This window comes from Canis lupus, chromosome 18 (assembly GCF_003254725.2).
Source record: "Canis lupus dingo isolate Sandy chromosome 18, ASM325472v2, whole genome shotgun sequence".
Classification (NCBI taxonomy): Eukaryota; Metazoa; Chordata; class Mammalia; order Carnivora; family Canidae; genus Canis; species Canis lupus.
This window is the reverse complement of record NC_064260.1, coordinates 5,335,751-5,624,108: the sequence shown is the minus strand read 5'-3', so window position 1 is coordinate 5,624,108 and position 288,358 is coordinate 5,335,751. Positions and strand designations below refer to the sequence as shown.

Below are 288,358 nucleotides of genomic sequence, written 5' to 3'. Positions count from 1 at the left end.
TAATATTCCTTGTGATATATTTATTATATAGAGGTTTGGTTCTCTCATCTTACTTCGTACATTCAGTTTGCTATACTTTCTCTTTTCCGCCTCCTTTCTAATATTCTTTGAATAGATCAAACTTTCTCTGCTACCCACAAAATTATGCATTCCTATTTTATTCTTCTTATATCTGGCTTTTTCAGACTTCTGCTTATGCTTTTATTTCCTTATCACTATTTCGAGATTGTCATTAGTTATGTCTTTTCTCAAAATAACTAAAGAATCTCTCTCATTTGATGGGTTCAGGGATTTGGGTTTAGGATGATAGATTTGTGCTCCCAATTTTTGGACTGTGTATATATGTGTGTACCAAGGACCCTATGCTGTGTGATGTGAACACCTCATGTTCCACACCAGGCAAACTTGTCAGTGCACGGGACCAGGTGCTGTCCAGGTCTGACTGGGTCCCAACCCTCCATGCCCAGGAAGCCACTCCTGGAAGGGACCCCCTGCAGGCAACAGGAAGGCAGCAGGTGCACTCAAGACAGAACACTCAAATTCACTCCCTCCAGGCCCTCCAGTGTCTTCTACTCAGAACCTTCTCCTACCCAGGCAACCATTTTCTTCCCATGCTCAATCCCCAAATTGGGATCCAACCATCTTCTGTGTCCCACCTTATTTTATTGGCTTATTTTAGGAAGGCACACTCCTCTGAATTTATGAGCTGCTATATCTCTCTCCTGAAATCCAGAATTGGGTTGAGGGGTAAGAGGTGGCTTGATTATTATTATTACTTCAATATTTCTCCCACACAAACACTTTATATATTGAAGGTATGTGGTTCAAAGGGAATTGAGAGTGAAACTATTAAACAGTATTACCTCCAAAATTGCTGTCAGTCGGGGAGAATTTAATGTCACTCTCCAGGAAGTATTATGATAACTTTGTTTTGAGAAATCTATTTCAAAATTGGGTTTACTCAAAGGATATTAAAATCCCCACCCCTCTCCAGATACACGCAACTTGACATAATGATGGAGAAGATCCATGAAAGAAATGCCCTAGAGTACAGACACACACCCACCTAGCGAGTGAGGAAAACAGAGAGATGAATTTTGTAGGAACACAAAACCTTCCTGGTAATATCACTGACAAATGCTACTGTGAATGGATATCTGAGGAGTACATATGCAAACACTAAGACTTTCTAAATATTTATAAAATTTTTCAATTTTCCTCAATAAGTCAAGAGTTGAAACAAACCAACCTTTTAGGTTAAATATCTGTGTGGACTGGTGGGATTCCCCTCTCTTGGAACCAAAGCTTGGGAGATCCAAGCAGGCAGTGCCAGACGACTAGCACCCCTCTGAGGAGATGATCTTTACACTTTAGCCTGAGTGTGCTGCACATCACGGTATAGTGTCAAGCAAAGCGAATTTTAATTAAATGGAATGTTCCATGCAACATCAAAACAAAAGGTGCTGAGAAAAGCAAAACAGTTCTTTATTGTGGAAGTTTGTGGAAGATGTGTTCTTTACATCAATTTTAAGAATGTGAAAAAATAATACAGGAAACAAAGTCTATTGCATGAAGGAGAAAGCTTATTTATGTTGGGATCTACTGTGATATTCATATCACAGAAAGGAGTTTATTAGAAATGCTCACTGCTGAGACTGCCTTGGCTCTGGATGACCATGTACACTGGGGAGCCCTTATCTGGGTGGGTGCAGTGAACAGAGATAATGGACGTCTGGGGTCAACGCCCCACTCAGGGTTACGCTGAAGCCAGCTCATACAGGCCTGGGCAGGCATCAGTTGTTAAATAGGCAGGAATTTTGTGAGCTAGTAGTTTAACTGCTTATGGCTTAAAATCAGTCGTGGTCGGAATATTCACACCACAGAAACCAGCAAACGCTACAAATCAGTTGTTGTTGCTTCATTTTAATTAAAAAAGCTCACGTTTTCACATGAACTAATACCTTAGCAGTGATTGCATGATGTTTCTCACTCAGAAAGAAGTGAACTGTAATAAATTCAAGTGAACAATTGGAAACAATTTGGATATGGACGAGATAGCTTGCCTTTCATCTTGTTGCTTCAAGAGCTAAAAGTGCACAATTTGGTGTTTTTCTTTTTTTTTCTTTTAATACTCACTATGTAAGACGAGATTTATTCTACTAGTCTTTATTTCCATAATACTTTATGATGAAACGTATCTAACAGTCACCTTATTTAAAATAGTGTACTGGGCAGCCCGGGTGGCTCAGCGGTTTAGCTCTGCCTTCGGCCCAGGGCCTGACCCTGGAGACCCAGGATCAAGTCCCATGTGGGGGAGCCTGCTTCTCCCTCTGCCTGTGTCTCTGCCTCTCTATCTCTCTCTGTCTCTCTCATGAATAAATAAATAAAATCTAAAAAATAAAATAAAATAGTGTATTTTCATTTAATAATTCTGAACCACTTATAAGAAAAAAAAAATTAAATAAAAAGCCCATTTACGCTACTGCACCAAACTCCAGGAGAAGAAATGCAAAAGTTGGAGAATTATACAAGATGATTACGCTTCTCAGGGGGCTAAGAGGAAGAGGATACATTACACTTGTTACCTTCAGCTTATCCAGCTCACAGGAAAACACCATGGGAATTTTGAAAAGGTGCTTATTAGTCTATGGATGTGAAGATTCAACTCTAACATTGAAACTGGATTATTAAGTTGGATTATAAATTGGATTGTGAAAAATTCATATTTTGCATATTTTCAAAGAGTATTATTTCAAAATTATGGTAATAATATCAGCATAAGGATTAACCAGCCAACCTTTGGTTTCCTTTTATTTCAGAGAAACTTTCCCTTCATCCTTCATGTGCCTTCAACGTACATCTAACAGAGGAAAGGAAACAGGCCAGAAAGCTGCTGATCTGTATTAGAGAAAGTCTGTCAGCAACCCTGCAGGAAGTACTAGTCACCTTCCCACCAGTTCAGACTCAGCAAGGAGCAGGAGGGCACTGCCCGAATATACCGGAAGGCCAGCTTAAGTAATTATGGAAAGAGCAGCCAGTTAGTAGCTTCCCAGCTGAGATGTGAGTCAGCGAAACTCAGAAACATGCTCCTTCTGAGTCACCTGCCGTGTGCCGAGGCCGTAACGTCCCACACTGCTATGTGCAATGATGGGCTTAACACGGAGAGAAAATTTGGACACAAGAGCACATACAGGAATTTCCCCACTTAGCTCACAAATTATCCTGGTCAGATAGACCTAAATTTGAAAAAGCCAATACTCAGGGGGAAGTTGCAGCCAACATAAGTGAGTGAATAAAGTGGATTTGCAGACTTCATAACATCAATAAGGACCCTAGGCCTGAAAACTCAGATGAAGATATAGAATAACGATCTGAACAAGAAAGGTGCACATCTTAGACTGAGTGAAGGGCATAGGAGCATTGAGTGATAATCCAAAGGCAATTGCAAGAAAATTTAGGTTAATTGTTCAGGTCATTTTATTCCTGGTGGAAATCTTTACATACTGAGTAACGTCTGAGAGAGGATGGTTCAAATTTATTCTGGGGGGGGGGGGGTCGAGGGAAGGGAAGGGAGTTTTGTTTAGGTAGCAAGGGAAGGATGCAGTAAGCGACAGGAGCAAGAAAGAACAAGCACAAATATAAAAGAAATGGTCATAAAAGATTTTGCCTTGGGCACATTGTCCCAAGTCAGCCATCAGCTGTGCAGTTACTGTGCTCTGCCGGTTGATAAAGGGTCTTACTTTGATCTCAAGGATTTTGTAATTAGTGTAAACCATTCCCAGATTCTGGCCTGTGATAGAGCTCATGCCAGAGCTTCTGTGGATTTTATGTCTCTGCTTCCTACGTTTTCTTGGATATTATAAAGGGAAAGTTAGAACAAATAAGATGCTATTTCCTGCCCTAAAGTTTTTTCAGGAGGTCCACTATAAATTTTGTATGTTTAGAAATAATTCCTGCTTCGAAAGGGCTTGGGCATGTGTATTCAGCACGCAAATTGGAGCTGAGTCCTCATCCAGCAGAAGACCTCTCCAGTTGCACCATCCTAACTGTCACACTGTGCTGGGTTTACATACATGAGATTGAAGGGTACGGTGGTTTCACTAACAGTATTGATGCTCTATGTCTTGACTGCCAAACATCTGGGCCAAAAGATTAAAATTTGCAATCCCTATCATAAGCACAGGAATATATCACCCTGAGATGGAGAAGAAAGTGTTAATTCAACAAATTATTATGGGGCACCTGTTTTGTGACACTTTGTCAGATGCTAGAGCTACATAAATAAAAGAAATATATTCTTTCTTCACAAAAGACTTTGATACTGAAGAGAGAGACACTTAAAAGGATTATTATAATCTGTATTATTACAATACAGCTTAGTGAGTGCAATGATCAGGGGTACAAAGCACATTTATATAACATACATTGTTTTCATGTACAGGAACTGTATCTTAGTCAACTGTAGAGTCACCTAGTACTCAGGTAATTAGAAATGGAGAAAATTAATTATTTAGTGACTATAGCTATACAGACTAGAAGGAAAAGAACAGGAGGAGGGGCTTTAAGAAATTTATATATAAATATACCATCATTGGAATATAGAGGGGAACCCCACACAGGCTGTAGGATTGTGGAAAAAGTCCTGGGAGAAATGATATATTTAAAAAAATTATTTATTTATTATAGAGAGAGTAAGAGAGAGAGACGGAGACAGAGTGGTGAGCAGCAAAGGGAGAGGGAGAGGGAACACAGACTCCCCACTGATTGGGGAGCCATATATGGGGCCAGATCCCAGAACCCTGAGAGCATGACCTGAGCCAAAAGCAAGTCAGATGCTTAACTGACTGAGCCACCCAGGTGCCCCAGGAAGTGATATGTTTGTTGAGTCTTAAAGTAGGGCAGAGAAATGAGGGGCAATAGTCAGAGGAACAAGATTTAAAAAAAAGTGTAAAGTGATTAGAAGTGGCATGGGAAGTTGGGGACCACAAACAGGTCTGTTTTGCTGGATCTTATAACACAAGGCAGAGGAGGCCATGGCACGCTGAAGAGGGGCAGCCTCAAGAGCTCTGGATGCTCTTGCGATGTTTGGATCTCCTTCTGCAGGCAGCAGCAAGGCATAAAAGGTTCTAAACATGTGAAATTTTCATTTTAAGGTGAATGCTCAGATACCAATGTGAAGGGCAGACTTAGAAGGGACAAGACTTAAGACATAGAGCTTATTTAAGAGGCTGTTGAATTATCTAGGTAACATTTAATTAAAGTCTGGATTAGTATAGTGGGAGTAGATACAAAGAAATATTTATAAGGTAAAATTGCAGGACTCATAGTGACATGATGTGGCTGCAAAAGGATATGGGAAAGATGGAGTTTCTTGGTTTTGAGCTTGGTGGAAGGTAACACGGCCACCCACTGCACCGCTTCATAGAATACAGAAGTACATGGGTTAAAGAGGTAGAAGATGATTTCATTTTGACACCAAATAAATATGCAGTGACGTTGTCCAGGACACAATTAAGTATTTATCTCTGTTCTCTGGGGAGAGGTGGATTACAGATGAAGATTTGAGAGTCTTCATAAATAGGTGATATTGAATCCGAGATGTGTTCATCACATTAAGTGTGCAGAAGTGAGCAGATAACAACTTACAGTCTGAGATACAACAAGAACACATCTTGAAGCCAGAGAAGAGAGGGTAGAAAAAATCCAAAAGAGAGACTAAACTACAGGACAAGGTGTTGACTGTAAAATATGATCTGATATAATGTGGGAAGGGAAATAGCTAAGGGCACAGGTTTTAGTGATCTTAAATATGAAAATATGCACAGATGTAGATCCACTTAAAGTTAGGGGCAGGTACACTGGATGTTGTCGATTTCCTTTAAGAAGTAGAATGCAAGGTAACCTGCTAAAAATGATGAGGAGTGTTGGGCAGCAGGCTTGAGGAGAATAAGAAAATATTCTGCCCAAAGACAATCAGAAGAATCAAATAAAATGTGAGGCCAGCTGGATTTTGAGAATGTGGATTTTTGGTGGTACTGTTCTCCAATGCTATGTAATTTTTTTTCCCACATCAGTATTCAACTACTTAGATTTGGAATAGAGATAGCAGATTTGAGAATGGATCCATGGTTGGATTCTACTGGGCGGGTGTCAAAGAAAGAGAAGAGCGATAGGTAACCAAGAGTGCTGTTGGGTCCAGGGTGAAAAAGAAGAAAGAGATCAGGCCAGGCCCAGTAGACTCTTGGAAAATAGCGATTTAAGGCACAAGACATCTCTATGAAGCTGGAGCCCTGGAAACTGGAAAAATAAAATCTAGTACTTTAGAGGTTGACTGGTTCTGGGTGATGAGTTCAAGTATGTGGCCATGAAAGTAAAGAAAAAGGGAGATGATGGTTCTTGGAATTGAGGATTATTTAAGAGAAAATGCTTGTTTTCTTTATCCTTTTGCTCACTTGAGAAGGGAGAGGACTTTTGCTTTACTCCCCAGTAGGGACTAGGATTAAGATGAACATTTTGGTGGTTTTCCTCTTTTTCCTTACTTGCTTTTCTCTTTGGGAAGAAGAGGGTTTTATTTGATCTCTGAGATCAATGGAGGCCAAGTTATTGGTCTGTATTTCCAGTGGTAGACTTGCGCCTTGAAATGTGGGCAACATTGGCCCACATTCTCTGCCTCTTTCTCTCTCGTGGAACCTGCACTCTGGCAACACACATGAGAGGGCCTGTGTTTCGGTGACTAAGTCAGGATCTAGCTGTTCCAAGGTTTTCATTTGTGCTGGAAATCAGAAGCCAAAATATAACCTTTGTCTCAAACTGTGCCCTCTCGTCTAGTCTATTTGCAATGCAGATATTTTGAATCCTTATTGTTTAGAAACCACTGCAGAGAAGGAATAAATGCTTTGTCTTCCTGAAATGTCAATAAGGAGGTCAAGGCACTCTGAGGCTAAGATTTAGATGGTGATCCATCTGAGTAGTGGTGGATCTTGACACCCAGAATGATGGAAGAAAAAAAGACTTTGAGCCAGATACCAAATTTTCTGTAAATGCAGCAGAATCACTAGGAATTTGATGAGAGAGAGGGAGAGAGAAAGAGAGATAGAGAGAGAGAGAGAGAGAGAAAGCAAAGAAGTTGCTTATGATGGTCAAGATACTCAAAGGAGCATAAATATCCATGAGATTGGGTGGTAAGTGACCTTGAGGTGACACTGGGGATAACAGGGAATGTTGACTTCATCTTTTAGCTCTGAGTATGGGAGAATTAGTAGCCTCTACTGAAAACAACTGTTAGGGACTCATCACCTTTGGGACAAAGGCAGGTTTCAATTAAGGCCAGAGTGTGTCAGTTCCACAAAGAGTTTCGTGATACAGAGGAGTTTGTTTGCCAAAATTGTGGTTCCAGAAGGAACCCTGAAAATTTCTAATTGCCTGTCTAACAAATTTTCTCTCCATTATTATATTCTTGAGATTAAAAGGCATGAATTTTTGTTGTACTCTACTGCTGAAAAGAGTACAGAGATATAGGGGCACTGAATGATTGATTATCTGCAGGATGGATGGATGAATCTATGAACAAAAAGCATTAAGTAGAGTACAGAATAGAGAGATGAGTATAGGCTTACATCAACAAGGAGATCAGAAGTGTGAAGTGTAGTAGGGACTAATTGGACTCAATATTTTAAACAGAATTTATTTAGAACTGCTTTGGTGTAAGGAGGAGGTCCACTCTACAGGTGCTGAGGTACAAGCAGGAGCTCTAAAGCTACCCAGCTTTCCTTGAAAACAAGAAGACTCTCAGAGCTCCATCTTTAGCTGTTCAAGAGTCATGGCGGAAAAGGGCTAGCCAGTATCATTAAGGGCCTGGAACAAATGCGGGAATCACAGACCAACTCTCAGACAAAGGGAAGCTGAGAATCTACAAACAATATAGGGCATCAAATCCAAAGGAAGATAGACTGAAAACAGAATTTTAATAAAGGAAAGCAAAATTGGAATCAATGGTTTGGGGACTCAGGAGAGCTTTTCTTGACCAGCAGGCCCTTCAAGAGCTCTATGGCCATCTATGGCTATGCCCACGGATAAGGAGAGAGTTACCAGGTAAGTTCAGATGCAGGTCAAGTAGAACTGGGACTTTGGTCCTCAGACCATTCTTTTCCAGTAGCTTGAGTTCTAGGTCTGGCCTGACATTATTAGAAGCCACAACCTCCAGAATGTAACAGTCTATTCCCTGCTCATTGGCACGCTGGCAGTAAAAAATGTGTTACAGCAAAGGAGGAGGGTTACTGGAGTCAGACAAGCCCCCTGAAACTTGCGATTCTCATGGCCTTAACGAGTCTCCAGAAATTGTTGTCCCACTTTAAGCACAAGGAGGCATTATGTAAATCACTCAAGAAGAGTCAGATGGCATGTCTGATCCTGGGGTCAGTCAGCATGATACCTGTGCTGCTCCTTTCCCAGGAGGGACATACAAGAGAAGCCATAGTACTCTGACTATGATAGGTGGTACTAGAGTTTAGGACTTCTGTTTGAATGTGAGAGCTGCAGCCAACCTTGGTAGAGAATCAAGTGCTCTGGGCAGGGGAGTCAGAGAGTTACGTGTAAACTAGGATGCGGCAAGACAGATGGAGAAAGGGCAACACAGGTACTATTTGGGCACCCAAGTGATAAACTCCACTGGATTTAGGGCAGAGAAACAATAAGTGACCATGACCCAAGAAAAAAATGAGGGTATTGTTTAGAAAATAGGTGTCCAGGGCCAAAAGCTTTTGTCAGTAAAGGGTTCAGAAAAGACCAAAGAAGTGGATAAGAAGTAGTTAAATTGATTCAGCCAGCACTCACCTTGGTAAAGAATTCCACTACTACTGTCAGAAAAGGGTCATGGTCATACAAGGTGAACAGAGAGAAGATTAAATTAGAGTATTTATCTCACAGGAAATTACAGAAAATGACAAAATCCAGGGCAAACGCTGGTCCTTTGAAATTAGTCAAGGGTTCTAAATAAAAGTCCCCCCTTAGAATAATGGAAAACAATGTATGGAAACAAATTTTTTTTAAGAAAGTGTAAAAACAAAATAAGTTTGAGTCTTCATATCTATTTTGTGTCTTCAATTACTTAAATCTATTTGATTGACAGTGTTTATATGTTAGGCGGACCTAGGCAGAGGCACAATGTAGTGGGCTAAGGATCAGAACCAGGAGACTCTGGCCTCCATTTCGATATTCCTTTCAATACTGAGTTTATTGGAAACATTTCCTTCCTTCATCTTTGACTTCAACTTCTCCAACTTCTGCATTTTTTCCATAGTTGAGTCACAGCTTAAAAAGTGGCTGATGCTTATTTCATTACTTTTATCTATGATTGTTTTTCTTTTTTTTAAAATTTTTTTTTATTTATTTATGATAGTCACAGAGAGACAGAGAGAGAGAGGCAGAGACACAGGCAGAGGGAGAAGCAGGCTCCATGCAGGGAGCCTGACGTGGGATTCGATCCCAGGTCTCCAGGATCGTGCCCTGGGCCAAAGGCAGGCGCCAAACTGCTGCACCACCCAGGGATCCCAATTGTTTTTCTTTTATGAGAGTTATCTCCCAAATATTAAATTGCCTGATGCATAAAAATGATTCTATCCTATCTTACCCACCAAAAATGTTCTGAAGGAGTGATGAACTGTTCAACCTGATAGAACATAATTTATGCTATATTATCACAGTTTAAGCTATTTCCAGTTGTATGACCTATGATTACACAACATATAACAGTCTACTTGGCTGAACTCCTCCTATGAAAGAAATTTAAGAAATTTTCTTTGAGGTCAGCAATTCCTCTTGCTTTTCATTCTTAAATCAAAGTCTGAGGAAAGTTCAAAACAGCAGTCATGAGGAAAGGCAGTAAAGCAAGTTCAAAGAGTGACTGAGAAAATATTCTGGTTTCTAGAGATTTCAGATTCCAGACATACATGAACAGTTTTTCCAAAGGGGGGAAAAAGAGAGAGAGAGAGAGGCAAACCAGGAAACAGACTCAACTACACAGAATATAGGGCATAAACTGATGCTCACTAGAGGGGAGGTTGGTGGGAGGATGGGGAAATAGGTGATGGGGATTAAGGAGGGCACTTGTGATGAGCACTGGGTGCTTCATGGAAGCACTGAATCACTATATTGTACACCTGAAACTAGTATTGTACTGTACAACTAACCAGAATTTAAATAAAGCTTAAAAAAAGATGGAATAGATGTTTTCATGAGCAAACAAACAAAATGAACAGTTTTCCAGACTCCCATCCTGAGGTGCTGACCTCTGCCCTTGCATGTGACAAAAGGCACAGGCCTGAGAAACGTTCTCCCATGAATATATCTCTTCAACACTTCACGGTAATTCAGGAATTCACTGAAGGGTAGATATATTTTTAAAGATTATTTATTTATTTATTTATTTATTTATTTATTTATTTATTTATGAGAGAGAGCACATGGGAAGAGGGGCAGAGGGAGAAGGAGAAAGAAAATCTCAAGCAGACTCCCTGCTGAGCCTGAGTCAAAATCCAGAGTTGGACATTTAACCAACTGAGCCACCCAGGTGACCTGAAGAGTAGATTTTTTTTTTTTAATTTGAGTATCTTGCCAAGAAGTTTAAACCTGCCAGTTTTTTGTATCTCAGTGTGAATGAATCAGTTAGAAATAGGAGCTTTCTTTCCTTCTATGAAGTGCTTGACCCATGAGCTCAGAGAGGAAGCGATACCAGGCAGATACGTAGCCTTTCTCTGTGGCACAGCAAGAGCATAGACATGGCCGAGGGGATCTGGGGTCCTCGAAAGGCAGCATGCAGGCTCCCCAGGGGCAGGGAAGTGATGGGGAAGTGGGAGGATGATGCAGAGGGCTCTGGGGAAAGGCACCATAAAAACAATTTTCTATAACTGCCAATGCCTCCTCCAGGACCCAGTTGGCACATGTCACAAAACACGTGTAACCTAATGTGGGAGTCATCACTTTTCTGTTGGTATGGTCCTATGGTCTATTGTGTTTTTGAAGTGACTTTGGACCCAGGAGAGAACAAAACTGAATTGTTAGAAGCTAAAATGACATTGAACGTGTTAGTGTCCAATGGCCTCAGAGGCCTGCCTGGCTAGCCAAGTGTTCTCAAACTCCCTTCCGTGAGTGCCTGACTTCGCATGGGATAAGGAACTCTGCACATCAGCCTTTGTCCTCTTGGCAATTGGACCCTGGGAAAATATGTAAAATATTGTGAAACCGCCCTTAATGCTTCTATAGTCCTAATGCTTCCCCTTACCACTTGGGCAACCTTAGGCAGCCTTTGGCCTAGTACTTCTTATGTCTTGACTCAGATCTCAGTGGTTAGTGTGAGCTTGGATCAGGTGCAGAAACATGTCCTGCCTTGCTACCGTGACGTCTGCCCAGGGCTGGCTGTGTTTTCTGTTAGCAGACTTCGGATTGGCTATTCCTTGAATACGGTGCCTGGTCATCCTGGCAAGGATACACAGAACTGGATGAGGTAAATTATCTAGATCCTCTCCTGGCAAATAGTTCATTCACTCATTTATTCATTCATTTTGAAAACATTAACTGAACACTAGTTTCATGCCCAGGACTATGCTAGGTCTGGGGGATGAGAAGGTATACAGACAATAGTCCTGCCTTGGAAGGTGCCAGTCTTTTAGGAGGCAAAGATTGTAGTAGCAATTAATCCATATCTTCATCTGAGAATGCAGTCTGATAGTTCTGGAAGAGGCAGCTGATATCTTTCCTGATGTTCCAGCACAGATGCTTAAGGAGGCAGGAGGGTGTCAGTGCAGTGATTGAGGCAAGAAAGTTAGTAGAAAGTGGCTGCATGGTCCAGCCCTGTTGTAAACTCCACTTCCTTGGGGCTCAAGACATCAAGTAGAAATGGTAAGACTCTGCCTCTGTTGGAGATGGGGAGTATAAGTATAAATATATATATTTAATATATATATTTGGGGAGATATATATGTGGTGAAAAGTGGGGAGATAATGATTTTGGAATGCCGCTCTGTCTTGCATAATTCTGGAAAACAAAAACTTTATGAAACAATGTTCTGGCATGTTTCCTTAATAACACAACCTTGTTTATGAAGAGTATTTGAGATATGGCCTAAAGCCTCGAGCAAATAAATGTGATTATTTGCAAGTCTACTAAAATTATTTGGTATGATGCCATCGGCCAAATACATATCCTAATATCACAGCACTGCTTCTGTGGGAGAATTTAATTCAAATGCAGGACTTTTCCAGATGTGTAAATATGATGTGTCACACTCAGGCTCAAAGCCCTTAGAGACAGAATCGTGCAAGGCACGTGGCTTCTTCGTTTCTCCTTCCCTGGATGCTGGGAAGACCCTCACCCAGACTCCACTGACCATGAAAAAGACTAAGTGCTCAGCACAGGTCTATCATGTGGTAGGGTGATAATCTGGTGTTCCTTGAAATGAGTATTGTCTTTGTCCAGTGCTTTCCTAGGGGAGAAGGCTAGGTGCTGCTTGGGAAAGAATGAGAAAGGATGGAACCCCTTCTCCTCCCACCCCACTGGGGGGGACCAGACCCGCTTCCCCAGAAGCAGATTGGTGACATGTTGTTACTTGAGCTTTGAGATTTCCACTCCAATGGCCTATCAAAGTATTTGTTCCAACTACATCAGAACTAGTCTAAAAGGTTCCTGATACTCGCACTAAACAAGCATTTTGCCAGCTTTCCAATGATGTGTTATTTCTCACTAATGGTTTAGTGACCCAAAGGGATAGCACTGCAAACAAGTTAATCCAATACTGATACAAAAAGTAATTTTCTGTTTGGAGACAGGGCTGAAAACAGACCCTCTGCTCTCTCAGTGCCTTGGTGAGCACTGGGTTGCACTTACGCCAGTAGATAACTTCCACAGAAGTAGCCCAGAGCATTATTCGTTAACTATCTCATACCCAGATTATGTCAGCATTGACCCAAACAGCGAATTTTTCAAGTTGCACTTAGCATTTTTCAATATTTTGTGATTTCAAAAACACGGAGCCTTGTATATATAGCAGAATCTCCAAAAACGTTTGCAGGTTAATTAACAAAACTCACTTACATTTTATTTTATTTTATTTTATTTTATTTTATTTTATTTTATTTTATTTATTTATTTATTTATTTATTTATTTAGTTTTTATTTTGTTTTTAATTTTTTTATAAATTTATTTCTTATTAGTGTTCAATTTGCCAGCATATAGAATAACACCCAGTGCTCATCCCATCAAGTGTCCCCCTCAGTGCCCATCACCCAGTCACTTACTTTTTAAAAAGAAACATCCAAAAATTAGGTTTGCTACTGCTTTAAGGACACAGATCAATGTTTCCATGACTGTGGAAAATTATAACAAAAGCATTAGAAAGTACACTATAACATTTGTAAAGGGCAAGGAAATACACTTCGCAGTAAAAATCACAGAAATATCAATACAAAGTAGAGTTGGCTTGGCCAAACAAATCTAAAGAAGAAAAAGTAGGCAGGCCAGCATCAGTCACGCCCTGACCTGTTGTGTGCACTGCTGTTGGGGAACATGATTTACCCATACGACAGAGTCTTGACAAAATAATTATTGTTGATACTCTAGTCTTTATCCACAAAACACACGAGAGGCCACTGACAAATGGACACATGCATTTCTCAGAGAAGTCCTAGTCAGAATTCCTCAGTGTTTAGAGAGAACTGAGGAAGAACAAGTGGCTTCAAATACAACAAAAACATTTCATTTTTGAAAAAAAAAAAAATCTTAAAAAAATATGGGAGGGTAACCTTCCTGGTTTATAGTATCTTCAAGAAGAAAATGCACATTTATCTGTCATGATTTAGAGAGAAGGGAAGTCAGCCTGAGGTGGAAAAGAGGCCAAAGGCATTAATCTCTTCAGGTTCCTCTGGGATTAAAATGCTCTTAATCCTTTTTTAATTGGATTCTTATTGATGTAGCTTTCAGTGGTAACAAATACCTTCCCAAGTTGTGAAAAAGCACTCGAATAGTAAATATCTTAATCTGCAAAGCACCAATTCTGGTTCCTTGGAAGCAGGGGCATTGCATCAATAGGTGCCCAACAGGTAGCCTATAATTAGAAAGTTAGTTGCGTGAGACAGGGTCTTTTCAAAGATCCCAAAATAGTTTACAAAATGGAGTGCCTTTGTGCACATAAATTTGTGCACATTTTCAGGGGAGAAGATCAGTCTCAAAGATGACTCTAAAGCCACTGCCTCAAGGAATTTTGTCACAAACAGTGTTCTAAGTGTTTGATGGCCCCTCAAACATCATAACCTCTTTTTTAAGAGGTCTTTGATGAGTTTGGAAGGATCTCCCAGAACCCTCCAGTGTGACTTTTCTCAGGAATGTACCCAGCACTACCAGACAAAGAGCTCCCTCCTCTTTACTCACAGAGCTCTTCTTTGCCCTGCAGGTGTCATGGCATTTACACATGCTGTGGTGGGATTGCTGTGTGCTGGGTTCCAGAATGAGTTCCTAAGCTCCCCGGCAGGCTCAGCCTCTTGCTCCTCACTGTGTCTCAGCATTCAGCCTCATTTCTGGAATTGTGGCCAAATAATACTTATAAAACTGAATTGATCCAACACCTCTCCTCTTCCCTCACTTCTTCCATACATAAAGCACCCTGATGTCTGATTTGACTTGTCACATTCAGGACAAATTCTAGAATTCTCTGTCTCTTCCAGTTCCTGACACAGGAACTTCTTCTTGGGTTCCCTAATTTATCACTTAAAGCAATTTCAAGATAATACAGAAATCGTTCTGGATTAACATGGCTAATAATCCCATTTTAACATAAAGGCCAGTGCTGTGTTTACAGTCTGCTCTTCTCTCTTGATTATTTTGGCAGCAGACTGAACAAATAAAGGATTTTGGAGTATGGGATGATGGAATAATATTTTAACATAAAACCAGAGTAACACTGCAAGGCATTCATGTTAACGGGATATAAATCAGAAGATGGTGGCTGCCAATGTTTGATATTTTATTAGTATGTAGAAACTAATTAAACTGATTGCATTATAAGCATGGCTTCTTATTTCTACATACTTTACTCTGCCAGAGGGTGTCAAGTGTGAAGTCTGATCTAAAACGGAGGCTTGCAATGACATTTACTTTCCTAACCTGCACAGCCAAATTAAAGTTTATACAGTTCTTCTTTGAAGCCAAAAGAAATATAAGTTTGAGTCAAAATTGCCTTTATGACTCTCATATGAGGAGCCCAGTCAGAGTTCATAAAGTTGAGGCGTGTTCCGGGGGCACCGCTCTTAAATACGGAAAACTATTTTCTTACCCAGAGTCCAACGTCGTCCACAATGAGATTGTACAGGGCATTAGAAAATGAAGAATGGGCACTGGCATCCTCAAATGAGAACATTTATCCACAGGACCACAGGACTGTAAGGTTTTTTTTGTTTTTGTTTTTTTGGGTTTTTTTGGTGCTTGGATGTCTGCTTTTATAAACATAATATACAGGGATACACTAAGACAAGCTTAAGAATATCAGTTAGGGAAAATACCAGGTAACTTGGGTCTCTGAAAACGAAGAAAGATTCAGGCATAAAATTAAGGCCCTTAACAACTTAGTCTCAAAAAAAAAAAATTGACGATCTTTGTCAAGAGTTGTAACCACTGGGCTCTGGGCCGAGAATCAAGTTGGCTCCAAAGTCAACTGAAGAAGTGACTCACTTGGCCATTGACAGCGCTGCTGTGTGAGACAGCATGTGCACAATGGGCACCTCTGGCCTGCAAAGGGAAAGTGCCTGGGTCCTCTTATTGTCAATCAGTGGTTGCCAGCAGTTGAGAGCTTTGGGGAGAGGGTGGAATCAGTGACCCACAAGTTTTTAGGGCAGTGAAACTATTCTGTATGATACTATGATGGTGGACACATGACATTATGCATTGCCAAAACCCATAGGACTGTATGTAAGACATAGAGTAAGCCCTACCATAAACTATAGACATCAATTAATAAGAATATATTATTCATTGATATACACTGATTCACTGATTGTACCAAATGTACACCACTGCTAGATGTTATCAAAAACAAAATAGGAAAAACAACCACCATCAAACAAACAAAAAACCTAAAGTACTTTTCATAATCGCTTCCATCATGTCATTTCTTACCACAATACTGTTTTTCTATTAGCTTTAGGACCCAAAGGGAGGATTTTTATTTAGTCCCTATCAAACTGTATTGCTTCATGGGCTGACAGCTGCTGACGTCACTTCTATCACCCAACATATGCTCTACTCTCCTGTAGGTACATAGATACATACTATCCAAAATCTGGTGGCTCGTTTCTGTCATCTAAATGACATAAATAAAAGTGAATGAAACAATTTACTCAACAGCTGTTTGTTAAGTGGTATAACCCAGGCATTGCTCTGGGTTCCTGTGAATGAAATGGATGATAGCCTCTCTCTCAGGGGAACTTATATGCTAGTGCAGAGAGACAGAAAATAAGCAATGATATCATAAATGAGTTATAAGACAAGTTAGATGAGACTAAATACTATGGGGAGAAACAAAAATCAGGTGGAGGAATCATTAATTCTTCAAATGCCCCGAATCTGAGACTGGAAGGAATACAGTAGATTTCAGGCGGTGTACAAAGGCTGTCTGTGATGAACATGCACAGGGCCAGGAGTGTGAGAGATGGGGCTGCAGGGGCAGTGAGGGGCCAGATCATGCTGGGCTGATTTTGAACTTTATGCCACCTTTTCTTCCTGACACGTACAAAGCCATTGTTGTTTTAACAGATAAAATGAGCCTTTTGAAGAGAACTGACAGGAGGAAGATAAGAAGTAACATGATAAGTTCAGAGAGCGACGACAGTATCAGTGAGGCCCTGGGAGGAAGCACTGACCTCCTGGTTTCTGACTCCTGATAATTAGGTAGATCATGGAACATTCCCTGGGATAGCAAACCCTGGACCAAGAGGAGCAGTTGAGGGCAAGTTTATTGAGTTTGAGGTGTCTATGAGTTGTTCACAGGCTGGTAGGTGGTAGGTAGGTAGGTAGGTGGATTCATGGATTTGAAGATCAGACATGAGGAAGTGGTGGGAGCATACATTCATTCAACAAGGTATGAATTTCCACAGATAAAGTAATATTTTAGTCGGTTTTTCCTACATACTTAAAATATCAGAAAGGCATGTTAGAGGAGTTAAAGAATAGGGTTTTCATGCCACACAGATCTGAGTTGGGACCCTGCTTCCACCACCAGTAAAATATCCTTGAGTTAACTCAACTTCTCTGAACTTTAGCTCCCTCTTCTGCAAGTTGGGGTCATTACTTCTGTGAAGGATTTTTGTCAACCTTGAAAAAGAAAGTGTAAAAACTTTTAGAAGATTGCTTTTTTGGAGATAAGTCTCTCTGTCTTTGTTCCATTCTTTCTCCCTCTCTATTTTTCCTTCTGGAGTTTCTTATGTTAACTAATATCCTTTCAAAAAAGGAAATTTGTTCTTACATGTCTTGTTTCCAGTGTACCTATACAATCTCCTAGTTGATGGCTGACATGCTTGTAATATTTGGATCTAGAATTTTTAACATTGACTAGAAGAAAGTTGTAGATTTAAGAATGCACCATATTTTCTTTTGCCAAAGCTTCACCTATATCTGCCAACTCCAATTTTGTATCATTCCTACACCAATCCTAAGTACTCAATAACGATGATTTGTCATAATGTCAATCAGCAGTTACTTGATTTCAACTTAGGCAGCTAAGGAGGATAAACTGAAGACAGATGTGTTCCTTCAGATTTGAGGATTGGCAACACAGCTTTGTTGGCGGGACAAGTAAGTGAGAAAAGTGAAATGTTGATGGTACTATTATAAAATGATTGATCATTTTGCACAGCCAAGCTGATTGAGAAACTAGGATAATACTCCCAATGATACAAAGATCAATGTTACTTGGAATAAAAGAGATGGTAAAGAGAAAGAATGCTAGGATCAGTGGGATTTGCACTTAGAGGTGGGATAATCACAGTGCTGTCTTGGCTGAGGGTGATAAAGAATTGCCTACATGGCATGGGAGTGAAGATTTGCAGGGTATAAAAGAAGAATATTTTGAAAAAAATTATAACAAGAAATGAGTATTCATGCCAGATATCAAAACATACTATAACATTTTGTGTTTAATGCAAAGAAATATAAATAAGAAAAGGAAAACATATAAGTGGAAAAGCATAGAGAGCCCAGAAACTGACCTGAGTTAGTCTGGATTATTGAAACATTGCTGGACAATGAGTGGGAAACAGCAAAAACTTAATGATATTGGGTTAAAATTAGCGTTAAAAAATATATATATAGCCATTTTCAAATAATCTCCAAATATATCAAAAAGGTAAATATTAGGGAAAACATGGATGAGTTAGTAGGAAGGTAGAATTTATTAGAACTTGAGGTGATAATAACACTCTAAGAATTCAAACAATGTAAGATAGAAAAAAAGATTCAGTTAAATAAAAATGTAAAATTTTTATACACAAAAGTAAGGTTAAAATAAAAATGCTGTAGAAGATTTGGTTACATATGCAAGTAGAATGTATGTATAAAGCAAATAGTATAAATTGGTACCTACTAGAAAGTTAAGTGGCTATGAAAATATTCATATAATTTGGACCAGTATTCTAATGTCTAGAAATTCATCCTTAGGAAATAGTAGAAAGGAAAAAAAAAAAGTTCGTTTCATGTAAATATTAATTGCAAGACTATCTGTAATTGCAACATAATAAAAACAAACCAAATATCTAATAATAAGGAAATGTTTAAGGAAATTAGCTCAATGACATATTTAGCTATTAAAATCATAATGTGAAATACAATGTAATAGCATGAAAAGTATTTGAGATAATTTTTGAAGGCTCTGGTTACAATTATTTATATGATTATGGACAAACATCAAACTAGTACACTGAAGAGCTAACAGAGTTCTTCCAGTGAGCTAAGATTATGTGTGATTTTCTTTTTAAATTTCATTTAAGAGTTTAAAATATTGTATGGGTGATTCAAACAGAAGACACATACAGGAAAGGGAGTGTGAAAAGGATCCAGGTCTTGCTGAAACCAGAATGGTAAGTCACCCAAGCTAAAGGCATAGACTGCAAAAGTTCTAGGTTGGGTCTGAGGCCTCAAGATCATTTCCTTATCACCTTAATTCCCTAACCAACACTAGAGTTAATTTGTGTTACTCACAGGAAGTAGGTTTGCTTAGATGACTTACTTAATTACACCAGATGTGCCTCCTCCCTTATGCATTGCCCCTCCTAGTAACTACACGTCACCAACATTTCCTAGGCAATAATAATTTAGGACAGTCAACTCTAAGCTTCTTAAATGCATAAAAATTGACATTTTTAAAGTTTTGGCTTTTTTACAACTTCCTGAATCTTCCCAAAGCAAAATGGACCCATAAAGACCAACACTATCAGTACGTCCCTTTCTGTGAGACCTTGCATATCTGGCCATAGGTGTTTTTAATTTTAGTATATATCTTCCACCACACAATTTGTGGATCTTTTTAATTGGTGAATCACCAAAAAAGGGAGGAATGAGGAGAAAGTAGACCTGAGAGGAAGGAGGAACTATGAGAGGCTATTGTTCTACAAAATAAGTCACTGGAATAAGAGGAGGAAGTGTGGGGATTTGAGGAGGCTTCAGGGGCTGATGGAGTTTGTCACAGGAGAGCAGCTCTAGGGCATAAAGAAATTGGGGACTGGATGAAGGGACTTTAGAGAAGTATTAGTCTGAGTTTTGAACCTATCATTTAATGTCCTTTACAAGATCCATGTACTGATTGGAATGCCTTTTTGATTAGTTTGGTGGTGAACTGTGTTTTTGTGTGCAAGCTGTTAATAACAGGAAAAGGAGCCACATAGGCCTAAGAATTTATAAGCCTCTCCCTCCTTTGCCAGTGGATAAATACTGGGACACTCTGATGCCACTCGAGAAGAGGCCTAGAGCTGTTAGTGCTTCTTGTCCTGAGAGGATGAAGTTCCTAAAGAGAAGGCCCTGTTGAACAGCTAACTGGAATTTGAGTTGGAAGTTCTCTCTGTTGGGTATTTGTGCCTAGGAAGGTAAACTGAAAGCTGTATCATCAGTATCAGAGTTCAATGATAAAAGAGGCAGATCAGAACAGTATTTCCATATAGAGACAGATAGTGCCTCATGGAAATTCCTCTCTGGGGTAAAGCAATGAAGGATAGATTCATACTTGTGCCACATTTTCACTATTAGTTCTCTTAAGGGCTAATATGTAAAATATTTATCAACTGCCTATCAATCTAATCAATAAAACTAAACAAATGTTACCTTTCTTTTGCTGGAAGAAAGAAAAAAACGTGGCTGGATTGACAGGGCATTGCGAAGAAGGTGGGCTTGGAGTAGTGACCCTTCACCAACTAGTTGGAAATATTTCAATATTTTAAACAAGTAGCCATATGGCTACTTACTAATTATCAGCCATGGTCCTTCGTCTTCTCTCTTCCCCTTGGTTGCAAAGCCATTTTGTTGTTCTTTCTTTGCCCTCTCTAGCTGGGTGTGATTCCCTCTGTCTATTCATAATTTACTCAATGTCCTCAATGCTCTGAGTGAATTTGTGAGTGTGACTAGGATCCTATAGGTAGACTCTACTTATTAGATGAGAATGAGGAGTGGCATCCTTGTGATACCTCCATTGCCATGGAAGCCAAGGTGGGTCATTGGCAGGAAGCAATGCTAATGTGGGGAAGAATTCTACTACAGGCGTGCAAGTGCAGGTCATCAATACGAACACCCCTATAGCCACTGCCTACCTGGATTGCCAACAGTGGATCTTCACCAATTCTAGCCCACCAATACTGACAAAGGGAGCCCATCACTTACATTTCAACATGGTACATGCTAGGCCAAGTGTCAAGGAAAACCTCTCTCTGATTTTGCACCTGGCCTGAAGTGGTTGGTAAGGATCTAAGATGCGGGCTCTGAGCGGAAGGTCTGGGGTAGGGTATCGCTTCTCCCACTTATTGCCTGAGTGCCTTTTGGTTACATCACTACTCTAAATCAGCAATCTAAAATGAGGACATAAATTGTTGTTGATTCACAAGGCTGTTGTGGAAATTAAAGAAGTTAGTATTTGCTAAGAGCCCAGCAAGGTGCCTGGTGCATAGTAAGGACTCAATTTTTTAAAGTACTGTTATTGTCATTTTCCTTCGTTTCCTCTATGCAGCTGCTGAGACTAGCTTGCCTCCCTAACTCCAATCCGGTTTCTTGTTTCTACTCATGTCCAAATTTTGAAAATAGATTAGTTTGTGCTAAGACACTGCTTCTCAACTTCTTTTTTGTTTTGATTCATGTGCTCTTTTGATAAACATAAAAAATATTTTGCCCAAATCTCCAAGATTTTGATTTACTCCTTAATGAGACTTGCCTCTATTACCCTTTCCCCTAATTCCCTATTACTCCTCTTGATGATAATCAATGAACTACAGCATAGTTTTTTAATGACAAAATTATTATTTATTCAATTTGACTATGTCCACAAAATTCCCAAGTAGTTAAAGAATCTGTTCAATGTTGGCTCTTACTCCTCCGGAGGCAAAGCATTAGGGAACGCCTCAGCAAATGTGTGGGGATTTGCAGAGCTGGACCTAGAAAAGGGAATACACTCTGAAGGCTGTGATGGACTCCAAATTCAGAAGACTGAATGGAGTTAAAAGTCAAGAAGGAAGTCAAGTTTAATAATCCAGAGAGACAATGGAATATTGAGCTGGAAAGATGCAAAGCCTGGAACTTCAGATACAGACTTACCCCAGGAATAAAAGTGGGAATCTAGATTCAAAAGAGAAAGAGGACAAAAAACCAGAACAGGTATTATTCCCAGTGACTTGCTTTCATATGACTGCCAGGGATTGGTCTGTAGTGGATAAAGCATGGGGACCCCCTACTGTTTAATGGTCTGAGGAGAGTTAACTCCCTGATATGCTCAGATCCCAGTTCAGATTTTGTATCCTGATGGCCCTTGGAAATATAAAAACAAAAACCACCGCTTGACAAATAGACAGTGGTAATTGCTTTTGGCAAAAGTCATCAATAAGGCCTAAAATTAGTGGGAGAGGTATGATGAGAAACAAGATGTTTGCATAGCTCAGTTTATCTCCCCAGAAGGTACATAATAATTGCAGAGGGAAAATGGTGACTTTACAGTGGAGAAACCTGGCACACACTACCCAACCAAAAGATCAAAGTTAAAATCACTGGTGTGGGGAAGTATAGATTACTATATGTCGGGGCACCTGGGTGGCTCAGGGGTTGAGCATCTGCCTTCAGCTCAGGGTGTGATCCTGGAGTCCCAGGATTGAGTCCCACATCGGGCTCCCTGCAGGGAGCCTGCTTCTCCCTCCGTCTGTGTCTCTGCCTCTCTCTCTCTCTCTGTCTCTCATAAATAAATAAATAAAATCTTAAAAAAATAAGATTACCATATGTCTTCTGATGCAATGCATTTAGAAAGCACAAAAATGATGTTGTTGGAGGAACATGGCAACTAAATGCAACTTGCAGCCTAGGCTGGATCTTGAAGCAAGAACGTTAATGAAATTTGAATAAGGTATATAGAGGTATTAATGATATCCTGCCTATTTAAGTTCTTGATTTTGACTATTATACTATGGTTATGCATGACACTGGCATTTTAGGAAGCTGGGAGAAGAGTATATGGGAACTCTTTGCAGTACTTTTACAACTTTTTAAAAGTCGAAAATTATTTAAAAATAAAAAGTAAAGAGGTAATTTTTTAAAAGACCAAAATCTACAAGAGACAGCTATTGAGAAACAATATTGGCATAATTGAGAAAATTTGACTTTATTATAGTAGTATTATATTAGTATTGCAGCAATGTATAATTTTCTGATGTTACTAACTGTAGCTTGGTTATGCAGAAATGGCCTTGTTTTTAGGAGATGTATGCTAAAGTATTTAGGAGTGAAATAGCTTGTGTCCAAACTAACTCTCAAATGGTTAAGAAAAAAAGACAAAAACATAAATGTACAAAATGTTAACAATGGGTGAATCCAGGCAGAAGATATATGGGTGTTTATCGCATTATTCTTGAAACTTTCCTGCAAGCTTTGAAATAAAAAGTCAGAGAGAAAAAAGTCAAAAAGAAAAAGATCAAAATCTATAATAGCACTGGAAATAATGCAACTGCTAGGCACACGATAGTTACTTAATGAAGGTGGTGGTAGAAATTTCCAGCAAATACAGTGCCAGGGAGCAAGGCTGAGAAACCCAGTAAGTGCACAGAAACCTTGTGCCCCAAAATCAAAGAGCTTGAGCGACCTGGGGAAACACAGGAAGAAGCGTTAACCCTGTGGAAGGGAGTGCTGGATGCTCAGTTCAGCTTCACACAAGAAAGCAGGTGTGATGGCTCTCGCTTCAGTAGCCACAGTAGGGAAACCACACACTGAGCGTGACCCTTCAGAAACACAAAGGGGGCGGGACGCAGAGGACATGGCGGAGCTGCCACCTCAGCCCTAGACCACTTTCAGAGGAGAGGAAAATAGGCTTCGATCGTCCTTCGCCTACTGTTACTTCAAATCTACTTCCATTAGCTGAAGCTAGTACAGGGTAAGACTCAATCAGCAAACTGTGCTCCCCCACTCGACAACTGTCGGGGTGGCCGTATACATACCCCATCCCCTGACCTCACCTCTACTATTCTTTTCATGCTCTTTCCATACCACAATCCCCCAGAAATTAGGTCAGGTCTATAGGGATAAGCGGTGTAGCACCGCTTTACCACAGGTACAATTACCACATGCAAAGTCCTGAGGCAAAGACTGGAAAAACCACTGCATGGCCCTCAACGTCCTTCAAGCTACTGCTCTATCGTCTCACACTTCCTCTTTCATCTGGACCTACCCTTGTTCATGTGTGCTCCAGACCCACTCTTCACCTGTACTCCACCTGTGTCCCACAGGTTCTGTGATGCCTCACAGCCTTTACACATACAAATCCGTCTTCCAAGAACATCTTCTGTTCTACTCCTTCGCTTATGTGACCTCTTTTATTCTTTAGGCCTGTGCTGAAATATATCTTCCAAAAGCCTATGGCTGACCTTGGAAGATGGGATTAGATGCTAGTCTGGTGTGTTAACATCTGCACTTCATCTTATCCCTACCATGGCACCCATCACATTGCATTACAATTGCTTGTTCACTCGTCTGCACAGCCACAATGCTACCTACTGATCATCAGTCTTTGTCCTTCTTCCTCTCTTTTCTCTTGCCCTTGGCCGAGGCAGCCTTTTGTGTTCTTTCTTTGCCCTCTTTGGCAAGGAGTCATTCCCTCAAGGGTAAGGACAGTATATTCCCAGAATCTAACAGAATATGTGGGATTAGTTTGGTTTCAATAAATAATGGATGAGTGAATACAAGATTTTTAAAAAAGTATATGTCAGTCATGACTTATGCCAGTGGCGTAATGTTGGATGGCACATAACATCTCTAACCTTCTCAAAGTGTAGATATTGCTAGCTTTTATGAGACCACCCAGACCCCCCACAGAGCCCAGCTGCAGCACTGTTTCATAGCAACGCTTTCCCTCAACAAGTCCCCGGGAAGAATTTCCACAGGAGGGGTTGGAGTGGGCATGGCAGGACTTTCCTGTAGGCTACACTGATTTCACTAATCTCATCCTCACTACTTGTACCATCCAGTAGAATAAGTAAGTCAAGTTATATGTACTGCTGCCTCCCATGCAGGCTCTTAGGAAAAAAAAAAGAAATGAGTGTTTCACATCATAAAGAGAAACAAAGGAAAATAGTAAGGCTTTAGAAGAGGTTGATGATTTTAACACCTCCATATCTACTCATTTGCTCAATACAGCAAACCCTAGTTAGTAAAGTAAGACCAAAAAAAAAAAAAAAAAAAAAAAAAAAGTCCTGTTAAGCGCACAAAACATTTGCATTTGAATGAGTAAAATTCCAAAACCTCAATACTGTAAAGTGGCAGCTGTGGGACCTTAGAAAGAGTTTTGGACCAGGCTCTGGGCTCCAAGCCTGGCTCTGCCACTTGGTGGCTGTGTGACTGTCCAACGCGGCCGGTCTCAGCTTGTGCTTCCTCTTCAGAAAATGGAATGCTGCGCTAAATGAGCTCGACAACCCCAAACCAAGTCAAAACCTTTTGTTATTTTTGTGTATAGCAGACACAAATGGCAGTTTCCAATCATCTTCACCCTCGTCATCTAGCCCACATCCGGGTAGGTCTGTTGGTCCAGGAATGGCAGCTGGAGAGAAAGTTTATTCCTCTATATTTTCCCCAATGCCTCTCTTAAATAATTGATAGTGGCTGGAAAATACTTTCAAATCTGCGAGTCGGTAGGCAGAAGTGAGAAGTGAGTCGAGTCTGATTTTATTTAAAGACCTTAAAATTTACAAACCTTCTTTTCTTGCTCTGTGCAGGGAAATATTTTTTCAGAAGTTACGGGGTCAAACAATATTTTTTTATGTGATCCTGCTTCGTCTAAAGCTTACCTGCCTATAATCTCTCTCCACTTTAGATATCCTGGGGCCTTCAAGAATGCCTGTCAGCACTATTCATTGGCAGATACTACATATTTCTATATGATATTTCTATTACTATTTCCTTAAACCGTTATTTAAAGAATTTAAGTCCTACACTCCTAAGTATTAAAGATATTTAGTTTGAATTGATAAGAATGTACCATGGGCAAATTTCCAAATGGAAACTTTATATACAACATTATTTAACTGCCAAAATTCTCCTTTGAGAGATAAATGAGATATTATTTTCACTTTACAGATAAGGAAACTGAAGCTAAAATCATGTAAGTATCTTGGCCACAGTCAAAGCAAGGGTGGAGCTGAAATCTGAACCCAGGGCACTCCAAGCTTTGCCTTTCTACTCATTCCCCTGCCCTTCTGAAGATCATGTTACTATCTTTCGCTTCTCTGGTTTTTATTCCAAAATTCTCACACATTCTTTATATATGAGAAATATTTATTAGCATCATTTGAGTCCTTCCTATATTACTCCCTATAATGTTAATATGATCAACTTCAAAGTCTTTAATAGTGAAGAGGTCACATTTCATACAAGAAGCCCAGAGTGGCCTTGAGGTAAAATCCTAAGGAGACCTGATGGTTTACCATTGCTGCTTCCCAGCTGCTGTGAATGTGTGGTAATGGATGAGCTTTAGAGAGACCACACATGAGGTTATAGTTATTCTGGTCAGGATGAAGATGCAGAGGAACTTGAAGATAGGGAAGACTTTAAGGAAATATATAATACCAGACTCAATGTCTGGAAATGGAAAGTGGTGATAAATGAAGACACCTCTGCTTACAAATTGGGGGGTGGATGATGATCATCATAACACTGAAATCAAGAAAACACAAAGGACTTGGTGGTGAGGACAGAATGGAGTGTGAGGGATTTGTAAGACAGTTAAATGGACATGTTCAGCTTTACATGTGGCTACAAAGGTTATTCCAAGTTTGGCTTGAAGTCTATAGTTAAGGTGAAAGCTCAAGCTACGTGATGAGACAAGGTTGAAACAAAGTATAAAGCATAAGAGGTTTAAGGCATTGGTAGTAGAATTTCTCTGCTTGGTAGGAGGTGATCAAAGGGAGGAAGAAATAGTAGCCCAAGAAGAAACAGGAAGAAAGTAGAATGAAAATGGGGGAAAATGTTGAAAAGAATATTTAGGAAAAAGTAGCCAAGAGTACAAAATTTCAGAGTTTAAGATGGTCATAAACTAATCATTAAAGAAAATTGCCTTAAAATTATTGCAACAGATTACTGGACTTGTAGAAATACAGAGTGAATGAATTTGTGTAATTTCTCCATTATGTGTCATTCTTTAGTCCCTAAGAGCCTTCAAAAACAGAGATTGCATTGGTAGAGGAAAATGATTCCAAGTACAGGTCATGGTAGAGTCTGCCAAAAAAATTGTTCAATAAATTGTTAAACACTGCATCTGAAACTAATGATGCGCTGTATACGTTCGCTAATTGATTTAAATAAAAAATTAAAATATTTGGTCTTGCCTTACTTTATAGTTTTTATTGACATTACACAAATAAATCTTATTAATTTTACAATCAATGATATCTATCCCAAGGATTTATATTTATGAAATAAGTAAAATTAGAATGCTGACCTAAATCCAAGGGAAATTTCTTATGATGTGAAACCCTCAAGAGACGAGTTTGAATGCTTGATGAGTATTTTACATTGTAATATTAGTCATAATTCTTAGGATTTAGCTCATCATATACTTTTCCTTTATTAAATTTTTTTCTTATTTTGGTAATTTAGAAGCATTCCAAAAATTGTTCAGGATGCAGTAAGCATGACTAACATTGACCCTATAATAGTGGAAATGACCTCATTGTCACTCTTTTAGCCAAACACAATCCAGGACAGATTGCGATTTTGGTTTGAGATGAACAAAACAATATGAAAACGAAAAAAAAAAAAGACAGTTGGAACAAGTATCCCAGAGAATCTTACTCTGATACTCTTAAAAAAAAATCATGACATTTTGGTTGCAATACCAAAGAGTGCACCACTGATTTAAGATACAGCACCTGTCAAGTTGATAGTTAGAACTCCATAAATGAAGTTGTCACGAGTATGCATTTAAAAGCTACGGAAAAACCCCTACTTCCTAACAACTGGAGTCGTTTCACCTGTAGTTTCTACTGTCCCTTATGCTACAATAAATTTAGTCACCCATCTACCCAACAGTACCCATCTGCCATCGAGACACAATTTCAAGTATGGCCTTTCCTTATTTATTTCAGTTCCTTTCAATTATTTACTTCATTGTTATTCACACCATTCTTCTTACATTTGTTCAACAAATATCTTGATTACCTTTCTGTGTGCCCATTACTATTTTGATGGCAAATGAGACAGACAACTGCCTCTATGATGGTTATAGTTTAGTGAGGAGATGAAACTGATACCCCTGGAAGCTTAGGTCCTCCCCCCTTTTGGCAGCATAGAAAAGAGCTGGGAAGGGAGATCTGAGTTGGTTTAACAGGCTAATTACTAGTTTACCCAGTTGATTACAAGTTGCCATGTTCTGAAGTATCCTTTCTGAGGTCACTTCCCCAAACAGGAAAATTGTGTAGTCTCATGGGTGTTTTTTGACCTTACCCCTCATCCCAAAGTGCACACCATAAATATACAGAACCTCCTGGGGGACTGCCCTTCTTTACTGGAACCTTGGCCACGGGACCTGCAGACCACCTACACCTGATATAAGCTCCGACAAGTAATAAGCATTAGAGAGATTGTGTATATTCCACTATTTCTCTGTTTTTCTCCTAATAAACTCTATATCTGAACGGAATGGTGTTGCAACAGACAAAGAAATAAAGACCCTTTAAAAAAAAAAAGAAAAAAGATCATTTCTGATCGTGAAAAGTGCTATGAAGGAAATAAAACAGAGCAATGGGACTAGGGGTGGGTGTCTGAGTCTGGGTGAGGACTACTTTAGTTAGCACAGCCAGGAAGGGCCTTTTTGAGAGACAGTACTAGAATCAAAGCAGGAGTAATAAACGGCAGGCAGCCAAGCAAAGAAAGAACTTTCAAGCACAGGAAATGATAAACATAACAGATTGGATAAAGGGTAAGTTTGAAATGTTTGCAGGACAGAAAGTCAGGACCACGGTGATTGAAGCAATGAGTATTAGAAGTGACATCAGAGGAGTAGTCAGAGGGCCTGCAAGCAGATTAGGTTCTTTTCTAACTACAATAAGAAGCCACAGGAGAAATTAAAGGATTATAATATAAATTAATAAACACTTAAAAGTTTAACTCGGGTTTGGGAGAGAATGGCATAGAGGGCACATGAATGGAAGCAAGAAAGCCAGGGAGATGGCTAGCAAAGGCTGGTTAGCCTGCAGGACTTGCACATGGGCACCCAGTGGATGGCAGAGGCAGGAAAGGAGGACCAGAGGTGACTCCACGACAGACAGAGACTGTAGACTTTTCATAACTGGTGCACATGGTCACTCAAAATTATGTAAAAGTAACCACTGGGAGTCACTGGGAAATGAGGAGTACCAAAGACTGGATGTCTAGTGTGAACAGGGAGTGAGAAAGGCTGAGGCTGGAGATGGCCAACTTGATCACTGAGTTTGCTAGGGGCTGCAGCCACCTGGGGTTCTTCTGGGGGAGCCTCGCAAGCCAGAGCTCACCACAAAAATGTGACATATTCTTCTTCAAACCTGGGGCAGATAACAACAGTCTGTGGGAAGTGGGCTCACAGCCTTTTCTAAATGTTCAGGACCGGAGTCTCAAGCTGACTTGGTTTGCCGCCACAGTTCACCTCAGAAACTGAGAATTAGTCACAAGGGTCTGTGCAAACCAGAAAGAGAAGTGGGAAGCCAACCAACCACTTACTCAGCTCCTACATGCCAGGCACTTTAGACAAATCATCTCTGTTCATCCTCAAAAAATAAGCCTGTGAGAAGGCACGGTTTCTTTTATTATCTGGAAGAGCCAAAGCTCAGAGGGGTTTATCAACAAGCTCAAGGCATCAGAGACAGAAGTCAGGATCAGAATCCCACTGGTCAGGGTGGGGCCTTATCCCTCCAGGCACAGAGAGGCAGCGACCAGCAGCAGAGGACCCTGGGGATGCTCAGCTGGTGGCCTGAAGCTGCCTGTGTAAGCCTGGTGGAGGGCTTAGCCACAGGTCAGGCTTGCTCTGGCCACCTCCTCCTCACTTTCCCGTTACCCTGGTACTTCTGTCCTTCCAGTAAAATGAGATTTACGATGATCTGAGCTTCCACCAACCACATGGCCTGGACTGGGGTCTGTGCTCACTGCAGAAGTCCGAAAAATGGGAAACTCACCAAGTGCCTTCTGTTCTCCTATCAGTTCCCTCCAGAATCTGCCCACTTCATTTGCCCTCTCGTGTCTTCATCTAGTTGGTTTATATAGGGAGTCCAGAGATGACCGTTGGCTTCAGGAGGGTTCGTTGCGAGGAACTGCTTCATTACTGAGGAGTAATGTCTTAAACAAAGATGTTCTGAATCACACAGGCGGTTTCTAGAAATGTGTTCATTTTCTTTGCATCCTTTACTTTTGACAGAAGGAGTGTTTATTGGTAATTGCTCACTAATGATTTGATTATAGTCTCCTTTTGAAGACGATCCACTTGATTGCCACACTCAAAGCAGTTCTCCCAGCAATCAGCAAAGAATTCTGCTGGCTTTCCCCCCATCGCAGGCATGAATAATCATCATGACGCTTCTGCACTGCCCTCTAAGGGCTGCATGTCTGAGCTACAAGCCAGAAGTCCTGTTGGGAAAGCGTGCTTTCTAGAGCTAAGGCAGAATTTCTCCAACAGTTCACTCCGTGAGTAACAAACTGTGGTGGGCATGGGTCTCCCCAATAACAAAATATCTTGCTGTGAACTGTTTACTACAATAACTGTTATGAACAACAGTAGAAAAACCAAAAACATGCTCTTAAAAAGGTCTTCAGCTGTTTAAAAGATCTGTGGCATAGTTACAGAACATAGACAATAATTATGCATATAATTAGTTAATAATAAGTATGTTAGATGAACTGGAAAACGGAGTACAGAGGAGGGTCACTTGTTCTGAAGGACTAAAGTCCCGTCAGGTCAAACTGGGCCTTGAGTTAGAGACCGCACGTAGGCTTTCTTGGAGTGACATCGCCACCTTGTGTCTTCCTGAGATACTTCTGATAAAAACATCTGTTTAAAAAATTGTTCTCTAATAAATTTGAAAAGTCGTTTCAAGGCTCAAACAGGAGAACAGGAATTGGTTTCAATTATTATCTTAATTCCAGGGAAGTTAACACACAGTGTTAGTTTCAGGTGTACAATGTAGTGACTCAGTGATGCCATACACTACTCAGTGCTCCTCAAGGTAACGGTATTCTTACTCCCCCTCACCTATTTCTTCCATTCTCTACCAGCCTCCCTTCTGGTGACCATCTGATTGCTCTCTATAGTTAGCCTTTTCTTCATCTCTCTCTCTATCTCTCTCTCTCTCTCTCTCTCCTCTTTTCCCCCCTTTTGTTCAACTGTTCCTTAAATTATCACATGAGTGAAATCATAACAGTATTTGTCTTTCTCTGACTGGCTCCTTTGCTTAGTATGAGACTCCTTAGATCCACCCATGTTGTTGCAAATGGCAAGAATTCATTCTTTTTATGGCTGAGTAGTATTCCATTGTACACATATCTATCACATCTCCTTTATCCATTCATCTGTTGATGGACACTTGGGCTGTTTCCATATCTTGGCTATTGTAGATAATGCTGCAATAAATATAGGGGTGCGTATACCCTTTGAATTATTGTACTTTTGTTTTCTTTGGGTAAACACCTAGTAGTGAGATTACTGGTCCTATGGTAGTTCTATTTTTAACTTGTTGAGGACCCTCTATACTGTTTTCCACAGTGGCTGCACCAGTTTGCATTCCCACCAACAGTGCAAGAGGGTTCCTTTTTCTCTACATCCTTGCCAAGAGTCGTTGTTTCTTGCATTTTTTGATTTCACCCCTTCTGACAGGTGTGAGGTGGCATCTCATTGTAGTTTTGATTTGCATTTCCCTGATGATGAGTGATGTTGAGCATCTTTTCATGTGTCTATTGGCCATCTGGATGTCTTCTTTGGAGAAAAGTCTGTTCATGTCTTCTGTCCATTTTAAAAATTGGATCATTTGTTTTTACCGTGTTGATTTGTAGAAGTTCTTTATATATTTTGGATATATTTTTAAAATATTTTATTGATTCATGAGAGACACACAGAGAGAGGCAGAGACATAGGCAGAGGGAGAAGCAGGTTCCCTATAGTGAGCCTGATGGGATACTCAGTCCCAGGACCCTGGGATCACGCCCTGAGCCAAAGGCAGATGCTCAGCCACTGAGCCCCCAGGCACCCCTTGGATATTAAACCTTTATTGGATATATCATTTGCAAATATATAGGAAAACAGGCATTTTTTTAAAAAACGCCATACTGATACATGCTTATACTCAATAAAAGCAGACATTTTGGTCTTCGGGTAAGTAGATATTTAATTTTATAAAAAACAACTGAAGTATTTTCTAAAATGGTCATACCATTTTATATTCCCAGAGCAATCAATGAGAGTTCCCGCTAAGTCATATATTTGTTAATTCTGGTGGGTGTGTAGTAGTAGCCCATGATAATTTTAATAATAATGGTATCTTTTCATGTGCTCATTCATATATATATATTATTTGGTTAAATGTTTAATTTGTTTCCCGTATATAAAATTGGGTTATCTTCTAATTATTAAGTTTTAAGTTTCTTTTTTTTTTTAATTTATTCATGATAGTCACAGAGAGAGAGAGAGAGGCAGAGACACAGGCAGAGGGAGAAGCAGGCTCCATGCACCGGGAGCCCGACGTGGGATTCGATCCCGGGTCTCCGGGATCGCGCCCTGGGCCAAAGGCAGGCGCCAAACCGCTGCACCACCCAGGGATCCCTAGTTTTAAGTTTCTTTATATATTCTCTATACAAGTCTTTTGCCAGATACATGTATTGTGAGTCTATTTTCCTAGTCTGTGACTTGCCTTGTTATATTCTGAAGTGTTCTATGAAGAACAAACACTTTTAATTTTGACAAAACCTAGTTCATTAATATTTTATAGTTACAGCTTTCTGTTACCTGTGTAAAATTTTTGCCTATACTGAGATCACAAAATTTTGTGTTTTCTAGAAGTTTTATTATGGTTTTGATTTTTATTGATTTTGATTTTACTGAGGTTTATTCCCCCCGCCCCCATATATTTAGTTGCATGAGCACCACTTAAAGAAAGCCTATACTTTTCCTCATTGAATTACTTTGGCCTTTTTTTTTTTTAATCAACTGACATGGTTGTGTGGGCCAATTTCTGGAGTCCCTATTTTGTTCCATTTATCTATTTATCAAACCTAAGAACAAAACTACATTTTCTTGCTTGCTGTTGCTCTATACTAAGTCTTGAAGTCCTTTAAATGTGTCCTTGTTTATAAATTATTTTGGCTACTCTAGGCCCTCTGCATTTCCTTGTATATTTTAAGATCAGCTTGTCAAGTTCTGCAAAACAGCAGAATTTTGGGATTTTGATTGGAACTGACACTGTATCTACTAATATAGGGAGAATTAGCATGTTAACAATATTAAGCTTCCCAATCGATGAACATATTTGTCTGTGTTTTGTTTTGTTTTTGTAGTTCTCAGTATATAGGTTTTGCATATATTTTGTTATATTTATCTTAAATGTTTCATGATTTTGATGATAGCATATAAATAGGTTATTTTAAATCTTTCATTTTCTACTTTTTCATTGTTAATATACAGAAATACAAGTGGTTTTGTATATCAGTTTTGCACCTGGTGGCCTTTTAAATTCACTCATGAATTCTAACATAATTTTTGGAGATTCTTTGGGAATTTCTATAAACACAGTAATGCCATCTGCAAATAAAGCAAACTAACATTTTTATTCCCAACACAAAATGTGCCTTTCACTTACGTCTTGCTCTTTTTGACTAGCCAGAATGGCAAGGACTTCCTATTCAATGCTGAGTAAAAGTGATGGAAATGGAGCCTTGTTCTTGACCTTAGGAAAAATGAATTCCATCTTTTGCCATAAAGTATGATGTTATTAGTTCTACATTTTAAAAAAAAATGTCCTTTAACAGTTTCCTTTTACTCCTATTACAATGAAATTTTTTTTTGGTAATAAATGTAAACTAAATTTTGTCAAATGCATCTTTTCTTCTCCGGAAGCAGAAAAACATGTTTTCTTCTTCCTCTATTCTGCTAACATTGAATTATATTGGTTTTTCAAATGCTAAGCCAATTTGGCACTTCTAAGAAAAATTCCACTTGGTCATAATATGTAATGCTTATTATACATAGCTAGATTCAGTATTTCATTGGTTTATTAATAATTTGGGCATCAATGCCATGAGACATTGGTATGCAGTTTTCTTTTGAGTATTAGTCTGGTTTTGGTTATTGGTGATATTAGCTTCAAAAAAAATGAGCTGGTAAAGGTTCTCTCTTCTCAAAGAATTTGTTCACTTTTAATTATTATTATTATTATTGCAATTATTATTAGTACTAAAAATGTTTGGTGAAATTCATCCCTGAAGACATTTGGGTCAGTAGTTTTCCTTGTAGGAAGATTTTTTTATTATAAACTCAATTTCTTTACTATATATATGTATATACATATATATATATATATATATATATATATATATATGGCTATTCAGATTTTCCATCAATAACTTTGTCTTGCAAATAATTTGTCCATTGCTTCTAAGTTATCAAATTTAATGATAAATTTGTACTATTTCTATTCTTTGAATGTCACAGGATTGATATTGAACTTATATGTGTTCCAAATCTCATGTCCTCCAGAAATTAATCATCTTAGAGCTCCTGATCACTGTTAGCCCAGCCTTGTGGTATCTAACTTACATTAGCACAGCTTAGTTTTCATCAACAGGTTCCAGGGGAACTCTGCAGATTTCTAGTCTCTGCAGATTTCTTTTTCCACCTTGCACTCATCCCCTCATGCTAATCTGCCCAAGGAATTTCACCCATCTTGGATTCCTTGATCTCGAATAATTACCTCCTGAACTCAAGGCCCACTCTTTGCTTGGGATCCTTTTCCCTATCTTGTGGCTTGGCTTTGCGAAGTGCCCTTCAGGAAGAATGGTGGGGTGACTTTAAAACTCACTTTCTTTTATTCTCCACTTACAATCAGCTTTGCACTTCCTGTTCTCCAGCCTCTGAAAGTTTTTTTTTTTTTTTTTAATGTATTTCATCCAGTTGTCATTTTCTTACATTGGGAGGTCAAGTCTTTTCCCAGTTTTTCTTTTCTTTTTTTTTTTTTTAATTTTTATTTATTTATGATAGGCACACAGTGAGAGAGAGAGAGAGGCAGAGACACAGGCAGAGGGAGAAGCAGGCTCCATGCACCGGGAGCCTGACGTGGGATTCGATCCCTGGTCTCCAGGATCGCGCCCTGGGCCAAAGGCAGGCGCTAAACCGCTGCGCCACCCAGGGATCCCTTTTCCCAGTTTTTCTATCATGATGGGAAGCTGAAGTCTTCAGGCATTCTTGGCCAAACATCTGATCTTCCTTCATCTAGGATATTCTAACCACTTTGACAAGAGTGCTTTAAGCACTATTGGTCTTAGGTGGGATGCATTATAAACGATAGAAAGGGAAGAGATATTAAAATCCACTGAATCAACTCTAGCTATAACAGCGGGGACTAGATACTGCAGATAGATGGTCCTCTTGCATAATGAATAAATTACATCCTTACTTGGTACTTAATTCTTAGGCCAGAATGAACTAAACTGAAGGCTAGCTATTAAATTTTCCATTTATTAAAGAGCTGGAAAGTAGCCATTTGGTGAGTCATTTGGGGATGGTAGAGAAAGAAAGAGATAAAGAGAAAAATAATTTTACTCTGAGAGTTGCGAAGCTTGGTTCAAATGTCAGGACTTTACATTTGTTTTCCTTACTTGCTTCCATTTCTGTCTATAAAAACAGTCAGCTTAAACTTACTCCATGTAACAATAATTTTGGCTTGGCCATTTGTACTACAGTTCTGTTTTTTATTATTCTTAGCATTATACCATGTTAATTGGTATAATATCAGTAGGTTAAAACAATTATCTTCTTAAGGGTTAAATTACTCCTGTGGCATCAATCAGCAGAGGGTAGGTACTAAGAACAGTTCAAAGAAAGTGAGTGAGAGATAAAAACAGGACATATCAAAGATCTTGTTGTAACAGTATAGAGATCTCTCAATTTCCAATTAAAGAGTTCTGGATTAAAAGGATCACAAAATAGTAGTGCCTATTTTAATCTCCCATCTTCTTATTAAAACAGCACTGTCAAGTAAAACAGGAGCCCAGAATCCACCTCCTCCAACATCTAATGGAATGAACAGTAATTATTAGTGGCAGCAAAAATTTCAAGAACAAGAACAAATAAAAAAAGCACACAGCTTTGTGCCATAACTTCAATAAGTAGTGAAAAAAGAAAAAAAAAAGACATTCTGGTGTGGCTTGGCACACTTCCCTAACCTTTGTCCTAAGAAAAAGAGTAAATGAGATATTGAGAATTTCCATAAATATTTCTTACTTTGGAGAAAAGCAATCTGACAGTTTGATAGGAAAGTCAGGCAAAATTCAAAAAGAAATCTTTAAAAGTAGATGCCTCTAAAGCAAGACGCTGAGCAGAGACAGGAGAGGTATCAGAACTGTGTGGAATTTGAACATTTTCAGGCCATGGGTTTTCCTCCCACAATAATGGGGTGTACTATGAACCAAGTGTATATTAGCATAGGATACTGGTTCATATTTCAGAGGAGAAAACGTGCATTCTTAAACAAAGGAAACACAGATGGAGATAGGCCTATGCCATTTTTCTAGAGAAGCAAAACACGGCTTCCAAGCTACAGTTCTAAGGAGATAAACAAGATCTACAAAGTATGAGGGACACTGCCGTATGGAGAGCAAAGTGAAAGTTAAGCAGAGTAGCACATGTTCTACCTAGAAAAGACAATTATACTATTCTTATTTTTGCGTATTTTAACCTTTTTATATAAAAATATTTTTTAAAGGGATTAAGTTAAAATCATAGAGATTACTACTAAAAAATAAAATCACAGAGAGATGATGACAGCATACAGTAGCCAGATAAGGAACCTAAGAGTAGAAATCTAAAAGAAACAGAAAGAAACTCTCCATAACTACTTTCTATGACAAAACAAATGAACAAATCAAAACCAAAACCAAAAAACCCTAGTAAGGACTTGAACTGCAGAAAATGATGTCTCATCAGTGAAATAATTTAAAAAACAGAATGAAATAAAAAAGAAAACTATGCTGATACAAAAATGAGAACCAAAATAATATCATAGAATTAGAAACAGCAAGAAACAGAAGAGAGTTAAAAATTGAATTAGTAAAGTATAAAAGGCTTGAATGTTGAATAGAGAAATAAGGAAAGTAAAACAATTAAGAAAATAGAATATATAAAGAACAAAGAAAAAGTAACAAAAGGACAGTCTCCTTAAACAGATACACCAGCAGATTTAACAGAAAACCTTTTATGAGACATAAGAACACAAAATTTCCCTGAAGAATTAGTCTATATAAAAAGCTATACAAAATATCAGTTTTTATTGAGGCAGCTCTTGTTTCCTCTTGATTTCAGGAATAGAGGAAGGATTCTTTAATCACATAGAGAAGACGAAATAAGGACAAATTTCAAGCTAGTGTCAAAATTTCTCCTCACTAACGCTCAGTGCTAGGATATAATGGAATAATTAACTTCCAAAAGTTAACTTTTCAAGTTAAAGTCAACTTTTCAAGACAAGTTAGGTGGCATCCAATTTTATACTGACCCAAGCCTCTAAAATATAAAGACGGGTTATTTAAACATCACAAACACAGGAAATAGTGTTCCTAAGAACAACAACAACAACAACAAAAAAAGCCACTTGACAATGAAATTAACTGATTAGGAAATAATTTTTAAGACACATTTTAAAAACTTAGATCCCCTTAACTACACTTGTCATGGTAAGCATATCATAATGGGTAACTGTCAAATTACTATGTGTACACCTGAAACTAATATATTGGATGTCAACTGTACTTCAATTAGAAAAAAAGACAATCTGAATCTTTGGTATACATTTTCACAGAGCTCTACACATGTTCATCGCAACAAAGGAAAACAACATTTCGTAATTTTTATATTCCTATGAGATTACTGTGTATCTAAAAATCTGCTCACTTGAACTTGTATTTCTTTTATGAAACAGGAAGACAACAAAGGCAATAAAAACTTGCCCTCTGTATTAGTTTGCTAGGGCTGCCATAACCAAGTACCACAAACTGGATGCCTTAAACAGAGATTTATTTTCTCACAGTTCTGGAGGCTAGAAGTCCGAAATCAAGATGTCAGCAAGGCTGGTTTCTTCTGATCTCTCTCCCTAACTTATAGATGTCAGTCTTCTTTCTGTATCTTCCCATCATTTTCTCCTGTATCCGCCGGCATCCACATTTCCTTTCCTTATAAGAACACCAGGCATATTGGAATAGGGCCTACCCTAATGACCTTTTAATGTAATTAATTCTTTAAAGACCTTATCTCCAAATACAATCACATTCTGAGGTATTGGGGGTTAGGACTTCAACACGTGAATTTGGGGCCAGGGGGACAACACCATCCAGCCCATAACATTCTCCATGCCTCCATGTAAAGGAAGCGTGATTAGATATTATTATGTTCCATTGTTTAATAAAGGGGTAAGAACTCCTTGCTTTCTATTAAAAAGTCAGTTGGAGAGATTGGGAGGAGGATGGTGGAGGAGTAGGGGGCCCTAGTTTCATCTTGTCCCTTGAATTTAGCTAGATAGCTATCAAATCATTCTGAACACCTGTGAACTCAACCTGTGATCATGGAAAAGAATTGCTGCAATTCTACAAATAGAAAAGTGACCACTTTTTGCAGAGAAGTGAATCTGAGGTGATGTATTGGAAGATAAACCATGGGGAGGAAGCCTCCATAAGCCAGCTACTGGAAAGTGATACAGCACCGAAGCGCAACACTAGAACTTTTACAAGTCTGCTCCAGTGAGAGACATCCCTGCCTGAAAGGTGCTCAGGTGGAGAAGTGGAGCAGGATCCTAAGTGGAACAGTGTGGTCTCAGGATCTCTGGGGTCACAAAAAGAACAGGGGCACCTGAGTGCAGCAGATGGCCCAAGCACTGGAGCAGGAAAGCCGGCTGCCATCAGCGAGCCCAGAAGGGGGCTTTCAGCTTGGGGTTGCCATAAACCACGCACAGAGGTTCGATTCAGGTGACCACTCTCCTAGCAGGGGCTCGGTAAGTGCAGCCCCTGTGTGAGCCTCTCTTCCTCCCCCTGGGAGCATCAGTGCAGGAATCTGCACGGTTTGGAGACTCACACTGCAGGGTGCACTGCAAGAGTCTGCAGAGTTTGAGACTCAAAAGGGGGGTGAGGTGCCTGAGAAAAAAACACTTGGTCACAGGCCAGGTGAACAGAGTGCGAAGGGAAAGCAGGGAGAAGTGATTGGCTGCTTTTCCCTGAGGCTGCACGGAAGAGTGGGGGCCAAGATCTTTCAGTTCTGGCTCTATAGATTGGGGCACTAATTCTTTATTTTCATCCTCTAAAGTGGCACAGAAAGTCTTCAGGGAACAGAATTGACATAGGGCAACCCCCGAGCTGCTTACACTAAGCTTGGCCCCTGGCAAGGGGTGGTGCAACTACCTCCAGGCAAAAAAGCCTGAGAATCAGTGCAACAGGCCCACCCCCAGAAGACCAGCAGGAACATCCAGCTAATAGAAAGTTTACCAAACACACAGAACTGAAAAACTCCAGTGTCAGGTGGAAAATAGTATATGGAATTTGAGGGTTTTTTTCTTATGATTCTTTAGTCTTTCAGTTTAAAATTTTTTTCCTTTTCAACTAGTTTTTTTATTTTATCAACTTTATTTTTAATTTTCATTTTTACATTTATATTTACATATATATGTTCATTTTTAGCTTCCTTTCTCTGTATTCAATTTTATTTTTGTATATATGTATAGATATGTATATATTTGACTTTTTTTAAAAAGATTTTATTCATTTATTCATGAAAGACACACACAGAGAGGCAGAGACACAGGCAGAGGGAAAAGCAGGATCCCTGTGGAACTCTATCCCAGCACGCCGGGATCATGACCTGAGCCAAAGGCAGATACTCAACCACTGAGCCACCCAGGCACCCCACTAGGTTTTGCTCACTTTACAATTTTGGGATCTAGTGTCTTTTAACAAACAGACTAAAATATACCAAGGACCTAGTGTATCACCCTGACCACCTGTTTGATTATATTTTCTTTTTTTTAATTTTTATTTTTTGGTTTCTGATTTCTTCTAATTTGTCTAGTGTATATTCACTGGGGTGGTGGTTTATATTTTTGTATTTTCTTCTCTCATTCATCTATTCTTCTCTGCACAAAATGACAAGACACAAAAATTCATCCCAGAAAAAAAGAATAAGAGGCAGTACTAACTGCCAGAGACTTAATAAATATGTATATTAGTAAAATGTTGGAGCTAGAATTCAGAATAATGATTACAAAGATAGTAGCTGGGCTTGGAAAAAAAAAAAAAACAGAAGACACTAGAAAATCCCTTTCTAGAGTAATAAAATAACTAAAAAAAATCTAATCAGGTCAAAGTAAAAAAGGGTATTGCTGCAATGTAAACCACAACAGAGGACTAACTGCTAGGATAAATGAGGAAGAAAAGAGAATCAGTGACATAGAAGATAAAATAATGGAGAATAAAGAAACTGAGGGAAAGAGAGATGAGGGGAGGATTTAAGAGATCAGCGATATCATAAAGTGAAAAAATATTAGACTAATTGGGGTCCCAGAGGAAGAAGAAAGATGAGGGGAGTGTAGGCAGAAGGTATATTTGAGCAAATTATAGCAATGAACTTCCCTAATCTGGGGAAGGAATAGGCATTCATGTCCAGGAGGCATAGAGAGACCCCCCTCAAGATCAATAAAAATAGATCAACATTTTGACAGTGAGGCTTGCAAATTCCAGAGACAAAGAAAACAGCTTGAGACAAGAGGTCCTTAACCTAAAGAGGTAGAAACATAAGGTTGGCAGCAGACCCAGCCACAGAGACCTGGCAGGCCAGAAAGCACTGGTATGATATAGTCAGGGTACTAAATGAGAAAAATATGCAGCCAAGAATTCTTTATCCAGGAGGGCTGTCATTCAGAATAGAAGGAGAGATAAAGAGCTTCCAGGACAAACAGAAAATAAAAGAATTTGTGATCACTAAACCACCCCTGCAAGAAATATTAAAGGGGATCCTTTAAGCAAAGAAAAAAACTCCAAGGAAACATAGACCAGAAAGGAACAGAGATAATCTACAGAAACAGTGACTTTGCAGGTAATACAATGGCACTAAATTCATATCTTTCAATAGTTACTCTGAATGTAAATGGACTAAATGCTCCAATCAAAAGACACAGGGTATCAGATTAGATAAAAAAGCAAGACCCATCCAACAGACTCATTTAAGAACCAAAGACACCTCCAGATTGAAAGTGGGGGGTGGTGGAGAACCATTTATTATGCTAATGGACATCAAAAGCTGAGGTAGCAATCTTTATATCAGACAAATTAGATTTTAAATCAAAGACTGTAATAAAAGATGAAGAGGGACAATATCTCATATTTAAAGGGTCTACCCAACAAGAAGATCTAACAATTATAAATATTTATGCTCCTGACTTGGGAGCAGTCAATTATATAAATCAATTAATAACAAAATTAAAGAAACGCATACTAGTCACAAAGCAGATCTCAACTGATATTGAAAGACTGGGATTATTCCATGCATATTTTCAAACCACAATGCTTTGAAACTTGAACTCAGTTACCAGAGGAAATTTGGAAGGAACTCAAATACTTGGAGGTTAAAGATCATCCTACTAAAGAATGAATGGGTCAAACAGGAAATTAAAGAGGAATTTTAAAAAATTAATGGAAGCAAATGAATATACAACTATTCAAAACCTTTAGGATGTAGCAAAGATGGTCGTAAGAGGGGCATACATAGCAGTATAAGCCTTTCTCAAAAAAAATTAGAAAAGTCTCAAATACACAAGCTAACCTTATATCTAAAGGAGCTGGAGAAAGAACAGCAAATAAAGCCTAAACCCAGCAGGAGAAGACAAATAATAAAGATTAGAGCAGAAACCAAAAGAACAGTAGAACAGATCAATGAAACTAGAAGCTGGTTCTTTGAAAGAATTAATAATATTGATAAACCCCTAGCCAGACTTAACAAAAAGAAAAAAGACTCAAATTAATAAAATCATGACTGAAAGAGGAGAGAACACAACCAACACCAAAGAAATACAAACAATTTTAAGAATGGTTATGAGCAACTACACGCCAACAAATTAAGCAATCTGGAAGAAATGGATACGTTCCTAAAAACATAAACTACCAAAACTTAAACAGGAAGAAATACGAAACCTGAACCAATCCATTACCAGGAGGGAAATTAAAGTAGTCATCAAAAATCTCCCAACAAACGAGAGTCCAGGGCCAGATGGCTTCCCAGGGGAATTCTATCAAACATGGAAAGAATTAATACCTATTCTTTTGAAGATGTTTCAAAAAATAGAAATGGAAGGAAAAACTTCCACACTTGTTCTACAAGGCCAGGATTACCTTGATCCCAAAACCAGACAACGACCCCACAAAAAGGAGAATTATAGACCAATATCCCTCATGAACATGGATGTCAAATTTCTCACCAAGATATTAGTCAAAAGGATTCAACGATACATTGAAAAGATTACTCATCATGACCAAGTGGGATTTATTCCTGAGGTACAAGGGTGGTTCAACATTCACGAATCAATCAACATAATAGATCACATTAATAAAAGAAAAGACAAGAACCATACGATCCTCTCAAGAGATGCAGAAAAAGCACTTGACAAAATATGGAATCCTTTCTCTTTTTTTAAAAGATTTTATTTATTTATTCATGAGAGACACACAAAGAGAGGGATAGACATAGGCAGAGGGAGAAGCAGGCTCCCTGCAGGGAGCTTAATGCGAGACTTGATCCCAGGACCCCAGGATCATGCCCTGAGGCAAAGATGGTCAACTGCTGAGTCCCAGGATGTCCCAGGCATCCCAGGATGGCATCCTTTCTTAATTAAAATTCTTCAAAGTGTAGGAATACAGAAACATACCTTAATATTATAAAAGCCATGTACAAAAAGCCCACGGAAAATATCATTCTCAATGGGAAAACCTGAGAGCTTTTCCCTTAAAGTCAGGAATATGATAGTGATGCCCACTCTTATGTTGTTCAACGTAGTACTAGAAGTCCTAGCCTCAGCAACCAGACAACAAAAATAGATAAAAGGCATTCAAATTGGCAAAGAAGAAGTCAAACTCTCACTCTTCATAGATGACTTGATATTTTATGTGGAAAACCCATAAGACTCCACCCCAAAATTGATCGAATTCACACAGGAATTCAGCAATGTGGCAGGATATAAAATCAATGCACAGAAATCACTTGCACTTCTATACATTAACAATGAGACTGAAGAAAGAGAAATTAAGAAATCAATCCCATTTACAATTGCACCAAACCCCACAAGATATCTAGGAATAACCTAACCAAAGAGGTAAATGATCTGTACTCTAAAAAATACAGAACACTCATGAAAGAAATTGAGGAAGACACAGAGAGATGGAAAAATATTCCATGCTCATGGGTTGGAAGAATAAATATTGTTAAAATATTTATGCTACCCAGAGCAATCTACATATTCAATGCAATTCCTAACAAAATACCATCGACATTTTTCGCAGAGCTGGAACAAATCACCCTAAAATTTGTAGGAAACCCGAAAAGACCCTGTATAGCAAGAGGAATGTTGAAAAAGAAAACCAAAGCTGGTGGCATCACAGTGTCAGACTTCATGCTATCTTGCAAAGCTGTCATGATCAAGACTATGGTACTGGCACAAGAACAGACACAGAGATCAATGGAACAGAATAGAGAATCCAGAAATGGACCCTCAATTCTATGGTCAACTAATCTTTGACAAAGCAGGCAAGAATATCCACTGGAAAAAAGACAACTTCTTCAACAAAAGGTGTTGGGAAAATAGGACAGCCACATGCACAAGAATGAAACTGGACCATTTTCTTACACCACACACAAAAATAAACTCAAAATGGATGAAAGACCTAAATGTGAGACAGGAATCCATCAAAATTCTAGAGAAGAACACAGACAGCAACCTCTTCGACCTCAGCCACAGCAACTTCCTGCTACACATGTCTCCAGAGGCAAGGGAAACCACAGCAAAAATGAACTATTGTGACTGCATTAAGATAAAAAGCTTCTGCACAGCAAAGGAAACAGCCCACAAAACTAAAAGGCAACCTATGGAATGGGAGAAGATATCTGCAAATGACATATCAGATAAAGGGCTAGTATCCAAGATCTATAAAGAACTTACCAAACTCAACACTCAAAACCCAAATAATCCAGTCAGGAAATGGACAGGAGACATGAATAGACATTTCTCCAAAGAAAACATACAAATGGCCAACAGACACATGAGAAAATGCTCCACATCACTTGGCATCAGGGAAATAAGATGAAAACCACGAGATACCACCTCACATGAGTGGTTAGTATTACCAAGTCAAGAAATAACAAATGTTGATGAGGATGTGGAGAAAGGGGAACCCTCTTACACTGTTGGTGGCAATGCAAACTGGTGCAGCCACTCTGGAAAACAGTATGGAGGGTTCTCAACAAGTCAAAAATAGAGCTACTTTAGGACCCAGCAATTGAATTACTATTTACCCCAAATTGCAAATATAGTGATCCAAAGGGGAACCGGCACCACAACGTTTATAGCAACAATGTCCACAATAGCCCAACTATTGAAAGAGTCCAGGTGTCCGTCGACAGAGGAATGGATCAAGAAAGTGTGGTGTATATACACAATAGGATACTACTCGGCCAGCAGAAAGGATGGAATCTTACCACTTACATTGACGTGTATGGAACTGGAGGGTATTATGCTGAGTGAAGTAAGTCAATCAGGGAAAAATAATTATATGGTTTCACTCATATGTGGAATACAAGAAATAGTGCAGAGGAAAGGGGAAAGGAGGGGAAAATGCAATAGGAAAAAATCAGAGGGAGATGAATCATGAGAGTCGTAACTATAGGAAACAAACTGAGGGTTGCTGTAGGGGTGGTGGGTCAGGGGATGGGATAACTAGGTGACAGGCACTAAAGAGGATGCATGATGTGATGAGCACTGGGTGCTATATGCAACTGATGAACTACTGAACTCTGAACTGTGCATCTGAAGCTAATGATATGTTGGCCAATTGAACTGCAATAAATTAATAAATTTAAATATCCATTGGTTATAACCAGGTCAAACTCATCTCCGTCCACTCTTAGGAGAGATGCTAAGCTTCTCACAATCTTGAGAACAAAACAAAACAAAAAGCAAAGACTGACTGATAGAGGGAAAGAGTGGAGGAGTCTCAAAGCTGCTTCAATTTGTTTTAGAAACAGCCTAAAAAAAAAAAAAAAGAAAGAAAGAAAAGAAAACTAGAGAGGAGTGATTCTCTAGTTTCTTTCCATCTCCTGGAGTCTTAAAATTAATTTTTAACTTTTACTGTCTATTAGTAAGACTTTGAATAGTTTTGAGTTCACAGAAAAATTAAATAGAAAGTGCAGGAAACTACTGTGCCCTCCCCTGACCTTGTCTGCTGTTTCTCCTATTACATCTTGTACGTTTGTTACCATCAATGATGACTAGTCCATAATTTACACGAGAGTTCATTCTTTGGATTGTGCACGTCTGTGGGTTTTGACAAACGTGTACAAGTCGCGTATCCATCATACCATAACGGTCATACGGAGTAGTTTCACTGCATTAAAGATGCCCTGTGCTCTCTCTATTCATCTTTTCCTGCCCTCCCCCCAGTGCCCTGGCAAGCATAATTTTTTTTTTTAAATTCTCAATGGTTTTGCCTTTTGGAGAATATCATATGGTTGGAATCACACAGTTTGCAGCCTTTTCAGACCGCCTTCTTTCACTTAGCAATATGCTTTTAAGCTTCTTCCATGTCTTTTCATGGCTTGATGGTTCCTTTTCTTTTATCACTAAATAATAATCCATTTTATAGATGTAACCATTTGTTTATCCATTAATCTACTGAGAGACATCTTGGTTGCCTTCACATGTTGGTAATGATAAATAAAAGTGCTATAAACATCCACGTGCAGGTTTTCAGGTGGACATAAGTTTTCAACTCCAAGGATCATGACTGCTGGATGGTAATGTAAGGTTATATTTAGTTTTGTAAGAAACCACAAAAGTATCTTCCAAAGTGATGGTACCATGCTGCATTCCTACTAGAAATGAAAGTTCTGTTGCTCCACATTCTCATCAGCACTTGGTGTTGTCAGCATTTTGGATTTTAGTCACTCTAACAGGTAGTAGTAGTATTTCATTATTGTTTTAATTGCAAGTCCCCAATGACATATGATATTGAACACCTTTTCATATGCTCATTTGCCATCTGTATATCTTTTGCAGAAATGTCTATTCAGATCTCTTGCCTATTTTTTTTTAAATTGTTGAGTTTTCAGAGCTCTTTGTATATTTTGAGTAACAGTATTTTATCAGATATGTTTTGCAAATATGTTCTCCCAGTCTGTGGCTTGTCTTTTCATTCTCTTAACAGTGTCTTCTGCAGAGCAGAACCTTTGACCTAAATTAATTAACACTTATTTTTTTTTAAGATTTTATTTATTTATTCATGAGAGACACAGAGAGGGAGAGGCAGAGACATAGGCAGAGGGAGAAGCAGACTCCATGCAGGGAGCCCAGCGTGAGACTGGATTCCAGGACCCCGGGATCACACCCTAAGCCAAATGCAGATGCTCAACTGCTGAGCCACCCAGGTGTCTCCTCCCTTTTAAAAAAGATTTTATTTATTTATTTCACACTTATTTTTTCTTTCATGTATTGTGCTCTTGGAGTTGTTTCTAAAAAATGATTACCAAACCCAAACTTACCTGGATTTTCTCTTCTGTTATCTTCCAGGTTTTTTTATTTTATTTTTTTATTTATTTTTTATTTTTTTTTATTTTTTTATAATTTTGCACTTTACACTTAGGTCTACGATCCATTCTGAGTTAATTTTTGTGAAAGGTGTAAGGTCTGTGTCTGGTTTCATCTTTTTGCCTGTGGATTTCCAGGTGTTCTAGTAGGTTTGCTGAAAAGACTATCTGGGCTTTCACTAATAGTGCCTTTCCTCCTTTGTCAAACATTGGCTGACTGTATTTGTGTGGGTCTATCTTTGGATTCTCTGTTCTATTCAGTTGATCTGTTTTTTATTCTTTGACCGATACCACACTGTCTGAATTCCTTTAGATTTACAGTAAGTCTTGAAGCATAGTACTGCCAATTTTCCATCTTTCTTCAATAGTGTGTTGGCTACTCTTCCTTTTTTCCATAAGCTTTGGAATGAGTTTGTTGGTATCCAAAATAATTTGCTGGGATTTTGATAGAATTGTGTTGAATACCAAGTTGGGAAGAACTGCCATCTTGAAATATTAAGTGTTCCTATCCATGAACACAGAATCTCTCTCCATTTATGTAAATCTTCTTTGATTTCCTTCATCAATTTTGTAGTTTGCCTAATACAGATCTTATACATATTTTAAATTTATAGCTAAGTTTATCTGCCTCCCTTCTTTCCTCCCTCTCTTTTTGGTGCTAAGAAAAATGATGCTGTATTTTTTATTTCCAATTTTTCATTACTGGTATCTAGGAAAGCAACTGACTTTCATACATTAACTTTGTATCCTGTAATCTTGCTGTAACTGCTTATTAGTTCCAGACTTTTTTGATTCTTTGGGGTTTTCTAGAGTCAATCATGTCATCTGTGAAGGAAGATAATTTTCTTTCTTTTTCTATATACCTTCCTCCCACCCCTTTCTTGTTTTATGTCATTAACTAGGACGCTAGTATGATGGTGAATAGGAATGTGGGGGTCTTAAATTTTTTTACTTTATTATTTTAAATGAATTAAACCGGGCCTCACCAAAAGACTCATCTCTCCTTTAGGGAATATTCCAAAACATTAACAGAAATTGGGAGGGAAGTTAGGAGGAAGGGTGTTAATTTTCTCATCACAATAAGGTACCAATTTCATGGCCTAAAACGAAAACATTTTAAGAATATATATTGTAAAGTAACTCCAACTTTCAAGTTTTTCACAGTTTTTCTTAACCTAAGAGTTGTAACTAAGGAGCAATACTACAATGCAGTAAATAAATATTTATCTTACATTCAGAAATATAGAAATTTTCATTTTGATTTCAATTCATTTTTCTTGTTAAACTCAAAGTAAACTATTTTATAGATAATTTTACTATATTTTTTAATATATCTATTTTCTAGCTATTCATGTACATTTCTTTCTATGTATCTGCATATAGAGAACTGGAATGAGGTTTGTCTGTTAATAAAGCATTTTACTAGGTGAAGGATAGTGGTTACTTTCAACATTTTTTTTACTTGTCTGCATTGTCTGAATTTTAAAAATAATTAGTATGTATTGTTTTAGCTAAAAATATAGTCATAAGTGTTTTAAGATGTACTTAACAACCAAGAATATTAAGATAATAGCCATACTCCAAATGTGGATGGACTTTGTCCTAAATACACACTGAATGGACAATTTTGACACCATGTTTACACGAGTTCTGCTCACTAGAGCAGCATCATATAACTTAGAGTCAGGTAGAAATTACTGACTTAACCCTTCCTGTCTGCCCCTAGCTGAGGAATTAAAATTCTAGATCAACCAAAAAACTGGACAACCACAGACTTAAGTATTATGCAGAATCTAGTTTATGAAACAGCTAAATTGATGGATGATCCTCTTCACTCCCCAATTAGCAACTCTTATTTCACCCATCTTAAGGGTTAGGACAATAACAGAATCACTCCTAATTGTTAACAATAATTTTTAACATTATAAATATAATTCATGTGTGTTTAAAATACCAGCTTGTTTATTGACTCAGGATAAATATGCCATTAGTTGATATACTTTTTAAATATATTTGGTTCATGGGGACATCTAGATGGCTCAGTCAGTTGAGTGATCAACTCTTGGTTTCAGCTCAAGTCATGATTGCAGGGTCCTGGGATTGAGCCTCATTGAAGAACTTAGCATTCAGCGGGGAATCTGCTTATGGATTCTCTCTCCCTCACCCTCTGCCCCTTGCCTGGTAAGCTTTCTCTCTCTAAAATAAATAAGTGGATAGATCTTAAAAATACATACATATATAATATATAAATATAATATATATATAATTCACAGATTCTGCTTTTATTTCTTGCATTTATATTTTTAGAAAACTAAGCCATCTGTCCTGTAGTTTCCCCCAGTGTACATTTTTTTTTTCCTGACTACATACTGGTGGTGATGTCTAACATGTTCTGCAGTCCCTATACTTTCTATAAATTGATTACATCTACTGTTTTGATGAGAGAGTAGGTTTAATTATTCTTATTTTTTGTCAAAGCTCCCTCACAGGTGATGTTATGCTGTCCTTACATCAGAGGTACACATCTGATCTTCTCTTTTGTGATGTTATTAGGCATTGATAAATACTACCTAGATTGTGGGTTGGAAAACTATGGCCTGCAGACCATCTGATCTTCTATCTATTACTAAAAACAATGTTTTATTGGAACACAGTCACATCCATTCTTTTATAAATTTCATATAGCAACTTTTACATTACAACAGAGACTTTATGGCCTCCAACCCTAAAATATTTAGGAAATATATGTTACCCTGATTCATAGCTAGGTCCATTAACCTATTGTCAGTACAACATGTAATATTCTAACTATATCATTTTGTTGCTCTTGTTTAGTACTTGCAACAATTTCATAAAAAGAAGTTTCGTGTTATCGATATTTTTGGTCAGATGTTACAGGAAAATTAGAATGCTTGATTCTTACCCTTTATTTGCCTACTTTCAAAGTAATTACATGCTTCATTTATATTCTCCAAAGGTGACTGAAAAGTTTTTAGGTATAATTATAAACACATGGATTTAAACATATTCAATGTGTTTTAACACACTGTATTTATCATCCTTACTGAGGTTCAAAGTGTCCCATCTTTGGCTAGCAGGAAGCTCTTCAGGTAAGCTCCTGAGTCCTTCTGACAGAACTCTAGCAGCCTTCTTGGATAATAATAGTCCAGACTCTTCTTATAGATTTCCTGCCTCAGCCTTGAATCCTCCATTTTTCCACGGAGCACTGGTTTCTTTTCCTAGAAAACAATATACAGAGACCATAATCTGGGGCTAGAAATTCATTACTACTAGATTGAACATTGTTTCTAGGCCTTTTTAGAGCACAGACCAGGGAATCTTGCTTATTTGTTTTCAGATAAAATACTCCATAAATTCATGGTATTTCCAATTCAAACTAAAAATGACAGGGCTTTAATTTAACCATGCCAGTCTTTTATCTGTTTTTCCTTTCAGCAACTCTGAAAATTCTAGTTTTCAATGACACCAACATAGTTACTGAATTGCTTTATCCGAAAATACACAAATAAGTCTCAATAACAATACCAACAATCCTACCAAAAATATTACTAAAAACTCCTTAAGATTATGCTTTTCATTTTATCCTTATATCACACAGATTACTGTTTCAAAATCATTTTGAACAGTTGCTGTATATTTCAAAAGTTTACTTTTAAAAGATTGTCTTTAAAAGTAATCATAAAAATTTTCAGTTCCAAAATCAAATCTGCCAAATGAGGTATACTCAGATAGGTTTCACTTCTACTCTTAATCTCTCCACACTACAGGTAATCATATAATTCTAAAAGTTTATATTTTCATTAAAAAATTAAATATAGGGGCCTCTGGATGGCTCAGTCAGTTGGGCATCTGACTCTTGGTTTCAGCTTATGTCATGATCTCTTGGGTGGTGGGATCGAGCCCCACAGCAGGCTCTGTACATCTCTCCCACTTCCTCATGTGTGCCCACACTCTCCCTCTCTAATTAAATATATTTTAAAAATCTTCAGGGAAACATTAAATATATGTGGAGACATTGTTAAAATTTCTTAGATAAGTTGTAACATACTGTAGGCATGTTTCTCTACTCTGTTTTTTATTTTCATTTAACAAGACTGGGGTGTTCAGCTGGTTCAGCTGGTGAAGCATGTAACTTTTGGATCTCAGGGTTGTGAGTTCAAGTGGCATATTGGGTGTAGAGATTATTTTTTAAAAATTAATTAAATTTTTAAAAGGATCTTGATCAGAGATATATAGACTTGTCAACAATCTTCTCATAGTAATCAAAACCCCAAGAATCAACTGAAAAATCTAAAATGCAAGAACATTTTGAGAATGCAACACTTAGGAACATACATATCTGAGAAAATGCTAAAGACTGGTTGGTTATTCGATTATACTAATGTCTCCTTCCTCCCCTGGCACACAATGAAACTGTGTTTCCTATGACTTCTTCAGATCAGTGAAGCCATATTGGTTGGTTCTGGTCAATGAGATTTAGATTAAAGTGATGGATGCTGTTTTTAGGCCTCTCAGGTCTCACTCAAGCCTCCACATTCGTTTTCTTCCTTTATCTTCTGGTTGGATGCAAAGGAGGCACCCGAAGACTCCAAGGCCCTGGAAATTGGCAGCACTGCACGATTTAAGGAGCCTGAGATGCTAAATGACTGGAAAGTAGACCACCTCCCTATATCAAGTCCACCTGAGACTGGGTCTGGGCAAGAATAAACATGGTGTTAAACCAGATGGTGTGCTTGTGTGTTAGAGCAGTTACCTTGACCATACAGGACCAGCGCAGGAAACCATCTCTGAAGAAGACTCAGAAATGGTCAAGAAAGTGCTCTTTTGTTTTTGTTTTAATTATCCTAAAGTAAAATAAAGGTAGCAGAGTTTCAAGAGGAAGTAGTTAAGGATGTCAAATGCTGTAGAGAACTAACAGAAATTGTTTATTAGAACTGACAATGCAGGGTCACAGGTAATTAAGTGTATGCCATCTAAATCTGTCAAGTCATTTTCATTGCCCTATTCTAGTTATCGTGTTTATGGGGGAATTAAGACAAATAACTTCTTTAAAGTATTTTAAAAACTGTATTTGACTGGATCATATTTAACTCTAAACTAGTCTTGCCCCAAAGACTCTTTGTGTCTATGTCTAATCTTTAATTTTTTTCTGGAGCTCTACTACCACTTTCATGATTTTGTATTACTCCAAGTATAAGTCTATAATACTGAGAATCAGCTTCTCCCTTTTAAAAAAAAGGTAGCTCTTCCCAGTTTTTGATACTTAGATGAGGTAATACACCACAAAAAGATGCTATGGGGTCCTTGGGGCTCTTCACAGATCTTCCCTGCTCCTCACCTTTTTGTTGTGCGGTGCCTATCTCATAAAACTAGTATTTGTCTTAGAGGGGAGATAAAATATAAATTCCCAAGAAGACGGATTCGAAGGAAATCTAGAAAAAAGGAAATAGAAAGTTGGGAGAATAAGGAGGGGCAGGATGTTACAGAGGAATTAACAGATGAGAGAATGAAAATACATAAGCCTAGTTGAAGCAAGGGAAGACATAAGGGAACATCAGAGCTGACAAGTCAAGGATAGCTGTTGTGACATCAGCATCAAAATGGTGAGCTTTGTCACTAGCATTTGTTTCTGTTTGTGGGGCCAAACCAGCAGGGGTTTGTTCCCACCACTTCTATATTGAACCATAGCTTCTGAGGGAATGGCTCTAAGGTGGGAAAATCCCTAAATCCCAGGATACAGTAGAGTTTAGCTATCCCTTTATGAAATGTCTTATTACCTTAAGGAAAAAAAAATAACTTTAAGGTTTGAAAGTGTTAACTAGTAAGAATGGTAATAAAATTTAAACATTGGTAAATCTATCTTAGCCTTTTCTTAAATATAGGCATATATAATACATACATACATATATATATATCACATTATGTGATTCAATATTATTTTGTAACAAAAAATAGAACTTCTTAAGTTCCTGCAATGAGAACTCTAGTGATATGTTTGCGATGCCCATTTTGAAAGCCCATAAAAGAAAGATGTAAGATGTAATTTCTTTACTCTTCTTCAAACAAGCAAAGAGATCTTGCTTGGGAGTAAAATAAATGTAAAAAATATCATATATCTCACTTGCAATTAAAGATTCTATTTTCCTACTTTAAGGAACAAAAGACTAAAACTCTGGGTAAAATATTCATTAACCCAACCAGAAGCTTTATTACTTCAACGTGATGTTTTAAAAAATTCTCTATCTACACGGGGCTTTTAACTTTTTCTTCCTTCAGGCAGAGATTTGGGAATCTAAATGGAGCATTAATTCAGCTTATCTCAAATGACACCATTAATATTTCACTGAAATTTTTAAATTAAGGGACAATTTAAATTTTTTAGTGCATATACTTTCAATTTATATTCATCACTATTTGTCAGAACAAAGTTTTAAAAACTTGATTTAGTGATCTGTGTATATATTTTTCCCCATATTACAAAAATTTCATACATAAAAATTGTTCAGTGACCACAAGAGTCTACAATTAACACTTGGCTGTATTTGCTTTATCACTTACCTATCCTCTATCAAACCATGAATCCACCTTTTTAACTAATTAAATTGCAGATAATTATATTCTTCACTCCTTTTTAAATAGGGTTCAGTATTTGTTTATAGTGCTTTAGTTTTTGAGGCAAATTTTATATAAAGTAAAATGCAGAGACCCTAAAAGTACTATTTGATGAGCTGTGAGAAATGCACACACTTGTACAACGGGCTGAATGTTTGATTTCCCCAAACACATTCACTTGTTGAAATACTACTGTGATGGAGGTGGGGCCTTTGGGAAGTAATTAGGTAATGAGGGTGATGCTCAATGATGGCATTAGTACCCACGTAAGGGGAAGGACTAGCACAAAGAGAGGACAAACGTCTCTAAGGAAGAAAGAGGCCCTTTCCCAGGAACCTGACCATGCTGGCACCCTGATCCGGGACTTCTATCCTCCAGAACTGTGAGAAATAAATGTTTATGGTTTAAGCCATCCAGTCTATGGTATTTTGTTATGCAGGCTCAACTAAGACGTTGTGTAACCCTAACCCTTGTCCAGTTGTAATTTTTCACCTGAATTTCCTTATCCTTCTCAACCCCTACTTCCAAACACTGTTTTCACCATACATTAATTTTACCTTGCCTAGAACTTCTTAAACACAGAATTGTAAAGTATGCACTCTTTCTCAGAGATGTCTTTCACTAGCCATGTTTTTGTTGTTCATCAGTATTGTTGCATATACCTATCTTTTCTCTCTTGAGTAGTAGTATTTAATTGTAGAAATATACTTTTTGTTTAACCATCCTCATTTTCCTTTTAAGTCTAGTTAACTTACAGTGTTAGATTAGTTTCGGGTTTACAGTATAGTAATTCAACATGCGTACACATCATCCTATCTATTTTTCTTTTGATGGGTCCCTGAATCACTTTCATTTTTTTGACTACTAAAAATAAACCTGCTTTATTCTTGTATGTTTTTAGGTGAATATATTTTCTTTCTTTTTTTTAATATCTTATTTATTTGTTCATGAGAGAGAGAGAGAGGCAGAGACATAGGCAGAGGGAGGAGAAGCAGATTCCATGTAAGGAACCCGATGTGGGACTCGATCCTGGGAATCTCGGATCAGGCCCTGAGCCAAAGGCAGATGCTCAACTGCTGAGCCACCCAGGCGTCCCTACATGAATATATTTTCATGTATCTTCAGAAAATACTTAAATTTGGAATTATGAGGTTAATAGGGTGGTGTCTGCTTAGTTTTATAACAAACTACCAAGTCTTTTCCAAAAGGATTGCATCATTTTATACTCCTACCTACAATAAGAGTCTGATTGATCTCTATTTATGCCCAAATTTGATGTCATTAACCTTTTTAACCATTCTTGTGGTTGAGTGGTAGGTAGTATCTTGAGATTTGATATACTACATTCTCATTATCATTCAGTTCAAGTTATGCTCAAATTTCCCTTGTGATTTCTTCATTGACCCATGATTTATTTAGAAGAATGTTATTTAATTTCCCAACATTTGGATTTATCTGGTTGTTACAGTTTTAATTCTGTAGTGGTCAGAGAAGAGAATGAATGATTTGAATTTTTTTTTTTTTTATATTTAAGACTTGTTTTAAGACCCAGTATGTTCTATCTTGGTGGAGTGCCATATGCACTTGAAGAGAATGTACACGCAGTTTTAAGGGGTACTGCTCCATTTATAAATTAACTAGGTCAAGGTGGTTGGTAATGTTCAGATCTTCAATTTCTTTACTGATTTTTCTTTTTTAATTCTATTAAGTGCTGAAAGAAATTGTTAAAATCTCCTATTTGTAGATATGTCCTTTTGTCAATTTTTGTTTCATGTCATTTGAAGCTCAGTTACTAAGAACACACATATTTATGACTAAGTTTCTGATGAATTGGCCTTTTATCTTATGAAATGCTTCTTTTTATCTCCAGTAATGCCCTTTGTTAAAATCTACATGATCTAATATGATTTCCTTTCAACAAACCCTGGCACCAAATTCTGACCCTGTCTTCTCATAGTTTCCATCTCCATCTATTTACTTGCAACCTATGTCTTTATATTTAGAGTACACCCATGCCATTAGCATATAGCCAAATCTTTGGGTTCTAAATCCACTTTGACTTGTTTTTTTTTTTTTTTTTGACTTGTTTTTTTAAGGGGAATTTTTAAACATACAAATTACATTTAGATGTATTACAAATATAAATATTATTATATTTAGTTCTCCTGTTTTATTATTTGGGTGGGGTTTTTGTTTGTTTGTTTGTTTTTTACTTGATTGCTTTTTTGTTTTTCTTTGTTCCTCCTTTCCTGCTTCCTTTTGGGTGAAATGCATCATTTCCTTGAATGCCAGTCTAATGCATGATTGGCTTTTCAGCTCTATCACTTTGCAATTATCTATTTTTAGTGGTTTCATTATTACATAGTCTTAGTACTACTATACTACTTCATGAGAAATATAAAGAATACTGCAATTGTCAAGTTCCATTTACCACTTCCATGGCTCTATGGCCACTGTATATATTTGTCACTTCCAAAATCAACGTCCAGAAGTTCTGAATTCAAGGAGAAATTCTCATCACTTGCGTGTGGTTATACAAATATATACTCACCTAAATACCAAAGACATGTTGGTTCAATGTGGTCCTCGAGGATGCTCAGGGGTCTGTTACACGCATGTTAGCATGACGAGCAGCACTTTCTTTGTAGGCAAGATCCTAGGCTTTCCAAATATGAAGATGCATGGTTATGGTTTTAGTCTCACGTCAAAGCAAAATACTGGAGCCTGTAAATACTTGTTTCATGACATTTGACCACAAGACGTGTGCCAAGTGAAGCAGAGTAAAAAACCGTTTTCAAAGCCTGTGCTTGCTATTTCTGCTCTTATCCTAACCATGGAGCAGGGTAATGGCACCTGGATGCCTGAGAAAGAAATATAATAACTCGGGAGCAGCAGACAGGGTCTTGAGGTCAGAGAGGTCAGAGAGGTGCAAGAATCCTCAGGTGTAGAAATTGAGGTCAGAGAGGTGCAAGAATCCTCATTTGTAGAAACTCCTAAAATCTCCTAGTTGAGTTTTTTTTTTCCTCAAATTAATATTTATTGATTGATTTAAAAAAAAGGGGGTTGGGAGGTGGGGAGAAAATCTCAAGCAGACTCCCCACCGAGCAGGGAGCCAGACCAGGGCTACGTCCCACAACCCAAGAGATCACGGCCTGAGTTCATAGTATTTTCAGCAAAACAGGTAACATGTACCCGTTATAAGCACGTCTGCAAACCAGACGCAGAGGAGACCTAGGGGTGGACCCCATTCCGGACGTCGTCCCAAGACTGATCCCAAAGGGCGGCGGGGCTGGGGGGCTGGAGACTTTGGGGTAGGTCGGCCGTCACGTGGTCATGCTGCTTGCGAGCTTCACTTCGATCAATAAATCGAACGCATATAAACCGTGCGGGCAGGCAGGCGACGCGCGACCGGGACCAACAACTGAGTCGGGACCCGTCCCGTCCAACGCAGCCACCCCGCCTCCACCGGCCTCGCTCGCGTCTGCGGAGCACGTGCCGCGCAAGGCCGCGGGGCTCGGGCCGCGAACGCGGTGACGTCAGGGCTCCGGGGACGCTGCCCGGGAAGGACGCGTTAGCCGCCCCACGCAGCCGCCCAGGAGGGCCAAACCGCGGGGCGCGCACGTCATCGCGCACCGCAGGCCGCCTCTTCCGGGAGGCGTGTCCGAGGCGTACTAGGAGCTGCACCTGCGCACTGATGTCTCCGCGTAAGGGACCAATGAGCGGCGGGTGGGTGGGCGGGCTAGAGGGAGACGCGGTTTCCGGTTCCGGTTCCGGTAGCTCTCGGTCGTCCGCTTTTGTGCTACGTGTCGCTGGCGGGTGAGGAGGCGGCGGCAGGTGAGCTGGGTCCCCCTGAAGGCGGCGGGCGTCGCCGGGAGGCTGAGGGGCGGGCGGTCGGAAGGGCCCCCCCCGCTCCCCCGGCTCGGGTCTGAGGCGAGTCCGGCGCTCGCGGCTGCCCACGGTCCTGCTCCACGGGGGCTTGCGTGGAGGCCAGGTCCCGGGGGCGGTGGCTCCGATGGGCGCCGGCCCCTCAGCGCTCAGGGTCGGGGCGGCTCGCCTCGGCCGCCCGTGGCCGCGCCTTCCGGGGTGGGCTCGGCGGGGAGGGGAAGGGAGGGCTGTGCCCAGCGGGGGCTAACGTGGGCGCTCGGTGTGGACCTGACGGGGGGCGTCCCAGCGCGCTGTGGGGAGTGGGCGAGGCCGCGGCTCTGGGTTGCCCCCCCCCCCCGCCCCCAGGAAAGAGCCCTTCGCCTTCCTCACAGCCTCCACAGAGTTCAAGCGCACTGGATTGGAAGGACAAAGCTGAGTGAAATATTAGGAAACCAGGTTGGGCAGCCCGGTGGTCCAGCGGTTAGCGCCGCCTTCGGCCCAGGGCGTGACCCCGGGGCCTCGGGATCGAGCCCCGCGACGGGCTCCCGACGTGGAGCCTGCTCCTCCACTGCCTGGGTCTGTGTGTGTCTCTGTCTCTCTGTGGGTCTCTCGGGAATAAATAAAATAAAATCTTGAAAAGAGAGAAAGCAGGCCTACGTATGTTTTCGGAGGGACCTCCTGTAGTTGGCGCAGAATGTTTGCGGAATTTGATTCCAGCTGCCCACCTGGGTGCGGACACTGCAGCGTAATTGGATTTGAAGGACAAAGTTGAGTGAAATATTAGGAAACCAGGCGTGGGCATCTCGGGGGGCTCAGCGGTTAGCGCCGCCTGCAGCCCAGGGCGTGACGTGGAGACCCAGGATCGAGTCCTGCGTCGGGCTCCCTGCTTCTCCCTCTGCCTCTGCCTCTCTCTCTCTCTGTTTCTCATGAATAAATAAAATCTTTAAAAAAAAAAAAAAACCGGAAGAGAAACCAGGCCTTTGTGTGTTTTCGGGGGACCTGGTGTGCTTGGCGCAGGTTTCCGGGATTCCGTTCCAGCTGCCCACCTGGGCGCGGACCCTGTGTCTTGGAGCGTCTGTGTTCCCCGGACGCGGCTTTGGAGCCGAAGCTGCCCTGGACAGCGGCTGTCGTTGGTTGATTTAAGGAACTTAGGGAACCTCCGTAAGCACTTGGCCCCCGCTCTAAGCACGAGAGAGAGGGTAGAGAGAGGGTAGGGTGCCGGTAGTAAATTGGCCTCCCCCCCCCCCCCCCCCAGGCGGTGGCTCTGAAGCCGAGCTTGGGTGGCATTTCCGCTGCGTGGTAGGCGACCCCGACGAACTTAGGAGGGGTGTCCTGCCTACAGGTTGGGAGTGCAGGTAATAGCTTCTCCGAGTCTGGATCTTGGTTTAGCCCATCGTCGTGGTTTGGGGAACTAGGACCTATTCCGCACGAACACTCTCTTCTAAAGGTGTGGTGTGGCCACGGTCTCGAACAATCAGATCGAGACCCACGTTTGCCTCCAGTCCAGACGCCTGTGGCACCATAGTCAGGCCTTCCCTGCCCTGGGCCCTGGTTTCTGAGAGTGACGTCAAATACAGGAAGTGTTTGCTGGATCCCAGCGTTGTCGGGTTCCCAGCGGGAGGATGCGGAGACTGCAGAGTGGGTGAGGAAGGGATGTCTTGTTGACTGACCTCCTGTGTGAGCAGCAGGTGTCCTCCACCCTGATAAAGGCATAGGTGAGACCTGTGCTGGGTTTTCTTTTTTTCTTATTGCCTTCAGTCTGTTTCCCAGGTTTAGGCTTGAAATTGGTATTTTTTTTAATTTAATTTTATGAAATGGAATGGACTCGTCTCCGACATGAAGTCATTTTGATTTTTACATTTTGATGTAACTGAGCAAGTACTTCTTTACGATAAATAGTACCAATGAGTATCTTTTTACTCTTTTTTTTTTTTTTTTTTTTTTAAATAGGCATCATGGATCAGGTAATGCAGTTCGTTGAGCCAAGCCGGCAGTTTGTGAAGGACTCCATTCGACTGGTTAAAAGATGTACTAAACCTGATCGAAAAGGTAATAGCTTTAAATAGGGAGAAAAGAAAAAAAAGGGGGGGGGGAGAAAAGATGAAATCTTTGCATTTTTTTTAGTCTTTGATTAATATCTTCCTGTTTAATGACTGTTGCATTATTTTCGACATTTTTAATGATTTGTGTTTGTTTTCCTTTGTTGCTTTTTAAGTACTCCCTAAATTTTACACACTTCTTTACACGTTACAGATTTTTCTGTTTTAGGTATTTTCAAATTGTGAAAGAATATTACAGTCTTATTTTCCATGTTAGGCCTGTCTTAGTCGTAGTTAAACGGCTTCAGGGTTTCTAGTATCTTCCATGTTTCCATTCTGGAAAATCTTTTGGGAGTCCTCCCTGCCCTGCTATTGGCCCCCTCTCAGCCCCTCCCCCAAACAAAACCTTAACATGAAATTAAGACTATAGGTATTGCTAACCTAGGAAGTTAAAGTCTTCATTTGTCGTGATTCATCTGTTACAAGGTGCACTAGAATTTACCTTCATTTGTTTGAGTACTGCCTGAGTTAGGAGCTGGGGATGTAATAGAAAATATATATACAGGATAACATATAAAAATATGTAATCCTCTTGGATTAATCGTTCTTGGGTAGTTTAGACTCTTTGAGGGAAGACAGTCATGAATGCATAATGGCAATTATCACTTTAATAACAGCTGTGGTAATTACTATAGAAGAGAAATGGGAGTTTGGACGGCACATAATAAGACTAACCGAGTCAGGAGGGCAGGGGGAAGCTTCCCTGAGGAAATAGATTAAATGGAAGCATTACTAGGGCCTGAAACTGTTACATAAGATTGTGACCAGCCTACTTTGGTTTCTCAGGCTTTATTTCTGGCTTCATTATGATATCAAAGACAACAGACCTATTGTTTATTTTAAAAAGTCATGTTCTGTGGTTTTATAATTAATACTTCTAATGTATAACAACTTTTAAAACAAATACTGTGCATTTCTTTTATTCATATTTTACTTTTCGGTATTAGGTTCATTTGCTGCTTATTTGTGGATTCACTAGCATGGGCAGACACTTATATTCCTTAAACATCAGTAAAATAACGAAAATTTCAAAATCTGTTGAGCAGTTTATTTCTTTATATCATGTTTAATTTCAAATGATATATTTACTATCAGGAGAAATGTACACCAGTAAGTTTATGTACATCATTGTTAGTTTTCTCTGCTATACTTGCAGTGACAATGCAAAAAATAATCTAAATTTTGTGTTTTTAAATCCAGAATTCCAGAAGATTGCCATGGCAACAGCAATAGGATTTGCTATAATGGGATTCATTGGCTTTTTTGTGAAATTGATCCATATCCCTATTAATAACATCATTGTGTAAGTAAACTTTTTGAAATAGACAATATCTAGGCTAGAATAAAAATTGAAGGGGCTCCTGGGTGGCTCAGTTGGTTAAGCATCTGACTCTTGATTTCAGCTCAGGTCATGATCTCAGGGTCATGGGATCAAACTTCGAGTCAGGTTCTGAATTAGGCTCCTTTCGGGGAATTTGCTGGAGATTCTCTCTCCCCCTCCTGCTGCCCTATCCCCTGCTCAATGTGCGTGGGCTCGTGCGCTCTCTCTCTCTCTCTCTCCCCCCAGTAAGTCTTTAAAAAAGGTGGAAGTCCGTTGAGTTGATAGCCTACTGTTTTGTTAATACATAGATAGGTCTTCTTAGGTTTTAATGCTGCTAGAGTTCTACTGGTATTTATGAGTACCTGATAATTAGGAGTGGTTTTATATGTTCTATAGTCTTTGTAGCAACTCTGAGATACTGTATTTTTAACTCTCTGGCTGGACATTACTGTATGCCTTGAGTCATTGATAGGGCCTCTACTCACTAGACTGTGGGGTCTGAGCCAGTCCTGTTGTAGATCGTTTACGAACACCCACAGTGTTAATATGTATATAGAATATTAATACGTGAGAATATATACGTGTGTATGTATTTTCTGTAGAGTGTGTACTGCTGAACCTAGTCCAATGTACTCTTTCTTGTACCCATGAAAAGCAGTGAATACGTATTTGTTGAATTAAATGAAAAACATAAGGTTTTTTATCTTTTTCTGATGGTCATGGTGATAGTAATAGTTTCTAACGTTTATCGGGCACTTACTGTGTGCCAGGGACTGTTCCTACTTCAGTCAACTCCTTTAATCCTCATAATGCTTCTGTGAGGTTAACACAACTATTTTAGTAGTAGTTGAAGTAGTTTCTTCATTCTTAGAAGAAACAGGGATGGAAAGTACATATTCCTTACCGCTGGTAAGCAGTAGAGCAGCGTATAAAACCCAGGCCGACTGACTCCGGAGCCTGTATTTTTAACCATTATTAAGAGACATCTCTCATTCTGGCTCAGTTGAACACTCCTCATTCTGAGTCACATTCCTTACTTTATACTCCAGTTTGCATTTCATCAGTCTTCTTAAAATCCAGTATTTAGAATTGAATGCTTTCTACAGATGTTTTCTTGCTAACGGCTAAAATCCTCAGACAGTTTCTCACAAATAACTGCTACAATAAATTTCCTTTATCCTGGGTTTAAACAGTTGGGGTGGTTTGTTTTTAGCTTAAGAATGGAACATTATCCTCGTTAAATTCCTTTTTCCTAGATTCCCTTAGGGAAGTCTTTTGAGTTTTTAATCTGTCCAACATTGTTATTTATCCTAGTTTTGTACTAGAAAATCTTTTAATTCATTGTTTAAGTTGTGGTCTAAAGTACTGTTTAGGACAGGCACTCTTAGTGTCCCCCTTTTGGATTGAGATTAGTCTGTTTGGTTGTTCCCAACAGGGTTTTGAAAGAAGTATTAATAATTTCCTTTCTTTTAATTCTTTCCACAGCAAACACACAGTATCTTTTTTCTTTTTTTTAAGATTTTACTTATTTATTCATGAGACACACAGAGAGGTGCAGAGATTAGGCAGAGGGAGAAGCAGGCTCCCTATGGGGAGCCCAGTGCGGGACTTGATTCCCAGACAGACATTCAACCACTGAGCCACCCAGGTGTCCCAACGCACAGTATCTTTTACCAATTTTACTAATCAGAGATTGTTCAATAGCTAGTTACTTAGAAACCTTGTCTTCTAGTAAAATGTTTCTCAACATTTATAGGGTTAAAAGTCTACCTTTAGATAGTTTTTACATTAACATGAAGGCCAAATAGACATTATTTGAAAAAAGCTATCAAAACTTACTCTTCTCATGACTCTCTTCAACATCTTTAAAACCAAAAGATCTTTTCTTCCTGTTTGAAAAGAGCATAAATCACTACTTAAATTATTTTGGGATGATAGCAAATGAAATAATAAGCATAAGCTTCTTTTCATTAGGCTGAATTAGCACTTTTTAATTTCCTTATGATAAAAGTTTTTCCCACTTCTATACAATTGCAGCAGTCCAAAGGAATAGCTATAGAACGATAATTTAAAGGACATATAGTTGAGGATATTTAGGTTATAGCAATACAATTTAATAATACTAAAAATACTTAGCATTAAATCATATATTCAGAGTATTTCAGGAGTATTACTTTCATCTAATAATACAGTTGTTTTTCTTTGCTTAACATTACTGAGTAATACTAGGGGTGCCTCGCTGGCTCAGTAGACTGTGCCGTCCTTCCTCTTAAGGGTTGTGCGTTCAAGCCCCATATTGGGTGTGAGCCTACTTTAAAGAAAAAAATTACTAAACAGACCTAAAATGTATATCTCAGCATACCAATATAGTGTTTATGCTTTTAAGACTTAAGAGGTTCTATAGAAAAGGTGATTTTTGTTTTCATTATGATTAAACCTCTGTCTTTTAGTGATTGTGGGAAGTTTTATTCTTTATTTTCAACTGGCTCATTACATACCAAATTGAAAAACTCACTAGCTAACTACTTGTAATTCATATTTTCTACCTTGTTCAGAAAGACAAGACTCTTAAACAAGTCTTAGACTGTTAAACACATTTCCCAAAAGAGGATTCTGAGTTTTTAAGATAAGCCTGTGCAGAAGCCACGTCATCTCTAAGGACCTTTTTCCATGCCGAGATTTTAAAGTATCATTTCTTCTCCTTTATGCTCTCTTGGGGTTCTCAAATAACAGATTTTTAGCTCCATGAAATTATAGCGTATTGCATTTCAAATAATTATTACTAAAATGTTCTATACACTCAAATGGAATGTTTTCTTTCTTTTACAGTGGAGGCTGAATACCTTTTTAAAAGAGTCTTTCATCTTGGGGATTGGTGAATAATTGATACGAGAAGCTCATGAAGTAAAAATGTGCCTAATATGTTTCGTGTTTTTCTTTGATGTTTTTTTTTTTTGTCTTCCAAGATGTTTTGTATTTGTAAATTAAAATAATTTCAAAATAAACTTTTTTCCATCATAGATATTTATCAAATTTGATAGGAAATAATGGGTTGTTTTCCCTTCTCTTATTAACTCTCCTTCCTTCCCTTATTAACTCCTTCCTCCCTTATTAATTCTCCTTCCTTCCATCCTTCATATTTTACTTTATCAGAGAAATTAAAATGAAGTACCGCACTTTCTGAGTGCATTTCTCTCAGATAAACATTTTATCATGGCAGAAGAAACAGCTGGTAAAGGATGATAAAGGTAATGAAAGAGTTGAGGGTAGGTAGGAGTTTTGTCCTTAAGCACTCAAAATACAAACAGAGCTCCAGAAGTTTAGGTGCTACATGAAGCAGCTTCTTGGAAATAACAGTTAAAACTTCAGAGTGCAAGGTCCTCTTCAGACCAGTTGGTCCACAGTCATTAGAGTTCTGAATTATGCGAAGAATTAATTCACTGATATTGGAATGTGGGGTGAAAACTGGCCACCTGTGCCTTTTAAAAAAATAGTGAATAAGTGAGGTAGTTTATTCCCCTTTGAAAAAAAAAGTTTCATTAATCCGTTTATTTGGTGTGTATTAAAGTGTATTTCCAAGTTCTAATGTGTTTAATAAATTGGTTAGCAGCACTAAAAATTGTTGAATCAGTACATCCTACATCTGAAACCAGTAAACTGGGTTAGTTCTACTCGAATATAAAATATTTCTTAATTGGTTAGTAGCACATATTTGATAAATGTCCTCTGTTTCTTCATGAATAAGTAGGCAGGTGTCTAACTGGTGTGGTTGGGCAATATTCCTCAGTTTTGGAATCTGGTGCAGAGAGCAAAGTCTGTTTTCATAGTGATAGTAGCTGATTTTCTGCCAGTTTTGAAATGCTGAGAAGTATTTCAGTTTTGAATGAGTGGTTGTCTTCAAGGAAATAAAAATAAAGCCTTGGATCTGTGATTTTAGGGAGTCCATGTGGCCACATTTTACATACACTTAGATCCTTAAAGGCCAAAAGTATGTGTGTGTGTGCATGTGTGCACATGCTATACACAAAGTATGCTAGAAATTATTCTAAAATGTAGACTGGCTTTGCCTCTGGCAAATGTGTATTACCTTCTTACAGGATGAGATAATTCTGAATATTAGTATTTTTTGATATAATTATGAATCCCTATTTATAGCATGTATTTAGGCTGTTCATCTTTTATTTTGCTGATTTACTGGTTCTTGGCACATGGGAGGTAAGGTGCCTACGTGTCATATATATATATATATATTTTTTTTTTTTTTAAGATTTTATTTATTCATGGCAGACAGAGAGAGAGGGGTAGAGGGAGAAGCAGGCTCCATGCAGGGAACCCGACATGGGACTTGATCCCGGGTCTCCAGTATCACACCCCAGGCTGAAGGTGGTGCTAAACCGCTGAGCCACCAGAGCTGCCCACATGTCATATATTTATACATGTAAAATGAAGGCTAATAATACCTGGTGGTAGAACAGAATAACCTTCACGCTAAAACAATGAAGTCTTATGTAGGAAAAGTAACATAGATTTTTCTTACTAACCATACTGATACACTTAAGAGCTAGTGCATTTCTGTTACAACACTACTTAACGCTTTAGCAAGTACAAGAATCATCTGTGACAGTTACTTTTAAGACACGGCTCCTTGGGTCCTACCCCTAGAGGTTAATTCAGTAGGTCTGGGTGGGCCTGAGAATATGCTATGGCCGCTAGTACGTGGACCACACTTTGAGTAGCAAGTTTTTAAAAGTTCTTAGTTTTTTAGAAAGTAAAATAGGGCAGCCCAGGTGGGTCAGCGGTTCAGCGCCACCTTCAGCCCAGGACCTGATCCTGGAGATCCAGGATCAAGTCCCACATCATCAGGCTCCCTGAATGGAGCCTGCTTCTCCCTCTGCCTGTGTATCTGACTCTCTCTCTCTGTGTCTCTCATGAATAAATAAATCTTTTAAAAAAATAATTTTTTTAAGAAAAGATTTTATTTTTAAATCTATACACACCCAATGTGGGGCTTGTACTTAACAGCCTGCAATCAGGAGTCACAGGCTCTGCCAACTGAGCCAGCCAGGCACCACCAAAAGTTGCTAATGGTTTTGTGTTGTTTAAATACCTATACCAAAGTAAAAAGAATGCCCTTTTTTATGATAGTGCTGCCACTTCCACGACCCCCTATCCCTTAAAGCAGGTGATTGCCACCTGGCCCACAAGACTAAACTCTAACCATATAAAGTCAGCAGAGAAATACACATCAAGGAGGGAGATGTCCAGACAGCATGTCAGAGCCTTGATGAAGAGGAGGAAATAAAGCCTGGTTCCAATTCCAGTTACTTTGTTACTGCTTGAAAGCCGTGTTTCCTCCAAAATCTGTTCTTGGGCCATTTGTCTCATTTGTTAGGAAGGTTCTGCTTGCAATAAATGGTATTTAATTTACCCTGAGTGCCTTGTGTTCTATGTGTGAAGGAGCACCTTATGTCAAAGTGTAAATGAGCTGAAAATGCTTAAAATGAGTTGACTTGTACCTCTTGTGTTACACACTGATCATAATTTTGCTGGAGAAGGTCTTTTCTGGGTAGATTTCCAGACTCTGGATGCATTTTTCTCGTTTTCCGAAGCTTATTCTATCTGACCTTTCTCATTCTATAGCTAGCCTTGGGAGTCCTGTATTTGCTGGTCTCATGCTTTTTCAGCTCCTAACCAACCTTGCTGTTTCAGTTTCTTTTGATCAACCTTGCTTATAGTGTGGTTTGTGGGCTCCTGGAAAGTCTTGATACCATGAAATAGCTCATTGAAATAGGATATCGGTCGGTTCACGAATTAAAATTAATGATGTATTTTCATTCTCTTCCTATCAAACACTTGTTGATTTTTTAAATGAATAGTATCACAAATGTTGACTGACCAGTAGAGAGGTTGGAGCAAATGCTTTATAGGATTAATGATACTTATGTAAGGCCTGACAGTTTTCAAACTATTCCTTCTCAGTTGATCCTCACAATAATCCTGTGACAATGTAGATCTTGTATTCTCTGAAATAACGTCCACAACCCCATCACACCTCTATTTTTTCCTTTTTTGTCTGCCCCACTAAAATAGAAATTCCAGGAGATATTTTAATAAATTAGTCAATTTATTGCCAAATCACAAGTGCTTAGGGCAGTTTCTGCAGGTAGTAGCCACTGCTTGTTAAAGGAAGGAAACAAGTGTATACATTGCTGGTTTAATAATTTCTTGTTTGCAAAGGCCACATAGAAAATGATTAAATCACTGGCCTAGTAGAGTGCAAATCCTCAACTTTTCTGGTCAGAGCAACCCAGTGTAAGAAAATTAATAGACATATGTATATGTGTGTGTGCTGGTTTTTTGACATCAGAATACACAAACATGTGTCTTTTTATATTTATGCCTGCACCATGGTCTTGATCTGCATATGCCTTAGCTTTTCAACTTGGAACAGTAGCAATTTTGGGTTTTTAGCCTGCCATACCTTCTTTCCCCTTGCCAAAAGCCTATATAGAAAACTATTTCCTTCTCCATTAATGATTGAGGATTCCTTGTATCTCCATATGGCAATGTAATTTATGGTATTTTTTTTTTTTTGATTACTTTTAGCATCAGTACAGTTTATAAGTTTTATTCCCCTGCTTTAAGAGCCACACATGACATTCTTGGGGCCACCCACAGTCTTGACTGAGGACTAGCTAGCCTTAAAAGAAAGGACTTAAGACATGGAGTACATGATTCTAAAACTGGCCAGGTAGCAGTGTCTTCTCTCGAATGTTTTCGAGGTCTTGTGAACGAAACAAAACAAAAACCTAGATTGGAGGACCAGGAAAACTAGCCAGTTCTTTGAACTCCTCCGGCATTATCCTCTCTGAGTGTAATGGGCCTAAAAGGCCCTGTCCCTCCTCATAGTAAGAAGACTGTTACCCCTATAGATGGGAAAGGCTTTGAAAGCTAAACTGTATAGACCTGAAAGAGATAGTGTTATTTCTACGTGTTTTGGGAAGTTCAGGAGGCAGAACCAAGTGAAAATATGTCAGGACACTTGTCACAATGAACTGAGCCAGTAACAAAGCAAGTTCATTGTCCTCTCAGAGAAGAACAGTAGTTGGTTGCACAGACGGTGCCTAGGGCAGGTGCCTAGGGCAGTCGTGGACCCCGTCACCTGAGGTGAAGTTTCCTTAACCCTTTTGAGTTACAGTCTCCTGATCTTCCGAATGGGGATATTAATGCCCAGCTTTTAATGTCGAATTCCCTTAGGTCAGAAAGTATATGTGAATGAAGTGGGCACAGTGCCTGGAACATAGGTATTTTAATGTTAGATCTTGTTTTTTTTCTCTAATCTTCCACCTCCTCAGAGGCAAGATTTACTGAAGCTGTATTTCGCTGGCCTTCCTCCAATTGGTATAGGCTGCAGTTCTGATTATCTTCGTATGGCATTGTCTGTTTTCCCCGACAGCTTGCCCACAGTCATGTTAAAATAACGTCTCACATTGTCTTGTTTCCTAACCCAAAGTGCAAGGAATTCACATTTACCAAAGGCCTGGGAAATTTTAGGTTAAATTCAGTGAACTGATTGCCTTCAGTATGCTAAGATGTTGGCTAGGTACTGACAGTAAGAAAGTGTGCTTAAGAAGCAAGAAGAAAGTGTGTAACCTCAACTCTGGCTGTGAAAAGAGGGTGTAAAAAAGTCCTTTAAAAAAAAAAAAGATTTCATGAGAAACACAGAGAGAGGCAGAGACACAGGCAGAGGAAGAAGCAGGCTCCATGAGGGAACCCAATGTGGGAATCAATCCCAGGACCCAGGATCACACCCTGAGCCAAAGGCAGATGCTCAACCGCTGAGCCACCCAGGTGCCCCCCAAAAGTCCTACCGGTAACCATTTATTCTGACTACTTTCCTCATCATCCTAGGGTAGAAAGAAGTACAAGCACTGCAGATGATGGAAAGTGGCATGGTTAGTCTTTGCAGTAAGCTGTGAAGTAGCTATCTCAAGGCATTTACAAATTGTGTACTTTGGGAGGCAGCCTGGCTCAGTCAGTAGAGCGTGACTCTTGATCTCGGGGTCTTCAGTTTGAGCTCTGCATTGGGCGTAGAGATGACTTTAAAAAGTTTAAAAATAAAAATTGCACACTCCACCTGCTTGGTCTCTGAAGAAGTTGGGGAAGATGATTTCTAAAGTGCTCCTCTGTGAGCTAGTTTATTCAGACAGGGCTCTGAGTTTCCTGAAAACGTCCATAACCCACCAAAGCTGGCCTTTAGGTTTAGCTGGCCAAGCTGGTTCAAGAGCATTCATTGCGTCTGTAATGTTTTTCTTCTGACACCAAATGTGTCATTTTCCAAACAGTTCTCCAATTCTATGGCACCTATATGTTCCAACTATTCATTTCGTTTTGACACTGCGCCCCTGGAGTTAGCGTCAGATTGCACAAGTTAAAGGGCTCAGGCCCACAAGATGACCCTCACGTTAGGTGCCAGTTGCAAGTGGGGTCCCCAGACAAACCACACTACTGCCCGGCCAACTACAAATGTGGGAGTTCTCACAATCTACCCCCTCCAGATTTAATAATTCACTAGAATTGACTCATAACTCAGGAGAGTGCTTTACTTACATTTTTAAAGATGCAATTCAAACAGCCAAATGGAAGGGCTGTATAGGGCAAGGTATGAGTGGGGAGGAGGAAGCAAAGCTTCCACATCCTCTTTGGATACACCACCCTTCTAACATGTTGATGTGCGGCACCAACAGGGAAGCTCCCGCATCATGTATGGTTTTTTACTGAGGCATCATTTATGTATGTGTGGCTGATTAAATCAGTAGCTATTGGTGATTAGATTCCATTTCCAGCCTCTCTTCTAACCCAGAGGAATCCTGCTGCTTTTACTAATTCTGCTTTGCTTTTACTCATCAGCCCCCATCCTGAAGCCACTTGGGGGCCTGCCAAGAGTCATCTCATTAGCATAAATTTGAGTGTGGTCAGAAGAGGCTCCTATAAATAACAAAAGACACTCCTATCACAAGAAATTCCAAGAGTTTTAGGAGTCCTGTGCCAGAAACCAGAGACCAAACATAAATATATTTTTTATTATGCCATAAGGTCCTTAATGAAAAAAAAAGGTATCAAGAATGTAATATATATGAATGTGTAGTGTGTGAGTGTTTATTTATATGCTGTATATTTAAAAAATATATGGGGGATCCCTGGGTGGCTCAGCAGTTTGGCTCCTGCCTTTGGCCCAGGGCGTGATCCTGGAGACCTGAGATCGAGTCCTGCGTCGGGCTCCCTGCATGGAGCCTGCTTTTCTCTCTGAGTCTCTGCCCCCGCCCCCCCCCCCCCCCCGTGTGTCTCTCATGAATAAATAAATAAAATCTTTTTTTAAAAAGAATATATGTTGACCTTTCCCAATATTTATTACATATTTTTCCTTAATGTATTATTGTTCAGTAATAGCATGTTTAATATAAGAGTCTTTACAGACAAACTTGAGCACCTAAACTTGGAAAAAAATGTTAGAATTTGAGGAAGCATACAAGATCCTCAAATCTTTCCTCCCTTTACAAATAAGGGCACCCCAGCACTCCCATCACATTCTTAGTTGGCCTTCAGAATTCTACTGGAAGTAGACCAACATTCTCCATGTATGTATTTACTTATTTAACATACTAATCTATGTATTATCAATATAGACTCACTGATTCATTTTTTAATGGTTTATAATTCATTTCTGTCAAATTTGCCATTATTAAAAATTATAGTAAATTATATTGAAAGTAATAAATACTAAAAACTCTTCCTTTGCTAAGTATTTCTTTTTCAGTGTCCTGCTCAGTTGTTTTCTTTACCTGACCTGGATTGCCCAAGTTAACTATTATTATTCAGGTAATAATAGCCTTACTCATACTATGTACTGTGCATTCTTTTATTTTCTATTAATTGCATTCTATTTTATTTAAGAAAAAAAGGAACCTTATATTTAAAGGGCAGACGGTTATTGTTTTCTGCCTCTAGAGGACAGAGGGGTCAGATAATGAACTCATCATTGACAACCAGCGTAGACTGAAAACCTGAGATTCTTTGAATGCTCAAGACTGTATAAGCCCTCAGGGCCTTTGCACGACCCAGGGCCTGCTGAGACAATCTCTGTAAACAGCTGAGGTTGAATTTCTGACTTGGGGGTGGGTGGGGCCTTGGAACCGTTTAACTTTTATTAGTCAAAAATGACGATATGAATTTCTCATATCCTAGTTTTATGACCTGAAACTCATACCTGGTATATTCTGGAGCTATAAACCTTTGTGTCTCTCACACACATACATTTTATCAAACTGGTTTTTAGTCAAGTGGTATAGAGGCTTGTAAATAATAACATCAACCTTCCACTTCAGCCGTTTGACTTGCCAGACCCACCGTCTAGAAGCCTGACTCTAATTAGAGCTGCTGCTTCTGGTAATTCTCTTAATCTCCAAATCCTAGAAATTACTTCTAGCTTCACCTACTTAGATATGCTTTTGATTTTCTGTTACAGTAGATGATGCGTTAGCTCAGTTCCATGCTTGCCACTTTGCCTTCTCCATCTTCCTAGTGTAAACTACTGTTTTTAATTGCCCTGACTATGGTTTGTGCCTGTAGGTAGTATATTTACACCTCTATTTTTTGTTCTAACAGTGTGGGCAGTATCTTTTTAACTCCCCACATTAAAGATGAAGATATCTGTGGGCTTGTTTTTCTCTTTAATTTGGCCACTTCTTTCCCATCACCACTCCACTCTTAACATTTGAACTTTTACATTTTCAGACTTGGTAGCGTTTAGTCATGTCACTTTTTGCTTTGTAAATAGATAGATTCTAAAAGTTAAAAAATAATGTTTACATTACTCTAACAAAATGAATTTTGCTAACTTCCAAACCACATAGTGTATTATAGTTACATTTCTTTTCTGATCAGCTTTCTGTATTTTATGTTTATGTTTTTATTTCTATTTTCCTTAACATTGTCTGCCTTTATCACTGTGTCTCAGGACGTATTACATGAAATGCACTCTCCCTCCTTGTGCTGCCTGCCTCCCTCTGCAGCCCTCTGTCCTCTCAGTCCTCTCACTCCAGGCCAGACCAAGTATTTCTTGACCTGAAGCACAGTGCTGTCCTGGCATCTTTCTTCCTTTCATTCTCTGAGTTAGTGATAATGTTTCCCAGATTCTAAATCTTTCACTTTCTTGGTTTGTTCTTTTATTTTGCTGTAATTTATCACCAATAACTTCCTAAGTAAAATGTGTAAGAGATCAAAGCATCTTTTAGTCTAATCTCACAGTTGATCGATAGTTATATTGCACATGAAAAACTTGGTTCTAAACAAATATTTTCCCTCAGAACTTTGAAGATCTTTATAATTAATTGCCTTTGATAAGGTAGTATGGCCAATAAATTTATGTTTCCAATGTGATTCTCATTCTTTGTTGATGACTTTTGTTAAGATTATTATTATTTTTTGATTTTTGGTTCTTGGTTTTATTTAAATTCAAATTAGTTAACACATAGTATATTAACTTTGGGGGTAGAATTTAGGAATTCATCAGTTGCATATAACACCCAGTGCTCATTCCATCACATGTCCTCCTTAATGCCCATCACCCAGTTACCCCATCCCCCCACCCACTTCCCCTCCAGTGACACTGTTTGTTTCCTATGATTAAGAGTCTTTTATGGTTTGTCTCCCCCTATGTTTTTATCTTATTTTATTTTTCCTTTCCTTTCTTTACATTCATCAATTTTGTTTCTTAAATTCCATATATGAGTGAGATTATATGGTATTTTTCTTTCTTCTGGCTGATTGATTTCACTTAGCATAATACTCTCTAGTTCCATCCATGTTGTTGCAAATGGCAAGATTTTATTCTTTCTGATAACTGAGTAACATTCATAAATATATATATATATATACATATATGTATATGTACATATATGTATATATATATTTATATGTCACATTTTTTCACTTTAGAGTGATTAGCAAGTAGCTAATTATTATGTTTAGAAACTCCTAAGCACCAGAATGGGAAGCATTTTTCTGGCTAATTAATATTTGGAGTAAAATTATTTTATTATTCTTCTGTGGGAATAGATGCTTGTCTGCAATATTCTCTACCTATAGTGAGAAAAGGGAATAGGACTTTATTAATTCCCAGCACCCTTCTTCATTCTTATTAAATTTGTTTTTCTTATATATTATTCATTTCTTTTGTATTTGTCATATTTAAGTGCGATATGAAGTAGCCACATGAGGTCAATACACCTCTTCCTGGGACTAGTGCAAATTTTATTTTAGAAAGACCATATTAGGGACAGTGCAGAGGATATATTGCTTGGGATAATAATCATGAGTAAAACGGAAAGCAAGGAAAACAAATTGCAGTCTAGTTTTCTAAAAGGTGAAAAGATTATCCTGAATTAAGAACACAGTGGAAGGAAAGGGGAGGAGGAGAAGGTGGATTACGGAGGTATTGAGGAGGTTAGTCTTGATGGGCACTAGAGCACAGTGGAGGCAGCTTTATCACTTACCAGTTGTGTTATCTTTGATAAATCATATACTCTCTTTGTGCCTCAATTCCCTCATCTCTAAAATTGTGAATATTGCATATAAAGTGGTTGGAAGAGTTCCAAGCACAGTAATAGCTAACATTTTTAATATGAGAAGCAGGAAAGCAGAAGTCTTCGGAGTTAGACTGCTTCAAATCCAGGCTCTGGTTTTAGTAACTGTAGAGACATCAGGGCATTTATTAAATGCTCAAGTTTTATTCAATGCAATTTTGAGGTTGTTTCCTTATCAGTAAAATAGGGAGGAAATGCCATGCAAAGTTGTCGTCAATATTCAGTTTATTATGTCGAGTGCACTTTACGTGGGTGGAAGAAAGTCCAATAAACAGTTCATTATATTTTTAAAATTGATGTTACTCATATTCAAATATTATATACCATATGACTAAACAGTTTAAAGAATAATAAAACAAATATTCATGTATTCTCTAGTCAATTTAAGAAATTAAGTCAAACCAGAAGTGCCCTATTCCCTCCCAGATTGTATTTCCTTCTTTTTGTCCCACACAGAAGTTAAAATGATCATTGAGTTTTCTCTCTCCTTTTTTAGATTGTAAACTATAGGTATGAGCAAATAATATATTTTCAGCTTGACAGTTTTAGAGCTTCGAATAAGTGGAACCATACTGCTATATTCTTCTATAACTTTTCTTCACTTAAAAAGGTTATTTTGAGATTCATGTATGTTAATACATAGCTCTCATAACTGCAGTCCATTTATGCTCACTACTGTGTGACATCCCATTGTAAAATTATTCCACAATATATTTACTCATTTTACTGTTGATGGATGTTTGAATTGTTTCTAGGTTTTTTTTTTTTCTGTTATGAATCACACTGCTAAGAATGTGCTTATGCATGTCTTCTAGTGTATTTGTCCAAGCATTTCTTTTGGTGTAATATTTAGAGTAAATTATAGGGTCAAAAGTATGTCTATGCTCCAACTTGGTAAAGCTATCATTTTCTGAAGTGATTGTACTAACTCCTACTCCATCAGCACTGATAGGAGACTTCATGCTCTGCACTCTCTGGGTATTATGTTATAAATATCGTCTTCTGTGGCAGGACTTTTCATTTATTTTATGATATCTTAGGGTGAAGAAATTCTTAATGGTAATATCTCTGAAAACAGGTCTCTCCCATTATCTGAAAGTAGAGTATTCCTATGAAGCCTTTCACAAGTCGAAATGAAGTAAAGTAAAGAAGCAATTATCATCATAAAAGCTAAAATCCTACTCAGGTTTTTTCTTTTAGTGAAAACAGGTACTAATGTACATCTTACATAAAAGCAAAGTGTTGTAAAGTGAACATTTGGATGGGGGGTGGGGAGACAGAGATCTGTAGGATTACCCAGGCTCATCTTTATATGCCAGTGCTTTCCAAACGTCCCTGAATATAAGACTCATCCAGGTATTTGTCAAAAATATGGGTCCTGGGGCCCCATCTTATATTTACCAAATCAGAATCTGTGGATGTTAGCTGGGGTTCTATACCTTTAACAATGCTCTTAAATAAATGGTGCTGACTTTGATCAAAATAGAGAAACACCACCCAGCCTACACAATTCATCTTTCCAGCTGAAGCCCCAAGCTCCCACCTGGAGGTCACCAGATTGTCATATTATGACTTCTGTAGAAGGTAAAATGTGTTATTGGGTAGGTATAACTCTCACGTAACTGTTCGATAACATGGACAGCCCCACCTAAATACAGACACTTCTCAAGTTATATCACACTGAGTTTATTAAATGCTCAGCTGAGGTAACCATGCAGAGGGCAATGGAGGTCAGTAAAATGAAAATCTTTGAAATCCAGGCTCTTTTTTATGGCAATCATTATCTCCCTAAGACCTTTCCTCTGTTTATGAGGAATTAATTCCACTGAAAGTCATGCCCTGTCAACTTAAAAAGGAAATCTATTTTACTTTATATTTCAATCCCAAACAACTGATGATAACATAGTCATCAAAGTATTTCTCCTTTGTGAACAGTTACATACAAATTGAAGAATCATTCATGGACAAATATAGTCCTAATAGATTGCAGTTAATATGATGGGGGATGACTGGGATAGGGGTGGATTTTGGAGAATTATCAGCAATTTGGTTTTGGGTATGTTAGTTTGAGAAGCCTATTAAATAGTCAAATGGAGATATTGAATAGGTAGTCTGATGTTCCTAGGAGATGTTCAGGCTAGACATACCTGAGAAATCATCAGGGTAGAGGTATGTTGGGAATCATCAGGGTAGAGATGTTTTAAGCCTTGAGATGAGATTAGACCATCTAAGGGGTGCATGTAGCAAGAGAAGAAAAGAAATCCAGTGATAGAGTCCTGGGGAAGTACAATGTTATGAAGACAGAAAAGGACCAACCAGTGAGTTAGGAAGAAACCTAGGGATGTGGGGCCATGGAAGCCAAGTATAAAATGCTTCAAAGAGTAAGAGACCAGCGGAATCAAATGCTCCTGAAAAGTTATGTAAAATGAAGTTTGGGATTTAATAATATAAACAGTATTTGTATTGATGTATAGAGCTTATACAGAAAGAGACTACTTAGCAATGTAGAGAATATTTGTGATTTTGATAAGAGTAGTTTGTTGGGACAAAGACCTCACTAGAGTGGATTCCAAAGACAATGAGGAGCTAGGGATATGAACAAAGAACCACAGACAACTTTTGAGATTGCTTTAAAGGGTGATAGTTGAAAAGGGAGGTGGGGTCTAAAGAGTTTCCTTTTAAGATGAGAGACATAACAATGTGTTTTTATAGTAATAGGACTTGTCCAAAGGAGAAAGGAAAAATTTATAATGTAGGAGTGAGAAGAGAGAAGATCTACTGCCAAGGCAGTGGGAATGGCTCATCCTTGCTAATAATAAAATAAATTTCACTTGAATTTTTTACAACTGAAGTAATGAAGGAAGAAAATAGTTAAGTGGGCTGAGAGTACATGTCAGAAAGTGATACAAAGATGTACCATGGTATTTAAGTGTCTGTTTAAGAATTAAAAGAGCTGGATGACAATGGATTGTAGGTTCCAGTGAGTAAAAGGTTTGTTAAAATTGAGGTTCTACAGAGAGGAGCTAGAAGATAGGAGTTTGTGGTTGAAAGCAGTGTTCTGGAATTCAAATTATGGAGGAGTTGGAGTTACTGGTGGTTATGAATAGTTATAACACTGGAAGAAGGACCATGGGAATAGTAACTAAGAGTAGGAAAATCCAGATCCTTGGAAGTAAGAAAGTGCAGAAACTGGAAAGTAAATGTCTTGTGGTTTGTGGTTATTAAGGTCGCCAAGAATTATAACAGGAAGAGGGGTGGAGAGAGTGACAGCAAGCCAGGAACACAAGTCTTCCGGGAATGAGGTAGGAGGGAGGACTGACTCAAGAGTTTGTAGGTGACACTGTTAGGAAGGCAGTGGGCGGTACTGATTGACGCTATGAGGTTGAAACCTGGAGAGTGAAGTTTAGAGAAGTTGATGGATCGACCTCAGAGCTGCACTGAGGATCAAGGAGGATACCTACCCCATCTTCAGTCCTGATGTTATGAGTGAGAAGGGAAAGAAAAGATTCCAGCACACCTGAGCTGGGCTGGAGGAGCAGAAGGATGAAGGAAATACTCTGACATAAGAAAACACTGGGGATTTGTTGGTAACTGACCACATATTGCAGATGGCATAATGAAAGAATTTCAGAGTTAAGGAAGGGTGAGAGGTAGGATCAGGAAAAAGGGAACCTCACAGGAATTAGGCAGCAGTTTTCAAGGGGTGGTTAGGGAGTTTTAGTCTCCTGAAATAAGAAGGGAAAAAGGGCATAATGATTTTTGCCTTTATTTTCTAGAGAGTGTCAGCAAAGTAATTCCTAGACTTGAGGGATACGTGGGGGGAGGAGTTTGGGGACCCTGAGCTGAAGTTTCTAGTGGAGCAGAGCTTTTCTCAAACTTCTGTGTGAAGATAAATCACCTGAGGATCTTGCTAAAATGCAGATTCTGATTCAGGAAATGAGGGATGAGGATTGAGATTTTGCATTTCTCACAGGTTCCCTAATAGACATTGGTGCTACTCTGAGGAACAAAGATAGAGGATGGAGAAGAAGCAGACTTATCCAGAGCCCAATGACTCCTACAGGGAAGCATTTATTATTTATAATAAAACATTTATGGTTATTTGTGTATATTGGGGGGGTTGAGAAATATTTCATTGAAAAGATTGTACTGAAGATGAATTTTTTGAGATGCATTACATTTTGGAAGGCTGAGACTAGAGGTAAACTAGGTATCTTTTTAAAGGATTTACAAATGTTTTAATCCTCCCAGTTTCCTGGATTTAATACATTGCTTCAGGGGAAGTATTATAAAAGATGATATCTAGAAATATTCAGCAATGTGTTTTTTATAACTGATTACTTCAGTTACTTTTCCCCTCGTTCAGTGAGAGGGAATTCATTGCCTATAGAAGGAATTAGTTTGGAGATAATAAAAAGAGATACACAAACTTGAAAGTTCAAGATTTAAAAAGAAAAAAAAAGAGTATACATATAATATATATTAAATAGATTTTTTAAAACAGGCTTTTTGAGAATATATATGTATATACTATATAAAGTATACACACACAGAAAGGCTTTTTGAAAATCAAAGATAAATCTTGAGGAAAGACAAGCACACACTTATGACATAAAAATAGAACCAGAAATAATGTACGAATGTAGAGCAAGAAGGAAATCACTATACGCCTTTCCTTGGGCTTGAGTTTGGGAAGCAGTAGATGAGTCCCTGAGGAGTTGAGTTGGGGGCGGAGAAGGAGGAGCTCTGACCTGGTGGGAGGAAGGAGGGCAGAATGAGGTTCTGGATGAGACAGAGGCCACCCACCATTCCTTGGCCGACACCAGGGAAGCACCAAGGGAGAGCTTAGCCCGTACCTGCAGATCATTGCTTTTGGAGGGAACAGTACAGACTTTTCAAAATGAAAACCACATAGCTCTGCCTCCTCCTGTGGGTTGTGTGCTTTTATTTATTAAATGTAGTTTTCTTTTAAGGGAAATATATTTCATCTTTTCATGATTTGGTTGACAGTGGAATTATTTTATGTAACTGAGTCTGGGCTTCAAGAACGTGTGTGTGTGTGTGTGTGTGTGTGTGTGTGGGTTGTGCGTGCACACATTGAATAGCTACCAGATTCTTGATTAATAATTAAGCGATGATAGAAAGTTTGTTGTGTGTAGAGAGAAGAAAGAAGTCCAATGAGGGCATCCTGGGGAACCACAATGTTATGAAGTCAAAGGGAAGAGGAGCAGCCAATGCTCCGACACTATATAGATAAAAGCAGGAAAATTGATGTGATAGTTCATTGTGGTCTTCTAGTTACTTAGTAAAATACAGAAATGGCTCACAGAGCTACTATTCAAACTAGCAGAAAGGTGTCAATGTTCTGCTGAACTAATAGCTAAAGTTTTCTGTAGTAATGAAAATTGTACATACTTTGAAACCCATCCCTAAGAGCCATCTGAATTTCACTTATGTAATGTTGTTTCAGGATAGAATATTTTTATATTTATCTTAAACTCATTTTAAACCTGTATATATAATTTCATTTCTTCCTCTCTGTAGTGTATTCAGATGGAGACATTTATTACAGCATTTAATTTATTTGCTATTTACTTAATAAGCAGATTCACTCAATGTGGCTTTTACTAGATAAAAAGGAAATTGAATATCCATTGTTTTCTTTCATCAATAGGATACAATTACCTAGGTGAGCATTTAGTGAAAGGATAATGTCAGAAGAACTGTGCTGGAAGAGCTATATTAAGACTAAACGTCCTGTGCAGAGTTCATATAGAAGGTAGGGATACCATTAACATGTTATTAACGGTGAGTAGCAGCCCTATTTTCTCTTATTTCATGTTTAAGCAATTATCAACATACATGATATGGATGATAAATGTACTCTATTTCCACAAGATCAAAAAAAAATGTTAAGGTTAGAGAAAGTTTCAGTTTCTTGTTTTTAACAGAAAATTTGCAGAAATACAGCAGTCACCAAGAATAAAGCTGAGACTTTATATTCTGCATGAGCCCCTGCCAAGTTGTTCTCATCCAAAAACCTGACATCTTTTGGATAGTTCTGCTAAAATGCATGGGAATGGCTTTATTGCCCTGATCTGGACATTCATAATGTAAAAATTATTATGCTACGATATGAAATGTGTTATTCCATATTTGTAATACAATAGGTTAATAATTTAGAATTTGTTTCATTATTCTAAAACTTACAGTCACAACTTTTGAAATGTCAAAAGCATGAAAGGTTACAGCCTTCATAGTGATTATTACTGAAGCCTCTGTTTGGCATCAGTTCTGCGGCGGCATCATTTGTTTTATTTTTAAATGCTAGATTCACTAAAAAACTGAAATCATTTGAATGCGAGAAAAATCCTTGGTTAGTTTCCTGGGCCAGAAATCTATAGATTATATTTTTCTACTTCTTAAAAAATTCCACTAAAACTGAGAGGTGGTGCACAAATAATAAAACTAACCTCAAATTCAGCAAATCTTTTCAGAAACCAGTTGGGAAAGTCAAGATAATTAACTGCTCCCCTTTTAGCCCAAGAAGAGACCTGTCTCCAAATATCAATCTGAGTTTTAGAAGCAGTTTTTAAAATTTTCAAAATTGCTTTATTAAATTAAAACTATTTTCCTTTAGTCATGTCACCTTAAAGACAGTAATTTACTTTCTAGAATATTTCCCCTAAAAATTATAATTTTAAAATAAATTTCCAACAGTAGCATATTTAGTTAACTGGTTATTAGCTATCTGAATTATTTATTGTTATGTAATAAACCATCTCAAAATTTGGTAGCCTAAACAGACAATTTATTATTTCTGTTTCATGCGTTGATCAGGACTCAGTTGGGCAGTTCACCTGCTTAAATATTTATTTAAAGTCTCTTAGCATATTCATTCAGCTGAAATCTTGGTGGGTGCTGGAATATTTGAAGTGATAGTTCATTCTACAGGGCTTTTCTTCATGTGGTCTCATTTAGTACTTTAGTCTGGACTTCCCAGCCTCCAGATGGCTGAGCTACAAGATCAGAGAGTAGAGGTTGTGATCCTTTTAAGGTATAGGATTGGAAGTCCTAGAACATCATTTCCACTGATTTCCATTGCACAAGACAAGTCACAGGACTGGCCCAGATTCAAAGGAAGGAAATAGATTCCATCTGTTGATAGGATAAGAGACATACATGTACTGGAACAGAAAGAGTGGTTGGCTGCTTTCATTAACACTATCTATTACATTAAAGTGGTAATAGTTATTTATTTCTCAGTTGTCAAACATTTATTGAGTCCTGCTGGGAAGCAAGATGGAGACAGAGTCTATAAATTGACATGATTCCTATCTGTGAGATAATTACACTATTGTAGAGAAGATTGACAGACAAATATGCAGCACAGCACTTGTGTTTCTGGAAACTTGGCAGATTGCGAAACACAGACAAAATATAAATGCAGAATAAATTTTAATAAATTTTTTGAAGGTACTGCCAGGAAATATCAAGTGACATAAAGAGGACATTCATTTAAAGCATGTTAAGTGTAAAAAGTAATGGTACATTGTTTATGAATCAGAGAGTATATAAGTTTTAAATGCTATGTACAGGAATAGAAAGGTAGAAAAATGGAAGCCTTGATTGTTGTGTCTTTCATTTAATGGGTCCAATCCAATGAAATATTGAAACTCTAAATCTAAGCAATCAATGAGCATGGAGCCAAAAATTCACGAGTAAAGAAAACCAAAGCTAGAAAATTAATGGAAAACTGATTATATATGCAAAATCCTTGGGGCATCAGGAAGAAATTAACACAAATCTTCTCTGTAAGGACACTTTACAGAGTGCCCACAGAAGAAACAGTTTCCAAACAAACTGAGCTCACAATAAGTTAGATGTCATAGATAGTAGTTCCTACAGCTGCTCACCAACATTTTTGAGTTTTCTGCATTTAGGTACTCAGTATTAATGCATTTCCCCATCCCGTTGAATGTCATGTGACTTGCTTTGTCCAGTGGAACATGAGTGGAAATTATGCAGTCATTTCTGGCTGGAAGCATTTAAGAATTTGAGTACTATTCCTTATAATTTTCTTATTATTCTGCTATGGTTATTAACTGTGGAAACATATCCTGACAATGAACATGCAATTCTGAATGCTTGTAAGGAGGACACTACCTTGGAGAGTAATTTGAACCAGCAGCTCAATAGATACAAGTTTCTGAAATATTTAAATTTGGAAGTTATTAATTTCCATGACATAATTTTATATATCATAATAAACCACACAGGAAACAATCCATTGTATAGAAGTGTTAATAAACAATCCAAAACATGGTACTTAAAGAAGCTCAAATAAAAGAATCTGAATGAGTCAACTAAATGTAATTTATTATTTTTAATTATAAATGTAAAAGGAGTAGATATTATAATCAAATAAAAAGATAATAAAGAAGGTTTGAAAAATAATAAATAGCATTTCTAAAAATGCAAAAATATAGTTCCTTAAATTTAAAACTCAGACATTCAAACAAAATCACCAGACATGTCTGGAAAAAAGGATCAAATGACTGATGACCAAGAGCAATGATAGACAATAAAAATAAAACCACATGTGATTCAGACATTGACCTTATCAAATAAAGGCTTCGTAATAACTATGGTTATTCTCCTGTCAGTGGGGCATGATGGGCATTTTTCAAGACAGGAGTATTGTATTCAAGACAGGAGTAATTGAAAACCCTAGGTATAAGAAGCAGAAACAGGAGTTGGAGTGACCATCAACCAACACAAAGATCACCTCCTACATACATATTGACAGTGTGGAAGGATGCAGCAAGTAGTGTGCTCTAAGGCATGTAAGTGTTGTGCTTACAAAACTAGAATCATCTACATGGTCGGTAATGATTCCAGTACTGAGCCACGTGAAGATCCTGGTGAAACAGAGCACTATGCTCATAATGGTGTTTCAACACCTACCAAAGGATCTTCTTCTGATACCGAACTAAGCATTCAGACTCACAAGACTACCATAGGCCACTCTTAACAAGATAATCACATAGAAAGATATAGAGCAAGAAACATAGCATGCTATCAGCGTGGCAGCAAGTATTTCTCTTCTATGGTATTCCTTGCAGTAGTCTGCAAAGTCACCTGGCAAATATATTTTTGTTTTCAGGTGCAAAGGGATGAGACACTCATTGGTTAAAGTGAATAAGTCCCTAGCTTTAAAGCTTCAATGATGTACAATATCTCTTGTAATGTTTGCAAAGGTATGCTTCTAGGGTGCCTGTGGGGGAGATACACAACTACAAGAGTTATTATATCCAGGGAAGCCCAAATAGATAGCTTCCTAGGTTTTATAATTCTCCTAGTCCAGATGGATTTTTACAATTAAGTTTTACCATAAACAGTGTTACCTATGAATGAGTTGATACTCTGTTTTTATCATGTCCCTAGGAAATCAAATCTAGAAACTTTACTGAAAGTCAATTTTTTTATGCAGAAAGGGGGGAAGTACCTATTAAACTTTGCTTATGTTACTTCATAATATCCAACTATTCACTATCTCTGGGCCACAAGAAGGGAACAAGGTTGACTTTAAAAAGATTATTGATGGAAAACTCCAGAATTCAATGAAATTCAAAATAATATTAACACAGTAGTAGCACTTGGGTAGTGCAGTTGGTTAAGTGTTTGACTCTTGGTTCTGGCTTAGGTTGTGATCTCAGAGTTGTGAGATTGAGCCTGGAGTTGGGCTTGCACTAAGTGAGGAGCCAACTTGAGATTCTCTGTTTCTCTTACTCTTCACCTCCCACTCGCCCCACTCCTGCTGTCTCTCCCTCAAAATAAACAAACCTTTAAAAAAATTAATATTAACAGTAAAACTTAATATATGCAACATAAAACTGAAACTACAACTTTTATTTGAAACATAGATACTTAAATTCCTTAAATATGAATATATAAATTTCTTTACCAGTAAGCTGAAGACAACACTGTTTTCCAAATATTGAATTTCCATGACCAACCAGGGAATAGGAGAATGATTTAATGTAGAAAATCAATGAATAAGTTTATTAAATCAGTCAAAAGAGAACAGTGTATATAAATTTTTCATATTCAGTACTCATTCTTGAAAAAATCAGTATAAAAATATCATGGTAAAGACTATATATCTTTTATAAAATAATTTTTTTTGAGGTGGGGAGCAGGGGAGGGGCAGAAAGAGAGGGATAAAGAGAATCCTAAGCAGGCTCTACGCTGGGCATGGAGGCTTGATCTCACAACCCTGAGATCATGACCTGAGCCAATATCAAGAGTCAGACAACTTAACAGACTGAGCCACCCAGATGCCCATAAAATAATATTTTTAATAGTAGAAAACATTATGAAATTTTGAATAAAGTCAAGATCAAGTCAAAATGGTCTTCATCTCCCTGATTCTTTTATAATTCTTACAGAATTTCTGGAATTCAGTAAACTAAGAAATAGAAATATAAGTTACAATTATTCCTAAAGGAAGAGATAAATACCATTATTTGGCTCATATCTTTTTTTTTTTTTAAGATTTTATTTATTGATTGATGAAAGACACAGAGAGAGAGAAAGAGGCAGAGACACAGGCAGAGGGAGAAGCAGGCTCCATGCAGGGAGCCCGATGTGGGACTCGATCCCGGGTCTCCAGGATCACGCCCCTGGCTGAAGGTGGCGCTAAACCTCTGAGCCACTGGGGCTGCCCTATTTGGCTCATACCTAACTAGCAATCAAAAGAGAATCAGGTGAAAAACAATGCAAATCAAAGAAATTAGTAAGTTTGCAAGATTAAACATTAGCAACATCAGTAGTTCTCCTATGTATAAGATAATCAGTTAGAAAATATAAAATAAAACAAGAACTCATTTATAATAGGAATAAAAATAAAGAAGATACTATAAATCAGAGAAGAATAACTGTTATAACAAAAAAAAATGGATACCAGTTGCTAGACAACTGGAAGTTTCTCTCTCACATCGTAATGCAAATGAATTTTGGCAGACAGCCTTCCTCATAATAGCTTAGTAGGTGCAAATTCCTTCCCTTTAGTAATTTTGACATCTTCTTAGGCTTTAGAGCTTTCCATGAGATCTTATGCATCCATCCAGGAGACAACCAAAGGAGAATGGAAAATTATAGATTTCTTTCATCCACATTGTGTTGACCAGAATCCAGGCTTATCATCCACCTTACATCAAGGGAAGCTAGGAAATGTCTTCTTCTGTGACCAGGAAGAAAAGGAACAGCATAGATAGTGGTGAGCACTAGTATTCCTTGCCACAAATACCTAGTAAGAAGCTAGGAAATGTGTGGGCCAGTTAAGAAGAAAACTGTGACTCTGAACATATATAGGTTAAAGAAGGGTTAAATAATGAGAAGTGCCATTCTTTTGAAGGAGAAGACCTAATATTATAAAGAGTTTTTTCCTTTTATAGTTTTAATGCAGCTCTGGTGAAAATATCAATGCAAAATTGTTCATCTCAAAATTAAACAAATAAACGATCCTGAAGTTCTGTACAAAAATTCATTGGAAAGATAAGCAGAGGTGCTTTTAAAAAGAAAGACTAATGAAGGCATATTTTACCTTTTGGGCAAAAAACATAGCTTAAGGGCAAATATAATTAAACATGAAGCGGTTTCCTAGATACTTAAAAATGCAGGCACAGAAGGATTAGTGGAACTATATGTACGGCATGGAAACTGATCCTAATACTATATGACAAATATGACATAACAAAGAGTAAGAAAAGAATGGTTTATTTAATAATTATTTATGATAATTGTTTGAAAAAGTATGTTTAAAAAAAAAAGGTATATGTTTTTTCTCACCACATACACAGACAAAACCAGATATCTTAAAGCAGATGTGAACAACTGACAACAAAAGGTTCCAGTCTAGCCCCTCTCTTGATGTTGTAAGTGCAGTTTTATTGGTTCATGGCCACGCCTACTCGAAAGCCTGCCCACGGCTGCTTTTCCAGGCAGAATTGTGGCTGCCTGTGCCCTGTAGCTCACAAAGACTAAAGTAATTACTATCTGGTTCTTTATGGAAAAAAGTTTTCTGAATCCTGAATTAAAACAATTAAAGTAACTGAAAGAAAAAGTAAGTAAATTTTATTCGATTTGGAATAAGAGTTTCTCAGTGTAACAGCTAAGTAAGAAACCACAGAATGCAGTGTGATGTGTATGGGACATATTAATTCATTCAATACATAATGTTCTAAGTCCAGTGAAAAATCGGGAAACATGTCTGCAAAGATAGTTACTATAATTCCTTTCATGCTATTTCCATGCTTCCGTGACTTCCCTCTTCCCAAGGGGGAATCTCTGTCTTCCCCCCCTTGATGCTGGGCTGGCTCCGTGACTTTGAACAAGAAAATGCGGTGAAGGATGTTTTGTCACTTCTGATCCCGGACCTTAAGAGGCTGTGTGACTTCTACGTCAGCACTGGAATACCTGGAACACGGTTCCTTATACACAGGCCCTGTCCAGCTCCTTGGGGATGAGGGACTCCATGGAGAGAGAAGCCCAGCTGTCCCAGACATTCCACCAGCTTTGCTGAGGCTCTTATTGTGAGTGAGGTTTCCAGGGACCAGCCATCCCAGCTGACCCTCGACTGACTGCAAAGCACGAGTAAGCCTAGCTGAGTACACCCCACCCCTGAATTACTAATCTATAGGGCTGGGAGGAAATGAATAGTCTTGTTTTAAGTCACTAAGAGTTGGGGATGATTTATTTACAGATAACTGACAACATAATTGTGATACACATGACAATCAAAGGACCACCGGTCTTCTTAGCAAAGAGTATTAACACATCAATAAGTAGTTCTCTCATCTTTGATAATTGCTTCAGATTCTCACCTAGCATTTCCAGTTTGGGTCTGGATGATAGGCCCTCAAATTGCTTATCCTTCTTCCATCTTCCTAATTAGTGGTAATAGTGGTTGTGGGGGCAGTCTAACATCCTCTATTAAATTCAGTTTTGACATGTAGAGACTTGGTTGGTTACAGTTTCCCACTTAACTTGTTACCGAATTTTTTTCCCCTAGCATACTTTGACACAGAAGTATAACATAAATGCGGTAACGTGCCCACATCTTAAGTGTACAGTTTGGTGAATTTGTACACACTCATTCATTCATGTAAACAACATCCAGATCAAGACATGGAACTTCTCCAGCAGTGAGTCTTTTTCAGAGACAGCTTTTCACCTTCATGCCAAGTATATATATAATGTCTGCTTTTTGGTGTTGCACACTTTCTCATGTGATCTGCATTGTGTGTATGTGTGTATCTTTGTGTTTTCTTTGCAATCATCTCTCTTAATATGGATTCTCCAGAGAAGCAGAACCAATAATAGACATATGTTCTAATATCTACATCTTCACTTCCACCTCCACCTCTATCTATGTATTTATGTATCCATCCATCCATCCATCCATCCATCCAAGGAAAGAGATTTACTGTAAGGAATTGGCTTACATGATGATCATGGAGGCTGAGGAGTCCCAAGGTCTGCAGTCGGCAAGTTGGACCACGGAGAGCCGATGGTATATAGTTCCAGTCAGTATGAGTCTGAAGGGAGTAGAGGATAGATGTCAGAGCTCAAAGGCAGGCAGGCAGAAAGAGAATTTGTCCTCACTCAGTCTCTTATTCTACTCAGGCCTTCAATGGATTGGATGAAGCACCACCAACGCCCCTCCCCCATGTTGGGAGGGCTAAGAGGGCCCATCTGCTTTACTCAAGTCTATCAATTCAAATGTTAATTTCATCCAGTAACTCCCTCACAGGCACACCCAGAAATAAGGTCTAGCCAAATATCTGGATACTCCATGACCCAGATATCAGACCACAAACAGCATTGTCAAGAAATTGACGGCGCAAAACAGAACAAAACAAAACAAAACAAAAACCCAAAACTTAATGATGGCAAGTCACTGAGTGGGTCAGTGGAAATCTGGCTGGGAGCTACTGGAGGATATACCTTTTTCTGCTACGACCCCAGCTTCTTAAATCTATTAAAGTACCTGCATTTGGACAGAGGATGAAAGGACATAGTATACTTCTGGCCATATTGTTAAAACAATGCCAGAAGCATAGCAATGAAATGATTGGATTATGATTTGGGGACACAGAACACTGTATAACCAGCTTGAGACTGGGAAGATTTTTCAAAAATGAGTAAGTGTATCCCTTATGAAAGTCATAGTACCTTAGATTAATTATATTTTTTATTGACCACATTGTGTTATTAAAATTCTATATTTATGATCATTTCATAGAATCTCTCATACATTTTTCTCACTTTTAATGTGCTGCACATCTTTAGACAAAATAGCTCATATTTATATTTTTTCATCTTAGCTGAATTACTCTGGCATTGTTGTGGAAAAATATTGATCTTAGGGTCTTATTAACTGTCTATTATTGTTTATTAGGTAATGCTCCATCATCTTTGCCTTGGTTGATAAATATCTGCTCTCCTGCTTGTTCCATGTGATTTACTTCTCTCTCTCAGTGAGGCTGGCGGCACATAATTAGTATTTTATATAATAAAGGACTTTCCGCCCTAGAATTCAGGAGAGTCTCACTTGGTGCCAGTGAAGTTCTGACTTATTTTTTGCTAACTATTTTCTGAGGAAATAGGTAACTTGAAGAGGTTGTAAATCTTATATCCAATGCTCTTTTAATGACCTTGGAGGTCTTTCATGTTCCCTGGTCTCACTGCTGGTGTTGTGGTTTGTGTAGAACACAGAGGTAGCCAGGCTGAGGGGCCTGCTGATGAGAGCTCAGTGGGACATGTCTCAGGGGCCTTGGCACCAAGCCGGATCAGCCAGGAGGGAGGGGACACTTTTCTGATCCATCCACCCAGATAGGCTACCCTATGTACTCTTAAGAGTTGTATATTTTGGCTTCACGGTTTTAATTTAGTATTTTTTTTCAACTAGCAAGTTATATGGCATAGTAATAAAAACATGGAGTTTAGAAGGAAAAACATACATATTTGAATTTTGGTTTTACCATTTATCACCAATTTTTTCACCAGCTGGACCCCCAGACCTGACCTTTACTGCTCACTGGCTTGTATCCACTGACTTTTCTCCAGCATTTTTCCTTAAGCTCTTCTTTCCAGTTTATCTCTTAACTCTGGCAAAAGATGTGAGGTGCATAGCATCCTTTGACAGAAACAGGAACTACCCCTCTGGCAATAATTGCTTGGACCAAGATCTCTGGCAGCCCAGACCACCCAGACCAATTTGACCTTAACCCCTTACTTATACCTGTGCAGATGAACCGTGGAGTGACCCATGGAGTGACCAACAGTTACCTTACCTCATTACAGTACTAAAATCTCTGCCCAACGAGGAGCACAAGCCTCATTTAATAACATGCAGTGTATGTATATTTCCTTGAGGCATGTGTGCAACTTAGATCCGTCTTTACGTACAACGACAAGACTCCCCATTTAAAATATTTATCTTAACCCTAAATAAAAGGAACCCATCCACCCCTGCTCAGGGAGTCACAGCTTTGGAGATTATTCCCTGGGATCTCTTTATTTACTACAAATAAGTTTACTTTGTGTGACAACTCCACCTTGTGTAGTTTCTATCTGTGACTCACCAAGGGGCAAACGCAGCTTGGTTACAATTTGATTTTTGTTAAGTTATGATACCTCTGTGAATCCCTGTGTTCCCACTTTTTTTTTTCTTTTTGAAATAATACACTTTTAATTACAAAAATTATCCATTTCATAGAAAATGAATATGCACAACAAAATAAAGGGAGGGGCTCTCAGAGTTCCACTACAGAAGGATAAACACAAAAAGTTTGGTAGGAGACTTCCAGTATTTTTTCTTTGCCTACATATGAACACATAGTTGTGTTAAAATCAGAACTGAGCTCATTTTGACAAATGCAATACAATAGGAATATCTGATTTGATATAAAATATAATGGAAATAGTAGGATCTTTCTAGAACATTGTACAAATTCAAGATGCAATCCATTAATAATTTATATTAATATATATTATTGTATATTTATGACAGACCATCATGAAACACCCCTTTATAGACCTTTAAAAATATCCATAATATGTTTATACCAAATTACACTATATTAGGTGCAGAATTGCTTATCAAAAGAGAAATCTTCTGAAGACAAATCTGGTGAAATAACATTTTAATGTCAACTTAGTGATTTTTTTTGTCTGATTCATCTGAGTTATACTCTGAAATGGCAATAAATTTCTCTACATTATTTAAAAAAATTGTTTAAATTGTAAATATTTTAATTCAACTTTTTATTGACTGTGTCTTAAAAATGTACCATAATTTATTTAATCAGCTATTGTTTCACACATATACAAACATATACATCCATTTAATACTTTTGCCTACTAAAAATGTTTTTCCAAATCTTCTCCAAATTTACTTCCATAACTCATATATAAGTAGTATGTAAGAAATCTCTATTGCTACCTATTATCATCCTTTAAAAAATGTATGCCTTATTGATATATAAAAATGACTTTCTCTGGTTAGTATAATTTGCTTTGCATTGATTAATAGTAAGATTAAACTTGTTTTCATTTGTCTGTTTGCATTTATATTTCTTATTTTGTGAATTTCATGATTGTGACTTTTCCTTATGTTTCTATTCTTCAAAAATATTTACCTTATTGGGGATGCCTCGGTGGCTCAGTAGTTGAGCATCTGTCTTTGGCCCAGGGTGTGATCCTGGGGTCCTGGGATCGAGTCCAACATTGAGCTCCTTGCATGGATCCTGCTTCTCTCTCTGTGTATGTCTCTGCCTCTCTCTCTCTGTGTCTCTCATGAATAAATAAATAAAATCTAAAAAAAAAATTTACCTTATTGGTTTGTAAGAGTTCTTTTTTTTTTTCTATGTCTTGTGTGTGTTTTAGGAAATTCTCATCCAAAAATTAGAAGAGACTGTCTTCCCTTAATTTATGCATTGACTCCCTGTAATAGGCAGAAGGATTTGAGAGGATGACATTAGTCAGAGGAGTCTGTTTTTCGTTTGTTTTGTTTTGTTTTTGGTCTTTACTTCTCTGGACAAATGGTGTTAATGATTGGGTACAATCTGCATTGGATTTACAACTTGGTGTTGGCAAGGTGTATTTGTTTAATCTGTTTCCTAGATTCTTAAAAAATTGGACACTACTTCTATTTTAGAATATGAGGACCAGATGCAGTTGGTCCATTGTAAATCTTCATGGATGCATCTAGTCACTACTTTTTCCCTGGGTGAAAGACCCACCTCTCTCTTTAATGTGTGAGATGACTGTCAAGGATAGTATCCAATTACAATTTTTTCTTTCTCATAGCAGGTGCCGAGTTACACTTCCTTTATACTTTAATAGAAATATTACAATGACTCATGAATGAAAACATTTTCATGATACAGAACAAGCCATAATTATTTTTATCTCATAATTTCTGTTTGTAATAACTTACATGCATAATTTGTGGCACAATGATTCTCTGTCAGTTTTCTAAGGTATTTTTCCTGGATGAAGCCAGGGCATATTCTTCACATGACAAATGGCCAGAAATTGTTCATGCTAAGGCAACATTTCTATAGGTTCCCTGGTATAGTAAGTTACAAATACATTTTTCAATGTATAATTTGCCTTCTAATTTTGTTTATAGTGTATTTTCCCAAAACTCTGTTGTTAATATTTTCAAACATCCAGAAGCACTGAACTTATACAATGACTACTTGTATAGTATTTACCTATTTTTTAGCATATCACTTCTAAATATTTCCATATGTATCTGTAAGAATATTGAATTATCCACATAACTATATATGGCAACTTAATAAAATTAGCAATTATATATCACCTGATATCCAGTTCAGATGTGATTTTTTTCACATATATGCCTTTACAATTTTAAATCATGAAAAATACCAATATTTTCCTTTGAGTTTTTTCTTTGATAATATGCTTTAAAATAACTTCTGTATTTCAAAATTTAAAAATACTTTGTTACATATATTTACATTTTTGTACTTGTGTGATTTTTTTAATTTGAATTTCTAATTTGAAATTCTAATTTAAATTCCAGAATTCAATTGCATTAACTTGGTTCTATGGTAAAAATAAAAAAAATTTTCCACTGTGTTAGATTATCTCAGCACAATCAATCAATCCATATTTCCCCCAGTGATTAAAAATGACATATGATATTTGCTAATGACATATCTGATAGTATCCACATAAAGAATTTATATAACTCAACACCAAAAGACATATAATCCAATTAAAAATGGGCAGAAGGCATTTACAGACATTTTTCCAAAGAAGACATGAAATGACCAATAAACTCGTGAAAAGATGCTCGTCACTCATCATCAGAGAAGTACAATTCAAAGCAACAATGAGATATTGCCTCACACCTGACAAAACGATCAAAATAAGAAACACAAGTATTGGTGAGGATGTGAAGAAAAAAGAAGCCTCTTGTACTGTTAGTGGGAATGCAAACAGGTGCAGCCACTGTGGAAAACAGTATGGAGGCTTCTCCAAAAGTTAAAATAGAACTAACCCTACACTTTTGCACTTCTAGGTATTTACCCCTAAAATACAAAAACACTAATTCAAAGGGATACATGCAGCATTATTTACAATAGCCAACTTATGTCCATCCTTGGATAAATGGATAAAGATATACATACATGTGTATACACACACACACACACAGACACACACACTGGAACATTACTCAGCCATAAAAAAGAAAGAAAATTTGCCATTTTCAGTAATGTGGATGAAGCTAGAGAGTATTCTGCTAAGTTAAATAAGTCAGAGAAAGACAGATACCATATGATTTTACTCATATGTGAAATTTAAGAAATAACAAAAAAAATAAGCAAAGGAAAAAACAGGGAGAGAGAGATAGTGGGAGAGACAAATCAAGAAACAAGAGTCTTAACTACAGAGAACAAACTGAGGTTCCCAGAGGAGAGGTGGGGGCGATGCAGAAAACAAGTAATGGGAATTAAGTTCACTTGTAATGATGAGCACAGGGTGATGTGTGGAATTGTTGAATCACTCAGGTGTCATATACCTGAAACTAATAAAACATTGTATGTTAACTATATTGAAATTTAAAATAAAATTAAAGGAAGAGTTAAAATGGTGGAGAGTAGCATACCCTATGTTTGCCTCATCCTTCTAACATAATTAGATAAATATCATGTTGTTCTGAACACCCAAGAATCCATCTGAGGACTGAGAGAACAAACTGCACAACTAGCAGGAGAAAAGAGGCCATGCTGTGAAAGGGGAGTTGCCAAAATATGATTTGGAGGAGAAAAGAATTGAGGGCACCATGGAGAGGTTGGAGCCCTGAGCAAGGAGGAGGTGGGGAGAGGCAGAGAGTGAGAGAGGGAGAGAGCATATGAAATGCACAGGGGACCAAAAAAAAAACACTTCCCCAGAACCATTGACTGGGAAAATGAGAGGGGCTGATTGTTGGGAGTTTTTGCAACCAGTGGAGCTCAAAGTCTGAAGTTTTAGAAGTCCATGCCATGACCAGTGTGGAGTCCGGTGGATACAGCAGTGCCTCCATGGGGAAGGAGGGCAGATGCCTGGGAGCAAATAGCAGTCTAAGGATCCCCTGGGATATAATGGGAGAGACATTTCTCCCTTCCTGGAGTGCATCTGGGAGAGAGGGTATTGGCTCTCAGGGGACAAAAGAGCTGGCTGCTGCCATTGCACTGTTCTATTCCTTAGCACAAGGGCAGACACCTGCCGAGGGCACCTAATCTGGACAGTGGCTTCATGCTGTGCTTTACTTTACTCTCCAAGCTCCTGTGCATTCATGAGACTTCCCTTCTGGGACAAAATGGCACCAACCCCAGTGTAGTGAGACCCTCCTCCAGAGGATCAGTATGGGCCTGAAAAAAACACAGATGCACTGTGCTGCCAGGTGAGCAGATGGCTCAGACACAGACAGGGTGAAGAAAGGGATCTGAAGGACACGTGGGACACACAAGGGAAGATTATCTGCTCTTCTGTGAGGGATTTCTGGACGCAGGAGGCACAACTGTCCTCTCAGGATGAGGGAGAGGGCTCATGCCATTTCTCTCCCCTGCCCATCAGCACGGACTGACTTCAGTGAACAGAACAGCAACCACAGTGGAGGCCTGAACTGCGTACAGCAATCCCCACCCCTCTGCACTCTGCAAGTGCTTATTTACCAGGACAAGTGTGCCTGAGAACCAGAGCAGTGCGTCCCTCCCCCATAAGACCAGAAAAAACCTCTGCATACACCAAGTCTACTGACCATAGACTGCTGCAAAGCTTCAGCTCTAGTGGGAAAATGATCAGGCCTCTTTTCACATACAGACCAGAGCACACCTAGTTAAAGTTCACCACACATTGGACAAGGTCCAAACACTCCCCTCTGCAGGCAAGGAGAAACTCTCCAGAAGACGGACCCGAGGGAAAAAGAAGCCAAACAAGCAGCATCATACACCAGAAACACTTCCTGAGGCCCCAGGCCCTGGACAGTATATGACTTCTTCATAAAGGTATTACTCTCAGAGGCAGGAAACATTACAGGCTTTCCTAACATGGAGAAGACAGAGATCTAGACAAAATGCCAAGATCGAGGAATTCATCCAAAAGAAAGAACAAGAAAAGTCACAACTAGGGATCTAATCAAAACAGATATAAGTAATATGACTAATCCAGATTTTTAAAAATATTTTTATTTATTTATTCATGAGAGACATAGAAAGAGGCAGAGACATAGGCAGAGGGAGAGGCAGGCTCCTCACAGGGAGCCTGATGTGGGACTTAATCCTGGGCCCCAAGATCATGCCCTGAGCTGAAGGCAGACACTCAACCACTCAGCCACCGAGGCATCCCCCTGATCCAGAACTTAAAACAACAACCATAAGGGTACTAACTGGGCTCAAGAAATGCATAGAAGACACCAGATGTCCCCTTCTGCAGAGACAAAAGACCTAAAGCCTAGTCAGGCCAAAATAAAAAAAAAAAAATGCTATAATTGAGGTGTGAAATGAACTGGATATAATGACCACAAGGATGGAAGAAACAGAAATGAATCAGTGATATAGAAGATGAAATTATGGAAAATAATGAGGCTGAAAAGGGAAGGAAAAAATACTCAATCACGAATGTTTAGGGAACTCAGTGACTCCATAAAGTATAATAATGTTCGATTCATTCATATCTAGGAGTCCCAGAAGAAGAAGAGAGGGGGAAAAGGAGCAAAAGGTTTATTTGAGTGAATTATAGCTGAAGACTTCCCTAATCTGGAGAAGGACACAGACATCCAATCCAGGAAGCACAGAGAACTCTCTTCAAAGTTAACAAAAGCAGGCCAATACCAAGATACATCATAGTAAAATATGCAAAATACAAAGATAAGGAAAAAATCCTGAGAGCGGCAAGGAAAAAGAAATCTAATTTACAAGGAAAGACAAATAAGGTTAGCAGCAGATCTCTTCACAAAACCTTGGCAGTCTAGAAGAAAGTGGCATGTTATTTCAGACCAAAAGACACCTGCAGGTTAAAAGTGAGGGGATGGAGAAACATTTACCATGCAAATGGTGCCAAAAAGAAAGCTAGGACAGCAATACTTTACTAGAGACACCTGCAGATGGAAAGTGAGGGGATGGAGCATCTATCATGCTAATGGACATCAAAAGAAAACCAGAGTAGCCATATTTATATCAGACAATGAACCAAGATTTTAAGAATGTTCTTTTTTTTTAAGATTTTATTTATTCACTCATGAGACACACACACAGAGAGAGAGAGAGAGAGAGGCAGAGACACAGGCAGAGGGAGAAGCAGGCTCCATGCAGGGAGCCCGACGTGGGACTCCCGGGTCTCCAGGATCACATCCTGGACCGAAGGTGGCGTTAAACCGCCGAGCCACCCGGGCTGCCCACAAACTAGATTTTAAACCAAAGACTGTAACAAGAGACGAAGAAGGACATTATATCATAATTAAGGGGTCCATCCTATAAGATCTAACAATTGTAACAATTGTAAGTATTTATGTCTCCCACATGAGAGCACCCAAATATGTAAAATAATTAATAACAAATATAGAGAAACTCATTGATGATAATACAATAATACTAGGGGACTTTAACACCCCACTCACAGCAATGGACAGACCATCTAAGCAGAAAATCAACAAGGAAACAATGGTTTTGAATGACACACAGGACCAGATGCACTTCACAGATATATTCAGAACATTTCATTCTAAAGTAGCAGAATACACATTGTTTTCCAGTGCACATGGGACATTCTTCAGGATAGATCACATCCTGGCTCACAAATCAGCCCTGAACAAGTACAAAAAGATTGAGACATACCATGCATATTTTCAGACCATAACACTATGAAACTTGAAGCTAACCACAAGAAAAAAAAAATTGGAAAAGCTACAAATATGTGGTTAAAGAACATCCTACTAATGAATGAACCAGTTAACCAGGAAATTAAAGAAGAAGTTTTAAAAATACGTGGAAACAAATGAAAATGAAAAACATGATGGTCCAAAACCTTTGGGATGCAGCAAAAATGGTCAAAAGAAGGAAGCATATTTCAATACAAACCTACCTTAAGAAGCACGAAAAATTTCAAATATACAACTTAACCTTACACCTTAAAGGAGCTGGAAAAAGAACAACAGTTGAAGCTTAATGTCACCAGAAGAAGAGAAATAGTGAAGATTAGAGCAGAAATAAATGATATAAAAACAAACAAAAAAATTCCCACAGTAGAACAGATTGATGAAACTAGGTGGTTCCTTGAAAGAATTAATAAAATTTATATGCCCCGAGCCAGACTTATCAAAAAGAAAGGAGAGGTGACCCAAATAAATAAAATCATGAATGAGAGGAAGGCAATCACAACCAACACCAGAGAAATACAAATGATTATGAAACATTATATGCCAACAAAGTGGGCAATCTGGAAGAAATGGACAAATTCCAAGAAGCATATACACTACCAAACTGAAACAAGAAGAAAGAAAAAAATTGAAAGGACTCATAACCAGCAAAGAAATTTAATCAGTAATCCATAATCACCTAACAAACAAAAGTCCAGGGCCTGAAGGCTTCCCAAGGGAATTATACCGATCCTTAAAAAAAATTTTATTCATTTATTTGACAGAGAGAGCAAGAGCGAGCACAAGCAGGGAGAGCAGCAGAGGGAGAAGGAGAAGCAGGCTCCCCACTGAGCAGGGCACCTGACATGGGGCTCCATCCCAGGACCCTGAGATCATGACCTGAGTTGAAGGCAAATGCTTAGCCTACTGAACCACCCAACCCCCTCTACTGGACCTTTAAAAAAGAGTTAAAACCAGTTCTTCTCAAATTGTTCCAAAAAAGTAGAAATGGAAGGAAAACTTCTAAACTCATTCTATAATGCCAGTATTACCTTGATTCCAAGACCCCTACTAAAAAAGAGAACAATAGGTCAATATCCCTGAGGAGCACAGATGTAAAAATTCTCAACAAAATACTAGCAAATCAAATCCAACAATACATTAACAGAATCGTCCACCACGATAAAGTGGGATTTATTCTTTGGCAGCAAGTGTGGTTCAATATTCACAAATCAGTGTGATATGATTAATTAATAAATTTATTAATAAAAGAAAGGATAAGAACCATATGATCCTCTCAATAGATGCAGAAAAAAGTATTTGATGAAGTACAGCATCCTTTCTTGATAAAAATCCTCAACAAGGTAGGGATAGAAGGAACATACCTCTTCATCACAAGGGCCATATATGAAAGACCCACAGCTAATATCATCCTGAATGGGGAAAACTGAGAGCTTTTCCTCTAAAATCAATAAGAACACAGGGATGTCCACTCTCACCATTGTTCTTAACATAGTACTGGAAGTCCTAGCCTCAGCAATCAGACAATAAGGAGTAAAAGGCACCCAAATCAGCAAGAAAGGTGTTGAAGTTTTGTTATTCACAGAGGACACCATACTCTTTGTAGACTTGACCAAAAGACTTGACCAAACAATTGCTAGAACTGATCAACAAATTCACTAAAGTTGCAGGATACAAAATCAATGTACAGAAATCTGTTGCATTTCTCTACACCAATAATGAAAAGAGAAATCAGAAAATCAGCAGATTTTCAGCAGAAAAATCAGCAAATTTGATCAGCAAATTAGCATAAAGAGAAATCAGGCAATCAATACCATTTATAATTGAACCAAGACCCATAAGATACCTAGGAATAAAACTAACCAAAGAGTTAAATGATCTGTACTCTGAAAACTACAAAACACCAATGAAAGAATTTCAAGATGACACAAAGAAATGGAAAGACATTCCACATGGATTGGAAGAATAAACATTGTTAAAATGTCTATACTATGCAAAGCAATCTACACATTTAATGCAATCCTGATCAAAATACCACCAGCATTTTTCACAGAGCTGGAACAAACAAAACAATCTTGAAAAAGGAAAGCAAAGCTGGAGGCGTCATGATTCTAGACTTCAAGCTATATTACAAAGATGTAGTCATCAGGATAGTATATTACTGGCACAAAAAATAGACACATAGATTAATGGAATAGAATAGAAAAGCCAGAAATGGACTGACAGCTATATGGTCAATTAATCGTTGACAGAGCAGGAAAGAATATCTGATGGAAAAGACTGTCTTCAACAAATAGTGTTGGGAAAATTGGACTGCCACATGCAGAAGAATGAAACTAGACCACTTTCTTACACCAAACACAATAATAAATTCAAAATAGATGAAAGATCTAGTTGGGAGACAGGAAACCATCAAAATCCTAGAGGAGAACACAGGCAGCAATCTCTTTGACCTCAGCCACAGCAACTTCTTACTAGACATGTCTCCAGAGACCAGGGAAACAACAGCAAAAATAGACTATTGGGACTTCATGGAAATAAAAAGCTTCTGTGCAACAAAGTAAACTATAGATAAAACTAAAAGGCAGCCTACAGAATGGGAGAAGATACTTGCAAATGATACACCTGATAAAGGGTTAGTATCTATAATCTATAAGGAACTTATCAAATTCAACACTCAAAACCCAAATAATCTAGTTAAGAAATAGTCAGAAGATATGAATAGACATTTCTCCAAGAAAGACATCCAGATGACGAACACACATGAAAAGATGCTCAACATCACTCATTATCAGAGAAATGCAAATCAAAACCACATTGAGATACCACCTCACACCTGTCAGAATGGCTAAAATTTAAGAAGTCAGGGAACAACAGATGTTTGCAAGGATGAGGAGAAAGGGGGAGCCTCTTACGCTGTTGGTGGGAATGCAAACTGGTGCATCCACTCCAAAAAACAGCATGGAGGTTCCTCAAAAAGTTAAATAGAGAACTACCCTATGACCCAGCAATTGTACTACTAGATATTTACCCAAAGGACACAAAAATGCTGATTCAGAGGGACACATGCACCCCAATGTTTACAGCAGCACTGTCAACAATAGCCAAATTATGGAAAGAGCCCATATATATAGTGAAATGTTACCCAGCTATTAAAAAGGATAAAATGTTGCCATTTGCAATGATGTGGATGGAGCTAGAGTGTATTATGCTAAGCAAGATAAGTCAGACAGAGAAAGACAAATACCATGAGTTCACTCATGTGGGATTTAAGAAACAAAACAGATGGCCATAGGGGAAAGACAAGAAAGAGAGGGAAGCAAACCATAAAAGAGACTCTTAACTACAGAGAACAAACTGAGGGTGGCTGGAGGCAAGGTCGGGGTGGGGAGGTGTTGGGCTTAATGCGTCATGGGGATCAAGGAGGGCACTTGTTGTGATGAGCACTGGGTTATGTGTAAGTGATGAACCACTAAATTCTACTCCCGAAACGAATATTACACTCTGTGTTATCTAACTTGAATTTAAATAAAAACTTGAAACATTATATAATTAAATTTAAATTTAAACATGACACTTCCATGCTCTCTAGGAATCCATCATGTCTATTTTTATGCCAGTGCTGTACAGTTACCACTAGTATAGCTTTGCCCTGTGTTTTAATATTAATTATCAATGTGTCCATTCTAGAAATTCCTGGGCATTTCCATCTATATTCCTCTCACTGTCTCCAATCTGGCTTTGTCATCCTTTTACTTAGCGACTAGGCTTTCTTGAATACAAAATGTCAGTGACTTCCACCATGCACAAAATCTCAGAAGTACCCCATTCATTGTGACAACAGAATTACCCACAACAGATTCCAAAATGCCACCTAGGGGTCCTTTTTGAGATCACTTAGTTTGCATTATTTCATTAAGAAATGTCTTGAGACTAGGTAAATACTCCTGTTATACACATCAAAGCACATTTGAACTCTCTTCTAAGAACATTTGTCTTGTTCATCAACACCTAATTATGTACAACACCTGACACTTGGTGTGTGCTCAATAAAAATTTGTTCAGTAACTAATGAATAGATAACCATGTAGACACTGTACTGCAAAAAAAAAAAAAAAAAAAAAAAAAAAAAAAAAAAAAAAAAAACAATGACTGCAAAAGAATAAGAAATGTGTGGCAACTATATTTAAAAATCTAAAATTATTCATAAAAATTATTACTAAAAACCTAAAAGAAGACAAACAAATCGAGAGAAACAAATAGTTTCTGGCTGAAAATGTCAACTATTATAAATTAGATACCACTATCATTGGGTATAAACCATTTATTGGCTTAATGCAATTTGAATCTATGTCTCATTTTTAAAAATCTTGATTCAATAATTCTAAAGGTCTTGGAAAATAAACAGATGAGACTAGCCAAGGCCATATTAAAAATGGAAAATAAACCAGTGTAAGGAAGCAGACCCCAAATTGGTCTGGTATATATAAGCACTATTTATAAAACAAAAGAGGAAGAGATAGGTTGTTCAATACCTGGCTTTGAAAAAACTGGCCAAGTATTTGTATTAAAAAAAAATAGGACCTTAATTCACAACAGACACTGAAATAATTTTAATGCCGAGTAAAGAACTAAATGTAAAAATCATAAACATTTTGTTTACAATCGACCTCTTACCTTCTAATGAAGAAAGAATAGTGGTGAATGAATTTGATGGTGAAATTGGAGAAGTCAGCAGGATTTAAAATTGCCTTAGGCGAGAAGAAAGGCAGTGAAAGTGTGTGTGTGTGTGTGAGAGAGAGAGAGAGAGAGAGAGAGAGAGGCAGAGACAGAGACAGAGGATGGAGAGGGGAGAATCAAAGGGAAAGGGAAAGAGGACATACCAGGGCAAATATGATGGTGGATGATGAAGATGAGAAATTATGGAATTACTGCAATATTAGAGAACTTATCTTCAGGGAAGTGTTTTTTTAAATCTGAATTTGTGAACTGAGACAGTTCACTGCATAGACAGACACACACAGACACACACCACCGACACCGCTCTAGTCCAACGTCCTCATCACTCACCTGAGCATGATTACCTCCCGCTGCCCTTTCCGCATCACTCAGACCTGAGTGACCCACACACAGGGCTACACTAAACAACCCCCCGTCTCGACGGAGCTCTGCTGCTGAAGAAACTCGAACAGCTTCCTGTCACTCTTAAATGGCCTCCAAAGTCCTGTCTTGACAGGTCTCGGCCAAGGTCTCCAAGCTCACCCACCTTACTCAACGTGCCCCAGCTGTATCAGAATATTTTTCTGTCCTTCCAAAGTGCTATACGTTTCCCCACTTTGGTGCCTTTAGCACATAGTATTGCTGCTTCCATTTGGAATATTCTTCTTTCACTCCCCAACCAATGTCTTTTTTTTTTTTTTTTCAGATCTCAGATTTAACTTCAAATTTTTCTCTAGACCTTGTAGCCAGGTTTTGTGCCTATATTCCAAGTGCCAATGGACCTGCCCATCACTGCAAACATATCTGTCACCCCTTGTTCAGTGTTTGTCACTCAACAGTGAGCTCTGCAAGCAGAGGTACTGGATGAATTTGTCTTGTTTACAAGTGTACCTCTGTGTCTAGCTCTGAGCTCGCATCAGTCCAATGAATGTTTTTCTTTAATGAGTGAATGGCAAATTATATAAATTAGAAGGATGTCTGGGCAATAGCTCAGAGGTGGAACATAAGTGTGCCTTCTTGGCTAATGGAGTGATTCACAATATTAGAGTATTATGAATTTTTATATATTTCTTTACTGGTGAATTTTGCACTTTTATATGTTTTCAAGTAACTAATCAGCATGCTTTGGTTACAGCTTGAAGAAGTCTTTATTTTTAAAGTTTTATTTCTTTTTTTGACAGAGCAAGAGAGCAAAAGCAGGGGGAGCAGTAGAGGGAGAGGGAGAAGCTGGCTCCCTGCTTATCAGGGAACCCCATGTGGGGCTTGATGTGGGGTGGATCCCAGGACCCTGGGATCATGACCTGAGCCAAAGGCAGAGACACGAACCCTCTGTGTCACATGGGTGCCCCTTGAAGAAGTCTTATTTTATTTTATTTTGTTTTATTTTATTTTATTATTTATTTTATTTTATATTTATTTTATTTTATTATTTTATTTTATTTTTTTGAAGATTTTATTTATTTATTCATGAGAGACACAGAGAGAGAGAGGCAGAGACACAGGCTGAGGGAGAAGCAGGCTCCATGCAGGCAGCCTGATGTGGGACTCAATCCCGGGACTGCAGGATCATGCCTGTGCCAAACGCAGGCACTAAACCACTGAGCCACCCAGGGATCCCCGAAGAAGTCTTTTTAATAAACATTTTTTGTTAAGTCCAGTTTAGTGGTGATAAATTCTATTAGCTTTTGTTTGGGAAACTAGCTCACCTTCGATTCTGCAAGACACTTTTTTCAGGTTGGCAGGTTTTTTTTTTTTTTTTTTCTTTCAGCACTTTGAATATATCATCCCACTCCCTTCTGCTCACAAGAATTCTGCTGAAAAAAAAACCCTGGATATTTTAAAAGGGGTTCAGGGAGCAGCTGGGACAGAAGGCAGTCAAATCTCCCTTGCCAGGGAGAATCTTGGACGTTTTTACCTGCTTCCTCTGTGCTCGGCCTGAGGATAGGTACAGCAATTGCTTGCGTGCTTGCTTGAAAACTGATTTGTTGTTTTTAAAATATGTTCCTATGGGACTTTTGAATGCCAAGCCCTGCTGGCTACCAGAACTAGGAGATTTGAAGACCTGTCCTTCAAGTGGAAGTCAGAAAAGTTGGGGCACTGGATATGTGGACATACTTCTTCTAGGAGGACTCTGGTGACTTGGCCTATTGTTGGAGTGAGTCGAAAGGAGAAGGTAGAGGATGCACCCATTGGCACTTTCAGGCTCTAGGGAGGCTCTCATTCAGCATCTAGATGTGTGCTGAACCCTCATAGCAGCTAGGATGCAGTCAAATCCCTTGGGAAAGACTGGGAAGTGCACATTTTTGCCTGTACTCTCTGTGCTGACCTCAAGGGGAAAGCCATGGATAGTGCCGTGTGCCCATTAACAGTTGCTTCTTTTTTGCTATAGTCTTGTGGGACTCAGGGATGCAAGCCTTGTTGGCTTTCAGAGCTAGGTGGTTTGAAGGTCATCCTTTGGGTGGCAGACATGAAATTGGGGCACTAGTTGTATGTTCCATACCCTTTGCTCCTTAGGGAAAATCTGGAAGTTGGATGTTCCCTCTTGATTGCATGATGTGGGTGGCTGGGGTTTATGGTGAGAGAGTATCTCAGCCTGCTCCACTCATTTCAATGTGGGTATTTTCTCAGTTGTCTGATGTGTAGGAGTCACTGGATTTTTCTGGATTTTTCTCAGAGGAAAGTGCTCCACGCACAGCTGTATATTTGGTGGGTCTTTGGGAGAAGGAAAATTCAGGAGCCTCCTATGTTGCCATTTGGGGGATGTCCTATTATATAATTTTTATAACAATAATTGAAATTACTTTTATAATTAGGGTCAAAATGCCTAACAAACCTTACTATGTAAATTCGTCAATGACTTCTCATGGACTTCAAGAGAAAGACCGAATATTTTAGCAAATCCACATGAGACCCTTGTGATCTAGCTTTTCCTCTTCTCTGGTTTTCAAACTTCATTATTCTTGTTGGTGTCAGGAAGGCAGTAATCACCAAGCTTTGTTTTTTTAGTCTTAGGTTCTATTGCTCATTAGCCACATGAATGTAGGAAAGCTGTCAACCTCTCTTAGCCTCATTTTTCTCTCCTAAAAAAAGGAATATAATAATAGCATCTACATCATAGAGGTGTGTGAGGGTTATTTAAATCATTATCTTACAGTTTTGAACATGATTCTTGGTATATATGTTATTTAAAAACCTCGCTATTATCTGATTATCTATGTGGTCATTCTCTGATGATGCCACATGTTCTCTTACCCCTGAGGCTCTTTGTGCTTCAAGCCAACTTGTGTTTCAGGGTTTGGATCAAGTATCCTCTTTTCCCATGACCTCCTTTGCCAGATGTCTCAATGTTTCACCAAAGCCTCTGGCTTTTCTCTATTTTAGTACTCATTTTATTAATTATAATAATCAATGTACTTGTGCATATTCTTCTACAGGCTGAAGTATCCTGGAGATTTGGAACTATGCTTAGTTTTTATTCTTGTTTTTTTTTTTAAATCTAAAACAATTTCTGGTATTTAACAAGTGCATGAGGTAAGTAATAAATGTTTATGAAATGAATAAGTAGGCAAATTAGGCAATACCAGATTATTACCTTATAAATAATTATTATACTTTATAATCTAGTTGTACTTTCTGTATAACTAGGGTATAGTTAGTGAATTTTTGGAACAAAGAACTAGTAACTATTAGTTGTAGGGTGGATTAGTTGTTGAGTGGGTATGGGGTCAGAAGTAGTAGTAAGGTAATAACTATATGTCTGGATATGTAGACAGTGGATGCGGGTCAGGGTTTGGGTAGCAAGTGTGTATGAGGTGGAGTGAGGTAAACAGTGAGTTTGGACAGAGGATAGTTAGTGGGTCAGTATGGGGTGAGGGCAGGTAGTGCAGTGATATGAAGCAAAGTATTAAGTAGAGGTCGGGCAAAGTATACATAGAGTTAGTGTTGCCAGGGGTAATTAGTTAATGGTTATGGAGTAGGGTAGGTAGTAGATAGCTATAAGGTGAAGTGTGAGTAGCAAGTAGGTATGGGGCAGATGTAGGTAGTGAATGAGTGTGAGGTGAGGAAAGATAGTGACTGGGGTCTCATTTATGGACATGAAAGGCGAATCTGACCTGAGTATTAGATTTGGGCCTGGGATCTTGTCCTTGAACTTTGGACTTGATTTTGAACCTGGACATTTTTCCAACCTCAGAACACAAACTGGTCTTTATTTTTGGACCTCACCTGGATATGGATCTGGCTTTGGATCTTAGAAATGGAAGTGATGCCTCAACCATGGACCCAAATTTGTCCAGGACCTTGGATCTGACTTGGTCTTGATTAGAGAGGTTGATCTTAGACTTAGATCTTGGCATGGACCTCTTAACTCTGACTTCTACCTCAAATATGGATCCTGGAAGTGGACCTCGGACCTAGACCTCATGTCTACACCTTAATATGACCCTGAACCTGAAACTTGCACATGAATCTTTTTTTTTTTAATAAATTGAAAAGAATTGTTTATTTTTTTAATTTTTTTAATAAATTAATTTTTTATTGGTGTTCAATTTACCAACATACAGAATAACACCCAGGGCTCATCCCGTCAAGTGTTCCCCTCAGTGCCCGTCACCCAGTCACCCCCACTCCCCGCCCTCCTCCCCTTCCACCACCCCTAGTTCGTTTCCCAGAGTTTAGAGTCTTTATGTTCTGTCTCCCTTTCTGATATTTCCCACACATTTCTTCTCCCTTCCCTTATATTCCCTTTCACTATTATTTATATTCCCCAAATGATTGAGAACATACACTGTTTGTCCTTCTCCGATTGACTTACTTCACTCAGCATAATACCCTCCAGTTCCATCCACGTTGAAGCAAATGGTGGGTATTTGTCATTTCTAATAGCTGAGTAATATTCCATTGTATACATAAACCACATCTTCTTTATCCATCATCTTTCGGTGGACACCGAGGCTCCTTCCACAGTTTGGCTATTGTGGACATTGCTGCTAGAAACATCGGGGTGCAGGTGTCCCGGCATTTCATTGCATCTGAATCTTTGGGGTAAATCCTCAACAGTTGCACACGAATCTTGATTCCAGAACTAGGTTGGCTCTGACCTTGGACTTGGACATTTATCATGGATCTTAACTGAATGTTTTAAGCTGAGTCTAGAAGTAGGACATTGATTTTACCGGACCTTGGAACTGGACAAGAATCTGTGCCTGGTCCTGGACATTTGTTCAAGGCCTTGGACTTGACTTCAGACCTGGAACTTGAACATTTTCTGAACTTTTATATAGATTTTAGATTTTAGTACTTAGCCTAGATCTTTGATTTGGAGCTTAACTCAGAGTAGAACCTTGGATCTGAAATTTGGACCTGGATTTTGCCTTGATCTTGAAGATTATAGCTGTCTAGTCTAGTGTCGACTAGACATAGACTTGACTTAAAACTTGTCATTGGCTGTGGACCTGGACCTTGGTCTTGGACATCGAACCAGGCACTAGACTAAGACTTGGACTTATAACTTGGACTTTGAGCTTAAGTACCAAATCCAAACTTTAGATTCTGACAATGGACTTTTTCAGTACAGTTAATCTGATATTAAATTTGAAGATTGAATCTGGACTTTGACCTTGTGCTTTGACATGATCTGGATCTTGAAACTGAGCCTTTGACCTTTGTATTGGATATGAGGCCTGTATTTCACCTGGACTTGGGCCCATAATTTTAACCTTGTGCCTTGACTTAGACCTTGATGTAGAAACTACACATTTGGTATTTTTAATAGGCCTCACACTTGGTTTTGCCTTGGACATTGGACCTGGAAAAATCTAGGCAAAATTCGACATCTATGTCCTGGTCTAAATTTCAGGTCCAGGTCAAAGGTTAAAGTCCAAAAACATATTCTAGGTCAAGTACAAGAAATTAGAAAAATCCAGAACCAGATTCTGGTTCAGAATTTATGTTCAAGTCCTATTTCCTGGTCCAATGTGCATGTCTACATCCAGGTTACAACTGCAGGTCTGTTGTCCAGGTCTGAATTTAGAGGTTAATATCCAACATCCAATTCAAAGGCACAGGTTGAGGTTTAGATCCAAGGTCAAAGCCCAAGGATCTAGATCCAGTTCAAGGTTCAGGGTCAGGAGCCAATGTCCTTGGTCCATAATCTAGGTCCAATTTCAAGGGACGGATATAAGTTCCATGTCCAGGGTCACGTCCAGGCTCAGGTAAAGTTTTAGAATGTTTGGGTCTAGTAGTTTTGAAAAGCTGTATTTATTTACACATTGCTCTCAAAAGAAACTACCTATTTAATATTTGAGAAAACTGTGATGAATCCAGGAAGTATTTGTGAGCTGAATCTGAGAGTCACATATTGTTTCTAAAAATATCTTCTCTTAAATCAGAGCAAGTTATAGTAAACCCAAAGAGTATTTGTGTAGAGGGCTCCATAATCACTACTGTTCTCAAACCTACCTTCTTAATACTAGTTCAACCAAATTAAGGTCTCAAGGCAATACTTGTGAAAACAAGTATAAACAAGTTTAGTAGCATACATTATTCCTAAAAGTTCTTAATAGGAGGGGTATCTGGGTGGCTCAGTTTGTTAAGCATCCAACTCTTGATTTTGGTTTGGGTCATGATCTCTGGGTCATGAGACTGAGCTCTGAGAGGAGACCACCTTGCTCTGTGGGGGCTCTGCATTAGGTGAGGAGCCTGCTTAAGATTCTTTCTCTCCCTCTTCCTTCCCTTTGCACCCTCCAATTCACATGCATGCTCTCTCTCTCAAATAAAAAAGTTCTTAGTAGACATTAGAGGAAATTTAGATGGAATATGAGTATACAAAAAACAATATTGGAAAAAATCAGAATCAGACCTTCCTCTCTAAAGTAAATTGTAATATATTAGAATACATTGAGATGAATGTAAGATTTATTGAGAAAAATAGTTCACAGACACTATTTCACATTCTTCCCAACTGTACTATTTAAAGTGAATTTGAGCAATTAAATCAACACAATATCTGTGAAAACAATAATATATCATTAAGCAAACTCAATATCATACATTATTCTTCAAAATATATCTTTCTTGTGGGTTAGATAGAATCTATATACATATATGAGAAGTTAACAAGCTTAGAATCAGACACAATCTCTAAAATATTTTTTGTATACCTGTTAAAAAAATATATATAATGGCAAAAAAGCCAGAAACACAACTTTATATCAAGAGTATTTTTTCAGGGAGCCTGGGTAGCTCAGTCAATTGAGCACCTGACTTTTGGTTTTGGCTCAGGTCATAATCTCGGGGTCATGGGATGGGACCTTAGTTGGGCTCTGTGCTTAATGCAGAGTCTACTTGTACCTGCCCGATCCCCCTTTCTTGCTCACACTCTTTCTCTCTAAAATAAATAAATAAACATTTTTTTACAAAGTATTTTCTCACTGTTTAAGTAAGATAAGATATATTTGAGCAGTCTTTATGGAAGAGAACTATATGGACAAAGTTCAGTCTCTGACACTCTAAAATAACTTTTATTAGAATAAACCAAGGTGACTACAAGATTGATATGAGAGGAAAAAAGCTCAGGAACTTGCACATGCTTCTCAATTACATCTTCTTCCTGTGAATTAGAACAAGTAAACCTAAGCAGTATGTACAAAAATAAGGTTAGATACGCACATTGTTCTCACCAGCACTTTCCTATTGTGAGTTTGAGTAAATCTAGAAGAAACTAATGTGTGCGTATGCATTCTATCATTATAAGAAGAGGTCAGGATCAGAATTTGATACTAGATTCAGCTTGAAAAGAGATTCTTATTGAATGGTAGACTATATTAAGGTTCAAATAAGCTATATCTAAACAAAACTGAACACTTGTGAGAATCACACATTGTATTCAACTGCATTTTCTTCAGTTTGTACAACTTTAGCCTAAACTTGGACATAGGCAATGGACATGGACACTGACTTTATTTTTTTTTTTTTAATTTTTTTTATTTATTTATGATAGTCACAGAGAGAGGGGCAGAGACATAGGCAGAGGGAGAAGCAGGCTCCATGCAGGGAGCCCGACGTGGGATTCGATCCCGGGTCTCCAGGATTGCGCCCTGGGCCAAAGGCAGGCGCCAAACCGCTGCGCCACCCAGGGATCCCTGGACACTGACTTTAAATCTGAATTTACTCAGTTCCTTGGACTTAGGCTTAGAGCTGGACTTTGGGCCTGGACCTGGATCTTGATCTTTTAAATAAATCCTGGACTTTTGACTAAACTAGGACCTGCACCTGAAACCTAGACCTTGGTCTTGGACCTTGAACCTGGAATTTGAATCTGGACCCAACCTTTGAATAAGGCCCTTGCACCTGGACATAATAATATTTCAACCTAGGACCTAAACGTTGAGGAATTTGGAACTGACTCTAGACCATGTCTTTAGTCATGGAATTAAACTTTGATGTAGAGTCTTGGATCTTAACCTCTAACCTTCATCTTAGATCTCAGACCTAGTAACACACAATCTTGGTTCTGGTACTAGGACCTAGACCTTGATCTGAGACCAAAATTGTGGGCCTTAAACTTGGATCAGCATCTTAGACCTTGACCTTGACCAGGTTTTGGACTTTTTTTTTTTTTTTTTTTGACATAGATTTGACCTAGACGATAGACCTTCAACACTGGATCTGTTCCTTGGATCTAGATCTCTAAACTCAAATGTGTACCTCAGACCTTGAACTCAGACCTCAGTTTGAAACTAATCTTGGACATGACCATTAGACCCAGATCTTAGACCTAGATATGTCAGGTTCCTTGAACATGCCCTTGGAACTATACTAAAACTTTCACTTAAATTTTGGACCTGAACCTAAATGAGAACCTGGACCTTAAACCTCAACTTTGCATTCTCTGCACTAGGCCTATATTTGAATATAGACTTTGAACCTAGAATTGGATTTAGACCTTGAACATCAATGTTGAATTTTATAACTTAGAAATTGATCTCTAATGGGGACTTGGACCTTTGACCTGGACCTAAATATGCTCTTGGACATTGATACCTGTACCTTAGATGTAGTCAAAGATTCTGGGCTTATATCTGGACCTGAATAGTAGAAAGGAAACTTGGAAACTTCTACCTGGAGCTTGGAATTGAATTTCTAATCTCATATTTGTGTCTCAGATCTGAATGTCTGACCTTGATATGACTATGGACATGGATTTTGGGCTTGGGTTTCAGAACTGGAATAGACCTTGGACTGGATTTGGGACTTTGCATCTGGACTTTGATAGTGAAATTCAGACCTTTTTCCTGGACCTCATATCTGGAGATGATTCTTAGACATAGATTTCAGGGGGCTAAAACTGGAATTCACATGTAAATAATACCCCTTATACCTACCTGTAACTGTATCTCTGATATAGACCAAGACTTGGACAATGGAACTTAAACATGGACCTCAGATTTCAATATGGACCCTAGATCCTTATGTTGGACCTGAATATAGGATGCCAAACTAGGGCCTTGATGCATCCAAGACCTTGGGCCTGACCTTTGACTTAGTTGTTTGTCATGGACTTGGACCTAGACATAGACCTCTAAAATCTATCTTGGATCTTATACCTGGTTCTAGACATAACTTTGGACCTGAAACTTGTACCTGAGATTCCCTTCTTGATCTATACCATGCACCTGAACCTTGAACTAGTACTAGATGTTAAATATGTATTCGTAATTGATTTGACCTAGTCTTTGAAGTAAAAGACCAAAAATTGTTTTAAAAGACCTGGACTTTGAATCTATTCCTAGTACCATGGTGGTAAATGTTATAACTGGTGGTCCTCTTGCCTTGGACCAGGAAATAAGATCTGGACCTAACCTGGGACATGAATGATGAGCATGAAACTTGGATCTGGAATTTTCCAGTTCCTTGGACATAACCCTAAACTTGAGGTTTAGATCCATATTTTGCACGTGGGCACTGGGCTAGGAATTAGACCTGGACTTAAATTTTATGCCTGGATGTGAGACCTCTGCACCACAATTTGACCTAATTGGAAGTCAAAGACTTATGAAACATACCAGAAACAGATAAAATTAACTTTAATATCTAAACTAATTTTAATGTCTCAATTCTAAATTTAACATCTGCTGCAATGCTCCAAACGGTAAACCTTAATAAGTATGGACCTTAATCTGTATTGGAGCTCAAATTAGAGTTACACCTGGAATATCTCACTAAATTTAAGTAATTTATCTTATCTCTTCTGAGGATTTTACTAAGTTTACATAAGGTACCTCCTATAATCTTAAAGGAGTCACAAACATAAAATAGAGGAAACATAAGTATGTCTCACCTTAATGATTTAAACTATTGCGTTGCCTAAATTCCCATGGTCATAGTTCTATTTTCCCTAAAATATCTCACAGTGGGCATGGAGGCTCTGATCTAATAAATAATAAATTAAAATTAAATTAAATCTTTGGCATTTAAAATTGTCCTGACAAAAAAAGACCCTGTGGATTTGTCTCAACCTATTTTAATTGTTAACAAACCCAAAATAAATTAAACTGGACTTTCAAGGATTGAAACCTATTATATGGAGTCTATTTAGGCCCAGTTTAGCCTGTTATTAAACCTGGAAAGAATGAATGGTGCTCACAATGAATTATTTAATGCCATGTTCCCATCCATTAAGATCCCTAATACCCAGTATTATTGAGGTTATTGACTCCATCCAATCAGCAACTAGTAAATACTTTGCAGTCATAGATTTGGCTAGTATGTTTTGTTCAGGGCTCATTTCAACAGCCTCTCAGCACCAATTTTCCTTTATCTTAACACAATACAACTTAACCTGGTTACTCATGGGGTATCTCAGCAGCCCATTCAACACCATCTTTTCAATACCACACCCAACTTTCTCCAGAATGTAGATATGATGTAACATTGATGAATCTTCCTCTTAGGAGATTCATTTGGCACACTCATTCAGGACACACAAGCATTCACAAAGGAGCTCACAAGAAAGGGAAATCTTATACATAGTACAAGGCCTCACTACCTTGGCAAAATTTCTGGGCATTATTTGGTCAATTGAAGACCACTCTATTCATGACAGTGTCAAGAAACAACTGTTGACTGCCATCACCTCAAATGAGCGCAGCGTTTTTTAAGGCCTTTTGGGTACGGGAAGCAATACATACCTCATTTACAATTTTACTTAAGACCATTTATTCTGTTACTCAGTAATCAGCCCACTTTGAATGAGGATCCCTACAACAAAGGCTTTAAATCTGTCCCAATTGCAATGTAACAGACACTCTCATTAGTGCCCCTGAGAAATTCTTTTATTTTAGAGTTTTTAGTAACTTCTTTTCTGCCTCCTGGAATCTGTGAACCACCCAAGATGGCCATGTCACCCATGAGCTTCTACTTTCCTATTCCCTATGTTGTACACCTGTAGAGTGAAAGTTCCTGGCTCCTTCTAGAGACCGGGTCTCTAATGAGCCCCGAGCCTGTGAGTGTACCTGGTTACCATTATGCCTTAGGTCTTAGAGGCAACAGACTGTAGGCTTGGCATGGCCATTAAAACCTTGCTAAAATAAATATGACATTTTTAGGATCAAGTGAGATTCAGACCATATGGCATATTACCTTTGTAGGAAAAAAGTGGCTTCCCCTTGTCCTCAGTCCCTTGCCATATGGCACTAGAGGAAGTCACTCCTCTTCTGGACCCATCTGTTCCCTGAAGACCCCACTGGAAACATCTGAGTAAATAAGAAGGGGAGTTGGTATACTTTATGGATGGCACAACCAATATAGATGATGGAGTCTGCTAAAGGGTTTTTGTTGGCCATCCTTTAACTAGATATCCTTGATAAAATCTAGACTTGAAAGCTTGGCACAATGGGCTGAACTTTAGGCAGCCACCTTAGCACTGGATGCCCTGCCTTATAATGATCCTCATCTCCAGGTCTTTATAGACTCTTCATCATTATTCATAATCTGATCATTGGGTTTAGCTAATGGCAAAATCATGATCTTTAGCATGAAGAACTTGGGATTTTTTTTTGCTTCACACCTACCCAAATCTTGTAAGTCAAGATCACACAAGTCTCAGCATACATTAAATCCACAATTCAAGGCCTTACTAAAGTACTTCTTATTCCTATTCCTTTATATATATATATATATTTTATTTTATTTATTTCATTCATGAGAGACACAAAGAGAGAGGCAGAGACAGAGGCAGAGGGAGAAGCAGGCTTCCTGTGGGGAGCCCGATGTGGGACTCAATCTTGGGATGGCAGCATCATGCCTAGAGCCAAAGGCAAACGCTCAACCACTGAGCCACCCAGGCATCCCTCCTTACTCCCATCAAAGTTTGAGGCATTATTTAGAATAGCCAAGAAACTCATTTAACATATACCATGTTGGGTTCTTGAACACAGCATTCAACTAAAATTTCATTTCTTTTCTGGCCTCCAGCTATTGACCTCATAGAGCACTGTATCAGCTTCCTTAAACAAATTCAAATTTAATTTTGTAAAATATGCCATGTTTCAGCCATCATTCAATCATCAAGGGGTAAATTATAATAAAGAGTCTGACTCTGTTTTGAATGTTTGACTACTGACAGCTTTCAAGTCCCACCTTTCTCTTCTTCCCTATTGCCTCATACTTTGTAAAGACTACAAGGAAGCTCATGTTAATCCTCCTTCAGCAGTAGCAGAAAGTATAAACCATGAAATCCCTCGCCCATGCTCTCATCCTGGCCCTATTCTCCTAACCACAATAAAATCCCAAACCACTTGCCCCTCTTTGCTCTCTCAGCCATTTTCAGACCACGCTAGAACCCTTCCCTGCTTTCCCTAGAAAGGCCTCACTACGTGAGTAATAAACCTTTTACACCCCTTTGGTGCATGTATGGCATCATCAGTCTTGACATCTGAGCTAAATGTATAGAGAGATGACCCTGTCTTGACATGAGAAAACCACAAGATAACATGCAAACTCCAGGTAAGGCACAAGACAAGGTTCAAAATCCAGCACTAATTTCCAGTCTAAATCTGGGACAAAAACAGGTCGAAGGTCCACTTTCCATTTCAGGTCCTGGGTATCTCATGGTTCAGGTCTGAGGTTTGATGTTTAGGTCTCAGGGCAAAAGTTCAATTCTAAAGTCTAAGTCAGATACAAGATCTAAGCCCAAGATCCATGTCCAGGTCTGATTTCCATGCCTAAGGCCAGGTTCAATGTCCAAATTAGAGAAAGATTCATGATTTAGGTTCAAGATCCAGATTACGGTTCAGTTTCTAGGTCCAAGGAACAATTTTAGATCTAAGGTCCAGGTTCAGATCCAAGTGCAAGGTCTAGGTCAAAGGTCCAGGTTTGAAATTTGTATCCAAGGTTCAGATACAGGGTTCAATTTCTACTTCTAAGATCCAGGTCCAAGATGTAGTTAAAGGTCCAGGTCTAGGTCTCATAACAAGGTGGAAGTTTGGGTCTGAAGTAAAAGGGTCTCTTCTAATACTTAGCATCAAAGTTCAACTCTGGTGCAAATTCAAGCTTTAGGTCAAAATTCCTGATTTAAGATTCATGTCCAAAGTAAAGTTCCCAAACTAAGTCCCATGCCCAAGATCAGGTCTAATGAGCTAGATAAATTTCATCACAAGGTCCAGGCCCATATCCACTCTCTACCTACCTACTTGCTATCTACAAGCTGCCCCAACCCCAGTCATTACCTATGTACTTGCTGTTAACACCGTGCCTCACAGCCACTTAAAAACTATACTGTGTCATACAAATTGACTGCCTAACCACCTACTATACACAACACACTTCACATCTACTCCTTACCTACTTACCTCCTTACTCCCCTCAGCGCTCACTTGGGGTTAGAAGATTAGAGATATTTAACTTCTAACCATACACACTCATTATTAACTTCTCATCCCACACTCACTCTCTACCTACCTCTCTGTGTATACCCACTCATACATAATCTTTGTCCTCTAACCACTCATTAAGTACTCCCCCTGCCACTATCCATGCCCATAGTTTTCTACCTCTCTCCACCTTACAACTACTCATTCCTTACCATCTACCTCATGCCATTTGCTGCCTACATCCCTCACTAACTATTTACTCACTAGTTAATCCCTGACCCACACCAACCACTCATCATCTACTCCTCATCCCATGTTTCAACCTCACCTACTCACTATCTATTCCTTATTCTATACCCACTTACTACCAACTCATAGTCCACACATTCACTACCCACCCTTGTCCTAACACATGCATTCTCTTAAGTTCTTCATGAATAATTATTTACCTATTCAGTCATTCTCTATGTATGCATGTATGTATGTGTGTATGTATGTGTGTGTGTAGGTATGAATCTATCTATCATCTATCTATCTATCATCTGTCTATCCATCATCATACATACATACATACATACATACATACATACATACATTTTCCTTGGCAATTTAACAAAGAGCTAGGAAAGGGCAATTTGACTTTGTTAGCTACTCACTATCTAAAACCAGACCCCTCATCTTGTGATTATTTATTTAAAACTGTCTGCAACTGGGGCAGCCCAGGTGGCTCAGCGGTTTAGCGCCTGCCTTTGGCCCGGGGCGTGATCCTGGAGACCCAGGATCGAATCCCACGTCGGGCTCCCGGTGCATGGAGCCTGCTTCTCCCTCTGCCTGTGTCTCTGCCTCTCTCTCTCTCTGTGACTATCATAAATAAATAAAAACAAAAAAAATTAAAAAAAAAAACTGTCTGCAACTGAACCATGAGGAATTTTGCATACTAAAAAGTTCAATGTCTCACATTCAAGAAGTACACTTTTTTCTCTTATGCCATGTGGGTCTCATACACACACACTCAGAGTATTAGAGAGTTACATGTTGAACACATGTGCCCAACAGGTCATCAACAGTAAGAAATCTTAATAACTCCATGTTGAAAATTATTTAGTATTAGAAAATTTATTTTTGTCATGCAATAAACTATATTAAAACAAATTATTGAAAAACCTTCAGAAATATTCTGAAGCCTGTTGCCAATTAAAAGAGGGTGGAAGGGCAGCCCTGGTGGCTCAGTGGTTTAGCACAGCCTTCAGCCTAGGGTGGGATCCTAGAGACTCAGGATCGAGTCCCATGTCAGGCTCCCTGTGTGGAGCCTGCTTCTCCCTCTGCCTGTGTCTCTGCCTCTATATCTCTCTGTGTCTCTCATGAATAAATAAATAAAATCTTTTAAAAAAAAGAGGGTGGAAGAGCCCAGGTAGTCTTTCTGCCTTCCCCCAGGAATTAAGGTTATTTTAAAGTGATACAGCTTGACCCAAACATTAAAAATTGATTTTTATTTTATTCTTTTTTCTAGATAACTATTTTAGAATAAATTTTACTGATTTCCCATGTATTTTATTTCATGAGGGCTTTTCTCAATTGAGTTTTTAAATTTTAATTTCAGTATTGTTAACACACATTGTTATATTAGTTTCAGGTGTACAATATAGCAATTCAACTATTCTATACATTACTCAGTGCTCATTAGGATAAGTGTACTCTCTAATTCCCAAGACCTATTTCATCCATCCCTTACTCCTGTCCCCCATGGTAACCATCAGTTTGTTCTCTATAATTAAGAGTCTATTTCTCGGTTTGTCTCTCTCTCTTTGTTTGGTTTCTTAAATTCCAAATATGAGTGAAATTATATGGTATTTTTCTTTCTCTGATCCTGAAGCCTTTTTGGACAATGGTAAATAGAATTTAGACAATTTAAAGAAGATCCAAACTCTTAGAGTACAATTTATCAGAATTGTTGTTTCCTATAAAAGTCATCTGTTTCCTCACAATTTGTGCAATGTTGACTTGGTGAAGAGTTTCTTTTGAATAGCATTCATACAAAAATGTTTGCTTTGGAAAGGGCCTGAGATCATTGTATTCCTGACTCTCATGCAACTGTTTCTCTGCAAGAGATAATGCAATTTTTTTTTTTTTTTAGATTCCACTAACCTTTGATTTTTACTTATGTAAACTTAAACCTAGAGTGCAACATTATAGGCTCATAATATAGAGGAATAAGTCCCAAGTCCCTTACACCTATCAATAGATTTTATAAAGTTAGCTTTATTTAAAAGATGTACTTTTTTTCAGAAGGATTTTCCAGAGAAAATTTGAATAGTAGTGATTTATATCAAAAGTATAAAACAAGTGCTGAAATATTCTTTCAAGTTAAGGGTAACTGGTTTTCTTTACAAGTTGTTCTAAATAAATACCATGACATAAGCCCTGCAATTTGATAAAATAGATCAGAGTTGTTGCTTTATCCTGCACCTGTTTGGAATCTCTTTATGTGTCCAATATTGTTTTGTGATTTAGTGATTCATTCATCCACTTTGTAATCCATTCATAACACATCTGTTCCAAAGTTTTGTCCTTGAGTTTCAATAAATATTGTCATTCCAGGTGTCTCATAGCTCTTCAAATACCCACCTACCTAGTATGCATTAATTAAAAGCTAAAAATATGAATTTTTCTTTTTTTGATTAGTGATATTACCAAAAAACCCTCCAAAATCTACAGCATATGATTTCACATGTGTACACTTAGGATTATTTCTTTATCCACAGTCTTTAAAGTAAACAGATACACAAACTTTTGGAAATACACACCTTCAAATCACACGAAACTCTTAAATTATTTAAAAATTATTATTAAAGTAATAGTTTTAATTGACTTAACACAACACAACAAAGATGTCAACACAACATCAGAGTAAATCATAGATGTTATATTTACCTAAGAAAATTTGAATTTACTTGGCTTAGAGTCACCAAACTTCGTGGTTTTCCTAGAACTGAGTGTTTTGCTAGGATCTTGGATTTTCAATGCTAAAATCAGGACGGATAGTTTCCTATTTTCTCCACTATTGTCTCCTTTCACCTTCCAAGCATTGTCTTGGTAGAGCTAGTTCTCAAATCAGCACTGATCAAAGCAGAAACTACATCAACCTACTCATCTTGTGGGACCAAACCTAATGTTGCTGACTACAACATTTGTTGTAATGTTGACCTGTTGACCCTGTTGTCTGCTCCAGACATTCATATAGCACACATCAGAGTGTTCATTTTGTCCCAGGCCTTATTTATCTAATGATTGTATTAGATTCTAAATTGATTCTAACCTTTACAACCAGACTTAAATTTTGGTTTAACTACTTAACAATCCAGTTCCCTGCTGAGAGTAGACGAGAGTTGTTAACACTACTTAGCTTGCATGGCCCCCAAATCCTGTATAATTCCTGCCAATAACTCTGCTAATTAAAAATCTAAACCTCCTCTCTGGACCTCTTGTTTACCAGCTGTGGGGCTACGGTCTTGCTCTGGATTCACCAATCCCAGAAGCCAGGTGGCTATTTCCATTTTTCTTCACAATTAGTTCTGACTTCTTGAATTTCTTCTACCCAATTTGCCTAATTGAATATCTTTCTCTACCTCAGTGGTTCTCAAACTTTAATATGCATAAAGTCTCCTGGTGAGCTTTTAACACACAGTTTTCTGGGCTGTATCCTCAGAGATTCTGATTCAATAGGTCACAGAAGTGCCCACAAATTTGCATTTCTAACAAGCTCAAAGGAAAAACTGATACTCTTGGTTCAGGGACACCCTTTGAGAACCAGTGTTTTGAATCAAACACTGTCTAAAGGGAAGACCTCCCTGATACCAGGTTGGTTTTCTTCCAAAGCTCAGTTCTAACTTCTTTTTCTTCTTATCAGCTCATTTTCGCTGCTAAGGTGTCTGTACACCAAAGGACTGACATAAAACTGCTGGCCTGAAGGCTGGAAGGACTGACATCACAGCTGACATTTTCCTTGGGCAATATCCTTTTTCTTCACATAAAGTAAAATAGAGCCTTTTTCAAATTTAACTTTTAGTTCACTCTCTAAAGAGGGGTACACGTTTATCAGATCAAGTCAGCAGCTGAAATAGATTTAAATTCATTCAATGTTCCTGCCTGTTTCCTCAATGCATTTTACTGAATTTAACAATGTGAAGTAGGACAAAATGCAGAAATTTGCCCCAAGTAGCTTCCAGCTTTGATGAACACTCTCAACAGCCTTCATGGTTTGAGTTTGAATTTAATAAAATAGATATAAATAAGTCTCCTGAAATGTTTTTATTTCTTTTCTCAATTTGAATTGTCAGAGTATAAGATAGAGAAAAAATAGCATTAAACTAATATTATGGAATGGAAGCATGTATTACTAAAAATTCTCATATTATGTTATTGGTTAGATTGTCAGCTCTGGGGAATTTCAGCCAGGATCTCATCAGCAGTAAAAGACAGGAAACAGCTATGAAGGTTGCTGAGGTAGGATTTCTTGTGTCTCTTCCTGAGGATGGATAAATAGGGACTTTGATGACTTGGGGCTTCTTTTTCATGGTGCATATAGTGGTAAATGTATATATAGAAGAGCTGAAAATAAGGTTTAAAATTGGAAAAAGAGGTGACTTATTCACTGATTGATATTTTGAATGCAAAAGAAACAAAAATTCATCAAGTTGCTATTAAGCCAAAGAGGAAATTAAAAAATACAATCATAGGTTATTGAAAAAACAGAAATAGTGGAAAGACTATATAAAAACTTGAAGGATTTGGTAAAACTCTGCAGCCTAAAATGTTGTTTTCTGGTCTTTCTTGGTTTTGTATTTTTAAACTTTATTATTTTTAGGTTTATAACAAAATTGAGAAGGTACAGAGAGTTCCCTTATACCCTTTCCCTCATTATCAACACCCCCCACCAAGAGGTAGGTTTGTTGCAATTGATAAACCTACATTAATATGTCATTATCACCCAAAGTCCATAGTTTACATTAGGGTTCACTCTTGGTGTACATTCTACACATGTTGACCAGTGTCTAATGACACATATCTGTCAGTATAGTGTCATTAAGAATATTTTCACTACCTTAAAAATCCTCTGTCTCCTGCCTATTCATCTCTTTCTCCCACCAATCCCTGGCAACCACTTATGTTTTTACTATCCTCATAGTTTTTTCTTTCCTAGAAAGTCATAAAGTTGGAATCATACAATATATAGCTTTTTCATATTGGCTTCTTTTCCTTAGAATTATGTATTTAAAGTTCCTCCATGTCTTTTCATGGCTTGACAGTTCATTTGTTTATGGTGCTGAATAATATTCCATTGTCTGGATATATCCCAGTTTATCCATTCACCTACTGAAGGATATCTTGATTTCCTCCAGGTTTTGGCAATTATGAATAAAGCAGCTATAAACATCCATGTACAGTATTTGTGTGGACATATTTTTTCAACATCTTTGGGTAAATGCCAGGGAGTGCTATTGCTGGATAGTATGGTAAGACTATGTTTAGTTTTGTAAGAAAATACCACACCATCTTCCAAATTGGCTGTTATTTTGCATTCACACTAGTAAAGAATGAAAGTTCTTGTTGCTCCATATCTTCGCCAATATCTTGTATTCTTAGTGTTCCACATTTTGGCCATTCTAATAGGTACGCAGCTGTATCTCATTGTTTTAATTTGCATTTCCCTGATGGCATATGATATAGAATACCTTTTCATCTGCTTATTTGCCATGTGTGTATCTTTTATAAGGATATATCTATTAATGACTTTATCTCGTTTTTAGTGAGGTTGTGTTCTTATTGCTGAATTTTAAGAATTTTTTTTGCATATTTTGGATAATAGTTCTTTATCAGATATGTCTTTGCAAATATTTTCTTCCAGTCTGTGGCTTGTCTTTTTGTTTTTCTTGACAACGTGTATTAAAAAGCAGAAAGTTTTAATTTTAATGATGTCTAGTTTATCAACTATTTCTTTCATAGATTGTGCCTTTCGTGTTCTATCTAAAAAGTCACTGCTGAGTGTCACATGCCCCTCCATGAATGGGGAGGACCAAGCAGGTGAGCAGGTGGCCAGGCAGCCATCATGGTGGAACTTGGGCACCCTCAGAGCCATGCTGTGGAGCTGTGCCTTGTAACTGCATTTGCCCCAGAAGTGGAAGTGGGGTTGGGGGAAGGGCCCTACTCACTTACAGGGAGGTGTGCCCCTGATGGTGAGGGACCATGCAGCTGTGCAAAGACCATTTTCTTCTCGGATCATCAATAGGGACCATTATCCAACAATCCCAGTTGGAGCAAGGATATGAGGCTCTTCTTTGGTCAGTTCATGAAGAAATGTGAAGATGGCTCCTAGAAACATTTGTCTTCACATAAATGTAAGTCAGCTTGAAGTATTTAAGACTCTAAAACCTTTTTTTGTGACACAAAGCCTGTAAAATAACAAATGTCATAGGCCCAGCGCTTCCCCAGAAGATTAAGGAAAGCCTGGGCCTTGCATATGTGGTATTCCATAATCATGATGAAGAAAGGATATTTTGCATATTTTAAGGAGGTCCTTATCTGCAAGAGCACTTGGATTCCTTCATGGACGTACCATTGCAACCATGATTGACACTACTGTTGGTATGTCGGCAATTATAGTGGGGAATTGTCATGACTGACAATCTCAACATTAATTTTAAGAGGCCTTTGTTCTGTTGTGATAAATAGCCAACTTGATAAGGTTGAAGAAGGAAATTGTTTTCTGTGATGGTCAAAGCATGGATAAGAAGACCCTATATTCAGACACAACAAGCTTACTGATAAAGCTGGATCTCAAAGAAAGTTTGACATAAAAGAGCTTCTGGTGCATTTTACACCAATCTCCATTAAGCTCTCTCTCCTCCAGAAGAAGCTGTTATCCCCAGTCCTTCTCTACTTACCTGCTGTTGAGTCCCCCAGAGGATGAAGCCTGCTAACACTGACCTTCTTGAATAAATCTTCAGAATACAATTCCAAGAGCTATTTCCTCCTTCTAAACTTTTTAACACAGACACACTCCCTGTGAGGTGAAAAAGTAACTGCCAACAAAAGGTCATCTAGATTTTCTTCTATATCATCTTCTAGTTTTATAGTTTTATATTTTACATTTAAATATAAATATGAGTCAACCTTTCAGGTCATATAAAGTCTGTTTTTGGTTTGTTTTGCATGTGAATGTCTAGTTGATCCAGCACCATTTGTTTAAAAAAAAAAATCTCTGCTCCATTGTGCCTTTCCTCCTTCATCAAAGATTAGTTGACTATATTTATGTGGGTCTGTTTGTTGATTTTCTATTCTGTTTCATTGATCTATTTGTCTGTTGCCAATGCCACATAATCTTGATTACTATAACTTAAAATAAGTATTAAAATTGGGTAGTGTCAGTTCCTCAACTTTATTTTTCTTCAATACTTTGTTGGTTATTTTTAGTCTGTTGATTTTCCACATAAGCTTTAGAATCAGTTTGTTGATCACCAGAGAATAACTTGTTCAGATTTTTATTGGAATTGCATTGAATCTGTAGATCAAGTTGGGAAGAGCTGACAGCTTGATAATAGAGTTTTCCCATCCATGAACATTTATTTAGTTATTTGATTTCATTCATTAGTTTTGCAATTTTCCTCATATAGATCTTGTATTTTGTTAGATATATATTTTAGTATTTTATTTTGAGAGGTGCTAATTTAAAAGGTATTCATTTTACATTTCAAATTCCATTTGTTCATTTACTGTTATATAGGAAAGTGGTTGACCTTTTGTATATTAACCTTATATCCTGCAGCCCTTCTATTAGTTCCAGTTTTTTGACTGATTGTTTCAAATTTTCTACATAGACAATCATGTCATCTACAAACACTTATTTTTTCCTTCCAAGTCAGTATACACTTTCTTTTTCTTGTCTTATTATGTTAGCTGGCACTGCTTTTGTTTTAACTGGAGAGATGAAATAAATGAATTTAATACGTTAGATAAGGAGATTCTGGTCAGAATGCTATATTAAGTTCATGCTTTGGTGCATTCTATATCCTCAACTCAAAACAATAATAGATAAAATGCTTTAAAAATACAAAACAGGAAATATGTTGATAGCAATGGTTACTGGAATGTGGCTATGGGCACAGCAACGGCAGGGTTTACCACCTGTTGGATAAAGACTCTAGAGCCAGTCTCACAACTTGAAGTTGGGTGAGGGGTTAGCCTTCTGACAGAAAAACAAATGAAATCTCAGTTTTAGAAGATTTTTGGCATTGTAAGGGAGCTGGAAAAGGTTTACTTTAATGTCCGTACATGAACCAATCTTCCCACTTGCTTAATAGAATTGACCAAAGCACATTGTTCAAACAATATGTTCAAACACTGTTTCTAGTGAACTAGAAATATGAACTAGAAATATGAGCAAGGACTAGGATTCCTAAAATTGCCTGTTTCTAAGCTAGTATATGGAAAACCAAGTGGAAGTAATACAAAATATTTTCATAAGAAGAATGAAACAGAGATACAAGAAAAATAAAATAAGAGCGAAAACAAAAACTCCAAACACAAGCCTGCAAAAATGTTTAAAATTCATAGAATCTTTCATGATAAGAAGATATAGAGCAAAATTAAGAAATAAAATATTAAATTTACTTCAGATAAATTTGTTTGGAATAGTTGCACAAACATTTGCAATGATTATATTTATGTAAAAATAAATATAATGTAAAAAAGATATAGAAAGGAATAGCTTCTATAAAAAATGTGAACAATAACATATTTAAAAAGCAGAAAAACTAAATGCAGCAAGATATAAATAAAAATCTGTTAAAATCTCAGAAATAAAACTGTTTTAAAAAGGTATGTGGGAGGGATTTTAGACTAGACACAGCTGCATAGTGAAATAGTGAACCAGAAGCTAGTGCTAAGGAATTGTTTCAGGTGCTACTGCTAGAGCTGAACCAGAAATGTAAAATAATGTAGAGACATGGAAACAGATTGAGAATCTCCCACATATATTTGATGAGAGCTCCAGAATAGAAGAAATGGTGAAGACACAATATTTTAAGAGATCACTTTCAACACTGAAATAATCAAAATTATTTGAGAGCTGATATCAAAAGAGCAGTCTAGGCTCTTCAAGATAGTTAAAGAAAAACAATCCACACCTAGATTCATAACACACTGCAAAATATTCAAAATATAATGAAAATCTAATATGCATCCTGAGGGAAATGAGCAATAATCTACAAAGGAATAAACATACAAACAGTAGGCATTGGTAGGTGGGGATCATATTTTCAAAGTGCTGATATAGCTAATTTAGCCTACATGCTGGACAAGCTCAACTGGAAGGATGACATCATTGCAAATGAAATGTAGCTGGTATCCTACTCTCCCTTTAAACATTTCCAGTGAAAGGAGGCCTTTTCCTCTCTCAGAGTAAGCAGCCCCATGATCTTTCTGAGCACTCTTCAGTTAATAAAATGTTTTATGGACACATCATAATATGAAACACATTTTCAAACCAGTCCCTAGACCAGCCAGTCTTATTCCATAGTTTAAGGTCCTAATTTCATTTTTTCACTCTCCTCTTCTCAGCTGAGGTTGGTGCAGAAGAGACCAAGTAGGGGGAGAGGAAATTTTCACTGGATTTGTTCGGAGCCAGCTCTCTACTTTCTGGGCTGAGTAATGCTTGAGGCTGGCTCTGATTCACATGCACCTGACTGACATGGCCTGATGTTTTCTTTCCTGGAGCTGCCTTTACCATCTGTCGTCTGGCCACTAAGAACCCAGGGTGCCACCTTCAGCCTCTGGTACTGAAGTCTCACTCCCACGGGAAGCCTACCAGATAAGACCTGGGAGGACTCACGCCAGTGCTCTCAGGGCACAGTCCATCTTTGGCCCAGGGGTAAAGTTCATGCTCCCCTTTGCCCTGACCAACTCTGGGGTTGCTGGATGATCCTAATCTGGTCATCTCTCCCTCAGCTCTCCTGTTAGCAGCAAACTTACTGTCTCTGGTTCCTCACATTTCCTGGGGGGCGGGGGAGGCTCAGCAGCCAGCCCTCAGAGTTCATTTCACAGCCCACATAGCATGCTCTCCCTATCGTCCAATGGGAACTTGACATGAGAATTCAGCTTTGCCCCATGATTGCTCCAGGTAGGGTGACAGACAGGGTACTCACCCTGTGGCATCTAAAAGGTCTTTCAACACTAGTGAGCCATTTCCTGTGAAATGTATGCACCTTAGTGGGTTGTCTGTCTTAGAACTCACTTTGGACTTGGGTGCCTTGACTTTTCTTACTGAGTATCTCATTGTATCAACTAAATTGGCTTTCAAGATAATTTAGACATTTTTATTTTTTTAATTTTTTTTAATTTAGACATTTTTAGATATAAAAAGACCAAGACGTTTGAAGACCCCTAAAATATTGAGATGTGTTTCAGCAAGAAGCAAAATGAATTTGGAGGGAAGATATGGATATAATGTGTACAGGAATTAATTAACTATGAGATTAAATGTAATTAGCTATTACATTTATTTTTAGGTTTTGTTTTATCAAAGGTAGGCAGGCAGGCACATAATTTAAGAAGGCAAGTAGTTCTACAGCAGTTGTTTCTTTTTAAACCCAACAATTTCCAACCCCTCCATCCCCTCAGGCTCTCTCTTGCCTATCTTATCCAGCCCCATTATTTAAAGACAAGCAAACAAAAAACAAACTTATGCTATGAAATCACAAAAAGAAACTTTAGTGTAGACCACTCCTGTGACTAGACAAGTATGCCTAGCTGGCACGTGCACACACAGGCAGTTTGTTCATTTGTTTTTATTAGTTTATAAAATGTCTTCTTTCCCTAGAATGTTCCATGAGAACAGAGAGACTTTGTTTTATTGTACTACTGTGCCTAGAATAATGCTTGTTGTGTCATAGGGCTCCGATACATCAATCTTTTATTTTTTTTTTTATTGGGATACATAATACTTGCAGTAAAGTGCACACATCTTAAGTGTATAGCTTAATGAATTTTTATATTATTCATATACACACATTCAAACACCAGCACGATGTGGCACATTTCCCTCTCTAGAAGTTTCCCTCTACCCTTTCTAGTCAGTACCCCCTCCAGGAGGTAACCCCAACCTGATGGCTATCACCACCTATTAGTTTTGTCTGTTTTGAATGAACCATACATTTTATATGCCTTTCTTCCTGGCTTTTGTTGCTCAATACTGTGTCTGTGAGATTTCACCCATGTTGTTGCTGTATCTAGAGTTCACTCTTATTTTTATTGCTGGTAAGTACTCTACTGGATGAACATACAATAATACATTTATTGGTTTTTCTGGTGGGTGGAAATTGGAGCTTTTTACCAGTTCTTTGTGATTGTGCATGTATGTACTCATCTCTTCTGGGCGTATATGTAGTAGGAGATTGTGGTGTCAGAGAGTAGCCATGTGTTTCACTTTAGTGGACATTGCCGGGTTTCCAAAGTGGTTGTACCCCTTTACATCCATGCTAGCAATAACTACTAGCATTCTTCCCCCTCATTTTTCTATCATGGCTTTATCAGGAAAGGCAAATTACTTGTCTGGGTGGAGTCATCACCATAACATTCTAGGAACCACACAATTTTGTGTCCAGATCAAGTTTATGTTAAGGTTCAGACTTGATAACTCCCTCACTGTGGATGCCAAGTGAGCCACAGCAGAGGTGGCCTCTGCTCCTATTTTTTAACAAAATATTCAATGATTCCAGTAAAGGCCTATTGTCCCATGAGGATGTAATCTAGAAGTCGACACAGCTTTTAACTTTTGATACTTCTTGTAGGTTCAATTTTGTCCTTCAAAAAGATATGTCCAGGGCAGCCCAGGTGGCTCAGCAGTTTAGCGCCGCCTTCAGTCCAGGGTGTGATCCTGGAGACCCCGAATCAAGTCCCACATCAGGTTCCCTGCATGGAGCCTGCTCCTCCCTCTGCCTGCATCTCTGCCTCTCTCTCTCTGTGTCTCTCATGAATAAACAAAATATTTTAAATATATATATATATATATATATATATATATATATATATATATATGTCCAAATCCTAGCTCCCGTACTTGTAAAAGTGATTTAATTTAGAAATTAAGTCTTTGTAGATGTAATCAAGTCACAATTAATTGTAACTAATAATTATTAATTACCCTAATCCATTGACTGGTACTGTTATAAGAAGGGTAGCTTTAGACACAGACACACAGAGAGAATGCCATGCATGATGGTTAATTTTAGGTCTTAACTTGACAGAGCTGTGAGTGCCTAGAGTTTTGGCCAAGTATTATTCTGGGCATTTTTTGTGAGGGTATTTTAGGATGAGACTAGCATTTGAATCAGTAGACGCAGTAAAGCAGACAGCACCTCCTATGCAGGTGGGCCTCACCTAATCAGATGAAAGCCTGAATAGGACAAAAAAGCTGGCCCTTCACACAGTAAGAGAGAATTATTTCCTGCCTGACTGCTTTGAACTGGGACATCGGCCTTTGTCCTGCCTATGGACTGAAAATGAAACTTAAGCTTTCCAGGTCTCAAGCTTCCATCCTTCAGACTAGAACTGCTCTATTGGCTTTCCTGGTCCTCATGCTTCCACTTGGACTGGGACCAGCCCATTGGCTCTCCTGGGTCTCCACTGTACTGACTCACCCTGCAGATCTTGGGACTTGCCTACTGCCATAATGGTATAACTGCATAATCAGCTCTGTTTCTCTGGAGGACTCCGACTTATTAGAGCCATGTGAAGATGGAGCCAGACTTCAGAGTGATGATCTACAAGCAAAGAAATGCCAAGAATCAAGAATCTCTGGCAACCACCAGAAGCTAGGCAAGAAGTATGGAGCAAATTCTTCCTCAGGGTCTCAGAACCTCCAGAAAAAACAATTCCTGCCCAGGATTTCAGACTCCCAGCTCCCAGAACTGTGAGAGAGTGTATCTCTGTTATTTTTATAGAATTTGTTACACAACCCTAGGAAACTAATACAATACCTTTGCTCAGTGAACCACTGATGATAGAGTTTGGTTATCAGAGCCTACAAGTGGAAAAAAAGGGAAACTCAGGGCTTCCCCCCCCACCCTTGTACTATTTGAATTTTCTATCCAGCAGATATCTGACCATAAAAACATCTCAGCAAATGTCCTATCACCTAAGTCGTATCAGCAGGTATTGTAGAAGTCTCTGCTGTGAGGGATCTTCTGGCCCAAGAAGTCCTGTTGCCTCATGGTAGTTACTGATGGAGAGAATCCAGCAGGGAGATGACAGTACTTACCTGACGCAGTGCCTGGGTAATGCCAATCCCACTTGGTAGATGCCATCTATGGAGGTAGTGATGGGGGTGGTTACAATGGGACATCTTCTACTAAAACAACTAATTATATTCTAAGTGGAGAATCTACCCTCAAGTTCTGCGACTCTGTTTAATACACACCTGTAGCTCATTCCAACCTGTATGTGGACCCCAGGGATGTCTGGTAGCCTTGCCAGCAGCATGGCCCTGCACCACTCACACCGCACAGTCAGGTCCAGAAGTCCTAATGGACTCAGACACCACTCTTGAATTTGGAGGCTTACTGAAAAGATGGTCATCCAGGGGACAATACCAGTAGAACATGAATCAATAAGGAAAAAAGCAAGTACCAAGGAGAAAGAAAGAGAAAGCTACACAGGGATTCATTTTGCTGCAATGCTCTGATGATCTTGCACGTTCCCGCACAGGTCAAGTAGGGGAGACTTCACCACAACCTGACCCAAGTCTTTGCAAACACCTGTACTGTCCTGGCACACAGGAAAAGCAACCTTGTGGGTGGTTGTCAAGGCAGTTGCCTGTCCTCCCTATTTCACAGGAGGCTGCTGTGAGGCTCTCTCATCCGCATCTCTGGTGTCAGTAAGATGGGACGCCCACTTAAGTCCTCTTTGAGTGTAGCCACAGCCTATAAAACCATGTGGCTGCTGTTAGCCCTGGCTCCTTAACCCACTGCCCAGGCTGCTCGTCATCAGGACCCTCTGGTTTAGTGTCATCCTGTGGAGCTACAGACATGGGGAACTGTCCTCATACTGTTTGGCTTTTGTTGTAAGTGATAGATGATGTGAATCCACTGAGGCTTGTTGTTGCCTTGCAGTCTGAATCTAGGGAGCATGGCAGGCAGACCCAACAGCCACAGTGGTGACACCTGCAGATCCCCATTTATCCCTATGGGTCTGTGTGGAGACTTCCTCACTGCTCGGCAGTGACACCTATCAGTGCAAGAGATGTGATCTTTGGGAGCAGAGATAAAGTTCTGGAAACTGCATTGGATGACATTAAATTGCTCTGAGCCTTGGACTCTCTCTTTTGCCAAATGGGGACTGTAATACCTATTTTTCAGGGTGGCTATGAGAATAGCATGGTACTAAATTCATTGGGCTTTGAATAAATTAATAAAATCAAAGTCCCATTATGGAAGAATGGAATCAATGTGAGATTGTTTTGTGCTGCAAAATTTTCCAAGATTATTTCATGGTAATCACATCCATTGGATGCTTGTATCGTTTTTATACAATGTTTTTTGCTACTAAGTGAAAGACACTTAGCTATTGCTCTAATTTTGGTTATTTAGGAGCATACTTTCTCACATTTTGTTTACTATTCGTTAACGTGTATACAGTTCTCTATGTGAAGTATTTTAATTTTTTCCCAGATATCTAAGGGGATGTTAATATAGAGATAAATTAAAATGCAAAATTAAATCGACAAATACTTTTCCCCAATTGCAATATTTAAAAAAAATGTTTTCCTTTATCTGTTGCTTCTTATTTTTTTCTTCTGCAGATTGTAAATATTTTATATTCAAATGTTTGTTTATTCCTCTGTGATTTCCTCTGCTGCTTCAAAGCTGAGATTGCTCACATGATACAGACAGATCTGATAAATATTTTATTATATTACTTTGGATTTTCTTTTAGATTTTTTTATAGTTTTGTTTGTTTGATCTGGAAGTTATTTTGTTTGGATTTACCTTAAGTATTCTTACACAATTGTTAGGCAGTAAAAATACTATCTTATTAAATGACATTTTAATGTATATTTGTTCTTGACATTCTCCTGATCAAATCATCCATTTTAATTTACAATTACACTACTTATGACCTTTCCACTTGTTTTTCTTTGTTGCTACTGAGATCAAAATTTTTCTATTATTTGTTCACTGTGTTTATTTGATGTATGTTTTTATTGCCAAATAACCAATTTAAAAATTAAATACATTGATTTTTATCCCAGTTTTAAAAACAATAGTTCCCAATTTATAGGATTCTCTAAAACATAGAGTAGTAAAAATAAGAAAAACTCACTTATAATCAAAAATAATACTTTGTTAACATGTTATATTTATTTCAAATTTTATTATATGTCATTTTTAATTTATGAAGTTCTATCATTTATAAAATTGGAGTAATATTGGTACCTACTCAGAGTTGTGAGGATTAAACAAAATTAGATGTTTGAACATTGAGCATAGTATCCAACATATAGTATTTAATGAGTATTATTATTTTTACCTACATGGCTTTAAGATTTTGCACTATGTTTCCCTTCACATAACACTATATACACTTTTCTCCAATCAGATATAAATATTTTCAATGAAAAATTTAAATACAATTTAACTGGGCATATAACATATAATATTACAGATGTATATCATTGTATATGAATGTGTGTGTATACGTGATAAATCTACCATTTTCCTATTATATATTTGGTTCTCTAGTAGTTTACATTGTGTGAAGGCTTTATCTGTTTTGGAATTTTTGCTTAGGATAGATATCTAGAACTAAAGTTGTTCCATTAGTGATTAGGAATGATAAGTAAATATAGTCGTACATATATACGTATGTATAGACACAGGTCTATACACACATGCACACATGCACAATATAATGTGTATGTATACTTTTAAAAGGCCTCATTCCAATTTTTAATCCAAATATTTTTGTACTGTTCCATTTCAGTTTGTCTACACATTGTTTTAGTCTTTATTTTACTATTTTTTTTAACAAATCTTTTCTTTAGAAGATATTGTTTATTTATTTGACAGAGAGAGCCTGAGAGAGTACAAGCAGGGGTGAGAGGTAGAGGGAGAAGCAGACTTCCTTCTGAGCAGGAAGCCCGACTCAGGGTTAGATCCCAGGACTCTGAGATCACAACTGGAGTCAAAGGCAGATGCTTAACCAAGAGCCACCCAGGCACCCCTGTTTTACTGATTTTATATTATTTTTCTTTTTTGCTGCCCTCTGAGATTGTGCATTTTCCCATGTGCTTGTTTACTATATCATATTCTTACAAAAAAATGTATCACTAGTTTATATCCTTTATGCAATTTCTTTATCATTTTATGGTCTTTAAATATAGCAAGTTTTCTGTCTCCAAGGATCAGAAAATCTTCTACTCAATTTCCTTTTTCAATTTTTCAACATTATATTTTCTTCATTATGAAAGTACTACTGGAGAAATTTGGTAATCATTGATATGTGAAAAGATACAAAAAATAAAAAAATCACACATCACAGTAATAATAATAAAAATGTTGGCATTATTTTTTATTCTATTTATTTTTCTTTTGATATTTGATATTTTTATGCAATATCTTTAGCATCATTAATATGTTATTATAAATGTATCTATTTTTTGAAATTCCTATTTCATAAAAATTATCTGTAAATCTTGTTATTAATTAAAGAGCATTTTACCACATAGACCTATTATGATTACTTTAACCCTAACCTAAGTTTAAATATTGAATTTCCCATAAGTTTTGCTTTTGCAAATAATGATATGAACATCTTATATATAGATACTATTCACCTTTCTAATAATTTCCATTATATATTATTTATTTATTTGTATGTTTACTTATAGAGAAAAAGAGTGCACAAGCCAGTGGGCAGCAGTGGGGGCAGAGGGAAAGGGAGAGAGAGAATCTCAAGCAGATTCCAGGCCCAGCACGGAGACAGACATGGGGCTTGAACTCACAACCCTGAGATCATGACCTGAGCCAAAATCAAGAGTGAGACACTTAACTGAGCCACCCAGACAGCCCAATTGTGAAATATATTTAAATGTATAATTACTTAGTAAAATTTTTGAGTATTTTTAAGGCTCTTGAAATATAAGGTAACTTACTTTTAAGGACTTTGCCTCAACATTTATTTACCGTGTTTCATTTTGGGCCACTTTCAATCTGGAATGTCATAATTTTTTGCTTCTGGAAAAGGTAGTACCAATTTACTTATTTAAAATCATGCACAATTCTGGACATAGAAAAATGAAGGAAAACAGAATTCTTGGGACAGAGCTTCATGAATTATATTATGCTCCACTAATAGGCTAGTATTTTTTAACAATGAGATTATGAATAAGAAAGGTATGCATTACTATGTACAGAAGTTTTCATAGATTTTATTGATATAAGGGATCATAGCATTGATTTATAAATAACAAAATACATAATGTTCTTTACTGAAATTCCAAATAGTCAGTTGATTCTCAGAGAAAGCTGTCACTGAGATTTTGCCAAACTCTTGCATCTGTAGCCAATCTACCCTTGCAGTTGATGAGGGTGTATAGTACTGACTGAATGTTGGTGGATGTTTTCATTGTGGTGACAAGTGCAGCAAAAGTAAAACAATGTGGATGTTTATTCTCCTATGTCAGTGAGCTTCTTTGCTGAATTGAATCCTAGTTTTCAAACACCGAAAGAATATTTCGGAAGGCTTTTGTGCTATTCACAGTATGGCAGCTACAAATATGGCACAATGTTAAATTTAGTCTTGATTATTAACATTTTTGCTGCCCAATTTATGAGGTTTAGACAATAATATGCAATAACCAAGCTCTGAATTGAAACATTTGTTCATTCCACGCTGCAAATACTCCCACCATGGCCAATTCAGACTACCAGCCGATGTCAATAATGAGAAATTGAGAAGAAATGCACATTAGCACACCATCCTATCTTCTATCTTCAACACAATAGACTGACTGTACTGGAGGCTGGAAGCCCCAAATCAGGATACTGGTAGATATCATGTCTGGTGACAACTCTCTTCCTAGTTTGCAGGTGGCTGTCTTCTTTTCCTCACAAGGCAGAGGGAGGGGGGGGAGGGCTCTGGTCTCTCTCTTTTTATAAGGGATCAAATCCCATCATGGAGACTCTATCCTCAAGACCTTATCTAAATCTAATTACCTTCCAAAGGCCCTACCACCTAAAACCGTCATATTGGGGTTTAGGGATACAAAATATACGTTTTGGGGGGACATAAATATTCAGTCCATTGCACCCTTTTATTAAATCTTTTGGTTAATCTATCATGTTTTCAATTTTAAATTACTTTGTCTTATTTTTCTTTTATCATAGCATAGGGTTCTTCTTTCATGTTTATAGTATATTTTTGTATCTCTCCAAGGGTAATTATAACTTTTTGGAAACTTTCCCTTGGTCCCTTAGTGTCTATTTTTCTGCTTTTCTGTTTTGGTCTCTAGCCATCGAATCCTAGTCCAAACCTCAATCATTTCTTGCACAGATAATGGCAGTAACCTCTGAATAAATCAGGGTCCAACCAGGACAACCATAACTTCTCTAGTTACTTCACATAGTGGGTCTTTGACAGAGGAAATTGCTTACACAGTGATGGAAGAATTGAGAAGGTGAATGGGATTGTGAGGAAATGACCCTAGGGCTGGAGGTACTACTGGGTGTGATGATGTTTCCAGACTCTAAAAATTACTTGTTGTGCAAGCAACCTAGAATCATGTAGGGTCTGCACTGTGAGTTCTGGCCCACAGGGAAGCTGCTGCCTGGAATTGAGCAAGAGGGAGAAAAAGACCTAGCTTCTCCCTCCACCTATTCCCCCATCTTTGCCAGGAAGCAGCAAAGCCAACTCTGCTAGAGTGAGGAGCTACAAATCTCAGGCCTCCTTGCTGCTCCTCTTAGGATGGAGAGCAGAACAGAGAAGGTCTTTTCCCCACACACTGGCAACCATTGAAAATGCAATTCTGATCCTTTTTTTTTTTTTTCTGCTTGAAACTCTTAAGTGGCTTTCCAGCTATTCTGAGGAAGGCCAAAGGACTTATCATTGCTTTTGAAAAAAAAAAAAAAAAAAAGAACATGCATCTGGAGCTCCAGCTTTCTGGACTCTCCCTCACACTTACATTCCTCTTGCCTTGCTACTTCCTTGAACATTCTCACATAAAACAGTACATTTTCACCCTGATACTGCTATGCCCTTACCCTGGCTTGGTTCTCTCTATATCCTCCTACCAACTGCCATATTATCTATTTTTTGTATTCATTTTTTATTAATTAACTAATTTCTTTGTTTATTTTTCATCATTCCTTCACATAGAGGATAAGCTGCACCAAGGGAGGGACGTTATTTATTGCTTTGTCCACAGCACCTAAAATATTGTAGGCAACTATTTAATGCTTGTTGGATGAGCGAGGTCATTATGCAATTATTTGTTGAACACCTGACATGAAAAAATAAACTACTCTCAGGTGATTAAGTGGTGGGAAGACACTTTTGGGGGTAGCCTTGATTTTCAGTCCTGGAGGCATTTTCTCTGGGCTGCTTGGTATCTTCAAAGAAGCCTGTATTTTGTGACTAGAGTGGGGTGGGGGAGAGATGGGAGAGTCCAACATGGGGGCAGACTGCTCTGGCTGAAGTTTCTCCAGTCTTCTTTGTAACCTTTCAGTCATTTATTTTATTTCCAGAGATTTAGAGTGTTTTCAGGTAACAAACTTCTTTTTTTAAAATATTTTTTATTTATTCATTTGAGACACACACACAGAGCACACAAGCAGGGGGAAGAAGGAGAGGGAGAAGCAGGCTCCCCACTGACCTCGGGCTTGATCCCAGGACCTGGACTTCATGACCCAAGATGAAGGCAAACGCTTAGCTGTCTGAAGCACCTGGGTGCCCCACGGTAACAAACTTCTATTCCTATCTCATTGCCTGAAGAGGGTGAAGAGTCCGTGTCTTGAATTGCTCTGCATCTTTCTGTCAGTTCCCTTTCTCATCACCACTGTTGTGTCCTCAGTACCCACAGGGGCTGCAGCTCATGGGGTTTCCGTGGGAGAAGGCTGGCTGTGTTCACTTCCACAGTCCCCTCTGCAGGTGCTTGGCTATAGATGGATTGCCGTGGTTGCCGACACACCTCTACCCAGAGGTGCTTTTCAAAATATTAATTGAAACCTCTTGCCTACGGTTCTCTTCTCTTGTAATTTTTGTCCTTGTGGATTAAGTTCTTGTAAAATTTTTTATTGCCATTTTGGCAGACTTTTGGAAAAGAGAAAAAAAGAAACAGACAGGGTCTATCACTTTAACCTAAATTCTTCTGATTTTCTTTTTACAAAGAGAATTACAAAGACTCAGGGCTGACAGGAGTAAAAATAAACAGTTTCACAATCAAATTTTATTTCATTTTACCTTTTGACTGCTTGGCAGTCAAACCTCTAAATCCTCAAGAAAGATGAAAAACAAAACAAAATAAATAAGCACAGAAGAAAAAAATAAGAATTTGTGTGACTGGATAGGAATTCCTTCTTGTTTGCTATGTCTAGGATAGGAGTTTCCCCAGATTTCCTCAAACCTACGTCCTTAATAGGAACCATGGGGAATAAGGCTGACATCGGGAGTACACTTGCACTAAACAGGAAACCTTTTCCTACACTCATGAAAATGGGAGTATGATAGGTGTCCTGATTCTATTTTTACAAAACCTGTGTAATTTGTTGAAATGGAAACCTACAGGCTTCTCTCTCTCTGGTATTGCTCCCAAAGAGTCCATTCCAAAAAGCAGTCAGCAAAAATGATGATCATTCCCCTAAAACAGGCCTGCAGAAAGAATAAATACTCCCAGAATGCAGAAATGAGAGAGAAAAGAAACCAATCAGCCAAACAAATAATACAGTTTGCTCAAAAGCTGCTTCAATCATTTTGTGAGCTGATTATAAAAATATTGCTTTGAATTTTGTATCTTATATGTATTGCATAAATTAGTAGAAGGGAGAGTAATCCATTTTATGGCTGGCATGGATCCAAACTTTTCTCCAAAACACAAAAAAATAAGTTCTAAAACAAGCAAGCAAAGTCACCAACTACTCTACAAAAATTGCTGTTAGTGTTTTTTATTTGTTTTTTTCTTTTGCTCCTAATTTTTCATATAATTTTTCATATGATGCTTCACCACAGAACTCTTCCAGTGTATTAGCACAAACATGAGCATGCATGCATATGCTCACATGCACTCACAAACCGAGTCATGACCGCATAACTTAGCTGCTACGAGCACTAGAACAGTGCTTTCCCCAGTGACCTTGGGTTAGAAGAGGTGTTAGAAGCAATGTTGGTCTTTAGCTTCGGCCATGTGCTGTGCCTGGATGCTCTAGTGTTCAATACAATTTATGAGTCCATTTCCCTGCTTCTCATCTGGCGATGATCTTGTTATGGGAGCTAGGGGGCTGCCTGCATGGTACTTCCACCCACTGAGAATTTTCCCATGATGTTGAACTTCAAAACAGAAAGAGGAGATTTTCTTCTGTTTTTCACAAAACTCGCTTGGCCCCTTGACAGATCTGTCCATCCTTTTCTCATAACTTTTGAATTGCTGTGATTGAGTTTTCAATAAAATATTTTTGAGTTATTTATTTCTTAGCTTGTGCCAAGGCAGACGCAAAATTTATGTTGTGGTCTTTTTCCAAAATAAGAATGTGAATTACATTTAAATAATAAAAATGGAAATGCAGTTGACTCTTCTTAAGGCAATTTAATGTCTCCTGCACAACCAATACAGGTGGATTTTGACTTTTCTCATGATCAAAGGTTACAATTTATTGGGCCTGTGTTTTACACATGCACATACATGCACGTTTACAAAAATTTGATCATACTATTTGCTGTTTTGTGAACCAGCCAATCGTATGTTTTTTGTATAATTAACAGTGTACATGATGTATTTTTCTCTCCTCTTTTTTAAAAGATTTTATTTACTTACTTAGAGAGGGAGAAAGAGAGCACAAGCTGGGGAGAGCCAGAGGGAGAGGGAGAGGGAGAGGGAGAAGCAGACTTCCCATTGAGCTGAACAGGGAGCTTGATATAGGGCTCAATCTCAGGACTCTGTGATCAAGACCTGAGCTGAAGACAGATGCTCAACCAACTGAACCACTCAGGCACCCCCATGGTGTATTTTTCTAATAAAATCTGAATCTATAACATAATTTTAAATATTATAGTATTATATTTTATGAATGCATTATAATTTATCTGGGTCATTTTCTAGTATTGGAAACATAGATTTTGTTTTTTTTGTAGTGATAAATAATATTCTTACACAAACATATTTTATTTTTTTTAAGATTTTTATTTATTTATTCATGAGAGACACACAGAGAGAGAGGCAGAGACACAGGCCGAGGGAGAAGCAGGCTCCACGAAGGGAGCCTGATGTGGGACTCGATCCCGGGACTCCAGGATCACACCCCGGGCCAAAGGCAGGTGCTAAACCGCTGAGCCACCCAGGGATCCCCACAAACATCTTTTAAAATGTCCAACTATTTTTTTAAAAAAATTACTACAAGTGAGTTGCAAAGAACATTCTGGGGAGATGGAGGAGTAGGAAGCACCAGAAATCTGTCTTCTAACCTAGACAATTATCTGTCTCAGAAGCCATTTTGGAATTCTAGAGTATATTGAAGGATTGCAACTTCCAGGGGGAGACTTAGACCATGAAATGCAGTTAATTTTAGTCATTTTCAGTTCTTAGCACAAAAGGAGCTACCCTTCCTACTGTCAGGCCCATAGCAGCCAGCTGTGCACATGTTCCTGGATCAGCACACATGTAGTTTGCAGCAGCCAGGGTGTGCTAAAAGGACCCTGTACTTCAAATATCAGGGATATGTGGTCTTATGACTGATTAACTGTTACTGATCACATAGGTGCAGATAGAGTGGGCCGTCATTGTTGTGGCTCCCCACCTTGTTATAAGTCCCTCTCTCCCTCAACAAAGTGACTTATAGGATATTCACAGGGCCAGTGCCTTACCCTCTCCCCTATGTTTTTTTTTTCTTTTTTCCCTTTTAGAGTCACAGATTAAAGACTAGAACATTCAAAAGCAACTGCATATATGAATAAAATTAGAAAGTGACTGTACATGTGCAGAGAAAGACAGTAAAAACTTGAGACATTCAGTTTATGTCTCAGTTTTTGTCTCAGACTGGTCCTCAGCCCAGAGACCATCAACAGCACTCACAAAAACAAAAACAATGCCAAAAAAAGAGCAAGTCTGGAGAAGGGGGAGACTTTGATTTTTAGAGTTATATTATTTCATTCAAATGTCCGGTTTTCAACAACAATAACCACAACAAACCCGAAGACATACAAAGAGTAGGAATGTATGGCCCATTAAAAAAAAAAAATCAATCAATAGAAACCCTTTTTGAAGAAAGATCTGATGGCAGATTTACTAGACAAAGATTTAAAAACAACTGTTTTAAATCTATTCAAAGACCTAAAGAAAGACATACAGAAACTCAAGAAAATGACATGTGAACAAAAAAAAGTCATTCAATGAGGGAAATGGTTGATCTTTTTTAGCCACTGGTGATGTACTTTTATCCAACATTATAAACAAAAATTATCTCAAAATTGATCAGAAATCTGAATGTAAGTGCACCTGGGTGACTCAGTGGTTAAGTGTCTGCCTTTGACTCAGGTCATGACCCCAGGGTCCTGGGAACAATCCCACATCGGGCTCCCTGCAGGGAGCCTGCTTCTCCCTCTGCTTATGTCTCTGCCTCTCTGTGTCTCTCATAAATAAATAAATAAAATATTTTTTTAAAAATCTAACTGTAACACCTAGAATAATAAAATTCACAGAAAAATACACAAGACAAAATCTTGAGGACACTGGATTTGGCAATGATTTCTTGGATATGACTAAAGCATAAGTAACATTGGAAAAAATAGACAACTTAAATTTATTCAATATGTAAATATTTTTGTTATCAAAAGACACTATCAACAGAGTAAAAAGGTAATGCACAGAATGAGAGAAAGCATTTTCAAATTATTTCTCTGATGAGGGATTAAACCAGAATACAGACCAAACTCCCACAACTCAATAGCAATAAAAACAAAAACAAACAACCTCACTCAAAAGTTGGCGAAGGACTTGAACAGACATTTCCCTAGAAAAGATATAGAAATGACCAATAATCATATGAAAAGATACTTATTATCACTCATCATTGAGAACATGTACATGAAAACAACGATGAGCACCTCAAACCCACTAGGATAGTTACTATTAAAGATGGAAAACAAGTGTTGGCAAGGATGTGGAGAAATTGGAAATCTTGCGTACTGTTGATGGGAATGTAAAATGGTACAGTTACCATGAAAAACACTATGGCAGTTCTCAGAGAAATTAAAAATAGAATTTCCATTGATCTAACAATTCCTTTTCTTGGCATATACTCAATTGAAAGCAGGGTCTCAAAGAGATATTTGTATACCTATGTGCATAGAACATGGAATGCTCTGAATAAACAAAATGTGATTTATACATACAAAGGAATAATATTCAACCTTAAAAAGGAGGGTAGATCTGCTGTGCAATAAGGATGAACCTTGAAGAAATTATGCTAAGTGAAATAAGCCAGTCACAAAAAGACAAAGAAGTACCTGGAGTATATGAAATATCTAGAGTAATGACATTCATAAAGATAAAAAGTAGATGATTTCTATCTAAATGGTGGTTTCCAGGAACTGGGGGAGGAAGAATGGAGAGTTTACTTAATGGTTATAGAATTTCAACTTTATAAGATGCAGAGTTATGGAGATGGATGGTGGTGATAGATGCTCAACAGAATTAATGTATTTACTACCACCAAACTGTATACCTAAAAATGGCTAAGATGGTCAATTTTATAGTATATGCAATAAAAAAGTTGGAAAAGAGTAAAATTGTTGGGTTAAAACGTGTACTGCCCAATTGATTGATGTCTCTTATCAAATTGACTTTCAGAAAAATTGTATCTATTACTAATTGAAAAGATCATCTGTCCTTTATAAGATTTATCTTCTAGAATATTTTTATCTTGTGTATCCTTCCCACCCACTCTTTAATAATGTCCCTGAGAGTCCAGAAAACATTGTTATCTTCTCAAAGATAGATATAATTATGAAAGTATTAGGAATAGAGCAAATCTCTAACACATATTGGAGAAAGGGAGTGCTTTTATAGACATTCTTTGTTGGCTATAGATACGTGTGAAATTAAAGTGGTCTCTGGGTTGGGCACCTGGGTGGCTCAGTGGTTGAGCGTCTGCCTTCGGCTCAGGTCATGATCCTGAGTCCTGAGATTGAGTCCCACGTCAGGCTTCCTATGGGGAGCCTGCTTGTCCCTCTATGTCTTTGCCTCTCTGTGTCTCTCATGAATAAATAAATAAAATCTTTTTTAAAAATGGCCTCTGGGTTTCAAAAGGTATGGGGACATGCTATGATTGTGGAGACCAAGTCACAGACCTACATAAGGCAGGAGATGTGAGAAGTAGTTATGGCCACCTTGTTAAGATATTGGGGCCAGTGTGGTTATCAGATGGTCTGATCTGCAGAGATCTATGGAGCTCTACTCACCATTTCATTTCTGATTAGCATTTATTGCATTTAAATGTTTTTATTGCTTTTTTAAAAATTATTATATCATTAGCACAGTGGGAGTATCCGAAATCCCAGGTAACCATAAGCAGTACTGACGCAGTTTAGTCTTAGCCAAAATATTTTCTCCACTTGATGGAATGTTCTGGGCTCACCTCCTTATAATCAAAAGATTATAAATATCCCACTACCTCTTCCTTCTTATCTTGCCTACTTCTTCTTACATTTTACTAATCAATTATGGTTTTCTAAATTCCCTAATCTTATATATTCTGTTTCTATAAACATAATATACAGAATGCTTCCAGACTCATAATTATTCTATATAATCCAATTTTCTTTTTTATAGTTTAATTTTACTCTTTATTCCATTTTGAAATTAATTTGGAGAGAGCTTATTTTTATTCTAATTACTTAATCAATAACCCAATTACACTGTATTAAATAATTCCTATTTTCCCCATCGATCTGAAATACCAACTCTACTATATTCTAAGTTATATCCTTAGATAGATTTCTGTATTTTCTCTTTACTTTCACTGGTGTATCTGCCCATTTTGATAATGATACTACACTCTTAAATGTATTGTAACTGTACATTATGATGTCTGACAGTGAAAGTGGTCCTTAATATGCTTCCTTCTGCATTTTGTGGGTGTGCGAGGGGAAGGCTGGATAATTTTTTAATACTGTTATTCAAGATGACACTTAGCTTCATTTTGTTGAATTATGAAGCATTCGTTGGGTATTCTGTACAGAGCTACTTGAAATTTAAAAATCAGTTCTGAAAGTATTGATTTTTTTTTTTTTTACAATACTGCATTCTCCTTCTTTCCCCCAGCTCTGCTGCATGAAGGAACACAGTATGCTTTTCAATTTATATGAGTTTAAAAAGTATTACTAAGGGGATCCCTGGGTGGCTCAGTGGTTTAGTGCCTGCCTTTGGCCTGGGGCGTGATCCTGGAGTCCTGGGATCGAGTCCCACATCAGGCTCCCTGCATGGAACCTGCTTCTCCCTCAGCCTGTGTCTCTGCCTCTCTCTATGTGTCTTTCATGAATAAATAAGTATATAAAATATTTTTAAAAAGTATTACTAAGTCATTTTGTTGGGTTTTTTAAGACCTGAATCTTCTTCCTTAAGCTTATTTCTATATACTTTAGCTTCTTGTTTCAATATTTAATGCTAATATCTAATAACAATTGAATAGTCACTGGGCACCAGGTAGTGTTTCAAATGCACTACCTATGTTATTTCATTTATTGTTCCAAAGTGCCTTATGATGTAGGTATTATTATTTCCCTTTTACATATACAGAAACTGCAGTCTATATAGGTTTAATAACTTCCTTAAATTTACATAATGTCTCCTCTTACATACCAGGAAACCTGAAATTTTAGAGAACAAAATAACTTCCTGGGGGTCTGTTTAAAATTTCAGATTCTTTGGTGTCTGTACCCAGATTTTGAATGAGGATGTCTTAGATGGGTTTCAGGAATTTCTCCCCTCCTCCTTGATTGTGGCGTGGGTGATGTGTGGTCTGTATCTTGAGAAGCACTAGACTGAGATATGGAGAATATGATTGGTGTCTTTTTCCATTCTATTTTCTTACTGGCTATTTTTCTAGAATATTAATAGGAAACAAATAGAATTGTTGTCTGTGTATTTATTTTATATCTTGCCACCATCGAAACCATTATATGAGACATAAAGTTTTTGCTTCCTCCTTTTGGGATAATGAGACAGATGATAATAGCACCTGACACAGTGCCTCAAAAACTACTAAAGAAAAAAAAAAAAAGAAAAAATCACCTTAGAGGAACACAGAGTGGGCTTGCACAGGTTAAAAATCTCATTTCTGTCAAAAATAAAAGAATGAAAGAAATGTCCAAAAAGAAAGCATTAAAACCATATGAAATGTGGCAAACTTGTTATATATGTAATGTAAGGTGAAGACTATTTGAAATAGATCAAAAACTCAATTGACCTTTTGTCAAATCACCACCAACAACATGACAGAGGTGTTTCAGGTGAATAGTATTTAAGTGTATTTACACAAAAACAAACCTCTCACCGTGTACATTCATTTTGGGTGCACAATTAGGGCTCTAAAATCCTGTCAAATGGCCTATCAGGAACTTTGAAATCAGTAACTTATTACATTTTTCATGACTATAAAATCTCTGCCTCCATTTTGTGAGTTTTTAGAAAATAAACTTGGTTTGTTAAATATTCTGAATAAGCAAAACCAACTAAAGAACGAAATTATTCTTTCTGAGTAAATATCTCAATTAGCAAGGGGCACTAAGTGCCATGCCAAATAGTCTCCAAGATGTACAAAGGCTCAGACGCAATGGCATTCCTTTCCAGAAAAATCCAAGGAGGCATCACGGGAGCGCAGCTGTTCAGAGAGTCAGCTTGTGAAACAACCTGCCTCAGCAGCCTTATGAAGTCACCTGAGTGTGCTCATGTAGCTGCTGGAAGAGGAAGGACCCAGAGGATTAGAGGCCAGCTTGGAAGACAGTCCCCACCCTTCTGCTGAGTGATCACTCTTCACGGCCAGGTTGGCAGGAACTGTAGCTAGCTATGTGTGAAGAAGAGGAAAGGAGCTGGTGCATCAGTTTGTGGTTGTCTCCACCACAATGTCATTGCTTATGCTGAGATAGAGCTGTTTTGTATTAATAGATAGAGCTGTTTTAATTTAATTTTTTAAGATTTTATTTATTTATTCATGAGAGACACAGAGAGACACAGGCAGAGGGAGAAGCAGACTCCCTGAGCGGAGCCTGATGTGGGTGGGACTCGATCCTGTGACCCTGGGATCATGACCTGAGCCGAAGGTAGACGCTCAGCCACTGAGCCACCCAGGCATCCCTCTATGTTTTAATTTTAGCTCAAGGTTTTGAGTTAGCTTCCTGATAACACTCGACAAAAATGCTGTAGGAGAGTTTTTCTTCCTTTTGATTTTATTCATTGAGGGTGAAATCTGCCTAAAGATCATGAGGTTTATGAACGTATACTACATTTTAAGAGCCAATAGCCCCTGAACTCCTAGGCCACCAACAACATAGGTGGGTGTTTCGGGTGAATAGTATTTCCTGTCCTCCAGTAGGCTTTTGAGTCAGAAGAGCTGGGTGGTTTTGAGAAGGAGGAAAGCTTAATTAAAAAAAAAAAAAATCAAGAACAAGCTCCTGATTTGAGAATTTCAACAGGTGGGGTAGATTTGAAGGCTCCAGTGTTTGTTTTAGTTACTCATTCTGTTCCTGGATCAGTAAAGTGACAGAGCCTTGATCCTGGGCAATAAATCAATAATAACTTGTAAAGAAATCATTGCCACTTCTAGACTTTGCATATAATTTGACTTTTTGGATTTTCTGGTGTAGGTTGCTAAAGATGTGCATCCATGTATTTCAAAAGTATTTCAAATCCTCCAAATTATGTACAAAATATAAATCTTACAGGTACATAACTGGGGAAACAAACAAGCCAACAACCTTCTCTTATGTTTTAACTCTAATGTGTTAAGGAAAAACTGTGTATAGCTAATCAAATGCATACAGAGAGAAAGCATGAATATCCTTAATGCAATCTTATACCCACTTACTGAGCTCCTCCTATGCAGGATTGGATGGCTAAATGAGCTCCCTATTTTTTTTTTTTATTGTTGTTGTTGTTTTGTATTTTGTTTTTCTATTCCAGCTTCGCTTACAAGAAACATTTTCTACTGTTCTTTGCTTGGAGCCAGATGTATGTTATCATTGCCAGCTGACTTGCCAGGACCAAAAAAAGGAAAAAAATGCCTAAATTTTGCTATTCTATTGAATACTGTGATTCTGATTCACCCCAAGAGCAATACAAGGTCTGGAGAGGCAAAGGAGAATACAAGGTCAGAAAGCATTGTATCACTTTAAAAATAGCAACATTGCCCCCTCATTATTATAATTGCAAGCTCCATGTGGAAAATTTGTAAAATGAAGCTTAAAAATACAGTTTTAAACCTACTATCTAGTCATGGCTAAGGCACAGAAAATTTCATTCCAGTTTTTAAATAAAACTGGATCATTCTGCAGTTAGAGTTTGGTATCCTATTTTATTTCATTTTATTTTTTTAACACAAGTAGATCCATCCAGTCTGAAGGGATGCTAGGAGGACTCGAACTATTTCCACAAGTCAAGATCACAGGACACGTGGATGGGCATTTCCTCAGTACAATTTTTACTGGGGAACAGAAGTTTAATTAGTCCTAAAGAAGAAGTAGCTGTTATGGCTGAGGTGCAGTCTTCTACTCTACAGCCTGGGTCTTCAACATATTAGGTAAATGGAAAACTTGAAAACCTGGTGCTTGGTGGAAATTCTTATGGCATCCCTCTGTTTCTGACCTGCCTATAGCATTTGGCTTGGAGGAACCACACCTCCAAGATTCCCCGTGTCATCATCGGTCCCTCAGAACTGAGCACACGCAGGTGTGCAGCCTGTGCAGCACAAAGGGCATCGCCCGCCCGCCGAGGTGCCCCTCTCAGGAGGTTCCTGTGCTTGCTGTATTGCTTTGGTGCCACCATCTTGAAATTCCTAAAAATTATATCTCTGAACTTGTCCTTGGCAAGTGAAGCCCAATGGGCCATGGGAGCATGCTTGTTAAAGGAGACATGCATAACGGTGTGCCTGTCACCCCTTCCTGCCATCCTGTACAGCACTCCGATGCTCCCATCCTGAGCACACCTTGTGGGATTTCAGTGGGACTCACAGGGAGTTATGGGTAAGTGTGCTCTCTGTAGGTGGGAGGAAGCAGGATGCCGACAGCCCCCTGAGGTCACACTTTGTCTGAAAAAGAACTTGCATTCAAGAGAACCTGAATGCAGAGAATGGGCTTGCATTCTAAGACCCATGAACAACCAGGGAAACCCATCTTATTCTTCTTGCTTTCTGCTAAGCCAATCATTTAGGCTGAGTGTGATGACATAGAAAAAGACTGAAAAATAGGGCACCCATCATTCCTTTTCCTTCAGCCCTTCCTTGTCATTAACAAACTGAAGTTAAGGGGTGTAGAATGTCCAAATATTAGGAGATGAGATAAAAATTGTACATTTAAAAAAATTGTACATTTTTATAGTTTCCATTGTTCTGGTAAGAACCAAATATATATGTGTATGAGCTAAAGATAAAAATTGTGTAGATCCTGGCTACTGATTGGGCTTCTCTGTGACAGTTTTTGATTGTTGCTGCTTCCGGTTAAGCATCCCACCCTCCAGGAAGAAGATTACCACAAAGCATAGTTTTTGTTTCAAGTCATGGGTAATGGCTGGTTCCCATGGTCATGCTGGGTTCTTTCTTTGGGGCCAGTTGTTTTTTGTTTTTTTTTTTTTTTTTTTTTTTTTTTTTTTTTTTTTTTTTTTTTTTTTTTTTTAAATTTTTATTTATTTATGATAGTCACAGAGAGAGAGAGAGGCACAGAGACACAGGCAGAGGGAGAAGCAGGCTCCATGCACCGGGAGCCCGACGTGGGATTCGATCCCGGGTCTCCAGGATCGCGCCCTGGGCCAAAGGCAGGCGCCAAACCGCTGCGCCACCCAGGGATCCCGTCTTTGGGGCCAGTTGTACCATCTGGTCCTGGTACTGTTTTGAACACAGTAGTTAAAGAAACCCCATATTACCAAAGGAATGTGGTGAGAGTCCTTAGCCACTCGGGAATTGCACTTCCTACCGCCTTTCTCCTCGTTGGCAGTCTTGTTTCCAGGTCCTGCTGGATGCCTGCTTGCTCCATCTCTAGAACTTGATAACTATATTTCCAGTATGAGGTCTGGGGAACCAGCCATTTTCTTGTTTAGAGGCTTATCTAATCTTTGTAACTTGTATTTTACTTACCTCTCTTTTTTATTTCTAAAGGCAAAACGCAGAGTCTCCCTACAGGTGTATACTTTATTATATGCCAGGGAAGCTAAAGCATTTTTAGTTAATAAAATGAAACATCCCAACGTTCATCTCCTTAAAATTTTTTGATATTACCTTATTGAGGTGCCATAGAAAAGTGAATTTTGTCTCTAATAATTGATCTATCGGTTGTATAGAAACATCCACAGTCCAAACATATAGTTGAAGAGGTTGCATGTATTTAATGCCTTTCATTATTCATGCCACAGCTTGGTGCACGTAGCAGGTACTTGGTACATCTTTGTTCAGAGAGTGAATTGGAGATGCCATTCTGCAATTGTTATCGCACCTTTTGAAATGATTTAAAAAGTGTACAGCCTGCAATTTATGCTCTGGGGATAGTTAGGCTGTGTGTGTGTGTGTGTGTGTGTGTGTGTGTGTGTTTGCACATGCACGTTCTTTAGGAACAGAGTTCTCTTTTGGTGAATTTCAGTTCTTATTTGTAAAACTAGCTTTTAAAGAAAACTGTTCTGCCATTAAAAGTGATTAATGCACCCCCACCTTTTCTATCATCAGTGAATTTAATTAACATGGTGTGTTCCTTCCTTTGAGAGATTAGCAATTAAAACAGTTCTAATTCTCCTCATCAACGCACACCTGAGAAATTAAAATAGATGCCTGTTCTTAATGGTTGCTGCTTGTGCTGGCTCTTTGTATGATGACCTTCAACCAGTTTTCTTTTCATGGATTTGCATTCAACTGAAGAGTTATTTAAAATCATTTTTCTAATGTTTTCACAGACACCAGATCCTCTGCTTTAGTAAAGTCATCATCAAATGAGTTAAAATAAATGCACTCCTACTAATGTATTCATATTCAAAACCTACGATGAACACTCATTTCTTAAGCAAAGATATGTGCTTAAAACAATGCAGAGCTGGATGTTAGATCAGTGCTTGGTGCCTAAGTATTGAATAAACCAGGCAAAAGAAAAATAGAAGATCAAGTCCCTTTGCCTTGCCTTCCTCCCTCACTGGGCATTTTCTTGCTATCGCTATGGAATACTGGCCCCCAGGATGGCCAGTCGCTCTTTTTGGCTGCTTCTTGTAGTGCTGTTGCTCTCCTCAATCCTGGTCTGAGAAGCAATACTTTCTTACTTGTGCATCATTGATTCACTATTAAACAAAATCTTTAGGCTTCCAACGAGAATGCTCCCAATTAAAATTAATCACCCTTGTGGGGTATGGTCCTAAAATGACAGGGGTTGAATGATGGGCAGGTGACTTTTGGGAGTTTCCCCCATGGATGATAAATTCAGAGAAAGGGTGGCGAGGCACATTTTTGAGGACAAAGTAGAGTGTCAATAAGACATCTTCCAAAGTTATAGCACCATTCCAGACCTCTCGAAAGAGCTCTTTACTTGAATATCAACTGCCTACTTGACATTTCCACCCGGAGGTCTCAAGGGCAACTTGGCCTCCACGTATCCTAAAATGAAGCTATCATCTTCTCATCCAAGGCAAAGGCAGTGTTTCCTATCTCAAGGTGGCATCAACTCCTACCCAATCATAAACGTCAGAAACTTTAATATTTCCTCCCCATCTCTCCACCTGCCATTTGGGTCCCAGCTTCATACTTTAGAACCTATGTTAACTCCTAATCTCAGTCTGTCTTTTGCTATCTTACATGTCTTACATTTTCTTGTGCTTATTATGCATATCATTTATTAAACTACTCAATTATTATCTAAGGAAGTGATTATTTGTGCATCTGTCTCTCCTACATTAGAACTTAAATACTGCAAGAGCAGGAACTGAGACAATTCTCAGCTCCTTTTCCTAGCTTGATACCTAGTATTTAGCAGTCACTCAGGAAATATTCATAATACGAATAACAAATGTGCGTGACCGCTAGTGACGTATGAGCATCAGAAAGACTCCTCCATGCACTCACCCCTTTTCCTACCTGCCTTACCCCGCACAAACACGCTGTCAGTACTATATTTGTTCTGTTGACAAACACCTTTTCTGAAATGTAAATAGCCTGCTGAGAGTACAAAATTCTCATTCCCATCCTAATTTTATTTGCTTATTATATACCACTTGTAAGCTCCTAAAGGGAACAACTACATAATCTGTGATTATTATAAACAGTGTGGCCAAAATTGCCAGAGCTCTCCAACATCTGTCTTTTTCCCTTCCCGCAAACACAGGTAAATGAACTCAAGGAGCCCTTGCTGAGTTGGACCATGTAACGGTTTTGGCTAATAGGATGTGGTGAGTGTGAATTGGAAGCTGTATGTCAAATATGGAAATGACAAAGGTGGAGGGGGCCTCATTCCTTGAGTCAGGGTTAGAAAAGAACTAGCTAACTCTTATTGAATAGGGATACAAAGAAAAAAAAAGAAACGTTTATTGTGTTAAAACCTCTGAGAGATGAGAATTGGTACATCAATTAAACTTCCGCTACTAATATAATAGATTGATACTTCGAAAGGCTATGGTCATGAAAATCTAATGTCTGACATCTACGTAGAGTCAGGTGGCAAGGTAGATGGTGATCTATGCTCTACAGTGGAAATATTTAGTAAAATTATTACCTGCAATGCCTTTGGAGGCAGATTGTAAGCCTCATGATTCAGCAACTCTAGCAAAAGCAGTTGGAAAAAAATCAGAGTGTTAATGTGTGTTTGCTGCAGTTGGCTGTGTTGGCATCCTATTAAAAGAAAGAGAACTCAGGAGAAAACTGGCTAGTTTGCAAGCAGAAAGTCCAGAAATTTGGGTCCGTGAAGGGTTGCAAATTCCACTGCTTCTGGAGCCCAAACACTAGGAAATAAGACGTTGAAATAAACGCCTTTGAGGTACAAAGCCTATTATGACTCAGCCTCATGGTGATGATCAGATTAAAGAGTTGTTTTCCCACTATTAAGCTGATGTAGGCAAGGGCATGGGAAAGCAGAAAGGAAGATTTGAAAACTTTGTCTATGGAAATGCTTTGGGTGTGGTGACAACTCTGTGGAACTATTTGGAAGCAATTAGATCAAAAGTTAATTGAAAGAATTATATTGCCCTGAGAAACTATGAACCTCATCTACAACGTCTTTGATGGGGTCATAGGCAGAGAGTGGGATCCAAAGCTATGCAGATTCTATGAAGGGAAAGTCCTGAAGCCCTGGTTCAAATAAGGGAGCATAACTGGGAAAAGAGAGAACTCTGAAGAGGGAAGATCCAGAGGCGTCAGAAAAATAGACCTTGGAGTCCCTCCCAGAGAGGAACCCTGGAGTCTGACCAGGCAGGCATCCCCCAAACCCAGGCAGAGGAAGCCGCCGGGGCCTACCCCGCAGGTCCCAGTGTCCTTGTGGGTCAGCGGCTGGTGAGTCTCTGTTCTCTCTTCCGAATGGCAATATTTATTGCAGTAATTCTGTCCTTGTCTATTGAGTGGAAGGAGCAAGCACCTGCGTCTCTAGCTTCTAGGCTGCAGCAGTAAGAGCTGGAACACCAGGCCTGATGGAAGGGGGTCACCCAGAGGTACCAGTCCTTGAATTGGAGACACGATCTGTGAAACTCTGGGCGGCCTCCCCAGGGAGGTCCTGAGCGTGTTCTCTGCACCGGAGGATTCTTGTTGAGGTGCCTGAGAGTCTGGCCAAGTCTGCTGGTGTTTCACAACACCTCTTCAGTTCTCTTTCAGGCGCACAGACAGGCCTCCCGACCCCTTTGCGTCAATGGTGCTGTGCCACTCACTGACTGCCCGTGGGTGGCCTGCGCACACAGTCTCTCACCCACACCTGGTCATTCCTCTTATCCTTATGTGGCAAACCTAGAAGTCACATTTCGAAGCTGGTACAAAGAGGAAGGAGCCTGGGCCCCTAAATCATTTCTTAGAGTGTTCTGTGACCCGTCTTGAGTGGTGTGAGTGAGAAAGAAGTGTGTTGTGTCAAGCCACTGAGATTTGAGACTTTTCTGTTTCAGAAACTAACCTAAGTGTATGAGGTGGTGGACCCCGGGAGACAGTTATTCCAGATTTGTCACAGTCTCGGTCACAGACCTGGGTACACCAGAGACTCACACAGCTGGGCAGCAGGTCTCATTTGGGAGGGAGGGCTGCCCTTGCTCACACACATGCTAATAACTGGGCGTAAAACTTCTCGTTGCCAAGTGCAGCCTGTGCATCAAGCACATCTCGTGTTTGATTTCTCTCCTCAATTGCCTCTTCACTATTTGCCGGATCAGTCTTATCTTCCCATCTTTTTCAGTTTCTATCGTTCTCAAGGCAAATGCTCTCAGGCCACGCGTGTCTCTTTTTTCAGCCCAGGCCTGCTCGGGCATGTTTGGCTTGCGTAGGGCAGCAGGTGGCGGTATTGCAGAGTGCTCAGGAGCCAGGAGGGATGGGATTGCTTGTGTGGCATCTCCAGCTCTGTGTACTTGGGCAGAGCTTGAATTCTCTTGTGCAAGCCACACTGTGGACAAAGCCATATCCCATATGCCGAACGCCACACGCTTGGCAAACTCGCAGCCTTCGGAGAGGTCAGGTCTCCTTCATCCTCCTCTCCCTACTGGAAGGCAGCGACTGCAGCATCTGGGGAGGATGTGCCCAGCTCACTGTAGGTTTCCAGGTGCCAGCCTCGGGGGCACCAGCTCTGGGACAGTGGGACCTGTGTTAGTCTCTCAGAATTTGTTCCCTCCATTGTAACATGAAGTACAGGGCCAGGCTCTCAAGTGGTGGGGAGAGTGGAAGCAGTCAGCGCCTATTTATGGGGTGTCTGTTATGTCCAGAGACAGTGCTGAAAACTCCAATTCCCTTCCTCTCCTCCTTACCGGCCTTGGTCTGTGTTACCCTGTCTTTCACCGCCTGCAGCTTCCTGACAGGTCTTTCTATGTGGGCTCTTACCTCCTTCCCACCTATTTCCACACGGTCCTCAGTGACCTTTTTAAAATGCAGCTCGATCACAGTACTCTCAGGGTTTGAGCCCTTCTATGCCCTCTGCCTATTGCCCTCCGAGTGAAGTGGTCTCTGTGGTTTGTTCTGCAGGAGTTGTGTGATTTGGTCCCAACGTGATTCTACATGTTTATGTTTCCTCTGTTTCTCTCTCCACATTCCTGGTTGAGAGTTATTGTTGTTGTTGTTGTTGTTGTTTTTCAGTTTCAGAAAATCTCCAGGTTCTTTCTGCTCCAAGGCTCCGTCTAGACCTGGAATATCCCATACCCGTAGGTCGCTGTTCCAGTGTTCACGTCCCGGCTCGACTTGTTCTACCCTCACTCATGACCGCATCTCAGAGAGTCATTCCTGAGCCTCCATCCAAACTACGTGGACTCCCTGTGCTTTACCACAATCCGTTCTCTCTGCAGCAGGCAGCACACCGGGAATCATGTGTTCAAGTCTGTCTTCCTGCTGGGTGGTTGACTCCAGTAGCCCTGGGTGTGATTGCCCGGCTCACTGCTGTGTCTCCAGTGTTTTCTGCCTCTAGGCACCCATCCCATGTTTGCTGGGAAAATTTCGAAGTTCTAGGTTGAGGTAAGCACATGACTCCTTGGTGTAAAGATATGATGGCTCCCCGCCCCGCCCCATTCCAGGGATGCAGCCATGGAACTGGCTGGCTCCTTCTGCATGGTTCTCAGAGGTGAGCCACCCCCTAGTCCTGCACCTCACAGAGAAGACTCCTGCCACTCTGGCTCCACCCTTAGTAGGGAAGCTCATGGACCCTCTAGAAACCCTTCTACAAGTCCAAACTGCATCCACATTGCCACCCACTCCTTCCACTCTCCCACTCCCTGCTTGGTGCTTAGGACAGAAAAAGGAAGAGATACTTAAAGGCTCTAAAAGCAGGCTTACACTGTTTAAGTCAGGAATTCCCAAATTCAGCTAGGCTAGATCAGGACCCCTGGCAGGAATTCAGATCCAAGAGCAAGTATCAGCAATAAACTTCCCTACCTCCCTCCTTAACTCCTGGGCCACTGCTTGACTTTCTCTGTTGTGCCGTATGGTTTTATCCACAAGTTATTCACTATTTTGTTTACATGTTTGTGATCAGCCTTCTCTTCTAGAAAGCAGGCTTTGTAAGGCCGTTGTTTCGGGCATGGCTAGGACAGGGCAGGCACGCAGTAGGTGCCAAACACCTTCCACTGGCTGGAGAGGTGAGAGCCATGGACTCAGTTTTCCTCTTCTACGTCCTTTCAGCTTTTCATTTGGGTTTACGTTGCTTTTGTGCCATGTGAGTCCCTATGTAGAATAATCACCCACATCTTTTAAGGTTAGCTGAAGAAAAATAGAAAAATTAAAGCATTCATCTAAGTAATTTGATTTGGCACTGAGTTTTCTCCAAAATTGCCTCAATTCTTTCCTTTGCTTTGATGATGACAATCTGGCTTGAAAGTGCTCATAGATAATATTTTAATTAAAACTAGCTGAAAACAGGCCCACTGTACTATTGAAATAACTGAAGGAGAAAATGTGGAAAAAATTGATGATTTAGAAATGAAGCAGGGAGAAATATTAGAAAAGGAAATAGAGGTGTAATTATATTACATATTTAATGTTGCTAAAGTTCCAAGAATAACAACTTCTATGAATATTCATTGTACATTTTCATTCTAAAATTTTTTATGAGCCATGATAGCAATGTTAGGTATTTATTTATTGGATCCCCTTTACTTTTCAGAAAATGTGATATTTGTTTTACTTGTTTGAAGAAAAAAAGAAAACACACAAGAACAAGCCCAAATATAAATGGCAATGTTTTATAGACTGTTTAGTTTTATTGATTTCAAAGATTTTGCAGTATGTTCTATGCTACCACTGACCTTTGTGCTTACTCTTTATATCATATAGAAAGAATAATTAACTTTTGAGTCATAGGGCATTTAGTCTTGAGTTGTTATGATCCACCACAGGATATATTTGACACCAGAATAAGTGGAGTCCCTTGAGTTTCTGGACCAGGCTTCCCGGCAGGGGAAACACTTAGAACTGCATCTTTTTGCTTGTGTGGCTTTAGCTCGGGCTGCTCTATTGAGTACTTGGTAATGGCAAGATGATGACTGAAACAATCATTTCACACATTGAAGGGATGATTTACCAAGGAGCCTTTTTCCTGTTGTTGAAGACAATTCTTTTCTTGGATCATAGACAAGGTCCTAGGAAATGTTTTATGAGTGTCATTGTGGGTAGGGTTGATGGGGTGGGTGACATTGGCTGTTTTACCAGTTCCTCCCTCAACTCCAAATTCATCCTTCATTACCTGATCTATGAAAATGGAGATGGACCTCTTTAATAGTTTTCCTTTGTCAGCTGGTCCAGTGTCAGTAGAAGGTTGTCCTTTCTGGCTCTTATGGCTCATTTTCCAGGCTCCTGGGGAGCAAGCTTTTCTTTACTGTTCAGCAGTGTGGTTTTTCCAGCGTTAGCGTTTTCCCAGTGCAGCTCTCTCTAGCATTTTGTTGTAGCTTGTTCTCTGCAGATCTTGATATGAACAGTACTAGACTGCAGACAGCATAGGGTGGGCCCACCCAGGTTGTTGCTCACCCTCTTCTTAGCTTTACACATGGGCATATGAGGCTGACTACCTGACCTTTATCCATTGAAGAGGTGCAGAGCTGCCCAGGCCCTTGTCATACACAGAAGTATCTGGAATCCTGCAGAGGTGGCTTCTCCACTGCACCCTCACGGCACCCTGATTCTCTCTGTGTGTCACCTGTCAGCCTCAGCTTTCCTGCATCCTAGAAGTGTGTTCCCCATGGCCCTCCTGACATGGACCCTGTGTGCTTTGGGCCTCACATCTGTAGTGTACCTTGACACTCTCTGCCTGCCCATTGGCCTTGGTTTCCTGTGCCCCAGAAGAGTGTTCCCCTTAGTTGACCAGCTCTGACCTGAAAAAGCCAGCAGAATTCTCCACTATCCAGTGGGTACAGTCCTTCATCAAGGTCTGAGCCTCCTCCCAAGTGTGAATGTCTTTGGGTACTCTCCCACAGCTCTAGGATGCCCTTGAGAGCTCTCTTTCTATCTCAGCACTTACTCTCCTATCCATTTCCTAAGAAATAGGTTAATATTATTTTACATGAAATTTAGCCTTGTTTAAATTATGTTGTGCTTTGCATTTCCTGATATATATATATATATATATATATATTTACATCTTGAGAACATATTTTGATATCAATTTTCTGACGGTTTAGGCAAATATGTGTGTTGATACAAATTATTTGATAAATGTGTCAAAAATGCACATGTTTTGACATAGGGTAAATGACCCTGTCACAGCCAGAAAGCATTGCCCCTGCTGTGGGTATTGTACGCAGCCCCAGGGTTTTGGGGCTGCCCCCAAACCTAAGTGACTCCACTCTTACCCTAAGCTGCCCCATAGCCTTTGAAGTTCAGGGCTCTCACCAGTACTGAGCATCTGGGCTGTCACTTCTTACAGCCCTGTGCTCCTGGACACAGCTAGATACAGAGCCTCTGCTCCCTATTACCACCCAAACTTTGTCCCCATATTGCTTGGCTCAAACCTCTCACCTAACAGCCAGTCACCCATTCCCCCACACCTTTCCATAGGGCATCTGGAACACTATCTCTGTGATCATTGTCTCTATCTCTGTGATCATTGTTATTCACACAACTATTTCTACCATCCTCATCTAATACTTAACCAAGTGCTAAGTCACTGCCAGGCAGGTGGTAAGCATCTAACATGGATTATTTCATTAAGCCTCATGTATCCAGTACATGAATGATCTACTTTTATCCTCATCTCACAAGGTAATAGATGTTTTGAGAGGGTAAGTCACAAATCTAGCAAACAGGAGCCTGGGTCTTGGGTTACTGCCTAAAGTCTAGACCTACAGTGTCCAATGCTGTCTGTAGCTAGTAGCCACATGGAGCTATTTAAATTTAATTAAAACTAAATAAGATGAATAATTGAAGGAGTCTTCAGTCTTAATCACCACATTCCAAGTGCTTAGTAGCTGCATGTGGCTAGTGGCTACTGATTGGTTGGTACAGGAATAGAATATTTCCATTCTTGCAGAAAATTCTGCTGGATGGTACTGTTCCACACCACTACTTTTTTCAGCTATCTGTGGTGAAGCACTTGTTATTTTTTTTTCCTTTCAATTTTATTTTCAATCCATTCCATATGGACACTTCTGTAAGATATAATAAAAATAAATTGCTGAGGGAGAGATGTGAACAGTGGTAGCTAAGGTGACAGAACAAGATGGCAGCAGCCCTGGAGCTGGTGACTAACTGCTCACAATAAACTACTGACCCTCACCCCCACAGTAGCTCCAGCCTGGCTTCAGAGACTGCTATTTCCCAATAACAGATTTTTGGGTGCGGGGGCAGGGGGAAGAAGCAGATTCAAATCCTAGTTTATCATGAAAGTGATCCAAGAAAAATATCCCCTCTAGTATCTCTTTGGGGATCATCCATAAAATGAAGGTACCGAGAGGTAGCATCTGACCCTTTTCTCATTTGTCCTGTTGGGTGAGCATCCCATCTACCCCTTACATGGACAAAAAGGTCCTTATAAGTCATCACTGAAACACTGTCTGTTCTTGTCCCCCTGTGTTGGTCATTCCTCTATCTTTGGGAAATGTGTGAGAGTCTAGGAATAATGTTAGGAACTCAGTCTGATGCCATTACAAACCTTATAAGGCTACCTTTGGCTCCATGGTTTTTGACACACCGTATTGCTCTAAACCCCCTGGGTTTTTGCATCTTCCTGGTACTGTTCTCTGAGAAACAGGGTGAAGATTCCTTCTTCTCTCAGTTGTCCCAATTATGCCTAGGAATTTTCTGCCTCTTGGAGGCCCTGAACCAAATTAGTTTACAGGACATCTCTTTTAGGAGATAATTCTCCATGGTCTGGTGTTTATGCTCATCTTTTTAGCAAAGGATATTGAGAGCTTTATTCAAGGATGTTTGCATAACAGACAGCCTTGGCAGTAGAAAAAGAGTGACTCCCTCAAGAGAGATTTAGAAACATCTTTTCTTGGAGAAATTCCAGAGTAATAAAGATGATGTCTCTCTCCAGAGGAGAGGAGGGCCAAGTTAGCTAGCAGCCCCTATCTATGTAAGATCAGCATCCCCTAACCTTGCAGTTGCTCAAGTGTGACATAGATCCACTGTGGTGGATTTTCCCGGGCCTGCCTGCACATCACAGTCATGGGACAAGGGATGTGTGTGTGTGTGTGGGGGGGGCACCCAGTGCAAACATGAAACTCATGCTGCCTGCTGTGTCAGAAGCAATAACTTCTCTAAATTCATTCGGGCTCTTTATCTCCTTTTGTACTAAACATATGGAGTATGGCTACTTGACCTGACAGCTGCAGTAGCCCTGCTGTGCAAGAACCACTGGACTACTAGGTAATCTCTCTGGACTCTTCCTACTTTTATGCCTCCATCTCCATCTCTCCTCTTCTTCTTCATTTCCATGTCATGAGGAGCTTTCCCTGGCAGTCATTCATTCCTGATTCATTCATTAAATGCTGTTGAGAACCTACCATGTGTCAGGTACTGTTCCGGTGCTGTAGATATATCCATTATTTCTACTTTCACAGAGCTGCACTGTAAGTGGAACTGTGTGGGGACAAATGCTGTGACAATAAACTAATGAGTGCTGCACAAATATCAGATGACACAAGTGTTGTGCTGAGGAATAAAATGGTATGATGGACAGATGGGGCCTGTACTGTCTGGCTAGGTCTGATGGCCATGCAAGATCTCTGGGAAGGTGCTGTTGAGTTGAAATTTGAATGAAATAAGAAGGAATCAGTTATGTGAAAATTTAAGAAGGAAGTTCAGGCAGAAGAAATAACCAGACCAAATGCCTTAAAGAATGACCAACTCGGCAAGTTTCAGAGAATCTGAGCTGAGGCAAAGAGGGAGCATTCCAGGTAGTTAAAGGCACTAAAGCCAGAGCAGTGTTATAGAAAGCCATTGAAAAGTTCAAAGCAGAAAGAAATGCTCTAACTTATATTTTTAAAAGATGATTCTGGGATTATAGTATAGGCATTGAAAAGGAGACTTGGGATTAAATTTAGGTTGTGATTGCAAAGTAGATTTGCCAGGATGTGCTGACAGATTAGATGCCTGTCATAAGGGAAAGAAAGGGGAAAAGTTAAAATATCTTCTAAATTTTTGCCTTGAACAACTTAGAGAAGTAGCATGGATGCTGGTATTGATAGGGAAATAGAGGAAAGAGGAGTTTTGTTGGGATGAGTATTAAAATACCTATTAGACATCCATGTGGGGATGGCAAGTAGGCAGTTGAATGCATGGAGCTGGAGAACAAACAAGTTTTCAAAGCTAAATATGGAGCATTGAGAGTCACGGGCAAGGAGATGATGCTTGAAGCCTGGCACTGAATGAGCTTCTTAGGGGATGTGTGTAGAGAGGAAAGAGGATCCAGGACAAACTTCTGTTGTCATTCACTGTATAGAGGTCCAACAGAGTGGGTGGAGACAACTAATGAAATTGAAGGACTGCCAGGCATGAGGCCATAGAAACTGAGACAAGAGAGTATTTCTAAATAAAACTTTTCACAAAATTTGTTTGACAATAGGGCAATTGTTGTAGCTCTTTGCAAGACAGATCTTAGTGGGACAGGAGACAGCATCCTGACTGGGGAGATGCAAGCCAAGACTAATAAGTGAGAAAGAAGAGCTGGTGAATATAGATAAACCTGGACAACGAAACGTGAGCTTTGGAAGACGATGGGGGGATAGGGGCAGTCAAGGGAGGGTTTTTATTTTGGTACAAGAAGCAAGATAACATTTGCATTTTGATAGGGATGATCCTTTAGACAGGTAGAATTTATGACACAGGGGACAGAAGGACCTAACATCATTTTCTTATTGGGCTTAAACTTTGGGGGAAAAAAGAGAAAGAGAAAAAATACCAAACTATTTCTAATTCCTTGATGTGATGAATCCAGAAAGGATCATACACTTAAAATTGGCTGGGGTAAGGCTGAGGGAGAAGAAAAAAATAATTCATATTTATAAGCATTACCCCAGACACTAATATTAAATCTGCTCACTTCTGTTCATTTTTAGCATCACTACCCTATCCAAACACACTCATGTCTTGTTGGATCTCCATGTCTATTCCACTCCTTCTGCACCCCATCCCTGTGCTCCTCCACATGCAATGAAGCTTCCATTCAGCTGCTAGACGGATTGTTTTAATACTTAAATTTGGTCATATTGCTTCTCTGGGTTGAGTGCTTTAGTTGCTTCCTGTGACCTGTGAAATAAACCCATTATCATGGCTTCCAAGGTCCTATGGGGTCACAACCGGCCACTGACTTGCTCTCCTGCTTCCTCGCATTGCAGATCCCCTGAGTGACAAAGCTGACTGTGTTTCCCTTCCTCCAACAAGCTAAGTTCTTCTTGCTCACCATGATTGCACACCCGAAATCTCTGATTGGAAAGATCTCCCTTCCAAGTCTAGTTAGACTAGTCTCTCTCTACATTCTCTTTCCCTACCTACCCTCCTACCACAGCTCTCTGTAATACTCTTGGCACTTATCATCTTTTGTAATTGTGTATTAGTTACTGGTTCTTGATCTCATCCCCTAATTAGAAGGCAAGAAGTCTTCTCTATTTTGCTCACCTAGGTACACTCAGCATTAGACTACTACTGGCACAGAGTAGGCTCACAATGACTGGTTTTTGAACAATAAATCATATTTTATACCCATAAAATTATCATGGAAACTTATATTTTGAGCAAAATCAGTATTTTGATAAATTGTTATTACGATAGACATGGATATTTGTTTTTATATTTTTAGAACCTTTTATCTTTAACTCAGGGCTTTGGCCAGACTAGTCACAATATTTAACTTTATACTTTTGTCTCCATGACTTCATTAGTATATCCATTCTGACATTTAGTAATTGATAGCGCTAATTCCATTTTATTCATCATGATTTAGATAGATAAGTGGTGTTTGAAAGCCAACATTTAACAGTATTGTTTTTTTAGTTATTCTCAAGCTGAATATAATTATATATTTGAAGTAGAAATTGAGTTTGTTCTGATAGCAGAGTTATTCTCATCAGAGACAGCTATTTCCCATAAAATCAGTGTAAATATAAGAACCTACACTACTGATCTCCATTTCTTATTCTCCATTGTATAATGCTCATCCCTCAATATTGAGAATACATGCTGGTTGCATTTAAAAAACAACTAAACAAACAGCAATTTACATTATTAGGGGGTTCACCAGTATGAGCTAAGTCCCAGGATGGTGAAAACAAGAGAAAAATAAACTCTGAATCGTTGAGTTTAAAATAGGGAATCACAGTGAATCTGTGGATATAAATAAGAACCCCCTTAAAAGAATTAGTTCAATTTTGACGAGAAGCTGATCTTTCTCCAGGGTTGATTGAATGTAACATTTAAAACTGCAGAACCTCTGATCTCTGTGAGTGGGTAGGATTTGCAGGTCAGCTGTTTGAGAAGAACTTATTCATTTTCCATTAAAATATCTGACAAGTTTGGATCTTTGTGAATTTAAATTCCCTTAAATGTAGAAGGCAAATAAGAGACTGGTGTGTTCTCCTCTACTGAATATTACTGCAATGACAACTTGATTAAAAAAAAACCCTCAATCTGGTTTCCTCAACCATACAGATATTTTACAATATGTTAATAAAAACTTAGAGTACAGAATGTTATGTTCCAGTATTAAGAGCATGCCACAGTGTATACAGAAATATAGGAATGCACCAAAATGTTCGATCTATTTGGGGTGAGAGTGGTACAGTAGGCACAGTTGGAGTTTAATCTGTTAACTGATGCATTTTGATAATGTTTTATTATCAACTTTATGAGTAACAACAATATGATAGAAGATTAAAAATAAGTCAATGAAAAGATAGCTTATGTTTCCAAAAAATCTATCATCTATCTATCGTCTCTATCTATCTATCTATCTATCTATCTATCATCTATCTATCATCTAATCTATCTATCATCATCTATCTAGTTTTTAATTAATTAAGACAGAAAGAACAGTGGGGAGGGGTAGAGGGAGAGAGAGAATCTCAAGCCAAGCTGAGCAGAGAGCCTGACATGAGGCTTAATCCCACGACCTTGAGATCAAGACCTGAGCTGAGATCAAGAGTCAGAAGCTTAACCAATTGAGCCGCTCATGTATCCCCAATTTATATATATTTTAAGAACTTTAAAAAAAAAGGTGATAGAAATTTGAACTTATTCATTTGTTTTCTTCATTTTTCCATTCAGTAATAATTGTCTAATTACTTTTTAGGTGTCTGTGTTCAGGATACTTGTATGTATATGCTAATGATGTGATATTTTGGAACAAGGTCACAGATGCTGACAGAAAAAGTCCAGGAATAAATTATTCCTACTGGCATCATGTGAAAAAAAAGAATAATTTTTAAAAATATTAACATCTATGAAAGCTTAGAACAATCTTTCTGTCTCAAAATGCATTTAAAAAAATTATACCATGCCATTGAAAACTGACATTTTATTATTTAATCATGTTCTATTTTAGGCGATGTGCTGAGAGGACACATTACCATGTACATTTTCTCAATATTAAAGGCATTAAAGTCATAGAATCATAGAATTGAGAGGTACTTTAAGAATCATCTTGTCAAATGCCCTTATTTTACAGAAAAGGGAAAGGAGGCACAGAGTGCAATGGCCAACCAGTGCCATGGCCCTGGGGACAGGCAAGTCTTTCCCACTCCATTTATGACTCTTTGGGAAAAGCAGCCTCCAACATTTCCACTCAGCTAATGAGTGGAAACAGTCGCACACATCGGATTACAGAATCCACTCATATGTCCACGTCTTACATGCTCTGTTGGCTGCGTCTCTCTGCTCTTTTCAGTCCTGCTCCCTACTGTTCCTGGTCCCTACACACACACCTCTAGCCCTAACCACAGTAAATGGAGAAAAAAACCTACCTGTGATTGTCTAACCATATCAGAGCGACACTAGAATTAGTCTAATATGTTTTTATGTTAATGGTTGTGTTGCTGCATATTAATATAACAAGTTAATGAGGAAAATAGGATATGGACATCTAAGAATAAGATTCTCTTTTTGTATTTTTTGAAAGTGTTGAATTAATTGAGAATACTTAGAAAATATGGGTTGTATTAACACTGTATTTCTCCAAAGTGTGGTTTTAGGGCTCTGCCCACGCTGAACACCAAATTCTTGACTCTAGCAGATGAGGAAGAAGCTGGAAAACCTAGGTAGCTATTTGTATTACAAATACTTTTAATTTTCTGTATATTCTGGTGTTTTGACATCTTAGAAAACCTTTATGGCCAGGCAGAGACTGTGCCTCACTAGGCTAGCCAATCCCTTGAGATGCCAAATGTCTCATCCAGGAACATGATGTCTTTGATATGCCAACAATCCAGAAGCAGACCTCCTCTTCCTGGCCATTCACCCCAAGAAATATTCCTCTCCATAACCATCCCGGGGCCACGTGCCAGCCAACTAGAGACCACTCTTCTAGCTTCCAGCCTACCTGGGTCATGCCCTGGACTTTTCACCCAGCTTTACCTTTCCTTCAATACCCCAGTGAAGCCATGGCCTGGCAAGCCTTTCCCTAGTTCCTCCTGTCTGCTCCCTCCTGACCACCCAGCTGCCCATGTGGCCATGTACCATTTGCTATACCTCCTATCTCTAGGGCCTATAAGTACAGTTGATCTTTGAACAACACAGGGATTAAGGGTACTGACACCCTGCACAGTTGAAAATCCATGTATAATTTTTACTCTCCCCAAGATTAACTACTAAGAGCTTATCATTGACTGGAAGCCTTACCAATAACACAAAACAGTCAATTAACCATATTTTGTATGTTATATTCATTATATACTGTATTCTTATAATAAAGGGAGTTAAAGAAAATGTCATTGAGAAAATCATAAGGAAAAGAATACACATTTACTGTATTGTAGTCTACTGTATCTTCTGCAAAAAATCTATGTGTAAGTGAACCCATATAATTCACATCTGTGTTGTACAAAGGTCACCTGTATAATAAATTTTGTTTTATCCTGAGCCTCTCCTGTGGCCACACCTGACTGACCATCTCATAAAAGAATACAAAACATTATTTAATATAGTATCTTCTTGTATGTATTATATATAGTTATAATCATATACTTTATATTGTTTTATTTATTTTGTTGTCTATCTTATAGAGTGATGGTAGCCACTTATAGCAGGTGTGGTTACTGCTCATGCTGCTCTCACCAGAGTCAACTTCTGCGTTCTGCATTCTGGCTTCCCTAGAATTGTGGTTTGTTGCCTTGTACCCCTTATTCTAATCTGGAACACAGAGAGTTGGAACCTTTGTTTGTTGTGCCTTGAAGGGCGTCTCAGGACAGAGGCCCTCAGGGTCTGCCATGCCAGGGCCCTCCTACGCCCTCCTGGAGAATTCTTCAGCGCTGCGAGCTGCGCCCTCTTTTCCTATGGGAGGCGTTTTCAACATCTTTTGCTGGGAAAAGAGAGTTTTAATGTTTGAAATTTGAATTTTAAAATGAAATCTGAATTTTAAAATGAATATTTCCCTTCCTCACAACTGGCACAGCGCATGACACTCGTGCAGAACTCTGAAGAGGATCCGAGGGCCGGGCTACTTCCAGTTTTGCACATGGACCAGCATCATTGTCTTACCTGGGAGCTTCCTAGAAACACAGAATCTTAAGCTCCACCCAGGCCCACAGACTCAGAACCGTTAATAAGATCACCAGGCAATTTGTATGTACTTAGAGAGAGAGAGAGAGAGAGAGAGAGAGAGAAAGGCACCACCTTTGTGTGTTACTGCTTAGTCACTTCAAGCCCTGTACCAGAGCCATGAACTGTGAGGATTAAGTACACTTGTACTAAACTTAATTAAATTACCAAAAAGTTAATTGGAAACACATGTAATAATGTACAAAATAATTATTTTGCAGCACAATAATTAGGCACAAATGATAAAAGAATTACAATAAGTATTAATTATATCATCATATTAAATACTTTTCTCTCTACTTGGCTTTTATTTCTAGAACTTTATTCAGCTTCAAAAGGCTATAATATCAGGAATCTTTAAGTCATTGCCAGAAAACTCTTACCTACACCAACTGCACAAATAAGTCTTGATGAAGTAAACTGTAGAAATGAGTTTTTTTTTTCTTGTAATGATTAAGTAACACTGTCATTCTATACAATGCGCTAATAGTATATATGCTATATATTATCTTTGGTAGATACTCAAAGATATCTTTTTATTTTTTTTTTTATTTTTGTTGACAAAGATAGAATCCTCACTCTCCAATACTTGAAATTCTTTATGCAAATTCTCCTTGGCTTTCTCCAAAGTTTAGATTTAGAATGACAATCATATTAGGCTCCTACTATTCATACATCCAGGCATCCATGAGATGTTTTGATTTTCCTTAGTCTTGGTTAGATTTGCAGGTATCATTGACACACTGAAAGTAGTTAAAAATATAGTAGAACAATAAAAATAAGAAGAGAAAAATGTGCAATGACTCCACCATGCTATAGAGCAAAGGTTTGCAACCAGGGACAATTTTTCCTGCAGGGGAAAATTGGAGATGTCTGGAGATGGTTTTGGTGTCATCTCTAAATCGGGAGGGAGGTTGGAAGTGATACTGGCATTTGGTGGGTGGAGGCCAGCGATGCCACTAAATATCCTGCGATGTTCAAACAGCCCTACGACAAAGGCCCCAAATGTCATGGTATTGAACGTGAAAAACTGCTGCAGAAAAAAACAAAATGCCAGTTAGATAAGGAAATAGGGTCCGGATCTGGAATGGCAGCTCCTGTGTCTGCAGGAGCAGAAATAGGAGAAAGGGAAGAAATGAGGTCACGGAGGGCAACAAAACTAATCTTGCATTTTCCCAAAGCACATCTAGTTCAGGCATATTATATTCAAGGCAGAGGAAGCCTAGTCTCGATCCCATGAAGCATATTTCTTCTTCTATGAGTTCCCATGAATTGTGACATCACCTAATGCCTTTAATTTCCTAATGTTGGACATGGGGCTTCAAGATTCAAGCACCCAACAGTGTTAATGGATTTAAATATAACAATCGAGGATAACTTCAGATTTGTAGGTTTTTCCTTAGCCAATGCTGCAGAAGTAGATGAGGACAGCAAGAAGGAGTCCCAAAGAATTGGGATGTATCGGAATGACAAATGTTGCAACTGTGGTGTATATGCTTAACTGCTTATTTTCATCCGTCAGCAGATAAAAAGTCATGTACAAACAAAATTCAAACAAAACGATATTTCTTGCATTTCTTTGATGCCATCAGTCGCATTATTCTTAAAAGCAACTTGAAGACTTTCTGGAAAGTGATAAAAAGCATTATAATCATTCCTCATTGAATGTTATCTTATTTTTTTGGCTAATTAACAAGATAAAGCCTCAGAAGAAATGCAGGCCTTCCCTGCTGACAGATTTGATAGTCAATGTGGATCCTCTGTTGAGGTGAGGGGCCTTTACTGACTGGCAAAGTATGAACTTTATTACATTAATGATACTTGTATAATACTTTCTGCAGTATTCATGGAACTGAAGAAATAGCCTGATAGAAATCAGGAAGAAATAGGCCTTACACAAACTTCAGACTTTGTATATAGGCTGCAAAGTTGAATGAAGCCTGAGAAAAATTTGGTTGTATAATTTTCAAGTGAAGGGGTGAGGGAGTTGTTGGGAAGAGAGAGATGGATTTAATAGGAAATACCATATTTAAAATGATGCAGAACGGAATTGCTCAAGCGAGGACTAGAAACACTCTTGGACATCACTGACAAAAAAATGGCCAGCGCCATGTGCCTTTCTGTATCTTCTTTCCACATTTATTATTCCAAACTTGGTTTCAACTGAGAGAAAACAACATATTTAAATATTAATCATTCTGAGCAACCGACTCCTGATTCAAAAAACCTGGCAACTATTAATAGAACAGATAATGAACCACTTTTATAAAATCTATGAGCAGACTGATTAATATGTTTTGCATGTTTATTGAGAGAGAGGGAAGGAAAGAAGATAATAAGTGCTTGATGAACGTGCTCTGCTGCAGAATCAGTGATTACGTCAATTTCATTAGATTGTATTTTTTCCCCTGTGCTGTTAATATCCAGATAAACGGAATGCAAATGTGGGGTATAATTAGTTAAAAAGTATCTGGATTGTTTAAAATGCTTTCTTTTTATTTTTGTACATTTTCCAGAGGTTTTTCTGTTTAGTAAAGAACCGATTCTTGGGCTTATGGACCTATTACTGTGTTGGAGCTGCGGCCCATTTCATTTTTTGTGCTCAGACATTTTTGATTTACTTCCTTCCAATCACCTCAGGACTTTTTGTTTTTGCAAATTCCTGTGTTGAATAGATGATTCTATTGCTTTATTAGCTTAAACCATGCTTATTTAGAAATATATATATATATATATATATATATATATATATATATATATACACTTTGCATATCCCAGTAAGTCTGATTTGCTATGTTCTCAGTTTCTTCATCTGGCAGCTTAATATATATTTTTAATTTTATTTTTAACAATCAGAATTTCATATATAATTTACATAGTAAGAGAGAGAATTATGAATCAAGATCCCATGTACCCCTGGCCTACATGCAACATTATCAATCTTTTGCCAATCTTGTTTTCTATATCCCAATAATTCTTTCCCTACAGGATATGATGCTACTTTAATCAGCAATACTTCAGTTTTGTAATTATTTTTATTGATTCCTTGACCCAATATATTTGACTATTTATTCATTTTTTCCTTGTTCAAGTAATCTTTATTTTTAATAAGATGCTTATTTTTTAATCTTGGCAATGCACACTTTGATTATTCTTATGTATTTATTGACTTCTGTCATTGGCGCTGATTTCTAACTGGTGATTGCTGGTTCAGTTCCTTTCTTTTGGTATAATTTGTGGTTTTTAAAGTATTTCATATGTTTTATGGAATTTATTAAAATAGAGAAAATGTAGAGGAGCAAAATCCTTTTAATTTCAGACACAGTAAAACATTAATACTTTATGATATATCTTCTCAAGACATTTTTCTGTATCAATTTGAAATCACATTTTATATAGCATTGTTTTTAGGTTGGATTTCAACTTATAGTACCTCATAATCATAGCATCACATTGAAATTTACTCACTGAGGTAAGTGACTACTTCTTCATTCCTGTCTCTTGGATATTTTCAAGGCTTTCTTTACCCAGATTCTTTGATGCATGTGTTGTCATTAATCTCCCCACCTAGTGTCTCTCTGGCTTCCATGCCTTGCTCTTTCTGCTTCCCCTTGAATGGCCCTGGCTTTTCCTTCTTAAGTCTCTAGAAGTTTCAAATCCTCTCCTGGCATTCTAAATGTCAGCTTTTTATCCTTATTCTATTGTCCAAGTCCACACAATCTCTCTGATTTATTCTTCCTTAAAAAGGCTTTCCTTCTTACTGAAATATGTGGATTCAAGTTAAAAATTCATATATAACTGAAGAATCTCAAATCTACATCTTCAACATAAAACATGCTAAATGCATCATTCCCTTCTGAACTTTTCTCCCCCTCCTATCTTCTCCATCTCAATATGTGACCCTATTATTCATCCACTTTTCCATGAAAGAAATCTTGGCATAAGTGAGAGCTGTTATCATAACAAAGTTTAGCTCTTTCTTGTTGATTTGAAAAAATAGTATTTATAAATGACATTAATATATTTTTAAAAAAATATTTGACTTTCAAGAGCCTGGATGGCTCAGTTGGTTAAGTGTTTGGCTCTGATTTCAGCTCAGGTCATAATTTCAGGGTTGTGAGATTCAGCCCTCTGTGGGGCTCCCTGCTCAGTGTGGAGTCTGCTTGAGATGCTCTCCCTCTGCTTCTCCCCCTGTGCACATTCTCTCTCTCTCTCTTAAATAAATAAATAAATAAATAAATAAATAAATAATAAATAAATAAATAAAATCTTTAAAAAAAATTGACTGTATGCTTTTCTTTTTAACTGATGGCATGAAAATGTTTAATGCTAATGTAACCATATGTGTCAATCTTTCATGTTTTTTGCTCTGAATTTAACACTTATAAAACCTTCAGTGAGAATATCTTCAAATTAAAAGTTATATGGAGATGATAACATAGGAAGCTCTTGTATTCACCTTCTCCTACTACAAACACGACAAATCTACAGCTACACATGGAATAATTCCCTCTGGAAGAAACCCAGAAACTAGTTGAGTGACTCATAATTACACATTGAGTGAATGAGAAAAAAAAAATACATCAAAGTAGGTCAGAGAGGCTGAGACATACTTCACCATAAACCCCAACCTCTGGGGCACCTGGGTGGCTCAGTTGGTTAAACACCCAAATCTTGATTTTGCCTTAGGTCATGATCTCAGAACCCTGAGATTGAGCCCCATGTCAGGCTCTGCATTCAGTGGGGAGTCTGCTTGAGATTCTCTTTCTCCTTATCCCTCCCTCCACTTCTCACCACACTTTAGCTCTCCCTCTCTCTAAAATAAATAATCTAAAAAAACAAATTAAAAAAAAATAAAGCCTAACCCCCACAGCAACATACAATCGAGAGGGAAATCACAACTCCCAGCTTCTCCCTGAGGAGTGAAGGGCTTGGATCCAACCTCCAATGGCCTCAACTTTTAGGATTTATAATGTAAGGGACCCCAAAATGTCTAGCTCTGAAAGTCAAGGGGGCTTCTGTCCAAGAGATCTACAATATTATATAGCCAACAAAGAAACAGGTCTTAACCAGCTCACAAGGACTCACTGTAGCTGTTCCCTGACAGCTAAGCACAGAAGCAGACAGAAATGTCCATTTCTCAGTTTTTTCCTGAAAAAAGACCTATTTACTGCTATAAAAGACCTATTAAAAGCTTCAGTCTGAAGGTCAGGCTCCTAATTTAGCACACATCTAGAGGATGAATGCAAGATGATTGGGAGAATGAGAGTGCTTGCAGAGGCTGTCTCCACAATTTCTTTTTGCTTCATTCTGAGAGGGGTAGAGGCTGGTATCTCCCCGAAAAGAGCATGAGACCATTTCTGATGCTCTGTGTTTTGTGGCTGCTGCCAAGAGGAGGCACCACTTGATTCCTTGGCTCTGATGGCCAGTAGGATTTTTGTTTGTGGGTCTCACAGGTCTGCAGCAAGCAGAGAAACAGTTGTTGACCAGCTATTCACACAGGGTTCAGTGGGGAAGGGTCAGAAACACCCCTCTCCCAGTCTTTCCCTGAAGGAGAAATATTTGAATACGTGAAAGGCTGCTGTCTGAGGGCTCAACTTCTGACAGTTTGCATAAGGTGCTGAGCTACTCTCCTTTAGGACTCTCATAGGTCCTGGCACATCTTCAACTTCTGTTCAGAACCATTAAGAACAAAACAGTGGTGTGGAAAATAATAAAAGTTTAAGAGAAAAGCAAGAGGTGGGGCCAGGGAAGCCTGGGTAGCTCAGCGGTTGAGCATCTCCCTTCAGCCCAGGGCATGATCCTGGAGTCCCGGGATTGAGTCCCACATTCGGCTCCCTGTATGGAGCCTGCTTCTTTCTCTGCCTCTCTCTCTGTGTCTCTCATGAATAAATAAATAAAATCTTAAAGAAAAAAAAGAGGTGGGGCCAGGCTGAAGGATAGGTTGATCTCCTGTGTGACATCACCCCTCAAGACTAGGAAAAGTGGCTATTTTACTTATTGCACAGAAACTGGCATGGAGAGCTAAGGAAAATGAAGAAATTGAGGAATCCATTCCAAACAAAAGAAGATAGAACTTCAGAAAAAGACTTTTATGATAAAGAGTTCAAAATGATGGTCATAAAGATGTTCACCGAAATAAGGTAGGAAATAGATGAACAAGTGAAGATTTCTAGCTCAAAGAGGTAGAAAATATAAGAAAATACCAAACAGAAAGGACAGACCTGAAGAACACAATAGAAGGGTTTAATAGCAGACTAGATGAAGTGGAAGAAAGGATGGGCAAATCTGAAGACAGGGCAGTGGAACTCATTATCAGAACAGCAAAAATAAGAAAAGATAAAACATATGCTTTAAGTATCTTACAATTTTGTCAATTTTGCTTCAATAACACTGAAAAAATAAAAGTTATATATTCAATGTGCAAATATTTTTAAAGCAGCCATAATAAGACTTCTACTAAAATATCTGTGAAAACAAGAAAATAGATACAAACATTACTACATCAGACTAATGGGAAGTTTGATGCCAGAATGTGGGTAAACATCCCTCAGATGCATCTGAAACAAACCATACTTCAGTTCACACCTCTTGGTACACCCAGACTCCCTCATGAAAGAGAGAACATTGGAATCAATATCAAGAGGCTTGACAATGTCTTCACTACTTCCTGATTTAAAAACTCCGAGTCTGAATTACTTGGAAAATTGCGCCCTTCTTCTGTGTGGCCAAAGAGAACCAGTGACCTCCCCTTCACCCTGCCCCTTTGTGATTCCTGAGCACATTGCCACAACTCTTAATGCATTGATTGCTTTTATGTTTTGTTTTGTTTTCTTTTCTTTTTCCACTAGACAATATGCTCTTTGGAGACAAGGACTATTTCCTAATTATTTTTGCATCTCTACTGCCTAGCACATTGTTTATGACACAGAAGTTCATAATAAATGTTTTGTGGAGCTGGATTAATGCAGTTAAAATTAAATTCGTGTTTTGTTATTGTAGGAAGTATTCTCATACATTTCCACAGAAAAGATAAAAATGTACTTATAATTCATAAATAGATGTTTTCAGTATATCTTTATTATTTTTTTCAAAGTGTAAGTTTTCAGAAAATAAACACTCATTTAGATTTATAAATAAAAACAAAGCAAAACACATCTGTACCTGGCTGTGCCACAAATTGCTTAATATAATTCTCAAATTAATGCATTATCTCTCTGAATAAACAACAGCACTCTTTCTATAGTGCTGGTTTCTGTGAATGTTTACACAATTTCTCGAGCTAAATTAGAAATCTTCTTAGTTCTTTCCTTGTACTTACAATGCCTTTTCATTGCTAAATTCCATTTTGTCCTTTAATTATTACTATATTGCAGACTCTCATCTTTTTATATTTAGCTTATGGCAATGCACTATTAACTGATTCTTCCTCCTTTCTTTTCAATTTTTTGGCCTTTAATTCAATCTCCATACTATAGTAAAATGCATATATGACTAAATCAATGCTTTGCCTAAAGCCAATTGATGACTCCCATCATTTAGAGTCCTCCTGACATAACTTTCATGACCACCCTTGCCTCTTACTCTTTAAATATTGCCTATCATTCCAGCCTTCTCCCCTCAAAATAATATTCTAAGAGCTCCACATTTTTTGAAGTCATCTAAACGTTGTCTTCGATCTAGTCATAGCAATGAATTACTTCAACTGATCTGCCTTCTCCCTTTTGACTCATTATCACTTACATGTTTCCTCCAGCAGAATTAAACTCATTATTCATTTCTGTATAGTATTGCTATAGATTTTACATACTCCTATTATTTTACTTATCTTATTGTGTTACAATTACTTATCCAAATATCTGTCACTATTTCTTTTCTTTTCTCTCTCTTCCAGTTGAGAATCTTATTGGTCTTTAAATATACACAATCTAGAAGAACAACTGTTATATAATAAACTCAGAGTAAGGATTAGTTGAGCCAATGATTCTAAGTTTTAAAGATGGAATACCTTCTTTAGCCAAACATTTAGATTTTTGCCTAATTCTTCTCTGATTCTTTTCTGATCTTGGGCATTAATTATGAATAATTTTACTTAGCATCTGTGGGTCCATTATGCATTTCTATTCATGTTTTGCATAAGACAATAACAGAAAGAATATACATATGATCATGCAAAATAATTGTGAGAACGAGAAATTCTTTTATATTTTTCCCTTTTTCTGACTAAATCATCTCAAATAGTTTTGCTGTAAGCCATCCTACCTGAATTCAGGTGCTGTTATTACTGTTAAAATGACAAAAGAATTGATTTCTATTGTATGGGGTTTTCTATTTTTATTTATTTTATGGAGAACATAAACTTGAACTGTTATTTCTTCACAGGGTGAGAGGAGAGAAGGGGAGGTTTGGGTTTTTTTTTTTTTTTCAGTTTTATAACCACAATAAAATTTGAAAATCTTGAAGGTACATGTTTTATATACTATTAGGGAGTGATTTCATGAATCATTAAAATGGACAAGTTTAGGAATTACTATTAAGAAAGGTAATCACTGTGGAAAAGAACTTTTTGTACAATTGTTTTTAAATGATTTACCTGTCACTATATGTTAGCCAGAGCTATTTCGTTGTTAGAATCATGACACAGATAAAGATAAAACCTTCAGCCTGTGTACCAAAGATAACATAAAAGACAGTCAAGATTCCATTACTTGAACAAATCCTAACTCAGACAGCTACTACTCTTGAGCAAAGGTGAGGAAAGCCAGCTTTATGAGCATCTTCCTGCTTAGAGGTCAAATTCTAAGGAAGAAATATGAACTTAAAAAAGAATTGTCTAGTAATACTTCACAGTGACAAGGGAATGCATATTTTTCTCTCCATGTAGGTGGCATACATTGAATAAATGCAATTTGAATTCTATAGGCTCCATGATTTAATAACATTTAGAAGGAGGCCAGTTTAAAGACAAAGTGCATAATTGGGTCCTGGCTACTCTGTCTCCTCCCAAATTATCATTAAAGTGACCAACAAGTTTTGTTAATATGGGGGAAACTTTTCAACAGCCCTGGAAATTAGGAATAGATGTCATTTTGTTTCAGGAAAGTAAAAGAACTTCTGCTATCTTTACTGCCAATGGAGTCAAACTGAAGAGCTGAGGAGTAAGCTTCTTCTAAGAGAAATAATAATCCTGAGGAGTTAAGTGGAAAGAAAAGGAAATGTTCCTGAATAAGTCCCTGTCAGTTTCCTCCTATGCATAGCTGACAGTATTCAGACTCTGAGAGAAACATCTAGTATAAATAAGCATCTTTATCTATATCACACTCATGTTGCCATGGAGGTAAATCCCTAGAAAAATGGCTCCATAACCCTTTCAGACACCTGGACTAAGACGATAACCTGTCTCCATTTATTTTTCTATCTTCTCTTACCTAGGTCAAGAAGAAACAATATAAGCATTATGAAAATCTGAATAGGCCCTATTTATATGATCTCAGAATACTTCTAAGTTCCTATTACATATGGGACCAAACTGAATAAGTATAAATCTATGATTTTGACAATAGATTAAAGGGAGAAACATGGAGCATAGCAAATTCAAAATAGGACACTGTTCTTTCTTTGAAATATCAGAGTCTTTGATAGCCTCAAGTCATTAAAGGGAAAAGATAAAATGTAGAAAATAGAAGATTCATGTCTTCAACAAGATTTAAAGAGAATGGAATCTATAGCATTTTTTTCTCAGCATTTAAGAATTTTAAGAAAATTTTTGATATATGTCCAAAAAATACATAAGCCAACATTCACACAGAAATATTTACATAAAATTTTAGGAGCATTATAACCACTCTAAAATCCCCCTATTGATCTCAAACTACCTCTGTATTAGTGTGGGTTCTCCAGAGAAACAGAATTTTGGGAAGATGGAGGAACTATAATGTATCTTCCAAACTGAGAAAAAGTATTGTGAGACTGAAAAATGAAGCAGGAAATTCCATACAGTTTACACAGAGGTTTATTCATGGTAACTTACTAACAAAGAGGATTGGGCAGATGATGTTATAGATCTGCGTAGCTAATCTCCAGAAAGTCTGGACCTTATTCTACAAATGAGTGAGGGGACATGTAGGAGGATATTGTAGAGAGATAGAAAGGTTTGCATACATTCAATTGATAGGTAACATTTTACAGAACTCATGAGGCCAATCTGTGCTTCAAGAGGTAGAGGGGAACTATGTTACCTCTAATAATTATCTAGGCAGATTTGTCAAAAACCAGAACAAGCCTCCCTGCATTCTAGTCATGGTATACATGAGTTCCTCAAGGGGCCTGGAACCCATAGGCCTGAGGGAGGTTATCAAGCAGACATGGACAAGATAGTGGGGCAAAGATGGAGTGTTGTGAGCACTCCCACAAGAATTGCTAAAAACAGCCAATTCATATATATGTGAATTGGGTTCATGTGATTATGCAGCCTGAGAAGTTCCAAGATCTGTAATAGGCAAGCTGGAGACCCAGAAGAGCTTCTAGTGCCAAGTTCTAGTTATTGTCTGAGTCCAAAGGCAGGAGAAGACCAATATCCCAGATTGAAGACAGGCAGGCAGAAAGAAAGAATTCTCTTATAGTCAGCTTTTTGCTCTATTCAAGCCTTTATCTGATTGGATGAGGCCCATCCACATAGGGGAGGTTGATCTGTGCTATTTAGCCTACTGGTTCAAGTGTTAATTTCATCTAGAAACGTCCCCAAAGATACCACAAAATAATTTTTAACCAAATATCCGGGTACCCTGTGGCCCAGTCAAACTGACACATAAATATAACCATCACTACCTCTGATCTAGAGAAAAATATCATAAATATAGCATGATCTGAGATTAACTAATATTGACACAAGTACCCAAAGTCATAGGACACAGGCTTTTGAGTTGTGTAGGTTGGTTTCAAAATCCTGGTTCATTTTTCCTCATTGGCTATGTGATCATATCATATATCACTCAGCACATTGCCTGAATTTGGTGAGAAGCACCCAAAAAGGATGGATCTGGTTGTTAGATTCACAGAGCTAAAGAATAGGATTGTTGAATTTAAAATTGTAATGGAAGCAATGAGCATTGCATTTTACACTGAAAACATTAGAGACAAATTTAAGAACGTCCTTTAAAAAAGTAGAAAAAAATAAGTTACACATCATGGAATAGAAAACAGATTGTCAGGATCCCTGGGTGGCGCAGCAGTTTAGCGCCTGCCTTTGGCCCAGGGCGCGATCCTGGAGACCCGCGATCGAATCCCACGTCGGGCTCCTGGTGCATGGAGCCTGCTTCTCCCTCTGCCTAGTCTCTGCCTCTCTCTCTCAATCTATGTGTGACTATCATAAATAAATAAAAATTAAAAAAAAAAAGAAAACAGATTGTCCCTATAATTCCCCTACACACCAATTGGGTGGCATTGGGGAGAAAGCCACACATCTTAGAAGGGGTAAGTGTTAGGCAGGTAGTACCGAAGAAGCATTTGTTTGTGAAGAAAACTTTAACAATATTTTCAGATACTAAACGAGTGCCAAATATACAAGTGTTCTTCTGTACAAGTTACTGAAGTATTTCCCCCAGAACACCAAAAATGAATCAACATGCCAGATGAGAATATTAGCCCATCAAATAAAATTATGACCAGAAAAGAAAAGCCAAGAGTATTGAAATTAGTCAAAATATACAAATGTCAAAAAGTCATCTTAAATGTTGTTTCAGAACTCATTATAAAATGTTTTTTTTAATTTAAAATTAAAATCTATGTAATTTAAAAATAGGGTGTATAAATACAAATTAAGTGTTTAAAAATTGGTACGCTGGACGAGAGTGTCTAATTGCTGATTTTTTTATTTAAAAATAACTGAAGCACTGAGTGGATAACTTCTGAGAGAATTAGAAGTTTAGTCTTTACATTATCACAAAAATAACACAAACAGGAGAACCTCTACAGTCAAATTTATCTTTTAATTAACATTGATATACTATGTTCTTTTAGGTAGTTAAACTAAGTTTTCAAGAAGGGCCTAAGTCTGATACATTTTTTTAAAATTCTTTTATACCTCAAAATACGTATATTTTTGTTACTATGAGATGATAATACCATCTCTTGGAGGTAAAAAAGCTCCAGGTTTATACTATTTTCATCTCACAGCTCTAATATTACCTATTGTCTTCCATTATTTAGATTGATAAAAGAGAACTCTTAAGCAAATCTGATTCTGTACATTTTTTAAATCACACTCTTAAGCAAGTCTGGTCTTTACACAATTTTCGTCAATGTTTTTCCCCTCAAAATAAATAGATTAAGTTTAGTGAGGAAGTTCTAAAAAGAATCACAAAGACATAAATTTAACTGACAGATTGATGTGTCTTTTCAGATGCCCTGAGTGGCCTCCTTCCTCCTCTTCCTCATGTTGGCTGGTTCACTTGCTCCTAATCCAAGTCTTCCAGACACCTGAGAAATTGCACAGGGAGGTTGGTGGGTTGCGGGGTGGGCAGGCAGGGATGTTGGTGATTGAGGTAGGGGCATTGGATGTGGTTTCCTGACAAGCTCTCATTTCTTTCTTCCGTGAACTGTCACATGCATTTTCTTTTCGCAATGGAGACTTTCTGTGTTTCAAACAAAAACATTCACTGAGAAACCTGTTGTGTCCCTTCAGGGCTCCTTATCACAGAACAGTCAGTGCAACAATGCACGCCCTTGCGTGGCTTTGCAACTTCTCTTGCCTCACACCTCTCAATTCTCTCTCTCACTGCCCTGAGACCATATTTTCCAAATAAATGGTGAGCACTTTCATTCATGTGTCAGGGGAAGCTAGTGAATCATTTTATGGAATCACTTGTCCTCATTGGCAATTTTTGAAACAGGTTATCAATCAAGTTATATAAGAATCATGATAATTATTTTTAATGCATTGAACTAGCAAAGTGTCCCCCTCTCCCAAATCATAGAGACATGGTAAGAAATTATTAGAAAAAAAGAGTGAGGGAGGGCATTCATTCACATGCCAAGTCATAAGATAATCTATTTTAATTTACTAGAAAACAATTTGGCAAGAGATTTAGAAATACTTCTATCCTTTTATTCCTTAATTCCACATCCTAGAAAATCTTCTAAGAAAGTAAGCAAAATAAAGAAAAAAAAAAAACTTGATGCACAACTTTTCCTTTTAGCCTAATTATCAGAAAACATCAATCTGGATGTTTGACAAATGACAAATAAGTAAATTAGGTAAATTCCAGTGGATGAGAACATTAGTGCATTTTATATACCTTTAAATAATTTAAAATAACATGGAGAAATTCTGCTTTATAACATTAAGTAGAAAATAACAGAAGTAATAGCATACATGCACATGTGTATTAAATAAGAAATTTAGCCTATTTAAAGAGTATAGAAAAAATTTTAAAGAAATTTATGAAAATATTGAAAATGGTTGCCTGTGGGTGAGAGTAATTGAGTGTTTTTTTCTTTCTATTTTTATTTGCATAGTTCAAATTTAAAATTAAAGGAAATGTCTTTATTTATAATGAGAACAGTTTTTAAAAAGTGAATAATTTAATTATGCAGAATTGGGCAAGGCAAATAATATTTTGAAAGAAAATTTAATTCAGCATTCTAGTTTTTCTGAATCTTTGGATTTTTATTTGACAAAGTGCCTTTTTCCTTTCATGAAGTTTTCTTCAAAAGTGTAATATTTGGCAGTGTAAAGGAAAAAGACCTAACACATCCCCAGATTCTGTGTCTTTGAATTTATTCTTTTAACCTACAGTACTAATCCAGAAAAACTGATGTGACATGTCTGTGCGAAGTCAAGAGTAAAATTGTTAATATGTAAGAATAAAACGTTCTTGAAGTTCTGAATGCCAGAGGGTACAATACCCACAGACTAATAATGTAGTGGAAGTTGGATGGTGGAATTTAATTTGGCAATTTCTTTTTCTGCCCACAGAGAACAGGAGAAATAGTTTAATAATGATAAACTATATAGAGCATTAAGATTTGTGAAAAGCATTTGGTAAAACCATAGGAGAGAAAATCATCTTTGTTGTGACTGATTGGCATCTTTATGTGTAGGCTGCCGACCAGCCCTTTCACCTCCTCTACTTCAGAAGAAATATTACTCTGCTCATAGGAAAGTCTTCAGACATTTAAATTTATTCTTTCATGATTTGACAAAAGAAAATGGTGGATGAATACAGAGTCCTCAAAGCTTACAGTACATCAGAGACCTGGGCAATCTGATATTGTTACTAAAATTCACCATACATCCAGAAATGTTCTTTGTAAGCTATGTTTCTTCATACAGCTTGAGCCAAGAAAGTACAAGATTTTGATAGGATGGAACTATATTATTTGACTATTGTGTCCATCTGGTGCAATAGGATATCTACATTAACCCTTCGGCCTTGCTTTCCTCCTCCTCTGCTTTGTCCAGAAACACCAAGATGTCATCCAGTTCCTTCTTATTAGTGCCAGAGTGTTTCTAATTGCTCAGTCAAAAGTTGCTGTCTTTCCATTGTTCACTATGGCAGTTGCAGAACTTCAGACCCAAATGTGTGGAAATCTGAGGCCACTTCTTGTCACTGCCTATTTCCAAATTTTGGTGTTACCTGTGCACTTCCATCCTTGCCAGGCACCTCCACCTGTCACCATCTCTGCCCTGCTACCTATAACCACTATGACCTTTGCAGAGGTGCTGAATGTTTCAATATGTCAAATATTTCCAAAATGTCAAACAGTGTCGCTGTATTTCTGGAACTTTCAATGAAGCTGAATGGACTTACAAATGAAGCCATGGTGTGTTCTGTGCTGAACTAGGAAGAATTTTCTCTTGCCTTTATGCTGTGCTTAATTTGAGGGGTAGCAAACTGACATTGGCTTGAACAATGAATATCTTGCATAGTATAGAGTAAAAATAGCTATTTCTATTTTAAATTACATCTCCACTTCTCAGTGAGAGTCAGACAGGAGCCCTTGATAGGCCAAGCTGAGTAAATTATTGTGATGGATTCTATACAATACTCAAAATTGCCTTTCTTCACCACCTGCTATGTTTTTATTTGTAGGCTTTTCTGACCAGCTTCTCTTTCTAGAATTAATTCTGTCCTAGGAGGGCTCCTTTTGTGTATAGGCTCTGGATAACCTCCTCACTGGTATTGAATATGTGGGAGTTCAGGTCTGATTCACACTGATAATCCTAAAATATAACATTAGGCCTCAAATTCAACTTTTCACGCTGTGTACTTCTTAATTGTACATGGACATAGTTTTAGATTGATAATTTTAAATATATATATCATAAATACAAGTCAACATTCAAATCGGAAGCAAAGAAGCTTATTTTAATATATTTGTATATATAAAAAGAAAATTTTGTGTTAGTTTCCAAAGTTGTCATAGCAAATTACCACAAACTTGGTGACTTAAAACAATAAACATTTATTATGTTACAGTTCTGTAGGTTAGAAATCCAAAACAGTTCCCAGGGGGTTGTGTTTCTTTGTGGGGGCTTTAGGGAATAATCAGTTTCCCTGCCTTTTTTGAGCTTTCTGCAGGCTGCCCACATTACTTGACTGGTCACCCCTTCCTCCATCTTCAAAGCTGGCAATGGCCCATTGAGCCCTTTTGATATTGCCTCACTCTAACCTTCTGTAGTCATGTATCCCTCTGAATCTCTTCTAACTTGTTCCTCCACTTTTAAGGATTCATTATTATTGTAGGCTCCCAAATTTAAAGGTAGCTGATCAGCAACTGTAATTCCATCTGCAACCTTAATTCCAACATGTTTATAGATACCAGATATAAGAATGTGTACATTTTTGACAGAAGAGAAGCATTATTCTGCCTGCCACAGACTTGTAAATTTTTTTTTTTTTAAGATTTTTATCTTGTACTTTTCATTTTTATCTTTCTCTGGCTTTCTACATCTAACTATTGTGTACACAAGATTAGTGCCGGTCAGAAAGTTCTCCCTCCAGTATGAAGCACCATGCAGTTGTCTGAGAATGACATCCCCGTTTATTGGCTTCTCTCTTCTAATACCTTCTTCATTGTATCTCGTCTCATAAAAATTTGAGGTTCATAAAATACCCCAAAGAGGAAAGGAGAGAAGGTCTGGCATGGCCTGATTCATCTTATATGAGACATGTTTTCCCAAGGAATGTGTGGTAGGCCCCCTTTTCCAAATCACCACTTAGATTCCACAAGACTGCTGACCATGTCAGTGTGGTGACTACTCTCAGACCACACCTACTCTCTCTGTTTTCATTTCATTTCCTGAGCTCATGGTCTTCATACAGAGCTGCCATTTTTATAACAATCCATCACCTTTCTTTCATCTCTCTTACTACCAAATTGCTGCTGGTAACAGAATTGAACAGCGACACAGTTTATAAACACTTTCTGTAAAAAAGAAATAAAATAAGAAAATAAATTTGTATAGTTTATTTTGCAAAAAGAGAAACGACATATTTAAAAAAAAAAACTAATAAAGTAATTATTTGGAGGCAAAGGATAAAGAATGACCACTGAGAAAGAGGTGAGACTGGGTTTCTGAAGGCATAACTTTTGTAAATACCGATGTCATTTTGGATTGTGTGAGTATATGATGAAAGAAAGGCAAAGTAATTTTTAAAAGATGTAGGCAATATTTCTTGGAGAAAGAAAAAAAAGATGTGGGCAAATTCCTAGAAAATATAATCTAGAAATATGACTCAATAATATGTAAAATCTGAATAGCCAAAAACTATTAAAAAATACTGGATCAGGGTTTGAAAGATCTACCTAAAAAGAATACAAAAGCTTAAGATAGTTTACAAAAGAGTTCTACTGAATGTTCCAGGAACAAATAATTTAAATGCCTTACAAATTTTCAGAAAATGGAGAACAGAGAAAGTACCATAAGCCATGCTAAGAGTTAAGCTTACCTTTAATTAAGCCTAGAAAATTCATAAAAACAATATTAGAGACCAATTTTATAGAAAAAAGGAAAAATTGTGAAATAAAATATTAAGAACATTAAAAACAAATTATCCAAAAAATAAAAGTGAAATATATCATGACCAAGTTTTATGAATGCAAAGATGATTTAGCAGCAGAAAATTATATAATTTATGAAGTTAAAAACATAAAAGAGAGAAATAGTTTGATTTTATAAATATGTATAGAAAAAGTATTTTCATCAAATTCAACATGTGTATATAATAATAACAAAACTCTGCAAGTTAGAGTAAAAAGAATTTTTCCTTAATTCTTTTCAAAAGAATATCTAAAAATATTACTCTGTGAAATATTAGACATATTCCCTCTAACAAGACAGTAATGTCCACTATCCCTAGTACTATTTTAAATTTTATTGAAGTTATTACCACACTAAGATAAAAAATGGGGGAAACAAAGTTGGATCCCTATATCATATTATATATAAATATCATTTATTGATCAAAAGCTGATATGTGAACTTTAACTTTAAAGAAAATAAGAGAAATGTGACAGGAAGTATTCTACATTGGTTCATAAAATGCCTGTCCTACTACCCTGCCTGAGTCCCTTCTGGAATGTGGGTGGGGCTAGTGCCTATGGTGAGATGTTACTTCTGTGATTAGGTTACCTTATGTGGCAAAGGTGAAAGATTTTTGTTTGCTTAATTAAGTTCTTTATCAGTGGAGTGGAGGAGCTAGTAAAAGGAAGACTATTCTGTGTAGGCCTCACTAATCATGTGAGGCCTCCTGAAACCTCTGCTGATGAGAGAGAGAGAGAGAGAGAGAACATAAAGACACCCTCTTGGTGATCCTGAAGACCCAACCGCCATGTGTGAACTGTCTGTGGAGAGATGCCACTCTTGGGTCCAGTGGCCACGGAACACCTGACAAGCATTTTTTAAAACTTTATCATATTAATAAAATGGCCAATGAATATATGAAAAGTCAACCAAACTTATTAGTAATTAGAAAATGTGAATTTTGATTACCCTCTTTACCTTCAACTCCAAGCACTAATATATATATATATATATATATTTTTTTTTTTTTTTTTTTTTTTTTTTTTAAGTAGGCTCCACACCCACATGGAGCTCACCATGGGGCTTGAGCTCACAACGCTGAGATTGGGAACTGAGCTGAGATCAAGAGTTGGATGCTTAGCTGATTGAGTCACTCAGGTGCCCCACCACTAATCTCTTTTCTGTCTCTATAGATTTGCCTTAATTTGACATTTTTTCTTTTAATATTTGCAGTGTCATCCCATTGCCTGTTTTTTTCTGTTCTTCAGATTGAATTGTTGCTATAAGTTTATGTTCAAGTTCACTGCTGTTTTTTCTGCCATCTGAAATCCATCACTGAATCCCTCTAGTAAATTGTTCACTGTATTTATTATGTATTTATGTATTCTAGAATTTCCATTTGATTCTTTTAAAAAATATGTAATTTCTATATCTTCATTGAACTTCTATTTTCATTGATTTATTGTCATCATGCTTAGTTTTACTTTTCTGACAAGGTTTCCTTCAATTTTTTACATATTTACAATAGCTGCTTTGAAGGTTTTGCTAAATTCAATATTTGATGACATCCAAGACATGTCCTTTTCTCCTGAGTATTTAGCATACTTTGTTTCTTTATATGTCTCATAATTTTTGGTTGACTGTTGGACATTTTAGGTAATACATTGTCACAACCCCATATTCATACATTTTTAAATTTTGTTTTATAATTGGCCTGGTTTAAATGATAAAGACTGTGTTCCTCCACAGTGTGCAACTTCATATCTCTGTCTGGTTTATTTTCTTTGATTTTATTTTTAAGATTGGCTTTTTAGAGTGCACCCATGTGAATACAGAGCTGAATCTGTGAGAGGTGATGCTCAAACACCTAAAACCAGTAAATCTCTACTCTGTGCTGATACACTCATTTGCAAGTAAACCCAGCTGTTTTCAAAACTGCCCCAGCTTTCACTTTCCACTGGACTCTTCCGCAGCTTGTCTGTCTGTAGGCTTTAATGTTCAGGCTTCCTGGCCAGGGATGTTTGGATGTCTTCGGTTCTCTCTATTCTCTGTTGTGCATCTCTAGCCTCCAGTCAACCAGGACCTGTAGCTAGCTTATTAAGTCCCCAGTGACCGTCTCACTTAGCTTCTTGGAGAGAGGATTTGTTGAACTCCACATCCTGTCATGCTGGGAATATGAACTGTGGAGCAAGAATTTTATAACAAGCTACATTTTTAAAGACATTTGAAAATGAACAGAAAGACACACCATGAAAATGAGTCAGAAAATAAACGGCCTGTGTATCATTATTTAACATATAACTTGAGGAAATATTCTAGCCGAAAGAGAGATACCAAATTTAGAACTCAAAAACAGAAAAGTCATGAAATACATGGACTTATAGGTCTTTCTTATCTTAGTTTAAAAATCAGATTCAGAAATTTACCTGGTATTATGTGATCTATGTTATGGGTTATTTTCTGGGGGGAGTTCTTGTGGTCGTTGTTGCTGATAGACAAATATGGCCATCTACTGCTGCTTTTATAGGTTTTTATTCCTGTGTTGGTTTTATTCCTTTCCCAAGACATTGGAATCTATTTTTCGTGTCATGGCCATCTCTTGTCAGTTGTGAAGCCATCTCTTGTCCATTTAATACACCAAATGGTGTTCTTTTTCAGCATGTTCTAAAAATGACAAAATTATTTGCATAGTTGGCAGCTTGTACCAAGAGACTTAATTTTATAAAGATATTTAATTTTACTTTGCAGAAGCAGAATTGCATAAAACAACATAAAAGCCATTTTTACTTCTGATTAACTTGAATAATTTTTCCTGCCTTTTAAGAGTTTATATTAAATTACCTGAATCACTTTTTTTTCTGTAAATGGGACATTATCTTCCAAAAGCTCTCCTTTATATTTTTCCTCTTCTCAAATGTGTAAATGTTCCTTTATTAGCAGAGTTACAACCTAGCACTTACATTCTGTTAAAGATTTTGTTAAGGATTTCTGTTGAAGATCTCTGTTAAAGATTTTGTATGAAAAAAAAAATAAGTGCTAGGAAATATATTAAAATATTTGCCATTTAAATCTCTGCCTGGTTTGCAGCCCATGCTTCAGTTCTCCCATTCCTCATTTAAAGACATAAAAAAAGAAAATTCATAACATTGAGAAGTAAGAATAATAAAATATTTCAAGGAGCTGGGAGGAATTTACACCATTTAAATGGCATATGGAGTTGAGTTGGAACTCCTAGTCAGCAGCTGATCTTGATAAATACTTCATGCCTGAATGACTTTAAGAATTTATCTTCTTCACAGGTTTAAAGACTAAAAATATGTAATGTCTAGTAACTTAGGCAATACTGCAGGTACTATCTAAGAAGGCGCCTGTGTCAATAATTTTCCTTCAGCCTATCTTTGACGTTTTGCCAGGATTGCCACGTAAGCCGGGCAGAATGAAAATAGTGATGCCCAAGAAACCAGCGATAGAAAGAACTTCAGCAGGAAGTGCTTTGGGAAGGGTGAATCTGAGGATTGAATATTTTGATTTGCACACATAAGAAAAAAACAAGAGTAAGAAATGATATGTGTATGACTTCCAAAATTAAAGATTAATACATGTGCCAGAGGGTCCCCAAGTCTGCTCCCAGGTTTGGTGATTTTCTGGGACAACTCAGAGGGCTCAGTTTGTAATCACCCTTATGGCTAAGGTTAGTAAGACAGAAGATAGGACAAAAAGGTTAATAGGATAAAATCAGCAAAGGAGGAAAAAGGTGCCTGGGTGAAGTCCACAGGAAACCGGGTGCAAGCTTTTAAGACTCCTCCCCTAATGGAATCCCAGAGGGCATATTTAATTCCAAACAGTATAAAATTATATATATATTATGTATGTAAAATTGACGTGAAATGTTGTCCATCCGGGAAGCTTACTGGAAGCTCCGTGCTGAAGAACTTTGTTGGTACTGATCCTGAGGCACCCTCTGCCTAGTATGTACCAAAATTCCAAACTCCCAGGAGGAAAGCAAGTGCCCAGCCTAAACCACATTATTTGTACAAACAGTTTAAATGCAATGAAAGAGCTCTCATCAATTAGAAAATGGTGAGAATACTCCCCAGCTGTAAGTTCCCAGATGCCAGCCAAGGGGCTACCTCTCAAGCAGGCCTTTCGAAGGATAGCAGTCTCAAAACTGCTATCTAAACTCTTTTCTGCACAGTACACACATATATTTTAAAATAATTCTGTGGAGGCACCTGGGTGGCTCAGATGGTTAAGCATCTGTCTTCAGCTCAGGCCATGATCCTGGGGTCCTGGGATCAGGTCCTACTTCAGGCCCCCTGCTCAGTAGGGGAGTCTGCCTTCTCCCTCTCTCTCTGCCTCTGCCCTCAGCTCATACATACACTGTCTCTCTAAAATAAATAAATAAGTAAATTTTTAAAAAGATAAATAAAAAAATAATTCTGCAAATGAGTTCTTAAAACGCCAATTATTTAATAGAAGAATGGATAAAACACATGGATAGACAATTGACAAATTTCAAAAATACAATTGTCTGATAAAAATGTGAAAATATTTCCATCTTACCAGAGATAAAAGGCATATAAATCAAGTCTTTCAAGTTAAATCTTTCTAACATGACATTCCCTAGCATTGTTAATAGTGGTGGGAAATTTATACTTCTATAGACTGCTTCTAGAAGTATGAATTGGCACAACTTTCCTATTGTTTCTCTCTCGCGCTTTCATGATAGATGGATAAACACATAGATGAGATATATAGAGACACAGACATGGATATGCATATGGAGATGAGTGTAGGTAAAGATAGAAAAATAAACATAGATATAGATGTGATTTTTCTACTCTTTGATCATTGAATAAACTCATTTTAAATTATACTAACGAAATAACTAAATGTGCCAATAATAATCCTGGACTAAGAATACTTACTGCAACATTATGTATAATATTAAAGTTCAGAAATAAGCTAAATTACCTACATCAAAGAAAAAAATATACCACATCTATATAACTGAATACTATGTAGCTATTAAAGGATGGCTGAAGACTAATTATTTTTTGTTCTTTTTGTGATACCTTTTTTCCTCATAGAAATAAAGGGAATAGATTATAGCACTGGTGCTCCAATGGATAATAAGAATAAAGGATCAAAAGAACCTAAAACTGGAAGATAATTAATACAAGAATACTATATGACAAAGGATGATTGCAAATTAGTTTGGTCAAGATGAATTCGACTATTACATGGCTTTGAAAATTTTTTATTTCTTTTTATTGTAATAAAATACACATTGCATAAAATTTGCCATTTGAACCATTTGTAGGTGTGCATTAAGTGTCATTAAGTATTTCACAATATTGTATAACCATCACCACCATCCACTTCCAGAACTTCTTCATCATCCCAAACAGAAACTCTACCCATTAAACAATAATTCTTTTTTCCTCCCTCCTCCCAACCTCTGGTAACCTCCATTCTGCTGTCTCTAGGTACCTCATTGTAATATAAGTGACTGACATTAAGGCTTTGATTGTAGAGGTATCCATTTCAAAGACATCCATCTGGAATAAACATGGCCAGCTGTATGACACAGTATTAGTAAAGCAACTAGATAAGAAACCAAGTCATTTCCCCATCCATGAATTTCCCCTTTTAGAAGGCCCTGGATAATCTAGATAACTGGATGTTTGCATGACCCTGCTTTTCCTTTCCCTGTCCTAATTCTTGCAATTATGTTTTAAACTCACCAATAGTGAATCAATGAAATTCTAGGCACCTCACACTCAGAGCCCAATGAAAGCAGAGACCATGTTCTATACTCCCTCCTTCTCTTCCCATCATTGAACTCACTGTGTGGCCCTCAGATACGATATGAGTAACTCTAGGACTTATGAGTAATAAATCTTGTGCTGCCAAGTTCTCTAATGGTTGTTCCTAAATTGTGCTCTGCAATCAAAATAAGAACCACAAGGGCGAGTCCAGTCACACCCCTGGGCCTGGTTGGGGAAACGTCTACGGGGGCTCATCACAATTGGCATGGGCTTAGGTGAGTAGCTCAGACATGTCTAGCTGATAATATCACTTGCAAGAGGCTGATATTTACACAGCACTTGTATAAACAGATTCATACAATATTTGTCCTTTTGTCTCCGGTATATTTCACTTAGCATAATATTTCTAAGATTCATCCATGGTTTAGCATTTATCACAATTTCATTCCTTTTTAAGGCTGAATAATATCACTGTAAATATATAGCACATTTTGTTCATATATTTATCTGTTGATGTATACTTGGGATTTCCATCTTTCGGCTATTGTCAATAATAATTCTGTGATAAATGCATATATTAGGAAAGAAGGAAGATCTAAATAAAAATCTAATTTTCCACCTTTTTTTCCCTTTAAGAAGTTAGAAAAAGAAAAGCAAATTAAATCCAAAGTAAGCAAAAGTTAAAAAAAAAAAAAGTGGGGTGGTGGATGGGGAGGCAGAAATCAATGAAATTGACAACAGGAAATCAATATATAAAATCAATGAAAACAAAAGATAGTTTTTTTGGAAAGATAAATTAAAAATTGATAAGTCTTTGCCAGGCTAACTAGGAAAAATGAGAGAGGACTCAAATGCCAATACTAGAAATGAAGGAGAGGATATCACTACAGATCCTATTGACCTTAATTAAAAGAAATACTTTTAAAAGGAATACTATGAACGGCTCTAAACTCACGAATCTGATAACCTAGATTAAATGGACCAATTTCTGGAAAGGCACAAATTGCTAAAACTCACAAAAGAAGAAATATGCAATCTGAGTAGAACTGTATCTAATAAGGAAATTGAACAAATAATAACCTTCAAAAACACAAAGCACCAAGTTCAAATAGGTTCACTGGTGAATTCTACCAAACATTTTAAGGAGCATTTAAGGAATGCATGAAAGTATAGCCACTTTGGAATTCTGTAGGATGGTTTCTTATAAAATTAAGTATACTCTGACCATATGAATCAGCAATCATACTCCTTGTTGTGTGAAATCCCAAAGAAGTTGAAAATTTATGTCTGCACAAAAACCTGCACACAGATGTTTGTAGCATCTTTATTTGTAATTGCCAAAATACTTGGAAGCAACCCAGAGGTCATTCAGTAGGTAAGTAGATAAGCAAACTGCATTATATCTAGACACTGGAATACTAAATAGCACAAAAAAATAAATGAGCTATCTAGCCATGAGAAGACATGGAGAAGCCTTAAAATGCACATTGCTTAGGGAAAGAAGTAATTTTTTTTTAAGATTTATTTATTTATTTATTCATGATAGACAGAGAGAGAGAGAGAGGCAGAGACACAGGAGGAGGGAGAAGCAGGCTCCATGCTGGGAGCCCAACGTGGGACTCGATCCTGGGACTCCAGGATCAGGCCCTGGGCCAAAGACAGGCGCTAAACCGCTGAGCCACCCAGGGATCCCCTAGTAAATTTGAACTGATTATGAAATACTGCATTATTCCAACTATATTACATTCTGAAAAACAAAACTTAACTATAAAGACAGTGGTTTGCCAAAGGTTAGGAGAAGGGCGTGTGTGGACAATAGAGGATTTTTTTTCAAAGTCCATAGTTGTATATTAGGGTTCAGTCTTGATATTACAGATTGTGTGGGTTTAGGCACATCCATTATTATAATACCATATGAAGAAGATTCAGTGCAGTGAAAATACTCCATATAAAACTATACTGATAGATACATGTCATACACCTGTCCAAGGTCATAGAATGTACACCACCAAGAGTAAATTCTCATATAAACTATGGCTTGGGGTAATTTTGATATGTCAATGTACGTTCATCAATTGTAACATATGTATAAACCATTCTGATGGCGGATGTTGATAATGGAGTAGGCTATGCATGTGTGGGGCAAAAGGGCTCTATGGAACATCTGTACATTTATTTTAATTTTGTTGTGAACCTAAAACTCCCATAAAAAAATCTTTTAAAAGAATGCTGCTGTGATCATTGGTGTATAAATATCTGCTTTGAATCCCTGCTTTCAATTTTTTTGAATATATTCCTAAATGTGAAATTGATGGATCATGTGGTGGTTTTGTTTAATTTTTGAGGAACCAGAGAAGTATTTTCCACAGTGGCTGCACCATTTTATATTACTACGAGCAGTGCACAAGTGTTCCAATTTTTCCACATCATCACCAACCAATTTTCCATTAAAAACCTGTCATTCCAATATGTGTGAAATGTTATCTCATTGTTATCTTGACTTGCATTTCCTTGATGACTGGTGATGTTAACCATTTTTTCACATTATTATTAGAGATTTATATATTTTCTTTGATGAAATGTTTATTCCAGTCCATTGCCCATTTTATTTTTTAAAGATTTTATTTATTCATTTTAGAGAGAGAGAGAGAGAGAGAGCATGAGTGGGGACAGGGACAGAGCGAAAGAGAGAATCTCAAACAGACTTCATGCTGAGCACAGAGCCCAACATAGGGCTGGATACCAGACCCTGAGGTCATAACGTGAGCTGAAATCAAGAGTCAGATGCTATAACTGACTGAGCCACCCAGGCAACCACATTGCCTGTTTTTAATTAGCATTTTTAAAAATTTTAGTTGAGTTGTAAGCATTCTTTATGTATTTTAGATATTAATCTTATCAGATATATGATTTGCAAATATTTCCTCCTATTCTGTGGTCTTTTCAATCTCTTTATAGAATTTGTTAGTACACACACATTAAAAAAAATTAGGACTTTTATCTATTTTTTCCCTTTGTTTCTTGTGCTTTTGGTTTCATATCCAAAAAATACCACAGTGAGATCCAAAGTTACAAAGTTTTTCCATTGTAAATGTAACTGTCTTTTTAATTTCTTTTTTGGATTATTCATTGTTAAGTATATAGAAATGTAACCAATTTTGTGTATTACTTTTGAATCCTGTAACTTTGCTGTATTCATTTACTAGATATAATGTGTGTGTGTGTGTTTGTGTGTGTGTGTGTGTGTGTAATCTTTAGGGCTTTCTACACTTAAGATCATGTCACCTACAAATGGAGATCATTTTACTTCTTTATCTCCAATTTGGAATTCTTTTGCAGTCTAATTGTTTTGTCTAAAACTTTCAAATCCGTGTTGAATAGAAGTGAAATCAGGTATCCTCATGTTGTTCTTAAATGGAAAGCTTTCAGTTTTTCACCATTGAGTATGATGTTAGCTATGAATTGTCTGCATATAGACTTTATTATTTTCAAGACGTTTCCTTCTATTCTTAGTTTATTCAGCATTTTTGTAATGAAAAGCTGTTGAATTTTATAAAATGTTTTTTCTGCATCTGTTGAGATAATCATGTGGTTTCTCCTTTATTCTATTAACCTGCTGTATCACGCTGAAAGATTTTCATATATTGAACCATCTTTCCAATCTCATTGCAATACATCTCATTGGTCATGGTTTTATTATGTTGCGGAATATGGTTTGTTAGTATTTTGTTTAGGATTTTCACATCTATATTTACAATTAATATTGCTGTGTAGTTTTATTTTCTTATATCTTTGGTGTTGGTATCAAGATAATGCTGGCCTCAGAGAATGAGTTTGGAAGTGTTCATTCTTTCTCCACTTGGGGGAAGATTTTGAGGATTGGTTTTAGTTCTTTGTTAAATGTTTTGTAGAATTCACCACTGAAGCCATCTGGTCTAAGACTTTTCTTTGTAAAGAGATTTTTTTATTCTGATTCAATCTCTTTACTACCCATAGGTCTATTGGAATATCTAATTGTGTATAATTTAGTTTGGTAGATTGTCAGTTCTATGTAGGTTATCCAATTTGTTAGTGTACAATTGTTCATGGTACTGTTATAATCTTTTTATTTCTATTAAAATGGTAGTAATGTCCCCACATTCATTTCCTAATTCAGTCTTGTGAGTAATTTCAGTTTTCTCTCTTTTTATCTTAGTCTATCTAGCTAAAAGCTAGCTTATCAATTTTTTTTGGCTCTTTTCAAAGAATCAACTCTTGGTTTTGTTGATTCTCTCTATTGATTTTCTATTCTCTATTGTATTCATCCACTCTAATCTTTATTATTTCCTTCCTTCTACCACATTTGTGCTCATTTTGCTTTATATTTTTTATATGTTTGTCTTTTAAATCCTATACAAAATAAGAAATAGACTTAAAAACCAAAATTACAATAATATACACTTTTATACTGCCTACATTATTCCCTCTACTAGAGATATTTATATTTTATACACATCCAAGTTATTTTATAGCATCTTTTCCTTTCAACCTGAAGTACCCCCTTTAGTGTTTTGTGTAGGTCAGGTTTAGTGGAAATGAACTCATTCAACTTTTGTTTATCTGGATGTCTTAGTTTCTTCATTATTTTTGAAGGACATTTTGTCAGATATGGAATTATCAAATGGCATCTTTTTTTCCATCACTTTAAATATGTCATTTTCCTTCTTTTGACCTCCAAGATTTCTGATGAGAAATCAGCTGATAATTTTACTAAGGATTCTTTTACATTACAAGTCACTTCTTTCTTGCTATTATTAAGATTTGCTCTTTGTCTTTTGACATGTGGATAATGTTTCTCAAAATGAGTCCCTTTAGGTTCATCTGCTTGGAGTTCAGTGAGCTCTTAGACTTGCAGATTCATATCTTTGGATCAAATTTGGAAAGCTTGTTATCCTTATTTCTTTAAATAGTATTTCTGCCGTTTTTTCTTTCTTTTCTTCTGGGACTACCATAATATGTATGTTGGTCTACTTTATAGTGTTCTGAAAGCCCTATGGCTCTGTTCACTTTTCTTTTGTGTGTGTTTAAATTGTTTTATCTTCAACTTAAGCAGTTCTTCTGCATTCAATAAATCTGTTGTTGAACCCCTATAGTAAGATTTTCATTTTAATTATTATGCTGTTCAGCTCCACAATTTCTTTTTGGTCCCTATTTATAATTTGTATCTCTCTGTTTATATTCTTCATCTATTTACATGTTGTTTCCTGATTTCATCTATGTGTCCATATTTTACCTTAGCTCTTTGGATATATTTAAAATAGTTGTAAAGTCTTTGTGTAGTATGTATGGTATCTAGGCTTTCTCAAACATGACTTCTTTCAGTTTATTTTGAAATTTTGAGTAAATTATCTTTTCCTTCTTTATTTGTATGCTTGTCATCTTTATTTATTTTATTTTTTATTTTTATTTTATTTTATTTTTTTGCTTGTCATCTTTAAATTGAAAATTGGACATTTGACTATTATAATGTGATAATTCTGAACATCAGATTCTCTCCATTCCCTAAGATTAGATTTGTTGTTGATGTTTTAATTCTTGAAGGGTATAAAGTGCATTTGAGACTTTTTAAAATTATTTTTACAAACATTATCTCTTGTCATGTGTGATCATTGAAGACTCTATTCTTTTAGCTCATATCTGGCTAATATTTTGGCAGAGATTTTCTTGAATGCTAGGAATTGAAACAAATACAATAAAGAATTTAAAAAGAGAAACAGCATTCATTTTTCTGGTTTTGCCAATTGACTCTGTGCTGGGACACTCCTTAATCACTTAAGTAAGCTTGCTTTGAGCTTGGAGATCATCCATAAGGTGATGCTTAAAGTTTCTTAGTACTTTTCTAAGCTTATGTTTTCTTTTGGCATGCATGCATTTTTCTAGATTCCTCTGTATACATGGTTGACTTTGAGTGTTCTAAATTTTCCAAAGCATCTTGGCCCAGCTTCTTTTCTGGGCCTTTGATGGCCTTTTCTATATCTCCACCCACTATCTTTTCCCCAGATGTCTGTAAGATTATAGTCTTCTTGTAACTTTTACAAACAGTGTCCTTCACTTTTCTTGATTACATTCCAAGTTATGCAAAACAGAGATAAGTATCTTATGTTATTCCTTCAGATATCCCCCAGACAAATTTGAACAGATGTGCACTATAATTTGCAAATAAAGTCTGCCCTGCTGCCTCTGGTTCAAGGGAGGATGCGGGAATTGGGCTGCCATCTGCTCAAGACCAACATCACCACAGCACTGGGAAGGGAGTGGTATGAGATGAGAAAAATGGCCACAAAAGTTTCCTACCATTTTAAAGATATATTTTTCTTAATTGCACATTTGCTTGCTGGCTATGAACCTTTAACTGTTTTCCAGAGCTCCTATATAGTTGGTTCAGGCAACTTCTGTTTTGTTTGTTTTGTTTTGTTTAAATTTTTAGTTTGGTTTTGATTTTTTTTTTTTTTTTTGCTTCTGTTTTTGTGGGTAAATGAGGGCTTGGAGTTTCCTAGACCATCATCTTGCTATTCTGAAAATTGTTGTTATGAATAATGCTTAAACATATGACATAGCATGTATCAAAATAACTTTTCTTATATTTAAATAGAAATTTATATAAATAAAACAGACAAAAATAAAAACAAAACCCTTGCTTTAATGTTACCTTTAATGTTATCTTATCTTTGGCACTTCCAAGTGCAAAAAATAGGGAGGAAATATAGATCAATGATGTCAAACTTCTCCAATATGTCAATGACAAGTCTTTAAAAAAAGTCTTAAAAATGAATTATTAGAAAAATTGAATAAAAAAGACCAAATATAAACACTATTTTCTTATATATTTAGAGTAAATAGAAAAAAATTTTTCTGCAATATTTATATAGAAGTTTCTAAAAGGCTCTTTCTTAATACTAATCAGTAACCACCAATTCTCAGCCTGACATTGGTCAGGACCACTTTGTGCAGTTTAGGTTGATGATTGTCTTTCTGTTTTCTGAAGCTGAAAAATTCAAAAGTGCAAAGGAATAAATTACTAAGGGAAAAATTGTTTTGGTTTAATATTAAAATTGTCTATACATGAAATCATCTAAAGTTTGAAGTCAGGGAATCATTTGGAAAATATTTGGCCCAATAAGGTGAAAAGTTAATAACTACATAAACTATTTATAAAGAGTACACACAAAAAGAGAAGTATACCAGTAAGGTCTTAATAGTTAATTAAACAAAGAACCAAGCACAAACTACAACATTGAAACTGGTAATAAAAGTGGAAAACATGTGTTTTCCTTTTAAGAGAAGAAAACATCAGTCACATTAAAATCTGACACATTCTTTTGCTATAAAGTTATTTTTAAAATGTTCCTAATAATTTAGAGACTAGGACAAAGATTTATGCTGAAAGATATTTACTTAATTGTTAAGCATAGGAGCAAAACAAGACATATTAAAAAAGAAAACAGTGTAATATTAGCTCCACACGTACAATACACTGATTCAGTGGCTACATTCCACACCCAGTGTTCACCAGAAATCTATTCCTTGCTCTCCATCATCTATTTCACTCATTGCCCCCCCCCACCAACCTCCACTCTAATAACCATTAGCTTGTTCACTATAGTTATGGTTTGTCTCTCTCCCTCTTTTTCCACCTGCTCATTTGTTTCTTAAATTGCACATATGAGTGAAATCATATGGCATTTGTTTTTCTCCGACTTATTTTGGTTGGCATAATACTCTCTAGCTCCATCCATGTCATTGTAAATGGCAAGATTTCATTCTTTTATGTATGTGTACGTATGTCATATCATGTCTTCTTTATCCATTCACATAGGTAGATGGACATTTGGGCAGCTACCATAATTTGACTATTGTAAATAATGCTGCTATAAACACTGGGGTATATGGATCCCTTTGAATTAGTGTTTTGTATTCTTTAGGAAAATATGCAGTAGTTCAATCGCTAGATTTAGGGTAGCTCTATTTTTAATATTTTGAGGAATCTTCATACTGTTTTCCACAGTGGTTGCACCAGTTTCCATTCTCACCAACAGTGCACAAGTGTTCCTTTTTCTCCACATCCTTGCCAACACCTGTGGTTTCTTGTTGATTTTAGCCATTCTGCAAGTATGAGGTGATACTTAGTTGTGGTTTTGATCTGTATACCCCTGATGATGAGTGATGTTGAACATCTTTGCATTTGCCTGTTGGCCATTTGCATGTCTTCTTTGGAAAATATCTGTTCACATCTTCTTCCCATTTTTAATTAGATAATTTGTTTTGGAGTATTCAGTTGTATCAATTCTTTACATATTTCAGATAATTAACTTCTATTGGATATGCCATTTGGAAATATCTTCTCTCATTCTGAAGGTTGTCTTTTAATTTTGTTAATTGTTTCCTTTGCTACAAAGAAGGTTTTTATTTTGATGTCATCCCAATAATTTGTTTTTGTTTTTGTTTCCCTTGACTCAGGAAATGCATCTAGAAAGATATTTCTATGGCCAATGTCAGATAAATTACTGCCTGTGTTTTTTTTTTTTTTCTAGGATTTTTATGGCTTCAGGTCTCACATTTAGGTCTTTAATTCATTTCAAATTTTTTCTTATGTATAGTATAAGAAAATGGTCCAGTTTTATTCTTTTGCATGTTGCTCTCCATGTTTCCCAATGCCAGTTGTCTTTTTGCTATTGGATATTCTTTCCTGCTTTGTTTAAAATTAACTGACCATATGCTGTGAGTTTATTTCTGGATTTTCTTTTCTATATTGATCTATGCATCTATTTCTCTCCCAGTACCATACTGTTTTGATTACTATAGCTTTGTAATATAGCTTGAAATCTGGAATTGTGATGCTTGTAGCTTGGTTTTCTTTTTCAAGTTTGTTCAAATTTTCTATTTATTTCTGTTTCAGTTGTGGCAGTTTACATGTTTTTAAAAATTTATCCATTTCTTCTAGGTTGTCCAAATTGTTGGCATATACTTTTTCATAATATTCTCTTACATTTATTTGTATTTTCATGGTGTTGTTTGTGATTTCTCCTCTCTCATTTGTGATTTTATTTTGGAGTCCTTTCTTTTTCTTCCTCAATAAGTGTGGCTAGAGTTTTACCAATTTTATTGATTTTTTCCAAGAACCAGTTTTTTGTTTCATTGACCTTTTTTCCCCTTTTTAAATTGTTTTCTATATCATTTATTTGTTATAATCTTTATTATTTCCTTCCTTCTGCTGGTTTTAGGTTTTCTTGTTCCTTTTCTAACTCCTTTAGGTGTAAATTTAGGTTGTTCTAGATTTTTCTTGCTTTTTGAGGTAGGCCTTACTGCTACAAACTTTTCTTTTGGAACTATTCTTGCTTTGGACTCTTGTGTTTTCATTTTCATTTGTTTCCATATATTTTTTAATTTCTTTGATTTCTTGATTGACTCATTCATTGTTTAGCAGCATGTGATTTAACTTCCATGTATTTGTGGTATTTCCAGATACTTTCTTGTGGTTGACTTCTAGTGTTACAGCACTGTGGTTAGAAAAAAAAATTCATGTATGATTTTAATCTTGAAATTTTTTTAAGATTTTATTATTTCTTCATGAGAGACACACAGAGAAAGGGGCAGAGACACAGGCAGAGGGAGAAGCAGGCTCCATGCAGAAAGCCCAATGTGGGACTCTGTTCCCAGACCCAGGATCATGCCCTGAGCCAAAGGCAAATGCTCAACGGCTGAGCTACCCAGGCACCCCTGATCTTGAATTTTGTTGAAGCTTGTTTTGTGGCCTAATATTTGATGTAATCTGGAGAACCTTCCATCTGCAGTTGAAAATAATGTGTATTCTGCTGTTTAAGATGGAATGTTTTGAATATATCTGCTAAATCCATCTGGTCCAATGTGCCATTCAAAGCCATTGTTTCCTTGTTGATTTTCTGTTTAGATGAGCTATCCATTGATGTAAGTAGGTTTTAAAGTCCCCTACTGCTATTGTATTATTATTGATTAGTTTCTTTATATATGTTATTGTTTTATGTATGAGTGCTCCCACATTGGGGGCATAAATATTTACAATTGTTAGATCTTCTTGTTTGATTGTTCCTTTTACTGTTATATAGTGTTCTTTTTGTCTCTCAGTACAATCTTTGTTTTAAAGTCCATGTTGGATAATATAAATATTACTACTCCAGTTTTCTTTTGACATCTGTTTGCTAAATACATGTTTCTCTATCCACTTACTTTCAATCTGTAGGTATCTTTAGGTCTAAAATAAGTCTCTTGTAGACAGCATATACATGGGTGTTGTTATTTTTTATCCATTCTGTCACCCTATGTCTTTTGATTGGAGCATTTGATCCATTTACATTTAGAGTAATATGTGTCTTTTACCATTTTGTTACTTGTTTTGTGGTTGCTTCTAAAGATTTTCTTTCATTTTTTATTGTGTTTCTCTCTTTCATGGTTTACTGATTTTTCTTTAATGATATATTTGGATTTCTTTCTCTTTATTCTTTGCATATTTATCATTAGCTTTTGATTAGTGGCTACTAATAGGTTTCTATATAACATCTTCTGCATATTGCAGTCTATATTAAGTTAATGGTCATTTAAATTTTAATCCATTCTTTACTCTTCTCCTTCCCAGGTTTAAGGTATATGGTGTCATGTTGTATATCCTTTTATTCATGAGGTCCTTGACTGATTTTTTATGGAAATAATCATTTTTACTCCTTTTGTATTTCTTACCTTCATACTATACTTTTGGTCTTTCCTTTCCACTTAAAACATCCACTTCCACTTAAAACATCCACTTTAATATTTCTTGTGGGGCTGATTTAGTGGTCCTGAACTCCTTTAGTTTGTGCTTGGGAAACTCTATCTCTCCTTCTATTTTGAATTATAGCCTCACTGGATAAGGTATTATTAGCTAGAGATTTTCCCCATTCAGCATTTTGAATATATTATGCCCCTCCTTTCTGGTTTGGAAAGTTTCTGCTGAAAAATCTTCTGACAGCCATATGGGATTTCCCTTGTATGCTACTGTCTTATTTTGTCTTACTGCTTTCGAATTTTTTTCTTTATCACTATATTTTGCCAATTTAATTACAATATGTCTTGGTGTGGGTCTACCTTTTTTTCTTTGTTCAGCTTGATTGCTTTCCTTTTTGATTACATTCTATTACTCTTTCTTCTGGGTCATTAATTTGTTCTTTAGTTTGTTTCTTCCACCCAGCTGTTCATTTCATCAAGATGTTTCTAATCTCATTTATCTCTTTATCTCTGATTAATCTTTGTGTTAAGGGTCTCACTGATGTCTTCCACTCTTTTCTCAAGTCCAGTAATGATCATTGCTTATGATCATTGCTTAAAATACTTCATCAAGAATGTGACTTATGTATTTCACTTAGGTCTTCAGATGTGCCCTTGTCCTGTTTCTTCATTTGGGACAAATTTCTGTCTTTTCATTTTGTCTATGTCTTTGTGCCTGTTTGTGTTAAGTAATTCATCTGATCTTGAGGGTAATGGTCTTATGAAGAGGGGGTCCTGTGGTGCCCTGCAGTGTAGTGTCCCTGTTCCCCAGGGCCTGGAAATGCAATGTTCCACTATGTGCTGTATGCAGTCTGCTATTTTGTTCTGCCTACTTTATCCTTCAGGCCAGTTGTCTGCAGAGGCTCTCTTTGTCTATTGTGGGCAGTGTTTGGTCCAGGCCCTTAAATTGGTGTATTTTAAAACTAGATGTGCTCTTGTGTGCTTGTGAGATGAGACCTGTCACCTCTGCCACCAGTTATAAAACTCCTGGGTATGAGATGCAGTGTGAACAGACCTTTGTGCTGGTCTTCTGGGGGGTGGGAGGAGTCTGCCATACTGGGAGTGAATTGTGCATGACTGGAAAAGGTAGTTCCACTGGTGCATGGGGTTGGGGGCTTGGTGTAAGTAAGTTAGGTAATGAGTGTCAGAGCTGGGCTGGTTCCCATTGGTGACCCTGTGCTTATGCTGAAGGCAAGGGAGGGAAATGGTGTCTCCCTTTCTTTCCAGAGGAGTCTTTGTGGATGCTGCCTCTCTGGGGCACACTCTGAGACACACTCTGAGATACACTCTGAAGTGAGCAAATAATCTCCCCACTGTGTGCCCTAGGTACTCTTCAAATCACTGTTTCCATGCTGGATGTGTAGGGACTATTTGCCCTGCCTTCTCTTCAAGAGCCACCCCAATGTCTCAGGGTTTTCCCTTAGCCAAGCATGCTGACCTTTAAAGCTGTAGGCTTTAAGCCCTGCTGGTTGCAGGAACTCATAAAATTCAGCCCCTATTGTTTTCTGAGCCACTTGCTATGAGGATTCATCTTCCCCATGTGGGCTCCTTTCTGTGCTGGTCTGTCCATCATGCTTCTCCATGATTGGAGCTCCCTCCCCAGCACAGTAAACACAGTCTGTTTCTTTCCCAAACTAATTCTCCACACTTCCTATCTTCTTCAATGTGGCCTCTTTTCTACCTTCAGTTATGAAATTTGTTCTGCCAGTCTTCAGGTTGATTTTTGGAGTATTTAGGATGTTTTTCTAGTTATCTTGTTGTATTCATGGAAAGAGGTAAGTTTAAGGTCTCCCCCCTCCACCACCATCTTCTTCTTCCCCAATCACACTTTTTTAGCTAGCCTCCAAAGACACTCTGTGTGTGGACATTTCACAAATCCCTTCCTTCTCTTCCCACTCAACTGTGTTGCTGCCATTGGAACTTAGAAGATCCTGGCCATCTGAAACCCCTCTCAAGAGCCCTTGTCATTAGTTACTTGTCCTGGCAAGGGCCCAATCCACACTTCTCCTAGCATCTGTCCTTTCACACATTTAGAATTCATTGAGCAACACTCACAGTCCAGTCCACTCAAAGTCCAGTTGCTTTGAGAATGATGGAGGATTCAAGAAAGAACCCATCTTTGAGGCCAGATTCCATATTCAGTGACAAGTAGGCTTGTTAGTAGAAAAAGAAAGCTGAGAAACACAAATTCACCTGGAGACAAACCACCTAGGGAGAGAATAAAAGTTGCTGATTTCCTACCTGAACTCATTCACTTTTCTGTAGACATTTCTGTAGATTTCTGTCAATTTCTATCAACAGGCCATTTCTTACCTCAGTATCTCAACTTGGACATTAGGCTTCTGATTATGCCTTGAAATGGCTCTCAGCCTCTTCGTGTAAACATGATCTGATGCTCATCTTTCAAATCACTTCCTTTAAGGGTTTGAATCATATTTAATATAGTATTACTATAGTTACTAGCTGTGATTATAGCTCATTTCAGCCTGTTTTATTGGGTGGACAAGTTGCATTTCTTATTGCTATTTGACTATTCACAATCATAGCAGAAACACTTCCAAATAATGCATAAAATCCCTTGTCAAGAGATTTTGTAATGCATCTGTCAAGAGTATTAAGAGAAAATAAATTATACTGCAGAAGAATCCTCTGATTCAAAAAAAATTATCTGAAGACATGCTTGAGTAGATTACACTGCAAACTTGGCCCACTTCCATTCATTAGTTATATCAGTGGGAGGAACACAACTTGTAGCTACAAAAACATCTCTGTAGGCATGATAAATTTATCTGTGATTGGACCAAATGGGATTTCATGGTCTGAAGCATTATGCATTTGTCAGTCTTGTTTAATTGTTTTCAGCAGAGTGACTCAATCATATTGTTCATGTCATTGAGAAAAAAAAAAAAAGGTCTAAAATTATCTTGTGTACCAACTCCAGGCAGTTGGTCTTTGTCCAGATATACTTTTCGATCTGCTGATAAAGCTTGTTATAAAACTTAGAAACTTTTGTGCAGAGTCACAGTCCATTAGCCATCTGTTCCTCTGTAACTTACCTTTCTTCTTATAATAGAAGGATTTGATTATTTTGCATGCTATGAGATATTTGATTTTCATAACATTTATCTAAAAATATCTTATACCTATTAAGAAGTAACAGCAAATACAATAAGAATCTCATACTTAAACAAGTTTTTGATGAACACATGTTGAGGGTTAAGTTGATTAAAAACATGGGAACTTAACCTAAAATAATAACAAAGGAAGAAAGCCACAAAAATAGCTTCCTAAATAAATAATGCATTGCAATAGAAGATGCAAAATCTGTTTGCATTACAAAGTACATGAGTAGTCAGCACAGCTTTATGAATATCAGATAGAGATATGAATGCTCTGAAAGTGCATAACACATGATTATCAAAAAATGTTGCCTTTGTTCCCTGATTAAAGTAGCAACAAAAGAGTTTGATACTTCCTCCAACCTACCCTCAGAGTAACAAAGGACAGGAAAAAAAAAAAAAAAAAAAAAAGAAGGAAATTGATTCAAAGACTGGTTAGAGGTGGCTTGCAGTTGAATTGCTTCTCAATTGTCTGAAGACATCATCCTAGATATCTCAGGTGGTAGTTGTCGGCATCTTATTCATCTCAGCATCCCCGCACATAACACAGTGCTGGTATGTATTTGACAGATGTATTTTTAATTGTTTTCTAAATACAGACATATCTTCAATAGCATAGAACACTTTGAAAATAGAAAAAGCATAAAAAATAAAATATATTTGCCCATAGTACCACTACTTTGTGATAAAACTGTGGTCTCTTTATCATTTATCTGTTAGCATTCTTGGTGGATTTATGAATGTATATACCCATATACAAATAAATACATAGTTGGAGTTATGCTTTATATGCCTTTTGAATATTCTTAAAATTTTTTATCACTAAAATGCTTATACATATTTTTAAAAAATCAAATTGAATTTCTTGGCTTACAACAGAAAAAAATTGTATCCTAATTTATTCCATCCCACCCTTGATTCTTACTTCTTAGTAATGACTACATTCAACACCTGTAGCTGTTTCTTCTGGTATTTAACTCCATATTTCTATATAGCATACTTATACTACTCTTGCATAATTATTCAGTTTACAATTTTACCAGTTTCCTTCCTACTAAAACAGATAATGATTTACTTTTATTATATTTCTCATTTCCCCACACACCTTTCTCTCCATTGTTCAAGACAATCACATGTGACTTCAACAGACATAAATATCACAATTATATTAGTTTTTCTAATATTGAAACATTTACATGCTTTCAGATCTTTGTAATATAAACTTTTCAATTTGTTTTCTTTAATAAGTTAAAGATTTTTGCTTATTTTTTGTTTATATATTTTCTCTTACCTACTTTCTTTGAAGTTACATTTTTTAATTGGAGGAGGGGTTATTTCTTACTGATTTATTGTGTTTAATAGTAGATGCAACTTGTCACCTTTTTCCTAAGTGTACTATGGTATATGAAATTATGTAATTGGGAAGGAAGAGCATATGTGGAACAAATGTGACTCACTACACTAGAAATGCAAACATCTCTTTTTATTTTTTTCCCTCTAAATAAACCAGTTTAACTCAGTTCTCACACACTGACATTATTGGGTAATCTAAAATCAGGCATTTTCAAGATCCTCCTTATGCATCTAGGCTTTTAATTTTATTTTAATTAAATGAAAAGGCCTAGGAGGTCTGCTTTAATGACACAGTCCTATAATATTTTTGTGTACTTGAAATTTTATAATACAAGTTTGCTACAACTGGATCTACAAGTGATTGCTGAAATATTTTTAACATATAAAGCTTCTTAATGTCAGATGAACATTTATCAATAAAAATGCTTTATCTCAATTTTTTTTCTCAAAAATTCAGATTTCTCTGATATTACATCAGTAATTAACTTCAATAGACCTTATTTTTCTATATTTTGTCTGTCCCACCCAAAGCCAACAGGATTTTTTTTTTAAGATTTTATTTATTTACTCATGAGGGACAGAGAGAGAGAGAGAGGCAGAGAAACTGGCAGAGGGAGAAGCAGGCTCCATTCAGGGAGCCTGATGTGGGACTCAATCCTGGGTCTCCAGGATCATGCCCTGGGCTAAAGGTGGTGCTAAACTGTTAAGCCACAGTGGCTGCCCAGCCAACATAATTTTTAAAAACATATTTGTTTTTATTTAACACATTGTAAAGTTTCTTTTTCTTTTGGTATAATAGTTTTTTAAATTGTAAACTATTATGAGTCATGACCTCCTAATGGTTAGGATTATGGTTAGTACGTTGATAATAATGCTAATTACTTAAAGGACATTGCTATTTAGAATATATACAAAACTTAGAAGTGTTATCGAGGAAGCAAAAGAAGAAAAAAAATACATGTATAGACTCCATGAGGAATGAGAAAGATGATGTACCATAAAGGAGGATTTGTTTAAACCTTGAAATAATCCTACATATAAGTAAAAGACAACTTTGAAAATCAAGATAATTAGCCTGATTTCCTAGAATTAAATATAAACTACCAAAATTACCCAATCACAATTGAAAAATTTTAATGGACTAGTTAGAAAGAAAGAAATTCTGGAGATAATAAAAGATATGCTATTGAAAAGGGCACCTGGACCAGGTTTCTTCACAGCTCAATTTTAAATAATCTATTAAAGCCTGATAATGCTATTGAAACTATCCCTGGCCATAAGAAAGATATAAATCTTCCCGTTTCACATTATAAAGTCAGTAGAATTTTAATAATAAAGCTTTATCATGATAGCAAGTAAAGTAAAATTATAGAAAAATCTCAATTTCAAGTAAAAAACAGATAATTTTAAGTAAAATGTTAGCAAAAGGACCCAGAAATACCTCAAATGAGCAATACACTACGACCAAGTAGGTTTTATAGAGAAATAAAAGAATAGTTAAATATAAATGTGTGTATCACGTAATCCATTACATCAATAAATTATGAGAAAAAACCCCTCATATTCTTTGATGATGAAAAAGCATGTCATAAAATCTGTAAGTCATTCCATTTTTTCCCTAAAATTAAAACATTGGCTCATGTAATGAATTCATACCTCTTCAAAAGAGGATTCACTGTGAAAATAATTCTCATCACTTGTCCTGATATTGAAACTACAGAATATCAAAGGAAAAACAATCTTAAAAGCACCTAGAAAGGCAATACAGACCACTATAAAAGAGTTATCCACCTCTAAAAAACAGTTCAAAATTAGAAAAAAGAGTCAAATATTTTTAATATGTAAAATAAACACCTTGATATATTTCTTCATTGAATAAAAATATATTTCAAGAAATTGGGTAAAATAAGGACAATTTTAGAAAAAAACGTTGAGAAAGTTCACTCCCAGACCACCATTAATGGGAATTCTAAAGAATTTGCTTCAGAGAGAAAGTTTCCTTGAAGGTCTAAGATGCAAAGCAGAATAATATTGGGGAGAAAAAAAGGAAAATTAAGAAAGCAAAAGTAAAATAATTTATAGAGTTGAGGAAAAATGAATAATTGCTGTAATAAACAGCAATAGCATATAAGTTGAAAGGAGGCAATCATAATTTAAATTCTCTTATATACTTGAATTTTTAAAAAGAAGGTAAAGGTATTGATTAACTTTAGGGTAATTGCAGAATAATAAACTGTACAGTATAAAGAAAAAATGACTTTTTATTATATATTAACATTACAGATAACTATGTATTAATGGCATTTTATTATTTATTATATATTATGTAATAACATTATATAAACAGAATAATAATTATAATAGCATATTATAAATAAAATAAATAAACACAATAATAATATAAACATAAAACACAAATACTGGTAAAGTGATTCTTTTTTTAAAGATTTTATTTATTTATTCATGAGAGACAGAGAGAGAGAGAGGCAGAGACATAGGCAGAGGGAGAAGCAGGCTCCATGCAGAGAGCCCGACAGGGGACAAGATCCCGGGTCTCCGGTATCACGCCCTGGGCTGAAGGTGGCGCTAAACCGCTGAGCCACCTGGGCTGCCCTGTTAAGTGATTCTTAAAAAAGAAAATTATTTTATTTCCAAATAATGTATGTAAAATATAAGGAAAGATTGAGAGTTGTAGGATGAGGAATAGTATGCCATGAAAATATTAAAGAAACTAGATGCCATTGTAATAACATGCACAATATATTTCAATAAATAATTATCAAATTTTATAATGTTTACTACTTACTGATAAAGGTAAACATGTACAAAATTAATGACATAGCATCAAAATTTATAAAGTATAAATAGGAGAAAAGCTACAAAAAGATTTTAAGAGATCTGATTTAATAGTAATAGGTTTTTAACATACTCTCAGAAATAGACAAATTACCAAGCATATTTCTAAGTAAGAACATAGAAATATGACTAAAATGATTAACATCTTCATAAATACATACATGATATTATGCCCAACACTGGAAATGCACATTATTTTCAAGAAAACATAAACCATTTATTATATGTAACCAAAATATAGACCAAAAACTACATTCAACATATTTCTAAGATTTGGCAATATATAAAATTATTCCCTGTCTATAGTGAAATTAGGTTGGAAGGTAACAACCAAAAGATTACACTTGATCTTAGCCCAAAGGCCAAGAAACGATAACAACCAAAAAATTAATTTTAAATTTCCTAACAACTAGAGCTTCTCAACATCTCATTTAAAAAAAGGAGGAAATTAGAAAATCCTTAGATCTGAATGTTATTCAAAACACATTTTATTAAAACCTGTGGGATGAAGCTAAGGATACAGTTAAAGAAAAAATTATAGCTATAAATTTTTACAATAGAAATATAATCCTAAAATTTATTTATTTATTTTTTTTTTTAAAGATTTATTTATTTATTCATGATAGACATAGAGAGAGAGAAAGAGGCAGAGACACAGGAGGAGGGAGAAGCAGGCTCCATGCACCGGGAGCCTGACGTGGGATTCGATCCCGGGTCTCCAGGATCGTGCCCTGGGCCAAAGGCAGGCACCAAACCGCTGCGCCACCCAGGGATCCCTAATCCTAAAATTTAAGAAGCTAATCTCTCAATTAAAAAACTCTATAAAGAACAATAGAATAAATCAAGGAATGATATAATAAAGATATGAACAAAATTACTGAAATAGAAAACAAATATTTAAAGGAAATATTAAAAAAGCCAAAAGTCAGTTCTCTGAAAAGATTAGCAGGAGACATACTCCTGACAAGATTAAGAAAAAGAGGTTGAAGGAAGAAATGAACAACTCACCATAAATGAAAAGAGAGATTCACATTGCAGGTGCTGTGGATGTTGAGCAGATTAAAAATTTAGGATATGATGGATAAATCTATCCCAGGGTGAAATGGTATGAGTTAGATAAATGGATATCTTCATGGAAAATTAAACTTTTAAAAATATTCATTTATTCATTCAACAAATACTCTTTGAACATCTATTATGTATCTCAAACTGGTTTTGGATTTGAGATGCTTCAGCAAACAAAACAGCAAAAGATCTTGACCTTGAGGAGCCTACATTTCAGACCACGAGTTAGAAGACAGACAGTAAAGCAAACACAATAGGTCAGGAAATAACATGATACATTAGATTATAAATGCTATCTAAAAAAAAAAAAAAGAAAAGAAAATGCCATTGTAAGTAGTTGAAAAGGATCAATAATGCTCATGACTGAGAGTAGTTCTTATTGACCATGTGATACTGGAGCAAAGACTTGAAGTGGATGAAGGTTTTATCCATGAGACATCTGAGAAAATAGTGTTGCTGGTAGGGCCTGGGCCTGGGAAAAGCGCTAATGTGAGAATATGTCTGGAAAGTTTGTTCAAGGAATAGCAAGAAGGCCAAGTGTGACTCTTGCAAGGGAGGAAAGTAAGAGAGTAACATAAAATTAATAAAAGATACAATCAGAGAGGTAAAGAGGGGGCCAGGTAATGTAAGTTCAAAGTCACCATAAAGCTAATACAGTGAAGATCCTTTGAAAGATTTAAGCAGAGGAGTAACATCTTCTGATTTGATTTAAATTTGTAAAGGCTCATTCAGTCTTCTGTTTTGAGGAAAAAAAAAACACTAAGGCTGTGCTATCAATTCTGTAGTCATTAGACAACTGTCGCTACTTAAATTTAAGTTTAATTAGCCAGTTTCTCCATGGCATTAACCCATAGTTCAAGTGCATGCACAACAGCCAAATGTGGCTAGTGACTACCATATTGAACAACACAGGTATACGCCATCATTGCGGAGAATTCTTTTTGAAAATACTGTTCTATGAAGGCAGAGGTAGAAATAGGGAAGTGAATGGAGAAATGAAAGCTGTAAACCAGTTGAGATGATGCTGTCTCCAACTGGAATGATAGCTAAAGCTATGGAGCAGTGAAAAGTGATTAGATCCTCATTATTTCAATTCAGGAAGAAATGATAGGTAATGTAACCATTAAAGGAATTCAATCATTAATTAATTAAAATTGGATCAGTAGTTTTCAACAAAAACAATAGACCAGTTGATTTTTCAGGGAAGTTCTAGTAGTCAAACACTAAATAATCCCAGATTTTATATAAACCCCTTCACAGATTAGGTGTTTCATTTTGTTTTGAGAGAAAGAGAGTATGTAGAATGGTAGGGGCAAGGGCAGAAGGACAGGGAATCTCCAGCAGACTCTGTGCTAAACACAGAGCTTGACTTGGGCCTGCATCTTAGGACCATGAGATCATGACCTGAGCTGAAATCAAGAGTCAGATGCCTAACTGACTGAACCATCCAGGCCCCCTAAGAACAGATTTAAAACAAACAAACAAACATTTTCAACCCATTTTATGAACCTTTCTTTTTTCGAGAATTTATGTATTGTAATACATAAAGGACTCATATCAGAATATATGAAGAGCTCCTGCAAATCAATAAGACAGAGATAATATAAAAGCAAAGGATTTGAATGGGCACTTCATAAAAGAGTATATACAAAGAGGTAATAATATTTTGTGGTTCCGCAGCATTATTAATCATTTGTATTTGGAAGCCACAAAGAATGGCTAAAATGGAAAGACAGAGGATACAAATAGTTGGTGAGGATGTGGAATAGCTGGAACTCTCCTACACTGCAACCATTTTAGAAAATGATTTGGCAAAACTTACTGAGCTAAAGAGAGGTGTATGGGGCCTGACCCACAGAGCTACTCCTTGGCATATTCTCAACAGAAATAAGTATGTATGTTCATGGAAAGTCATTTTTTTTTTTTTTTTTGTTCATGGAAAGTCATTTAAAAGAATGTCCATGGCAGCTTTGTTTATAACAGTCTAAATCTGGAAATGAAAATATTTCTATTTTCATTTTGATAGAAATAAATATTTCTATCAAAATGAGGAACAAGATAAGAATTTCTACATCATGCAATATTCAATATTGCTATCATGGGCATAATTATATTACCATAACTATATTACTAAATATCCATCAATGGAAGATAAATTGTGAATTTTTTCATTAAATGGAATACTACACATTGCGAGGGTTGAAGGAGAAGCTAATTCTACATGGACATGAATCTATATCAAAGATACAATGTTGAGTGGAGGAAGCCAGACATAATTTTTTTTTTAAATGCCTATGTGATTCCATTTATGTGAACAAATGAACAAAGCTAATCTATGATGGTGGCATGGGGAGCATAGAGTGGAAGGGGGCATTAGGGAATCTTCAGGGAGCTGGAAATGTTTTCTGTTTTGCTCTGGGTGATGGATGGTTCCACGGGAGTGTTCATACGTGGAAATCCATCCTTCCTCACACTTAGGACGTGTGTGCTCACAGCATAAGGAAGACATTCTTCCATAAAGGAGGACAGTGAGGATGGCAGGATTTTACAGGCTGGATGGGTGGGTGAGTGGGGGAGCTGGAATTCCATCTATTCAGCAGGGACAGGGGTTTAGGGTGGAGCAAGTGAGGCTGAATGTTCCTTAAATGCAGAGTTGGACCTTCTGTTGATTTAAGACTTTGATATTTTGTTCATCATGGATTTTTTGGTATTGATTTTAATTTTATAAAATATTGCCTTATTAGTTATTTTGATTACTGAGGCGTGTTTTTTTTTTTTTTTTTGCTTTTTAAAAATATATTTTTTATTTATTTATTCATGAGACACACAGAGAGACAGAAGCAGAGACATAGGCAGAGGGAGAAGCAAGCTGCCAGCAAGGAGCCCAATGTGGGATTTGATCATGACCCCAGGGTCATGCCCTGAGGTGAGGAAAGACACTCAACTGCTGAGCCACCCAGGCGTCCCTGATTATTGAGTTTTGTAGTGCCCTTTTAAACTCTGCACCCAGCCTCAGTGCCTCCCTCACCCACTGGAGCAGTCTCAGGTACTTCCCAGGAAGCCAGGGGCTGTGATTTGAAAGTCACTCCCTAGTTCCCAACTCTTCACAACCACGTGCAAGGCCAGGCCTGTCAAACTTCAGGTCCATGTTACAGAGGAAGAGTCCAAGGCCCATTTTATAAACTTAGAATGAACCTGATACCAAAACTTGTCAGGAGTGCAAAAAGAAAAATAAATCTCATCTATGTACATATATTCAACAATTGTAAATAAAATTTTACACACTGAATCCAGTGTGCATATAACACATTATGACCAAGATAGGGCTATCTTATAAATGCATGTTTATTACAACAGAAAATCTATTAATTCATGTGCTTAATCACATTAACAGAAGAAACAGTGGAAAAATAAGAAAACATGGAAGTGAGAAACTGGAAATCATATTTATAATGCAATACAAATTAATAATATAAACTGTAAAAACTGAGCACAAAAGAGAAAGAAAATTCAAAAAGGTAAATTATCGTAGTTGTCAAAGACCTGTATACTATTCCCACCCTCCTCAAGCATTTGCTTACACAGTCCGAGATACATTTATTGGGGAAACTGGCTATTTACAGACTGGAAACATCAGTGCTATATAAATTCTTCCAGAGTATAGATGTGTGTGTGTGTGTGTGTATTAAAAAAATTAAGCTATATTTATAAATCCAGCAAAAACAATCACATCAAAATTTGATATAGCCCCTAAATTTACAGTCTGAAATTGATAAATAAAAGCCTCAAAATAAAATATTAACATTGAGAATTAGTAACACAGCAAAAGAATTCTATACCACAACTAAATGCATTTTATAACAGCAATATAATAAGTGTACATATGGTCATTTTCTCACTGTGTCCTCAGAAAGCCTTTTCTCTGTGTACATCCCTGATATTTCTCTATTAGGGCCCTACTCCTATTGGATTAGGTGCCTATCCTCATGACTTCGATTAACCTGCGCATGACCTCCTTAAAGGCTCCATCTCCAAATACAGTTACATTGGGGATTAGGGCTTCAACATAGGAATGTTGGGAGTAAAATAATTATGCCCATGATAGCAATATTGAATACAGCGTGATGTAGAAATTCTTATCTTGTTCCTCATTTTGATAGGAATGCTTTCATTATTTTGCTATGAAATATAATGCTTGATGTATGGATTTTGTAGCTATCTTCAATCAGCTTTAAGAATTTACCTTTTTTCCCCATCATTTCCTAAGGTTTTTTTTCTTCTTTCCAGAAGTATTGTTGACTTTCATTAAATGTGTTTTTTTGTAGTATTTCTAGTATCACATTGGTATGCACACTAGACACACTCATTGTCCAGGCCTTCATTTTTTGGGGCTTCGTTGGACTACTGTAGAATCTTTAGGGCACAGTGATGGGACTCACAAACACTGTGCACTTTTAACAGGAGCTTCTTCTCTCTGAATCTGCTTTCAGTGGTTCCTTCAGGGAGATTATATCTCTTAGGATGCAAAGAATCATTGCCAATCCTATTCTTCTTGTTGTTTACTGTAAGTTCCCATTTCTGAGTGAGTGACCAGCAATGGCAGCTGAGCAGAGACAGCAGGACTCCCGCCTTCTAATTTTCATGCAGTAGAGAGACAAATGGGGCTCTGATAATGGCAGGGAGCTAAAGGGACACAGTGTCGCCCTTCTTGAATACCTTCAAATACATGGGTGTAAACATATTACTGAGCAAGCTGAGCTTGAAAGTGTGCAAAACAGAAAAAAAATCTATTCTTTGTCCATTACCTCTCAATTCCCAACTTTGGGATCATTCTTCCCTACCCCACATATGAAACCTTGGACAAAACTCCAGGCTTTGGATTACTCTCAGATAACAAAATTCTCTTCTGTATGTTTAGCCCCAGAACAGTCCCATCTCAGTAATTAAAACATCTATCCCTTATAATAATTAAAGCCCCAATGTCTTTTAAAATTCAGGTTTCTCTGCACTCCAACTCAGGCCTACTTCATACAAAGAAGCCTGCAATAGGGAGTAGGAGGTGGCAACTTCCTTCTCTGTTAGCTTTTCTATAACATTTTTCCATTATGTGCTGATTTCTTGGAGAAGAGGAGGTGTGGGGGCAGTTTTACTTACTGGTACTGTTATAATCTGGTATCAGAAGCAAAAGTATCATTACTACCTCATGAGACACCTCGGGTGGTCTCCTTGGCACAACCTCCCTGGTAGCCATTTAATTGCTCTGCTCTCAGCTTCTGCACTCAATAATGCATGGTCTCTTTCTTCTCAGGCTGCCTCAAACCCAACCAGAAATCCTGCTGGGCTGGGTCCTTTTCAAGATGACCGCCCCCCAGGCAGGCTCTTTGCTGGGTGGCAGGCTTTTCTTGATCCAGAAGAAAATGCAGGCTTTCTTGTTTCCCCCCCACTCACACCCTTCATTCAATCTGTTCCAGCTGAAATATTTTGCCTTTAGTTTTCTCAAGGATGGGCCATATCTGGTGCTTATACTCTCTCAAACCCTGGGGCAGTGGCTTCTAAATTTTTCTGCACAATGAAACCACCCAGGATCTTAACACCAGTATCTAGCTCCCCAAACCAGACATTTCAGTTGATCTCTATGGAGTGCAATTCATGCGTGGAAATGTTTAAAAGATTCCCAGTGATTCTAAAATGTAGCAAAAATGACATCCATTACTCTGAGGCATGAACACAATATATTAGAGCGGTCATCTTGCTAACCCTTTACTAGCATAAGGAGCATGCAGAGGTTCTTGCCCCAGTTACGATGGACAACTTTCTCCAACCTCTTCTCTGAATTGACTTAGTATCTATCTCATGTTGGAAGTACGTAGCACCTATCACCTTGTTCTAAAATTTAGGGACCTTATTAAATCTGAGCCCAGAAGAATCACATTTTAACATCCAGATATTTAAAAGACGCTCTTGAAATTATGAATATGTAGAAATACAGTCAGTGATGATGTTGTTCTTACATACGTAAAATCACAAGAACAAACTGTTGAAGTATGATGCTACCTGTAAAAATAATAGAACTAATTTTCATCCTGTTTTTATTAAATATCACATTATTTTGATCGCTTATTTTATAACTCCAATCCTGATATGTACTTATTTTTGCCTATATTCACGTTTTGAATATTTTTGAAGAGAAATAAAATATGTTAATTTCTTTGGCTAGCTTGTTCAAGATTCTTTAGAAATTCTGACTCAGCGTGCTAAGAACAGGATGCTGAATTACCATCCTCAGCTGGGCAGTGGCATACTGAGAACTATAGTTCTGATTGAAGTAACTACAGTAACTGAGCAAATGAGCTCAAATGAATGGCTTAAATATTGTTTGTGGTTTGCAAATTAGATATACACAGGCAAGAAAAATGTTTCTATACTTTCCTTCTACAATTATGCTCAGTTTGTTACAATATTTCCCTTAAATAAGAGGATTGGAACTCTCAAACCTGGTTTCTGATTTTGGCAAAATAAATTTGCAAATAACCTTGATTCTGGGACATACAATTCCAAATCAAAGCTATTTACAGTGTAATTTCAAAGACTGCAATCCAAAATCAGGGCTATTTAGAATTTCATCATCCCAAAATTTAAAAAAAAAAAAAAAAATCAAAATGAGTTTTCTTCTTCTTTTTGGAAACTTTTCTTTTAATTAAAAATTCCCAAATCTTTTTAGATAGTAAAAGCATAGAAAAATATCATTAAAAGAGGAACTCTATCAGTCAGGGTCCTGGCAAAAGCAGATGGCATCCTCAAATTGGGTAATTTGAGGCAAGTTTAATAAAGAGACTTGTTACAAATGCATGTGCAGGGTAGAGGCTGGTGCTGTGCTCAGAAAAACTCATGGGCATGATGGGGCAAATGCAGGAAGCAATTAAGCAGAATCCGAATAGTGGAGGACTATGTAGAGGGGCCCATCCCCTTGGAGGAAGTAGGTTGCTAGGCCATGCAAACCCCTGGGAGGAAACCAGGGGAATAAATGCCCAGCTCACTTCCTGCCCTTCTTCTGATTTCATGTTCATGTTTCCTGTTGTCTGTACTCAACTGAAAGCCAAAGGATCAATTGTTATTGGTCATCTTTCTAGGGCAAACAGTAAAAGATGGGGGAAGGTTAGGTGGATGCCCCCCCTCCCCCCAGGTCTGGAGGGACAAACAGAAGACATTCATATGGTTCATTTCTTTGGTCCCTTACCCTCCACTCTGGTACTTCATCCAGGTAAGAAATTCATGTCCTCAACACAAGGAACACAGAAAATCCCAACTGCTAACATAGTATCATGGGGAGATAGACTTCGTACCTGAAGTCTGTAACATTAGCTGCAATCGGGGGTGTATATAAGGGGCCAGAGAATAAACAGGGAAGGGATAAACAGCAAATGTTAAAAAGAACTGCTATGGTCCCTAATTATGTAACTCATCGCAAGCTCATGTTGTCAGTGCTGCCTTCCTCCCCTACCTATTCTATATTTTCTTTGCATTCTGTTAGTATCTCCCCTGGAGAGGCTTCTTCACCCTGTAGAATGACCCAGATTTTCACTCAGATGGGCAGTGAGATCCTAGAGGTCTTTATTGGATAGCAACAGTTCGCTGGTGATAAGGAATCTCTTCATTTGAATTTGGAACCTCCTTGTTTGCATAGTAGAGTAGCAACCCCAGGGGCATCGAGTACTTAGGATCATAGAGTCACCTGCTTGTCTGTCTGTTGGTTTGGTGGTAGAAGGGATTCACAATAGCCGAGGCTGACTTTCAGTTTCCAATTTGTGGGATCATAATCATGCTCCCCAGTAAAAGCACCCCTTCCTTGGGCATAGATCTCTAAGTCCAATGAGGCTAAGGCTGTGGGTACTGAAAACAAGCAAACATTCATCAAGGGTTTGATTATTAACTAGGACCACTTCTACCTCCATGCCTCGGTTCCTGAACCTATCAGTAAGAAGGCACAAAACACTAGACACTGGCTAAAAACATACTGTATCCTCTAAGACAGTCCTTCATCCATCAGAATTCTGTCTCTACCTGGTCCAATGACTGAGCTTCAGCTTCTCGGTAAGAACAGAGTCATGTTGCCATACATCCTCCACCATAACATGAATTTCTTGAACACAAGCGGTATCTGCAGCATTACATGATGATGGATAAAGCATTTTTTAAAAGATTTTATTTATTTATTCATGAGAGACACAGAGGGAGGCAGAGACACAGGCAGAGGGAGAAGCAGGTTCTGTGCAGGGAGCCCAATGGGGGACTCGATCCTGGGACTCTGGGATCCTGACCTGAACCAAAGGCAGGTGCTTAACTGCTGAGCCCCCAGGCATCCCTGGATAAGGCATTCTATAAGCCCATAAATAGTGGCACTGACCAAAGAAAGGGCAAGGAAAACTAATTTCTGCCAAGAATATGTGCCAGTCCCTGTGAAAATAAGTCACTATTCCCTCCGTGGCGAAAGGGGTCAAGATAACGACTTGCTACCAGGAAGCAGGCTGGTCACTGTGGTGAGTAATGTTGTCCTGGGGGCTCAGTACCCACTTTTAATGAGGAGAAGTCCATGGTTCATCTCACTTTTGTACCAACCAAACAGGTGAGGTGAATGGGGATATAACTGGTCACCCAAGTATCTTTCAAGTATTCAGTGGAGGCATTTGTCTCTTAAATTCCCTAGAGAAATAGTATCTGATTTTGGTTCACTCTCAGTGAGATTAGTGGGAAAGGGAACATTTCCAGGGGGTTCCATCTGTCCTTTTCTACTGCAATAGTGTTTATTGGTCAGGAAATAAATGAGGAAATTCTCAGTGATTAATTACATTTATCCCTTATATTTCTTGGGACTGGAGGAGTATCATAGGATGAACCTATAGTCTGACTAGCCCCCATGTGTAAAAACCTCCGGCCAGCCCGCCATCTGTGACCTGGCCTCCACTGTGCCAATCTTGCCACTAGGCCATAGCAGTATTCTAGGTCTCCAAGGCTTAGAATCAGATCAGAGCTAGTGTCTAAATACTTGGAACACCTTCATCCCCACTGCATTAATTATACTGGTTCAAGGCAATAGATTCCTCCGAAAAAAAATGAAGAAGATCCATGATATACTCCTAGAGCCACATTGTAGGCTCCTTTCTCAAAAGGGCTCAGCCCTCTCCTCTGGACCTTCAGACTCTTTTATCTGGTGGCTGTCAAGCATGTCTGCATAGAATCACCTGGGAAGCTTCAAAAAACACTGATGTCTGAGTCCTACCCCCAGGGATTCTGATTTACTCTGTCCGCGGTGTCACCTAGACTTTGTGAATTTTGAAAACACCCCCAGTGCTTCTGATGTGACTGAGGTTCGAGAACCACTGATCTAGAGTAGTGGAGTAGTACTAGAGTGGGCTTTTGAATTTTTACCAAGTTTCCCCAGGCGATTCTGATAGAACAAGAAAATCTGTAGTAGAACATGCCAGGAAGGTTTCAGCATTTGTACTGCACAGATTGTAAACCACTGTTAAGTCCTGTTTCAATTAGCCAACCTAGTGAAAGATTTACACCACCCCCAGGTGCTTGAGGCGACACATTAAACTCAAATCCTGCAGTGAGTTCAGACATTTTATTGAATATGGCCAGCTCAAACTTGATGCTTAATCCTTCTTGGTCTGACACACTTAGAATCTACCCTTTCATATGCTCCCCAGGCTCCTGCCAGTATGGATTGGCTTAATCATATATATTATGATATATTTGCTTCCACAACAGATCTGGTACTTCTTTGTCCCATGTTGGGGTCTAATTAGGAGCCTGTATGCATCAGATGTGCTGTGGTGAGACAAGCATCAGCTGGGGGTCCTTAGCTTAGATGTAGCCATTCATAAGCTTTTAAACAAGGGGGCCCTGGTTCCTTCTTATGGGGAAGTTAAGTGACTCCCTCCACTTGCAGGCATTTCAGAAAGATTTAAAGTTCAATGTTCCCTGCCTATCTCTTTTAGCACAAATGTTCCTGTCCCGTGTCTTATGGCCCCAGGTCTCTTCAGCGGGACCCTTATCTAGATTTGTATGAGATTTGGCAGGGTGAATATTTCTCCACAGTCCGTCTTTATTTATTTATTTATTTATTTATTTATTTATTTATTTATTTATTTATTTATTTAGAGAGCGAGAACACAAGTGAGCAGAGGGAGGGACAGAGGGAGAGGTGAGAATCTCAAGCAGACTCCATGACCAGGGTAGAGCCTGACATGGGGCTTGATCTCACCACCCTGAGGTCATGACCTGAACGGAAATCAAGAGTCCAACATGTAATAGACTAAGCCACCCAGGCACCTCTCCACACTCCTTATGACTAGACCCCTGACATGGTCTTTTGCTCCACCTGCCCTAAAAGTCCAGGAGATGAGGATATCTTATTATTTTCCAAGGCTATCTGATTTTTATTCATGTTGTCAATTCTACATTCACTGTTTTCCATTTCTCTCTAGGGCAGTTTCTCAACCTTATCCCTGTTGACATTTGGGTCCAGATAATTCTTGTCGTGGGGCTCTTCTCTGTGCTGTGGGATATTTAGTGTCAACTTTGGCTTCTACCCTCTAGTAACCCTCACCCCCAAGTTGTGATTATCAAAATGGTCTCCAAACATTGCCAAAATCTCCCTGGGTGGTATAATTGCCACTAATTGAGAACCTCTGCTCTAGAGCCATCAGGAAAAAAACACCAAATGCCACAATTTTTAAATCTATCTTATCGCCATGGAGACTAATTGCTGGGGTGAACAGATTTTCCAACAACTTGCCCTCCATTTGACCTTCACTGTATTCTACTTTAATTTAAATAATCATGATCCCCCAGATGCACTTAGTTACTCATGCCCCTTTTCCTGATGGCAAAGAGAGTAACCCAATCCCAGATTCCCATGTTGAAGGTCTATTTCCTTGAGCTATTTCCAGTACCAATTTCTGTACCAGTTAACATCCCAGCAGGAAACAGATGTTACACTCAATTTGAGCAATTTGACAACAGTTTAATCAAGGCACTATTTACATGGATGTGGGCAGAATGTAGGGAAATCAAAAAGAAGAGTGCAGGACCCTGAGCTAGAAATAGGTAATAGCTCTCCATTCCCACCTCTAGGCCAGAAGACACAAGAAGGGAAAGAAGTTCCCAGAATTTCAGAACCAACCTGAAGAGAGGGGAGCTGGGGAGCTGGGGAGAGAGAGAGACAGAGACAGAGAGACAGAAAGTGAGAGAATGCTATGTGTTGGGGTGGCTGGGGCCTCCTCCAGTAGCTCTCCTTTGGTGGGGGAGGGAGCCTGGGTTATTGAACCACCCCATCAAACCTCATCCTCTCTGCTCTTTCTCCCTTTCACTGTTGCTCTCTATTGACAGATCCTACCTCTGGGAAAAGTAAGAGCACAGGGAAGACTGTGGATGAAGCCCCTTTATGAAGGTGCTATTGATCATATCATATTGATTGGTATGTACTTCTAGGGCACATAACTGGGCGGAGAAAGATGAAGATGATGATGTAGAGGAGCAAAAATGAAGATATAAAGCATAAGAGACGTGTTTGCTGCACTGGAAAAAAGAAATATATTTTGGGTGAAGAGAGAAAATTTCAGACAGAGCATTCTTTGGAAAGATTGTCAGTGACACCGCAGATTGTAAGAAACAGTGAGTATATAAACTTGAAAAATGGTAGCAAAAATCGTCCAAATAGAGGCTTATTATAAATATATAAATAAGTGTCTGTGCGTGTGTACACACATGTGTGTTTCTCTTCCCTTCCTTATGTTCTCTAAATCATTAGGGCAAAATTCCATTTTGTTTGACCAATGTAAAAACTTGAGTGCAAAACGTTCACTTAGTGCCAGAGTCTAATTACTCACCATCCTATTGATTGTGCCTCTGAAGTAGCCGTGGTCCCAATTCCCTTTATTCTCTACAGCCACTGGCTTTGCTTGACTTGGGCCTTCTTTCTCCTAGATGATTTCAAAAGCCTAGTACTTCATGTCTAGGCTTTCTCCTTCCAAATAGTCCTTTTCTCTACCATCAATTAGTATTCTAACACAAAATCTGGCAACGCAAATAAATCAATTAAATAATTCTTAATGTTCCCTGTTGCTTATAAACAAAATTTATAACACTTAGAATAGTTTAAAAGCCTACCCTCAATCTTTTTAGACTTTCTTGTCTCTAAAATTCTACACACATATTCCTAGGGTTATATTAAGCATGTCCCCATTTTCTGAATCCTCGTCACTTAACACCTCTGTACTTGTATATGCTACTTATCCTACCTAGACTGGTAGGTGTCCCATCCCAACCTAACCATCCATGTGCTTCCCTTGAAAAAATTGGTAGTTTACTTTCAGAAGTCAACGCAATTATCAATCTTCACTGAAAATGTCACCAAAGTGTTTGGGCAGATTTAATGCTAAGGTATAGAATTATTATTTGCACTAAAAATATTGTACATCATTAACATAAAAAATCAAATTAAAACAGTGTAGTGTCTTTTGCCTAGTAAATAGTCATGGCAGATGTACCGTGTCAGGAGGGATGTAATAGAAGGGCCACTCTCTTAAATTAATGGTTATATAATAGATCAATAAAACCTTTTTTTGAAAGGGAAAACAGAAGACCTAATTAGTCCAGTGTTTACCCAAAACATTTGGTTTTAGGAATTTAAAAGACCCACTAAAAAAAATACACGGTTATTATTCCTGCTAGTATTACTGTTGCTACAGTTGCAGATTCACTTTCCTTTAGCATCAGTGTTTTTTTTTTAATATAAGTTACATTTTAAAATTTCTCTTCAGTTTTTAATATTCATCTGTGCCATTGTTTATAGTTTATTCCCTTTATACAAAGGTACCATGATATATCTGTTCTCCAGTTGCTGAACATTTGGATTGTTTCTAGTTTTTATGTTATTATAAAGAATGCTACAAGGGTGCCTTGTAGTGTTCAGTCAGTTAAGCATCTGCCTTCGCCTCAGGTCATGATTTCAGGGTCCTGGCATCAAGCCCTGATTCAGGCTCCCTGCTTAGCAGGGAGTCTGCTTCTCCCTCTCCCTCTGTGCTCCTACTTTCTCAAATAAATAATTAAAATCTTTTTAAAAATGGTGCTATGAGTATTCTTGCACACATCTCACTATGTATATGTGCAGGAGTTTGGGGTTATACCTAGAAGTGGAATTACTACTGGCTTGTACACGTTCAGTTTCACAAGGTTAGTGCCACATTGTTTTCCAGGGTAGCTGCGACAATCCACTCTTCCTACCAGCAGTGATTAAGAGTTAGTTTCAGCATTAGTTTTAGATAGGTACTATATTAAGTGCCTTACATGTATTTTCCTGCTCAATCTTCACCATGAAAAGCAGTAGCATCCCCATTTATAAATGAGAGACAGAAACCCTGAGAGATGAATTAAATATGCAGAAGGCCACACAACGAGCAAATGGCGTGCTGAGGAATAATATGCTGTCTGACTGCAGGGTCCGTGCTTGCAACCATGACACAAAACTGCAAAAGAGAACTATGACAAAATTCCTTGTAGCATTATTTATTTCTTTCAAAGAATTAGAGAAAGCTTCTACTTTCAATGGTAAAAAAAAAATTATGCATCATACTACCACTGTATTATGAAATATGCACTAGTAAAATAAGGTTGTAGAAGATATTTCAATAACGCAGGAAATATTCATTATATGATAGTAAATAAAAAGAATATATAAAGTGTACATACTGCATAATCCAAACACACACACATATATAATATAATAAATATAAATGCACTACTTTTTCTGGGTCATGGAATTGTAAATAACTTTTCTTTCTCATTTATCTTTTTCTATATTTTCCAAGATGTTAACACAGACCATGTGTTATTTTTAGAATAAAACATCAAAAAATAAAGATTCAGGTTTGATGCCTATAGCAGAATTTAGGGAGGTAATTGTGACCTAAAAGACAGCTGAATTTTGGGGCACACTGTGTCAAGGGTTCTCATACCTGTGTTGCTTCAGAAGCACTTACAGGGCTTGATAAAATATGGGTTGCTGAGATGGAGTCTAGTATGTCTGGGAAAAAAAATCTATGAATTTACCTTTTTAACAAGTTCCCCAGTGGACTGGGGACCACTCTGAGAACCACTGATTTCGACACAATGGTTCGACATACAGCAAAATGTATGGCACATGTCAGAGCTGCCTGAGATTTCCCTTTCCTCTATCCCCACAAATCTCATGTCTTCCTGCTTGTTATTTCCTGCTTTTCTCCAGTGAAGTGTATTTTCTAGCAACTTTCTGAGAAGGTTGTGGATAAGAGGTCTTCTCCAGTCTCCTTCTCCTCCTTCCCCTCCTCTTCTTCATCCCCCTCCTCCCCTCATTCTCCTCCTCTTCCTCTCCCTCTTTCTCCTCCTCTCCTTCTTCTTTCACTTCTTTTTTTGAGATTTTTCAACTTTGACCTCAATGCTATACTGCTTTCTGGCTTCTGACATGTTGCCAGAAAGTCAAACGCTCTACCAATGGCCAAATCTCTTGTCAAGTGATGGCCTGTTTTTCTTTCTGGGGGCTTTTAAGATTTGCTCATTATCCTTGTTGCTCTGAAATTCCACACTCATGATTCTTCATGTGGATCTGTTTTCACTCCTTTACAATCTGGCCAAGTTCTGTGAAAAATCTGTTAAGATTTTTATGATAATTACATTGAATTTATAGATTAATTCGGGATGCAATGACATCTTTACAATGTTTAGGCTTTCCATCCGTGAATACAGAACAAATTTCTCTTCATTTTAAAGATCTTATGTTTTACAATAAAATGTTTTATAATTTCCTCTTAAACAGCTTCACATTTCTTTTGGATATATTCTTAGGTATCTCAATATTCATTCTGAGGTATTTCTTTTTTTCCTGTTGGGAATGCAGTTGTATTAAGAGGACATTAAATGGTTATTACTGATACATAGACAAGTTATTGAATTTTGTATATTGGTGATTAGTAAGTTCTAATAATTTTTCTGTGGAGTATCTTTGATTTTCTTTGTAAATAAAGTTCTTTTTTTAAAAGATTTTATTTATTTACTCATGAGAGACTCACAGAGGGAGATAGGCGCAGAGACACAGACAGAGGGAGAAGCAGGCTCCATGCAGGGAGCCCGATGCAGGACTCGACCCCGGGACCCCAGGATCACTCCCTGAGCTGAAGGCAGACGCTCAACCACTGAGCCACCCAGGGATCCCATGATTTTCTTTGTAAATAATCATGTTATCTGCGAATAGTAATTTTGTTTCTTCCTTTGTAATTATAAACCTCTTACTCATTTTCATACCTTGTTGCTCGTGTCGAGCAGTGTTAGCAGGTATCCTTGAATTGTTCCTGACTTTAAAGGGAATTCCTTTAACTACTCTAAAATTAAGTATGCTAATTGCTTGAGTTCTTTAGCAGACACACTATCAGGTTCAAAAGTTCTCTTTGATTCCGAGTTTGCTAAGTGCATTCTTTTTATCCTAAATGAGTGTCATATTATCCAATGCTTTTCCAGCATCTGTTAATGTGAGTATATAATTTTTCCTCACAGTATCTGTTAATAAGAGAGATTATCTTAATTGTTTTTCTAATGTGAAACATTTAGGCTATATTGGGATCAATTCTTCTTGGTCATGATATGCCTTGAATGCTCTTGGCACTTGCCATCCCTCTGCCAGACTTAATACTGCCCTTGCCCAGCTTGGATCAGCCACCAGGGCTTCCACTGCCCCTAACAAGACCAATTCCTCTCCCTTCCTGAGAATTAATTCCATCCTGCCCTACACCTCTGTTTATCTCTATTTCCAAGGGAAGCCAAAGTCTTCAGTTGTTTTGTTTTTTGTCTTTTCATCACTCAGACTCTTACCACTTTGGCTATGCATATCCTAACGTGGTTCAGATTATCATCTTCCTCCACCCTGCAAATTCTTCCGCAGTGTAGAGTTGGGAAAATGCTCCACATATTCCGCAACTACCTTTTTTATTCCTCTTTTAACTTTTTAGTGTAACTACATGTGTTACTTTCTCGGGAGCCTCTTAAATGGTGTATGCTTTCTTTCTACACTTCTACAGTTGATCCTAGAGTTAAGTTAGTGGCTGTAGCAGATTACGTTTCTCGAAGATGGCTATTTCCTTGTATATCCCATCCCACATGCTCTTCATACAATCAGGATGTTGACGCTCTTTCACTGGGGTGCGGGGTCTATGTTCTCTTCTCTTGGTCTTGGACCTTTGTAGCTACTTCAGTGTCTAGAATATAGCAAAGTGTTGCCTCATAACTTCTAAGGCTAAGCAGTAAAAGACAATGCAGCGTCTGCCTAGCTTTGGAGCACTTGCCCTTATAACCTAGCCAGTGTGCTAGACCACCTGGAGAGCCGTGTGTGTGTGTGGGGGGGTCCTACAGCTCACAACCCCAGCTAGGCTCAGAGTTTTTAAGCCAGGAAGTGAATGAAACTTCACAGGATTCCACCTTCAGGCTTTATGTTTTCTGAATGGGGTCCCGGGCTTAATGGAGTGGAGATTAACTGTACCTATTGTGACTTGTCTAAATTCATAGAAACTATGAGAGATAATAAATGATTATTGTTATTTTAAGTTTTGAGTTCATTTGTTATGCCACAATAAATAACTAATAGAGGTCTATAATGTTTCTCATTACTGTTTCCAGATCATTATCCCAGCTTTTCCCTCATAAAACCCAGGATTTTTTGAAGCTAGCTCATGCTCCTTCAGTATATCATGTATTACTCTTATTTCTTGCTATCCCTCTTCCCTAGAATATTTTAGCTGCTAATTCGTTACTCTCTTTTCTAACTCATGATTCAGAGTTTTTATTATGTCAGTATATTCACAGAAAATGTTTTCAATACCCTGGGGCCTCTCGAGATTTCCACTTCCAATGAACCTGTCCACTATGACTGTGAACCACCCATGTTTTAATCATCATTTTTTTTAACCATCAATGTTTTACCATCAATGCCAATAATTGTAACTCCTTCATAAGCTCAGTTTTAAGTGTTCCATTTTCTAAATATGACCTTAATTTCTTTAACTCACTACCTCTACATTCTAATTTCAGCAACATTCATCCCAATGAGCCCTCCAATAAATTGACCCATGACCTTGTCACTGTCTTCAAATTCCACTCATGCCTAACTTCCTTTCTTTTCTAGCTTTGAGTTCCTAATCCAACCTCCTAATCACTTCCATAAATCTCACACTAGTTCATTCCAATTCTCCATGAATCCTGCCCTTGCAACCAAGGAACTGAAAATAACCACAGAAAACACAATGATAATAGTAGGACTTCCATTAAACATGACTAGTCCACTTAAAAGAGATTTTGGTGCTTCCAGATGATCAGATTGCATTTCGCTTATCTTTTCATTTTCCAATTCACTCAGAAGTCTCCTTTACTTTCCAAAAACCTCTATTCCTCTATTCATGACTTCCTGTCTTATTTCTGTTTCTATGAGGGAATACAAACATTAAGTGAGAACTTCCACAGTCCCCACCCTGATCTACCTGCATTTGTATAGGCATGTTCTTTCTTGCCTTTTATTACAGTGAACTCCCTATGCTCCTGAAACCAGCTCCTTCATTTCCATAGTTACTTCGGTTCCAGTTTTGCAATTTAAGGATGCACTTGAATCATCTCTGTTTTGTAAATCATTAAATTTCCCTTCTACTGGACCATTTCCATCATCATCATACATGGAAGAAATTCTTAAAAGAAATAACTCCCTTGACCCCTCAGCATCCCACTATCTGTCGTTATTTTAAAAGAAATTTTGGAAAACATTTCCTGTACTTCTTTTTTCCATCTCACATTCTCTCTTGAACCCACACTGATAGGCTTCCACTGTAACTATTCCACCAAAACCTCACTTGACAAGGTCATCTACAACCCAAGTTGCCCATTCCACTAATAATGTCTCATTGCTCACCTTTCTACATGACAGCAGCATGTAACACAACTTGCTATTCTGTGCTCGTTTATTTATTTATTTTTAAGATTTTATTTATTTATTCATGAGAGACACAAGAGAGAGAAAAAGACAGAGACACAGGCAGAGGGAAAAGCAGGTTCCATGCAGGGAGCCCGATGTGGGACTCAATTCCGAGACTGCAGGATCACGACCTGGGCCGAAGGCAGGTGCCAACTGCTGAGCCACCCAGGGACCAACTTCTGTGCTCGTTTAAATGGTATAAACTTCCAGTTATAAAAGGAACAAGTTTGGGGGATCTTATGTACAGCGTGGTGATTATAGTTAATAATGCTCTGTTGTGTACTTGAAGGTGGCCAAGAGAGTAGATCCTCATATCAAATCATCACATTGTATGGCTTAAAATTAACACAGTTTTACATGCCAATTATATCTCAATAAATCTGGGGTGTGTGGGGGGCAGTTTCTTCCTTTGGCTTCTGGGAATGATTTAAATTTATACCCCATCTCAAAGTGTTTCTGTCAGTACAAAATCTCTGGAAGAAAAATTCCCTAGTAGTCATGTAGCTCTAGGGAATTATTAAAGAGAGGCCATTTTTCATAAATAGAAATTATTTTATCCATTTAAATGGAGGATGTAAGTGCACATCAGTTATTTTTCTCTCTTTACACCTCTTTCTCTCCCATTTGCCCATTTAGCCCAGGAATAAAGTATTTTGTGGCCAGCAAAGTTTCCTCTTGTTTGATCAACGCAGTATCTTTTTCTTGTTTTAATAATAGTTTAAAGCACATGGTACAATGTAGATGGTGGTTGCTAATTTGATTGTTAAGAAGACGGTGTCACTAAAGTGTAAATAGCTTCAGGTGGGCAGAGTGGTCTCCCAGAGGGCAGTCATTTGTTTCTATTCTTCAGACACAAGCTGCATTTTTTTCCATAGAAGATTTATGGCACATTCAAAGAAAACAAAAAGCCTAGATAATGATAGATGCTAAAAGTGGAGGTGACAAACAGAGAATAAACTAAAATGGGGCCATAAAGGAGTGCCAAGAGTGAACTGGATCATGTTTTCAACATGTCATGTTTTCAAAATTGAGTGAACTGGATCATGTTTTCAACATGTCATGTTTTCAACTAAAAGCAAAAGGAAAACTCATTAATTATATAATGCAGTTTCCTGAGGGTAAACTAAATTTTCAGAAGATGTACAACTAGTCTTCTATGAGCACCAACCAGGACTTCCGTTCAGGGGTAATCATTGTGTGCTGTACATAAAGTGATCTTGACAGCCGTAATTTACACAAGCTCTATTAATGTGTTTATAGCTTCTTTATTTTTTATATGGACGCTCATTGGATATACACACTATTGTGCTAAAGTGAACTAGAATAATAGTAAGAATTCTCATGGCCAGTGTGGTCCAAGCATCTAGCTCTCAGATTTCCTTTGACTTAGAGATGAAGGGCAAATATATCCAGGAGAAGATGGCAATCCTTCCTCTGAACTGTGGATTATTTTAGTGAAGGTTTTGGGAAATACTGGGCAATGACCTCAAGGTTGTGTGCCCCCAATAGGAAGCATGGGTGTACTTAATCTATGTTTCCTAATGAGGACCAATCTTCATGACTTCACAGATAATAACTTATGGATAGAATTGATATTCTCTTTTGAAAGCTTGAGGTTAACAAGGCATTTGCCTAAATAAAAATATGCTTTCATCCTTTTCAATGAGACTGTCTCTTATAGTAAGCAAATTAATCAAGGAAAACAGAATGACACCAAAGAGGCTGGCTCAGTGAGTAAGAGCAGAAAATCACAGTTGTGTTAGGATACAGGACATCAACAAATGATCACATCCTGCTCATGTCCACACAGAACAATCAACTCTTAGGCAAGTTAAATATTTGCTAGAGGGACACCTGCATGGCTCAGTGGTTGAGCGCTTGCCTTTGGCCCAGGGCGTGATCCTGGAGACCCAGGATCGAGTCCCACATCGGGGTCCTTGCATGGAGCCTGCTTCTCTCTCTGCATGTGTCTCTGCCTCTCTCCCTCTCTGTGTCTCTCCTGAATAAATAAATAAAATATTTTTAAAAATTTGCTAGAAAAAGGCAAGATTCTAATATTATTTTGGAAATTGAAGATGTTTGGGGGGCGTTCTAGATGGCTCCAGATTAAAATCAGGTGCCTTTTGTTGCTCATAAGTTTTAAAGTGCCCCAATGTTTCCATTATCTCGGGTTCCATTTCTGTCTTTAGATATGTTCTCAGCAGTTGTTGCTCATGTGTGTTTGTAATACTGAAGTCTTCTAGATTGTGTTCAATTAAACAAATCACTAGTGCATAACAAACAGCCTCCAATCACATAAAATCACTCCTGCCTTGTTAAAATCTCATTTGTTATAGGAACTCTTAAAAACATAAGGTGCCTCCAAGGAAAAATTATTACTCCTCATATTGCAACAGGAAATAATGCTCCCTATAAATCAATACCAGCAGGAATGTTCTTATTAAAAAGGGATCCACAGGTCAATTGCTAATTTCCAGTTGACAGCATAATTTAGTAAGGCGTACTATGCCCTTATGGTGGCTAGTGATCATTTTCAGAAAGAGCAGGGGTTATTTTAGTCAGGTTCTGATAGAAGCAATTTGCAATAGAATTAAAATAGAACCAAAGTTTCATATATTATCTTGTTTTGGATATTTCCTTTTTTAAAGAGATTTAGTGAGGTATAATTGATATACAAAGAGCAACATATTTGTAATATGTACAATTTGGTGTTTGGACATACAAACATCCATGATATCAACATCGCAATCAAGGTAATAGACATATCCAACACATTCCACAGTTTTCTTGTGTCCTTTTGTGTTTTTGTTGTTTTATGTGTTTGCTAAGAATACTTAACATGAGATCTACTTTGTTAACAAATTCTGAAGTTAACAATACTGTGTTAACTATAGCTACTGTCTTATACGGCCCATCTCCAGAACTTACTCATCTTGTATAACTAACTTTATGCCCATTAAACAACAACTCCCCATTTCCCCCACTCTTCAATCTCTGGCAACTACCACTATATCCCCTGCTCCTATGAATCTGATGATTTTAGATTCCTTAGATTCGTGGGATCAAACAGCATTTGTCCTTCTGCACCTAGCTTAATTCACTTAGCATAATGTCCTCCAAGTTCATCCATGTTGTTGCAAATGACAGAAATCCCTTCCATTTTAAGGATAAATAATATTCCATCTCGTGTGTGTATGTGTGTGTGTGTGTGTGTGTGTGAGTGCATGTGTATGAGAGATTTTCTTTACCCAGTCATCTGTTGATGGCAATTTAGCTATTGTGAATGATGCTGCAATGAACATGGGAGCACAGATCTCTCCTTAAGAACCTGATTTCAATTTTCAGCAATCCCACTTTTAGGTATAAATACCAAGAAGTGGGATTGCTGAATTATGTGGTGGTTCTGTTTTTAACTCTTTGAGAAATCTCCATACTGTTTCCCACACATGATATACCATTTCACATTTCCATTAACAGTGAGTTCCAATTCTCTACAACCTTGTATATATATGGATCTATCTATCTATCTATCTATCTATCTATCTATCTATCTGCCATCCTAATAGGTGTGAAGTAATATCTCAGTATAGTTTTGATTTGTATTTTCCTGACAACTAGTATGTTGAGCATCTTTTCATATATCTACTGGCCATTTGTCTGTCTTCCTTTGAAAGATGTCTATTCATTGTTTAATCGAGTTATTTATTAACTACTGGAATGTATGAGTTTCATATATATTTTGGATATTAACCTTTTGTCAGATAATGATCTGCAAATATTTCCTACCATTTTGTAGGTTCCCTTTTCATTTTCATGATTGTTTTGTTGTTGTTTGCTTTGGTTTGCTTTGGTTTTTGTTTTTGTTTCTGTGCAGAAGTTTTTAGTTTGATGTACCACTTGCCTATTTGATGTACCACTTGCCTATCTTTGCTTTTATTGCCTGTGCTTTTGATGTCATATCCAAGAAATCATTGCCAAGACCAATGTCAAAAAGATTTTCCCATATGTTTCCTTGTAGGAGTTTTACAGTTTCAGGTCTTACATCCATTTTAAGTGAACAGTGTGTATAGATTAACGTGGGAGTCCAATTTCATTTCTTTTGCATGTGGATATTCAGTTTTCCAACACCATTTGTTGAAAACACTATATTTCTCCATAGTGTGTTCTTGGCATTTTTGTCCAAGATCAGTTGACCATATGTGTGTGGGTTTATTTCTGGGCTCTCTGTTCTGTTCCATTGGTCTATATGTCTGTCTGGCAGATATTTTCTTTAGCATTTGAATCAAAATTTAACTATGAAAGAAGTTGTGAGATGTGACTGTCTTAGGCAGGCATGTTTTATCAAAAGAAGCTGGGACTCCTCAAGTCAGAGGTTTAGGAGAGAATACATGGAAGGAAGAGAGGCATGTGATGTGAGTCCCTGACCTCAGGTATTCAGAACAAGGTACATAATAAGAAAGCCATTTCTTCTGTACACAGTGCTACTAATATGCATTTAAAGTTTCTGAGAGGTCTTGTTAAAATGCAGATTTTGATTCAGATGGAGGGAAGAGAACAGACTGAGATTCTAAATTTCTAACAGATTCTTAAGTGATGAAGATACTGCTGATCTAAGGAATATAGTTTGAGTAACAAGGCTTTAGTCTTTTCATTGTCATCTATGACAGCCCTATTCCCTATCCACAAGAGTTACTGTTTTATAAGAGAATATTATTAAGATATGGTGCTGCCTATTTTAATTGTCTGTTACTTTATTCTCTAGATTAAAATAATAGCTAACAGATCTTGAAGACTTATTGCACACAAGTGCTGTTCTAATTAAGAACTTTACATGAACATCACATTTATTAAGTCTCAACAACTCTATGAGGTAAGTGCTATTATTATCTCTAGTTCGTGTGTGAGGAAACAGACGCTGGAAGCAAGAAACATCACTGAGTGAGGTGGTCAATGTGGGGTCTGGACTTATGCTCATAAAATTTATTCTTTGTTTAAACTATCTAAGATAGAAAACTCAGAAATGAACCTACAACTATATGGTCAAGTAGTCTTTGACAAAGCAGGAAAGAATATCTGATGGGAAAAAAGACAGTCTCTTTAGCAAATGGACAGCAACATGCAGAAGAATGAAACCAGACCACTTCCTTACACCACACATAAAAATAAATTCAAAATGGATGAAAGACCTAAATATGAGAAAGGAAACTATCAAAATCCTACAGAAGAACACAGGTAGTGTCTCTTTGACACTACCATGGCAACTTCTTACTAGATATATCTCCTGAGGCAAGGGAAACAAAAACAAAAATAATGACATTTCTTCAAAATTAAGAGTTTCTGTACAGTGAAGGAAACAATCAACAAAACTAAAAGATAACCCATGGATTGGGAGAAGGTATGTACAAATGACCTATCTGCAAAAGGTTTAGTATCCAAAATCATTATCAAACTTAACACCCCCAAAATGAATAATCCAGTTATAAGATGAGCAGAAGACATGAATACACAGTTTTACAAAGAAGACATCCAGATGGCCAACAGACACGTGAAAAGATGCTCAACATCACTCATCATCAGTGAAATACAAATCAAAACTCCAATGAGATATCATCTCACACCAATCAGAATGGCTAAAAATAACAACACAGGAAATAACAGGTATTGGCAAGAATTCAGAGAAAGGGGAGCCTTCTTATACCATTAGTGGGAATGCAAACTGGTGCAGCCACTCTGGAAAATAGTATGGAGTTTCCTCAAAATATTAAAAATAGAACTACTCTACAATTCAGCAATTGCAGTACCAGTATTTACTCCAAAGATACAAAGATACCTGCAACCTGATGTTTATAACAGCATTATTAATAATAGGCGAATTATGGAAACAGTTCAAATGTCCATTGACTGAGGAATGGATAAAGAAGGTAGATAGACCTCTAGATAGATAGATACATAAATACAGATATAGATACATTTATATAATGGAATAGTACTCAGCCATTAAAAAAATGAAACCTTCCCATTTGCAATCATGTGGATAAAGCTAGACAATATTATGCAAAGCAAAATAAGTCAGTCAGAGAAAGAAAATAGTAAATCAGAGAAAGAAAACACCATATGATTTCACTCATATGTAGAATTTAAGAAATTTAAGAAACAAAACAAATACGGGGCAGAAGGAAAGAGATAAACCAAGAAACAGACTCTTAACTATAGAGAACACACTGATGGTCACCAGAGGGGAGGTGGGTGGGTGGGGATGGGTTAAATAGGTGATAGGTATTAAAGAGGGCACTTGTGATAAGCACCAGGTGTTGTATGGAAGTTGAATCACTAAATTGTACATCTGAGACTAATATTAAACAGTATGTTGACTAACTGGAATTTAAATAAAAACTTAAAAAAAATACCCTAAGAGATGAGAAGTTCAAAATCACATTAATTGCATACTCATTAGTAAGTTTTGCATAGTTTACTTATACATTTTATGGCCTCATTTTTCTGAATATTATTACCTTTTCACGCAATCTGGTTTAAAGTCATTATTTGCCATTATTTCCTTGATATTTAAAGAATATATTAATATACATTTATTTTAGATCATTTTTTAAAATATTTTATTTATTTATTCATGAGAGACACAGAGAGAGGCAGAGACACAGGCAGAGGGAGAAGCAGGCTCCATGCAGGGAGCCTGATGCGGAACTCGATCCCAGGACCCCGGGATCATGCCCTGGGCCAAAGGCAGATGCTCAACCACAGAGTCACCCAGATGTCCCTATTTTAGATCATTTTTAAAATACCAGTAAAGGAACAAAGAAGCCCTAAATGAAAAGAATAGGAACGTGAGTCCCTTAAGTCGAGTCAACTTGGTGACAGTTGAGCACTGAACCAACATAGTCCTTTAACATACATGATATCCATTTCGATTTGGCTACACAACTGTACAGATGATGTCTTTCATATTGTGTGTGTTAGTTCTTCCACCTACATTGGTATAGGTGTATGGTAACAATTTTTTTAAATAAAATGACCATTTTCACATTTTAGAAGTAGTAAGTTGTTTCTTTTTTTATAATTAAAAATTACTAAGTTGAAAAGGTCTATAATATCTTTGATTGTCATAGTTCAAAACAATGACTAATAATATTTTGGTTTATACCATGTCAGCATTAATTATGCAATATATGTATATTCATATATATACGTATATATGTTATTGTGGTTGATATAGCCATTATAAGAATTTGGAACCAGAATGTCTTGCTTTAAAACCTGATCCTGCCATATCATCTCTCTGTGACATTAATTTATGTTAATTAACCTCTCGGAAACTGTTTCCTCATCTAAGGGGAAAGAGAAAGTGCCTATACCTTATGTTTATGAAAATGAAAGAAGTTAATATGTAATATCTTAGAAATGTGCTTGCTACACTGTGTATATATATAGTGTTAGCTATCTTCATCATCACATTTTTATAAAATTTCATGTTTTTATATTTTTCAATAATTTTCCATATTACAAACTCTTACATGTCTTTGGCACATTAAAATAATAGTTCGATTATAAAACAATTGAACTGATACGTAGATTATTTTTCCCATGTTTGAGGTCATTTTTTTTTTTTTTTTTTTTGGAGAGCATACTTTTAGAATTGGTTACAAATAGTTGGACTTTATATGTTACAACTTTTATTTTTATTTTTATTTTTAAAAGACTGATAACACGGGATTGAGTCCCACAACAAGCTCCCTGCATGGAGCCTGCTTCTCCCTCTGCCTGTGTCTCTGCTTCTCTTTCTCTCTCTCTCTCTCTCTCTGCCTCTCATGAATAAATAAAATAAAATCTTAAAAAAAAATAAAATAAAATACTGGTAACATACGCGTCTGATGTTTTTTTGTGGCCAACATGAACTCTCTTTAATAAATTCTACTATTGTCGGTTCGTTTTTTAATTTATACTTGAGTTTTCTTTTTGCAAAATTTGAACTCATAAAGCTCCATCAAGGGCTGTTGTTTACTCTCAAGGGTACTTGGATTAGTTTTGGCCCTTCTGAATTCCACATTGGTCCTTTATGAATTCTCGTATCCACTCAATAGCTGCTGGACAAACAAAGTCCCTACCTAAATGTCCAGGGATTGATCTCGTGTGGTTCTGCTGGACTGAGATGAGATCATCCTTCACTGACACCTGGCTTATTTTTTGGCACTGAAGAGAAGGCGGTGGAGATGAAAACCCACAGTTCCCAGGTTGCTGGGGCATCAGGACTCTGGCCATCTCCTATCAAGTCCTATGGGTTGAAGAGTGAAGCTCTTCTGCTACCCCACAAGCAGCTACCCCTCAGCAGAAGACCCACTGCTCTTTTGCTCAAATTGTGGCAATGCATGAACTGTCCATCTTAGTCTTTAGAAATAGAATTTGTTTTCATCAGTGTTCATAGATTTCATTTTGGAACTTTCTAACAAACCTTCAGTTTAATCTAGGTACAATTGGTTTTCTGACTCAATTGTAAAGTATTGTAGTCTTAGGAGAAATGTTTCTAAAATTTTTTAAACACTCCATCTTTTGCAAGTTCGATACTAGTCTTGGTACCTTAAAGGCCATTTTATTTTTTGTACCTTAAAGACCATTTTAATTGGAAATTGGGAAATCAAAAATCAGACATCCGTTTAATCCAAACCTTGATTCAGTTTCTAGTAAGGACCTGTGTAGTAAGAGATTAAATTGGTGGTTTTAAGACAGCTCTTCAGCTGTCTTCTATGTCAAGATAATAAAGTGACATTTTTAATTTTTTATTAGCACTTCAGAAACTCCTTCACATGCATTATCTTATTTGCTCCTTGCAACCACCATGTAGGATGCACAGGGCAGGACACATAATTCCCACTGACAGATGAGGAAATTGGGGATCAGGGAGGTTAAGTGGCTCATCACTGGCATGTTACTTCTCTGGTGAAAGGCATCATTTTTATAGAAAGGAGCATGGTATGGGGGGAAAGACACCAGCTCAGGAAACAGAGTGTCTTAGAGTCCTGTCTTTTCCCATCTTTTGCACTGTCTTGGCCGTGTCATTTAAATTCCCTGAAGTCTGTGTCTTGAAATGAGACACCTAAAATGAAATACACCCAATAATAATAACACCTCATATACAAACTCAGAGGAATAATCTGAAGTTTAAGATAATGAATCTGATGAGCAGAGAGTGGGGAAGACAGGCAAGGGTTGGAGTAGGCCAACAAATAAAGAAAAGTGACAAGGCAGGGGAGAAAGATGCTGAAGATGCAGTGGAAAGGCAACTTTCAGTATTACTATTTGTGTCTATTTTCTGTCTTAGAATACTTTTCTGGATGTACAAATCATCACAGACCTACAACATTTTTAGTGGTGAGGAATGTGCAGATATTGTTGTCCTGGACCTTTCAGGATAATTCTGATAGCACCTGCCGCTTCTTGAAAATAACAGAATGGGCAGGTGTCATCTGGGGAGACATGCTTTAGAAACAGCCTGAGATGTGTAGCCCCCAGCCTTGAGCGATATGTTCCTGGACTGCAGTGTATGAGGATGTGATGAATAAGCCTTTGACTGGACCCGACGGTATCTGGGAAGAACTCCTGCGGGGTGAGAGTGAGATGGGAGGGTGAAGCCAGACCTCAGAGAACCTTCACTGCCTATTTATATAATTTATGCTCCATTGGCAAATGAGAGATGTTGACAAGTTTTAAGGAAAGTCATGCTGTCCATTCATACTGGATGCATCTACTGGTTTCCAACTGGATTTAAGAAATTAAGTGACTTGTTGAAATTCCAAATTGTTTATAATATATGGTTTGTATATAATTATGATTGCACGCATATTCCTTAATTTATTAGGTGTTTACAGTAAACACATAGACATTATAAAATGTATAAACAGGCTAGTGCCTGATAGCAATAGTTCATGAAGCTATTTAATCTTTAAATCCTCTACTGCATCTTACGGAGAAAACAGCATTGGACCTGAAGTGAATAGTAGTGCGTCAGTATGTATTTCAGAGTCCAGTTTTGCTGATAATTTCGTTCTGGCATCAGTAATGTTATCTCTCCTACTTCTCATACTAGCAATGTAATTAATATTTAGTTTGTAGAGATTTTTGATGGAACTTCCTCCTATAAAGCTTTCAGATAGGTCTCCCAGGGCTGTCTTTATTGTTGTCCAATGCCAAGAGCAACTTGCAAACTTATTTCCCAATGCCCAAACACACATTCTTTTCAAATTGATGAGTTATTTTTTTTTCTATCCTCTTACTCCCTGAAATAGTAAGGAAAAGAAGGAAGATCAAATTAATATATAACAGAAAGATGCGTGTCACTCTCATCTGAGAGCACATTTAATGTCTTTACAGTTAATTGTAATTTTAGAAGCTTATGTAAATCACTTTCATTCACTGCCCTCAAATCACAGATAATGAAATGCAAGGAAGCATCACAAAATTTATTTTTTTTATTTTTTATTCAAGTTCAATTTGCCAACATAGAGCATAACACCCAGTGCTCATCCCGCCAAGTGCCCCCCTCAGTGCCCGTCACCCATTCACACTCACCCCCCGCCCACCTCCCTTTCCACTACCCTTTGTTCATTTCCCAGAGTTAGGTGTCTCTCATGTTTTGTCACACTCACTGATATTTTCACTCATTTTTCTCTCCTTTCCCTTTATTCCCTTACATTAATTTTTATATTCCCCAAATGAATGAGACCACATGTTTGTCCTTCTCCGATTGACTTATTTCACTCAGCACAATACCCTCCAGGTCCATCCACGTCGAAGCAAATGGTGGGTATTTGTAGTTTCTAATGGCTGAGGAATATTCCATTGTATACAGAGACCACAGCTTCTTTATCCATCATCTTTCGATGGACACCGAGGCTCCTTCCACAGTTTGGCTATTGTGGACATTGCTGCTGTGAACATCGGGGTGCAGGTGTCCCGGCGTTTCACTGCATCTGTATCTTTGGGGTAAATCCCCAATAGTGTAATTGCTGGGTCATAGGGCAGGTGTATTTTTAACTCTTTGAGGAACCTCCACACAGTTTTCCAGAGTGGCTGCACCAGTTCACATTCCCACCAACAGTGTAAGAGGGTTCCCCTTTCTCCACATCCTCTCATACATTTGTTGTTTCCTGCCTTGTTAATTTGCCCCATTCTCCCTGGGGTGAGGTGGGATCTCATCGTGGTTTTGATTTGTATTTCCCTGATGGCAAGTGATGCGGAGCATTTTCTCATGTGCATGTTGGCCATGTCTATGTCTTCCTCTGTGAGATTTCCGTTCATGTCCTTTGCCCATTTCATGATTGGATTGTTTGTTTCTTTGCTGTTGAGTTTAATAAGTTCTTTATAGATCTTGGAAACTTGCCCTTTATGTGATACGTCATTTGCAAATATCTTCTCCCATTCTGTAGGTTGTCTTGTAGTTTTGTTAACTGTTTCTTTTGCTGTGCAGAAGCTTCTTATCTTGATGAAGTCCCAATAGTTCATTTTTGCTTTTGTTTCCCTGGCCTTCCTGGATGTATCTTGCAAGAAGTTGCTGTGGCCAAGTTCAAAAAGGGTGTTGCCTGTGTTCTCCTCTAGGATTTTGATGGAATCTTGTCTCACATTCAGATCTTTCATCCATTTTGAGTTTATCTTTGTGTCTGGTGAAAGGGAGTGGTCTAGTTTCATTCTTCTGCATGTGGATGTCCAATTTTCCCAGCACCATTTATTGAAGAGACTGTCTTTTTTCCAGTGGAGAGTCTTTCCTGCTTTGTCGAATATTAGTTGACCATAGAGTTGAGGGCCCATTTCTGGATTCTCTGTTCTGTTCCATTGATCTATGTGTCTGTTTTTGTGCCAGTACCACACTGTCTTGATGACCACAGCTTTGTAGTCCAACCTGAAATCTGGCCTTGTGATGCCCCTGGCTCTGGTTTTCTTTTTTAATATTCCCCTGGCTATTCAGGGTCTTTTCTTATTCCACACAAATCTTAAGATGATTTGTTCCAACTCTCTGAAGAAAGTCCATAGTATTTTTATAGGGATTGCATTGAATGTGTAAATTGCCCTGGGTAGCATTGACATTTTCACAATATTAATTTTGCCAATCCATGAGCATGAAATGTTTTTCCATCTCTTTGTGTCCTCCTCAATTTCTTTCAGAAGTGTTCTGTAGTTTTTAGGGTATATATCCTTTACCTCTTTGGTTAGCATCACAACATTTAAATGATGTGCCAATACTGACCATTCCAACCATGCAAGAAATAGGTAAACTTCCGTGCTGAGGAATATGCGAAAATATACTGTTGCTGCCAACTTAAAAATGAAATGAGGCTATCATAAAAAAGTAAGGCATTTCTGTCTTAGTATACAAACTATTTTAGACACATTCGCCTCTTCCATAACTGTCATGAAAACAATACTCACACAAAACAGATGCTTTAAAAAAAATCTGCATAAGGCAGAGGTGGAAATGAGCTCAGTTTCAAGGCAACCAATGGTGCGTCTAACACTTTCTGTATACTCTCAGAAATTTGAAATATAAATCGAACACAGGAGAATTTGACTATCTTTATGATTTCCCCAAAGTTTGAATCCATGAAAAGGCTGGTTAGATGTTAGAATACTCAGAGCTCCATCAAGCTTTGACGATGAGCTCAGGCATTTCAATGCCTAATCAATGCATCTTCATCCTTTTCTTTGGCTCTCTTTCTTCTCTCCTTTCTTTTCTTTTTATTTACATGCAAGCATTGCCTTTCTACTCCAAGTAAGAGTCTACTCTATGTTAGGAATACAGAGACACAATTCATGGGGGGCGGGGGGGGGGTGTTATGGAATGTACTGTTAACATCTACCCAAAGATCTATGATTCGCATTTTCAAACCTTTGAATTTGTGATGCAGGCAGAATGAAATCTTACAGCAAAGGAATTCCTAACTAAGCGTGATGTAGACATACATACGATGTTGTGCTTTAAGGGCTCACTGCTTATATTATAGTTTTCTCTGAATAATTTTCATCATCATACAATTTCTAGTAGTTTAAAATTTTAATATATGTTTTGCATCTTGGTGTATGATTTAATTATGGCTTGGTTTGATTTTTAATTGAAGATACTGACCTCATACCTTAATTAGTAACAATGGCATGTCATTTTAAAGAAGTACAAATACTAGTAGAGTGATTATTATAATCCTATCAAAATCTTTGACCTTAATCAAGCTGACTCAGTTTGTACTTAGAGTATCTTTATTTTTTTTTTCTTTTTTTTTTGAAAGACAGTAAGTTGTGTTGGCATATTTTAAAACACCTTAGTCACCTATTTTTTTAATTAATACATTTTATGTTTTAGAACAATTTTAGGTTTTCAGGAAATTGAGCACAGTACAGAGAGCTAGATTATACTTTCTCTTGCCCCCAACTGTTTTCCTTATTGTTAAAATCTCTCATTAGTGTAATATTTATAACAACTGGTGAACTCATATAGGTACATTATTATTAAATAAAGTGCATAGTTTACATTAGCAACAACTCTTCTGTAGTTTTATGGGTTTTGACAAACGCACAATGTCATTTAACCACCATTATAGTATCGTACACTTAGTTTCTCTGCCACTAAAATTCCCCTGCTCTCTACCTTTCCATCTTTCCTTCCTCCCCATAAGTCTCTGACAACCACTGATCTCTTACTTTCTCCATAGTTTTGCCTTTCCAGAATGTCATATGGTTGGGATCATATAGTGTGTAGTTTTTTCTTTTACTTAGATATATATATATATATATATATATATATATATATATGCACATATTTATATATGTATATATTATATATACATATTTAAAGTCCCTCTAAGCCTTTCATGGCTTGATTACTAATTTCTTTTCATCATTGAATTATATTCCATTGCACAGATGCACTACAGTTATTTATCCATGTACTTTTTGAAGGACATCTAGGCCACCCCTGTTTTTGGTGATGATGGGTAAAGCTGTTATGAACATTTATGTGCAAGTTTTGGATTGGACAGAAGTTTTCAATTCATTCAGCAAAATACTTAGGAGTTTAATTGCCAAACCATAGGGTAGCATTATATTTAGCTATTAAGAAACTGCCAAACTGTCCTTCAAAATGTGTGTACAACTTTGAATTCCCACCAGCAATGACTGAGAGTATCTGTTGCTCCATACCCTCACTAGCATTCAGTGGTGTTTTGAATTTTAGCTATTCTGATAGGTGTGTAGTAGTATTTCATTGTCTCAATTCAGAATTTCCCTAAGACTTATGATATTGAGCATCTTTTCACATACTTAGTTGCCATTAGTCTATTTTCCTTTGGTGAGGTGGCGTCCCTGCAGATCTTTTGCCCATATTTAAGACTTTTTTAATTATTAAAATTCAATAATTCTTCTTATATTTTGGATAGAAGTTCGTTGTCAGATATGTATTTTACAAATATTTTCTTCTGTTTTGTGGTATTTATATTCTTTTGTAACTGTTTTTCACAGAAGTTTTAAGTTTTAGTAAACTCTATCAATTTTTTCTTTCAAGGAGTATGTACCTAGTATTGTATCTAAAAGTCATTGCCAAATCTATCATCATGTTAGATTTTCTTTTTTTTTTTTTCTTCTAGGAGTTTTATGTTTTACATTTAGGTTTTATGTTAAGATGTATTTTGAGTTATTTTTGGGAAAGGTATAATATTAGCACTTACATCTATTGTTTTTCCAATGGACACCCAGTTTTCAATACCATATATTGAAAAGACTATCTTTTCTTCACTGAATAGCCTTTGCTCTCCTATGAAAAACCATTGACTATATTTGTCCACACAAATTCTATTCCAGGGCTCTCAGTTCTGCTCCATTGACCTATTTGTCTATTTTGCCAACAGCACACTATTTTGATTACTGTAGCTTTATAATAAGTCTTGAACTTAGGCAGTGTCAGTCCTTCAACTTTGTTCTTTTTCAGTATTATGTTGACTTGAGTCATCACTGCGTTGTGGTTCCCTATCTGTGGATTAACTGCTGTCTCAGAAAATGAGCCTCATGTTGATTACACAGAAATGGAGATCTGGGCTGTTCTGTAGTGACCTTGTCATCAAAAGTAACAATAAAAGGGTATGTTTATTATTCACCTGCTATGTGTCAGGACCTGGGGCAAATCACTTTGGAATTCTGTGTAAGAACAGGTCGGGGGGACTGCCCATCAAATGTTCATTGTCAGACAGGTACTTCATAGTTAGGCAGGATGGATATGTATAGTTTCTTGCATACTTTGGGATCTGTCATGAGCTCAGAGTTTAAGCTAAAAACAGTTATTCTGAACAAAAGATTCCAACATTTCCATTAGGTATTCTATCAACAAAAATGACAGAGATATTTGAGCTAAGGTTGAACAGATAATTTGTGTGAGAAAAGAAGTATCTTCAAAACAAATTTAATGGTAAGGTTTAAAAAAAAGTCTTAAAAATTTCTGGAGGAAAAAAGCAGTTGACCATCCTAGGAATAAAATTTGATCTGGCTTCAGACATTTGCTCTATATTACCAAATGCCAAAGATCACCCAGGAAATATATATGTTTACAGGGTATCGAGTTAATGAAGAGTATATAATGTCATTATTCCTTCCATGTTTATATTTTCAAATATATTTGCATGGCTTTATAAAAAAAAATGTTCTTAGGTACCTGGGTGGCTCAGTTAGTTAAGTGCCTTCAACCCAGATCATGATCCCGGGATGCTGGGATCGAGTCCCACACCAGGCTCCCTGCTCCTCTTCCCTCTGTCTACCACTCCCCCTGCTCATGCTCTCTCTCTGTCAAATAAATAAATAAATAAAATCTTTTAAAAATTGTTCTCTTATACTTTCAATTTCCTCTACATTATATATATGTATATATATACACACACACATAAATATATATAAAATATATTCTTTTGTCTAAGTCTAATAACTATCTGTAGCCAACTTTCCAACTAGAGAGTTAATGTCTTCCTTTCATATTTATGATGTTCTTAAATATTAAGAATATAATCTACTTATCTGTTTCTTTTTTGCCTATCCAAGATGTACCTTTACCTTTCAAAAATTATCTTTCTTACAGAAAATTTGTATTTCTTCACATTTTATCTGTTAATTTCCTTTATAATTGCTAATTTCTGATTTATGCATATGAGTTTTTTCACAAATTTTTTTCTTCTGTCTTCTTTTCCATTTAATTGTCAAATCCACCCAGAATATTCATGAATTCATGGTGAACAGTGACTCTGCAACCACCTATTCATCAAATCATAATTACTGATTGAATAATGCTGATTTCCCAGTTGCTTGTTCATATCACCTTGTCATGTATTATTTTTGTTATATACACTTGAGTATTTCTAGAACGTTCATTGTATTTCATTTATCTTCTTGTCAATACTTGGGCCCAAGCCACATTATTTTAATTATCATACTTTCATTATCTGGAAGGTTAACTCTACATTCATTACTCAAAAAATTTTTCTCTGGCTATTTTCCCTCATTTCTTTTTCAAGATCAAGTTTAAAGTAATTTGGCAAAATTCCAAAAAAAAAAAAAAATCCTAGCTAAGATATATTTGGAAATGTGTGGCTTCAGGAAGGATTATCATCTTTAAAAATACTATTTCTGGGATATGATATGGTTTCCAATGATTAGTTTTCTTTTGTGCCCTCAATATTTTTTGTTTTCTTCACTTAGATCTGACCTCTTTCATCATATTGCTATTCTTATTTAATCTGTGTGTGTTGTCAATGTGAATGCATTTCTTTTTTCATTATGCTTTTCTAACTGACATGAGGAAAATGCTGTTTTTTTGTATTTTTGTATTAGTATTTATCTTTAATCACATTTTAGTCAATTACTAGCCTTAATATATGCTAGTTTACCAATCTTGTGCTTTTCAGTAGATAATTATTTATCTCCAAACTATGATGATTATATTCCTTTTAGTTTTTGTTTCTTATTTTTGTATTTCACACCGGCTTGATTATCAAATCACTGTTGTCAAATAACAAATATCAAATAACAATAACAGGGATCCTGGTTGTGTTTCTTAGCTTGATAAAAGTGTTTATAGTGTTTACATTCTAACAGTTTGTTTTGTTGTAGTATAAGATAGATTTTGTTCATTTTATTGAACAAACTTCAAACTTCAAATTCAAATTTACAAAGAGTTTTTTTTTTTTTTTAACATTTTATTTATTTGAAAGAGAGAACAACCGAAAGAGAGCATGAACAGCAGGGAGAGGCATAGGGAGAGGGAGAAGCAGATTCCCTGCTGAACAGGGAGCCTGCTGTGGGGCTTCATCCCAGGACCCCAAGATCATGACCTGAGCTAAAGGCAGATGCTTACTTGACTAAGCCACTCAGGAACCCCTACAAAAAGTTTTAAAAAAGAATTTTGAACTTTATTAAATATCATTTATCATCTATAGAGGTGATCATTACCTTGTTAGCCACATTACAATTTTACGTTATCCTATATCATGTTATATCAAATACATTTGCTTGGGCTCCATGACTGAGGCTTCCCAACACAAAGGCTGCTTAGTGCTGCTGCACTGCTGAGAATCCATCTTGCTTCTGGTAAAAACCAATGCTGAGCTCCGGACATGGCACCACTCTCAGGAAGACCTGGTAGGTAGTAGTTTGATTACACTGGATTCTTTTCATCATGAAAGGGATGCCTATTTGTTACATCAGGAACATACAAGAATTCTGTATATGAATTTCCTTCCTTTAAGTAATGCTTTTGCCAGCACCATCATACCATTACCTCTGAGCAAGGAATCATTCACTCAGAAGTGTGCCAAAGGATGTATGTTCGTCGAATCCATTGGCGTTACCACATATTCCATCACCCAGAAGCAGCTGGTCTGATAAAACAAAGACATGGTCCACTGAGACTTAGTTAAGCTCCAGTTGGTACCAATATCCAGAAAGATATTGTATGGTTTGAATCAGCATCTGATATGTGGTGCTGATTTTTCCAAAGTCAGCATACAAGAGTCCAGAAAACAAGACTGGAAGTAGGAGTGACTCCTCACACTATGGTACATAATTACCCACTCACGTAAGTTTTGATTTCTGTCCCTTTCAAATTTTGCTTTTTTGGAGATTCTGGTTCTCAAAGGAGGTATGCCTCCATAGAGGCATCCTCCTGTGGCTCCATAGAATTGGAAGCTGAGATTGCCACTTGTCATCCTGAGCTTTTTGTGCCACTTTACTTACTATAGATAATCAGACATATATTTTATCTTCTTTTGTAACTTTTAGTGTTTGTCTTCTGTTTTGTCTTAACATTTTATTTTCTTCCTTTTTTTCTTTCTTTTTTTCTTGACTTTATCACCCAGAATTTTGCCTATTTTATCATTTGTTCAAACAACTTTCCTTTATATCTGCTCTATAAGATTTTTCTATTATATCATTCATTATTTTTATGTTTCTCTTTATTATTTCTTCTTATCCTGTGGTTCATTTAAAAGATGATTTTTAGCTTCTTGAGAATATAATTTATACAGTTTTTAATATTTTATAATAAAACATTTAAAACATCAATTTTTCTGAAATTCAGACTTATGTTTACAAAACATTGATCTTGTTATTGCTTTCTCTTTTTCTTACTAAAATTGAAGTTCTTTTGCTTACTAAGTTTGTAAAAATATGGAAGGATATTGATTTAGGTGTATCATATATGATGAAGTGCTTTTTCTCTTAGTTCTTCCGATTTTGATTTTTTTGCCTAAATAATTTAGTTTAAGTCTTATACTGCCATTTAATTTACTCTTTCCTAACTTTATTTTGCTTGATTTTTTTCCCCGAAATAATTAATCAATTATTCTACATTTGCTGATAGAATCATTCTTTTCCCAGTGATTTGGAATGCTGTCTTTATCATGCTATCTAATGTACATATTAAACTTATACAAACATGTATATATGCAATTTTGATTGTCAAGGATCTGCTGTTGAATATTTCAAGTCAAGTTTTGTATGCCCTCTAGATATCTTTTAAAAGGGGAATTTCTGGTTGCAAAATCATTTGTAAATTGAATTTAAACTTTTCTTTATGGAGAACTAATTCTTCACAACACTATAATGTGGGTTGATTGAGGATTGATGTTTATGGTGGGAATATGGGAACAGAGAATGTGACATTTTTATGTAATTATTGTACCTTCAGGATGTCCTCAGATACTTTCTTACTTCTACATGATGGAGGAATGTAGTAGTATGCTGGACTTAATAGATAACACTAAGTCTCAACAGGTTGCATAATTGCCTGGTATCCCATCTTTATTTAATTTCTGCCAGGGGACAGTGGCAAAAGGTTTCTTAAAAGTGGATGAATAAACTGCCACAGTAGGCATGGCTTTACTACAAAAAAATCAAGTGATTTTCACAGTGATTCTCCTAGCAAGATTTTTAGCAGACCCCATATATATTAACAAGACACTATCAACACAATTGGACCTGTAGAGCTGTGAGAGTCAATGGGCAGCGCGATTTCCATCATGGCCTGGACCAGATAAAAAGCCTTCCTTTCCTCTGTTGGCACTCAAACCTGGCAAACTTTCAGGTCATTTAATAAATCAGAGCAACACAATGGACTATATATAGTGTGTGTGTTTCCAAAATCCAAACAGGCCCATGTAACATAGGGCTCTTTAGTATTAGGGACAATAAGGTGTGACATATTTCTTCATTTTAGAAGAAATTTTCTGGCATGCTTCAGACACTGATTAAATTTCACTTATTCTTGAATTTTATAAAACAATATCCCTTATGTTTTTAATCAATCGTCAATTATAGCTTTAAAATTCATCCATAATGTTATAAATAGCCCTAGTTGTTTTCTTTGCTATCTGGTGTATTATTTTATGTATTATTTTATTATTTTATGAACATAGTATATATTTGTATATTTTACTGTTAATGATTATTGGTGTTCCTCCCAAATATGGATCATTAAAATGCTTCTAAGCACATATAATACATAAATATGGGATAGTGAGCTGCATTGTCTTACTCCTCATATTTTGAGTATAAAGGAAAAATATTCAATGTGTCTTAACTGATTATGGTATTTGCTACAACAGTTTTGAAAATGCCCATTGATGAGGAAAGACTTTTCAAGTTTTCTAGAATTTTTAATCATGAACGGATATTGAATTTCATCAGATACCTTTTTTTTTCATCTACTGAGATCTGTACATACTTTTTTTATTCTGTTAATGTTATAGTGAAATACTCCAGGTTCTCCTTTGGATGGAGATAACACTGAGGTGTGTTTTATACCAGGTGCATAATTTCCCCATAGGATTAAACTCCAATTGTTTGCAGTGATAGTTGGCTTGACAACACACTCTGTCCTCTCTGTCTTCTTTCCTTCATTTTGGCTCATGGTTCTTGAAACTCCCAAATAAGTCAATTATACTTAGTGTCTCCTTCTGGAAACTATATGACTGTTGAGAATTATATCTTTGTTTTTTCCAACTGTGCATTCCTGAAACAAACCATGTTTATTCTATGTGATTATTATGTTGATTGAATTATTTGGTTATTTTGTGGCTAATTCTTGCACCTATATTCATGAGTTAGATTACCTGTAAGTGCCTTTTCTCCTACTGTTACTGTGAAGTTTTTTTTAGCCAGACAATGTGAATCTCATAGAAAGAGCTGGAGAACATGCTCTATTTTTCTATTCACTGGAGTATTTTGCGAAAAGCTGGTATCATATTTCCTTAAATGTTTAATGGTATACTTGACGCTATTGTAGTCCTGTATCTTTTTAGAGTTTATCTTTCATCCTGTAGAGTGTATGTATATTTTTGAGGGCTCCATGGCACTATTTTTTCCCAATCTCCAGATCTTATCAACATGATGCCGTCAATGTGAAAGATTAATAGGATGTCTGAGGGGCTGGTGAAGAAAACTAGATTGACACTCAGACCTGGCAAATCAATGTAACTTTGAGACAAGATGGTAAAGGAGTACTTTCATCTCTGCTAGGTAAAACAAAACAGTCCTTTTATTTATTAAAATAATTTTTCTGCAATGAAGCAAAAAAAAAAAACCCAAATTATTAACTGTAGGACAGGAGCCAAGAGCTCTGCTAATTTGCTCTGTAAGTACCTTTATTTGAACCATCAGCTACAATTGCACTCAGCACCCAATTATGCCTGTGCTAACCTAGACTCAAGACTCAGCAGTCTTTTGTACTACCAAGGAAAGGTAAATGCTTTATCCATGACTTTAATAGCGTCACTTATTTCTGTCATTGAAGTTTCTTATTGAAATGTTTTGGTAAACAAGAAATTCCAGGGTCCTTCAGAAACATGGCCATTAGCTAATTTGACAGAGAAACAATGTAGAGTTTTTCTTCTATTACTCAAATTAGACATTTCAACCATGTTTTTAGGAGCTGGGGGAAATGTAGGTGGGTATAGTGGTCCCCATGGCCAAAAAGAGATTAAGGGGAAATATTCTATGAATTGCCTGCCCCTTACATCTTCCACTAGATATGCCAGGGACCTCAGGATATAGTATTAATTCTGAGTCATTGCCCAGTAACACACCAGGTCTGAATGATCTCTTTCTTCATTGCACACGTATTCTCCAAGCACCTTAGTCCCTTTGGGAGATGCTAAGGGTAATATTCCCAAGATTCACATAAAATATTATTCTTGGGATCAGTGATCCTTTTAATGAATCTAACTCTGATGAGGAGTTTGGATGAGGAATGCAACTTTAGTATGGTGGTTTGAAACTCTGTTTCCAAGGAAAGGTGAATCATACAAACCAGGCGTTTCTTCAAGAAGGTTGCTCTTCTATTTCCTCTGATTCTACAATCAATTTCAAAACTTAGGTCAGACATTCTGATTACCTTTCTGATGTTGCTGGGTTGGTTGGTTGGTTTCTTTAGTGTTTTTTTTGTTTTTTTTTTTTTTAGAGAAGAAGAGGGAGGAGGGGTAGAGGGAGAGGGAGAAAGAGAATCCCAAGCAGGCTCCATGCCCAGTACAGAGCCTGACTTCGGGCTCCATCTCATGATGCTGAGCCAAAATCAAGAGTTGGAGGCTTAACCAACTGAGCCACCCAAGTGCTCCCTGAGATTGCTTCTTATTACCTGTCACTATGTATGCCTTTCCTCTAGTGATTAAATACCACGACTGTTATTTCTTCTACCCTTCTCTGGTATCTAGGGCCAGTCATGGAAGTAGACTGCAAATATCCTGGTCTGCTATCTCTCCAAAGTTCTCAAAGCTTTGAAGAAGGAAATGTCTTCTGGAGGACCTGATCAGTTATAACTAAGGGTTAAAGATATCTCAAACACAGGAAGGGGTTTCTCTGATGATAATAAGCCAGAAAAAAGAAAAAGAGACAAACTTGAAATGGAACATAAAGACCATAGACATGTACAATAGCTCTATTACTCCCTTACCCCCAATAGGAGTCATGCCACTTTAGTACAGGAGAAAGAATACATTTTTTTTTTAACTTGGGTCATCTCTATCTTCCTGGTTTTTAAAAATATAATAAGAGTTTACAACTCAATTAAATTACTGTTTTATATTATATACTACCATTTACTTAAGTTTACTATTTATATTAAATTTTGGAATAAAATGCACCTGTGGATTTTTTTTTCAGATGTTGGATTATAAAATCAATTTAATGTTCTGTGACAAGTGTTAGCAAAAAAGAAACAGAACTAAAATAGAAAATATTAGAGTGCATTTCACTGCATGCACACAATAAGGATAAGTCCTATTTTGTAAAATTTGTTTCTTTTTATATACAGTAAAATACAATAAAATTTTCAATGCCTCTTTAGATTTAACGCAATTTCAGAGCTTATGTGGTAGACAGTTTATATTATGCCTATTTATTTTTAATATCATATTTGATTCTTATCTTAGTTGGAACATATAGGAAGTAAGCATAGCCTCAAGAAGAATAGATAATATGCAATTTTTCTATGAGCCTTGCTTACCTCAGAATGATTTTGTTTATTTCTTAAACAATCAAAGTATAACTTAACTAAGTATAAAATTATTTTGTCACAATATTTTTCCCACTGTACTTTTTAATCCATTGTCTTCTGGGATTTGTATTGTGGTGGACTCTGTGATCTTTTTTTTTTTTTTTTTTTTTGGATCACCATTTTTTCTCTGTACAGGTAGAGATTTCCCCTTCTCTTTACCTTTTTAATTACAACATTTTACCAAGTGCCTAGGCGTCTCTTATTTCAACCTATCTGTACTTTCAATTTTATACTCATGTTTTTATTTCAAATTATACTTATAACTATTTCAGTACTACACTAAAAGCAGTACCAATTTTCTCTCATTGCTTTCCTTTTCCTCCTCAAAATTATCACTTGTAAATTAGCATTAAAAGGTTGTTAAATTTCTTCATGCCTAATAAATCCCTGAGCTCTGATACAAAAGTATCACTTAACTATTTTAGAGATTCAGTTTTGTTCCCAAAGGAGTCTTGCTTACACGCGAAACTAAACATGATAAAAAGTCAGGTCTGGAGAGCTTGTGTCTGGATCTCAGAATAGCTCACATTGGAATTTTCACAAACCGTTCTATTCCTCTATCTTGCTTCATTTCTCTGGCTCTCCTTCACCTGATCTCATATCCTGCCACTCTCCCCTCACTTACAGTACTTTTGCTTCTTTCTAGTGCATAATCCAGCCTAGATGAACTTCCCACTGGGAGTTTGGTGCAAGTTGTTTCCTCTCCCTGGAAACTTCTCTGAGATCCTCCCTGACAAGCTTCTTGTCATTCAAGCTTAAGTGTTGGCTTCTCTGAACAGCTTCCCCATCACTTCCAGTCACATTCCTTTATATCATCCTACTGGATTTTCCTCATAGAATTTATCATTTTATATACCCTTGTGTTTGGATGTTTCCTATCTGTCTTTCCCTAGGTAGTGGAAAGGACTTTACAAACTATTCCATCACAGGAAGGATGACGTTTATAACACTTTCTGAATGATGGACTGCTCCCCTAATTGATCAGCAGTTCTAAAAGTAAAATTATTTTGGGGGCATCTGGCTGTCTCAGTCAGAACATGTGACTCAACCCCAGGGTCATGAGTTTGAGTCCCACGTGGAGTGTAGAGATTCCTTAAATTAAAAAACCAAACTCTAAAATTAAAATTATTTGGACCTCATGTTTGAAATTACTTGCACGTGTACTTTGTAGCTTCAGAGTTTTAATTCTAAGACACAATCATCACAGTTTATATATTATCTTAGATTACAATTACTTTTTGCAATTATTTCCTTCTTATAGGAAGTACTACTAAGTGATATTTAGACATTTTGTCTTTTATATAAGATCAAAACTAAGACTGCTTATTTGATATATATATCTCACAAAATTTGTATTTTAAGTTCTTAGCTTTGGCTCTAAGAATTCAACAAACATCATCTCATATCTGTTATTCCATGCAGTATATAAGAAATTTAAAGAAAATTTTTTCTGGATTTAGAAACATGCTTCTTTTATGTATATATGTATATATATGTACACAAATACATATACACACACACACATACATGCACACTATTTCCTTAAAGATGTCTTGCTTCTAAGAACTCTAAGGTAAATTAGTTCAGAATAATAATCAGGTCCTTTTAGGTGCTCAAAAACATCTAAGCATTCTTCTTTTGGGCCAGCAAATCACAATCCAATCACTTTTAGAATCAATGAATGGACGGTATCATCTACATAAAACGAATACACATATATCACACTTCATACCTGTCAGAATGGCTAAAATCAACAAACAAGAAACAACAGGTGTTGCTGAGGATGTGGAGAAAGGGGAAACCTCCTGCACTGTTGGTGGGGATGTGAAATGGTGCAGCCACTGTGGAGAGCTATGGAGGTTCCTCAAAAAGTTAAAAATAGAGCTACCCTATGACCCAGCAATTGCACTACCAGGCTATTCACCCAAAGGATGCAAAAATACAGATTCAAAGGGATGCATGCATCCTCTATGTTTATAGCAGGATTATCTACAATAGCCAAATTAAGGAAATAACCCAATGTTCATTGACTGATGAATGAATAAAGAATATATGTATATAATGAAATATTACTCAGGCATAAAAAATAATGAAATCTTGCCATTTGCAATGACATGGATAAAACTAGAGAATATTATGCTAAGTGAAATAAGTCAGTCAGAGAAAGACAAATACCATATGATTTTACTAATATGTGGAATTTAAGAAACAAAACAAATATTAAAAACAAAATTGTCAGGGGAAAAAAAAGAGAGGCAAACCAAGAAATACTCTTAACTACAGAGAGCAAACTGATAGTGAACAGAGGGGAGGGGATGGGGATTAAGGAGGGCACTTGTTATGAACACTGGGTGATGTATGGAAGTGTTGAATCACTAAATTCTACACCTGAAATTAATATAACACTGTATGTCAACTAACTGGAATTTAAATAAAAGGTTTAAAAAGTACACATATCCAAAAATATGCATATAATTTTAGTAGGTTCATAAACTCCACCAAGCTTGTTTACTAATTCAGATCAGGAGCTCCTGGTTCAGATAATTTTTATTATCATTTCATCCTCAAGTGTTTTCATTTACATTGTTTTATTTGTAAGCAATTTGTAAGTCTTTAAGAAAGAACTAAAGCATTGATTTGAATTCAGGTAAGAAATTTCAACTTTTTATTACTTCCTCTTCTGAAAAACATTTCATAACCTTAGAAATCAAGATTGAGAAAGTTATATAACTTATTTTTCAATCTTTGTTTTTAGAGTCATGGTTACCTATGAGCAGTAGTCCTGGGAGCACAGGATACAAGGTAAAAACCACTAGACAGATTCTTTAGTTTTTTATGCTTCTGTCCAATATTTAAGGTTACACATTAGCTTTTCAAGTTTGGAGATACTTCTCTCTCACAGAGGCCAGTTAGTCAGACTCTTGGTAGCCCACTGACAAAGAAGACTTCATTATTTTGGACACTGACACAATGAATCTAGTGAGAATTCTTCCCAAGCCAGCATATATCCTTTATTACGAGCGAGCATGGTAAACATCATTGATACAGATACATATCTGTCTTGCTTTAGAGTTGACCAATCTCATGACCTAAACTTTCGGTGAAAGTAAATTATATGGTGGAATTTCCCTGCATGATTGAATCTGAATCAGTACGGTAATTTACGCTTGAATGTATGTGATCTTTAGAGGTCAGATAGACTTAATATTTATCTTACTATTAATTTATTCATTTTTAGTATTAAATTTTGAAAGAAAATAAATTTCTAGGTTAATAAAATAGCGCAATTAAATCCTTTATTTATTTTTTCTCATTAGACTGAAATAATAAACCAAATGGACAAAAAGAAGTCAATAGAAGTTTTAGCCTGAAACATTATTTCTCAAAGATAATGTTAAGATATTATGAAAATATGCACATTGCTTGTAATTGAATAGCAGAAAATCAATGCATTTACCTTTGAAAAGCAGAGGTATTCATTGCCTTCAAGCTTCAGTTTAGGACCTTAGCCTATGAGCTGGTGGTCCTACAAAGATGATCTTCTGGTTTTGTTACGAAAGAAAATGTTAGAATCTCTCTGGAAGGAAAACTTAGGTCATTTCTATCTCAATCTGTATCTATTCCATAGTATATATGGAACACATTAATAGTTCTGCCTATCATTCTTTGCCAGAGTAGAAAAAATTTCCAAATAAAATAATTTGAATTATCATAAAGCCAAAAATAAGAATGAAATATTTAAAATTATAATTCATTTAACCAGTGAAAACTTGAACGCATTTTATCTTCTTTAGTTGGGGATTTGCAGACATCTTTTGCATATTATATTTAGCCAACAACCAAATTTTAATTTTTAATTAAGAGACATTAAAATATAATTAGCAGCAAATAACAGAGTGACAAAGCTACAAGAATTCATAAAGGTCGAAGGAAGCAGCATTTTTAGCCACAACAAGAAGTGTTTTTCCATGAATTTAGGTAATCATGGTGATCACTTCACCTTCTCACATTCACCTCCAAGGCAAATTTTCTAGAAGCAACATTGCATTTTGAAAATAATAATGATGATAATAATATAGGGATAGCTGTCAAAACCAGAGAGTGTACATTCTTCAGAGTCAAGAGACCCTCAAACCTCAATAAACACCGTATATAAAGGAACATAGCAAATTTCAGCACAGCATACACACAACAAAATTAATTCGTTTATCAGAGACCAATACAATTTTGAATATGCATTTTCCAGAAGGAAGCAGAGGGCAACAGATAACCATCTGCAGCTGTCAAACCTGTGGAAGTGAAACAAGGCATTACAAAATTCACACAATATATGAATTATAAGTGAAAAACAAATGCTTTATCTAAAAAAAGGTTGGTTGGTGGCCCAACATATAGATCTCTATATGTATATATTTATATATTTAATGATAAAAATCAGCTTGCATGAGGGTCATAGTCTATCTACTTTGAAGTTATATCACACATACTATAAGCAATTTACAGAATTTGTCAAGTTTGCATATACAGGAATTGCAAAATGAATCAAAATACATTGAAATATAGAACACTCAAAATGTATTTATATAAACCTCCCAGGATTGACAGGGATTGGCCGTAATCAGCACTTGCCACCATTGAACAAGAACTAGAATCAAGAAAAAGGAGAAAAAAAGCCAAGAAAAAAAAAAAGAGAAAATTAAAAAAAAATCTTTCTTTTATTATGTCTTATTTAAAGTAACGTTCTCCTTGTTGACTCGCAGTGTCGATGATTTTGTTGTTGCCCCAAAAGAGGGGTTTTGTTTGATGATAGTTTATGTTCTGTAGCTTTTTGATTCCTGTTTGCTTCCTGCAGATAATGTGTCTTTAAGTAGGAAATCAGTGGTATCCGTAGTAGATATTTACTATACCGATGACATTCAGGCCAACCCCTGAGCAGTCAGTGAGATGTTTTAAGTAGCCGAAAGAAAAGGAAAAAAAAAAAAATAGATCTTGCTATTAGAAAATGTCCTATCACTTCACACTAATTTTCTTGAAATAAAAGATCAGTGATTTGCCCAAGAAAATGTTATGAACAAAGCGTGTGATAGCTTCTTCGTTTATGCTTCCGGAAGCAGGCGCTCCTTGGGTAGGTAATTAGAGAACAGTGGGTGCAGAGTGGTGCTTGGAGTTTAGGGTCAACTTTGCTGTCCGCTCCGTAGATTTTACAGGCGATTTGCTCTTTGCTTTAAGAAGAGAAAGTGATATTGGAAAAAAGTCAGCACTTTAGATTAAAGCAAAGCACCCTTCACAAAGCCACAAACAAGAAGCAGGACAGAAAGTCCATGGCTTGTAGCTATCCTCGCACCTGCGGAAGAAGTTATAAGATATTCGCTCATCTTGAGATTTCCAATGCTCCTTATTAGGCTGTTTTAAACACATACATATATATATTTAATTAGCTCGCCAGCTTGGCTCTGGTGCTCATGAATGTCTTGGCATGCACTGCAAATAACAACACATACAAAGTATTTCAGTCCCAGGAAGTTGGTCTTGTTTTGTCTGTTTTCAAACATTGCCATCCCATGGTTGGGAACACTGAGAGGAACAAATCCAAATACTCTTCCCTCAAGTAATTCTTTAAGGATCATTCACTATAGTCATTTGGTTATTCCTCTATTCGTACTGAAAATACACATCCCCTGTTTTACTACTGCATAAGCATAAAACCACAGGAGTATAACCGACTCAGAGCAGCAGGCTTCTCAAGGGTGGGGAGAATGTGTTCTGGGACGGGGTGCACTAGGGCATTTTGTTTTGGAGAATATGTTCTGGAACGGGTGCATTTAAGGCATTTTTTTTTCTCAATTGTTTACCCTTGAAATCAAAGGAAAAATGAATGCTATCAAGAGTTAGAAATTTTTGAGAGCTTGAGGGCAATGTAAAGGAGAGAGCTAAATTGTATTTTTATATTTTCTTCTTCATACATCTTATCCAGTAAGCCTCTAGCTACTAATTATGCATTAAATACCTTTGTTTGAAAGAAAACAAAAATGTGATGAGGCTCAAAGAATTTCTTTCTTTTTTGTATTTTTTGTTTTAATTGGAGATAGGTTGAAACAGTTTGAAGGGGTAAGGGTAAGGAAATTCAATCTTTTGAATATTTTCGCTAAATCATGTTCAGGTCCATATTGCCAATGATAAAAATTGAGGCAAAAACACATGCTCTCAAAACATCACTGTAGAATAAACATTTGGGGATTCTAAGATGGCCTTTTGACAGGCTAGCATTACTGTTTTTGGTTTTGGTTTGGTTTGGTTTTGGTTAGGTTACCCTAGTGCTGCTGTTGATTGTCCTTGTTTGGTAAGTGAGCCATATATTTAGCACATTATCTCCTCACAGAAAGCTAATAGCTGAAGATCCTGCAGTAAATGGTGAGTCTCTGCAGGGTGCCTTCATTCAGGCTTGGTAGAAGGTTCAACAATGCAAAAGTGATAGTATAGGTCATGTGCAGCTCTCAGTACAAAGTTCATGCAAGGGAAATATATACAATCTACACAGAACCACTAGCATCTGAACTTTCCAAAATTAAATATATATTCTTATTATCTTGTAAAGAGAAATTCTTTGACAAGGATTCATTTAATCAAAAAAAAGGAAAGGAAAATAGAAGAAAGGAAGGAAGGAAGGAAGGAAGGAAGGAAGGAAGGAAGGAAGGAAGGAAGGAAGGAAGGAAAGAAAGAAAGAGAAAGAAAAGAAAGAAAGAAAGAAAGAAAGAAAGAAAGAAAGAAAGAAAGAAAGAAAGAAAGAAAGAAGAAAAGAAAAAAAAAGAAAAGAAAGAAGGGAGGAAGGGAGGAAGGAAGGAAGAAGGAAGGAAGGAAGGAAATGATTACATGGTCTTGAATAGCCAAATGCAGTTAACTTGACACAAATATGTCTGATATTGAATGTTTAAAAAATACTAAGAGCAATAAAAGAAGCAAAATGATTCTTTCTTCAAAAAAGATATTTTGTGAAATAATGGTTTCCTTTTCAGCATGGCATTGCAGATTGGCTCACATCTGCTCAGGTCATGTACTATGCTGTCCCTTCCACAAATAATCAACCCTTCATAGGAAATGCCTGAGCCCATCATTACCAAAAAGATATGAAGGGAACAGCTAGCTTCATTCTGATCCAACATTTCCAATCATACTATGTCCAGCGTGTGCAAGTTAAAACAATATTTACGTTAGCAGTATAATCAGAAAGAAACCCAACTGCATACTGTAAAGAGTATTTTAAGGCTACTAAAATTCTGAACTGCCGTCAGATATGCAATATGCCACCGTAACATAGTACTTTTTTTTTCTAGTAATCATTCATCTGTTCTAGTTACATGCATTTCCTAGCATATTTCTATTAAATGCAATGTATTTCTGTCAGGACAATTATAAAGCACTTTTTTTTTTCCCTGTACATTAGATTCTAAAGCAATTTTATCATCAAATCACTGATTGTTTTTCTCTTCTTTCTGTTTATGGTCTTGAATGAAGAAATATGTACTCCTTTATCTTTGTAAACGCACAGATCTAGTGAAATCTAAGACTCTGAAATGCTGTCATTTGTCCTGTGTTCTTTTAACAAATAAACATCATAGTCCTTTCCATTCAGGTGTACACTACTCTGAGTATTACAATATTATCAAACACGTTCTACTCTATTCTATAGAAAGTTATTATTATTTTTTTTGTAAAAAGCAACCTTTGGCCACTCATCATGCTTTATTCTTATCTTCACCAATAGAAACATTTTACTTCCATGAAATAATAAAAGCCAAGACTGCAGCTGGGAGCTCTGAGCAAGAATTTCTTCTGCTGCCTCTCATTTCTAAGATCCCAAATACATATTTGTTCTACATTTGTTCCCATACATACATATTTGTTCTACCTTTTTAAATTGAGCATAACTGTTTGTGTGTTATTTTATTATTTTTTTCATATTAGTATGACAGACATCATGTTGGATCACCTATTTTATTTGGTTTCTTTCGCCTTATGCCCAAGGCCAGGCAGGGTGACCTGTTAACTACGCAATGTGACCATGAATTTAAGCAACTCTTTTCCTTGAATAATCTGCTTCTGTTTTGTGTGTTCCCACCAGGCAGTTGTAATCTCACTCTCCTCTGAACTTCACAGTGTATGGGCCTTGCCTCTCCAGTAGCCTTAGCAAGGCCTCCATTGACTTGTAATCCATTATACTCAGAGTTGAACACACTGATTACATTGTAAACTCATTAAAGGCAACCGAAAAAACTTTAGCAATTCTTTTCTGACTCTGGATGTCTAAAACAATGCCTTGAGAGTCTTAATACTTTTGTCCCTTACATAAAAATTCCCTGTGAGGAAGAAAGAAGAGATACTATTATCTAAATTACGCGAAGAAAATGTACAGGTAGTGTGCCCAGATGGAGAGCAGCCTAATAGAACCTAGATTTCTCTCTGACTCAGAATGCCATTTCGTGATGTCCTTTGACTTCTATTTAATAACAATGACTTTCATTTGTTTTTATGCTTAAAGATTTTCATAGTGCTCTCTCAGGTATAATTCCCCAAGCCTTTGTAATATAGGTAAGATATTTTCTCCATTTTGCAAATGGAAAAGTCTAATAAGTCTTCTTAGAAGTCTAAGGACTGCAGAAACTTAGCTTCCACTTTTCAGCTCTTCTTAGAACTCATGCTATTTCCAGTGTCACGTCACCTTCGCTGAGATTGGGAAATGCAAGCATTTCTCACGGGGCTGACCATGACGAAAGAGAGTTTGGCTAAGGAGAAATATGAAAAAAAGAAAAAAAGAAAAGAAAAAGCCTCCAATATTTTATCCTTACTATAATTATTTCAAAAAACAAAAAATTCCATCTATTGCTTAAAAATAAAACAAAAATAAAACAAAAACACTCACAGCACAGGAGTGAGACTTTGGCATTCTGCGCAATGCAGTGGAGCTGGGCTGCAGGGACAGCACATCCTGAGAACCACTGCCACGGAGAGCCCCGCGGGTCCTGCAGCTTCCTGCCTCATTTCACTCAGCACTTCCTGGGCTGCAAAGTCGGCTTTGCCCTGCTCATCTGTCCGCCGGATGAAAGAACTGAGCTCCCTTTTAGTGCCTTCCTTTTTCAACTGTTCCATCTGCACTGCTGTTCCTTCCCTGCACCCAGGGTCATGAGGCTGGAAGGCACTGGGCTCGTTTAACGGTGTGGCATCCCTCTGGTTCACATCAACTTCCAAAATGACCAAAATGCAATGGGCATCTACTCTGTGTCAGGGAACATGCAGTAGATAATCTGCATGCATTGTCTTAGTTCATCCCTCAACAGTTCTGTAGAGTAAATGTACAAATCAGGAAAATGTAACTCAGGGACATGGAATGCTTCACCCTAAGTCACACGGAGAACACATACTAGAGATATGAAGAAACAGCAATGCAAGTCAGATCAACTTAGAATGAGGACAGGCCTTTTTTACGAAACTCTCTGAAGCAAAGGACCTTGCTCCATTGTCTCCACATCTGTTAAGTCAAGAGGTGGAGCTATTATTTGAATGCACAGTGATCTTTTCAGGGAAAATGCACTGGCTATCATATGCTTCGGAGGAAAAAAAAATTGCCTTTGATCTGTTTCTTTTCCCCAACTCTGAATTGATAAATACTAGATACAAAAACATCATCAGACTTGGAGTTTTCCTAAACATTAGTAAGAAGTAAAGTTCGTTTTGCTCCATATAGTGTACCCAATGTCATAGGACATAATAATATTTTGAACTTTTCATATTGTAGGCTTTTTGGAGCTTAAAGGTTCATCCAAATTCATTTAAATATTTGGGTAAAAGGTGTCTCCACCATGATTCTTACATGTCCTCTTCTTTCTAAGAAATTCTTTTTTTTCCCCAAGGTTTTTATTCAATTTGATAGTTTAGGACTAAGAAAGTTAAGTTGATTGTTAAAGTGCCACCATGAGTTAGCAATGGGGAGAGGAAGACCCCCGGAGCTCTTGTCTACCAGGAAAAAGCATCAGGAGAGGATATGGGTTTTGAACTCAAAGAACTAGGTGGCGAGTTCAGACAACTATCTGGAGAGTTTATCCCATCTAAATTTTACCAGAGCTCTTCAAGTATTCACTTTCTCTTGGCTGTGAATATTTTCTGATAGGCTAATTTCCTATGTGAGAACCGCTGTTTTATTGGTTTAACATAAGGAGCAATCAATTCAGGGCATCTGCCTGTACAATTGGGTATAATTCTCTTCTTTTTCTTGTTTGAGTATCTGGTGGAATCAAAAGGAACAAGAAACGAGGAAGATGACAATTTCTCTCCTGCTATGTGGCTCCGTGGTCTTACTCCAGAGTCTTTATTTTATAAAAGTGAATATTAGTGAGGCTTATCATCCGAACAAATCTAAAAATGAAAATGCCCCAATAATAAAAGAAGCAACAGTCAAATAATTTTTTTTTTTTTTTTTGTCTGTAAGGAGGCCGAGTTTATAAAGAACGGAGTGTCCATTACAGCTCTAGGAACAGACAGGCCCTTTGACATACTTCTCTTTTATTACAGATGCCAGCTTTACGAAATGAAAATAGCTGTGTGAGAAAATTTAAGCTAGCTTTTAATGCAATTTTTATTCAGGTTTGCACATACTAAATCACTATTTAAGGGGAAAGGTCAAATAATAGGATGATTTTATCCTATAATTTTTTGAAAAGAATATCTTTTTATTAGAATTCTTATGGATACAGTGCCAATTTCTTCCAGAAATCCATTTTTTAAAAGAAATGTGCTTCATTTTGACCTAATACATAAATTGCCTATTTTATTGTGCCCTGGCATGTTGGCAGCAGCTGCGTAAATTTCCTTTTCTCTTTCCTTTAGTCAGCAAATTTACACCTTTGTTCTAGTTATAAGGCCTCTTATTGTAGTTGAGAGGGGAAAAAAAGTGCAGGTGCCCACATACACATGGTCTAATTGCCAAGGGGCATGGCTGATATGCCATTCACCACAGAATCTTCCAGACCCTAGTCCGGGCAGGATTTCAGGGTTTCCACCTTCTACAGTGACTTGAGAACAAGCATGTAAAGTGATGGTTCCTCCCACCTGCTGAGGCCGTGGTGTATCCCAAAACAACACATTCATTGCAACTCATTCATCCAAGTAAGACTCATCTTGGTACACACAGGAGGAGCAAACATTTCTTGAGCACTTATTATTTCTTTACCTCTGATTGTGGTCTCATGAAGTTATCATCATTTTCCTAATTAAGGAGCTAAGCAGTTGAAACTGCCATGTGTGAGTTTACCCAGCTAGTAGGTGATGCCGCTGAGATTCAAAACTAGTTCGGTTTCAATCTACAAGCTAATCTCCTCTGGAGATTTTTCATGCCAATAACCTCTCTAGCCTTTCTCAATTTTGCCTGTTAGAAATACTTGGAAATATGAGCTGTTTTGACAAAATGGAATGGAGAAGAATATAAATTAGCGGAAAACAAAATGTTTCCAGTGAAGTTTCTAATATCACATTCATTTGATAACTCCTTTAAAGCCTGGATAAGAATGATGTATTATTAGCACTAATTCACCAGGACATGAATAAATGCTGCTCAGGGGCTTGCAACTATTTACTCATAGAGTTTAAATATGCCTTCTGTGTGTGTTTTTTCATTTTTAATTAGCATATTCTTTATTCATAATGCAAAGGTGGATATTAATCCACATCTTGTTGGAATGATCACAAATTCTCCATCAGGGACCATATACACATGTGGTTTTGTGGCACTGATGGTGTTGACGAGCAATGGCAAATTTCTCAAAGAGCTTAAACAGCACGTTCAGTGTGGGGAGTGGAGGAAATAATGAGGACAACTGGGGACAGTGTGGGATGGTTCTGCATCAGAGTGTGCTGGACTAGCGTGCCCTAGTGAGTGAGAAAAGCTCATATAACATGTCCCACAGCTACAAGTACTGACGACTGAGTGGAGAGGGAAGCAAGTTGTATTTTCAGAGTTGAGTAATCACTCACTAGTTGGTGAAATAAAGGATCTCTCTTTCCACCTACGCTCTTCCTGCACATTGTCATAGATGCCCCTCTCCAACATCAACAGAGAAGAATCCTTCATCAAAGAAAGAAATACAGCTCACATTTTTACAGAAATGGCAACTCAGACACTCAAAGTGAAGACAGAGAAGTAAAGGAAAGAGAAGATAAAAAATCTGCAAATAAGCAATTTCAATTTTCACTTATCTTCTTATATAAATTGAAAAGTAAAGATATCAACATAATTCATACAGTAATTTGCCTACATTTAAAAATTAATTTTAATTGTTCAGCAATGTTTGCTTTTGAGGAAAAAACTATTTGAGGACCTAATGCCAACAGGATATAGAAAAACATCAGTTAAATAGCTTCAGAAAACACACTTATTTTAACATAAGAAAAATGTTTTAAGACTTTACCGATATATTTTCCAAATTTGAGCCAATGGTTTTACCCTTTTCCTTAATCCAGCTATTTCAAAATTATCTAAATTAGAATGTTTTATAAATGATCTTCATAACAGAAATGACCTTAGCCATCAGAATTAAGTAACTCACAGAGATGAAGCAATATACATACATTTAATCCATATCCTTTTTATCAAGACATGCAGATACAATAGAAGTACACAGTTGCCAAGGACTGCTCATCAAACTTCCTAAACATAATTTGATATTAAATATAATTTCAAGTAAATGAATATTGTTGTTGTCATGGTATGTAATGAAGGACGACGGCCCAAGTGCCTTCCGCATTAACGCACAGGGGGTTTGGGTTGTGTTGTTAGAGACTGACCGAATCACATAAGAATTCATACATCTTCTCAGCAGTGGTATTATCTTATGTGGTTTGTCCTCTACATAAACCAAAACATCATACGCAATCCTTACACATCTATTAAACTCTAATTACATGCTAAACACAATGCTAGACACTGAAATAACACCAAAAATATCAAGACATAGCTTTTAGCTTCAAAATACTTGTATTTTGAAGTATTTTGAAGATTGTTTGAAATTGAGTTGTTACATTCTAAAGGGTTTTTTTTCGATTTAGTTGTGTTTCTATTGCTTGCTCCCTAACCATAGTATTTTTCAAATTAACCATTTACAATGCTAAGAGAAATGAGAAAATTAATAAATGTATTTAATCAGAAAAATTAAAACTCAAATATTCCAAATGACTGAAGATGCTGCTGAGAATGTGTCTATAACATAAAACATATAAATAACACAGAAAAATCAGTCCCATAATAGACCCCCCTCATTGCACAATGCTTAAGACCCTTTAAAAATGTACAGTGACTGCATGCTTAATCTGTATTAAAAATGCTCCTATGAAGGCAAAAAACAAACCAATAAACAAAAACAAAAAACCTTCATGTGATTCCTTACTTTTTATTTTTTCAATGGCTCCACAGTCATCAGTTTTGTGGAATAAGGAATTTTAACTCCTAATTTTACAATTTGCTTTAATTCAAGCACTAAGACTTTAACCTATATTGGTATTTTTTATGCATATAAAGTTCTAAATTCATGCAAAAATGCTCTCTCAGACTTTTTAAAAGACATATTAAATAAAACATAATTATCATTTATAAATCTTCCAAGGTACTAATTTTCCTTGACAGTCCCAATGACTGCACCATTGCTCACCACTCTGAACTCCTTCTGAATTGGGGTTGAATGAGTCATACTATTGAGAGGAAAAATGATTGCAGGATATTTAATTTATGGACTTTACATGTGCTTGATTAGGTTAATCAAAATAAATTTATCAAGAGCACACTCATTATGTTTGAAAAACAAAAAGAATAATTTGATGGTCACATTCTTCATCCAGCTTCCAGTAAATAAAATACAGTGTTCTTAATTTCAATGCTACTAGCAATTTCTGAGTATACCACTTTCATACTAGTACTTTTAATGTATATATACACATGTGTACACACATGTGCATATGTACATATTTTTAATTTGTCACGACCTCTACAATCATATCCATTATTTTACTTTGCCTTTTTAAATTTGTTGAATATATTTTGTTAATTTTCTCTCTCATGAACTGTCATTGGTTCATTTTTTTTTTTTTTTTAAGATTTGTTTGTTTTAGAGAAAGAGAGAGAGCATGTTGAGGGGTAGGACAGAGGGAGAGAGAATCCTAAGCAGACTGTCCACTGAGCATAGAGCCCAATGCAGGGTTTGGTTTGACAACCTCGAGATCATGACCTGAGCTGAAATCAAGAGTTAGATGCTTAATTGACTGAGCCACCCAGGAGCCCCTGTCATTGGCCTATGGTTAAATCTGGGAAATTGTAAATAATGTGTTTTTTTCCATATAACAAAAGTAATAAATTAACATTGTATAAATGTTAATTATACACATAAAATAATCAAATAGTTAAAAATCATAACATTGATTGTTGATGTACATTTTCGTATATTTATCATTTTTCTATGGAAGTATCTCAGGTTGATTTAAAAATACTGTTTTGTACTCTCTGTTTTTCATTCTTTTATATATTGAATCTTATCTAATTTCACTAAAACTTAATTTTAGAAGCTATGTAATATTCATTGCATGGTTTTACATTTTAACACATTCATTAGGCAACTTCCTTACTTTTGGTCATTTGGGCATTTGCAATTTTGGGAAGGCCTCTGTGAGAAATGTCCCTGGGTCTCATGGGTTTGGGCCTGCTTTACTACTGATCTTTTGGGAATTTCCTCTCAGGAGCATGTCTTCAGGCAGGAGAAGCCACACAATTTAAAGCCCTGTGACTGATCCCTCCAGATAAATTTTCCTCCAGAAGGGAAGTACCAATTCACCGTGCAAGTCATCATATAGCAAAATGCCTGAGTCACTGTAACCTTGATGATAAACACGGATTCTAAAAATCTTTGCCAAAATTATAGGTGTCAAGTTTTTTTAAAAAAAGAGTAGGGTTTTGACTGAGACTGCATCAAGTCTATAAACACTTCTGAAAAATCTGACATATTTAAAATTGAGATTGTCCATCCAAAAACATACATATTCATTCATTTAGTCTAACTTAAACTCTCTGAACAAAGTGTTCTAATGGTCTTCATATTTAGACTGCTTGTTATGGTTTCTAAAAAACTAGATAATTTATAGTTTTTGTTGTTGTTACTATTGAAAATTATATATTATGCCCCAAATATTTTCTATTTGGGTTTTGCTGTCAAATAGAGAATTGATTTAAGTTTATTTCGATATCTCCAAATCATTTGGAATGGATTACATAATCATAACATATATAAACCTGAGATTATTTTCTTCTTTTCCTAAGTATTAAACACATATATATCCTTGTCTACTGTTACCACTTTTTACTTAAATTGGATTTAATTAAACAAATATTATAAATTACTTATAGTAAGATGTTATTTTCACTTGTATATTTTGTAACTTTAAATCTTCAAAGCCTCAGGCTTCTGATTTTATGCTGATCTGTCTGTATCTGATTTTGCTTTTCTGCTTAGCTCTTTAATTAATTTGAGTTCATTTGGACATATATCGTAAATTATAATGTTTCCTTTTGTCACTTATTAATCAAATAAATCCCTCCTTAATTCTTATATTTTCAGCTCACCAGATATTATAATATTTTATGTAATTTTAGAGCTTTCCAGGCTTCTTCTTATTTTCTTTCATCTCTATTCATATTTATGTTACTTTATTACCCTTTTAAATCGTAGTTATTTAATAATATGCTTTAAAGTCCATTAGGTAAAAAAAGAAGCAACCAACCATTGCTGAACTTACTCTAGTGCCAAGTTTACTCTGATAGATATTTAAAATACATCATGTCTCTTAATGCTGAAAATGGCCTTTAGGGCCTATGTGTTAATATCTGTTTTATGAATAATGGCTCTTGAGGTTCAGAGATATTTTGTACACAGCTAACTCAACAAATAAGCAAAGGGTTTTTTGGGTTCTAAATCCATTTTATTTTTCTCTCTTTTTTAAGCTTTTAACTCTTCTCACTTGTTTGTTTTCAGATGTATCTATAATTATTGTATGATTTTAAAAATTCCGAGGGTCTTTTTTGAAAGCTTGAATTTAATTATGTTAGCAGCCAGCATGCATAACTGTGGTTTCCAAAAACATGTTATTTGTTCAGGCCACAGAGTTCAAACTCTTAACAACCCTTTGGAATTTTTATTATGCTTTACAGTAAAGATCTAGTTATGACCTTGGGCAAGACAGCTCGTGGCTAATATATTTAGTATCATTATATAGGGGAATATTTATCATAAGTTAATGGTATTGTGACAGAAGTAAAAAAGAAAGTCCATGTATCATGAAATTCAAGTATCATGAAATTTCAAAGTATCAAGTATCTTGATACTTTATCAAGATTTTTCAAGTATCATGAAATTACATGATAAAACATAAGTCAGGAATGAAGACTCAGTCTTCTTTAACCCCTCACCTACACACACCCAGTAAGGAAAATATTCACCACAGCAGAGCCAGGTGGCTTAGATCATTTCCTCTCAGCACCTCATTGCTCCCAATAATAATCAGAATAATAAAAAAGCATATGCAACATTTAACATATTAATACAGCAGCTGGTTATCATTTATTGAGGGCCTGATCAATGCCAAGCTCTCTTTGTATATGATTTCATTTAATCCTCAAAACTTGGTGAAATTTATACCACAGTTCCCATTTAACAGATGAGGAAAGGGAGATATGCCCAGCTGTGTGAGTGATGGAGATGACATGGGAAGGGCCTTCCTTCTTCCCTTGTTTCCGTGTCCATTGCCCCCTTGCAGCTGAAATGAATGCTCCGTGTTAGGCTATAGGTGGCAGCAGTGTTTCTTGGGAGAAGGGACCCTTGTCTTTTCTAGAAAATGTGTTACTCTGACCCACAAAATTAAGTCTTTCCAGCAACTTCTCAAACCTTTGGTCATCTATCCACATAGCAGCTCCCCTGGCAGCTTCCTGAAATCTCGAGGATCATGCAATCTTTAGAGATAAGAGCTTGCAACATTGGCAATTCTGCTTTATGTCTCCTCAATTACAGAGCTCCTGGAAATCACACGTGAACCCTAATGTAGCCAGTCGTGCACAGAAAAGCCCTTCCAACATATAGCTGGGCATTGGTTTTATAGACTCGGCTAGTTACTGAATTTCAATGAGTTAAATATGGTTTATGAGTGAATTTAGCCAGTATAGACTTTTAATCTACTTAATTCCGGTTCAAACACAGCTCTAACGGATTCCGTGGCCTGTATTATCTAAAGCACTGCCTCAAATCTATTTTTCATCTTATTCATAGACACTTGATTTACATAGCAGCCATTTAGCTGATAGAATTACAATGATCAAATTAATTTAACCTGTGTAAGCAGCCAAGTTGGATCATTTAAACCAAAATCAACATTAAGGTCTAAATTATGTTATTGGCTCTCTACCTAGATGTAACACATCATTTCCTCTTTTTTTTAAATGAGGAAAACAATCTCCTGCAAGACCCTCAGCCCCTCATCTGCCTCCCCCTACCAGCTTTGAATTCTGTTTCAGGACCATTCTTGCTAAATCTGGCCACTTTTGGAAAGCAGCCATGGTTATCAGCAGCAGAGGAGCTTCGGGGAGCTCTTGGCTTCTACCAGCTGTAGCAACAGCTGCCTCTCAATGCTCAGGTTCACCTCATGGTGAAAACACAATAATCATATTTTGGAGTTCAGAGAATCAGCATCCCTGCCGAGTGACTAGAGACTCCACACGTAGAAACATAACCACCCCTTAACCACGGCCAGTTTTCTTAAAAGCGCCAGCTGTTGATCACGAGTGAAGAGAACAGTTTCACAAAAGTCCATCTCAATACTGTAAAATAATGGGAAAAGACCCGTTTCTAAAAAAAGAAAACATATTGTAGCATCACACACACATGCATACACATCTCCTAGTAAATGATACAATTATTTTCCCCATCCATAAGAACTTTTTAGAGCTAATGATTTTCACAATTTGCTACACATAAAAATGCCTATTTCTGGTCCTAGATTCAGAGACTTTCATTCAAGAGCTGCTAGGTGGAGCCTTAAAATATGAATTTTTAACGAGCTCCCTGCTGAGTCTGGCTTAGGTCGTGTGCACGACACTTTGAGAAACACAGTTTAGAGTCTGGGTCAGTTTTGGAATAGTGGCAGGATTATCTATTTATGCAAATATAATTATAAGGAAAAAAGATGAAAACAAAGATTTACTGTCCCTATATATTCCTTTTCTCCTGCAAACAGGAGCTCCTCTGGTTCTGGGCACCTGGAGGGATACAAATGCAAATTGTAATGTTTGTAGCCTAGAAGTTATTGTTGGATGACCAACCTTCCGGTTGTGCTGAGACAGAGGCTTCCCAGAATGTAGGGCTGAATCCAGCCCGGAGAGGAGGAAAGCCCCAGGAAAAATTCCTACACTACAATGCACAATAATGGCTTCAAAGTGAGTGTAAACAAGTTGCTGCCGAGCCCTGAAAGAGGAAATAACCAATTCCAAGAGGATCTGAGGAAGCTTTATATAAGAATTTGCATTTGAGTAGGAACTCAGCTCAGAGGGAAAGACCCACGCAGAGAAAACACATTTGCAAAGTCACAGAGGTAAGACAGCAATCTGAAAACATTGAGGAAATACCAATTAAAAAGATTATGGGCGTGAGGATTTGGAACTCAGGAGAAACAAGGGTGGAAATTAGGCCTGAAAGTTTGTGATGGTGTCTTGGAAATACTAATTATTTCATACTTCCTCTGTTGTGATCTGTTCAAGGCATTAGAATGTATTTATTTTAATGCATTGGAATTTAAGTAGGTAAAGTATTAGGTGCTGTTGCAAGAGATGGGGAAAGTGAAGAGGGCCTATCTTGAGAAAGAAGTCCCTGTTGACTGAAACAATGGGACTGAATGACTAATTCATTGTGGCAACTGAAGGAAGAGATGAATGTTTTCAAGGTTTCCACAAGACCTGTGATTGTGATGATGTCATGAAAAGACTCTGGGAACACCAGAGGAAGAACATATCTTTCTGGTGAGGAAGTGAAGATAAACTCAGTTTTGAGTGTTTGCATTTAGGGGCCCAACCTAGATATTGCTGGGAAACAAACCACCCTAAAAACTTGTACCCTCAAACAATTTTTTCTCTCACGAGTCAATGTTGGCTGGGCTCAGCTGTGCAGTGCTGGTTGAAAGAGCAGCGGGGGCTGGCGCTATAGGCTGGGCTGCTTGGGCTTCACTCAGTCAGGTGGACTCAAGGTAGCTGCACTTGTATCTGGTGCCTGGCTTCGAAGGGGCCACAGCAGCTGCTGCCAGCCCTCAGGAAGGCTACGTCTGGACTTGGCATTGCATTTCTTGCGTAACATGACTTCATACCCTTACTGTCAAAGTGGCCACATCCCAATGGGTGCCCAGTCAACACATGTGTAGCCGTCTCTACCCTGCCACAGTGCTGGTAGAGGCATATGTGGAGATGTCCTGGGGGACCATAATGAACACGACTCTGGCTCTCCAGAAAGAAATCAGGATTGGAAACCTGAGTGAAGGAATTTTTTGAGAGTTAGCAGTGGAATCGTAACAATGGATGATTAGATAAAGGAGTTGGGAATGGGACAAGACCACATTTAAGAGAGGCATCTGGGGGGTGAAGCCAACAAACAGAGGTGGAACTCTAACAGCCAATCAAGACGACACCAGAGGACAGGGGCTCCTAGCAACTGCTCAGGATTGGGGAGGGGACAGGGTTTGAGGCTGCAGGGCCAGCAGTGAAGAAGGTGCTAGGACGGGGAGCAGGAGGTGGCGCCCACTGTGAGATGGTGGCTAGCAGCAGAGGGAGGCGGATGGGGCTGGATTTGGGCTGATTCGACAATTCTCAGGGCTTGGGGGGTGGTCAGTAGAGGGGGAAAGAAGACAGGAACACAGCGGGAACTAGAGGGGTGGACTATGGAGGGTTTCTTTGGCTTCTGAAAGCAGGATGAGACAGGAAGACACAAGTAGAGGATGGTATAGTATAGTGAGGTACTAGGGGAGGGGAGAGGCTCAAGGAAGTCTCCGTGTTCTCTGTGAAGGTGAAACGAAACCACTCATCACTAGAATCAGGAACTTGTCCTCCTCAGAACATCTATAGGACATTTCTTCTAATGTTAGTTATGGAGGCACAAAATTGGTGAAAGTTTGAAAGATCTGGAGATGAGAAAACAAGGGGTTGCAAAAGCCAAGTTTTGTTTATCTGTTTGCTTTTATCATTCTTACTCATTCTTTTGGTTTTAATTGTGGATTATCAAATGAATTTAAAAGGAGATGTCATAAAGATAAACCATTTAAAGCAGGAGGGGATAGTCACATGCTTACTAACTTCTGGAAAAAATATGAGACTAGCTATATTAAATGACAAATCTTTACCTTGTGGTGTATAGATGCTAAGAGGCTCTTTCTCTATCTTTTTTTCATGTAAATTTCTGCTTTAGGAAAACCGGTTAATTCTATGATCATTTGCACATTACATCTATGTATATATACTGAATAACTTTCAGCTAATATTTTCCCAGCATAGAGACAGGCATTCTTTGACAGAAAAATACTATGAATAAGAGTTGAGTGATTTGGCCTAAATCAACGAAGTCTAAGACTTTCATGAAGATAAAAGGCCAGATTAACCAGCCTTTTGTAACACAGGTTAATATCACAGTGTCCTATGTACCATGGATGAAGCATGCCTCCTTGTAGTAAGTGAAAACACAAAAAGCTACTATCGCTCTTAATCTGTAAAAGCAAGATTTCAATTTTTGTGTCCTCATCATGTCTTGCCTTTAATAGAATAAGAAAAATAAAAGAGGCATGGTCAATGGAATTTACAGATATTTTGTTTGGTCACAAATAAAAATGTACACTCTTTGAGGAGAGGGAGTATGTCTCCCATTTTTGAATCATTGTGCCTGGCACAGAAGCTCTTGAAAGGATGGAGAGTGAATAAATGAAGCATGGGTATTGAAATCAGCTTTATTTGGATATAACCTGGAAAATTATAAAGCAAAATTATAAATCAGGATATAGGTATTACAGTGAATCTACTATATAAATATCCGTCCAAAAATACAAATTATTGTATTTTATGCAATAATTGTGCAAGTACAGAAACTTACACATGTATAGAATGAGTGGCTAGGTCACTCCAGCTTCTGAACTAGAAGTTAAAAAGTGTTATTAATTGTATCGAAAATATTTTCCAGTATTCATTGGCAGAAAAAAATAGAAATTAAAGATTTTGATATATTTCATATTAATCTTTGTTATAGGCAGAAGGCTTTGGATGCGTACGGACTTCCATGAAGTCAGCATCCCTTCTTCCATCTTGCTCAACAAGTAAGGCTGGTGGTGAGATTAGGCAGTGATTTTTTTATTTGAAAAATGTGAGAAGATATCTAGAGTTGTACCATTTAGCTCCAATCACAACACTAAGAAAACTATATTAAAATAGATACTCTTAAGAGTATATTATTTAATCTAAAAGTAAATAATTTAGAAATAGAACATTTCATTCCATGCTTAGATTCCTCCATTGGACTAGGCAATCCATTTGATTTTATCAATGAAACAGATTTATGATTTGTAGTTTGGAATGTTCTATGTATGCTAATAATGTGAGTTTCATGGATTTGGATTTCTCACAGATAAGGTCCTAAACTGTCTGCTGAGGCTACTCTGTAATTTTGCATTTAGCATCTGGCCTTTTCTTTAGTTTTTGCATCAAAGAGAGGGGGACAGTGTCTTCAAAAACACTGAGTCGTTACCAAATAATGGCTATAAAAATTCTAACTCTAGATGCTATTTCTGTGTGATATATATATACATATATATACAGATATGTATGTGGATGTACATGCCTATATGTATATAGATACATATATATTCTAGCTATGGTTTTATTCTTTAACTTGAAAAACAAAAAAGATGATAAAGATGAAAATGAAACAAAGCCACACGAATTGAGCCTTGGAGAGGCTGGAAGACTAAACTATGTATTCATCAGATTGGCAGAAACTGCCATGACCAAGGCATGCTGGGATAATTGCTCACCTACATTTAAAGGCAATGCAAACTCCCAGGGACCCTCAGTGAAGCTTTCGACAAATCATATCCATTAGCACATGATGCATGAGTAGGAAAAAGTGCTGTTCAATTGTGTGTATATTGTATATACACACAATATTTGTATATATACATATATACAAATATGTATGTACACAGGTAATTGAAATCATCCGAATGAAGTGACCAGGTTTCGTATTTAATGGCTAAAGTGACCTTGGATGTTAGCAACGTAATTTTCTATTATCAATAGTAGTATCAATAATTCTTCAATGATAAAGTGTAAAGGGAAAAACTTAAATAACGATCAGTATTTTTATGCTCCCTTCATCCTGTAATATTACGTCAAGTGTTTGAAGAAAATACAGAACAGTCACGGGTCGTGCAGGGTACTGCTCATTCCAAGAAGCCTTTATCCCACATCAAGGTTAAAACTTCAATGAGTTTCCATTGGCTGAGTGATTGCATAAATTAATGCTATTCAGAACAGCTTTAACTTGCACAGCTGACTTTGGAAATGTGTGACTAAGCTCCTAAATTGGCATCGAAGGCACATTTACGGGAGTTGCCTTATCTCTGCACCACTTACTGCCTTTCATCCCCCCTCACTTCCTCCCATTATCATCATCACTTTCATCACAGGCAGCTGAAGTTTCTCCTTCAAAATCAAAAGCCCTTGGAAAACAATCCTGCCTTAAAGCTATGGCCACTGAAAATGTGTTGTGTCTCTTTCATTTACATTTTGATTAAGTGAAAGTCTCTTAATTTGGGCCATTATCAATACATAAATCTGTAGAGAAAATGAACATGCATTTATAATGCAACCAAGATTACATGATTTACTGTTCTTATAATGTGTAAATACAGAGGGAAAAAAAAAAAAAAGTCCAGCTCCTAGGTCCCTGTATATGAAGCACTGTCAGCGATTAAGGGGGCAACTCACATCCTCTGTGAAGGCGAGCCTCAAGCTCCCCGTGCCTCATCTCATCATTATGTCAACTGAACTAGGTCTCAATTAAAACCATCACACATCAATTCGTCTACCCTACTTGACCAATCTTCCTGTGGGGAGGTTTGTGAGTGGTAAAATGAAAGGCTCAAAATGGGTTTCCATACCTGATTGTGGACTTTGTTTGGGAATTTTGGCTACCGCTTGAGGGCTGGAGGTGGAGTGCATTCGCTGGTTGGCAGAGCTGTGGATGCTGCTGGGAATGGCTGCTGAGACATTCTTGCGAGGCTTCATATCTTGCAGCCACATGGGCGAGGCTTCGAAGGCCTGCATCCTCCTGGCGTGGCTGTTGGCATTGACTTTCAGGTAGGCCTGGGCTTTGTGTTCCTGTAGCTCTCCGTAATTGGCATCTGTCACCCTGCATTCATATAAGCCTTCATCCTTTTTCCTCACTTTGGAAATCTGAAGCTTGTGAGAGATGTCATTGCCTTGGACTTTCACTGTCTGAAAAATTGCAGGTAAAAAAAAATAATAAAGTGCTACATCAAATGATTTTGTTCCCATACTTGCTCCTGAGCTTGCTAATGTGGGAAAATTAAAGGGTCTTAATAGCCTCATAGCCACAGTCAGAGAGCTATTTATTTTCTCAACAGTCAAATCCGAAGGTCATATTTATCCCATTGCATTAACAACTGGCTTCACAAAATCATGGAATAATTAGTTCAATCCAGCCAGCGCCAGATTCCAGTAGCCACGTGGTCCCCATTTCCCACGTTCCAGTAGCAGTTTTGCCACTTTCCAACCATGAGACTGACCTCTGCCTGGATAGCTCAGCCAAATGAAGCACAAACAGAATATGGTAAAGGATGGAGTTTGTACAGCCTCTTTTCTTCACTGCTGGCAACAGCCCTGAGAGATCACAAAAGTATTCTGTTGATCACAACAGAATTTGAGGATGTTTTATCCCCACATTAGGGTGCCTCACTAAAGGTACCAACAAAATAGACTTGAATCTTTAACAGTCTTCTCAAATGTTTGGTGCAGTCTTTTTTTTTTTTTTTTTTTTTTTTTTTTTATGATAGTCACAGAGAGAGAGGCGCAGAGACACAGGCAGAGGGAGAAGCAGGCTCCATGCACCGGGAGCCCGACGTGGGATTCGATCCCGGGTCTCCAGGATCGCGCCCTGGGCCAAAGGCAGGCGCTAAACCACTGTGCCACCCAGAGATCCCTGTTTGGTGCAGTTTTACCAAAAGTTATGGGGTGGAATGGCTTGGGGTACAGATTAAGATCACCTGGAGTCTTAGGGTCAGAGTGCATAACCCTGGCCAATGTAGTGTCTTTAGGCTCCTGGAATTGGAGATGCCATCAATCAGACACTGGTTTGATTTTCAAAATTGAAATTGGCTCTCATATTTCTTCAAATAATTTTTATGCCAGATTAACAGCAAAATGATATGTAAATATTAAAAGTATATGTGATTTTGTGTTATGCATAATACACATATTCACACGTATACTCATAAGCATCTTTATCAGAACAGCTAGGTTTTACATAAATCTTATATTATCCATGATTGACAGGATGATGGATTTCCTAAAACACTCAGGATTTAAGGATTTGCATGATTTTGAAAGATAGTGAAAAGAAGTGAGGGAAGTTTACACTTTCAAATGGCCATAAGTAAGAAAACGTGTTGAGTATTTATTTGTCTTTTACATACAGAGTCATATATACAAATAGTTTCCAATATTTGAACCACAACTATGGTATATATTTATTTGTATGAAAAATTACATATTAATATACAAACACAATAAAAAGAATAAGAAAAAAATAAAAATAAATAAAAAGAATAGGGATTAATAGTTTCAAATATAGCCTCAGTTGAGTCTCTTAACAAAAGTTTGAAATAGTTGGAGTACTTACATGATTATTATTTTACATTAAAGTAAACTGAGGCTTGGGGGTTTGGGTTTTGATTCTCAGCATTGATAGCACATTAAAATCATCTAGGGAGCTGTTAGAAAATGGTCTCATTTGGGGGCGCCTGTGTGGCTTTGGCCACATAGTTAAGCTATGACTCTTGATTTCACCTCAGGGTCATAAGATTGAGTCCCTTCAGGGCTCTGTACTGGGCACGTGGAGCCTGCTGAAGATTCTCTCTTCCCTCCCTCCCTCCCTCTCTCCCGAAAGGAAAGGAAAGGAAAGGAAAGGAAAGGAAAGGAAAGGAAAGGAAAGGAAAGGAAAGGAAAGGAAAGGAAGAAAGAAAGAAAGAAAGAAAGAAAGAAAGAAAGAAAGAAAGAAAGAAAGAAAGAAAGAAAGAAAGAAAGAAAATGGTCTCATTTGGATTAATGTGGAAACATTACGTTTGCATCTTAAGGAGGCAAAGCTCAGATCGGTGTTTCATAAAAGCCTTCCTGATTCATGTGGGGAATATAAATAATAGTGAAAGGGAATATAAGGGAAGGGAGAAGAAATGTGTGGGAAATATCAGAAAGGGAGACAGAACGTAAAGACTGCTAACTCTGGGAAACGAACTAGGGGTGGTGGAAGGGGAGGAGGGCGGGGGGTGGGAGTGAATGGGTGACGGGCACTGGGGGTTATTCTGTATGTTAGTAAATTGAACACCAATAAAAAATAAATTAAAAAAAAAAAAAAAGCCTTCCTGAGAATTCTAAGTTAACAACTGCTGGTTTAAGACACATGATCAAGGTCATTCTGTTAAATTGAGAACAGAACAAACTTTTTTCTACCTCAGTTTCTAACTAGAACTTTTGCTGACTCACTAGACTTCTTGAACTTCTGGAATAGGTAATAGTATTAGTAGTTATGTGCTTGATCATGTATCTTAACCGTATGGCGCCCTAGTTTGAGATGTGTAAGGCTATTCCCCACTGGTCTTTGGAGGATATACTTATGGGTGAAGGGTGACATAGGAGTAGTCAGTAAACAATCTAGCCACTATATATGTAAAAAATAAAATATTTAAGATAAGTATTGTCAACAATTGATTTTACCAGTAAAGCTTTCTAGCACTGTATGAAAACAGTAGTTTCTATAATAATTGACTTGAAATATTCTAAAAAGTGAGTTTATGAATATAAATTGTAGTTTTATTCCTGTTTGATATTTGCTTCCAGTTTGAGATTATACACTTACAGATTTTGATTCTATTAGTACAATATATTTTTAAACTTTTGCTTGTGATATAATATCAATCTTATACCACTTTTTTACTATTTTAACAGCCTCAGTATAAATTTTCTTTCTTAATGGAGGTCATTGGATTGTTAAGATTCCTAAAATGAATATAAATAAAAGAATATATACTTATACATGTTCCTATATATGGCATATATACACACATACACACGCACACACGCACACATATATATGCCAAGTAGACCCTGTACTTTCTGACTTTATAAAAACTATTTCATTTCTAGTAATGAAAACTTGTTTACTGTTTATTTTTATTTTGTTTGTTTGTTTACTGTTTATGAATGAGCTAAGCAGATCTAGCAACATAAAGTGATTCTAGAAGGCTTCACTGGCGATATAGTCAAAAAATCACAATTTTCTTTTTATTTCTAACTTCATATAGAATTATTAAAAAGTAATACACAATACAGTTGAAATACATCTCTATGTTTTCAATAGGTCAACCTCCTCCAATTATGTTTTATATTTATATTGGCTTTTGGTTTTATATGTTTATGACTTTAAACATGTTCATTAGAAATAGGTTGCATGCCTTAAAAATTACATTGAGAATTGAGTTGTTTTCAATATAATTTCAACATCCTCTTGGATACTTTAATTTTTTTCCTGCCTAGGAAGATTGTCATAAGTTAGTATTTTACTTCCTATTAAAGGTAACTAGTTCTGTGATTTCGAATGAAGATTAGAATTGCAGTCCTATACTCCTATAGTCTTGTAACTGTTAAAAAGACTAACAAAAAAAGTTCCACACTCTTTGCTTGGCAAAACGACTCTCTAGTAATCGTTGAAATATCTGTGGTCTTGAAATGAATGATTTTATTGTATCAACTCTAAATCTGCTTCAATTGGTAGGTACCCAGAGAAATAAGAAGGAGAAAGCTGGCTCTCGCCCTGCGTCCATGACATTGCCTTTTTCGGGGCAAGAATTTGAAAAAGGCTTTTAGAGACCTATAAGGCCCTCACGCTCCTCCACCTGGGGCCTGGCCGGCCTGGCAGGTGACAAAGGCAGGCGCCCCCTGTCGCCTGTCGCCGTGATACTCACACTGATCTTGGTCCCGTCGTTGTCAGGGTCTCGGTCGGGCACCAGCTCCACCTGCGGGGGGGAGAGGCCGCTCAGCACGGGGACCTGGGCCGGGGCGCAGCCTCCCCGGGGCTCGGATGGGGCGGGGGGCGGCGCACGGGGACCAGGCGGCCCAGCCCCGCGGGGCACCGATGGCAGCCCTCGGGGGCACCGATGGGCGGAGCAAGGGGACCAGGTGGTAGAGCCCTGCGGGGGCTCGGATGGGGCGGCGCACGGGGACCAGGCGGCCCAGCCCCGCGGGGCTCCGATGGCAGCTCTCGCGGGCACCGATGGGCGGAGCAGGGGGCCCAGGCGGCCCAGCCCGCGGGGCTTGTGGGAGGCGCACGGGGACCAGGCAGCCCAGCCCACGGGGCTCCGATGGGGGCGGCGCACAGGGACCCGGCGGCCCAGCCCCGCGGGGCACCTATGGGGGCGGCGCACGGGGACCTGGCCCGGGGCGCAGCCTCCCCGGGGCTCGGATGGGGGCGGCGCACGGGGACCAGGCGGCCAGCAGGCCGGTCGGGGCGGCGGGACCGCGCGGGGGCGCCGGCGAGTCGCGCGCGGGGAGGTGGGTCCGGGCCGGCGGGGCCCGCAGGGCTGCACCCGGGAGCCCGCGGAAGTCTGCGGGGACCCCCCCCTCCCCCCGCGTCCAGGCCCGCGGGCCTCCCGTCCCTGGGGCTGGGGGCTCTTCCAGAGCTCCTCCTCCTGCTCGGACCGGCCCTCCGCCCCGCGCGCCCAACTGCCCAAGCTGCGCTCCCGCGGCTCCCCCTCCGCAGCCCCCACCGCGCCCCCCTCGCCCCTTCCTCCGCCTCCGCCCGCGCTCCCGCTCCCTGCGCTCCCTGCGCTCCCTGCGCTCCCCGCCGCCCCCACTCTCCCGCGCTCCACTCCCTCCCTCCCCATCTCTCCTCCGCCAGCCTCAGTGGTGACAACTGACGGGTGTGCGCGCGCGCGCGGTGGAGACACAGAACCCCCTCCCCAGCCCAGCGCCCGGCCAGGTGCGGTCCTGGGACGTGGGCACACCGTGGCCCCCGCGGCCCGCGAGCGGTAGCGGGTCCTGAGCGGAGCAGGTGACCCCGGGGTTAATGGGGGGACACTCCGCGAGTCCCTCCTGGCTCCTGCCCCCCGCCCGGCATCCCCGCGCCACCCGCGCCAGGCGAGCCAGCGGGTCCCCGGGGAGCCCCGGGAGCCCCAAGGGCGTGAGCGGGACGGACGCGGGGGCGCTCAGCTACCTGCGCACCGGCCACCTCGGCCCCGGGCTCCAGGTCCTCGGGGCCCCGCAGGAACCACCACTGGATCTCCAGGTACACCGAGGCGGAGCCACTCTGGAAGGCGCAGGACATCTCCACATTCTGGCCCTCGGTCGCCGTCACGTTCCGCGGGAACTCGGTAAATTTGGCTGCAAAACAGAAATCGCATCCTTTTGGGATATCCAGACCCTTTCCCTGAGAGCTCACTACAGTTTTCGTGGACTTAAAAATAATAATAGTAATAATAATAATAATAATAATAATAATAATAAAATAATAAAAAGGCTAACAAAACACTTCTGTGACATCTCGGACTTTGCCTGCTTCCCCAACCCCCTTTCCTTGGCCTGGTCCCTGTTCCTTTTTGGTGTCACGCCGAAATAACTTTGTCGTCGACCAAGTCCAGATAATGCAAAGCTTAAGGGGCTTGCCAAGGAACTCAGCCCCGGTAGCCGAGATGCCCACGGGTGGATGCATTTACCTTTTGTCAGACTGCAGCGTTACCCAAAACTTACGGAGGGATCCACCGAGCTACGCGTCTGACAAATCTGCCAATATAGGAGGAGAGCCTCTTGCTCGAAGTTTCTAAACAATCCATGACTAACTGGATGTTTCAAGTAACCAGACAATGCATCATAATTCCCTGTCAAAATGCACATTCCTGATGCACCAAAACAATTATTAGCAATCCCGATTTTAAGGCCACAGCAGGGAAACAAAATGCTCACTTTCTAAGCTGTGAATGTGTCTTTTTTTGTTTTTCCGCCTAGATTAACCTTTATATTTGTCCCCATCAAGCCACTGTATTGTAAATCGCCATACACCCCCTGGCAAAGGAGAATCACACACTTGGGTTTTAGTTCAGAGTAAAGACTGTTTTGAAGTCACCGGAGATTTTTTTTTTTTTTTTCAGTTTTTTATAGTGAACACTATCAGTCTTGACACTGCTAGTCTGCAGAATACAGAGTTAAGGGGAAACTCACAAAAATGAAATGCTCCCCCCCCCCTTTTCTTCTCCCAAAGGCATTTCTTTACCATGGAATGCTCTGGGTGGTTTGCTCTTATTATGGTGTCTAAGGCATGTTTGTGAAGAACTGATGTTTCCCTAAAAGTAGTCCTGGAGAGATCTGTGGCTAACGGAAGTGCACAGCTGCAGCACACACTCACAGACAGGAGGGCTGAGGGGCCGCAGGGCTGATTTGGGGGTGGAGGCACCCCCCCACCCCCCACTTTTCAAAGACGGGCATCACATCGTTATGAAACACCCAAACGATCACAACCGAAGTGTGCCTGTATTTATACATAAGCAAGTCGCAGATTTAGTTAAAGGAGACCATTCTGGTGTGAAAACGACTTTTCTGTGTAAGCTGAGGGGGGGTGGGGGGAGCACGGCGGTTCCGCTGGCGGGAGTGATGCAGCGTCGGGCCGCGGGGACCTGATCTGTTCGTGGTGCTGAAACGATCACCGCAGCCTGCGAAGTCCTGCCCGCGGGGTCCCCGGGCGGCTGCCGCCTCTGCTGCAGCTGCTGCCGCCGCTGCTGCTTGTAATGCAAGTCGTGCCTTTTTATGGGTCCTTTGATAAACACGCACGCAAACCAAGTCGCAAGGACCCAGAAAAAGGAAACTCTAAGGCAACCCTGCCTCCACTGAGGAGGGCTGGCCGTGGAGAGCCCCCCATCCCCGGCTCGGTTTGTTTGCCATGATTATGTATGCATGAGTGGCTACCCAGTGCATGCACACGGATCCAAGGCACACTCACACACACTCACACTCACACACACACACACACACCCCTGTGTTTGCGCTCGCCCAGGCACCCACTTCATTGTCAGGCGCCACGTACATCTGCTCTCGGTTTTAGCTTGCCTCCTATTTAATAAACTTTGCAGAAAAACAACCGACACCGGAACACTATTCCACTGTTCCTTGCCTAAGGATCGCGCTACGTCTGCTTGGTCGTTCTTTGAACACAGAGAACACACTCACACGCACGCACACACACACTCCGCAGGCAAACCTATGTGCCAACCAACGAGCCGCACACTTACCTTGAGAAGACAGCCCTTGTTGCACATACAAAACGGAAAAGAAAACAAATCCAACGTATGCCAGAAAGATCCCCATCGTTCCGGAAAGGGGAGAAGGGGGGGGTCACATCAGTGTAGCCAACAGCCAAGAAAGCCCCCCCCTCCAAAAAAAAAAAAAAAAAAAAAAGGCGGTGCAAGCGGAGTGCAGCGGAGGCTCAGCCTCGGAGCCCCGGGCGCGACGCTGCGAGCATCCTGCGGGCGGCCTGGCTCCGGGAGGCTCCGGGAGGCTCCGGGAGGCTCCGGTGCACACTCGCGCTGGCGGCGCGGGGACGGCAGTGCGCCCGGCTGGCTGGCGGCTGGTCCGGCGTCAGCCCGCGCTCCCCGCCTCCCCGAGCGCCGCGCCAGCCGGGGAAGTGGGGAGTGGGCAAGGGGGGCGGGCTGGACCGCTCCGCCGGGCTCGCCGCGCCGCAACTTTTCCCTCTAATGGCTGCGATGATGCCTTTAACCCCCTGCGCGCCGGGCGGCTCCGCACCTGCCGGGCTCGGGGCTCGGGGCTCGGGGCTCGCGGCTCGGGGCTCGCGGCTCCTGCCGGCGAGCAGCGTCGCGTGGCGTCTTCCACTTTGCTCTCTCTGGTGTCCCTGCACCGGCCGGATGGCTGTGGCGTCGGCAGCCTGCACCGCTGGGCGCCCCCGGGGAGCGCGGGGCTGCGGGGCTGCGGGGCCGCGCGGGGCCCAGGCAGGGGCGGGATGGGGCCGAGGAGGCCGCCTCGGGGCGGCGGAGACAGGCGCTGGCAGGAAACGCCGCTTAACCAGTTAGTAACTGCTTGCACGAGGATGCGCCCAGGCTCCTGGTCCTCGCCAAGGTCTCGCAGCACGAGCCTCCGCTGCAGGAGGAACAGCCCGTGCAGGCACCATCCAGACACCCACCCCTCCAGCTGGCCAACGGGAAAGACCAAAAGTATCAGAAGTCACGTAGGGAGAGAATTTTCGAGAAAGAAAAGCCCACCGTGCCACGATTACTTTTATCGTTATTAGATATTTTTTGTTATTTATTTATTTTTTCAGATCCACACACCCACCCCTCTGCCTTCCTCTGCTCCCATCTCACATGTGTTTTGGGAGGGGGGAAGGGTTTAAAATACCAGTACGGTCTTTCTTTTGTTTTTGTTTATTTGCTTCTCTTTTGCATAAGAATGATTACTTGATATGCCTCGGGATATATGAACAAAGAATATTTTAAGGAGGAGGAAGCACTGTAAGTTTTAGAATTTGGAACATAGCTACTTATCTGCCCTAGGGAAGGTTTGAGATGAGGATATTCTGTTTCTTAAGAATCTACAAACAGTGTGTTAAAGACTCCATCTGTCCTCGTGAAGTCCAAGCGTGAATTTAGATCTTTTTAACAAAACTAAAACCATTTGCCATCTAAGCAGAATGCCAGATATTTTATTCTCATTATTATTTCTATGCAGCTATACCACCAATCTTCACAGTTATTTCAAAATATGACTCAGCCTTAACAATGCTGTCAGGAAACCAATGCAGTATATGTATTTCCATTTTACTGGTAAAGAATTTGTAGTTGGCTAATTCCTCCACTGACCAGAAGGAAATTAACCTTAACAGAGCTGTCGGATTTTTAAGCCACTCATTCTTCTCCTGCTGAATTGCAGCAATAACTTAAATGATCAGAAAATATTGTAAAATACAATATTACTTATTTTCTGAAGATGTACTTCTCTCTCACTGTGGGTAGGGGCAGAGTATAAGATTTATGAGATTTGGAGAAAGTCATGGGGAATATTTTACATCCGTTCATGTTTAGGCCAACAAGACTCCAGATCCTTCTTGCATGGAGCAAAGGTTTCTGAAGCATGTAATTTCAAGAAAAAAAAGTCTCTTTATGTCCAAACACTCTCTCACGGAGAATGTGTTCAGAATACAGGGACAATCCAAGTTAATGTACTTACCCGATACTTAACATTATTTGGAAAATAAACCAAACTTTGCAGATATTGGATCCCCAGAGATGAGTTGTCTCCAACTTTAAATTTTGTCCCTAACAAGATATGCTCAATGCTTTCCTCACGATTTTAGTTTTAGTTGAAGCATTTAACATAAGCATGAGATTAATATGTCATGATGTGTCCTGACTTCAAGGTTATCTGCCGTTAGAACAGTTTCCAATATAAAGAAAAGGGCATCCATTTTAAGCAAGGGAAGTTCTGAATTAATTTAGCAAAGCACCTCAGATTCTCTTAAGGGGAACTTGATCGCTGTAACTGTAAAAGTACAATAAAAACAAGTTGAAACGTGGTAAAGTGTGAGAAAAGCTTTTACAGGACAGATAAACTACTTTATGAGAGTTTAAGCAACTAAAGAAAGAAAAAGAAAGAACAAAGAAGAAGAGATAAAATAACAAGGAAGACAAAACTGGAAAAGGATTGATGTTCTTTTTCTCATGAAAAATGCCTGATATTTTATTTTCAGTTTTGCCAAGGTAGACTAATAACTTTATCTTAAATATCTGTCGTAGCATCTCAAGGACTGTAAATAGTGTTGGTAAACCCACTCGCATTATTTCCTTTAGAACATTTGCCTTATTAAAGACAAAGTTGTTTCTCTATTAACAGTTTGAAGTGATAAGAAAGTTTAATTAAAAAGTAAATATATCCAATATATCAAAATGTCACAGTGCTGAGACAAAGTCCCACTATTTTTATAAGTGCCTGTAAAACACCACGTTCTCCTATAAAACTGGTGGTAACTTACCAGGACGGGTTTCTTGTTTGCATCCAGAAATAAGAGAGACATTTCCTTCCCGTTTCTCCTTTCCCAAAATGTTCGCTGATGCGTCACCCTGTAAAAATGACTGCAAATCTCGTCTTCCAACAAGCAAAAAACTATCTGTGAACTAATGCTCTAAAAATAAAATCTTAAATCTAATTTTTAAAGCTGTTTTCGTGCCTTTTACACTAAGGTTTGTTTTTGTTTGTTTTTGTTTTTGCTATTTTACAATTCAAATATTTGTATCAGCACACTGTTTTCCCCCTAAAGTATGTAATAGGAATTCTTATTTGAATATGCTCCTTCCTATGGTATAATTCAATCTGTTTGAGTTCATTCCATTGCCTGCCTCTGGTATCTTATTTAGATTGCGTTGCATTCTTTTCTGGTGTATGAAAACTTGTTTAACTTTACTTTCAAACACTGCTGACTTATGATGCCCACAGTCTTTCCCATGCACTTCCAGAGCCTGTGATCCACCCGAGAGCTAAGCAGTTAGAGGGGGTCTTCAAGATCTGTGATTTTCAACCGCATTTGTCCTTTCTCCTAAGAGGGCTTTGGGGCATTTGTTCACCTTCAACTTGATGGGAATCACCATATTTCACCCTCAGAGGCTCATGATAAAATTACTTTCCATATTCAACTTGCATAATCTGTCCTCAGTTGGGGCTTAAGCGCCTGATGTACACTTTTAAAATGTTGTCAATGATTGGAAGACCCCGAGTTCAGTATTTTATTTAGAAATAACCTTGAAAATAAAACCATCTAAGAAATTGGAAGATCGTCTTTGTGATCCAGAAGCATAAGCTTAATTTCTTCACATCTCTGGCAGGCAGGGTTAGTTGAACTGCTCATACTTTTCCATCCATGCAGCAAAGAGGTGCATTCTCCTGTGTTCTCAAACATGGTCTTTGGAGAAGCTCAAAACGGTATAGGAGAGAATATTTCAGAGCATTGAGTAATATTTTCACCTGTAACTTCATGCCTAGAGTATTTTTTTCTCACTTGGGGAAATAAAAAGAGGTCGATACCTCTTTAGATACGGAAGTAATATAAAAAAAAAAACTCCACAGAGAAACTCTTTCAACAGAAGAAAACAGGAATCCGGAGAAAGTCATTAACTCATATTAACTGAAGATGCAGTCTTAAAATTTGTTTTCTGTTGAATTATAGAAGCTGATGCCCTGGTAGTGTGGGGTTTTTACTGGTCTCCTCTACATGTCGTGTTTTCAAAGATAAGAGAGAGTCAAGGATAAGATAACAACAACAGAAACAACATAAATAACATCTCTTCCTATGCATATATATAGCATATCTTCCTAAAATGAATGAATTTCAGAAATGGAGGGGAGCTTAGTATGCAATCAATCCGAACTGTTCATTCTACATATGACAGGCCAGGGGCTGCAAGCGATGGCTGCTCACTTGTGTCACAAAACCAAATCAAGACTTTCTTTCATCAAGATCCTAAGGTCTAAAATGTTTAAAACAAAGGATTGAGGATTAAATATCTTAGGGCAAGCAAACAAAACTTGTTCATGCTCTTGGCTCTACAGGATATATTGAAAAAACGACCACTAAAAAGAAAATCGATTGCACCCAAACTCTCTCCTAGATGCTAGTAAACAAGTCACTTGAAATTCCAGACCCTGAGAATAGTCTTTGAATCTCCTCCACATAATTTCTGGTTGTCTCATATCTTGCATCTTGTAAAGTAAACAATTCAGAGAGGGAGAATAACCAGTGGTCTTTGGAAGTGATCAGCATTTTAAATAGCCAGGTGGCCTAAATTGACTAACTGCCCATTATATGGCTACTGTTCATTTTAGTCTTCCCCACAGCATTTCTCCTCTTATCTTTTCCTTTAAGGCATGACCAAAATATAAATTACCTAGATCTAGCTTATATTCGGTGAATCTCTATGTAACTTTGTAGTTGAAGTTCACAAAGTTAGACCTCAGATTATTCATGAGATCATGTTATATCATTTTTAAACTGTAATATCTGGTCTAGATGTGACCTCTGGAAACAGCAAAAGGGAAGCATCACATTTTCTGTAAAAGTTAATATCACAATCTGCCTAGATGTCCTTCACAAAACTCGTGGACCCTAATGTTCACCTTTTTCTCTTGTGAGAGATGAAAATGGGCCCATGATCAAACATAACGTGTATCTGCTAATTTCTTCATTAGCAAAAAAGTTAACATGAATAGTTGGCACCTATCCTTAGTAAAAAATCTAAAACATATATAGCTAGAAGCCACGACGTAAGAGAAGCTGAGGCTGCTGTAGCTGTGTCTACCATCTCTGGAATGTTTCTTCTTGCTTCAAATAATTGCTGCAGTTGAAACTTGGGGTTTGTGATATTAATTTCAATATAGGCTTTTTTTTCATTAAGAATCATGTGGGTTTGATTAGACATGAATAACTACATTCTACATCTATTTTTGTGCAACAGATAATTATTTGGGGGGAAAGAAAACCAAACACAAAAAAAGCAGCAATTTTGGGTAGAGTATATAATTCTAAGCTTGTCCATAATTCTTTGCCTATGTTTACAATATGCATGAAAATAATGACTTATAATAATGCTATTGAACATCTTTCAAGAAACAAAGCAATTTACAAACATTTAACTAGCCTTACATTTTTAAGTATATGTATTTCCTAATTCAAAACATTTTAAGTATACATGTTTTCCAATTATTGGATATTACAGACTGGGTTCAAGTTTCCCTGTAGCATCTCTATGCTCTTAAGCAAGTGATTTATCCTCCCCAAATGCCACCCAGTTGCCCTATGATAACAGTTTCTGTTTCATACTTTGTGAGGACAATGCCACATGTATGGTAAGTGTTCAATAAAAGCTAACTATTATTTTTATTTTCATTTTCATTTATTCCTATCTTTCATTCATGAGCCTGAGATTTTACACTATTCAGGATGAATAAAAAGGAGAATCTTGTTACCCTTATGGTGATCTTTTAGGAGAAATGTATGGGGGTATTCTAAGCTTCCCTACAGGCAAATGGTGGTCAATTATAATTATTTGTATTGGAGGAATAACGAACTGATATTTGAGAGAAAAACTGGAGTTCGTGCAAAACAACAAGACTAAAAAAATATATAGTAGGACCTTGAAACTCTGTTAATGAGATTATTATAAGAAAGGGGCCAAGGCAACAGAGTCCTAAAACTGATTGAGCTGTGTTCTAGCACAGAGTTATATACATTGAGAAAAGGGCTTTGGTCTGACTCCACTATGTATGGAGGCCCCACTCATCTCCAAGTAAACTAAGCCAGGTATGTTAATAAATATGTACACATGATTTTATGTGGTAATAAACTGAAGTCATTCTGACTGTAGTAGGAAGGGCGGAGTGACTTATATAATGGATCCCTGTCATCATAAGAACTTGGTACACTCTCCAATTCGGAATCCTGAGCCTTTTAAAGGAGCATCACCAAGTCCTAGGTTGGTTAAAAATATAGTGATCACACTAGAATGGTCTTGGTTCATGTCAACTGTCTCACTATAATTGTGGATAACACATACTCTTGCTTTCAAAAGCAACCCTTTCTGGATGATAAATGATATGACCACCTTAGTTTAAGAGGACTATAGTGCCCTTATTTCAGTATCAAGTTGAGAATCATGACTGTATAACTCGCAAGCTGTAAGACGAAAGACTATTTAAGACTACTATAAATGGCCGGGATATAGTTGTGAAGGTATTTGAGTTTGGATAAAAGAAAATTTTGATCTAAAGTCGGAATGTTCTAAATACAGAGAGTAGGAGTCAGCTCACATTCTCTTTGGAGAGACCCAGAGGCCCTGTGGGAGTAGCCCCTGATGGCTGGGCTGAATCATCAATTAGTCTTGGTAATTGCTAAGAGGAAACAAAAAGGCTTTACATTTAAAGAAACATAAGTACAGGAAACTATACTTTGGGAAGATGCTTTGCAGTTCAAGAAAGAGGGAATAAAAAGATAAAGGAGGTCTTTAGAATTTCCTGGGATGTTTTATATTTGGAGGGTTTGATCACTAATTGCAAAAGGTATGTTCACTACTCCATTTTCAGAGAAGGATGTGTGTGTGTGTATGTGTATGTGTGTACAGAAAGTGCTGCAACAGTGAAGTTCAGGGTGGGATGGGACAGGCGAACGGGGAGTAAATACATGCAGGATTAAAGGAAAAACTGTAAAAAAAGTTTTAAAAATAAAAATAAATAAAATAAAATAAAATAAATAAAAATTAAATAAAATTTAAATAAAATTTAAAAATAAAATAAAATAAAATAAATAAAATAAAATAAATAAAATAAAATAGAAATAAAGGAAAAACTGAAGCTGGCCTTCATTTTCTTGTAATGTTTCAGCCAGGTGACTTTATCGGACCACACGTGTATCCAACATACTGTATCCACTTGTTCCCCACATAAGACGCATGCCAGCCTTCTCTATGGAGCCCTCATGCCCATGCTCTGGCCGACATTCTCCTCTGGTTCTCTTTATTCTGCCTTAGAGTTCTGTCTTCTACATTAAGAAAGTCTCTACATCTTCACACTCTTCACCATTTTTATCTTTTGTACACATTCAGTGCTTAACAAAAGCCTGGTTCTGTTCAACAGATACTATACTGCAAAAATCTTCTTCACTTGTATAGACCTCTTTTGCTCTAATACTTCAAATAACTGAAGATCAGTTATCAGTTATTGAAGATCCCAACTCAATTTCTCCTCCTTGAATTTAACTGTGCCCCTTTGGAGCTTATGTTTTTCAACTTAGAACATGCTTCCCTTCTTAATTTATTGAGGATTCAGCACTTCATCTCTTAAGCCCTAACCTGTCTCCTGCCCTTATCCTTGAGTTGGAAGATGCTTTCAAAATACCGATTTCTCAGTCTAATTTCATATCAAATAAAAATATTTTTCACCCTACCTCAGTCACACACCTCCTTTGTCTCATTGTGGACTTTGCCATTTCCTAGATCTATTGTATCTTAGAAATAGTAAATTTATACCTCCCATCACTTACCAAAACCTCGTATCCATTCAGTTACTTTGTTCCACAACTCCCACAAAAGTAGTTGGTCAACTATTTCACAAAATTCATCCCAGTTTCTCTTCAGACGTTTTCCATATATCATTTCACTCCTGTCTTCACTTCCTTCTCTATCATTTAACAATCATAGCCTCACTTGTTTTTGCCTAGGAGCTGTATAAGGATCCTGCAAACTCCTTAGTATATCTTCCCCAACACCATTCAGAAACAAGGGAGATAACTATGAGGTTGGTCCATAAACTCATCAGCTCCAATATTCTATGGTCTGATTTTCTTTTTTTTTTTTTTTTTTTTGGTCTGATTTTCATATGCCTCCAATACTGTGAACTATGGCAGCATTTTAGGTTCCCAGGCATTGATGTGTCGGAAGACTCCTTCAAGGGGACCCAGAAGATGCCTATTTATATTCAGGGTTTTTTAAAATGGTGATTTATGGTCTAGAAGAATAAGGAAATGATACTTGAGAGAAAAACTAGTATTAGTTCAAAACAAAAGGACTAAATAAGAAAATACTCTAGGGCCCTGAGACCCTATTCAAAAAATGTATATGGAAAGGGAGACAACTTAATAGTCTAGAGTTCCATATATGATTTAGCCATGTTCTATATCGCGTGGAGTTATATCAGAGAAAAAAATTTGGTGTGACTCCCCATTAGCCATCTAACTTGTGTCTAGGGACTTGGTGAGACTATTAAGACTATTTTTTTTTTGGTATTAACTTTTTTCTATTCAGACATAGGGTTCTCCTTGCCTTCTATTTGTATAGATTGAATACTACTTTTTTGTTTTGTTTGTTTTTGTTTTGTTTTTAAAGCTTTTATTTATTCATTTGACAGAGAGAAAGTACAAGTAAGGGGGAGTGGCAGGCAGAGGGAGAGGGAGAAGCAGGTTCCCCATGGAGCAGAGAGCCTGATGCAGGGCTCCATCCCCAAACTCTGGGATCATGACCCCAGATGAAGGCAGACACTCAATCGACTGAGCCATCCAGACACCCCTTTGAAAGATAGTCATCTATTTAATTTTTAAGTCCATCATGTTTAAATGGCCAATCTCTAAAGATCAAGGCTCTCTGATAGCCATGACATTCCTTTGGCTTATTATTGTACCTTTGTGGTTAATTGCTGCCACAAAGGAATCATTCCATAAAGAGCTCATTACAGGGAAGCCTTGGTGGCCCAGTGGTTTAGCCCTGCCTTCGGCCTGGGATGTGATCCTGGGGACCCAGGATTGAGTCCCACATCGGGCTCCCTGAATGGAGCCCTCTGCCTGTGTCTCTGCCTCTCTTTCTCTCTCTCTGTGTCCATCATGAATAAATAAATAAATTCTTAAAAAAAAAAAAAAAAAGAGCTCATTACACTGATGGCCTATAGAAGATTGACCCCTGAGAGCCAGTTTCATGGAACCTGGTGATACTTGACTAAGGTATTTTTCAATGTCTTAGTGAATGGGGTGTCTTCTGAGCCCTCTAGGGGGATAGATAATGAATAGGTTACTGTGTTTCACATGATAAATACATACCACATTCTTATGTTTCTAAACCTTTGGATATCTTCCTCCATATTCTGGAAGTTCATTATTTTGACCTCATTGAATGTAGGCCATCTTTAAATTCAAGTTTTAATCACATAACCAAATAAATGCTTAAAGTCACTTTCAACTTTGTATGCTAGCTTCTTAAAGTATGAATCTCATTTAATAAGTTGATAAATCATAAATTGATAAAAATGGGGTAAAATTTCATATCCGTTAATCATGATTGTAAAAAGTGTCCCTGTTATATAGGAAATAGAAAGGAACTTCCTTAACCTTATAACCTTATACATTGATTAAATACAAATATTAAATATCCTATTTAATAGCAAAATGTTAATCTGTGCCTTTGAGTTTGAGACTTTAGACAAAGATGCCCACAGTTTTCACTACCAACCAAATTTGTACTGGAGGTACTAGCTAATGCATTAAGGCAAGAAAAAGAAATAAAACATGTAAGGATAGAAAAGATTAAAACAAAACTGTCAATATTTGCAGTTGATATGATTATGTACATAGGAAATACAAAATATAAACTTTAGAGTTTATAAATAAACTGAAAAAAAATGTATTGTGAGAAATAAAAGAAGATCTAAATTAAGTGAGAGTATTCTTTACAGATCAGGAGACAAATGAATGTATATATCTATCCAATTTCAATCAAGAAGTCAGAGATAATTATCTGTGGTAATTGACAAGCTAATTTGAAATTTCTTTTGGAAATTTTTGAATGGAAAAAGAACAAAGATTAAAAAAAAAGAAAAAGAGAAATGAAGACTTGATCTGGTTGATATATGAAGACAGTATAAAGAATTTCTAAGTCATTATCACATTGGCATGATTACAAACGGGTAAAAAATGAAAGTAAACTAAAGAATCTAGAAATCCTACTGTGTATATAAGGTCTTTTATATGTAATAAGGGTAAGATTTCAGACACGTGGTCAAAGGAAAATTTTTTCTATTAATGATTCTTGGCCTATAGGCTACCTACATAAAAATAAAGGAAAATACAGTCTCTGATTTATGGCACACACAAAAAAATCCAGATTGACTGTGACCAATTGTGATCACTGAAATAGTCAAATTTTGAGAGGATAATATAGGAGGAAATCTTCTTGATTTTGGTATAGAGAAAGATTGCTTAAACAGATTGAAAAACTACTACCACCAAGATTTATTGGTAAGTTGGATTTCATTAAAATTTAGAAGTTCTATTCACCAAATAATATCATTAATTGAGTAAGAATGAAAAACATAGAGTAGAATGGAGGGTTGGAACACACATAACAAATAAAATATTCATATCCAGAAAATATAAAGATTTCCATAGATCAATAAAAAAAAGCATACTATTTTTTTAAATGGACCTAAGAGTTTATGCTCTTTCACAAAAGAGAGTAAAGGTCAAAAAATATAAAGAGATGTTACATTTCTTTAATAGCAATGTAAATGCAAATGAAAAGTGTAATGAGATATCCCAACAGAATACCTATTTTTTTTTTTTTTAATGAAATTCCCAATTATTGGCCTGCCTGCCTGTGAAGCAACATAGGGGAACTCAGGGAATTTGGTGGGCGTAGGACTACCAGTTTCAAACACAGTTTGACATATCTGTTAAGCCTAAAATGTGCTTATACTGTGAACTAGAACTTTATTCTTATCTACAAATGCAATAAGAATATACGTATATGTACTCCAAGAAACCTGCATAAGAATATTCAGAGCAGCATTACCTTCAATAACTCAAAACTGGAACCAGATATGTATCTACAGTAGAATAGATAAATTGTGGTGTAGTCATATATCAAACGTCAAAGAAAATTAATAAACATGACCATAGACTACAAAATTGATACACTTCACAATATAAAAAGTCAGACATGGAAGATTATGTGCTACAGCATACCATTCACTAAAATTAAAAAAAGAAAAAGAAAGGCAAGCAGGTATAACTGTAGTATAGTGCTTAAGGCAATATTGGGAAAGGAAAGTGTGGTGTGAACAGATTCAAATGGGTACTAGTCATATTCTACTTCTGGCCCTAGAAACTGGTTATATGGGTATTCTCTAGGTAGTATTTTATTGATTTGGAAGTTTACTTTTTCTGCAATTTTCTTTAAAAAAAAGTTAAGCAACAAGAAATCCAAAACCATTACCATTAATTTGACATTAAACATTTATTATCACCAGCTTCAAATGGGTCCTTGATGACACCTGTAACTATGTATGTTATTTTCATAGTAATAATAACAAATCTATTATTTTCTTAGTTGGCTCACTCCACATTCTCCTCGGTTACTATTTCAAACTTTTGCCAACTTCCTAAAGCCTTCAACTGTCAGAGTCTCCTTTTATGGTGTGCAAATACCCTCTAGTCTTACTCCAAATATTAAATAGCAGATATCAGAAGAAGAGTTCATCGAATTTCCTGTCACCAAACACACAAATGTAC

The 288,358-nt window shown here is 37.7% G+C and overlaps 2 protein-coding genes, 1 long non-coding RNA gene and 1 pseudogene across 8 annotated transcripts; 2 read left to right on the top strand and 2 right to left on the bottom strand.

Moving 5' to 3' along the window:
• Positions 1 to 49,718: 49,718 nt before the first annotated feature.
• LOC112661488 (uncharacterized) lies at positions 49,719 to 57,071 on the bottom strand. Its single transcript, XR_003137740.3, has 2 exons — positions 55,991 to 57,071; positions 49,719 to 50,045 (listed from the first exon to the last, which is right to left on the bottom strand). It is a non-coding gene; the product is annotated as an uncharacterized LOC112661488 (long non-coding RNA).
• Positions 57,072 to 57,147: 76 nt separating this feature from the next.
• Positions 57,148 to 63,743, top strand: SEC61G (SEC61 translocon subunit gamma). The gene is made up of 4 exons (XM_025449454.3): positions 57,148 to 57,273; positions 59,254 to 59,352; positions 60,603 to 60,705; positions 63,553 to 63,743. Exons 2-4 carry the CDS (start codon positions 59,259 to 59,261, stop codon positions 63,560 to 63,562), a joined length of 207 nt encoding a protein of 68 aa, XP_025305239.1. The 5' UTR covers positions 57,148 to 57,273; positions 59,254 to 59,258; the 3' UTR covers positions 63,563 to 63,743.
• A 22,363-nt stretch (positions 63,744 to 86,106) lies between these two features.
• VSTM2A (V-set and transmembrane domain containing 2A) lies at positions 86,107 to 277,383 on the bottom strand. Of its 6 annotated transcripts, none has more exons than XM_035701095.2 (5): positions 276,546 to 277,379; positions 274,481 to 274,647; positions 273,234 to 273,284; positions 269,136 to 269,472; positions 86,107 to 86,968 (listed from the first exon to the last, which is right to left on the bottom strand). In XM_035701095.2, exons 1-5 carry the CDS (start codon positions 276,619 to 276,621, stop codon positions 86,958 to 86,960), a joined length of 642 nt encoding a protein of 213 aa, XP_035556988.1. In that variant the 5' UTR covers positions 276,622 to 277,379; the 3' UTR covers positions 86,107 to 86,957. The 6 variants fall into 6 exon arrangements, with proteins under 6 accessions (XP_035556988.1, XP_025305217.1, XP_025305216.1 ...); XM_025449432.3 differs by lacking the exon at positions 86,107 to 86,968 and adding an exon at positions 248,866 to 251,223 and having other exon boundaries at positions 276,546 to 277,380; XM_025449431.3 differs by lacking the exon at positions 86,107 to 86,968 and adding an exon at positions 248,866 to 251,101 and having other exon boundaries at positions 276,546 to 277,220.
• Positions 120,523 to 121,270, top strand: LOC112661370 (acyl-coenzyme A thioesterase THEM4-like; annotated as a pseudogene).
• Positions 277,384 to 288,358: the final 10,975 nt, after the last annotated feature.

Coding starts and splice junctions, on each gene's coding strand:
- SEC61G (XM_025449454.3), top strand. CDS start 59,259: ATGGATCAGGTAATGCAGTTCGTTGAGCCAAGCCGGCAGTTTGTGAAG. Junction 59,353..60,602: donor TACTAAACCTGATCGAAAAG/GTAATAGCTTTA, acceptor TTTTAAATCCAG/AATTCCAGAAGATTGCCATG.
- VSTM2A (XM_025449431.3), bottom strand. CDS start 276,621: ATGGGGATCTTTCTGGCATACGTTGGATTTGTTTTCTTTTCCGTTTTG. Junction 274,648..276,545: donor ACAAGGGCTGTCTTCTCAAG/GTAAGTGTGCGG, acceptor TCTGTTTTGCAG/CCAAATTTACCGAGTTCCCG. Junction 269,473..273,233: donor ACGACGGGACCAAGATCAGT/GTGAGTATCACG, acceptor GCAATTTTTCAG/ACAGTGAAAGTCCAAGGCAA.